This window comes from Melanerpes formicivorus, unplaced genomic scaffold, assembly GCF_026170545.1.
Source record: "Melanerpes formicivorus ecotype bairdi unplaced genomic scaffold, bMelFor1.0.p_v2 SCAF_290, whole genome shotgun sequence".
Classification (NCBI taxonomy): Eukaryota; Metazoa; Chordata; class Aves; order Piciformes; family Picidae; genus Melanerpes; species Melanerpes formicivorus.
The window spans coordinates 31,547-278,595 of record NW_027142642.1 but is presented as its reverse complement, the minus strand read 5'-3'; the positions used below and the strand labels follow the sequence as shown (position 1 = coordinate 278,595).

At 62.7% G+C, this 247,049-nt stretch overlaps 14 protein-coding genes across 18 annotated transcripts; 6 read left to right on the top strand and 8 right to left on the bottom strand.

The window, feature by feature from the left end:
* Positions 1-4,228: 4,228 nt before the first annotated feature.
* Positions 4,229-20,812, top strand: POLD3 (DNA polymerase delta 3, accessory subunit). Its single transcript, XM_068170162.1, is given in 13 exon segments — positions 4,229-4,400; positions 6,646-6,701; positions 7,802-7,904; positions 9,517-9,556; positions 10,609-10,741; positions 12,016-12,165; positions 12,167-12,245; positions 13,586-13,658; positions 14,832-14,973; positions 17,942-18,072; positions 18,285-18,382; positions 19,281-19,377; positions 20,164-20,812. Coding segments are annotated over 13 exon segments (1,380 nt in total). The 5' UTR covers positions 4,229-4,340; the 3' UTR covers positions 20,382-20,812.
* Positions 20,813-25,322: 4,510 nt separating this feature from the next.
* Positions 25,323-43,896, bottom strand: LOC137458874 (chordin-like protein 2). Its single transcript, XM_068170165.1, has 9 exons — positions 43,813-43,896; positions 40,737-41,223; positions 36,287-36,399; positions 35,613-35,706; positions 32,531-32,586; positions 30,238-30,406; positions 28,413-28,607; positions 26,392-26,568; positions 25,323-25,489 (listed from the first exon to the last, which is right to left on the bottom strand). The coding sequence occupies exons 1-9, from the start codon at positions 43,894-43,896 to the stop codon at positions 25,410-25,412; spliced, it is 1,455 nt and encodes a 484-aa protein (XP_068026266.1). The 3' UTR covers positions 25,323-25,409.
* Positions 43,884-52,282, top strand: SMPD1 (sphingomyelin phosphodiesterase 1). The gene is made up of 6 exons (XM_068170150.1): positions 43,884-44,137; positions 46,592-47,565; positions 47,908-48,079; positions 49,067-49,143; positions 49,454-49,599; positions 50,798-52,282. Exons 1-6 carry the CDS (start codon positions 43,895-43,897, stop codon positions 51,211-51,213), a joined length of 2,028 nt encoding a protein of 675 aa, XP_068026251.1. The 5' UTR covers positions 43,884-43,894; the 3' UTR covers positions 51,214-52,282.
* A 2-nt stretch (positions 52,283-52,284) lies between these two features.
* Positions 52,285-60,129, bottom strand: APBB1 (amyloid beta precursor protein binding family B member 1). Its single transcript, XM_068170152.1, is given in 10 exon segments — positions 52,285-53,223; positions 53,225-53,293; positions 53,948-54,124; positions 54,849-54,964; positions 56,075-56,158; positions 57,101-57,173; positions 57,314-57,347; positions 58,644-58,708; positions 58,805-58,849; positions 59,980-60,129. Coding segments are annotated over 10 exon segments (894 nt in total). The 5' UTR covers positions 60,109-60,129; the 3' UTR covers positions 52,285-53,121.
* On the bottom strand, positions 60,045-61,517 carry LOC137458864 (basic salivary proline-rich protein 1-like). The gene is made up of 3 exons (XM_068170151.1): positions 61,453-61,517; positions 60,466-60,938; positions 60,045-60,131 (listed from the first exon to the last, which is right to left on the bottom strand). Exon 2 carries the CDS (start codon positions 60,840-60,842, stop codon positions 60,480-60,482), a length of 363 nt encoding a protein of 120 aa, XP_068026252.1. The 5' UTR covers positions 60,843-60,938; positions 61,453-61,517; the 3' UTR covers positions 60,045-60,131; positions 60,466-60,479.
* A 5,645-nt stretch (positions 61,518-67,162) lies between these two features.
* Positions 67,163-82,656, top strand: TRIM3 (tripartite motif containing 3). Its single transcript, XM_068170149.1, is given in 14 exon segments — positions 67,163-67,566; positions 69,265-69,418; positions 70,885-71,110; positions 71,933-71,986; positions 71,988-72,085; positions 72,677-72,857; positions 73,182-73,580; positions 74,195-74,528; positions 75,145-75,248; positions 75,843-76,010; positions 77,050-77,218; positions 78,139-78,209; positions 78,732-78,872; positions 80,490-82,656. Coding segments are annotated over 14 exon segments (2,394 nt in total). The 5' UTR covers positions 67,163-67,424; the 3' UTR covers positions 80,643-82,656.
* Positions 82,657-83,830: 1,174 nt separating this feature from the next.
* On the bottom strand, positions 83,831-91,447 carry ARFIP2 (ADP ribosylation factor interacting protein 2). The gene is made up of 8 exons (XM_068170161.1): positions 91,342-91,447; positions 90,107-90,213; positions 89,602-89,710; positions 88,167-88,282; positions 87,861-88,082; positions 86,815-86,972; positions 86,187-86,361; positions 83,831-85,071 (listed from the first exon to the last, which is right to left on the bottom strand). Exons 2-8 carry the CDS (start codon positions 90,203-90,205, stop codon positions 84,916-84,918), a joined length of 1,035 nt encoding a protein of 344 aa, XP_068026262.1. The 5' UTR covers positions 90,206-90,213; positions 91,342-91,447; the 3' UTR covers positions 83,831-84,915.
* Positions 91,448-91,522: 75 nt separating this feature from the next.
* Positions 91,523-92,991, top strand: TIMM10B (translocase of inner mitochondrial membrane 10B). The gene is made up of 3 exons (XM_068170153.1): positions 91,523-91,636; positions 92,291-92,386; positions 92,466-92,991. Exons 1-3 carry the CDS (start codon positions 91,598-91,600, stop codon positions 92,664-92,666), a joined length of 336 nt encoding a protein of 111 aa, XP_068026254.1. The 5' UTR covers positions 91,523-91,597; the 3' UTR covers positions 92,667-92,991.
* A 770-nt stretch (positions 92,992-93,761) lies between these two features.
* RRP8 (ribosomal RNA processing 8) lies at positions 93,762-104,448 on the bottom strand. Of its 4 annotated transcripts, none has more exons than XM_068170166.1 (18): positions 104,296-104,448; positions 104,032-104,215; positions 103,559-103,943; positions 103,193-103,322; positions 102,891-102,997; positions 102,681-102,777; positions 100,345-100,518; positions 99,961-100,254; positions 99,468-99,547; positions 99,090-99,228; positions 98,606-98,740; positions 98,302-98,425; positions 98,087-98,223; positions 97,730-97,843; positions 96,703-96,884; positions 96,054-96,279; positions 94,924-95,134; positions 93,762-94,202 (listed from the first exon to the last, which is right to left on the bottom strand). In XM_068170166.1, the coding sequence occupies exons 1-18, from the start codon at positions 104,365-104,367 to the stop codon at positions 93,934-93,936; spliced, it is 3,060 nt and encodes a 1,019-aa protein (XP_068026267.1). In that variant the 5' UTR covers positions 104,368-104,448; the 3' UTR covers positions 93,762-93,933. The 4 variants fall into 4 exon arrangements, with proteins under 4 accessions (XP_068026267.1, XP_068026268.1, XP_068026269.1 ...); XM_068170167.1 differs by having other exon boundaries at positions 103,559-103,910; XM_068170168.1 differs by lacking the exons at positions 103,193-103,322; positions 104,032-104,215; positions 104,296-104,448 and having other exon boundaries at positions 103,559-103,639.
* Positions 104,449-104,786: 338 nt separating this feature from the next.
* Positions 104,787-112,527, top strand: ILK (integrin linked kinase). Its single transcript, XM_068170154.1, has 13 exons — positions 104,787-104,885; positions 106,065-106,163; positions 107,141-107,306; positions 107,563-107,658; positions 107,744-107,840; positions 108,479-108,562; positions 108,808-108,893; positions 109,143-109,252; positions 109,689-109,816; positions 110,377-110,498; positions 110,587-110,686; positions 110,777-110,907; positions 111,737-112,527. Exons 2-13 carry the CDS (start codon positions 106,075-106,077, stop codon positions 111,884-111,886), a joined length of 1,359 nt encoding a protein of 452 aa, XP_068026255.1. The 5' UTR covers positions 104,787-104,885; positions 106,065-106,074; the 3' UTR covers positions 111,887-112,527.
* A 211-nt stretch (positions 112,528-112,738) lies between these two features.
* Positions 112,739-115,345, bottom strand: TAF10 (TATA-box binding protein associated factor 10). Its single transcript, XM_068170157.1, has 5 exons — positions 115,120-115,345; positions 114,319-114,476; positions 113,987-114,051; positions 113,782-113,896; positions 112,739-112,873 (listed from the first exon to the last, which is right to left on the bottom strand). The coding sequence occupies exons 1-5, from the start codon at positions 115,313-115,315 to the stop codon at positions 112,784-112,786; spliced, it is 624 nt and encodes a 207-aa protein (XP_068026258.1). The 5' UTR covers positions 115,316-115,345; the 3' UTR covers positions 112,739-112,783.
* A 208-nt stretch (positions 115,346-115,553) lies between these two features.
* TPP1 (tripeptidyl peptidase 1) lies at positions 115,554-123,058 on the bottom strand. Its single transcript, XM_068170163.1, has 13 exons — positions 123,032-123,058; positions 122,605-122,900; positions 122,083-122,222; positions 121,823-121,973; positions 121,093-121,214; positions 120,242-120,429; positions 119,731-119,929; positions 117,857-118,045; positions 117,490-117,562; positions 117,127-117,247; positions 116,628-116,786; positions 116,413-116,550; positions 115,554-115,836 (listed from the first exon to the last, which is right to left on the bottom strand). Exons 1-13 carry the CDS (start codon positions 123,056-123,058, stop codon positions 115,696-115,698), a joined length of 1,944 nt encoding a protein of 647 aa, XP_068026264.1. The 3' UTR covers positions 115,554-115,695.
* A 4,990-nt stretch (positions 123,059-128,048) lies between these two features.
* On the bottom strand, positions 128,049-180,300 carry DCHS1 (dachsous cadherin-related 1). Its single transcript, XM_068170158.1, is given in 22 exon segments — positions 128,049-132,945; positions 133,162-133,300; positions 134,776-135,062; positions 135,477-135,607; positions 136,514-136,668; positions 136,764-136,975; positions 137,871-137,984; positions 138,578-139,441; positions 140,548-140,757; positions 141,355-141,480; positions 141,952-142,191; positions 142,457-143,291; positions 143,829-143,986; positions 144,231-144,327; positions 148,268-148,378; positions 148,380-148,453; positions 149,348-150,358; positions 151,511-151,747; positions 152,602-152,833; positions 152,921-153,109; positions 173,699-175,513; positions 179,985-180,300. Coding segments are annotated over 21 exon segments (9,828 nt in total). The 5' UTR covers positions 175,451-175,513; positions 179,985-180,300; the 3' UTR covers positions 128,049-130,291.
* A 12,841-nt stretch (positions 180,301-193,141) lies between these two features.
* Positions 193,142-209,430, top strand: LCMT2 (leucine carboxyl methyltransferase 2). 2 transcript variants are annotated; one of them, XM_068170160.1, is made up of 14 exons: positions 193,142-193,200; positions 193,427-193,551; positions 194,989-195,070; positions 195,394-195,571; positions 196,406-196,562; positions 197,161-197,350; positions 198,105-198,212; positions 201,914-202,004; positions 204,313-204,558; positions 205,438-205,668; positions 206,511-206,608; positions 207,341-207,528; positions 207,603-207,738; positions 208,887-209,430. In XM_068170160.1, the coding sequence occupies exons 1-14, from the start codon at positions 193,162-193,164 to the stop codon at positions 209,052-209,054; spliced, it is 2,037 nt and encodes a 678-aa protein (XP_068026261.1). In that variant the 5' UTR covers positions 193,142-193,161; the 3' UTR covers positions 209,055-209,430. The 2 variants fall into 2 exon arrangements, with proteins under 2 accessions (XP_068026261.1, XP_068026260.1); XM_068170159.1 differs by having other exon boundaries at positions 206,511-206,920.
* Positions 209,431-247,049: the final 37,619 nt, after the last annotated feature.

The window sequence follows — 247,049 nt, the reverse complement described above, 5'->3', positions numbered from 1 at the left end:
CTGCCCTGCCCCTGGGCACAGCCTCACTGCCCCCAGCTCCTGTGCCCTGCCCCTGGGCACAGCCTCACTGCCCCCAGCTCCTGCCCCCTGCCCCTGGGCACAGCCTCACTGCCCCCAGCTCCTGTGCCCCCTGCCCCTGGGCACAAGCCTCACTGCCCCCAGCTCCTGGCCTGCCCCTGGGCACAGCCTCACTGCCCCCAGCTCCTGCCCCTGGGCACAGCCTCACTGCCCCCCAGCTCCTGTGCCCCCTGCCCCTGGGCACAGCCTCACTGCCCCCAGCTCCTGTGCCCTGCCCCTGGGCACAGCCTCACTGCCCCCAGCTCCTGTGCCCTGCCCCTGGGCACAGCCTCACTGCCCCCAGCTCCTGCCCCCTGCCCCTGGGCACAGCCTCACTGCCCCCCAGCTCCTGTGCCCTGCCCCTGGGCACAGCCTCACTGCTCCCAGCTCCTGCCCCCTGCCCCTGGGCACAGCCTCACTGCCCCCAGCTCCTGCCCCCTGCCCCTGGGCACAGCCTCACTGCCCCCAGCTCCTGTGCCCTGCCCCTGGGCACAGCCTCACTGCCCCCAGCTCCTTGCCCCTGGGCACAGCCTCACTGCCCCCAGCTCCTGTGCCCTGCCCCTGGGCACAGCCTCACTGCCCCCCAGCTCCTGCCCCCTGCCCCTGGGCACAACCTCACTGCCCCCCAGCTCCTCTGCCCTGCCCCTGGGCACAGCCTCACTGCCCCCAGCTCCTGTGCCCTGCCCCTGGGCACAGCCTCACTGCCCCCAGCTCCTGCCCCCTGCCCCTGGGCACAGCCTCACTGCCCCCAGCTCCTGTGCCCCCTGCCCCTGGGCACAGCCTCACTGCCCCCAGCTCCTGTGCCCTGCCCCTGGGCACAGCCTCACTGCCCCCAGCTCCTGCCCCTGGGCACAGCCTCACTGCCCCCAGCTCCTGTGCCCTGCCCCTGGGCACAGCCTCACTGCCCCCAGCTCCTGCCCCCTGCCCCTGGGCACAGCCTCACTGCCCCCAGCTCCTGCCCCCTGCCCCTGGGCACAGCCTCACTGCCCCCAGCTCCTGTGCCCTGCCCCTGGGCACAGCCTCACTGCCCCCAGCTCCTGTGCCCTGCCCCTGGGCCCTGGTTACTGATGGCTCCTCTAAGCCCCTGGCTGCAGGGCTGGCACTGGCTGGCACTGGCTGCCCTTGGAAGGTCTCTTCCCTGCCACCTGCTGTGGTTGTTAACCTTTCCCAGGGCCCCTGCCCTGCAGCTGGCAGCAGTGCCCAGCTGGGCTGTGGCTGTGGCTGTGCCAGGGGCTGCCTGCTCTGTGCCCTCCAGCTTCCTCCTCGGCCTCTTTGAAGCCCTTCTGTTGGCACTCTGGTGCCAGGGCTGAGCCTGAGCCTGGCAGCTGGCAGGGCTCAGGGGTAGGAAGTTTGTCCTTGGAGCTGCTTGGCTTGGAAGGGACCTTGGAGGTCATCCAGTGCCAGCCCCAGCCTGGGCAGCAGGGACATCTCCACCAGCCCCAGGTGGAGCTCCTGGCCCTTGCTGCCCCCCTCCTGAGCTCCCCCTGGGCTCTGCTCTCCATCCTGGCACTGATGCCCCACCCCGGGCATGGATCCTTTGCCCCCCCTCTGCCTGTGCCAACCCCCAGCCCCAGAGGGGAGCTGAGCAATGCTCAGCAAGAGCTCAAGGAGCTGTGGGGGGCAAGGGCCTGGGGCTGGCATCTGCTGAGTGGTGCCCAGGGCTCAAGGGGCACCCAAGGGGCAGCCAGGAGGTGCCAGCAGGAGCAACTTGTTTGGGGTGAGGCAGGAGCTCTGCTCTCCATCCTGGCACTGATTCCCCCCCGCCCCGGGCATGGATCCTTTGCTCCCTCTGCCTGTGCCAACCCCAGCAGTGCCCCCAGGCAGCTCAGCACCACCAGGGGTTGGTATCCAACCCCTCAGCCTCACCCAGCCCTGCCCTGGCCCCCAGGCACCTCTCAAACCCCCAGGAGAGCCCTGAGGGTGCCAGGGCTCAGCCCACAGCTGCCAGCTGGGGCAGGCAGCCAGGAAGCTGCAGGGCAGCAGCAGGCAGAGAGCAAAGCTGAGAGGAGGAGGAGGAGGAGAAGGAGAAGGAGGAGGAGGCAGCAGTGAGGACCTGTGGAGACCTTCTCCCTGCTTCACCCCCCCGGGGAGGGCACCCCAGGAGCACACTGTGGAGGGAGGAGGAGGAGAGGACAGGAGGGGGGGAGGAAGAAGAGGAGAAGACAGGAGTGGGGGAGGAGGAGAAGAGGACAGGAGGGGGGTGAGGAGGAGGAGAGGACAGGAGTGGGGGAGGAGGAAGGAGAGGACAGGAGTGGGGGAGGAGGAAGGAGAGGACAGGAGTGGGGGAGGAGGAAGAGGAGAGGACAGGAGTGGGGGAGGAGGAAGGAGAGGACAGGAGTGGGGGAGGAGGAAGAGGAGAGGACAGGAGTGGGGGAGGAGGAAGAGGAGAGGACAGGAGTGGGGGGAGGAGGAAGGAGAGGACAGGAGTGGGGGAGGAGGAAGAGGAGAGGACAGGAGTGGGGGAGGAGGAAGAGGAGAGGACAGGAGTGGGGGAGGAGGAAGGAGAGGACAGGAGTGGGGGAGGAGGAAGAGGAGAGGACAGGAGTGGGGGAGGAGGAGGAGGAGAGGACAGGAGTGGGGGAGGAGGAAGGAGAGGACAGGAGTGGGGGAAGAGGAAGAGGAGGCTGCCAGCAGGGCACCAGAGGAGGCCCGGGGCTGCCTGCGTCACCTGAGGGCTTGGGGACAGCTCCTGGACTCTGCAGCTTCCTTCCTCAGGCTCTGCCAGGGCACAGAGGCTGCGCTCGGAGGGGGGTGGGGGTGGGGTGGGTGGGGGAGGCTCTCCTGGGCCTGGCTGGGTCCTGTCCTTGGGTCACAACAACCCCAGGAAGGCTGCAGGCTGCTCTCAGGGAGCTGCAGAGAGCCACAAGGTCTCCCCTCAGCCTCCTCTGCTGCAGCCTCAACCCCCCCAGGGCCCTCAGCTGCTCCTCACAACTTCTCCACAGCCTTCTCCTCCTTCCCCAGACCCCTCCCCAGCTTCCTTGCCCTGCTCTGGCCCTGCCCCAGCCCTCAAGCTCCTCCTGGCAGGGAGGGAGCTTGCCCCCAGGCTTGCAGCTGTGGGCTCCCCAGTGCCCAGCCCAGGGGCACAATCCCTGCCCTGCTCCTGCTGCCACCAGCCCCCAAAGGACCTTTCCCCACCAGGCACTTCCCAGCCCCTCTGCCCCCAAGCCTGGAACAAGGCAGGAGAGGAGCAGGAACAAGGCAGGAGAGGAGCAGGAACAAGGCAGGAGAGAGGCAGGAACAAGGCAGGGGAAGCCCTCGGGGGTCTGAGGTCCTCCACTTGACTCCCGGAGGCAGGAGGGGGTCGCGCAGAGCGGTGCCGTTACAATGGGCGGCCGGCAGGTGGCGACAAAGACCACAGCAGAATGCAGCCCATGCGCTCCTGACCCGGGAACGCTCTGGGTCGCGGGGAGCTGTGCGGAGGGGTCACGGAGAGCCGGGACCCGGGGGTCCGGGGCTGGGGGCTGTGAGGAGGGGTCACGGAGAGCCGGGACCCGGGGGTCCGGGGCTGGGGGCTGTGCGGAGGGGTCACGGAGAGCCAGGACCCGAGGGTCCGGGGCTGGGGGCTGTGCGGAGGGGTCACGGAGAGCCGGGACCAGAGGGTCCGGGGCTGTCCGGACGGCTCCGAGGGCTTGGAGCTGTGCAGCGCTGGGCCGGACCCCGCAGCGACCTCGAGCGGCAATAAAGAACTTTGGCTGGCCACGGTGCTTCGTGTCAGGGGACAGCGTGGGGACGCGGGGCTGCAAGGCGACAGAGGGGATGTGGGGCTGCGAGGGGACAGAGTGGGAACGAGGGGCTGCGAGGGGACAGAGTGGGAACGAGGGGCTGCGAGGGGACAGCGTGGGGCCATGGATGTGCAAGGGGACAGTGTGGGGACGTGGATCCGCGAAGGAGCAGCGTGGAGACGTGGATGTGCGAGGGGACAGCGTGGGGACGTGGATGTGCGAGGGGACAGCGTGGGGACGTGGATGTGCGAGGGGACAGCGTAGGGACGTGGATGTGCGAGGGGACAGCGTGGGGACATGGCGCTGCGAGGGGACAGCGTGGGGACGTGGATCTGCGAGGGGACAGCGCGGGGACGTGGGCGCGTCGGCAGCGCCGCATGGCTCAGCGGGAGCGGGGCCGGCCCGATGCCACCGCGGCCCGCGCGCAGCTTTTTGTCCCTCGGCGGGCGCCGTCCCCCGGTTGCCATGGCAGCGGCAGGCGGCCGCGGCCCGGCGCCGCGCGGGAAGCCGCCCGCCTGAGGCCTACCCCGGGCCCGGCGCCGCCGCCCGCCGCAGGCCGCCATGGAGGACGAGCTGTACCTCGAGAACATCGACGAGTTCGTCACCGACCAGAACCGCATCGTGAGTGCGGGCGGCGGGGGCCGGGGCCGGGGCTGCGTTTCGGGGACCGCCTGGGGCCGAGCCCCGCGGCTGGGGGTGCCAGGGCCCGGCCCTCTGTGGCACCTGGGGTGGCACCGCTGCGGCCCTCTGCCGGCATGGAGCTGCTGGGGGGGACGGGACACAGGGCTGGGGGGGGCTGGAAAAAAGGGTGGGGGGGGGCGGCAGCGGTGCCAGGTTTGGCAGCACATCAACACCTGAGATGACCCCGACCGCCCCCCAGCCCCTTCCTCCCTCCAATGCCCCCTCCCCATCCCTGCTCTTGCCCCCTCCCCATCCCCCCTTCTCTTACCCCCTCCCCATCCCCCCTTCTCTTACCCCCTCCCCCATACCCCCTCCTCTTGCCCCCTCCCCATCCCTTCCTCCTCTTGCCCCCTCCCCATCTCCTCTTCCTCTTGCCCCCTCCCCATCCCTCCTTCTCTTGCCCCCTCCCCATCCCCCCCTCCTCTTGCCCCCTCCCCATCCCCCCCTCCTCTTGCCCCCTCCCCATCCCCCCTCCTCTTGCCCCCTCCCCATCCCCTCCTCCTCTTGCCCCCCTCCCCATCCCGTCCTCCTTTGCTTCCCTTTCCTCTCTACAGTCTGGGGGTGCTGGGCACAGGATCTGGGGTGGGGGGCTGCAGTGCCAGGCCTGGCACCACAGCAGCCCCTGAGGTGGCACCAGGCAGCCCCCTGCCCCCCTGCCCCCCTTCCCCAGCTCCCAGCACGGCTGCTAACTGGGGGGGGGGAGGGGGGTTTGTCCCCCTGCATGCTTGGGCGGGGGGCTCAAGCTGAGCTCCAGGCCCTGCTCTGGGGGTGCTGGAAGTGGAGGAGCCCCCCAGGCTGTGGCCTCCCCCCCACTTTCCTCCCTTCAGACAGCCCAAAGCCCCCCAGCAGCTGCTTGCCCTCGGCAGGGGGAAAGCTGGGGCCAGGGCTGTGCCCCCCCCCAGCACTGCAGCCAGCTGCAGGCCATGGGTGGGTGCCCAGCCTGCCCTCAGCAGGATGAGGCCTCCCCCCAGCTTCCCCCGACAGTCAAATCTCTGTCTGCAGCCTGGGGGCAGGGCAGGAGCTGGGGCAGGTGGCTGCCAGGGCCTGCTGCTGAGCTTTGTGCCCCAGAAGGGGGAGTGGGCTTGGGGGAGCTGCTGAGGCACAGGGGCTGTGCCCCAGGGGCTGTCTGGGGGTGGCTAGAGGAGGAGAGCAAAGCCTGGGGGGGGTGGCAAGAGACCTTCCAAGGGCACCCAGTGCCAGCCCTGCAGCCAGGGGCTCAGGGGAGCCATCAGCAACCAGGTGAGGGAGAAGGCATCCCCTTGGCACCGATGCCCAGGGGCACGGGCGTGGTGCTGGGTGGGCAGCTGGCTGCCAAGGTCTGGGCTCAGCACCAAAGGGAGAGGTTGGAGAAGGAGCTGGGGGGTGCCAGGGGGCCAAGGAGGTGCCCAGCAGCCAGCAAGATGCCCTGGGGGAAATGCCAAAGGTGCCCTGGAGGGCAGGGAGCAGAGTGTGGGCAGCAGCAGGGGCAGGGAGGTTCTGCTGCCCCTCTGCTCTGCCCTGGGGAGGCCACAGCTGCAGGGCTGGGGGGCAAGAGCCTGGGGCTGGCATCTGCTGAGGGGTGCCCAGGGGCAGCAAGGGGCAGCCAGGAGGTGCCAGCAGGAGCAACTTGTTTGGGGTGAGGCTGCTGGAGAGGCCTGGAGCAGGCTGCCCAGAGAGGCTGTGGAGAGCTTCCAACCCCCCCTGGTGCCATGGTGCCCCTGGGCAAGCTGTTAGGGGTGCCCTGCTGGGGGGGCAGGGGGCATTGGGTGGGCTCCAGGGCTCCCTTCCCCTCCCAGGCTGAGCTCTGGCTTGGGAAGGATCAACCCCCAGCACCTCTCCTGCCCCTCCTGCAGGCTCCCTCCCTGGCTCCCATCCCTGCAGGCTTTCTCCCTGGCCTGGGTGGGCTCCAGGGCTCCCTTCCCACCCCCCCTTCCAGGCTGCACTTTGGGCTTCTCCTTCACCCCCTCACTCTTCTCTTTGTTCCCAGCTGCCTCTCCCCTGCAGCTCTCACCTCCCCCTCAGGCCCAGCTGCAGCCTCCTCTGCTGCCCCTCCTGGCATGCAGCTGGAGGTCTCCATGCCCAGGTGGCACAAGTGCAGGACAGTGCTGAGGAGCTGCCAGGGAGGGCACTGAGGGCTCCTTGGCTCCCCTGGGAGCTGCTGCAGGCTCTGGTGCCCCCCCCCTGAGGCTGTTCTGCTCCCCTGCAGGTGACCTACAAGTGGCTGAGCTACACCCTGGGGGTCCACGTGAACCAGGCCAAGCAGTAGGTATTGCCTGGGCAGCAGGGGCACAGCAGCCCCCTGGGCAGCAGGGGCACAGCACCCCCTGGGCAGCAGGGGCACAGCAGCCCCCTGGGCACCGGGGGCACACCACCCCCTGGGCAGCAGGGGCACACCACCCCCTGGGCACCGGGGGCACACCACCCCCTGGGCAGCAGGGGCACAGCAGCCCCCTGGGCAGCAGGGGCACACCACCCCCTGGGCAGCAGGGGCACAGCAGCCCCCTGGGCAGCAGGGGCACACCACCCCCTGGGCAGCAGGGGCACAGCAGCCCCCTGGGCAGCCTTGGCTGCTGCTGCCTGATAGGGGAGAACCAGCTGGGGAGTGGGGGACAGAGAGGGGGGTGGGCAGTGGGGGTGAGCCCCAACTGGTGCCCACTCCCCAGGGGTGTCCCCAGGGCTGCTCAATGCCAGCACTGAGCTGGGGGAGGGCTGGAGGCTGCCTGAGGCCTCTTGCAAATGGCACCAAGCTGGGTGGGAGCTGGAGGGGCAGGAGGGAGCTGCAGAGGGGCCTGGAGCCATGGGGGGAGGGCAATGGGATGAGGGCACCAAGGGCAAGGGCTGGCACTGCCCCTGGGGCACAGCCAGCACAGGAAGGCTCCAGGCTGGGGGCAGAGGGGCTGGGAAGTGCCTAGGGGGTTGTTGGCAGGGGCTGGAGAGGAGGCAGGGGGTGCCCAGGTGGGCAAGGAGGGCAGCAGCAGCCTGGTGTGGGCAGCAGGGGCAGGGCAGGGATTGTGCCCCTGGGCTGGGCACAGCTGCAAGCCTGGGGGCAGGGCTGGGCCCTTCCTTGCCAGAGGGCACTGAGAGGCTGCCCAGGGCTCCCTGGCACTGCCAGCACAGCCTGGGGGGGGTCAGCCCTGCTGCCTCTGAGCCTTCCTCCAGCTCAGTGCTGGAGGTGCTGCCTGAGACCAGCCCCAGCCCTGCCCCCTGGGGTAGCTCCACAGCTCCAGGCCTGCACTGGGGCTCAGTGCCAGCCACTGCCAGCTGCTCTGCCAGGCCTGCAGGACCCCTGGCACAGCCTCTCTGGAGGGAGGGGGAGTGGGGGGGGTGCCCTGCAGGGGGCTGAGCCCTGCCTGTGCCTGCAGGATGCTGTTTGACTACGTGGAGAGGAAGAGGAAGGAGAGCTCAGGAGCTCAGCTCCACGTCACCTACCTGGTGGCAGGAGACCTGCTGCAGAATGGACACCTGGTGAGGGGCTGGGGGGGCTGCTGGGGGGCTGCTGGGGGCCTGCTCACTGCTCCTCCTGGGCTCTGCTCTGCCAGGGCCAGGCCCAGCCTGCAGCTGTATCTGCAGCAATGGCCCAGCAGGGTGGGCAGGGGACGGCAGCTGCCCCTGGGGGGGGCCTTGGCAGCACTGGGGGGGGGTTCAGAGCAGGCTGAAGGGCAGAGCTCAGAGGGTTGGAATCAGATCAGAGGCCAGAGGCAGGCCTGGAGCCTGGGGGGGGGGCTCCTGGGGGCAGGCCTGGAGCCTGGGGGGAGGCCTGGAGCCTGGGGGGGGCTCCTGGGGGAGGCCTGGAGTCTGGGGGGGGGCTCCTGGGGGCAGGTCTGGAGCCTTTGGGGGGCTCCTGGGGGCAGGTCTGGAGTCTGGGGGGGGCTCCTGGGGGGAGGCCTGGAGTCTGTGGAGCTCCCCTGGGGGCAGGACTGGCTCCAGCCTGGGGCAGCATCTTCATCACAGAGCTGGAGGAAGGCTCAGAGGGCACCCTGAGCCAGTTTGCTGCTGGCACCCAGCTGGCAGCAGTGGGCACAGCCCTCAGGCTGTGCTGGCAGTGCCAGGGAGCTCTGGGCAGGAAGCTGCTGAAGGCCAAGCAGGGCAAGGGCAGGGTCCTGCCCCTGGGCAGGGACAACCTCCTGGGGCAGCACAGCCCAGGGGGGAGCCGCTGAGGAGCAGCTGCCAGGAGGAGGAGCTGGGGGTGGGCACAAGGAGGTGCCCAGCAGCCAGCAAGGTGCCCTGGGGGGAGGCCAAAGGTGCCCTGGGGGGCAGGGAGCAGAGCCCGGCTGAGCTGCCGGGCGCTGCGCTGCGCTCTGCGCTCACCAGGGGGCGCCAGGGCGCTGCTGGGAGCCGCCGGCTGGGGCTGAGCTTGGTCCTCTCGGGGTGCCCTGGGGCTGGGGTCCCGGTGGGTGGCAGCAGGGGAGGGCAGAGGCCCTTTGGAGAGCTGAGGAGCTCTGGGGAGCCACTGAGAGGGGAAGAGAACCTCCTGAGACCTTGGAGACCAAGCACAGCCCCAGCCCTGCCCCAGCACCACCCCCCCAGGGCCCTCAGCACCACAGTTCCCCAACCCCTCCAGCCATGGGCAGCCTGCCACAGGCCTGGGCACCCCTCGGGGGCACAAATTGCTCCTCAGGGCCAAGCTCAACCTCCCCTGCCACAGCCTGAGGCCATCTCCTCTTGGCCCAGCCCTCAGGAGCAGCCCTTGAGCCCCAGCTGGCTGCAAGCTGCTCTCAGGGAGCTGCAGAGAGCCACAAGCTCTCCCCTCAGCCTCCTCTGCTGCAGCCTCACCCCCCCCCAGGGCCCTCAGCTGCTCCTCACAACTTCTCCACAGCCTTCTCCTCCTTCCCCAGACCCCTCCCCAGCTTCCTTGCCCTGCTCTGGCCCTGCCCCAGCCCTCAAGCTCCTCCTGGCACTGAGGTGCCCAACCCTGCCCCCAGGCTTGCAGCTGTAGGCTCCCCTGGGTGCTGAGCCTGAGGGCAGGGGCAGAGTTCTTGGGACTCCTGCCTGGAGGCTTCCCCATGCCAGCTGTGGCTGGCAGCAGCAGCTGGGTGGTGCCCAGGGGCTGAGCTCTGCTTTTCTCTCTCCCTCACAGTGCCACAAGGTCGCAGTGGTGAGGGAGGACCAGCTGGAAGGTGAGAGCTGGGGGGCAGGGGGTGAGGAGAGCTCTGAGCATGTCCTCTTCTGGGTTCTCCTGTGCCAGCTGAGCCCTGCTGTGCCAGCTGCTTCCCAGGGTGGAGCCTCTTGGAGGTGCTCTGGGGTGGGCTTGGGCCTCAACTTGAGCTGCTTCTGGAGATTTACCTTTAGGTGAAGGTTGGCCTGAGGCAGCCTGGGAGAGCCTGGGGCCAGCCCCTGGCAGCCCAGAGCCCAGCCTAGGGGGGTGGGAAGGGACCCCTGGAGCCCACCCATGCCAACCCAACCCCCCCCGCCCACCCCCAAGCAGGGCACCCCCAGCAGCTTGCCCAGGGGTACCATGGCACCAGGGGGGGTTGGAAGCTCTCCACAGCCTCTCTGGGCAGCCTGCTCCAGGCCTCTCCAGCAGCCTCACCCCAAACAAGTTGCTCCTGCTGGCACCTCCTGGCTGCCCCTTGAGCCCTGGGCACCCCTCAGCAGGTGCCAGCCCCAGGCTCTTGCCCCCCACAGCTCCTTGAGCTCTTGCTGAGCATTGCTCAGCTCCCCTCTGGGGCTGCTCCTCTGCAGGCTCTCAGCCTCAGGGCTCTCAGCTGCTCCCCAGGAGCTGCTCCAGGCCCTCAGCCTCTCCCCAGCCTCCCCTGGTGCCCAGGAGCAAGCTGGGGCCAGGCTCTGGAGCAGGAGCTGTGGGGCCAGGCCCAGGGGGGATGGTTTGGAGCTCCAGGAGGAAGCCTCAGGGCAGAGGGCAGGGAGAAGGCTGAGGAGAGCCTGGCCTAGGGTGCCCAGGGCGGGGGGAGCTGCCCCCTGGCTGGCAGCAGTCCAGGGCAGGGTGTTTGGGGCTCTGAGCTCTGCCTGGGGCTGTCCCTGCTGGCTGCAGGGCTGGCACTGCCTGGCACTGCCTGGCACTGGGAGGTCTCATCCCACCCAAGCCCTCCTGTGCCTCCCTGGCAGGGGGCAGCAGTTTGGTGCCCAGGTCCTTGCTGCTGGGGTCCCCCCCCTTGCTGGGCAGGGCTGTGGGGGGCTCTGTCCTCAGGGCTCTCTTCTGCTTTGCTCTCAGGCCTGAAGTCCAAGCTGGCCTCCCTCTGCAGCCTCCATGTCTACAGCATCCAGAGAGCCCTGCTGAAGGACTCAGCCCCCCTCTACAACACTGACTACGACATCACCAAGGCCAACCTCAGCTGCTGCTCCAAGTGAGCCCTGCTGGGGGCCTGGCCTGGGGGCACACAAGGCCTGGGAGGGACCTTGGAGCCCAACCATGGCCCCAGCACCACCACCCCAGGGCCCTCAGCACCACAGCTCCAGGGCTTGCTGACTCCCCCACTGCCCTGGGCAGCCTGCCACAGGCCTGGGCACCCCTCAAGGGGCACCAATTGCTCCTCAGGGCCAAGCTCAACCTCCCCTGCCACAACCTGAGGCCATCTCCTCTTGGCCCAGCCCTCAGGAGCAGCCCTTGAGCCCCAGCTGGCTGCAAGCTGCTCTCAGGGAGCTGCAGAGAGCCACAAGCTCTCCCCTCAGCCTCCTCTGCTGCAGCCTCAACCCCCCCAGGGCCCTCAGCTGCTCCTCACAACTTCTCCACAGCCTTCTCCTCCTTCCCCAGACCCCTCCCCAGCTTCCTTGCCCTGCTCTGGCCCTGCTGCAGTCCCTCAGTGGCCTCCCAGGCCTGGCCCAGGCTGCCCTGGGGGGGGAGGTGGCTGAGTCCCCAGCCCTGGAGGTGCAGGAGCAGAGCTGTAGTGCTGGGGTCAGGGGTGGGCTCCAGAGGTCCCTTCCCACCCCCATGGGTGGTCCCCATGGCTCTGGGGGGGACGTGGTGCCCCTGGGGGTGGTGCCCATGGCTCTGGGGGGGAAGTGCTGCCCCTGGGGGTGGTGCCCATGGCTCTGGGGGGGAAGTGCTGCCCCTGGGGGTGGTGCCCATGGCTCTGGGGGGGAAGTGCTGCCCCTGGGGGTGGTGCCCATGGCTCTGGGGGGGAAGTGGTGCCCCTGGGGGTGGTGCCCACGGCTCTGGGGGTGGTGCCCATGGCTCTGGGGGGGAAGTGGTTCCCGTGGGGGTGGTCCCCACTCGGGGGTGATCCCTTTGCCCCTTCCCCCTCCCGGGCATCCCAGCAGCTCCTCTGTCCTTGGAAGGCTCTCTCTGACCTCTCCTGGGGAGGTCTCCTCCTGTGCCAAGCTCTGTGCCCTGCAGGGGGGCACTGGGAGCCGGGGTGGGGGGGGGAGGCTGGGACAGGGGGGGAGGCAAGCAGCAATGAGGAGGCTGCTAGTGAGGAGGCTGCTAATGAGGAGGCTGCTAATGAGCTGCTAATGAGTAGGCTAATGAGCTGCTAATGTGGAAGCTGCTAATGAGGAGGCTGCTAATGAGGAGGCTAATGAGCTGCTAATGAGGAGGCTGCTAATGAGCTGCTAATGAGGAGGCTGCTAATGAGGAGGCTGCAGGCAGCTGAGGGCAGTCTCCCTTCTCTCCCCCCCCCAGGTTCAGCGCCATCCACTGCGCCGCCGCCGTCCCCCGGCCGCCCCCCGCCGCCCCCCCCGGGCCCCCCCCCCGCCGCCGGCCGGCGCCCAGCCCCCCGCCCCCCCCCCCGGGCCGGCCCCAGGGCCCCGCGGCGGGCGGGCAGCAGCCCCGGGGCGGCGGGGGGGGCGGGAGCCAGGCCGGCCCCCAGGGGCCAGGACGGCGCCAAGGCGGAGGGCAAGGAAGCCTCGGCCGTGAGTGCCCGGGGAGGGGGCAGGGACCCGGCAGCCCTCGGGGGGGGGAGGGGGGCTTGGGTGGGCTGCCCCTGCCCTGTGTCCCCCCAGCGCTGTGCCCCCCCCCAGCCCCTGTGCTGTGCACCCCCTGTGCCCCCCCCCCAGCCCCTGCCCTGTGCCCCCCCAGCCCTTGTGCTGTGCCCCCCCAGCCCTTGTGCTGTGCCCCCCCAACCTCTGTGCCCCCCCAACCTCTGTGCCCCCCCAGCCCCAGTGCTGTGCCCCCCCCAGCCCTGTGCCCCCCTAGCCCCTGTGCTGTGCCCCCCCAGCCCCTGTGCCCATCCCAGCCCCTGTGCTGTGCCCCCCCAGCCCCTGTGCCCCCCCAGCCCTGTGCCCCCCCAGCCCCTGTGCTGTGTCCCCCCAGCCCCTGTGCCCCCCCAGCCCTGTGCCCCCCCAGCCCCTGTGCTGTGCCCCCCCAGCCCCTGTGCCCCCCCCAGCCCTGTGCCCCCCCAGCCCCTGTGCTGTGTCCCCCCCCAGCCCTGTGTCCCCCCCAGCCCTTGTGCTATGCCCCCTTAGCCCCTGTGCCCCCCCAGCCCCTCTGCCGTGCCCCCCCAGCCCCTCTGCCATGCCAGCCCCTGTGCTGTGCCCCCCCCAGCCCCTGTGCTGTGCCCCCCAGCCCCTGTGCCCATCCAGCCCTTGTGCTGTGTCCCCCCAGCCCTTGTGCTGTGCCCCCCCAGCCCCTGTGCTGTGCCCCCCCAGCCCCTGTGCTGTGCCCCCACAGCCCCTGTGCTGTGCCCCCACAGCCCTTGTGCTATGCCCCCCCAGCCCCTGTGCCCATCCAGCCCCTGTGCTGTGCACCCCCCCAACCCCTCTGCCCCCCCCCAGCCCTTTGCCCCCTTCCTCTATGCCTTCCCCCCCAGCCCCTGTGCCCTCCCCTGGCCCTCTGCCCCCCTCCCCAGCCCCTGTGCCACCCTTCTGTGCCCTCTTCCTCTGTGCCTTCTCCCCTGTGCTTCCCCCCCAGTCCTGCTCTCCCTTCACCTGGACACCACAGAGGGAGAGAAGCACAGAGGGGGCTGGCTTGGGAGAGACCCTGCAGCCTCCCCCCCTGCCCCCACACTCCCCCTGCCCTGTGCCCCCCCAGCCCATGGCCCTCAGCACCACGGCTGCAGGGTTGGGCACTGCTGGGGGCTGCCCCCAGCCCTCTCCCCCCTCAGCTCTGCAGCTGGGTAGGGTCCCCAGGGAGGCCAGCAGGGCTCTGAGGAGCTGCCCCTCGGCTGCCCTGTGGTGCCCTCAGGCCCTGCTGGGCTGCAGCCCTGCCTGGCACACAGCAGCCAGGGCAGGGGGTGTGCTCTGTTGTGTTGCAGGTGGCTGCAGCCAGCAGCAAAGCCCTGGGCAAGAGCAGCATCCTCAGCAACTTCTTTGGCAAAGCTGCACTCAGTGAGTGTGGGCAGGGGGCACTGGGACTGGCACAGCCCAGCCTGGGCAGGGGGCAGCCCCTGGGACCCCCAAGGAGCAGCTGGGGAGGGGGTTGGGCACCACCACGGGCACCAAACTGTGGCCCCTGCGACCCCTCCAGCCATGGGGACTCCACCACTGCCCTGGGCAGCCTGCCACAGGCCTGGGCACCCCTCAAGGGGCACCAATGGCTCCTCAGGGCCAAGCTCAACCTCCCCTGCCACAACCTGAGGCCATCTCCTCTTGGCCCAGCCCTCAGGAGCAGCCCTTGAGCCCCAGCTGGCTGCAAGCTGCTCTCAGGGAGCTGCAGAGAGCCACAAGGTCTCCCCTCAGCCTCCTCTGCTGCAGCCTCAACCCCCCCAGGGCCCTCAGCTGCTCCTCACAACTTCTCCACAGCCTTCTCCTCCTTCCCCAGACCCCTCCCCAGCTTCCTTGCCCTGCTCTGGCCCTGCCCCAGAGCCCTTAATGCCATCCTGGCAGGGAGGGCCCAACCCTGCCCCAGGATGTGAGCTGTGATGAGAGGATGCTGGAGGCCTGGAGCAGGCTCAGAGGGGTTCTGGAGTCTCCTCTGGAGAGCTTCCAACCCCCTCCCCCCCTCGGCATCCCTGGCCCCCAGGGCACCTTGCTGTCCCCCCAGCCCCCCCAGCTCCTTCTCCAGCTGCTCCCCAGCAGCTCTCCTCTCAGTCCAGCTCCCTGCTGGGGTCTCCCCCTCTTTGCTGGGGTCCCCAGGAGCCCTGAGGCCTTGCAGGCTGCTGCTGCCCCTGGAGGCTGCTCCTGGCTCTGCTCCCTGCAGGGCTTGGCTGCAGCTGCTGCCCCCCAGGCCTCTGCAGGTGGTGCTGTGCCCCAGGGGCTCTCTAGCAGAGGCTCTTCCAAGCCTCCTGCAGGGCTTTAGCTGCTGCTGAGCCCCCAGGGGTGCTCCTCAGGATGGGGGTGAGGCTGGCAGCCTGCCCAGCTGTGCCCTCAGCAGCAGATCCAAGCTGTGGTCCAGCCAGGGGCTGCCTCCTGGCCCTGCAGTCCTGCCTGGCACAGCTTGGCCCAGGCCAGCTCCCTGCACCCAGGACCCTCAGCTCTGGTGCCCTGGGGGCTCAGGGGTCGGCTGGCCAAGGCCTGGAGCTCTCAGCTGCCAACCTTGGTGCTTTGCTCTTCCCTTCCCAGACAAGCTGAAGAGCAGCCCGGTGCCCAAGGAGGAGAAAGAGGTGGCCAAGGCCTCAGCTCCTGCAGCAGAGCCAGGGCCAGGCTCCAGCAGTGCTGGGAGGAGAGCAGAGGCTGCTGGGAGCCAGCAGAAGGAGAGCAAGAGGTAAGGAGAGGCTCCCCCGGGGGTCCCTGTGGGCTCTGCACCCCCTTGGGGGCAACCTCCACGGGGCTGAGTGCCCAGAGCTGGGGCAGCTCCTGTGGGCAGCTCCCAGAGGGCATCAAGGCTGGAGAAATGCCAACCTGGGGGGGGAGAGTGGGAAGGGACCCCTGGTGCCCACCCATGCCAACCCAACCCCTCTCTGCCCCTTGCCCAGGGGCACCATGGCACCAGGGGGGGTTGGAAGCTCTCCACAGCCTCTCTGGGCAGCCTGCTCCAGGCCTCTCCAGCAGCCTCACCCCAAACAAGTTGCTCCTGCTGGCACCTACTGGATGCCCCTTAGGTGCCCCTTGAGCCCTGGGCAGCACTCAGCAGATGCCAGCCCCAGGCTCTTGCCCCCCAGCCCTGCAGCTGTGGCCCCCTCCTGGGGCAGAGCAGAGGGGCAGCAGAACCTCCCTGCCCCTGCTGCTGCCCACACTCTGCTCCCTGTCCCCCAGGACACCTTTGGCCTCCCCCCAGGGCACCTTGCTGGCTGCTGGGCACCTCCTTGTGCCCCCCCAGGTCACTTTGCTGGCTCCTCAGGGCTTTGCTTTCTCCCCCCCAGAAGCCTCCTGAGCTCTCCTCTCCCTTCCATGGCTCTGGGCACAGGGCAGGGGCCTGGCACAGGGACCCTCTGGGGGGGGGTGGTGGCTCTCCAGCACACAAAGTTGTGTTTGTTGGTGCCCTCAGCTGAGCTCCTGCCTCAGTGCCCCCTCCCCCTCCCTGGGCTGTGGCTCCAGCCCCAGCCCTTTGTGTCCCTTCCAAGCCAAACTGCCATCCCCCAGGGCCTCTGCAGGCTGCTGGGGGCTCTCTGGTGGCCTCTGGCAGGCTCTGGGGTGGTCCCAGCCCTCTGCTGCCAGCCCCCAGCACAGCCTCTCCTCAGCTGCTTGCCCTTGTTTGACAGCCCCAGCCTGGGAGCCAAGGGGCCTGGAGGTGCCACCTGGCAGCTGGGGTGGTGCTGGGGAGGCCCTGGGGGCAGCCTGGGGGCAGCCAGCAGCAGTAGAAAGCTTTCTTGTGAGCCCTGGACGTGGCTCCAGCTCCCAGACACTACCTCAGAGAGCTGAAAGCAGCCTCTCAGCCAGGCCTGCTGGGGACCACAGCACAAATCTCCTCTCTGCCAGGGGGCTGGGGCCAAGCTAGGTGAGGTCCTGGGCCCCAGGAGCTGCTGAGGGGCCAAGGAGATCCTCCTGGGCCCCAGGAGCTGCTGAGGAGCCAAAGAGATCCTCCAGATCCCCAGGAGCTGCTGAGGGGCCAAAGAGATCCTCCAGATCCCCAGGAGCTGCTGAGGGGCCAAAGAGATCCTCCTGAGCCCCTGGAGCTGCTGAGGGGCCAAAGAGATCCTCCTGGGCCCCAGGAGCTGCTGAGGAGCAGCAGAGATCCTCCTGGGCCCCAGGAGCTGCTGAGGAGCAGTAGAGGTCCTCCTGAGCCCCAGGAGCTGCTGAGGGGCCAAAGAGATCCTCCTGAGCCCCTGGAGCTGCTGAGGGGCCAAAGAGATGCTCCTGAGCCCCTGGAGCTGCTGAGGGGCCAAAGAGATGCTCCTGAGCCCCTGGAGCTGCTGAGGGGCCAAAGAGATCCTCCCTGAGCCCCTGGAGCTGCTGAGGGGCCAAAGAGATGCTCCTGAGCCCCTGGAGCTGCTGAGGGGCCAAAGAGATCCTCCTGAGCCCCTGGAGCTGCTGAGGGGCCAAAGAGATCCTCCTGAGCCCCTGGAGCTGCTGAGGGTCAGCAGAGATCCTCCTGAGCCCCTGGAGCTGCTGAGGGTCAGCAGAGATCCTCCTGAGCCCCAGGAGCTGCTGAGGGGCCAAAGAGATCCTCCTGAGCCCCAGGAGCTGCTGAGGGGCCAAAGAGATCCTCCTGAGCCTCAGGAGCTGCTGAGGGGCCAAAGAGATCCTCCTGAGCCCCAGGAGCTGCTGAGGGGCCAAAGAGATCCTCCTGAGCCCCAGGAGCTGCTGAGGGGCCAAAGAGATCCTCCTGAGCCTCAGGAGCTGCTGAGGGGCCAAAGAGATCCTCCTGAGCCCCAGGAGCTGCTGAGGGGCCAAAGAGATCCTCCTGAGCCCCAGGAGCTGCTGAGGGGCCAAAGAGATCCTCCTGAGCCCCAGGAGCTGCTGAGGGGCCAAAGAGATCCTCCTGAGCCCCAGGAGCTGCTGAGGGGCCAAAGAGATCCTCCTGAGCAGGACTGGCTCCAGCCTGGGGCAGCATCTTCATCACAGAGCTGGAGGAAGGCTCAGAGGGCACCCTGTGCCAGTTTGAAGCTGGCATCCAGCTGGCAGCAGTGGGCACAGCCCTGAGGCTGTGCTGGCAGTGCCAGGGAGCCCTGGGCAGGAAGCTGCTGAAGGCCAAGCAGGGCAAGGGCAGGGTCCTGCCCCTGGGCAGGGACAACCTCCTGCAGCAGCACAGCCCAGGGGGGAGCTGCTGGGGAGCAGCTGCCAGGAGAAGGAGCTGGGGTGGGCACAAGGAGGTGCCCAGCAGCCAGCAAGGTGCCCTGGGGGGACGCCAAAGGTGCCCTGGGGGGCATGGAGCAGAGTGTGGGCAGCAGCAGGGGCAGGGAGGTTCTGCTGCCCCTCTGCTCTGCCCTGGGGAGGCCACAGCTGCAGGGCTGGGGGGGTAAGAGCCTGGGGCTGGCATCTGCTGAGGGGTGCCCAGGGGCAAGGGGCACCCAAGGGGCAGGCAGGAGGTGCCAGCAGGAGCAACTTGTTTGGGGTGAGGCTGCTGGAGAGGCCTGGAGCAGGCTGCCCAGAGAGGCTGTGGAGAGCTTCCAACCCCCCCTGGTGCCATGGTGCCCCTGGGCAAGCTGCTGGAGGTGCCCTGCTTGGGGGTGGGCACCTGGGTTCCCTGCCCTCCTCTTCCAGGCTGGCATTTCTCCCTGATCTGAAGCTCTGTGCCCTCCCTGCCCAACACAGCTCCACTGCTTCCCTTTCCTTTCTCTGCTCCTTTTCAGTGGCAGCAAACTGAAGAAGGATCTGGAGAAGGAGAAGGAGAAAGAGGAGGAGGAAGAGGAAGTTCCTGAGCTGAGGAAGAGGAAGAGGAAAAGAATCCAACAGCCTCTCTCTGACAGCAGTGATGAGGAAGGTGAGGAGCAGGGATGAAGCTCAGGGCCCTGGAGGTAGAGGAGCCTGGGATGAAGGATGGTTGAAGATCCTCCTGTTCCACCCCTGGCCATGGTGCCCGTGGGCAAGCTGCTGGGGGTGGCCTGCTGGGGGGCAGGGTGGGGTTGGGTTGGCCTGGGTGGGCTCCAGAGGCACATCAGAGCTCTGCTCTCCAGATGCTCCTCTGCTTTGCAGATGTCCAACTGCCTCCCACAGCTGAGGAAGAGGAGGAGGCTTCATCCCCACCTCCTGCAGCTGCCCTGGAGGCTGAGCTGCAGCCTGCTGCCATGGAGGTGAGAGCTGAGGGTTGGGGCAGGGCCAGAGCAGGGCAAGGAAGCTGGGGAGGGGTCTGGGGAAGGAGGAGAAGGCTGTGGAGAAGTTGTGAGGAGCAGCTGAGGGCCCTGGGGGGGTTGAGGCTGCAGCAGAGGAGGCTGAGGGGAGACCTTGTGGCTCTCTGCAGCTCCCTGAGAGCAGCTTGCAGCCAGCTGGGGCTCAAGGGCTGCTCCTGAGGGCTGGGCCAAGAGGAGATGGCCTCAGGTTGTGGCAGGGGAGGTTGAGCTTGGCCCTGAGGAGCAATTGGTGCCCCTTGAGGGGTGCCCAGGCCTGTGGCAGGCTGCCCAGGGCAGTGGTGGAGTCCCCATGGCTGGAGGGGCTGGGGAGCTGTGGAGCTGTGGTGCTGAGGGCCATGGGGTGGTGGTGCTGGGGCAGAGCTGGGGCTGTGCTTGGCCTCCTCAGTCCCAGCCCTTCTCTGGAGCTCTCTTGGTGTCTTTCAGGGGAGGTCTGCCCAGCACTCTGCAGGGGCTCAGGGTCCATCTCACCCCCACCCCACCTGCCCCCAGGCTTGCAGCTGTGGGCTCCCCAGTGCCCAGCCCAGGGGCACAATCCCTGCCCTGCTCCTGCTGCCCACCCCATTGCTGCTCCAGCCCAGGCTGCTGCTGCCCTCCTTGCCCACCTGGGCACCCCCTGCCTCCTCTCCAGCCTCTGCCACCAACCCCCCCAGGGCCTTTCCCCCCTGCCCAGGCACTTCCCAGCCCCCAGCCTGGAGCCCTCCAGTGCTGGCAGTGCCCCAGGGGCAGGTGCCAGCCCTCAGTGCCCCTCACAGCCCTCCTGCCCAGCTCTCAGCTGGCACTGCTGGGCTCCTGCTGCCCTGCCCTGTGCCCAGGGCCTCAGCTGCTGCTTGCCCCTCTGCAGGGTGCTGCCCAGGCTCCAGCTGCAGGGAGGAGGAGGAGGAGGAGGCAGCGAGTGCTGAAGTCCAAGATGTTCATAGATGAGGAGGAAGGCTGCATGGGTGAGCAGTGCCAGGCTGGGCTGGCACAGGGGGCACCCACTGTCCTTCCTGCTGCCCCTCCAGCTCAGCCTGCCAGGCCTGGGGGGCTGCAGCTGGCAAGGGACCCCTGGAGCCCACCCAGGGCAGGGCCCACAGGGATGTGTCCGGGGGGGGGGTGGGGGGCAAGGGACTGGGGCTGGCATCTGCTGAGGGGTGCCAGGGGGGCAGCAAGTGGCAGCCAGGGGGTGCCAGTGGACCAGGGGGCAGCAAGTGGCAGCCACTGAGGACCAAGGGACCAGGGGGCAGCAAGTGGCAGCCAGGGGGTGGCAGGGGGCAGCAAGTGGCAGGCACTGAGTGCCAAGGGACCAGGGGGCAGCAAGTGGTGGCCAGGGGGTGGCAGGGGGCAGCCAGAGGGTGGCAGGGGGCAAGTGGGCAGCAAATGGCAGCCAGGGGGTGCCAAGGGACCAGGGGGCAGCAAGTGGCAGCCAATGAGTGCCAAGGGGCAAGGGGGCAGCAAGTGGCAGCCATGGGGTGCCAAGGGGCAAGGGGGGCAGCAAGTGGCAGCCAATGAGTGCCAAGGGGCAAGGGGGCAGCAAGTGGCAGCCAGGGGGTGCCAAGGGATCAGGGGGCAGCAAGTGGCAGCCAATGAGTGCCAAGGGGCAAGGGGGCAGCAAGTGGCAGCCAGGGGGTGCCAAGGGGGCAGCAAGGGGCAGCTGGGGAGGCCATGGGGGGTGGGCAGCTGTGTGGTGCAGCTGGCAGGGGCTGTGCCCTCACTGCCCCTGCCCTGTGCCCTCCCTTTGTGCCCAGTGACAGAGAAGGTCTACGAGAGCGAGTCCTGCAGTGCCAGCGAGGAGGAGGAGCAGCCCTGTGCCCCCCTGGCACCAGCTGTGCCCAGGGCCCCTGCCCTGCCCCCCAGGAGGGAGCCCAAGGAGGAGAGGAAGAGCCAGAAGAGAGCAGCAGCTGCCAGCAGTGCCAGCAGGGCCAGCAGGCAGCCCTCCATCATGGGCTTCCTGCACAGGAAGTGAGCTGGCACCCCCTCTGCCCGCCTGGGGCAGTGCCCAGCTGTGCCCTCTGACCCCCCCCGGGGTGTGCCCTGTGCTGGGGCAGTGCCCAGCTGTGCCCCCTGCCCTGCCCCAGGGGCTGCTGCTGGCTGTGTGAGGTGCCCCCTGGCACTGTCCTGGGCACCTCTGAGCAGCCTGGCACCCACCAGCTAGGAGCTATGCCCAGAGGAGCTCCTGGCAGCCCTCAAGACCTTCAGCTGGGACTCCTGGGGGGCTGCTGGGTGCCCACTGAGTGCCCACCGGAGCTGGGGCCCTCCTGGTGCCCCTCTGTCAGCCTCCAGGCAGAGCCTGGGGGCAGCTGCAGGGCACTCAGCAGGCAGAGCTGGGCAGCAGGGCCCAGGGCTGGCGCTGCCCCTAGGCACAGCAGCTCACAATAAACCTGCCAGGCCCTCCTCCTTCCTCCTCCTCTTCCTCTCTGGGGGGGCTCAGGGCACCTCTGGGGGGGCAGGACCCTATTGGATGGGCACAGGAAGGTGCCAGCCTCCCCTCAGCCTGCCCTGCAGTGGCACTGGCAGGGCAAGGCCCCAGGGGCTGCACAGCCAGGAAGGGGCAGCTCTGGGGGCACCCCTGGGTGCTGCTCTGAGGGCACCTCTGGGTCTCAGCTCTGAGGGCACCTCTGGGTGCTGCTCTGAGGGCACCTCTGGGTGCTGCTCTGAGGGCACCTCTGGGTCCCTGCTCTGAGGGCACCTCTGGGTCTCAGCTCTGAGGGCACCTCTGGGTGCTGCTCTGAGGGCACCTCTGGGTCCCTGCTCTGAGGGCACCTCTGGGTCTCAGCTCTGAGGGCACCTCTGGGTCCCAGCTCTGAGGGCACCTCTGGGTCCCTGCTCTGAGGGCACCTCTGGGTCTCAGCTCTGAGGGCACCTCTGGGTGCTGCTCTGAGGGCACCTCTGGGTCCCAGCTCTGAGGGCACCTCTGGGTGCTTCTCTGGGGGCACCTCTGGGTCCCAGCTCTGAGGGCACCTCTGGGTCCCAGCTCTGAGGGCACCTCTGGGTGCTTCTCTGGGGGCACCTCTGGGTGCTGCTCTGAGGCCACCTCTGGGTCCCTGCTCTGAGGACACCTCTGGGTGCTGCTCTGAGGCCACCTCTGGGTCCCTGCTCTGAGGGCACCTCTGGGTCCAGCTCTGAGGGCACCTCTGGGTGCTGCTGTGAGGGGCAGCCCTGGGGGCCCTGAGGTGGTCTCCAGCCTCCCCCTGGGTGCCTCAGGAAGCCTCTCCCTGGCTGCCAACCCTTTAGCAGCCCCGGAGGGGGCATCCAAGGAGCTGGAGGCCACCCCCTGGGGGCTGGCAGCTGCTGGAGGAGGAAGAGGAGGAGGAGGATGAGGTCATTGACTTGGGAAGGGCTGAGGAGCACCTCAGGTCCTGCAGACATGAGGTCACCTTCCTGAGGAAGAGGAGGGAGCGGGGGTGGAGGGGAGGCAGCAGCAGAGGACACTGAGGGCCCTGTCAGGAGCTGCCAGCAGGGCCTTGCTGCCCCCTGAGATGCCCTCAGCCAGCTGGCACAGGGTGCCCTGAAGTGCTCTGCCTGCAGCCACCCAGGGGAAGCTCTCAGCCACACTCTGGGGCAGGGAGAGGGCTTGGAGCCCATGGAGAGCAACCACGGCCCCCAGCACCACCCCCCATGGCCCTCAGCACCACAGCTCCAGGGCTTGCTGACTCCCCCACTGCCCTGGGCAGCCTGCCACAGGCCTGGGCACCCCTCAAGGAGCACAAATTGCTCCTCAGGGCCAAGCTCAACCTCCCCTGCCACAACCTGAGGGCTGGGCCAAGAGGAGATGGCCTCAGGAGCAGCCCTTGAGCCCCAGCTGGCTGCAAGCTGCTCTGAGGGAGCTGCAGAGAGCCACAAGGTCTCCCCTCAGCCTCCTCTGCTGCAGCCTCAACCCCCCCAGGGCCCTCAGCTGCTCCTCACAACTTCTCCACAGCCTTCTCCTCCTTCCCCAGACCCCTCCCCAGCTTCCTTGCCCTGCCCTCCATGACCTCCTGGCAGGAAGGAGGCCAACCCTGCCCCCAGGCTTGCAGCTGGCATCTGTCCAGGAGCACCAAGGGGCACCCAAGGGGCAGCCAGGAGGTGCCAGCAGGAGCAACTTGTTTGGGGTGAGGCTGCTGGAGAGGCCTGGAGCAGGCTGCCCAGAGAGGCTGTGGAGAGCTTCCAACCCCCCCTGGTGCCATGGTGCCCCTGGGCAAGCTGCTGGGGGTGCCCCTGGCCTGGGGGGCTCCAGGAGCTGCAGGGGCTTGGAGCAGCCTCCTCATGTCCCTATCAGCCCAGAGCCTGCCCAGGAGCTGCTGGGGCTTGGAGCAGCCTCCTCAGCTCCTTATCAGCCCAGAGCCTGCCCAGGAGCTGCTGGGGCTTGGAGCAGCCTCCTCAGCTCCTTATCAGCCCAGAGCCTGCCCAGGAGCTGCTGGGGCTTGGAGCTTCCATGAGCAGAGGTCACCTTGCCCAGGACCTCCTGCACCAGCCCAGGGCAGCTGGCACCAAGCAGACCCCAGCCAGGAGGGCAGGCAGGGAGCAGCTCACCCCAAGGGTCCTGAGCAGCACAGCCCCAGGGCTTGGAGGTCCCTCTGGCCCTGTGGACTCCACCCCTGCCCTGGGCAGGCTGTGCCAGGCCTGGGCATGGCAGCATGGATGGGCACAACTGGATGACCTTGGAGGGCTTGGAGTTGGATGAGCCTCAGCCTCCCCCCGGCCTTCAGCACCCCCAGGTGAAGCCCAGCCTGGCACTGGGGGGTGCCATGGGGGTGCCCCCAGGTGAAGCCCAGCAGGGCTTTGGGAGGTGTCATGGGGGTGCCCCCCAGCAGGGCTCTGGGAGGAGCAGCCCTGGGGGTCCCCAGCCTCAGACCTGCTCACAGTGAGCCCTTTGTAGCCCCCTGGCAGCCCCTCCTGCACCACTCAGCAGCTTGCTTGGGCACCCCCCCAGTACCCCAGGCCCTCCCCTCTGCCAGCCTGGCTCTGCCCCCAGCCTCTCCTGCCCTCCCTGTGCCCAGCCCAGGCCCTCCTCCAGCCCTCAGCAGGCTGTGGACCCCAGCCCGCTGGTGCAGGATGGGCCCCTGGTGCTGAGCACAGCACCCACGGGTGGGCTCTGCACCCCCCCAGGAGCCTCAGCCCAGCCCTGAGGACGCTGCCTGGGGGAGCCCAAGGGAGCAGGGGCCGGGGGGGGGGGAGGGGATCCTCCTCAGCAGGATGGGGATCCCCTCCCATGGGCTTGAGGCTCCTGCTCCACCGGGGTGGGGGCTCACACCCCCCCTGGGGGGAGGCTGCCACCCCGCCAGTATGAGGGTCCCAGCCCCCTGGGGTGAGGGTCTCACCTTACTGGCTGAGGGTCTTCCCTGCCCCCCAGCTTGAGGCTTCCACCCCCCCCGGGATCAGGGTCCCATCCCCCCCGGAGCCAGGGGCCCACCCTACGGGGGTGAGAGTCTCACCTCCCCATTCTGAGGGTCCCACCCCCCTGGGGGGAGGCTCTGCCCCCTCCCTCCCTACTCCCCGAGCACCGAACCCCCCCCCCCCAAGATGGGAGCCCCAAGCCCAGGCTGGGTCCCGGCGCCGCCCCCGAGGAGGAGGAGGCAGAAGAGGCTGAACCAAGAGAGCTTTAATCAGCTGCAGAGGCTCCGGGGGGGGCAGGGGAGAAGAAACCGAAAGGGAGGGAGAGGGGCGGGGGAGGGGCAGAGGGGGAGGGAGAGAGAGGGAGAGGGAGGCTGCTGTGGGGGGAGGGAGAGGGAGAAGGAGAGGGAGGCTACTGGAGGGAGAGGGGGACGAAGGGGGGAGGGGGAGAGGGAGGGAGAGGGAAACTGCTGTGGGGGAGGGGAGAGGGAGGCTGCTAGAGGGAGAGAGGCAGAGGGGGAGGGAGAGGGAGGCTGCTGCAGGGAGAAGGGAGAGGGAGGCTGCTGCAGGGAGAAGGGAGAGGGAGGCTGCTGCAGGGAGAAGGGAGAGGGAGGCTGCTGCAGGGAGAAGGGAGAGGGAGGCTGCTGCAGGGAGAAGGAAGAAGGAGACTGCTGGAGAGAGAAGGGAGAGGGAGGCTGCTGCAGGGAGAAGGGAGAGAGGCTGCTGCAGGGAGAAGGGAGAGGGAGGCTGCTGCAGGGAGAAGAGAGAGAGGCAGGGAGAAGGGAGAGAGGCTGCTGCAGGGAGAAGGAAGAAGGAGACTGCTGGAGAGAGAAGGGAGAGGGAGGCTGCTGCAGGGAGAAGGGAGAGAGGCTGCTGCAGGGAGAAGGGAGAGGGAGGCTGCTGCAGGGAGAAGGGAGAGGGAGGCTGCTGCAGTGGAGAAGGGAGAGGGAGGCTGCTGCAGGGAGAAGGGAGAGAGGCTGCTGCAGGGAGAAGGGAGAGGGAGGCTGCTGCAGGGAGAAGAGAGAGAGGCAGGGAGAAGGGAGAGAGGCTGCTGCAGGGAGAAGGAAGAAGGAGACTGCTGGAGAGAGAAGGGAGAGGGAGGCTGCTGCAGGGAGAAGGGAGAGAGGCTGCTGCAGGGAGAAGGGAGAGGGAGGCTGCTGCAGGGAGAAGGGAGAGAGGCTGCTGCAGGGAGAAGGGAGAGGGAGGCTGCTGCAGGGAGAAGAGAGAGAGGCAGGGAGAAGGGAGAGAGGCTGCTGGAGGGAGAAGGGAGAGGGAGGCTGCTGCTGGTGCTGGGGGCAGGGGCAGGCAGGATGGGGTCTGCCCTGGTGCTGGGGGCTGGTGCTGGGGGCAGGGGCAGGCAGGATGGGATCTGCTCTGGTGCTGGGGGCTGGTGCTGGGTCAGGAGCAGGGGCTGGGCCCCGCTCTGCTCCCAGCCGGCTCCTGAGGCGGCTGCAGGCTCCAGCTGGCACCGCCGGGGCTCCGGTGCCAACCACCTGCCCTGGCACCGGCTGCCCGGCAGCCTCCGGTGGGTTCTGCCCTGCCTGGGACTGGCTCTGGAGGCTCCCCCGCAGCCGTGCCAGGCTCCAAAGCAGCTGGGGAGGGGTCCTGGGGCGTCCTAGGGGGGCAGGTGGCTGCGTGTGGTGTGGCAGAGGTGCCAGGGCTGAGGGCAAGGCTCTGCTGGCTACAGGTCCTGGGAGTCCTCCTCGGGGCCCTGTGTGCCCCCCGGCTCCTGGCGCTGGGCTCTGAGCGACCCCCAGAGACCTGCAGGAGGAGAGAGACCTCTGAGAGCCCCCCCGGGAGCCCCCCACGGCCCACCTGGCAAAGCCCCAGCCCCCCCAGCAGGGCATCCCCAGCAGGGCACCCCCAGCAGGGCACCCCAGCAGCTTGCCCAGGGGCACCATGGCCACGGGGGTGGGAAGCTCTCCCCACAAGGAGACTCCACAGGGGTCCCCAGAAGAACAGGGGGTCCCCAGGAGCACTCAGCAGGGCAGGGGGTCCCCAGGAGGGGTCCCCAGGAGGGGTCCCCAGCAGGGCAAAGGATCTCCAGCAAGGCAGAGGGTCCCCAGGAGAGGTCCCCAGGAGTCCCCAGCAGGGCAGAGGGTCCCTAGCAGGGCAGAGAATCCCCAGGGGTCCCCAGGAGGGGTCCCCAGGAGGGGTCCCCAGCAGGGCAGGGGGTCCCCAGGGGTCCCCAGCAGGGCAGGGGTGCCCGGGCAGGGCAGGGGGTCCCCAGCAGGGCAGAGGGTCCCCAGGGGTCCCCAGCAGGGCAGGGGTGCCCGGGCAGGGCAGGGGGTCCCCAGGGGTCCCCAGGGACCTCCAAGGTCCCTTCCAAGGCCTCCTGGGGGTCTCCAGGAGCTGCTTGCGGGGGGGGAGGGCTGAGGCTCCCTGAGGCCAGAGGCTGCTGGGCACCAGCCTGAGGCCTGGCAGGGGCAGAGGATGGCAGCAGAGCAGGAGGGCATCGAGCAGCAGCTCAGGGAGCTCCTCAGCCAGGGCACCTCTGGCACAGCTGAGGGATAGAGCAGGTCGTGCCCCCCCCCCCAAGCAGGGCACCAGCCAGGGGCTGGCAGAGCCCCTGAGGAAGCCCCCAGGTGGCACAGAGGTGGGCAAGGCCCCAGCCTGGCACACACACCACCCCCCCCAAGGCTGGCTGTGGGCCTGGGGCTCACCTTTGGTCAGATGCCAGCTGTGGATCTCCACCTCCCCTGCAGGCTCCCTCTGCTCTGCCATGGTCCTGAGCACCGAGCTGGGGGGCTCCGAGCTGGGGGGCACCAGCAGGGCACGGCGGGGGGGGGAGCTGGCACAGCGGGGGGGGGCTGCCACCTCCAGGGGCTTGGCACTGGCTGCTGGGCACAAAGAACAGGACCAGGGGTGGGGGGTGGGGGCAGGGAGGGGCTCGGAGGAGCCATCAGCAACCAGGTGAGGGAGAGGGCATCCCCTTGGCACCGATGCCCAGGGGCACAGGCGGGGTGCTGGGTGGGCAGCTGGCTGCCAAGGTCTGGGCTCAGCACCAAAGGGAGAGGTTGGGAAAGGAGCTGGGGGGTGCCAGGGGGCCAAGGAGGTGCCCAGCAACCAGGAAAGTGCCCTGGGGGGAGGCCAAAGGTGCCCTGGGGGGCAGGGAGCAGAGTGTGGGCAGCAGCAGGGGCAGGGAGGTTCTGCTGCCCTTCAGCTCTAGCTGCAGGGCTGGGGGACAAGAGCCTGGGGGCTGGCATCTGCTGAGGGGTGCCCAGGGGCATCAAGGGGCACCTAGGTGGTGGAGTCCCCAGACCTGGAGGGGTCTCCAAGCCCTGGGCTGTGGTGCTGAGGCCATGGGGGTGGTGCTGGGGGGGGTGCTGGGGTGGTGCTGGGTCCATGATGGGGGGTGCTGGGGGGGCGCTGGGTCCATGGGGGGTGATGCTGGGGAGGTGCTGGGTCCATTAGGGGGGTGCTGGGTCCATTGGGGTGGTGCTTGGGGGGTGCTGGGTCCATGGGAGGGGGGTACTGGGGGGTGCTGGGGTGGTGCTGGGTCCATGGGGGGGGGGGTGCTGGGGGGGCGCTGGGTCCATGGGGGGTGATGCTGGGTCCATGGGGGGGTGCTGGGTCCATGGGGGATGGTGCTGGGTCCATTGGGGGGGTGCTGGGGGGTGCTGGGTCCATGGGGGCTGATGCTGGGGGGGTGCTGGGTGCATTAGGAGGGTGCTGGGTCCATTGGGGTGGTGCTGGGTCCATTGGGGGGGTGCTGGGTCCATGGGGGATGGTGCTGGGGTGGTGCTGGGTCCATGGGGGGGTGCTGGGTCCATTGGGGGGGTGCTGGGTCCATTGGGGGGGTGCTGGGTCCATGGGGGATGGTGCTGGGGTGGTGCTGGGTCCATGGGGGGTGCTGGGTCCATTGGGGGGGTGCTGGGTCCATTGGGGGGGTGCTGGGTCCATGGGGGATGGTGCTGGGGTGGTGCTGGGTCCATGGGGGGGTGCTGGGTCCATTGGGGGGGTGCTGGGTCCATGGGGGATGGTGCTGGGGTGGTGCTGGGTCCATGGGGGGGTGCTGGGTCCATTGGGGTGGTGCTGGGTCCATTGGGGATGGTGCTGGGTCCATGGGGGATGGTGCTGGGGTGGTGCTGGGTCCATGGGGGGGTGCTGGGTCCATGGGGGGGGTGCTGGGTCCATTGGGGGGGTGCTGGGTCCATGGGGGATGGTGCTGGGGTGGTGCTGGGTCCATGGGGGGGTGCTGGGTCCATTGGGGGGGTGCTGGGTCCATTGGGGGGGTGCTGGGGGGTGCTGGGTGCATTAGGAGGGTGCTGGGTCCATTGGGGGGGTGCTGGGTCCATTGGGATGGTGCTGGGTCCATTGGGGGGGTGCTGGGTCCATGGGGGATGGTGCTGGGGTGGTGCTGGGTCCATGGGGGGGTGCTGGGTCCATTGGGGGGGTGCTGGGTCCATGGGGGGGTGCTGGGTCCATGGGGGATGGTGCTGGGGGGGGTGCTGGGTCCATGGGGGGGTGCTGGGTCCATGGGGGATGGTGCTGGGGGGGTGCTGGGTCCATGGGGGGTGGTGCTGGGGGGTGCTGGGTCCATGGGGGGGTGCTGGGTCCATGGGGGGTGCTGCTGGGGGGGGTGCTGGGTCCATGGCTGGCTCCAGCCTCGGCATGGGCAGAGAGTGCTTGGCCTGGCTGGGCTTCGAGGTCTCCCCCCCGGCCGCTCCGCGGTGCCACCTACCTGGGCACACCTTGCAGCACTTGCCAGGCAGTGCCTGGGGGTGGGCACAGGGGTACGCCCCGGGGCAGGAGAGCCTCTGGCAGTGCTGGAGGCCATCCCTGCAGGTGCAGAGGACGCAGGGCAGGAGGCCGTGGGGGCGCAGGGCGGGATGCCACACGGCCCCGTGCGAGTAGCTCTGGCCCTGGTAGACACAAGCTGCGGGAGAAGGGCACGGGCTGGCACCTCCAGAGACCACCCCGGGGCCAGCCCCTGCCTAGGCACAGCCGCCCAGGGCAGGGCACACGGGAACACACCCGGGGGGGCTGTGCCAGAACCTCTCTGGGCAGCCCGCCCTGGGGCTCTGCCACCCTCCCCTCACAGCTCTTCCTCATGCCCAGCTGGCACTGCTCCTCCTCCTCTGTGCTCACCCAAGGCTTGGTGGCTCTCAGCATTCTGTGTAGGGGTGGCCCTGCTGTGCCCCTCCTGTGCCCCTGCCGTGCCTCTGCTGTCCTGGGGAGCATGGTCCAGCAGCAGGGGGCACAGGGACCTGCACCCATCCCACCCAGGAGGTGCCAAGGGCAGAGGAAGCAGCTCCGAGAGGTGGAGGCTGCCGGGGTGAGCGGTGCCCAGGAATGGAGCTGCCTCTGAGCCTCGGAAGCTCGGAGACATGCGGGTCTGTGCCAGGCGCGGCGCTGTGCCAGGCACCCGGGTTCCCCGCGGGGCTGTGCCAGGCACCCAGGGTCCCTGCGGGGCTGTGCCAGACTCCTGGGGTCCTTGCAGGGCTGTGCCAGGCGCTCGGGTTCACCGCGGGGCTGTGCCAAGAGCGGGGCTATGCCAGGCGCCCGGGATCCCTGCAGGGCTGTGCCAGGCGCTCAGGGGTCCCTGCGGGGTTGTGCCAGGCGCGGGGCTGTGCCAGGCACCCGGAGTCCCCACGGGGCTGTGCCAGGAGCGGGGCTGTGCCAGGCACCCGGGGTCCCCGCCGGATTCCCCGCGGGGCTGTGCCAGGCACCCGGAGTCCCCACGGGGCTGTGCCAGGCGCGGGGCTGTGCCAGGCACCCGGAGTCCCCACGGGGCTGTGCCAGGCGCGGGGCTGTGCCAGGCGCCCGGGTTCCCCGCGGGGCTGTGCCAGGCGCGGGGCTGTGCCAGGCACCCGGGGTCCCTGCGGGGCTGTGCCAAGCGCAGGGCTGTGCCAGGCGCCAGGGGTCCCCGCGGGGCTGTGCCAGGCGCGGGGCTGTGCCAGGCGCGGGGCTGTGCCAGGCGCCAGGGGTCCCCGCGGGGCTGTGCCAGGCGCGGGGCTGTGCCGAGGCTGCCCCCTGCCGGCTGCTCCGCGCACAGCCCCCAGCGGTGCCCCCAGCGCCGCAGCTCCGAGAGCCCTTCCCGGGGGCAGCTCCGGCAGAGCCCCGCGGCAGGAGCTGGGCCCTGGCCTCTCCTGCCTGGCTCCCGGCGCCGCCTCCTGCCCTCCCTGCCCTGCTCTGTGCCACAGGAGCAGAAGCGCAGCACTGGCACCGCCCAGGGCGCGGGGGCACCTCCCTGACCCTCCGCGGCGCCGCCCTGGCAGGAGCAGGTGGAGGCTCCCAGCCGGGCACCTCCCTCCCCGGGTCCCGGACCCCCAGCAGCCCCAGGACCCGCTACGGAGGGGCCGGACTGGTGCCAGCCGCAGGGCGGGGGGCAGCAGGGTTCGTGGGGGGCTGCGGGAGGTTGGTTGTGTGGGGAAGGTGGAAGGACTCCGTGGTGGGAACCTGGAAGCTGCTGCTGGAGAAGGTTCTCTGGAGATGGCAAAGTCACCCTGGGCACCACCCAGGTTGCTGGGCACCCCCTGGGCACCCCGGGCATAGCCGCCCCCTACCTTTCTCTTGCCTCTCCGTCAGGACGATCTGCACCGTGGTGCCTCCTCCGCCCTTGGCTCTGAAGTTCCTGGGAATGAGCTCCAGGGCGGAGGGGAGGACTGCAGAGGGGGAGGCTCCGGCTGGCTTCCTGCCCGGGGCTTCCCCCGAGCACTGCTCCTGGGAGCGCCTCTGTCGGAGGAGAGGGAGAGGAGGAGGAGGAGGAGGAGGAGGAGGAGGAGGAGGAGGAGGAGGAGGAGGAGAAGGAGGAGGAGGAGGAGGAGGAGGAGGAGGAGGAGGAGGAGGAGGAGAAGGAGAAGGAGAAGGAGAAGGAGAAGGAGAAGGAGAAGGAGAAGGAGAAGGAGAAGGAGAAGGAGAAGGAGAAGGAGAAGGAGAAGGAGAAGGAGAAGGAGAAGGAGAAGGAGAAGGAGAAGGAGAAGGAGAAGGAGAAGGAGAAGGAGAAGGAGAAGGAGAAGGAGAAGGAGAAGGAGAAGGAGGGGAGAGGACTGAGCAGCAGCAGCTGCGCTGCTCTCACCTCTGGGCAAAGCCTCCCAGAGCCCTCCCACAGCTGGCACCGGGAAGGGGCAGAGACCCCCAGAGGGCAGCAGAGACCCCAGAGCCCTCCTGCTGCCCGCAGCCAGCCCAGAGGCACTGAGCAGTTTGTGCCACTGCCCCACGCTGCTGCCCACACCCTCCCCTGCTGCCCACCGCCCCTGCTGCCCACCCTCCCCTGCTGCCCATCCTCCCCTGCTACCCACCGCCCTCTGCTGCCCACCCTCCCCTCCTGCCCACCCTCCCCTGCTGCCCACTGCCCTTGCTGCCCACCTCTCCCTGCTGCCCACCTCTCCCTGCTGCCCACCGCCCCTCCTGCCCACCCTCCCCTGCTGCCCACCCTCCCCTGTTGCCCACCGCCCCCTGCTGCCCACCGCCCCCTGCTGCCCACTTCTCCCTGCTGCCCACTGCCCCTGCTGCCCACCTCTCCCTGCTGCCCACCGCCCCTCCTGCCCACCCTCCCCTGTTGCCCACCGCCCCTCCTGCCCACCCTCCCCTGCTGCCCACCCTCCCCTGTTGCCCACCGCCCCTCCTGCCCACCCTCCCCTGTTGCCCACCGCCCCCTGCTGCCCACCGCCCCCTGCTGCCCACCGGCCCCTGCTGCCCACCCTCCCCTGCTGCCCACCTCTCCCTGCTGCCCACCCCTCCCGGCTGCCCACCCTCCCCTGTTGCCCACTGCCCCTGATGCCCATCCTCCCCTGCTGCCCACTGCCCCTGCTGCCCACCACTCCCTGCTGCCCACCCTCCCCAGGGCAGATCCCTCTCAGCTCCTGCTCATCCCCAGGCTCTCAGTGGAGCTCCTTTGGGTGCTGGGCTGAGCACCAACCCCCAGCAGCCCAGCCAGGGCCCGAGGGGCTGCATCCTGCCCCTTCCCCTGGCTGGCACCCAGAGGGTTGCTGTGGGGCCTGCACCAGCCCAACCCCTGGGGCAGGGCAGGGCACCAAGGGTCCTCTTGTGCCAGCTCTGGAGGCTCCGTGATGGGGGGAGGGCTGGCACCCAGCAGGATGGCAAAGGGCAGGAGCTGGAGGTGGCCTAATCTCAGAGACCTGGCTCAGGGCACCAGGCTCTGGAGTGTGCCAGGGGCAGCCTGGGCAGCCAGGGAGGCAACTTTGGCATTGCTGGGGCTACAGATACAAAAACGGCAGAGCAGGATGGTGCCCAGCTCCATCCCTGGTGCCCAACTGCAGCCCTGGTGCCCAGCTCCATCCCTGGTGCCCAGCTCCAGCTCTGGTGCCCAGCTCCGTCCCTGGTGCCCAACTGCAGCCCTGGTGCCCAGCTCCAGTACTGGTGCCTAAACCCATCCCTGGCACCCAGCTCCATCCCTGGTGCCCAGCTCCAGCCTTGGCAGCCCTCAGGAGTGCTGAGCAGGGCAGCAGAGTGGAGAGGAGGCTCCAGACCCTGAGGCAGGACCCAGAGCCAGGTTTGGGGCACCTGAGCCCATGGGCAGGGTACCCCCAGGCTGCTGGGCACCTCTGGGCTTCCTCTCTCTGTGGTGCCAGCAGAGAGAAGTAGCACCAGGGGGTGCCAGCTCCCACAGGGTCTTTGCCCTGGCAGGGGCACTTCAGAGGACCCTGAGGTCTGAGCAGACCTCCCCTCGAGTCAGCTTCAAACCCAACTCTGCCAGCCAGGTGCCAGCCAGGTGCCAGCCAGGTGCCCACGGCTCTGCCCCTGGCAGCTGCACCTCTGGGGGCAGGCAGAGGCCAAGGGCTCCGGGGGGCAGCGCTGGGGGCATCGCCGGGGGGGGAGGAGGCAAAGGTCACTTACAGCTCCCCTGGGCACCTGCAGCCAGTCCTCTGCGGGGGGCACCTCGGAGGGCACAGCTGCAAGGGAAGAGAACCCAGAGGGGGGCTGAGGAGCTGGGGGCAGCCCTGGCCTGGGCTGGCAGCAGAGCAGAGAAGAGATTTGGGCACCCAATGGCCAGAGCCCAGTCTGGGGGTGGGTAGGAAAGGACCCCTGGTGCCCACCCAGGCTGTGCCAGCAGGGCACCCCCAGCACCTTGCCCCAGGGGCACCATGGCACCAGGGGGGGGTTGGAAACTCTCCACAGCCTCTCTGGGCAGCCTGCTCCAGGCCTCTCCAGCAGCCTCACCCCAAACAAGTTGCTCCTGCTGGCACCTCCTGCCTGCCCCTTGGGTGCCCCTTGAGCCCTGGGCAGCACTCAGCAGATGCCAGCCCCAGGCTCTTGCCCCCCACAGCTCCTTGAGCTCTTGCTGAGCATTGCTCAGCTCCCCTCTGGGGCTGCTCTGCTCCAGCCTCAGCAGCCCCCAGGGCCCTCAGCTGCTCCTCACAACTTCTCCAGACCCTTCCCCTCCTTCCCCAGACCCTTCCCCACCTTTGTTGTCCTCCCCTGGCCCTCAGCCTCTCCCCAGCCTCCCCTGGAGCCTCCCCAGCAGCTCCCAGGCTCTGCCCTGGGCAGCCCAGCCCTGGCCCCAGCCCTGCAGCTGTGCCCCCCCCGGGGCAGGGCAGGTTCTCATCACCCAAAGCCCACAGGAGCTGCACCCCCAGCCCCATTTTGTGCCTCCCTCTACCAACAGCTCAGCTCCAAGCCTTGGCCCTGCAGCTCCTGCAGCTGGGGGCCAGAGCTGGGTGCTGGGGGGTGAGGGGCTGGGGCTGGCACCTGGAGGAGGGCTCCATGCCCAGGGCCGCCCCCCCGCCCCGAGGGCCTTCCAGCCCCAGGAAGGTTTCTGCCCTGCAGGACTCATCCTGCACTTTGCCCTCTGCCCCCCAGGGTGGGCACCTGGGCACGTGGGGCTGGGGCCCCTCCCCCCCCCTTCCCAGGCTGGGCCAGGGCACACCGGCAGCGCGCCCGAGAGGTGCCAGCCCAGCCCTGCTGCCCTGGGGTGCAGGAGGAGCATCCTCTGGATGTCCTGGCGCCTCCCCTGGCTGCCCTGGCACCTCCCCTGGCAGCCGTGGCACCTCCCCTGGCAGCCCTGGCACCTCCCCTGGCTGCCCTGGCACCTCCCCTGGGGCAGCAGCAGGCACCACCTTGAGGCAGTCCAGCCTGGCACCCCCCAGCCCTGCTGGGTGAGGGAGCTGAGGGCTGTGCCCTCCCCGCAGGGCACCTCCTGGGCGAGGCAGCAGTGCCAGGGCACAGAGTTCAGCCCTGCCAGGGGTGTGTGGGACAGCTCCAGAGGGCACCTGAGCCCTGGCACGGGCAAAGAAGGCTTCTCCTGCTCCTGGGCACCCCAGGGGCATGGTTGGCAGCTCAGGTGCTGCCGAGGGCACCTGGAAGCACTGCCAGCAGGTGCCAGCAGCCGGCTGGGCTGTGCCAGCTGGTGGGATGGTGCCAACCCTGGTTACCTGTGCAGGGCTGGCAGCAGGAGCCTGGCACGGGGCGGGCGAGGCACAGGGCAGCTGGGGGCAGGGCACCGACCCGCAGGAGAGTTGCCCTCCCTGGGGGGCAGTGGAGACAGGGGCAGCATGGCACAGGGGCAGGCAGCGCTGGGTGGGCACCGCCCGGGGCTGGCACCGCCCGGGGCTGGCACCGCCTGGGCAGCAGCTCAGGACTCCTCTCCACCCTGCCGAGAGCTGCAGCCCTGCCCCTGCCACCCTCCTCATCCGGTGCCCCCCTCCTCTGCCCTCCTCCTGTGCCGCTGTGCCCCCCTGGCACGGCTGCTGTGCCCCCCTGGCACGGCTGCTCTGCCCTCCTGGCACAGCCACTGTGCCCTGCTGGCATGGCCACTGTGCCCCCCTGGCACAGCTGCTCTGCCCCTCCACATGCCCACGGCTGGGGTGGTCTTGTCCCAGGGGCAGGAAGAGGCTCTGCCCTCACGCCAGGCGCCCTTGGTGCTACCAGCTGCGAGGTGCCCACCAGGCTCTGCCCAGCCCCCAGCCGGGACTGGTACAAGAGCCTCTCCTGTGCCATCTGCCAACAGGGGGCAGAGAGGCACAGGGGGCAGTGCCAGGGACTCACGGAGCAGCGGCACAGGGCACACTGGGTGGGCAGCCAGCCTGGCACCAGCTCCCCGCTGCCCAAGGTCCCTCCGGGCTCATAGCTGCTGCCCTGGCAGCTGCAGGTCCTGGTGCCAGCACCAAGGCCAGAGGGAGTCTGCAGCTCTGCCAGTGCGGAGGAGGCCCAGGGCGGGGTTGGCACCGGCGCTGCCCGGGCAGTGCCCACGGAGCAGGGGTGCACTGCAGGCCCCCCCCCCCCCGGCACTGCCCAGGAGGTCAAATGAGACCTCTAGAGCCCACAGCTGGCAGGAAGGGGCTGGGGGCACTGCATGGAACCACAGCACAGCCTGGGGGGGGTGGGAAGGGATCCCCGGTGCCCACCCAGGCTGTGCCAGCAGGGCACCCCCAGCAGCGTGCCCAGGGGCACCATGGCCAGGGGGGGTGGGAAGCTCTCCAGGAGCTCTCTGGGCAGCCTGCTCCAGGCCTCTCCAGTAGCCTGGCACCCCCTGGATGCCCCTTGGGTGCTCCTTAGTGCCCCTGGGCACCCCTCAGCAGATGCCAGCACCAGCCTCTTGCCCCCCCAGCTCTGCTGCTGTGCCCCCCCACAGGGCAGAGCAGAGGGGCAGCAGAACCTCCCTGCCCCTGCTGCTGCCCACACTCTGCTCCATGCCCCCCAGAGCACCTTGCTGGCTGCTGGGCACCTCCTTGGCCCCTGGCACCCCCCAGCTGCTTTCCCAACCTCTCTCTTTGGTGATGAGCCCAGACCTTGGCAGCCAGCTGCCCACCCAGCACCAGGGGGATGCCCTCTACCTCACCTTTGGCGTCCCCCCAGAACACCTTGCTGGCTGCTGGGCACTTCCTTGTGCCCCCCACGGGGCACCTCGCTGGTGCCCACAGCTGAGCTGTGCTCTGCAGCAGCCACCTTGCCACCCCCTCCCCGCCAGATGCCAACCTACCGAGGCAGCGTGGGCAGCACTGCTGGGGGTCTGTGACGGGGCGGGGGCAGGGCAGAGCTGGGCACTGGATTCGGTAGCAGCTGACGTGGGCATTCTGGAGGGCACAGCACTGGGTCAGGCCCCTGCAGTCGTCCTCCCCCGGGTCGGGGGGGCTCTGCTCCCCCCTGCAGGGGCAGCAGGGAGGGCGGTGGGCACCCCCCCCGGGGCACATCCTGCTGCCGGAGCTCCCCTAGCCCAGCAGATGCCCACCCCCAGCACGCCCCCAGCCCACCCTCAGCTCATCCCCAGCCCCCCCCCCAGCCTCCTCATGGTCCCCTCCCAACTTCCCGCGGTCCTGCAGCTGCCCTGAGCCAGGACACCCCCCGCAGCCCCCCGAGAGAAGCCCCCCAGCAGCCCCCGAGCAGCTCCCCACTAGGCCCCCTGCAGAGCAGCCCACCAGTAGCCCCCCAAAGGCTCCTCAGCAGGCAGCCCCCCAGCAGCCCCCCCTAGGGAGATCCCCTGCAGTGCAGCCCCCCAGCAGCCCCCCAACAGGACTCACAGCACCCCTTCAGCAGGACCCTCTGCAGAGCAGCTCCCAGCAGTCCCCCACCAGGACTCCCGGCAGGACCCCCGGCAGGACCCCCGGCACCCCTCCAGCAGCCCCCCGGCGCCCCCCGCCCCCGTCCCGGCCGTGCCTGTGCGCAGCGGCAGCGCACGCAGGGGTCGGTGCCCTGCGGCCGCAGGCTCGGATGCCAGCTGTGCCCGGGGCTGAAGCGGCGACCCTGGAACTGGCACAGCGCCCCCGGCCCTGCAAGGCAACCGGGACACACCGGGGACAGGACGACCATGGTCAGACCCGGGACAGGGCAACCAGGGTCAGACCCGGGACAGGGCAGCCAGGGTGAGACCCGAGACAGGGCAACCAGGACAGACCCGGGACAGGGCAGTCAGGACAGACCCGGGACAGGGCAGCCAGGGTGAGACCCGAGACAGGGCAACCAGGACAGACCCGGGACAGGGCAGTCAGGACAGACCCGGGACAGGGCAACCAGGGTGAGAGCCGGGACAGGGCAGCCAGGGTGAGAGCCGGGACAGGGCAACGAGGACAGACCCGGGACAGGGCAACCAGGACAGACCCGGGACAGCCAGGGTGAGAGCCGGGACAGGGCAGCCAGGGTCAGACCCAGGACAGCCAGGGTGAGACCCGGGAGAGGGCAACCAGGGTGAGACCCGGGAGAGGGCAACCAGGGGGAGACCCGGGAGAGGGCAGCCAGGGTCAGACCCGGGACAGGGCAGCCAGGGTGAGAGCCGGGACAGGGCAACGAGGACAGACCCGGGACAGGGCAACCAGGACAGACCCGGGACAGCCAGGGTGAGAGCCGGGACAGGGCAGCCAGGGTCAGACCCAGGACAGCCAGGGTGAGACCCGGGAGAGGGCAACCAGGGTGAGACCCGGGAGAGGGCAACCAGGGGGAGACCCGGGAGAGGGCAGCCAGGGTCAGACCCGGGACAGGGCAACCAGGACAGACCCGGGACAGGGCAGCCAGGGTGAGAGCCGGGACAGGGCAGCCAGGGTCAGACTCGGGACAGGGCAACCAGGGTGAGACCCGGGAGAGGGCAACCAGGGTGAGACCCGGGAGAGGGCAACCAGGGGGAGAGCCGGGACAGGGCAGCCAGGGCCAGACCCGGGACAGGGCAGCCAGGGTCAGACCCGGGACAGGGCAACCAGGACAGACCCGGGACAGGGCAGCCCGGGTGTGAGCCAGGACAGGGCAGCCAGGGTGAGAGCCGGGACAGGGCAGCCAGGAGAGGCTGGGTCAAACCCGGGCTGGCGCTGGGCACGTCTCTGTGCCCCCTTGGTGCCCGCAGCAGCAGCTGGTGGCCAAGTCCCAGCCAGCAGCCCCCCGAGGGACCCCTCAGAGTCTGGGGGCTGGAGGCTGGGACCCCCCTGAGCCAAAGAGCAGCTGCTGGACCTGGGCAGGCTGCAGCCGTGGGGGAAGGCAAGGGGCAGAAGGGCACCAGCCATGCCCACCGGCATCACCCAGGCAGCACAACCCAGGCCCCACCCCCCGAACCTGGCACCGAAGAACAGCTCCAGGTCCTGCAGGGCTCTAGCCCCTGGAGCCCTGAAGTGCCAGCGGTGCCACCGGCTGCTGCTGCTCCCCCGGGGGCTGTCCCCAAGCCCTGAGCAGCTGCAGGGACCCCCCCAGGGTGAAGCTCTGCCCTGCTACAGCTGCCCCCCGGGGCTGGCAGAGGCTTTCCACAGCCTCCCCCTGGAAGCTGGGGGTGATGCCAGGGGTGAGCTCACGGAGGGCACTCGAGGTGGCCTGGGTGGTGACGTTGGCAGGAGGACAGCAGAGACATTGAAGGGCCCTGAAGTGTTTGTGAGCTTCTTAGAACCTTGCAGCAGCCTGGGGAAGGGGTGAGGGGAGCCAGGGGGCTGCTTGCCAGGGCACAGTGCCCAGCTGCAGCCAGGGCGAGTTGGGCACCACAGGTGCTGAGCCCAGCGGGCTGGGGGTCCCCTGGGGAGGAGGAGAGGGACCTCAAAAGGAGCTTGGTGCTGGCACCTGCCCTGCTCTGCCACCTGGAGAGCCTGGGGGGGGGGCTGCCCACACCTGGCAGAGCTGAGGTTTGACCACCAGCGTGGGGAGAGCCTGGCACAGGGTGCCCAGGGAGAGGGGAGATGCCCCCCAGCTGGCAGCAGCCCAGGGCAGGTCGTTTGGGACTCTGAGCTCTGCTTGGGGCTGTCCCTGCTGGCTGTAGAGCTGCCACTGGGTGATCCCAAGAGAGACAAACTGGCACCTTCTGGCTGCCACTTGGTGACCCTTGACCCCTTGGTCTGGCCCTGGGCACCCCTCAGCAGATGCCAGCCCCAGGCTCTTCCCCCCCCAGCCCTGCAGCTGTGGCCTCCCCAGGGCAGAGCAGAGGGGCAGCAGAACCTCCCTGCCCCTGCTGCTGCCCACACTCTGCTCCATGCCCCCCAGGGCACCTTTGGCCTCCCCCCAGGGCACCTTGCTGGCTGCTGGGCACCTCCTTGTGCCCACCCAGCTCCTTCTCCTGGCAGCTGCTCCCCAGCAGCTCCCCCCTGGGCTGTGCTGCCCCAGGAGGTTGTCCCTGCCCAGGGGCAGGACCCTGCCCTTGCCCTGCTTGGCCTTCAGCTGCTTCCTGCCCAGGGCTCCCTGGCACTGCCAGCACAGCCTGAGGGCTGTGCCCACTGCTGCCAGCTGGGTGCCAGCAGCAAACCGGCTCAGGGTGTCCTCTGAGCCTTCCTCCAGCTCCATGATGAAGATATTGCCCCAGTCTGGAGCCAGATCTCTGGGGTGGGCCCCTCCAGCTCCAGGCCAGGTCTGGGTCAGGAGCTGATCCCCAGCCCCTCTCCAGCCCTTTGCCAAGCCCCAGACTGGGCTGCAGCCCCCAGGGCAGACCCCCAGTGGTAAGGGGCTGAGGGAGCTCCCAGAGCTGCCTGTTGCTGCCCCACACCTCCCAACCCTGGGCCAGCAGCAGCCCCGAGGATGGACCCCAGGGCAACCTCCACAGCCACGACCTCCACAGCCACGACCTCCACAGCCACAACTGCCTGCTGCTGTCCTGCCTGCTCTGGCAGGAGGTCCCTGTCTGGGTGTGCACACAGCACAGCCAGGGAGGTGCATAGGGGATGGAGATGGAGAAGGAGAGGGGGATGGAGATGGAAAGGGGGATGGAGATGGAGAAGGGGAAGGGATGGAGATGGAGAAGGGGAAGGGATGGAGATGGAGAAGGGGAAGGGATGGAGATGGAGAAGGGGAAGGGATGGAGATGGAGATGGAGAAGGGGATGGAGAAGGAGAAGGGGATGGAGAAGGAGGGGGGATGGAGAAGGAGAGGGGATGGAGAAGGAGGGGGGATGGAGAGGGGGGATGGAGATGGAGAAGGAGGGGGGATGGAGAGGGGGATGGAGATGGAGAAGGTGAAGGGGATGGAGAAGGAGAAGGGGATGGAGAAGGAGAGGGGATGGAGAAGGAGAGGGGATGGAGAAGGAGGGGGGATGGAGAGGGGGATGGAGATGGAGAAGGTGAAGGGGATGGAGAAGGAGAAGGGGATGGAGAAGGAGAAGGGGATGGAGAAGGAGAGGGGATGGAGAAGGAGGGGGGATGGAGAAGGAGGGGGGATGGAGAGGGGGATGGAGATGGAGAAGGTGAAGGGGATGGAGAAGGAGAAGGGGATGGAGAAGGAGAGGGGATGGAGAAGGAGAGGGGATGGAGAAGGAGGGGGGATGGAGAGGGGGATGGAGATGGAGAAGGTGAAGGGGATGGAGAAGGAGAAGGGGATGGAGAAGGAGAAGGGGATGGAGAAGGAGAGGGGATGGAGAAGGAGGGGGGATGGAGAAGGAGGGGGGATGGAGAGGGGGATGGAGATGGAGAAGGTGAAGGGGATGGAGAAGGAGAAGGGGATGGAGAAGGAGAGGGGATGGAGAAGGAGGGGGGATGGAGAAGGAGGGGGGATGGAGAAGGAGGGGGGATGGAGAAGGAGGGGAGATGGAGAAGGAGAGGGGATGGAGAAGGAGAGGGGATGGAGAAGGAGAAGGGGATGGAGATGGAGAAGGAGAAGGGGATGGAGATGGAGAAGGTGAAGGGGATGGAGATGGAGAAGGAGAAGGAGATGGAGAAGGAGAAGGGGATGGAGAAGGAGAGGGGATGGAGAAGGAGAAGGGGATGGAGAAGGAGAAGGGGATGGAGAAGGAGAGGGGATGGAGAAGGAGAGGGGATGGAGATGGAGAAGGAGAAGGGGATGGAGAAGGAGAGGGGATGGAGAAGGAGAAGGGGATGGAGATGGAGAAGGAGAAGGGGATGGAGAAGAGATAGAGATGGGGTGGACAAGGGATGGAGAAGAGATAGAGATGGGGTGGACAAGGGATGGAGATGGACAAGGAGAAGGGATGGAGATGGAGATAGAGATGAATAAAGGATGGAGATAGAGAAGGGATGGGTGTGGAGGTGGACAGGGATTGACATGGAGGTGGACATGGGATGGACATGGAGGTGGGCAAGGGATGGACGTGGAGGTGGCCATGCCCCAAAGCCCCCCCAGAGCCCCTGGGTTCCCCAGCGCTGGGGGCCTGGGGCAGGGTGGGAGGAGCGCGGCCGGGGAGGGTCCGGGAGGCACTTACGAGCCCGGGCTCGGCTCTCGGCGGCGAAGAGGAGCAGAAGGCACCGGAGGAGGAAGGTGACAGGACCCATCCCGGGGAGCATCGCAGCTCGGAGGCGCCGGTCCCGGTGCCCGCTGATGTCTCGGTCCCGCTGCTGGTGCCCGGCGGTGCCGCGGTCTTGGTCCCAGTGTCGGCTGAGCCGGAGCCGGTGCCCGGGGGTGCCGCGGGGCCGAGGCGATGCCCGGGGCCGAGGCGATGCCCGGGGCCGGGGCTGCCGGTGCCGAGGGTGCCCGGACGCCGGTTCTCGGAGGTGCCGATTCCCGGGGCTGCCTGTCCCGGGAGTGCTGCGATGCCGGCGCCCGGGAGTACCGGTGGCGGGGCTGTCGATGCCCGTAGCCGGGGATGCCGACGCCCACAGGTGCCGGTGCCTCGGTACGGCTCTGAGGCTCCTCGTCCGGCGGGGCCGGGAGTTTGTTGGTCGCCGTTGGGGGCGGGGGCGGGGCGGGGGCTGGTGCCGGGCAGGGGCTGGAGGGGCTCCAATTTTTCCCAATTTCTCACTTTTTTGGGGGGTGTTTTAGGAAAGTCTTCGGCGGCAGGAGGGAGGGCAGCGAAGGGAGGAGGGGTGCGGGAGCCGCAGGGTTAACCCCTGAAGCCCTGGATCACCATATCCCTGCATCACTCCATCCTTGGATCCCTCCATCCCTGCATCCTTCCATCCCCATATCCCTGCATCTCTCCCTCTCTCTATCCCTACATCCCTGTATCTCCATATGCCTGCACCCTTCCATCCTTGCATCCCTACTTCCTTGCACCCCTGTATCTCTTCATCCCTGTATTCCTCCAACCCTGTATCCCTGTGTCCCTGTACTACTCCATCCCTGTATGCCTGTATTCCTCCATCCTTCCTTCCCTGTGTCACTCAATGCCTGCATCCCTCCATCCCTGGATCCCTCCATCCCTCCTTCCCTGTGTCACTCAATGCCTGCATCCCTCCATCCTTGTACTCCTCCATCCCTCCCTCTCTCCTTCCCTGTGTCACTCAATGCCTGCACCCCTCCATCCCTGTACTCCTCCATCCCTCCCTCTCTCCTTCCCTGTGTCACTCAATGCCTGCATCCCTCCATCCCTGTACTCCTCCATCCCTCCCTCTCCCCTTCCCTGTGTCACTCAATGCCTGCATCCCTCCATTTCTGGACCCCTCCACCCCTGGACCCCTCCACCCCTGCATCCCTGACTGGGCTGGGAAGGTCCTGCCGGGCTGGTGGGGTACAGCAGCCCCCCCCTTCCCTGCCCTCTCCCCTTGCCCCTCCTGAGACCACAGAGACCTCCAGGCCGGGGACCACAAGGTGCAGCCCCTGACCCTGCCTTGCAGGGGCCACAGCCCTGGGGGCTTGTCCCTGCCCCTGTCTCCTGTCCCCATTACAGCACTTCCCCACCGGCTCCCCGTGGGAAGCCTCTGCCCGGGGCTGGCACCAGTGCCGGGGGGGGGGGGGGGGGGGCACAAAGGGCAGCGGTGGCAGCAGAACGCTGCCAGGCCCTCGGCAAAGAATCCTCCCCCGGCAGGCTGCAGCGAGTCCGGGACGCGGGGCCGGAGCCGTGCGCGGGCCGAGGGTACCCTCTGCAGGGCACTGAGCTCCATACCAGCCCCCGGAGCTCCTGCAGCCAGCAGGCACGGCCCCGACCACGACAGACCCCCACGGTGCCAGCCAGGGGGCATCGCCCAGTCGTCTGGGCACCCTGGGCCGGGTTCTGCCCAGCCTCCGTTCAGCATTTCCTCCTCTTGGCTCCTTGCAGGGCTGGGGGGGCGAGCAGTTGGGCACAGAGGTGCCAGGCTGTGTGCAGGAGGGGCTGGTAGGGGGTGGGGGAGGGAGGGCAGGAGACCCCTGGCAAGCCTCTGCAGCCAGCTGGAACCGCAGGGGGCTTCAGTGGGCAGCTGCTTACTGCTCCCATCCTCCCTGCTGCACCCCCAAGGGGTGCCCAGCTCAGGGACCAGGCTGATCCTGGGCACTTGTGGGGACAGCTTGTGCCAGCTCTGTACCCAGCAGCATCTGAAGCAGGCACCAGAGCTGCTGGGCTGTGCCCAGCCTCAGCAAGAAGCTGCTGCCCCCTTGATGGCATCCCAGAGCCCAGCCTGGAGGGGTGAGAAGGGACCTCTGTAGCCCACCCATGCCAACCCAACCCCCCCTGCCTCCCAGCAGGACACCCCCAGCAGCTTGCCCAGGGGTACCATGGCCGGGGGGGGTTGGAAGCTCTCCACAGCCTCTCTGGGCAACCTGCTCCAGGCCTCTCCAGCAGCCTCACCCCAAACAAGTTGCTCCTGCTGGCACCTCCTGCCTGCCCCTTGCTGCCCCTTGAGCCCTGGGCACCCCTTAGCAGATGCCAGCCCCAGGCTCTTGCCCCCCACAGCTCCTTGAGCTCTTGCTGAGCATTGCTCAGATACCCTCTGGGGCTGCTCTGCTCCAGGCTCTCAGCTGCTCCTCACTTTTCCAGACTCTTCCCCTCCTTCTCCAGACCCTTCCCCACGTCCTCCTCTGCCCCTCAGCCTCTCCCCAGCAGTTCCCAGTCTCTGAACTGGGCAGCCCAGGCCTGGCACCAGCCCTGCAGCTGTGCCCCCCACGAAGGGCAGGGCAGAGGAGCAGAGGCAGGGGCGGCGGCAGGGGCGGCAGCAGGGGAAGGGGACGGCAGCAGTGGAAGGGGAAGGGGCAGAGGAAGGGGAAGGGGGCAGTGGCAGGGGCAGGAGAAGGGGCAGGAGAAGGGGTGGGCAGGAGAAGGGGGGGGGCAGGAGAAGGGGGGGGGCAGGAGAAGGAGAGGGACAGCAGGGGGAGGGGGGCAGTAGGGGAGGGGGGAGCAGCGGGAGCAGCGGGAGCAGCGGGAGCGACCCAACCCCATCCCATCCCATCCCATCCCATCCCATCCCATCCCATCCCGCCCCATCCCGCACCCTCCCCGGCGCAGACCCCTCCTACTTCCCCCCTTCCCCCCGCCCATGGTTATGTACCTTCCGCCTAGACCCCGCCCCCTGTCCTCAGGCCCCGCCCCACGCACGTCTCTCAGGCCTCGCCTCTTGCTCTCAAGCCCCGCCCCGGTCCCTACGCACTTCGCGCAGGCCCCGCCCCCTGCCATTCAGGCCCCGCCCCGTTCTCACGCGCTCCGCGCAGGCCCCGCCCCCAGTGCCGGCCATGGCTTCGCGCGGCCGGGGCTCGGCGCTGTCGCCGCCGCTGTCGCCGCTCCTGGCGCTGTCACTGCTGCTGTCGCTGGCCCTGCCGCTGGCCCTAGCGCTGCCCCTGTCGCCGCCCCTGTCGCCCTCACCCCCTGCCGCGGCCCGGGAGCGGCTGCTGGAGGCGGCCGGGGGCTGGGGCTGGCGGAACCTGTCCTGTCCTGTCTGCAAGGTCCTGTTCGCTGCGCTGGATGTGGCGCTGCAGGTGGGACGCGGGGGGACGGGGGAGGACATGGGGAGGACATGGGGAGGGCGTGGGGGGGACGTGGAGGGGACATCCGGAGAGCGAAGAGCAGGGACAGGGAGGGGAAGTGGCACAGGAGTGGGGGAGGGAGGGGACAGCGCGTGGGAGAGGAGCAGCGTGGGGCAGAGAGGGGAGGTGGGACAGGGATGGGGGACAGGGGACAGAGGGGACAGAGCCGGGACGGGGCAGGGCCCAGGCTGAAGGCAGGAACTAGAGCAAGGCCCAGGTCCCGTGACGGGACAGGCCAGGGCTTGTGACAGGCACGGGAGGGGACCGGGACTGGGATCGGGACGGGGGCAGGAACCAGCTGCGACAGGGACTGGGATAGGATCGACGAGGATGGGGACAGGCTGGGACAGGGATAGGGACAAGCAGGAGATGGGACAGAGTTGGGACAGGGGCAGAGCAGGGTCAGGGACAGGCTGGGGACAGGGACAGGAATGGTGTCAGGTCGGTCACAGGACAGGGACACATGGGACAGGGACAGGCTGGGGACAGGGACAGGGATGGGGGCAGGTCGGTCACAGGACAGGGACACATGGGACAGGGACAGGCTGGGGACAGGGACAGGGATGGGGGCAGGTCGGTCACAGGACAGGGACACATGGGACAGGGTGGGGACAGGGACGGGGGCAGAGCAGGGACTGGGACAGGCTGAGGCAGGGCTGAGACTGGAAACAGGACCTGATCTGGGATCTTGTGACTGGGCCAGGCTGGAACTCGTCTGGCTTGGGACAGGGACTGGGATAGGCAGAGTGGGGCCAGCGGGGACAGGGAGAGGAGAGGGACAGGAGAGGGACAGGGACAGGCTGGGACAGGGACTGAGATGGGGACAGGGACAGGAGAGGGACAGGAGAGGGACAAGCTGGAGCTGAGGACAGGGCAGGGAGAGGGACCTTGTGGTGGGACAGGCTGGGAACAGGCCAGGAGCTGGGACAGGCTGAGACATGGCTAGGGATGAGGATAGAACTGGGACAGGGACAGGGCTGGGACAGACTGGGACAGATTAGGACTAGGACAGGGCTGAGAGAGGGACAGGGATAGAACTGGAACAGGGACAGGGCTGGGACAGACTAGGACAGGGCTGGGACAGGGACAGGGCTGGGACAGACTGGGACAGATTGGGACTACGACAGGCCTGAGAGAGAGACAGGGATAGAACTGGAACAGGGACAGGGCTGGGACAGGGACAGGGCTGGGACAGACTGGGACAGATTAGGACTAGGACAGGGCTGAGAGAGGGACAGGGATAGAACTGGAACAGGGACAGGGCTGGGACAGACTAGGACAGGGCTGGGACAGGGACAGGGCTGGGACAGACTGGGACAGATTGGGACTACGACAGGCCTGAGAGAGAGACAGGGATAGAACTGGAACAGGGACAGGGCTGGGACAGACTAGGACTAGGACAGGGCTGGGACAGGGACAGACTGGGACAGGCTGTGGCTTGGAACAGCATGGGAAGAGGGAGACTGGGATGGGTATGGGACAGTCCCCAGGGGTGATGGTGGGCACTGTTGGGATGGTGGCAGAAGGGTGTTGGATGATGTCGGGATGAGGTTGGATCAGGTTGGGATGAGGTTGGATGAGGTTGAGACAATATTGGCTGAGGTTGGGATGAGGTTGGATGAGGTTGGAATAAGGTTAGAATGAGGTTGGATGAGGTTGGAATGATATTGGATGAGGTTGGGATGAAGTTAGTTGATGTTGGGATGAGGTTGGACCAGGTTGGGATGTGGTAGGATCAGGTTGGATGAGGTTGGGATGGGGTTGGATCAGGTTGGATGAGGCTGGGATGAGGCTGGATTAGTTGGATGAGGTTGGGTTGAGGTTGGATCAGGATGGGATGAAGTTAGTTGATGTTGGGATGAGGTAGGATCAGGTTTGATGAGGTCGGGATGAGATTGAATGAGGTTGGGATGAGGTTGGATGGGGTTTGGATCAGGTTGGGATCAGGTTGGATGAGGCTGGGATGAGGTTGGTTGATGGGATGAGGTTGGATCAGGTCGGATCAGGTTGGGATCAGGTTGGATGAGGCTGGGATGAGGTTGGTTGATGGGATGAGGTTGGATCAGGTCGGATCAGGTTGGGATCAGGTTGGATGAGGCTGGGATGAGGTTGGTTGATGGGATGAGGTTGGATCAGGTCGGATCAGGTTGGATCAGGTCAGATCAGGTTGGGATGAGGTTGGATCAGTCTGGGATGGGGTTAGATGAGGCTGGGATGAGGTTGGGATGAGGTTGGATCAGGTTGGGATGAGGTTGGGTGAGGTTGGATCAGGTTGGATGAGGATGGATGAGGTTGGATCAGGCTGGGATGAGGTTGGATCAGGCTGGGATGAGGCGGAATCAGCTCGGCCGCCCTCGCCCTGCCCTGGCGGGCACCCCCAGCTCCCCTTCCCTCTGCCCCCCGCAGATGGAGCCCAACGTGGCACGGGTGGGGCACGTGGCCTCGCGGCTGTGCCAGGACCTGCGGCTGGCACGGCCCCCGGTGTGCCAGCAGGCGGTGGAGCTGTTCCAGCACGACATGGTGACGGCCTGGGCGCGCTCGGTGCTGCGGCCGGGCGAGGCCTGCGGGCTGCTGCTGGGGCAGCGCTGCGGGCACTGGGACATCCTGGCGGACTGGAACCTCACCATGCCCGACACCCCCAAGCCCCCCGTGAGACCCCCGGCGCCGCCCCCGCCCGGCGCCCCCGTGGACCACATCCTCTTCCTCACCGACCTGCACTGGGACCGCTGGTACCGGCCGGGCAGCGCCGTGGCCTGCCCGGATCCCCTGTGCTGCCGCGGGGCGCCGCTGGGCACCCCCGGTGGGGCTGGCTTCTGGGGGTCCTACGGCAAGTGCGACCTCCCCCTGCACACCATCGATGCCCTGCTGGAGCACGCCGTGGGCACCGTGGCCAACGGCAGCCTGGGCAGCCTCCAGCCCATCGTGGGCAGCTGGGACGGCACCCAGGGGGGTGCCGGGGTGATGGTGGAGGGCGCCGTGGGCAGCGTGGGGGCTGCCAACGCCAGCGGGGCCGGCGCCAAGCGCTCCGTGGGCAGCGGGAAGGGCAGTAAGGACTCCGCGGCCGAGGGGCAGGGTGCCGGCGGTGCCCGCGGGGCGGGGCGGTTCTCGGCCGTGTACTGGACCGGGGACATCCCTGCCCACGACGTGTGGCGCCAGAGCCGCTCCGACCAGCTGGGGGCGCTGCGGACGGTGACGCAGCTGCTGCGCAGGCACCTGGGCACCGTGCCGGTGTACCCGGCCGTGGGCAACCACGAAGCCACCCCCGTGAACGCCTTCCCCCCGCCCTCCGTCACCGGCAACCAATCTGCGCAGTGGCTCTACCAGGCCATGGCCGAGCAGTGGCAGCAGTGGCTGCCCCCCGACGCCCTCCGCACCCTGCGGTGGGCAGCCCGGGCACGGCGAGGAGGGGGAATGGGGGAGTGGGGGGCGCTGTGGGTACTGGGGGGAGTGAGGGCATTGGGGGCACTGGGGGGAGTGGGGGAATGGGGGCACTGAGGGACTGGGGGCCCTGGCGGGCACAGAGGGTACTGTGGCCACTGCAGGCACTGTGGGGAGTGGGGGCATTGGAGGCACTGGGGGGAATGGGGGTACAGGGGGCACTGCGGGCACTATGGGCAGTGTGGGCTCTGGGAGCACTGAAGGCACTACTGGGGGGTCCGGGGGCGGGCAGCAGTGGTGTTCAGGGGAGTTCCCCAGCACTGACCTCCCCCTGTGCCCCCCAGGACCGCCGGGTTCTACACGCTGCAGGTCAGCCCCGGGCTGCGGCTGGTCTCCCTCAATATGAACTACTGCTCCCAGGCCAACTTCTGGCTGCTGCTCAACGCCACCGACCCCGCGGGGCAGCTCCAGTGGCTGCTGGGGGTGCTGCAGGCGGCCGAGGACCAGGGAGAGAAGGTCCGGGGGGGAGGCAGGGCGCTGGGGGGCCGCTAGGGGGTGTCAGAGGGGCTCTAGGGAGCGTGGAGGGCCGCTAAGGGGAGCTGGTGGGGTGGTGAGGACCGCTAGAGGGCGCTAGAGGGGCTCAAGGGAATACTGGGGGCCGCTAAGGGGAGCTAGTGGGGTGCTGAGGGCCGCTAGAGGGCGCTAGACGAGCGCTGGGGAGCGGCTAGGGGAGCATTGGGAGCACTTTGGTCTGTGGGGGGTACTGAGGGCATTTGGGGGGGTCTGAGAGGTGCTAGGGGGCGCTAGAGGGGGTTTGGGGGACCGCTAGAGGGCGCTGAGGGGCACTAGAGGGGATCTGGGGGTACTGTGAGTGGTCTATGGGGGGTACTGAGGGGATTTGGGGAGGGTCTGAGGGCGCTAGGGGGGCGCTGGGAGCACTGTGAGTGGTCTCCGGGGGATACTCAGGGCATTTTGGGGGTCTGAGAGGGGCTAGGGGCTGCTAGAGGGGGTCTGGGGGCGCTGTGAGTGGTCTGGGGGGGACACTGGGGGGATTTGGGGAGGGAATGAGAGGGGCTGGGGGGCGCTGGAGGGGCGCTGGGGGAATGCTAGGGTGTGCTAGACGGGTGCTGGGGGGGTGGGGGGCCGCTAGGGGGCGCTGTGAGTGGTCTACGGAGGATACTGGGGGGATTTGGGGAGGGTCTGAGAGGTGCTGGGGGGTCTGGGGGCATTTGGGGGACATTGGGGTCTGGTGGCACTTGGGGGTCCAGGACATTAGGGGGGTCTGGGGGCACTGGGGGGTCTCAGGGCATTTGGGGGACACTTGGGGGTCTGGGGGCACCTGGGGGTCTAGAGGGCATTTGGGGGGTCTGGAGGCACTTGGGGGGGCTGAGGGGATGCAGGGAGGCTCTAAGGGGACTCTGTGGGGAGTGAGTCTCGGGGGGTCCCTGGGGGTCTTTGGGTGCCCCTGGGACCTTCCTCCCCCCAGATTTGTGCCCCCCCTAGGTGCACATCATTGGGCACATCCCCCCCGGGCACTGTCTGCGGGCATGGAGCTGGAACTACTACAGCATAGTGAACAGGTGGGCATGGGGCCAGGGGGTGCCAGGGGTGCCAGGGCATGGAGCTGGAACTGCTACAGCATAGTGAACAGGTGGGCATGGGGCCAGGGGGTGACAGTACAGTGCCAGGATGGTGTGCCAGCATGATGCCAGGAAGATGCTGTGGTGGTACCAGGACAGTGCCAGGTCAGTGCCAGGATGGTCTCAGGACAGTGCCAGGGCCATGTCAGGACAGTTACAGGATGGTGGCAGGGCAGTGCCTGGGCAGTGCCAGGGTGGTGGCAGGGCAGTACCTGGCAGGGGCTGCCTGGCTGAGCGGTGCCCATGGCAGGTATGAGGGCACCATCGCCGGGCAGTTCTTTGGGCACACTCACCTGGACGAGTTTGAGCTCTTCTACGACGAGGAGACCCTGAGTCGCCCTCTGGGGGTGGCATTCCTGGCACCCAGTGCCACCACCTACATCAGCCTCAACCCCGGTATGGCCCCTGCCAGCCTGCCCCAGTGCCAACCCTGACACCCTGCCCTCCCCCTGACCCTGCCAGCCTGCCCCAGTGCCAACCCTGACACCCTGCCCTCCCCTGACCCTGCCAGCCTGCCCCAGTGCCAGCCCTGACACCCTGCCCTCCCCCTGACCCTGCCAGCCTGCCCCAGTGCCAACCCTGACACCCTGCCCTCCCCCTGACCCTGCCAGCCTGCCCCAGTGCCAGCCCTGACACCCTGCCCTCCCCCTGACCCTGCCAGCCTGCCCCAGTGCCAACCCTGACACCCTGCCCTCCCCTGACCCTGCCAGCCTGCCCCAGTGCCAGCCCTGACACCCTGCCCTCCCCCTGACCCTGCCAGCCTGCCCCAGTGCCAACCCTGACACCCTGCCCTCCCCCTGACCCTGCCAGCCTGCCCCAGTGCCAGCCCTGACACCCTGCCCTCCCCCGACCCTGCCAGCCTGCCCCAGTGCCAACCCTGACACCCTGCCCTCCCCCTCACCCTGCCAGCCTGCCCCAGTGCCAGCCCTGACACCCTGCCCTCCCCCGACCCTGCCAGCCTGCCCCAGTGCCAACCCTGACACCCTGCCCTCCCCCTGACCCTGCCAGCCTGCCCTCACCCTGCCACCAGTCTGTCCTCTCCCTGACCCTGCTGCCAGCCTGCCCACAATGCCAGCCTTGCCACTCTGCCCTCCCCCTGACCCTGCCAGCCTGTCCCAGCGCCAGCCCTGCCACCGTGCCCTCACCCTGCCCCTGCTGCCAGCCTGAGCCCTCCACCACATGTTGCCCATGGCACAACCCTTCACGGTGCCACCCTTGACCACTGCCCACCAAAGCCTTTGCCCCTTCCCACGGTGCCCCTCTTGCCCTCATGCTGCCCATGGTGTACCCAGTGCCTGTGCCCCTCGCTTTCCAGAGCCGCTGCCCGGTGTCATTGCCCCCTGCTGTCCGGTGCCAGTCCCCCCGCCCTCGCCGCCCGGTGCCATTGTCCCCCTCTGCCCGGTGCCACTGCCCCACTACCGGGTGCCTGTCCCCCCCCCGCCGCCCGGTGGCAGTGCCCTCGCCACCCCCCCTTCCCGGTACCGCTGCTCCGCCCTCACCTCGCCGCCCGGTGCCGCTCCCCGGCGCTGCCCACCCCCTCCCCCCGGTTCCCGGTGCGCCTCCTGGCGGCTGAGAGAGTGCCCGGTGCCCGCAGGGTACCGAATCTACTCGGTGGCAGGGCAGTACCCGGACAGCTCCCGGGCGGTCCTGGACCACTTCACCTTCATCCTCAACCTGACCGAGAGCGGCGGCGGCGGCGGCGGCGGCAGCGGCGTCCCGGTCTCGCCCCCGCCCTGGCGGCTGCTGTACCGAGCCCGGGAGGCTCTGGGGCTGCCCGCGGCCGGTGCCGCCGACTGGGACCTGCTGCTGCGGCGGCTGCAGAGCGAGCGGCGACTCTTCGACCGCTTCTGGTTCCTGCGCCACAAGGGGCACCCCCCGCGGGCACCCTGCGGGGCGCCCTGCCAGGCTGCCACCCTCTGCGCCCTGCGCACCGCCCGCTCCGGCGACCCTCAGCTGTGCCAGCACCTGCCCGTGCCCCCGCGGGCCTGGCACGGCCAAAGCCTCTGCTGAGCCCGGCGGGGGCGGGGGGGGGCACGGGGAAGGGGACAGAGGGAGAGGGACAAAGAAGGGAGGAGGGAAAAGGGAGGAGGGCACCGCCGGGAGGAGGGCAAAAGGAGGAGGGCACCATTGGCAGAGGGGAAGGGGAGGGAGCAAAGAAGGGAGGGGGCAAGGGAGAGGAGGGCACCGCCGGGAGGGGCATAAGGAGGAGGGCAGAGGGAGGAGGGCACCGCCGGGAGCGGGGTGGCAGGAGTGGGGGCATCAGGAGTGGGCACACTTCGGGGGGCACAAAGGGAATGGGGGTGGCAGGAGTGGGGGTCCCAAGGGTGGTGGCACCAGCAGAGGGAAACCAGGGGTGGGGGCATCAGGAGTGGGGGCACCGGGGATGGCACACCAGGAAGAGGGGCGGCGGCAGGAGTGGGAGCACCGCGAGTGGGGGCACCAGGGGTGCGGGCACCATGGGTGGGGGCCAGCATCAGAGCAGGGCATCAGGATTGCAGAACATGGGGCACCAGGATGCCACCATGTCCAAGAGCAGGAGGGTGGCAGAGCATTGGGCACCAGGATGCCACCATACCAAGACTGCAGCACAGCAGAGCATTGTGGCACCGCCTGGCACAGCACGGCCCCAGCCAGACAGCAGGGCATGGGCACAGCAGGGCACCACGATGCCACCACACCAAGCCAGAGTCATGCCAGGCCACTAGGACACCACCACTGGGATACCACCACACCAGCCTGGCACACCAGGGCACAGGGATACTGGCACACCTACTGGGAGATGGGGCACCCTGGGAAATGGGCACATTGGCATGCTGGGGCACCAGGACGCTGGCACACCAGGATAGTGGGATGTCACTGGCGCGTTGGGGCATGGGGACACTGGGATGCCAGGGCACTGGCGCATTGGGGCATGGGGACGCTGGGATGCCAGGACACTGGCACATTTGGATATGGGGATGCTGGGATGCCAGGATGCTGGCAAGCTAGGGCAGCAGGACGCTGGCACACTGAGCCCCCCGTGCCCCCCTGCCCCCCCGTTCTGCCCCCTGGCTGGCATAATAAAGGCACTGGCACAGAGGCTGCTGCTGGGCACGGTGCCTTTATTCCCAGCTCCATGCCCAGTGCCCTCCTGGGGGGGCACAGGAAAGCTCCACATGCACTGGCACAGCCCCCCACCCCCCAGCCCCCCGGGGGGGCAGGACCCCCGCCTCGGACCTCCCCCAACATGGCACAGACGTGGAGGGGCACAGGGTGGGCACCCCTTTGATGCCCACCCTGTGCTGCCCCCCTCCAAATGGGACCCCCCTGGACAGGGTCCTTTGCCCCCCCTCCCCCCCGTGTGGTGCCAGTGACACCAGGAGGTGTTGGGGTGCCCAGGGAGGGTGCCCAGGGGTGGCTGGGGAGGGGCTTGGTGGTTGTGACTCCCCCCAAGGGGTCTGTACCCAGAGGGGTGCCCAAGCAGTACCCAGAGGTGGCTAGGGGAGGGGATGACTCTGTGCCCATGGGGGTACCCAGGGTGTGCCCAGGGGTGCCTGGAGGGAGGGTCTCTGTGCCCAGGGGGGTGCCCAGGAGAGGTCTCTCTGGGCTCTCCTTTCAGGGTCCCTGTGCCCAGGGGATGCCCAGGGGTGACTGGGGGGAGGGTCCCCGTGCCCGGGGTGGGGTGTCTCTGGTCTCTCCCCCCTCAGGGGCTCTGTGCCCAGGGGAGTACCCAGGGGATACCCAAGGTTGGCTGGGGGGGGGGCGTCTGTGCCCAGGGAGTACTCAGGGGGTGCCCGGGGGGAGTCTCTGTGCCCAGGGGGTGCCCAGGAGGGGGTCTCTGTGCCGAGGGGGGTACCCAGGGGATACCCAAGGTCAGCAGGGGGATGTCTCTGTGCCCGGAGGGGTGCCCGGGGGGGGGGGTCTCTGGTCTCTCCCCCCTCAGGGGCTGTGTGCCCCGGCGCGTTTGAGGGTGCCCAGCAGGGTCCTCACCCCCCTGCTCACCGAGGTGCCAACCCTGCGGGCGACGGAGGGCGCGGGGGGGGGCTGGCAGGCAGGAGCTGGAGCTGGGGCTGGGGGGGGGCCGAGCGTCCAGGCACTTCTGGTACCGCAGCTGGGGGGCACCGGGGCGGCCGTCAGGGGGAGGGCACCGGGGAGGGCACCGAGGGGGCGTGGGAGGGGGGCAGGGGGTGCTTGGGGGGCTGGGGGGGGTCCTGCTGGGGGAGCTCACTGGGCCGAGGGGATCTCAGCTCTGGGGGGGTTCCATAGGTCTAGGGGTGCCCAGGGGGTGCCCATGGGGGGGTCAGGGCATGGGGGGCTCATTGGGGCAGGAAGTGCCCAGGGAGTGCCCATGGGATGGCTGGGGGTCTGGAGGTGCCGGGGGCGGGGGGGTGTGATCAGTGAGTCTGGCAGTGCCCAGGGGGAGATCAGTGGGTCAGAGTGTGCCCAGGGAGTGCCCATGGGGTTGGTTATTGGGTCAGGGAGTGCCCAGGGGATGTCACTGGGTCTGGGGTGCCCAGGGTGTGCCCATAGGGTATCCGTGGATCAAGGGGTGCCCAGGGGCTGTCACCAGGTCTGGGGGTGCCCAGGGGATGCCCATGGGGGCTCAGTGGATCAAGGGGGTGCGCAGGGAGGGTCACAGGGCCCACAGGTGCCCGGGGGGGGGTGCCCCAGGGGTACCCATGGGGACTCAGTGGATCAAGGGGTGCTCATGGGGGATCAATAGATCAAGGGGCGCCCAGGGAGGGGCAGGGGGGTTGGCACTCACCGCGCACGCCCCCTGCAGGGCCTCGCTGAGGCGGGCAGCGTTGGGGTGGCACCAGAGCAGGTGGCAGCGGAAGGCTCGGGGGGCAGCGGCCACGATGAAGGCGAAGGAGCGAACGTCCCTGCCCACGCCCAGGAAGGAGAGGAACCGCACCCGGGCCTCGCCCAGCACCCACCCCGTCTGCGGGCACAGCGGGCACACAGCCTGCTACCCAGCCTGGCACCACTGGCACCCAGCCCTGCCCACGCCCAGGAAGGAGAGGAACCGCACCCGGGCCTCGCCCAGCACCCACCCCGTCTGCGGGCACAGCGGGCACTCAGCCTGCCACCCAGCCTGGCACCACTGGCACCCAGCCTGACACCACCAGAACCCAGCCCTGCCCACACCCAGGAAGGAGAGGAACTGCACCCGGGCCTCGCCCAGCACCCACCCCGTCTGCGGGCACAGCGGGCACACAGCCTGCCACCCAGCCTGGCACCACCGGCACCCAGCCCTGCCCATGGGCACCCAGCCCCAGGAAGGAGAGGAACCGCACCCGGGCCTCACCCAACACCCACCTTATCTGCAGGCACAGCGGGCACCATAGTTGATCCACGGTGCCAGCCTCACCCTAACTTCCCACACCATGGCGCCAACCTGCCCCTTAGCCTGAGCCTGGTGCCACTCTGACATTCTCACTGCATTACCACCCTCACCCTGATGCCTGCTTGCCACGGTGCCACCCTGACTTTGGTGCCACCCTCATCACATGGTGGCCATGGTGCTACCCTTGCCCATGACTCTTCACACTGCCCTGGTCCACCCCAGTGCCCTCCCAGTGCCCTGTAATGGCATCTTCAGCAATGCCCACAGTGCCTGCAGTGCCCTCCAGTGCCCTCTAGCGCCCCCCATGCCCGGTGCCCACCTGCTGGTGTGTGATGGTGACCGTGGCCGGGGCCACGCTGACCACCGCCGGGGTCCAGAGCTCAGGGGAGCCTGCGGCCAGCGCCAGCTCCAGCGCCGCGTTCAGCACCTCCATACCTGGACAGCGACGGACGGACAGGGACAGACCGACAGCGACAGACGGACAGGGACAGACCGACAGCGATAGACGGACACGGACAGACGGACAAGGATGGGGACAGCGACAGACGGACAACAACAGATCGACAGTGACAGACGGACAACGATGGAGACAGTGATAGACAGACAGGGACAGACCGACAGCGACAGACGGACAGGGGTGGGGACAGGGACAGACGGACAGGGACACACAGGGACAGACGGACAGGGACACACAGGGACAGACGGACAAGGATGGGGACAGCAACAGACGGACAGGAACAGACCGACAGCGACAGACGGAGAGGGATGGGGACAGCGACAGATGGACAGGAACAGAGGGGTCAGGGAAGGGGATGGGCACAGACGGACACACGGACACGGGGACAGAAGGACAAGGACAGAGAAACAGGGATGGGGACAGAAGGACAGGCAGACAGAGGGACAGGGACACAGGGACACAGGCACAGATGGACAAGGACAGAGATAGACAGGGATGGGGACAAAGAGACAGGGACAGACAGACAGGGATGGGGACAGAGGAACAGGGATGGGGATAGAGAGAGGGACACAGGGACAGAAGGTCAAGGACAAAGGAACAAGGTGAGGACAGGAAAGGCAGGGAGGGCACAGGGAGGGCACAAGAGGGCAGGAGTGGCACAGGAGGTGAGAAAGAGTTGAGAAGGGGCAAGCAGGGGGCAGGGAGCCCCCAGTGCTGCCCCCCCCCCAGCAGCAGCCCCCCAGGGTCACATCCTCAGTGCCCCTCCAGTTCCCCCCTAATACCCACCCACAGGCTTGCTGACTGGCACACAGCCACAGCAGTGCCCCCCAGTGCCCCCCAGTACCCACCCACAGGCTTGCTGACTGGCACACAGCCACAGCAGTGCCCCCCAGTGCCCACCCACAGGTTTGCTGACTGGCACACAGCCACAGCAGTGCCCCCCAGTGCCCCCCAGTACCCACCCACAGGTTTGCTGACTGGCACACAGCCACAGCAGTGCCCCCCAGTGCCCCCCAGTACCCACCCACAGGCTTGCTGACTGGCACACAGCCACAGCAGTGCCCTCCCAGTGCCCTCCCAGTACCCACCCACAGGCTTGCTGACTGGCACACAGCCATGGTACCGAGCAGGGAAGTGCTGCACAGGCTCAGCCTTGGGCACTGGGAACTCGGCTGGGGGGGGGGGCTGCAGTGAGACCCCCACCCCAGCACCCCCCATGGACCCCCCAAACCCCTCCCCGGACCCCCCCCGGCACCCCCCATGGACTCCCCAAATTCCCCCCCATGGACCCCCCAAACACCCCCCCCATCGACCCCCCCCTGGCACCCCCCATGGACCCCCCCCAGCACTCCCCCATCGACCCCCCAAACACCCCCCCCATGAACCCCCCCCGGCACTCCCCCATGGACCTCCCCAAATACCCCCCCATGGACTCCCCTGGCACCCCCCATCGACCCCCCCCAAACCCCCACCCCGGACCCCCCCCGTCACTCCCCCATGGACCCCCCCCAAACTCCCCCCCATGGACCCCCCCCGGCACTCCCCCATGGACCCCCCCAAACTCCCCCCCATGGACCCCCCTGGCACCTCCACATGGACCCCCCAAACTCCCCCCCATCGATCCCCCCCAGCACCTTCCATCGACCTTCCCTGGCACTCCCCCATCGACCCCCCCCCCAGCACCCTCCATCGACCCCCCAAACACCCCCCCCCCCATGGCCCCCCCCCCGGGCCCCCCCACTATGGACTTCCCCAAACACGCCCCCCATGGACCCCCCCCCCCCGCATCTCCCATGGACCCCTCCCAAACACCCCCCCCATGGACCCCCATGGCATCCCCCCATGGACCCCCCAAACACCCCCAGGGAATCCCCTGGCACTATTCCCCCCATGACCCCCCCCCTAATACCCCCACACTGACTCCCCTATGGCACACCCCCCCCCCAGGCACCCCCCCATGACCCTTTCCCTGGCACCCCCACACTGACCCCCCCCCAAACACCCCCCCCAAAACACCCCCTCCAGCACCTCCCTCATCCCCCCCCCCCCCGAACCCCCACACTAACCCCCCCCATGACCCCCCCCAGCCCCCCCAGCGCCCCCCAGTGCCGTACCATGGAAGGGGACCTCCACCATTGGGGGGGGGGCGCTGGGCCCCTGCTGCTCCTTCTGCGGCTCCAGCAGCAGCTGAGGGGAAGTGGAGAGCTGGGGGGGGGCAGGGTGGAGGAGGGGGTGGGGGGGGGGTGGTGATGGGGAGGGGAATTTGGTGGGGGGGGGCTGGGAATGGGGGAGCACAGTTGGGGGTCCCTGGGGGATCCTGACCCTACCTGGGAGCTGAGATCCTCCTCGGGGGGGGCCTCACTGCGGGGGAAGGGGTGGTCAGAGGCTGCTCCAGACACCCCCCCACAAAGACCCCCCCCAGAAATCCCTCCCTAGAGATTCCCCCCCCCCCAGAGACCCCCTTCCAAAACCCTCTCCCTAGAGATCCCCCCCACAGCCTCCAGAGACCCCCCCAAAAGAGACCTCCCCAAGACAACCCCCAGAGACACACCCCCCCAGAGACCCTTCCCCCTGAGATGCCCCCAGAGACCCCCCCACAGAGACCCATCCCAGAGACACCCCCTGAGACCCTCCCCCCCGAGACACCCCCAGAGACCTGCTCCAGAGACCCCCCCAGAGAGTCCCCTCCCAGAGACCCCCACAGAGACCCCCCCACAGAGACACCCCCACAGAGACCCTCCCCCTGAGACCCCCCCACAGAGTCCCCTCCCAGAGACCCCCACAGAGACCCCCCCACAGAGACCCCTCCCAGAGACACCCCCAGAGACCCTCCCCCTGAGACGCCCCCCAGAGTCCCCTCCCAGAGACCCCCACAGAGACCCCCCCACAGAGACCCCTCCCAGAGACACCCCCAGACCCTCCCCCTGAGACACCCCCAGAGACCTGCTCCAGAGACCCCTCACAGAGATTCCCCCCCACAGAGACCCCTCCCAGAGACACCCCCCAGACCCTCCCCCTGAGACACCCCCAGAGACCTGCTCCAGAGACCCCTCACAGAGATTCCCCCCCACAGAGACCCCTCCCAGAGACACCCCCAGAGACCCTCCCCCTGAGACCCCCCCCACAGAGACCCCTCCCAGAGACACCCCCAGAGACCCTCCCCCCCGAGACACCCCCAGAGACCTGCTCCAGAGACCCCTCCCAGAGACACCCCCCACAGAGACCCTCCCCCTGAGACCCCCCCCCAGAGACCCCTCCCAGAGACACCCCCCAGACCCTCCCCCCGAGACACCCCCAGAGACCTGCTCCAGAGACCCCTCCCACAGAGACCCCTCCCAGAGACACCCCCAGAGACCCTCCCCCGAGACCCCCCCCCAGAGTCCCCTCCCAGAGACACCCCCCAGACCCTCCCCCCGAGACACCCCCAGAGACCTGCTCCAGAGATCCCCCCACAGAGTCCCCTCCCAGAGACACCCCCAGACCCTCCCCTCGAGATCCCCCCAGAGACCTGCCTCAGAGACCCCCTACAGCCCCCCCCAGCCCTTCTTGAGACCCCCCCCAAAGTAAACCCCCAGAGACCCCCCAGAGACCCCCAGCCCCCCCCATGGACCCCAAGGCCCCCCCAAGATGCCAAACACCCCCCCAGCCCCCCCTCACCCCTGCGCCTGCAGCTCCTTCTCCTGCTCCTCTTCCTCCTCCTCTTCCTCCTCCTCAGGAGGGTCCTGGGTTGGGGAGGAGCAGTTGTGGGACCCCCAGCCCCAGCCCCCTGCCAGTCCCCCCCAGTCCCAATCCCTCCCCAGCCCCCAGCCCCTCCTCACCTGCCAGGGGCTGCCCTCAGCTGGGGGGAGCCTGGTCCAGGGCAGCTGCGGGAGAGGGAGGCCAGGGGGGGCTGAGCCACAGCTGGGGGCAGCTGGGGGGCAGCTATGGGGCAGCTATGGGGCAGCTATAGGGCCAGTGTGGGGCAGGTATGGGGCAGTTAGAGGGTGCAGCTATGGGGCAGGTGTGGGGCAGTTGTGGGGAAGGCATGGGGCAGGGATGGGGTAGCTATGGGGCAAGTGTGGGGCAGGTATGGTGCAAGAATGGGGCAGCTGCAGGGCAGCAGTGGGGCAGCTGGGGGCACGTGTGGGGCAGTTAGGGGGTAAGTATGGGGCACTTATGGGGCAGGTGTGGGGCAGGCCTGGGGCAGTTATGGGGCAGGTGTAGGGCAGCTGGAGGGTATCTGGGGGCAGGGGTGGGGCAGCAGCAGGGCAGCTGGGGGGCAGCTGGGGGGCACATGTGGGGCAGTTATGGGGTAGGTATGGGGCAGGTGTGGAGCAGCTGAGGGGCAGCTATGGGGCATGTGTGGGGCAGGTGTAGGCAGGTGTGGGGCAGCCATGGGCAGATGTAGGGCAGTTATTGGGCAGCTATGGGGCAGGTGTAGGGCAGGCGTGGGGCAGGTGTAGGGCAGGCGTAGGGCAGCAGTGGGCAGGTGTAGGGCAGTTATGGGGCAGCTATGGGGCAGGTGTGGGGCAGCAGTGGGGCAGCCATGGGCAGATGTAGGGCAGTTATTGGGCAGCTATGGGGCAGGTGTAGGGCAGGCATGGGGCAGGTGTGGGGCAGCAGTGGGGCAGCCATGGGCAAATGTAGGGCAGTTATTGGGCAGCTATGGGGCAGGTGTAGGGCAGGTGTGGGGCAGCCGTGGGCAGGTGTAGGGCAGACATGGGGCAGCAGTGGGCAGGTGTAGGGCAGTTATGGGGCACCGATGGGGCAGGTGTAGGGCAGGTGTAGGGCAGCTATGGGGCAGGTGTAGGGCAGGCGTGGGGCAGCTGTGGGCAGGTGTAGGGCAGTTATGGGGCAGGCGTAGGGCAGGCATGGGGCAGCTGTGGGCAGGTGTAGGGCAGTTATGGGGCAGGTGTGGGGCAGGTGTAGGGCAGGCGTGGGGCAGCTGTGGGCAGGTGTAGGGCAGTTATGGGGCAGGTGTGGGGCAGCAGTGGGGCAGCCGTGGGACACTCACCGTGGGGCCGGGGCCTGGCACCGGGGGTGGCTCCCACTGGGTGGTGCCCGTTGGGACGTGCCAGTAGTAGGGCCCCGGGGGGTCGCTCACCCGCAGCCAGCCAGGGGGCAGCGCCGAGTCCTGCCCCATGCCCACGCCTGCCCACGGTGCCACTGGGGGGCAGAGGGCACAGCAGTGGGGCAGAGGGCACAGCAGTGGGGCAGGAGTGGGGCAGATGTGGGGCTGGGTGGCACTGGGGTGACAACGGGGCAGCACAGAGATGACGCAGGGTGGCGCTAGGATAACATCGGGGGGCACCGGGGTGGCACTGGGATGCAGATGGGGTGACACTGGTGGCACTAGGATGACACAGGGTGGCACAGGGGTGGCACTAACGTGGCACTGGGATGGCACAGGGTGACACAGGCGTGACACGGATGAAAATGGGGGGGCACTGGGATGGCACAGGCTGGCACTGGGGTGGCACAGGGTGGCACAGGGGCCCACCTGCCTCCTCGGTGTCATCGCCGGGGGGGGGTCCCGGTGGTGTCGCTCCCAGGGGGGGTCCCGGTGTCACCCCCGGGGGGGGTCCCTGCGCTATCCCCAAGAGGGGTCTCAGGGTCCCCATCCCCGGGGGGGCTCCCGGTGTCCTCATCGCCGGGGGGGGTCCGGGTGTCGTCCCCCTCCCCGGGGGGGCTCTCGGTGCCCCCCAGTTCATTCCGGTTCTGGTCGCGGTTCCCCTGCAGCCATTTGGCGTTGGAGGGCACCGGGACCCCCGCCAGCCCCGGGCCGGTACCGGGGAGGCCTCCGGGGGGGTCCGCGTCGACCCCCCCCGGGCGGTTGTCGTTGACGAGGTCACTGCGGTGGTTCCGGGCCCGAGACATGGCCCCGGGGGGGGACACAGAGGCACCGGGACCCCCCCGGGACCCCACTGCCGCCGGTTCCTGCTACGGGCCCCGGGGCAGCGGCAGCGCCATCGGCTGGGGAGGGGCGGCCGTGAGAGGGGCGCCGGTAACCCCCCAGGCACCGACACCCCCCCAAACACCGAGCCCCCCCCCGGGACACCTCCCCCATAGCACCGGGGTGTCTCCCCCGGGTCTGCCCCCCCCCCCTCCCCGGGACGCTCCGGGAACCCCCAGTCCCGGTGCCCCCCCCTCCCCGGTGCCCCCCCGACAGCCCCCGGACACCGACCCGCTCCCCACCAAGGACCCCCCTTCATAATGTCCCCCCCCGCCGGGTCCTGTCGACCCCCCCCTCCCCGGGACCCCCGAGCTGCCCCAGCCCTGGGGCCCCCCCCCGCGCCCCGGGTCCCGGTGTCCTCCCCCGGTGCCACCCCCCGCAGTCCGTTCCCCAACCCCCCGCCACGGTCCCGGGACCCCCCCTGACCTCCCCCCCAGCTCTTGTGTCCCCCCCCACCATGGGACCCCTGGTCCTGTCACCTCCCCCCAGACCACCTCGGGACCCCCAGGCCCCGTTGCGGCCCGGCCCCGGTACCTGCGGCGGCGGCTCCGGTAACGGGGAGGGGGGGGGAGGGCAAGGGGGGAGGAAGGGGGGGAGGGGCTGCGGCGCCGCTTCCGCTTCCAGGGGCGGGGACAGAGCCCCCCCCACCAGGACCCCCCCTTCGGGAACCGGGGATAGGAAACGGGGATGGAACTGGCACCGGGAATGAGACCGGGAATGGAAACGGGAAATGGGACCGGGACCGGGAGTGGGGATGGGCAACGGAGCTGGCACCGGGACCGGCACCGAGAACAGGAACGGGAATGGGGCTGGCACCGGGACTGGGGGTGGGGATGAGCAATGGAGCTGGCACCGGGACCGGCACCGAGAACAGGAACGGGAACGGGGCTAGCACCGGGACCGGGGGTGGGGATGAGCAATAGAGCTGGCACAGGGACCGGCACCGAGAACAGGAACGGGAATGGGGCTGGCACCGGGACTGGGGGTGAGGATGAGCAATGGAGCTGGCACAGGGACCGGCACCGAGGACTCGAACCAGCATGGGGAACGGGGATGGGACCGAGATCGGCACCGGGAACGGGAATGGGAACGGCGTTGACCCCGGGAGAGGGGCCGGGAACGGGAGCAGGGCCGGGAACGGGAGTGAGACTGATACTGGCACCGGGACTGGCACCGGGATCAGGAACGCGGCCGGGAACGGCGCTGGCACGGCGCGAGGGGGGCGGCACAGGCTGGCATCGGGAGCGGCACTGGGAATGGCAGCGGGAGCAGGGCTGAGATCAGCACCGGGACTGGGGATGGGCACCGGAATGAGACTGGCACCAGCGCTGGCACTGAAGGATGCAGTGCGATGGGGCAGGACAGGGTGGCACCAGGAACGGGGCTGGGAAGGAGGGTGGCATCGCGAGTGGGGGTGAGACTGGCACCAGGAACACAACAGGAGCAGCACTGGGAATGGGGCTGGGACTGGCACCAGGACTGGCAGTGGGAATAGAGTTGGCACTGGGATTGATGCTAGCACCAGGAATGGGCCTAGCACAGCCTGGTACAGCCTGGACTGGGTTGAACTGGGCTGTGCCAGGCTGTACCGGGCTGTGCCAGGGTATCACAGCAGTACACTGGGGGCTGGAAGGGACCTCCAGGGCTCACCCAGCACAATTCTCTGCCAGGGCAGGGCATCCAGGGCAGGGGCACCCAGGGCATGCCACTCAGGAGCACATCCTGGGGAGGGGAAGATCTCCAGAGCACACTCTCAGCCCCTGGGCAGCTGTGCCAGGACTGTGCCAGCCTCACTGCAGAGCTGCAGCGTGTGCCCACTGCTCCTTGCCCTGTCCCTGGGCACTGCTGAGCAGAGCCTGGTCCCTGCTCCTCAGCCATTGATTGGCATTGAGCAGGTGCCCCTCAGCCTCTGCCCGCAGCAGAGCTGCTCCAGGCCCAGTGGCATCCTCCTGGCACTGCCCTGGGCTCTCCCCAGCAGATCTCTGCCCCTCCTGAGTTGGCAGCCTGGAGCTGGGCACAGCAGAGGGCATCAGAACCTCCTCAGCCCTGCTGGCCTTACCCTTCTTGATGCCCCCTGGGATGCCCTTGGCTCTCCCGGCCGCCAGGGCACTTTGCTGTGCCAGGGAGAACGTGATGCCCACCAGGGCCCCCCCCAACCTGCCCTCTGTGCACTCCCCCAGGTGGTTCTCATAAAGACACTGAACAGAAGTGTGCCAAGCGCTGTCCCCTGGGGCACAGCACTGGGCACAGGCCTCCAGCCTGGCTCTGTGCCACCCTCTGAGCTCTGCTGTGGAGCCAGAACTGAGCCCGGGAGCAACCACCTGTGCCAACCACAAGCTGCCCCACCAGGAGTCCAGGCAGGTGGCACCCACTGCTCTGCCACCCTCTACCCCACATCCCTGTGCCCATGTGCTGGTGCCATGGAGAGTCACACTGGTGCCATACTGGTGCCACCCGACACCACACCACTGCCAGACTGGTGTTTGTGGTGCCACACCAGTGCCATGCTGGTGCCAGGCAGGGTCACACTGGTGCCACCTGACACCACAGCAATGCCAGGCTGGTGCCATGATGCTCTATAAGGAGCTGTGCTGTGCCAGGTTGTGCCAGCCTCTCCTGGGTTATGCCAGGCTGTACAGGGCTGTGCTTTGCTGTGCTGGGCTCTGCCTGGCCATGCCAGGTGGTGCCAGGCTGTGCCAGGCTATTGACATCACATGAGCTGTCCCACGTCATCATCACAGGTTGGCATCACAGATGGGCACCACAGGTCTCTGCCACACACTGATGCCACGAGGTGGCAGCATGGCACTGCCACACACTGGGGTCACTGGCACCACCATGCCTTGGTGGCACTGATGGCACACACTGGCACCAGCATATCAGCAGCACACATGGGCACCACCTCACTGGCACACATATGGGCACCACCTCCCTGGCACACACATGGGCATGACATCACTGGCACACATGGGCACCACCTCACTGGCACACACATGGGCACCACACCACTGCCATACACATGGGCACATCACTGGCACACACATGGGCACCACACCCCTGGCACACACATGGGCACATCTCTGGCACACACCAATGCCACAAACTGGCACCAGTGGCTGGTACCAGCACAGGCTGCAGCCTCTGCCACCCTCCCTTGCTGCCATGCCAGTCCCTACCAGGTGCCACCTGCTGCCACTGTGCTTTGGCACCGTCACACCCAGCAGAGCCTGGCACCACGAGTGGCTGCCAGAGGCTGGCATCAGGGCACAGAGAGCTGACACACGGCGGTGGCACAGCAGAGATCACCTGACACTGGCACACACAGGTGGCACTGCCTGGGCACAGGACAAGGACAGGGGACACAGGACAGGGACAGAGGACAGGGCCCAGGGGCCAGCTGCCACCACCTTGTCCCCCGTGTCCCCAGGGCCTGGCCCCTGGCCATGTCCCCCACAGAGCCACCACCAGCTGTGCCCTCTGTCGGCTCCGTGCCTGGCAGCGGCTGGCACTGGGATGTGCCACCCACAGCTGTCACCCACAGACACCACCAGTGTCCCCAAGGTCCCCAGGACCCCCCCACACCCCCTTGGCCGCCACCAACCATGTCCCTAATGTCCCACAACCCCCAGTGATGCTCCCAAGACCACCACCACTGTCCCCAAGACCACCACCAATGTCCCCAAGGCCACCACCAGTGTCCCCATGGCCACCACTCACCCCCACGGCTATCACCAAGGTCCCTAAGGCCACCAATGATGTCCCCAAGGCCACCCCCACCCCTGTGACCCTCACCACCAATGCCCCCAAGGCCACCACCCACCCCTATGGCCAGTACCAAGGTCCCCAAGACCACCATCAGTGTTCCTAAGGCCATCCCAAATGTCCCCAAGACCACCACCAATGTCCCCAGGGCCACCATCAAGGTCCCCAAGCCACAACCAATGTCCCCAAGACAACCACCCACCCCTCTGACCCTCACCACCAATGCCCCCAAGGCCACCACTCACCCCCATGGCCACCACCAAGTTCCCAAAGCTATCACCAGGGTCCCCAAGACCACCACCAGTGTCCCTAAAGCCATCCCCAATGCCCCCAAAACCACCATCAAGGTCCACAAGGCCACCAAGGGTGTCCCTAAGACCACCACCAAGGTCCCCAGTGTCACCATCAATGACCCCAAGGCCACCACCAAGGTCCCAAAGCCACCAGTGATGTCCCAAAGACCACCACCAACGTCCTCAAGACCACCACCAAGGTCCCAAAGCCACCAGAGATATCCCCAAGGCCACCCCCAACCCCTGTGACCCTCACCACCAATGTCCCCAAAGCCACCACCAGTGTCCCCAAGACCACCACCAAGGTCCCAAAGGCACCAGTGATGTCCCCAAGGCCACCACCAATGTCCCCAAAGCCACCACCAGTGTCCCCAAAGCCACCACCAATGTCCCCAAGGCCACCACCAAGGTCCCAAAGCCACCAGAGATATCCCCAAGGCCACCCCCAACCCCTGTGACCCTCACCACCAATGTCCCCAAAGCCACCACCAGTGTCCCCAAGACCACCACCAAGGTCCCCAAGGCCACCACCAAGGTCCCAAAGCCACCAGTGATGTCCCCAAGGCCACCACCAATGTCCCCAAGGCCACCACCAAGGTCCCAAAGGCAGCAGTGATGTCCCCAAGGCCACCACCAATGTCCCCAAAGCCACCACCAGTGTCCCCAAAGCCACCACCAAGGTCCCAAAGGCACCAGTGATGTCCCCAAGGCCACCACCAATGTCCCCAAAGCCACCACCAGTGTCCCCAAAGCCACCACCAAGGTCCCAAAGGCACCAGTGATGTCCCCAAGGCCACCACCGATGTCCCCAAGACCACCACCAATGTCCCCAAAGCCACCACCAGTGTCCCCAAAGCCACCACCAAGGTCCCAAAGCCACCAGTGACGTCCTCAAGACCACCACGAATGTCCCCAAGACCACCCCCCACCCCTGTGACCCTCACCACCAATGTCCCCAAGGCCACCACCAGTGTCCCCAAGGCCACCACCCACCCCCAAGACCACCCCAAACGTCCCCAAGCTACCTCCCCTCTCAACCCTGCAATGTCCCCAAAGCCCCCAGCGATGTCCCCCAGGCCACCACGACGACTTTACTTTGGGGGGGGGGATGCCGTTGCCATGGCGACCAACAGGGTCCCCAAGTCTGGTGGCATTTGGGGGGGGGGGGGGGCGGGGGGCGCTTGGGAGCGCTCCCCCCACTGCAGAGACGCATTTTGGACGAGACCATTGCGGGGTAGGGGGGGGGAGAAGTGTGGTGTCCCCCACTCAATATCCCACGGGACCCCCCTCCCGGGGACCCCCCACTGGGGGGGGGGGGACGCGTCGCAAGCGACGCGTCCCCCATCCCCAGTGGAAGGTCCCCGGGAGGGGGATCCCGTGAATTTAAAGGGGGGGTTCCAAGTGTGGTGTCCCCCCCCACGATGGAATGGTTCAGTCCTGCCCATCCCTGGCGCAGTCCGAGCGAGGATGCGCGGCGTGGGGTGAAGAGAGGAGGGGGCTTCGAGGGGGGGGTGAGTGAATTTGGGGGGGGGGGGGGGGCGACGGTGATATGGGGGGGGGAGATGAGGAATGGGGGGAGAAGGAGATTTGGGGGGGTTGGGTAAGGAGGAAGGGGTTTTGGGGGGCGGGGAGGGAAAGGTGGGAGGGGGTCGTGGGGGGGCTGGGGAGGGAGGTTTGGGGGGGGAAGGGATGGGGGGGACAGGGACAAGGGGGAGGTGGGGACATGGGGGGTGCGGGGATGGGACTGTGGGGGGAACGAGTTGGGGGGGTGGGAGCAAGGAGTGGGGGGACAGGACGGGGGGACAGGGGCGGGGGGCTGTCTGGGGACAATGACGGGGGGGAGGGAGGGACAGGGACAAGGAGGGGAGAGGGGACAGGAGGAATTGTGGGGGGCAAGGTAGGGAGGGTCTGGGGACAAGGAATGGGGGGGCAGGGACGGGGGAAACAGGGACAGGACGGGGGGGCAGGGACGGGGGGGACAGGAGGATGTGGGGGACAGGGACGGGGGGCAGGGACAGAGTCAAGGGGGGGCAAATCTGGAGGGGTCTGCGGACAGGGAATGGGGGGGGACAGGGACAGGACGTGGGGGGTAGGACAAAGGGGGGGTCTGGGGACCACGACACGAGGCTTGGGGGCACAGAACAGGGGGGTGAGGGATGGGGGGGGCAGAGACAGGACAGGGACAGGGTGGGGGGCAATGGGCGGGGGCAGGGACGGCGTCGGGGGGAGACAGGGAGGGGACCCCCGCGGGGGTGCACCGGGCCGGGCGGGATCGGCAGCGACCCCCCCCGGTGCCGGTGTCCCCGCCGTGTCGCGGGGGTCCCCCTCCCGCGGGGTCCCCCCGGTGCCCCCCGTGCCGGTGCCCCCCCGACGTCCCCCCCGTGCCGGTGCCCCTCCGGTGCCGCTGCCCGGTGCCGCTGCCCGGTGCCCGGTCCCGGGGCGGGTCCCGCAATGGCGGCCGGGGCGGGGCCGGGCCTGGAGTCGCCGCAGCGCCGGCAGCGGGGCCGGGACGGGGCCGGTCGGTACCGGGGAGGGGATCGGTACCGGGGCCGGGAGCCGGTACCGGGAGGAACCGGAACGAGGCCAGGGGGAGGTGCAGCGAGAGCCGAGGGGCTGCGGCAGGGCAGGAACTGGAGGGGGGGGTGGGGCAGGCGGGGGAGGCTGGGGGGGCAGGGGGGTGTCATGGGGTTGGCAGGGGGGGCTGGGGGTGCCGTGGGGCTGGGGGTGTCATGGGGTTGGCAGGGGGGGCTGGGGGTGCCGTGGGGCTGGGGGTGTCATGGGATTGGCACGGGGGGCTGGGGGTGCCGTGGGGCTGGGGGTGCCGTGGGGTTGGCACGGGGGGCTGGGGGTGCCGTGGGGCTGGGGGTGTCATGGGGTTGGTAGGGGGGGCTGGGGGTGCCGTGGGGCTGGGGGTGTCGTGGGGTTGGCACGGGGGGCTGGGGGTGCTGTGGGGCTGGGGGTGCCGTGGGGTTGGCACGGGGGGCTGGGGGTGCTGTGGGGCTGGGGGTGTCGTGGGGTTGGCACGGGGGGCTGGGGTTGCCGTGGGGCTGGGGGTGCCGTGGGGTTGGCACGGGGGGCTGGGGGTGCCGTGGGGCTGGGGGGTGCCGTGGGGTTGGCACGGGGGGCTGGGGGTGCTGTGGGGCTGGGGGTGCCGTGGGACAGGAAAGGGGGGGCTGGGGGGTGCCATGGGGCGTGCTGGGGGTGCCGTGGGGCAAGCAGAGCAAGCTGGGGGTGTTGTGGGGCTGGGGGTGCCGTAGGACAGGCAGGAGGTTATGGGTCAGGAATTGGGGGGGGGGGTGAGGCAGGCAGGGGGGCCGGGAGACAGGAGTTGGGGTCTAGGAGGCTGTGGGTGGGTGCTATGGGGCAGGCAGAGAGGGCTGTGGGTGCTATGGGGTGTTGCAGTCATGGGGTGTATGGAGCTGGGGACCTGTGCTTCCATGGGGTGCTGGAGGCTGTGAGGGTGTGGGGTGCTGGGGGCTATGGGGTGCTGGGGGCTATGGAGTGACGTGGTGTGCCATGGGGTGCTGGGGGGCTCTGGGATGCTGGGGGGCTATGGGGTGTGGGGGTATGGAGGGCTGTGGTTGTGGGGGTGATGTTGGGGGGCTATGGGGTTCTGGGGTGCTGTGGGACCATGGGGTGCTGGGGGTGTGTGGGGCTGGGCTTAGGGGGCGCTATGGGGTGTGAGGTTGTGGGGTGCTGGGGTGAGGTTATGGAGCTGTGGGGTGCCATGTGGTTATGGGGTGCTGGGGGGCACTGTGGGGCTATGAGGTTAAGAAGTGCTGGAGGGTGTGGGGCTATGGGGTGCTGGGGGTTATGAACCACTGTGGGGCTGTGTGGTTTCCATGGGGCGCTGGGGGGCTATGGGGTGCTGGGGGGGTATGGAGTTATGGGGGGCTGGGGGGGGCTCTGTGGTTTCCGTGGGGCACTTGGGGGTCATTTGTGGGGCTGGGGGCAGCTGTGGAGGGCTGGGGGGCAGCCGTGGGTCGCTGTGGGGCTGGGGATCAGCCATGGTTCTGAGGGCAGCTGAGGGGGGTTGGGGGGCAGCCGTGGGGCTGGGGGCAGCCGAGGGGGGGTGGGGGGCAGCCATGGTCCTGGGGGCAGCCGAGGGGGGGTGGGGGGCAGCCGTGGGGCTGGGGGCAGCTGTGGAGGGCTGGGGGTCAGCCATGGTTCTGGGGGCAGCCGAAGGGGGGTGGGGGGCAGCCGTGGGGCTGGAGGCAGCTGTGGGGGGCTGAAGGTCAGCCGTGGGTCGCTGGGGGGTCCCTGAGCCGTGCCCCTGTGTGTCCCCCGGCAGCTGCGGGGCCCCCGCGGGGTCGGGGGGCGATGGCGGGGGAGGCTCCTCCGGGCGCGGCGCTGCCCCCGGAGCTGGAACCGCTGCGCTGCGGCATCTGCGGAGAGCACTTCCGCAGCCCCAAGGTCCTGCCCTGCCTGCACTCCTTCTGCCAGAGGTGAGGGCACTAGGTGGGCACTGGGGTGGGCACTGGGTGGGCAGAGCCAGAGCCCTGTGCCCCCTGCCCTACCTGCACTCCTTCTGCCAGAGGTGAGGCCACTAGGTGGGCACTGGGGTGGGCACTGGGTGGGCAGAGCCAGAGCCCTGTGCCCCCTGCCCTACCTGCACTCCTTCTGCCAGAGGTGAGGGCACTAGGTGGGCACCGGGGTGGGCACTGGGTGGGCAGAGCCAGAGCCCTGTGCCCCCTGCCCTACCTGCACTCCTTCTGCCAGAGGTGAGGGCACTAGGTGGGCACCGGGGTGGGCACTGGGTGGGCAGAGCCAGAGCCCTGTGCCCCCTGCCCTGCCTGCACTCCTTCTGCCAGAGGTGAGGGCACTAGGTGGGCACCGGGGTGGGCACTGGGTGGGCAGAGCCAGAGCCCTGTGCCCCCTGCCCTGCCTGCACTCCTTCTGCCAGAGGTGAGGGCACTGTAGGCACACTGGGGCCCACAGCCCTTTCCCAGCCCCCAGTCAGGTGGCACTGCCATACCTGGGGTGCCCCCAGTGCCATCTGCTCTCCCTGTGCCCTCCCTGTCCGTCTGTCCCTCGGATGTCCCTGTGGTTCTGCTGGCCCTGTGCCCTGCGGCCGTCTGGCCCTGTCCTGCCTGTGCCCCTGCTGCGTGCCAGCTGGCCTGGCACAGCCCCTACCTGTGCGCCCTCCCTGCGCCCCTCTGTCCCTGTGCCACTCTGTCCCTATGCCCCCAGTCCCCCAGCACTGCCCAGGCTGGCAGAGGGCACCTTGGGGACCATCAGGGCCAGGCTAGCACTGGCCTGCCCAGGCTGAGCCCTGTCCCCTGGTGCCCCCTAATGTCTCCTGGTGCCTCCTGATATCCCCTGGTGCCCCCTGACTCCCCCTGATCTCTGATGTCCACTGGTGCCCCCTGACCCCTAATGTCCCCTGCCGTGCCCATGCCCCCTGGCTGTGGCTGTGCCATGCCCCTGTGCCCACAGGTGCCTGCAGGGCTATGTGCCCTAGCTGTGCCATGCCTTCTGTGCCATGCCCCTGTGCCCACTGGTGCCTGCAGGGCTACATGCCCTGGCTGTGCCCATGCCCCCTGACTGTGCCTTGCCCCTGTGCCCTCAGGTGCCACCAGGGCTATGTGTCCTGATTGTGCTCATGTGCCCATCGTGCCCACAGGTGCTTGCAGGGCTACATGCCCTGGTTGTGCCCATGTGCCCTGACTGTGCCATGTGTCCTGACTGTCTGGTGTCCCCTGACTGTGCCATGCCCCTGTGCCCACAGGTGCCTGCAGAGCCATGTGCCCTGGCTGTGCCCATGCCCCCTGGCTGTGCCCATGCCCCCTGACTGTGCCATGCCCCCTGGATTTGCCATGTGCTTTGTGCCCCCTGTGCCTGTGGGGCTATGTGCCCTGGCTGTGCCATGCTCTCTGACTGTGCCATGCCTCTGTGCCCGCTGTGCCCGCAGGTGCCTGCAGGGCTACGTGCCCGCGCAGAGCCTGACGCTGTCGTGCCCGGTGTGCCGCCGCAGCTCCATCCTGCCCGAGGCCGGGGTCTCGGCGCTGCAGGACAATCGCTTCCTGACGCTGCTGATGGAGCAGCTGCAGCGCCCCCCGGCGGCGCCCCCCGGCACAGCGCCCCCCCCGCCGCCGCCCCCCGCGCAGCCGCTCTGCTGCCCCAACCACGACGGCAAGGTGGGCGCGGGGGGGGCGCACCCGGAGCTGGGGGAGGGCTCGGGGGGAGCTGCAGGAGATGGGGGGGGGTCTCTGGAGATCTGGGAGGGGGCTGCAGTGATTGAGGGGAGGGTGGGGGGGGTGTCTCTGGAGATCGGGAGTGGGGAGGGAGGAGGTGTGTGCAGTGATGCAGGGGGGGCTGGGGAGATCCGGGGGGGGCTGCAGTGATAGAGGGGGGGCCTGGGGAGATCTGGGTGGGCTGTAGGAGCTGGAGAGTGTCCAGGGGACTGGGGGGGGAGTGCGGATCTGGGTGGGGAGGGGGTTCTGGGAGCACTGGGAGGGTGCTGGAGGGGGTTCAGAGTGGGCTGCAGGAGCTGCGGGGTCTGGGGGCCTAGGGGATTGGGGGGCTGTAGACATATGGGGGGCTGGGGGAGGCCAGGAGGGTTGTAGGGGCTCAGGGGGATGGGAAGGGCCTGGGGAGGGTCCTAGGAGGTCGGGGGGAAGGGGGGTTGCCAGGGGCTGGGGGCTGCAGGGGGAGGGGAGGCTGAGGGCACTGGGGGGGCTCGGGGGGGCTGCAGGAGATGGCGGGGGGGAGGCAGGGGGCTGGGGGAGCCTATGGAGACGGGGGGGAGGCTGTAGGGGTCCCGGTGGGGGCTGCAGAGGCTGGGGAGGTTTTGGAGGTCTCTGGAGTGGTCTCTGAGGGGGTCCTTGGCGGGGTTCTGAGGGCGTCTCTGGGGGTGCCCGTAGCCCCTCACCTGCGGGGGGTCTTTGGAGGTTTCTGGGAGGGTCTCTGTGAGGGTGCCCATGGCACTGATGCCAGGGGGTGCCCCGGGGGGTGCCCAGGTGATGGAGTTCTACTGTGAGCCCTGCGAGACAGCCATGTGCCATGACTGCACCGGGGGGGGAGCACCGAGACCACCCCACGGTGCCCCTGCGAGAGGTCCTGCAGCAGCACAAAGCTGCCCTGCAGCTGCAGCTCGACGCCGTCCGCGCCAGGTACCTGTGCCAGCGGGCACTGCCAAGGGGCACTGCCGGCCAGCAGGCACTCCCAAGGGGGACTGTAAATGGGCACTGCCATGGGCATGGCCTGCCAATGGGCACTGCCTGCCACCGGGCACTGCCAGTGCTGCACCACGGCAGGACCCCTGCAGCACCACCTAGACAGAACTGGGCATGGGGATAGAAACCAGCGTGGGCAGAGGGGGAGGGGCACCAGCAGGGGCGATGGGGCACTGGCGGAGGTGAGGGGGCACTAGTAGAGGTGAAGGGGCACCAGCTGTGTGCCGAGGCTGGGGGTGCCAGGTCTGGGCGAGGGGCTGGGCCGGGGTGCCAGGGCTGCTCTGGGGGTGCCAGGGTTGGGTGGGAGGGCTAGGCCAGGGTGTCAGGGCTGTGCCAGAGCTTCCTCATGGTGACAGGGCTGTGCCCGCTGTGCTCAGGCTGCCCCGGGGCTGACAGGGCTGGGCTGGAGGCTGCCCCGGCGGTGCCAGGGCTGTGTCAGGGCTGCCTGGGTGACAGCACTGGGCCAGGGCTGTGCCAGGGCTGCCGTGGGGGTGCCAGGGCTGACAGGGCTGTGCCCGCGGTGCCCAGGCTGCCGCAGCTGTCAGCTGCCATCGGGTTGGTGTCAGAGATCAGCAGGCAGCTGGGTGAGCGCCGGGCAGAGGCTGCCGCCGAGATCGGTGCCACCTTCCGTGAGCTGGAGGAGGCTCTGTGCCAGCGCCGGGCAGAGCTCGAGAGGGACCTGGAGGCCACCTGCGCTGCCAAGCAGAAGGTGAGGCCTGGGGGCACCCCTGGCACACTGCATCCTACATCCTTCCATTGATGGTTCCCAGCCCATTGCTGTCCCACCCCTGATGGTGCCCATCCCCACCCCATGCCATACTGAGATGCCCTTCCCCATCTCCATGCCATCTGTGACAGTTTCCCTCCCCACACCGTGCCGTGCCCATGCCTGCAGGCGCTGCAGGCCCAGCCGGCAGCGCTGTGGCAGGGCCAGGCACAGCTGCCGGGCAGCCTGTGCCACACCGAGCTGCCCATGCCATCAGTGTCAGTTCCCACGGCCGTGCCACGCTGAGGTGCCCGTCGGTGCCCGCAGGTGCTGCAGGCGCAGCTGTCGGCGCTGCGGCAGGGCCATGCGCAGCTGCTGAGCAGCCTGCGGCTCACGGAGCGGGTGCTGGAGCGCGGCTCGGCGCCGGAGGTGCTGCTGGTGCGGAAGCCGCTGGGCGAGCGCCTGGCGGAGCTGGCGGCGCGGCGCATGCCCGAGCAGCCCCACGAGAACGCGCAGCTCGACCTCGCCGCCGACCCCGCGCCCCTGCGCCGCGGCATCCTGGCGCTGGGCTCTCTGGTGACCACCAGCGCCACTGCGCACCAGACGGTGGCCAGCGGCGAGGGCCTGCGGCAGGCCGTGGTGGGGCAGCCGGCGTCGCTCAGCGTCACCACCAAGGACAAGGACGGGCAGCTGGTGCGCTGCGGCAGTGCCAGGCTGCGCTTCCAGGTGGGCACCGCCGCGGGGAGGAGGGTGCTGGGCATGGGGAGGTCGCCTCGGTGGTGAAAATGGGAGGCTGGGGGGTCATCTTGGGGTGGAATGTGGGCATAAGGAGGTCACCACGGGGGGAGGGGGGGGGGGCGAGGGCATCCTGGGGTGGGCACCGGGAGGCCACCTTGGGATGCTGGGGTGGGCACCAGGAGGTTGTTGGAGGGGGGTGGGGGGGAAATGGGGGAGGGAGGGCATCCTGGGGTGGGCATGGGGAGGTCACCTCGGGGGTGGAAATGGGGGGGGGGGGGGGAGGGCATTCTGGGGTGAGGGGTGGAATTGGGGAGGTCAGATTGGGTGGAAATGGGGGGGAGGAGGTCGTCCTGGGGTGCTTGGGTAGGGTGTGGGCATGGGGAGGTTACCACGGGGGTGGGGGAGTAGTGGGGGAGGACATTCTGGGATGCAATAGGGGAGGTCACCTCGGGGGTGAAAAGAGGAGGAGAGGGCATTCTGGGGTGATGCAGTGGGCAGGGGGAGGTGGCCCTGGGGTGCTGAGGAGGGCTGTGGGCATGCGGAGGTGCCCCCGGGGCGCGGGGGGGTTCCGTCACCCCGGGGTCTGGCGGCGGCGCCCGCAGGTGACGGGCGCGGACGGGACGCCGGCGGAGGCGGAGGTGCTGGACAACCGGAACGGGACCTACGAGCTGCTGTACACGGCGCGGGGCGAGGGGGAGCTGCTGCTCTCCATCCTGCTCTACGGGCAGCCCATCCGCGGCAGCCCCTTCCGCGCCCGCGCCTTGCGGCCCTGCGACGTCCCAGCCGCCGCCGATGACGCCAAGCGCAGGGTCAAGTCCCCGGGCGGCGGCGGCGGCGGCCACGTGCGGCAGAAGGCGGTGCGGCGCCCGTCCAGCATGTACGGCAGCGGCAAGCGCAAGGACAACCCCATCGAGGACGAGCTCATCTTCCGCGTGGGTGAGGGGCACCGTCCCGGCACCCCCCGGGGGGACACGGAACGCCCTGAGCCCCATGGACCACCCTGAGACCCCCTGAGTGCCTTGAGCCCCATGGACCACCCCGAGACCCCCTGAGCGCCCCTGGCCCCATGGAACACCCTGAGCCTCACTGAGCCCCGTAGAGCACCCTGACCCACCCTGATCCCTATGGACCTAATGGAGACCCCCTGAACCCTATGGACCACCCTGAGACCCCCTGACCCCCACAGACCACCCTGATCACTATGGGCCCCTGAAGAGACCCCCAGGCACCCGCAGAACACCCCAAGATCCCTTGATCCCCATGGACTACCCTGAGACCCCTCATCCCTATCAACTGCCTGGAGCCCCCCCTGACCCCCATGGAACATCCTGATCCCTATGGATCCCCTGGAGACCCCCATGACCCCCATGGATCACCCTGAGCCCCCTTGGCCCCTTGGAACACCCTGATCCCTATGAACCTCTTGGAGACCCCGCCCCGGTACCTGCAGAACACCCTGAGACCCCCCTGAAACCCCAGGACTCTGCAGACAGACCCCTGAGGACCCCCCAGGTCCCCCTGGCCATGCCCTCTGAGGGTGGTGCCCCCCTAGGAAGCCGTGGCCGGGAGAAGGGAGAGTTCACCAACCTGCAGGGCATCTGCACCTCCAGCAGCGGCCGCATCGTGGTGGCTGACAGCAACAACCAGTGTGTGCAGGTGGGACGGCCTGGCACGGCCTGGCATGGCCCTGGTGCAGCCCTGGCACTGCCCTGGTACAGCCCTGATACAGCCCTGACATTGCCCTGACGACACTGCCCTGGCACAGCCTTGGCACAACCTCATCCCCATCCTTGTCCTGTCCCTGGCCCCATCCTTGCTCCATCCCTGCCCACATCTTCTCTTGGCCCCTGCCCCTATTCTTCCTCATCCTTGTCCTGTCCCTGGCCCCATCCTTGCCCCATCCCTGCCCACATCTTCTTCTGGCCCCTGTCCCTATTCTGTCCCCATCCTTGTCCCCATGTTTGTTCCATCTAATCCCCATCCTTGTCTCCATCTCACTCCCATCTCGTTCCCATGCCTGTGCCCACCCTCACCTCCTGGTATCCCCCACCCTGGACCCTGTCCACAGTGTTCCCCAGCCCTGTCCCCTTGGTATTCCCCAGCCCTCTGCCCTTGTCCTTGTCCCCTGGTGTCCCCCAGCCCTCTGCCCCTGTCCCTGTCCCCTGGTGTCCCCCAGCCCCGTGCCCCTGCCCCTGTCCCCTGGTCCCCCCACCCTGTCCCCGTGCCCGCTGTGACCCGTGGGTGCCGCAGGTGTTCTCCAGCGAGGGGCAGTTCCGGCTGCGGTTTGGGGTCCGCGGGCGCTCCCCGGGGCAGCTGCAGCGCCCCACGGGGGTCACTGTGGACACCAACGGCGACATCATCATCGCCGACTACGACAACCGCTGGGTCTCCGTCTTCTCGCCCGAGGGCAAGTTCAAGGTCAGGGGGCACAGGGGGCAGGCTGGCCCCTGGTGGGGTCTGCTGGGACATAGTGGGGCCTGGTGGGCCGTGGGTGGATGTGGTGGGAGCTGGTAGGGTCTGCTGGGTCATGGTTGGCTCTGGTGGGGTCTGCTGGGTCCTGGTTGGATCTTACTGGCCGTGGTGGGGTGCGGCGAGCCACGGTTGGATGTGGTGCGCTGTGGTTGGATGTCATTGGATGTGCTGGGCTGTGGTGGGGGGTCTGCTGGGTTATGGTTGGATGTGGCTGGGTTTGGTGGGTCATGGTTGGCCGTGGTGGGACATGATGGGATTTGGTGGGGTCTGCTGGGTTATGGTTGGATGTGGTTGGGTTTGGTGGGTCATGGTTGGCCGTGGTGGGACATGATGGGATTTGGTGGGGTCTGCTGGGTCATGGTTGGATGTGGTTGGGTTTGGTGGGTCATGGTTGGCCGTGGTGGGGCATGGTGGGGTCTGTTGGGTCATGGTTGGGTTTGGTGGGCCATGGTTGGATGCGGTGTGCTGTGGTTGGATGTCACTGGATGTGCTGGGCTGTGGTGCGGGTCTGGTGGGTCATGGCTGGATGTGGTGGGGGTCTGGTGGGTCCTGGTTGCGTGAGGTTGGCTGTGGTGTTACATAGTAGGACTGGGTTGGATGTGGTTGGAGGAGGTGGGTCCCGGCAGGCTGTGGGGGGTGTGAGCGGTGCCAGGGGTAGACTGTGTGGGGGGGTCTGGGTGGTGCCAGGGGCAGCCCCCGGCAGGCTGTGGAGGGTATGCACTGTGCCAGGGGTAGACTGTGGGGGGGTCTGGGTGGGGCCAGGGGCAGCCCTGGGCAGGCTGTGGGGGGTGCGGGTGGTGCCAGGGGTAGACTTTGGGGGGGTCTGGGCAGGGGCAGCCCCGGGCAGGCTGTGGGGGGTGCGGGTGGTGCCAGGGGTAGACTGTGGGGGGGGTCTGGGCGGGGCCAGGGGCAGCCCCCGGCAGGCTGCGGGGGGGTGCGGGGCAGCGCCGGAGCCGCCCTGACGCCTGCCCCCTGGTGGCGGCAGAGCAAGATCGGCGCCGGGCGGCTGCTGGGCCCCAAGGGCGTGGCCGTGGACCGCAACGGCCACATCGTGGTGGTAGACAACAAAGCCTGCAGCGTCCTCACCTTCCAGCCCAGCGGGAAGCTGCTCACCAAGTTCGGCTCCCGCGGCACGGCCGACAAGCAGTTCGCAGGTGCCCAGGGAGCCACCGCCGCGGGCAACACCCTGCCGCGGGCAACCCCCTGCCACGGGCACCCACCCACCCCAGCCACCCCTCCCAGCGGGCACATCCTTCCCCGCGGGCACCACCCCTGCTGCAGGCACCACCCCTGCTGCAGGCACCGCCCCAGCCGCAGGCACCTCCCCCAGTGGGCACATCACTCCCCGTGGGCACCACCCCTGCTGCGGGAACCTCTCCTGCTGCAGGCAGCCCCTTCACAGGCACCCCCACGGGCACCCACTCCCCCACGGGCACCCACTCCCCCATGGGCACGACCCCCACAGGCATGGGGATAGGGATGGGTTCTGGGCTGGCACTCCAGGCTCAGCTCTGGGTCTGGTTCTGGGATGGCACCGTGGGGACGTGGCATAACTCATGGCCTGGTGCTGTGGCACCTCCATGCCCAGGGCTGGGGCTGGCATTGAGTTTGGGGCTCTGGGTTCAGGGCTGGGGCTCAGGTCTGGGTTCTAGGTTACTGCTGGGCTCTGGGGTTGGGTTCTGGGTCAGGTTTTGGGCTCTGGGGTTGGGTTCTAGCTTTTGGGTGTTGGGCCTGGGCCTGGTTTTGGGCTCTGAGCTGGGGCCTGGTTGTGGCTTCAGCTTCTGGGCTCTGAGCTCTGGGTTCTAGGCTGGAACTGGTTCTGGGTTCTAGGCTGGCTCTGCTGTGTCCTGGTCCCAGTTCAGGTTCTGGGCTCCAGGTTCCAGATCCCAGATCCCAGATCCCAGTCCTGCTCTTGTCTCATGTTTGGGGCTCCAGCTTCTGGGTCCCACCATGGGCTGGGCACAGACCCCTTGTGCCACCTCCCTGATGGTGGCTGTGTGGCACTAACTGGGCACTAGCCGGGCATCAGCTGTGCCCAGGCCCTGCCCTGTGCCCTGACCCTGTGCCCCCCCAGGGCCTCACTTCGTGGCTGTCAACAACAAGAATGAGATTGTGGTCACCGACTTCCATAACCACTCTGTCAAGGTGGGCACCAGCCCTGCCCTGCTGCCACCCCACTGGTGTGCCCCTGCTGCCACCCCACAGTGCCATCCTCCAATGCCATCTCCCAGTGCCATGTCCCCACTGCCACTCCCCTGGTGCCACCCCCCTGTGCTGTCTCCCAGTGCTGTGCCCCTGGTACCATCCCCCCAGTGCCATCCCTATGGTGCCATTCCTCTGGTGCCATGCTCCAAGTGCCATCTCCATGGTGCCACTCCTCTGGAGCTGTCCTGGTGGTACCACTCCTTGGTGCCATCCCCCCGATATTGAGCCCCCCCTGGTGCTGCCCACATGGTGCCATTCCCCTGATACCATCCCCCCAGTGCCACTCCCTTGGTGCCATGTTCCTAGTGTCATCTGCATGGTGCCACCCCTATGGAGCCATCCTGCTGGTACCACCCCCTGGTGCCATCCCTCTGGTGCCATCCTCCCAGTGCCAATCCCCATGGTGCCACCCCCATGGTGCCACGGCCCCGGTGCCAAGCGCGGTGCCCGCGGTGCCCACAGGTGTACAGCGCGGACGGGGAGTTCCTGTTCAAGTTCGGGTCGCACGGGGAGGGCAACGGGCAGTTCAATGCCCCCACCGGGGTGGCAGTGGATGCCAACGGCAACATCATCGTGGCCGACTGGGGCAACAGCCGCATCCAGGTGCCAGGGCACAGGGGGGGCATGGGGATAGGGGTGGGCAACAGCTGCATCCAGGTGCCAGGGCACAGGGGGGCACGGGGGGGGCACGGGGATAGGGGTGGGCAACAGCTGCATCCAGGTGCCAGGGCACAGGGGGGCACAGGGGGGGCATGGGGATAGGGGGGGCAACAGCTGCATCCAGGTGCCAGGGCACAGGGGGGGCATGGGGATAGGGGTGGGCAACAGCCGCATCCAGGTGCCAGGGCACGGAGGGTGGAGGGACAAGGAGGGACACAGAGAAGGGGCACAGCAGGGAGCACACGGGGTGGGGGGACAGAGCAGGACACACTGAGACCCAACCTGGCACCAGCACCAGGGAGGTGCCACCAGCAGCCTGTTCTTGTCCCCATCCTGTCTCTGCCTTTGTAACATCCCTGTCCCTTTCCCCATCCTGTCTCTATCCCTGTCCCTGTTCCCATCCCTGTCCCTTTCCCCATCCCTTTCCCTGTCCTTTTCCCCATCCTGTCCCCCTCCCCATCCCTGTCCCTTTCCCCATCCTGTCTCTATCCCTGTCCCTGTTCCCATCCCTGTGCCTTTCCCCATCCCTTTCCCTGTCCCTTTCCCCATCCCCATCCCTTTCCCATCCCTGTCCCTTTCCCCATCCTTTTCCCCATCCTGTCCCCATCCCCATCCCTGTCCCTTTCCCCGTCCTGTTCCCATCCCTGTCCCTTTCCCCATCCCTGTCCCTTTCCCCATCCCTGTCCCTTTCTCCATCCTGTCCCTATCCCTGTCCCTTTCCCCGTCCTGTTCCCATCCCTGTCCCTGTCCCCATCCCCATCCTGTTCCCATCCCTGTCCCCATCCCTGTCCCTTTCTCCATTCTCTCCCTATCCTTGTCCCTGTCCCTATCCCCATCCTGTTCCCATCCCTGTCCCTGTCCCCATCCCTGTCCCTTTCTCCATCCTCTCCTTATCCCTGTCCCCATCCCCGTCGTGTCCCCATCACCGTCCCCGTCCTGTCCCCATCCCCATCCTGTCCCTATCCCTGTCCCTGTCCCCATCCCCATCCCTGTCCCCATCCCTGTCCCTTTCTTCATCCTCTCCCTATCCCTGTCCCCATCCCTGTCCTGTCCCTATCTCTGTCCCCATCCCTGTCCCTGTCCCCATCCCTGTCCTCACCATGCCCCGGGCTCATGCCCCACACTGGCGGGGTCTCAGCATGAGGGAGGCGAAATCCCTGCACTCCAGAGGGGCATCAGGGCACTGGGCCGTGTGAGGGCACACCAGGGGGCATCAGGGGCAGTGGCTCACTGGGGGTGTTGGGGACCCTGGGGATGCTGGTGCCATGGGTGGCACTGGGCACACTGGGGGTGACATGGGTGGCCCTGGGAGTGCCAGGCACCCTGGGGATGCTGGTGAGGTGGGTGGCACTGGGGGTGAGCTGGGTGGCACTGGGGGTGAGCTGGGTGGCCCTGGGGGTGCCAGGCAGCCTGGGGATGTTGGTGAGATGGGTGGCACTGGGGATGATGTGGGCGGCACTGGGGGTGAGCTGGGTGGCCCTGGGGGTGCCGGGCAGCCTGGGGATGCTGGTGAGCTGGGTGGCACTGGGGGTGATGTGGGTGGCACGGTGCCCCCCGCAGGTGTTCGACAGCTCTGGCTCCTTCCTGTCCTACATCAACACTGCTGCAGATCCTCTGTACGGCCCCCAGGGGCTGGCGCTGGCCCCCGACGGCCACGTCCTGGTGGCTGACTCCGGGAACCACTGCTTCAAGGCCTACCGATACCTGCAGTAGCCCTGGGGACGTGGGGACAGGCCTGGGGACGTGGGGACATCAACACAGTCTCTGCTTCAAGGCCTGCTGATACCTGCAGTAGCCATGGGGACAGGCCTGGGGACATGGGGACAGCCTTGGGGACGTGGGGACAGCCCTGGGGATACCGCTCCAGACACTGCTTCAAGATCTTCTGCTACCTGCAGTAGCCCTGGGGACAGCCCTGGGGACATGGGGACAGCCTTGGGAAGAGCGACCCAGGCTCTGCTTCAAGACCTTCAGCTCCCCACAGCAGCCAGCACCCTGGGGACAGCCCCAGGGACAGCAACCCAAGCACTGCTTCGAGACTTCGTGCTGCCTGCAATAGCCTTGGGGACAGCAACTCGGTCACCGCTTGGAGGCCTGCCACTGCCTGCAGTAGAGCTGGGGACAGCCACAGTGACCTGGGGACACCTGGCACAGCCTTGGGGACAAGAACCCAACCCCTGCTTCAGGAGCTGCCACCACCACGGGGACACTGGGGACAGCCATGGGGACAAGGTGGCAACCACAACTTCAGGAACTCCTACCCACAGCAGCCAGCACCATGGGGACAGCCCTGGGGACAGTGACCCAGCCACAGCTCCAGGACCTGCAGCTGCCAGCAGCTGTCACCACCATGGGGACACAAGGGGCAGGCTGGCAGACACAGAGGCCACCAGGCCCCCAGAAGGTGCCCCATGGCCCCCCTGCCCCATAGCTGCTGTTGCCCCCCAGGGTGCTGCCCCACAGCCAAAGCAGCCCCACAGCTGCCGTGGTCTTTGTCACCCCCCTGCTGTCACCACCCCCCAAGTGCTGCCCCATGGCCCCACAGCCAGTGCTGCCCCCCAGCTGCTGGTGCCCCATGGCCACCATTGCCCCCCAGGTGCTGCCCTGTGGCCATCGCTGCCCCCCAGGTGCCACCCCCCCAGGTGCCACCCCCCCAAGTGCCACCCCCCCAGCCTCTGCGTGCACTTTATCTGGGGGGGACAGGGATGGGTCTGGCCGTGGGGCAGCCATGGGGCTGTGCTCGTTCCCCTCCCCCCATCTCCTGCCCCAGCGCTGGGGGGCCCAAGCAGAATGTGTGGGGTGGGGGAGCCGGGGGGGGCAGCCAGGATGGGGAATGGATGCTCCCAGAGCCCCCTGCCCCATAGCAGGGTGGGGTGGGGCTGGTTGTGGGGCAGCCATGGGGGCGGCTGTGGGGCTGGCACACGCTGACCAACTCTGTACAAAATAAAGTCTGCTGGAGGTAGCTCTCTGCGGGGGTGCCCAGCTGGCTGCAGGGGTGCCCAGCTGGCTCCATTGCCCTGCCCCAGACTTCGCTGGGCAGGGCAAGTCCTGCTGTGCCCTGGCAGCCTGCAGCAGCGTGGGCAGGGGTGATGGCCTTCAGCAGCCCTGGGTGCCAGCTCTGAGTGCCAAGCCCCAGGGACATGCTTCTGGTTTGATGAGCAGGATGCCATGGGGACAGTGCCAAAGGTTTCACAGGTGCCCAGGGAGATGCCCTCAGGGGCTCCTCCCTTGTGCCCCGAGAGCAGCAGCAGGCTCTGCCCATGCCATGGTGGTTGCCACCTCGCTGTGTGCCACAGCCAGGCCTCCAGGAGGCTCTGCTCCGTGCCCATGCCAGGCAGGGATGTCCCCAGGCTGCCAGGGCCCTTCTGATGTGCTGGCAGTGCCAGAGCAGGGGGCAGGGCTGCAGGACCCCAGGGGTGGAGGCTGCAGCAGTGCCCTGGGCAGACCATGCCAAGGGCTGGGAACCCTTCCAGCGTAGAAACATTCCCTGGCACCCAGCCTGAGCCTGCCCCAGAGCAGTTTGCTCCCTGGCACCAAGGAGCAGAGGCTGCCCCCTCCTCTCTCCAACCTCCCTGCAGGAAGCTGCAGAGAGTGATGAAGGCTTCCCTCAGCCTCCTCCCCTCCAGCCTGGACACCCCCAGCTCCCTCAGCCGCAGAGAGTGATGAAGGCTTCCCTCAGCCTCCTCCCCTCCAGCCTGGACACCCCCAGCTCCCTCAGCTGCAGAGTGATGAAGGCTTCCCTCAGCCTCCTCTTGCTTCAGGCCCTTCTCAGCCTCCTTGCCCTGCCCTGGACACCTGCAGCTCCTCAAGGTCCTTCCTGCAGGGAGGTGCCCGGGGGTATGCCCAGGGGGTGTGCCCCTCCTGTCCCTACTGCCCATGAGGATGCCCTTGGCCTTCTTGGGCAGCTGGGCACTGCTGGCTCCTGGGCAGTGGCTGCCAACCAACACCCCCAGGGCCCTCTCCAGGCTGCAGCTTTCCAACCACACATCCCCAGCCCTGAGCTCACCACGGGGCTGCGGTGCCCCTGGCACTGGCACCCAGGGTTGTGCCCCAGGACCTGCCACTGGGGGTCACATCCCCAGCAGGTCACATCCCAGCCTGTCACAGCGCCCCCAGCCGGTCACAGTGCCCCAGCAGGTCACATCCCTGGCCCGGTGCCATCTGCAGGCTCCCTGAGGCTGCCTGGGTGCCCTCACCCAGGTCAGTGCTGGGCACACTCACGAGCCTCCAGTGCCAAGCGCTGGGCACACTGCTGGTGCCAGGCTCAGCTCCATTCCCAGCAGCCAGCTCCTTACCCAGCACAGAGGGCACTGCCAAGCCCTGTGCCAGGAGCTTCTGAAGGAGCTGTGGCAGTGCCAAAGGCTTGACCAAAGCCCAGGCAGGCACTGCCCACAGCCCTGCCCATACCACCAGGTGGGCAGCATGGTGCAGAGCAGGGCAGGGCAGGCAAGACCTGCCCCTGCCCAGCCCCTGTCACCTGGGGCCTGCTCCTTGGCACCCTGCTGTGTGCCACAGCACTGCCCTTGGGATGCCCCGCTCCATGGGCTGGCACCCAGCTCCACCTGGCAGGCCTGGAGCTCCCTGGACCAGCCTGGCCCTGCTTGTCAGGTGGCATCACCCTCAGCCTCCATGACCCCAGCAGCTCCAGACCCATGTGGACACTGTGCCCCTGGGCACCCTGCTCTGGGTGCCCCTTCTGGAGACGGGGTGGGGCTGGGTGGGCTCCAGAGGTGCCCCTAACCCCCCAGGGTGGGGCTGAGGCCTCCCAGGACCCCAGCCCAGGGCCAGAGGTGGCCAAGGCCAGGCTGTGCCAAGCCCCAGAAGCTGCCCTTGCCCAGGGTGGGGTCAGAGCCAGGTGCCCCCCAAGACGCCCCCTGCCCCCCAGCAGCAGCTCCAGGGGCTCCGATTGGTACCAGTTTTATTCTGGGGGAGGGGCTGGGGGGGGGGGGGTCACAGGATGGGGAAAATTCAACAAAACCCTGAGGTTTTGCCTCAAAAGTGCCCAAGTGCTGGGGGGGGTGGGGGGGCTGGGGCTGAGCCCCCCCCGGGTCACAGCGCCCCCCCATGACACAGCCACCAGTGTTTGGTCCCTGGTTGGAACCCCCTCCCCCCCACCCCCCCCAGCTTCCCCCGGGTCAGGGGAGGGGGCAGAGGGGCACAGAACCCCCCCCCCCCCCAGCCCCAAAACAGCCCTGGGGGGATGGGGACCCTGTGACCCCCTCAACAGAGCCATCCAGGTGTGGGGGGGAGTGTAGTGTAGGGGGCATAGAGTGCAAGAGCAGCTGCTGGGGGGCAGCTGGGAGGGGACCCTGCACTGGGGGGGGCTGGAGGGGCTGGGAACAGGCTGGGGACACAGAGACACCTCCCCAGGACATGTTGGAGACCCATGGACACCCCCCCCCCCCCCCCAGGACAAGGTGGGGACCCACAGCCCACTCCTGGGGACCCTGTGCCCCCCCAGGGTCAGTTTGGGTACCCAGAGCCCCCCCCAGGGCCACCCTCTGAGGGGGGGACAAGGCTGGAACTGGGGGGGGAGGGCAGGAGTCCTGGGGGGCAGGATCCCCACAGCAGCAGGGGGGCACTACCAGGAGGGTCCCAGGGGATCAGGCTCAGGACTCCCCCAACCCACAGCAGCAGGAGGAAGGGGAGGGGGAGGGGGGTCTCTGCTCCTCCAGCCAGGAGGGGGTCCCCAGGGGGGGTCCTGGGGGTGTCTCTGCTCCTCCAGCCAGGAGGGGGTCCCCAGGGGGGGTCCTGGGGGCATCTCTGCTCCTCCAGCCAGGAGGGGGTCCTCGGGGGGGTCACTGCTCCTCCAACCAGGAGGGGGTCCCCGGGGGGAGTGGTCCCAGAGGGGTCACTGCTCCTCCAGTCAGGAGGGAGTCCCCAGGAGGGGGGTCCCGGGGGGGGGGGTCACTGCTCTTCCAGCCAGGAGAGGGTCCCCAAGGGGGCTTACTGCTCCTCCAGTCAGGAGAGGGTCCCCGGGGGGGGGTCACTGCTCCTCGAGCCAGGAGGGCTTCTCGGCGCCCGGGGGCCGCAGCTTGATGTTGAACTGCTTGAGGCTCTGCTCCAGCTGCTGCTGGTTGCCAGCGAAGTAGGCAGAGATGGCGTTGTGGAAGAGCAGCAGCTGCTTGTGCATCACCTTCACCTGCGGGCACCAACGGGCACCGTGGCACCGCACACGGGCACCGACGGCCATCCTGGCACTGCTCACGGGCACCATGGCACCACACACAGGCACCAACACCATCCTGGCACTGCTCACGGGCACCATGGCACCGCACACAGGCACCGACACCATCCTGGCACCGCACACGGGCACCATGGCACCGCACACAGGCACCGATGCCATCCTGGCACCACACACAGGCACCATGGCACCACACACAGGCACCGACACCATTCTGGCACCACACACAGGCACCATGGCACCACACACAGGCACCGAGACCATCCTGGCACTGCTCACGGGCACCATGGCACCGCACACAGGCACTGACACCATCCTGGCACCGCACACGGGCACCATGGCACCGCACACAGGCACTGACACCATCCTGGCCCTGCACCCAGGCACCATAGCACTGCACACAGCCACTGACACCATCCTGGCACCACACGCGGGCACCGACGGGCATCGTGGCACCACCCGCGGGAACTGATGGGCATCATGGCACTGCCCTTGGGAACCGTTGGGCAGTGTGGCACCACCCGTGGGCACTGACAGGCATAGTGGCACTGCCCACGGGCACCAACAGGCATCGTGGCACTGCCCACAGACCCAACCCACAGACCCCAGCACAGCCTGGCACAGGGGCAGGGCAGAGGGTGAGGATGGGGAGGTGGAGGAAAGAGAAGTGGGAGAGGAGTAGGAGGAAAAGCTGAGCCAGAAGGGATGAAGAGAAGGTGAGAGGGAAGGAGGAGGAGGAGCAGAGCCAGGAGGAGCTGGAGAATGCCAGAAGCAGCCAACAGGCAGAGGGTGGCAGAGGGGGGCACTGGCAGAGGGGGGCACTGGCAACTGCTCCCCTGCCACTCCTTGGGGGTCTCTTGGATGCCACCCACCCATAGAGACCTCAGTGGCACAAGGAGCAGCTGGCAGAACCCACAGCTCCCTCCCAGCCCCACACTGTGCCCACCGCACAGTCCCAACCCAGCCCCATACCAAGCCTCCCTCTCCCATGCCCACGCCCCCAGCCCCGTGCCCAGGTGCCAGCTCCATGCCCACATGCTGGCCCCATGCCCAGGTGCCAGCGCTGTGCCCACCTTGTTCTCCTCCAGGAACTTGAGCTTGATGGCCACGTCCGCCCGCAGCCTCTCGTACTTCTCCTTGTGGCTCTGGAAGTGGCTCTGGGCACTGTCCAGCCGGCACAGGCTGCTGGCATCCCGCGGTGCCAGGCTCAGCTCCTCCAGGTCTGTGCGGTACGCGTCGTACTCCAGCCTGGCACCGCGGTGGGGGGGGAGGAAGAGATGAGGGAGAGGAGGAGACAGAGATGAAAGTTGGGAGAGCAGCACAGGCATGAGGGCACAGGCAGCAGAGCACCACAGCCACAAGGGTGCCAGAGGCATGAGGGCACAGGCAGGAGAGCACCACAGCCACAAGGCTGCCACAGGCATGAGGGCACAGGCAGCAGAGCACCACAGCCACAAGGGTGCCACAGCCATGAGGGCACAGGCAGGAGAGCACCACAGCCACAAGGCTGCCACAGGCATGAGTGCAGTACAGGCACAAGGGCACCACAGGCATGAGAGTGACTACAGCCAAGAGGACACAACTGTAAGGGTGCCACAGGCATGAGGGCACAACTCTAAGGGCAGCACAGCAGGAAGGAGCACAGCCACCAGCGGCCTGGGGGCACGCAGCCCTGCCCCCCGTGCCCGGTGCCCGCCGCACCTGGCAGTCTCGTACTGCTTGACAGTCATCAGGGTGTCCTCCATGGTCTTGTTGACCAAAGTGTTGATGCTGGAGACGAAGAAGTTGACAGCGCCCAGCAGGGTCTCTCCGTTCTTGCACAGCAGCTTCTGCGTCTCTGCGTTGTACCCAAACTCCTCCTGCGGGCACAGCGGGCACAGGGACAGGGCCACAGCTGGCGTGAAGAAAATCTGCCCCAGCATCACCACCCCATGGCCCTCAGCACCACAGCTCCAGGCCTTGGAGATCCCTCCAGCCATGGGAACTCCCCCGCTGCCCTGGGCAGCCTGCCACAGGCCTGGGCACCCCTCAAGGGGCACCAATTGCTCCTCAGGGCCAAGCTCAACCTCCCCTGACACAACCTGAGGCCATCTCCTCTTGGCCCAGCCCTCAGGAGCAGCCCTTGAGCCCCAGCTGGCTGCAAGCTGCTCTCAGGGAGCTGCAGAGAGCCACAAGGTCTCCCCTCAGCCTCCTCTGCTGCAGCCTCAACCCCCCCAGGGCCCTCAGCTGCTCCTCACAACTTCTCCACAGCCTTCTCCTCCTTCCCCAAACCCCTCCCCAGCTTCCTTGCCCTGCTCTGGTCCTGCTCCAGCCCTCAAGCTCCTTCTGGCAGGGAGTTGCCCAACCCTGCCCCCAGGCTTGCAGCTGTGGGCTCCCCAGTGCCCAGCCCAGGGGCACAATCCCTGCCCTGCTCCTGCTGCCCACACCATTGCTGCTCCAGCCCAGGCTGCTGCCACCCTTCTTGCCCACCTGGGGCTGACCCAAGCCCAAGAGGCTCAAAATCCTTCCCCCAGGGGACTCTGAATCAGTACCCAGGGTCGGGGCTGGTGCCTGGGTGGGGATGGGTACCAGGGCTGTGTTCTGATGCCAGCAAGAAGTTTAGGTACCCGGTGTAGGTCTATTGCTTAGGGTGGTGCCCAGGGCAGGGGCTGGTGTGGGGATGGGTTTTGGTAGCCAGGTTGAGCCGGGTGCCCACAAGGAGTCCCAGCACCCGGTACCCACCCCAGCACCCAGCAGGCGATGCCCACCTGCAGCTCAGGCGACTTCTGGCTGAGGTCGGCGAAGGCGTCGCCCAGGGCGTGCTGTGTCTGCACCAGGCTGTAGAGGTGGGCAGTGAGGCCCCGTGCCAGCTGCAGGATGCCCTCGTAGCGCCGCTTGGTCTCCCGCAGCAGCTCGATCTGAGCCTCCAGCTCCAGGTCCACTGTGCGCGAGCCTCGCCCGAAGCGCTCCGACAGCAGCTGCTTGGTGCACTGCGGGCACAGCGGGCATCAGCCGTGCGTGGGCACCACCGGGCATGGCAGAGGGCACGGGGGGAGGGGCAGGTGCCCGCTGACCTTGTAGGTGTTGATGCCCCACTTCTTGACGATGTCGAACTTCTCCACAGCGATGCCACGCACCAGCTCCTCCCCGCCAGGCGTGGCGCTGGCATGGGGCTGGTGCAGCGTAGAGCCTGCGGGTGGGGACGGGGTGGGCACAAGGCACTGCCAGGTGAGCCGCACGGCCATGCTGGGCACAGGGCAGGGGCACTGCCCGGCCCAGCACTGTGACAGTGCCAGGTTCGCATAGTGGCAGTATCGGGCACAGGCTGAGCTCAGTGGCACTGTCAGGCTCAACACAGTGGCACTGCCAGGTTTGCATGGTGGCACTGCCAGGCTCAGCACAGTGGCACTGCCAGGCTCAGCACGTTGCCACTGCCAAGCTGAGCTCAGCAGCAGTGGCAGGCTCCCCACACCTCCCTGCCCACCCCCGTGCCCGGGCAGCCCCAGGTGCCCCTGGCTGGGTGGTACCTGCTGGGGGGGGCCGCGCCATCCTGCCAGCTGCCGCTGCGCTGGGGGGCACAGCTGGTCCGCGGGGGGGGGCACGCAGGAGACCGCCTGCAAACCGGGCAGGGACGGGCACGGGGACAGGGATGGGCACGGGGATGGGCACATGCACAAGGACGGGCATGGGGACAGGGAGGGGGACAGGCACAAGGATGGGCACGGGGACAGGGATAGGCATGGGAATGGGCATAGGGACATGGGCAAGGGGTGGTGGCAGCAAGGACAGCAACAGAAGGAGATGAGTGACAGGGACAGATGTGAGATGGCTGCTGACAGACAGACACTCCCGGACCCTCCTGCAGCCCCCTGGGCACAGGGGGCCAGGGCCAGGGGCATGGGGACAGACCCACAGCAATGGGGACAGGGACACATCAGAGATGAGTGGGACAGGGGGACAGACCCAGAGGGACAAGGACGTGTGGACAGGGACACGGGGACAGGGACAGACCCAGTGTGATGGGGACAGGGGGATGAGGCCAGCCCCAGTGTGCCAGGGCCAAGGTGCCAGCCCCGGTGCAGGGCAGCATCATGGAGCCTCCACTCACTGCCAGGGAAGCAGCCAGGAGCCAGCACCTAGCAAAGGGCAGGGGCTGGCAGGGGCACCCAGCCCAGAAGAGGTTAGGGCAGGCCTGGAGAAGGCTGCAGGAGTTGAAGCTGGAGCCACCTTGCCCAGGCAGATGGCACAATGCTGGGCAGCAGCCCTTGCACAAAGGGCAGTGCCTGGGCAGACCCAGGTGCCACACCCACAGAGGGGACTCCACAGGCACCAGCCCAGCTCCAGCCCTGCCTCTGCCCAGGTGCCCACACAGGACATCCCCACCTGGCACTACCACAGGCCAGGACCTGGCTCTGCCCCCTCCAGCACCACCACCCTGCACCCCCCCAGCTCCACATCAACACAGCGCCACTCCCACTGATGCCAGCCCCAGTGCCAGGCTGTGCCCACCTTTGATAGCGCTGGTGGGGATGATGCCCTCAGCGGTGCCGCCGTAGCCGCCCGACACGATGCTGGTCTCGTTCAGGTTGGGCCCCGACACCATCACCTGCTGCAGGTCCTGCCAGGGAGCAGAGCGGGCACCTGAGCCTGGCACCACCTGGCAGCACAGCCTAGCACGGCCTGTTACAACCTGGCACAGCTTGGCATGGCCTGGAACAGCTAAATGCAGCCTAGCACAACCTAGCAGAAGTTGGCACAACTTGGTATGGACTGGCACAGCTTATCACAGCCCGACACGGCTTGGAAGGGCTAAACACAGTCTAGCATGACCTAGTACAAGCTGGCACAGCTTGGCATGACCAGACACAGACAAGTATAGCCTGGCACAGCTTGGCACAGCTTGGCACGGCCAGGTACAGCCTCATATAGCCTGGCACAGCTTGGCACGGCCAGGTACAGCCGGGTACAGCCCAGCACGGCCGGGGGCTCAGGGGGGTCCCTGCCGGGCACCCACCTGCTCCAAGCTGTCGTCCTCGGGCAGGCTGCCGGCGTCGCCGTTGCTGCTGATTGGGATCTCCATGGTGGCCGCTTTGCCCAGGAGCCCTTCCGACATCCTCGGGGCTGCGGGGCAGCGGCACACCGTCACCGGGACACCGGCACCCAGGCACTAGCACCCCGACACCGGTACCCGGGCAGCAGGGCACCAGCACACTGTCACCCGGGCACCGTCACCGGCACACCAGCACCGGGACCCCATCACCCGGGCCCCGGCACCCCGGCACCCGGGCCCCACCCCGTCCCGATGCAGGCAGTGGGGCCGGCCCTGGCCCGCAGCCCGCGGCCACGTCCGCAGCCGGGAGCTGCTGCGCCCAGACCTGTCCGGGCACATTCCAGCGCGGGCGGTGCCTGGCACCCGATCCGGGCCGCGGGCTCCGTTAACCGCCCGGCTAGGCAAGGTCACAGCCCCGGGGACCGGAGAGCAGCGGCCACCGGGAGAAGCGCAGCGAGAGCGGGGACGCAGCACCCAGCCCTAGCCGGCACCCTCCGGCGCCTGCCCGCAGCGGAGCCGCCCAGCCCGCGCCGTTCGTGGGGCTGATCCCACCGCTAGCCGGTGCCCAGCCCGGGGCAGCCCCATGGGGGCGACGAGCCCCTCCCGGTCCGACCGGGAGCCCCCAGCACACAGGGACCACGGGGGTCCGGCTCAACTTCTCCCGGGGAGGGCGCGCGGCGCCCGGCCCCGCCTCACAGGGGACCCCCAGGAGAGGGGAACTCGCCAGGCCCAGGGGAAAGCCGCAACAGTCGTCCGCGGCCCCGGCCCAGGGTCACCCCCCCGGCCCGCCCGCGGTCGCCCCGGGATCCGGCTGTGCCGGAGGGGCCCTGCCTGCAGCAGTCGGCACCGGCACGGCCCCAGGCGGCAGAACGGCCCCAGGCGGCAGAACGGCCCCAGGCGGCAGAACGGCCCCAGGCGGCAGAACGGCCCCAGGCGGCAGAACGGCCCCAGGCGGCAGAACGGCCCCAGGCGGCAGAACGGCCCCAGGCGGCAGAACGGCCCCAGGCGGCAGAACGGCCCCAGGCGGCAGAACGGCCCCAGGCGGCAGAACGGCCCCAGGCACCGGCACGGCCCAGGCCCCGCAGGCCGCGTATCACCGGCCCCTCTCCCCCCGGCTCCCTCCCGCCCCGGGCCCCAGGCAGCCCTCGGTTCCGGCCTTTCCCGCTCTCGCGGCGGCCCCGTGCCGCTCCCCCGCCCACCTGCGCCGCCCGGCCCCGGCCGGGCCCCGCCGCCCGCAGCTCGGGAGCCCCGGATCCGCCTCGGCCCGGGCCCCGCCGGAAGCCGCGTCACGGCGCGAGACGGGCCCGGAACTGTCGTCGCCAGAACGCGCCGGGGGGTGGGGGTGGGGGGGGGAGGGGGGGTGCGCCCCATGCGCCGGAAGTGACGTTAGCGTCGCCGTTAGCGCCGCCGTGCGGCCCCCGCGAGGGCGGCGTGACCGTGCCGGGGCACCGCGGGATGGACCCCGCGGCCGAGCACCAGCAGCAGCTGCGCAGTGTGAGTGCGGCCGGGCCGGGGTCTCCAGGCTGGGCTGGCAGGCCCGGGGGCCCAGGGCTGGCACGAGGGCCGGGGGGGTGTCTGGGATGCCGTAGGGTCCCGGTCCTCGAGAGCTTCAGGAGATCTTGGGTACGGGGAGGGTACCTGAGGTGCCGAGTCTCGGGATGTCCCGGGGGTCCTAAGTGGTCCCAGGAGGGGTTGAGGGGTAGTGGGAAGCCCTGGGTTGGGTGGATGTTGGCGTGGTTGGGGATGTCCAGAGGGGGTCCGAGGCTGGGGGCTCCGCAGATGCGGTCCTAGGGTTGGTACCGGCTGTCCGCGGGTCCTGAGGGGCCAAGGTCCCAGAGCTGCTGAGGGTTCTGGGGGCTGCCTGCATGGATGGCGGGGGGAGGGGAAGTGTCCCACATCCTGGTGGGGCCGGGGGTGTTGGGGTCTCCCGAGGGCCCCTGGCTGCTGGAGGGGGTCAGTAGATGCAGGGGGCGCTGGGGAACCAGAAGGTGTCAGGCCCAGGGTACGTTGAGGGCTGTGGGGGCCCCGGGTTGGCAGGAGACCTGGGTGGGCCTTGGGGGGTGCCAGGGATGTCCTGGGCTGGCAGGAGGTCCCTGGGGCATCCGAGGGGTGCCAGGGGTGCCTGGTACTGAGCAGCCCCTGCCGCAGCTGAGGGACTTCCTGCTGGTCTACAATCGGATGACTGAGCTCTGCTTCCGCCACTGCGTCTCCAACCTCAACTACCGGCTGCTCACGGGACAGGAGGTGAGGCCTAGCTCCACCCCAAGCCACCCTGTTTCCCCGCTGCGACCCCCGGTGCCCCCCTGACATGCTCTGCCCGCAGGAGCGGTGCCTGGACGGCTGTGCAGGGAAGTTGGTGCACGCCAACCACCGCCTGGTGCGAGCCTACGTGGCCACCATGCCGAGCATCCTGCAGCGCCGAGCACAGCAGCTCCAGGAGCCACCCCCCGGCGCCTCTCCTGACGCCCCAGCAGCACCGGGCCCTGGGGAGCCCTCGCAGGGGGGTGCCAGTGCTGGGACGTAGCCCTGGGTGCCCCCCGTGCCCACGCCGCCAGTGGGAGATGCCAGTACCCAGTGCCACGGTGCAGGCCTGGCACACGGTGTCTGTCCCAGTGTGGAGCTGGGGTCCTGCACCAAGACACAGCCAGAAGGATCCTGAGGGTCCGTGTCCGACGGTGGTGGCACCAGGAGCCCCCTGGCCATGGCTGTGCCAGGGTGGGGGGCACCAAGAATGGGCAGCAGCATCTCCACTGGCACTGGAGATGCCACCCAGGCTCTGCCCCAGCCCTTCCTGCTCCAGGCCTGGGCTGGAGACAACTTCTGGAGATAATAAAGGTCCTGGGGGTGACCTTCTGCTGTTGGGAGCCTGTGAGGAGTGGCTGAGGGAGCTCTGCGGGGTTGGGTTGGACTCCATCACCTCTGAGGCTTCTCCAACCTCCCCAGGGATCAAGGAATAACACTGCCAGGGCAGCGCTGGCCCAGGGTGTCCAGGGAGGTGGGAGATGCTCCATGGCTGGCACCATGCCAGGGCAGGTTGCTGCGGGCTCTGAGCTCCCTGCCCTGCTTGAGGATGTCCCTGCAGGGTTGGAGCAGATGACCTTGGGAGGTTTCTTCCCCCACAAACCCTTTCATGGCTGATGCCTGTGCCCAGGCTGAAGGTGCTGCAGCCTCCAGCTGATGACTCCAGGCTAAGGACCCTACCAGGGGTGCAGGACAGCAGCTAGGGTGAGGTTGGGCTTGGGGGAGGTCTCCCCCCTCCTGTTCCTGCCCAGCCAGCCCAGCACGGCCCAGTGCCAGGAAGGCCTTGGGGTAGGGCCAGGAGCCTCAGGAGGAGGAGAAGGAGAAGCAGAAGGAGAGGAAGAAGAGGAGGCCTTTAGCAACCTGCTCCAGTAGGAGGTGTGGGCAGGGGATTGGCAGTGGATGGTGTTTGAAGTCCCAAATGATTCCATGACATGGAGAAAGGAGAAGAAAGTGGAGATGGAGAGGGAAGATGGAAAAGACAGAGGAGAATCATAAAGTGGAGCAAGAGACCTCTCTACACCAATAGAGTCTATGATGAGGTATAAAAGGAGATGGGCAGGGAATGGAGCAGGAGGAACAGAAGATGGAGCAGGGGGTGGAGCAGCAGGAGACATCTCTACACAAATAGAGTCTATTGTGAGGTACAAAAGGCGCCGCTGCCCTGAGCTCTGCGCCATAAATAAGGCCCCGGGGGGGCCCCGCGGGGCCCGGCGCCGGGTCCAGCCCCACCGAGCCCCCTCCCCAGCCGCCCCCAGCCCGGCCCCGCCGGGTCACTTGAGGTCCACCTCGAAGTCCAGCACCAGCAGCTTGGTCTCCTCGGTGCCGTTGCGGCTGCCGACGGCACAGACCAGCTTGGTGTTGGAGGCGCGGATCCGCCAGACGACGCCGCCGCTGCCGCCGCTCTCCAGCGCCACCAGGTTGCGCAGGAACTCGCCGGTGCGCAGGTCCCACAGCTTCACGGTGCCGTCGTCCGAGGAGGTCACCACGAACTTGGAGCTGAACTGCAGGCAGGTCACGGCGCTCTGATGCTTGCTGGGCCCTGCGGGACCGAGCGGCTCAGCGCTGCCGCTGCCAGCCCCGGCTGGCCTCAGCGGTACCACCGCCGCCACCCACCGAGCCCGGTGCCAGCTGCCTGCGGGCAGGAGGTGCTGCACCAGGCAGAGGTGGGGCAGAAGGTGGTTAGAAAGGAGGAGAAGATGGAGGAAGGGAAGCAGATGGAGACAACAGGGGATGGAAGAGAGGAAGAAGGGGATGGAACTCCACCCCGGAGTCACCAGCACAGCTCAGCTGTAGACCTGCTGAAGCACCTCCAGAGGTGCCCCTGAGGACAAGCAAGAGAAGGAAGCTCTGCAGTGGGGAGAGGCTGGGTGGGGCTGTTCTGGGGAACCTGCTCCAGGGGCAGAGGTCTCAGCTTGTGGCAGGGCTGGCACTGGGTGGTCCTGGAAGGTCCTTCCTACCCAAAGCTGCTGTGCTTCCATGACTCCATCAGGGAGCACAGGGCCAGAGCCAGGCCCAAGGGGAATGGCTTGGAGCTCCAGGAGGGAGCCTCAGAGCAGAGAAGGGAGAAGGGAGAAGTTCTTCAGCTGAAGGCTGGGGAGAACCTGGCCCAGGGTGCCCATGGAGGTGGGAAATGCCCTCTGGCTGGCACCAGCCCAGGGCACACTGGTTGTGGTTCTCAGCTCTGATTGGTGCTGTCCCTGCTGGGGTTGTGCTGGATGAGCTCTGGGCTCCCTTCACCCCCCCGGTGCCCCCAGACTCACCCTGCAGGGTCTGCAGGCACTGCCCTGTTTTGATGTCCCAGATCTTGACGGTGGAGTCGGCGTTGCCAGACACCAGGATGTTGTCCCTCAGCTCCATGCCGCTGGTGAGGGACTGGTGTCCCATCAGGGTGTGCAGGCAGTTCCCACTCTCCACATCCCAGACGCGGATGGAGGTGTCCAGGGAGCCGCTGACGATGTGGATGCCATCGAACTGCCAGGACAGCAGGGGTCAGCCCTGCCAGGCCTCCAGGGCAGGGATGGTGCCCCTGGGCTGGGCACTGGGGAGCTCACAGCTGCAAGCCTGGGGGCAGGGTTGGGCAACTCCCTGCCAGGAGGAGCTTGAGGACTGGGGCAGGGCAAGGAAGCTGGGGAGGGTTCTAGAGAAGGAGCAGAAGGGTCTGGAGAAGTTGTGAGGAGCAGCTGAGGGCCCTGGGGGGGTTGAGGCTGCAGCAGAGGAGGCTGAGGGGAGACCTTGTGGCTCTCTGCAGCTCCCTGAGAGCAGCTTGCAGCCAGATGGGGCTCAAGGGCTGCTCCTGAGGCCATCTCCTCTTGCCCCAGCACTCAGGTTGTGCCAGAGAAGGTTGAGCTTGGCCTTGAGGAGCAATTTGTGCCCCTTGAGGCTTGCCCAGGCCTGTGCCAGGCTGTCCAGGGCAGTAGTGGAGTCCCTATGGCTGGAGAGATTGCCAAGGCCTGAAGCTGTGGTGCTGAGGGCCATGGGGTGGTGGTGCTGGGGCAGGGCTGGAGCTGTGCTTGGCCTGCATCACCTTAAAGGTCTTCCACAGCTCAACCTCTCCAAGCTCCCTCAGGTCCCCCTTGGACTCAGGGAGCAGAGATCTGGCTCTAGGACAGGCTGCCAGAGAGGCTGTGATGCCCAGGGGAGGCTGTGGCTGTCCCCTGCTGGAACTGCCTGGGCTGGGTGAGGTGGCATTGGAGATGGAGAAGGGAATGGAACTGGGTAACCTTTGGGTGCCAGCTATGGGCACAGGCTGTGTGCCAGGGTGGTAGCACAGGGGTTCCCCATGGTGGTGGGGCCAGAAGGGTGGTGCCCCTGCAGTGGGTGGGCCACAAGGGGAAGTGCCCCTGCGGTGGATGGGGGATGGGGGGTGGTGCCGCCCCCCGTGCCCACAGACCTGCAGCGAGTAGACTCTGTTGGTGTGCCCCTGCAGGGTGTGGGTGCAGCTCTCGGTGTCGGGGTCCCAGACCTTGACGGTGTAGTCGTAGGCGCCGCTGACCACCCGATGCCCGTCGTACTGCACGCAGCGCACGGCCGCCACGTGCCCCAGCAGCACGTGCAGGCACTGCCCGCTCTCGATGTCCCACAGCCGCAGCGTGGCATCCCGAGACCCGCTCACCACCCTGCGGGCACCGAGGCCACCGTCACCGCGGCCACCACGGGGCACTGCAGGCAGCGTTGCCCTATGCCTGGCACCATCGCCACAGGGCGCACTAGGCAGCATCACACAGTGGGCACCCTAGGCTACCTCAGCCTGCACCTGCTGGCCTGCCTGACCCCAGTCCTGTTCCCATGCCCATTCCTGTGCCCATTCCCATTCCCATTCCCATCCCCACACATTTTTTGTTCCCACTCCAGTTCCCATTCACTGCCCATGCCCATTCCTGTATCCACACCCCTGCCTATGCCCATTCCTATCCCTGTGCCCACCCCATATCCATTGCTGGGTACCTGCTGCCATGCAGATGCATGCAGCACATGGTGGTGACATGCCCATAGTGCCCCCAGTGCCCACACCCGGTCCATGCCCACCCCGCAGTGGGTACCTGGTGCCATGGAGGTGCATGCAGCGCACGGTGGAGGTGTGCCCGTACAGGGTGTGCAGGCAGCGGCCGCTGTCGGCGTCCCAGACCCGCAGGGTGCGGTCGGTGGAGCCGCTGATGACCGTGGAGCCGCGGAGCTGCGATGACCACACACCCCCGGTGTGCCCCACCAGCGTCTGGATGCACTGGGGATAGCACAGGCACACTGTGGGCACTGCTCACAGGCTGCCCCACACCCCCCCGGTGTGCCCCACCAGCGTCTGGATGCACTGGGGACAGGGCGGGCACACTGTGGGCGCCACCCACAGGCTGCCCCACACTCTACCCATGTGCCCCACCAGGGTCTGCCCACACTGGGGACACTGTGGGGTCACCACCCACAGGCTGCCCCTGCCCCACCTCCCGCTCTGTGCCAGTGCAGCTCAGGACCCCCCAAGCTCCCTGCCCACCCACAGGGACACCTCTGTGCCCATCCCTGGAGCTGCAAAGGCTTCTCCCCAGCCTGGCCACAGCCAGCAAGAGCCTACCCAGGAGGGACCTCCTGATGGTCTTTCTATGCTGGGAAGGGACACCCCCAGAGCCAGGCAGTGCCAAGAGGAGGGTTTGGCACTCAGAGGGTCAGCAACAGACCAGAGGAGGTTCCTCAGTAGGAGGCTGGGGAGAGCCTGGCTCAGGGTGCCCAAGAAGGTGGGAGATGCCCCTTGGTTGGCACCAACCCAGGGCAGGTTGTTTGGGACTCTAAGCTCTGCTTGGGGCTGTCCCTGCTGGCTGCAGGGCTGGCACCAGCTGACACTGGCAGGTGTTATGGCCTTTGAAGGTGCCCTCCCAAGGAGCAGCTCCGGGGCCTCTGGTGGGACAGGAGAGCAGCCACAGGGGGTGGCATGGGTGTGGGGTGGGAGTAGCATGGCAGTGGCTGTGCCTGTTGGGATGTCCTGGGGGTGTCCTTGTGGCTACCCTGGGGGTGCCGTGGGTGTGTCCTGGTGCTGTCCCGGGGCTGTGTGGGTGGCCCGGGGGCTGTCCCGGTGCTCACCTCGCCGGTGAGTGCCGACCAGACCTTGAGGGTGTTGTCGTCAGAGCCGCTGACGATTCGGTTGCCGCAGAACTGCAGGCAGGTGATCACGTGATCGTCGTGGCCCTTCAGCACCTGAGGACGGACAGACAGCAGCTGGGAACACCTCAGTTGAGGTTGGCCCTGAGGAACAATTTGTGCTCCTTGAGGGTTGTCCAGGCCTGGCCCAGACTGCTAAGGGCAGTAATGGAGTCCCCAGCCCTAGAGGGGTCTCCAAGCCCTGGAGCTGTGGTGCTGAGGACCATGCGTCAGAGGAGCTGGGACAGTGCTGGGGTGGTAGTTGTTTCCCTTGCCCTGCCAGCCCCAGCCGGTGCCCACCTTGGGGGGCCGCAGGTCGCCGCTGCGCCAGTTGGCGTCGATGCGGTGCTGCCGCAGGAATGCCAGCTTCCAGGGGCTGTGCATGAAGCCAGGGCTCAGCAGCCGGCGCCGCCGCGGGGCCAGGGGCTCCTCGATGCCTGCGAGGGCGACACTGGGCGCTGGCACCACGCTGGGGGCGCGGGGCAGCGCAGGGGGCACCGTCGGGGGGTCCTCACCCTCCTCGCGGCACTTCTCCCTCCAGAGCAGGTTGTCCTCGGCCAGCAGCCGCCAGTAGCGGCAGGTCTGGGCCGCACGCAGCAGGTCCCGGGGCTCCAGGAACGAGAGGACGTAGAGGGCAAGCTGCAGGGGGTACCGGGCACTGCCAGGGCTGCTGCCTGCTGCCCGGCCCCCCAGCATCCTGCCTTGCGGCATGGGAGCCACCAGCACCCAGGAGAGGTCCCCAGGAACCCCCAGCCCCCTAGAAAGAGAGATCCCAACAGCCCCCGCTGTGGGTGCGCCCTGTGCCCATGCCGTGCGCACCTCCTTGGGCAGCAGGGAGATGAAGTCCCTCTGGAACTGGGGCTCGATGACCTGCATCATGTGCCGGATCTGGGGGGGCTCGCAGCGGTCGATCAGCTCGTCCAGGGCCAGCAGCTTCTCCTGCCCACTCCAGCGCTGCGGGCACAGCGGGCACCGTGACAGCACCCCCCCAGCAGAGTGCCAGCACCCCCTGGGCACTGTGACAGCAGCCCCCCAGCAGAGTGCCAGCACCCCCCCGGGCACCACCACCCTCCAGCTGGAGCTGGCACTGGGATCGCGACAAGCCCTGTGAGGCGGAGCTGGGGTGGCAGTAGGCACAGCCCTGCAGGATGGGCACCAGGAGCCCTCCTGTGCCCCAAGGCACAAGGCCCTGGGGGGGGACTCAAACCCTCCCCCAGGAGGCTTCCTGGCGCTGGAGCCCCAAGGCTGGGCACCCCCAGCCCCAAGCCCCTCGGTCAGTCCCTGGCAGTGCCTCAGCAGCTACCTGGAAGGTCTGGAGCCAGTCCTGGAGCTCGGGTGGGGGCACCACGGAGGGCATGCGGCGGCGGCGGCCTGGAGCCCCCTGCGCATTCCTCAGGTCCCCAAAGGTGGTGGTGGGGCTGGGAGTGCAGGGACCCAGGGTCCTGGGGGCACCACGGCACAGTCAGGACCCCAGAAGTGTCCCCATGGACCACCAGCACCCAGGGAGGTCCCCACGGACCACCATCCACCAGGAGAAGTCCAGAGGTCTCCTGGTCCAACCCTGGTGGCTCTGGGCTGTCCCCAAGGATGGAGACCTCACCAGCCCCACCAAGAGACCACCAGAAGATCTCCAGGAGACCCTCAGGAGGTCGCCAGCTGACCCCTGGGGGTCTCTGCTCACCTGCTGAACTCCGAGCCCCTGCAGAGCTTCTTGCCTGGGGCCAGGGCTCCATCCCCACCTGGCTCTGACTTTCGCTTCCCCTGCAAGTGAGAACAACCAGGCTGGGGTAGGGCAGAGGGCACCAGAGGAAGGCCCAGGGCTCCAGGGACTCCTCAGGCCGCCAGTGTGCCAACCACAGTGCCAGGGACCCAGCCTGGGGCACCCCTGAGCACATGCTCACGCCGTGGTCTGCAGAGAAGCTGCTGGGTACTGGAACCATGGAGGGGTTGGGGTGGAAGGAACCTGGGAAGTGCTGGAGAGCTCTAGATCAGGGCTCTGAGCATCTGCCCCGGGGCTTGTCTGAGGCCTTAAGCTGCCTGCAGAGCCTCCTCCAACAGCCACCCTGGCAACAGGGGCGGCCCCACACCAGTCAAAGCTTCTCCCAGCCATGCTCAGAACCCCCTCAGATGCCCCCAGGTCCCTCAGAACCCCCCGAGGTGCCCCCAGCAGGTACCTGTGGGCGCAGGTGGCGCAGGAGGTGCCTCCCAGGCTGGCAGTGGAGCCAGCGCTGGCCCAAGCTATAGTAGAGGTAGAGATTGCCTTCATCATCCTCCTCTTCTTCTTCCTCGTCTTCCTCCTCCTCCTCTTCTTCATCTTCTTCCTGCTCCCCCCCAACCCTGGAAAGGTCCCTGGGGCCACCAGAACCACAGGAGCCAGTGGGCACGGGTGCCAGGGTCCCCTCCCTGCAGTGCCCAGGGTGCCAGGAGCCAGAATCTTCCTCACTCGCCTCATCGTCAGCATGGGGCACCTGTGGGGGACACTGGGAGCTGGAGGGGGGGCAGTGGGAGCACTAGTAGGGGGACACTAGGAGCACTGGCGGGGGGACACAGGAACTCACCTGTGCTGGGGGCTCTGAGCTGTCCCCAGCCTGAGCTGTGCTGTCCCCAGGGCCGTGCCTGTCAGTGCCCCCCCGGTGCCCACAGTGCAGCCGCTGCCAGTTGAGCTCCAGCACCCTCTGTGTGATGCCCTTCACCTGCAGCAGCTCCTCCAGGCAACTGAAGCCCCTCAGCTCCTGCGGGACACAGCAGTGCCCTTGGCGGCCTCAGGTGGCACCAGGGGAGCCATGGGGGGCAGTCGGGGCCCCTTCATGGATGCCCATGTCTGGCACAGGCTACCCGGGGTGTTGCTGAAGCCCCCAGCCCTGCAGAGATCTCCAAGGCCTGGAGTTGTATTGCTAAAGTTGGCATTTGGAAGCTGGGCCCTCCAAGGTCCTCCCCAGCCCAAGGGTCCAAGGCTCAGCACGGAGCTGCCAGCCCCGGGAGCAGCCCACGCAGGACATAGCCTCCGCCCCATGCCTGCTTCTGGGGCCGGCACCACCACCAGCTGCCTCCGGGGCAGGGACCTCGGGGTGTACCAGCCCGGTGGCACTTTCACACTGCTGCCACCGCAGAGAGCTTCCCCGACTCTGCTGAGCCCCGAGCGATGTTGGCACCGCCCGAGGCGCTCCGGAGTTGCCCAGAGGAGTTGCGCAGCCTCCTCCCACGGGGGGATTCCAGCCCCTCGGCACTGCGCTATGGGTGATCTCCAGAGATGCCTCTGACCTCACGGCGCTAGGACTGGGGGCTCCGGGGCTGGGCACCAGAACCCCCTGCAGAAACTGCCCCACATGCCCTCAACGCCCCCAGCAGGTACCCTAAGCTGGTCACCGCCACCCCTGCGACCATCGCGGCTCTTCCGCGGTTCTCCGGCCCCGGGCCCGGCCCCGCCGGCTCTCCCACTGATAGCAGTGGAGGTGACACGGCGCCAGCCCCCAGTCCCGCCCGTGTCATCCGGGGCCTGACAACCGCCCACACCAGACCCTATGCCGGGGCTCTGTCCACAGCCCTCAAGGATCGCGAACGCCGCACCGAGCGCAGCTGTGACAGGCAGCAGACGCTGCTCCTCCACCGGACAGAGCCCCACCAGCACCGGGGAACGGCAGCCAGGCTCCAGTATGACCCCAGCTGTGGGCTTCCGGCTCGGCTGCGGGGACCGGGAAGGCCAGTGGTGCCGGTCACACCCCTCCCGGTGCCCGTCACACCCTTCCCGGTGCTCGTCACGCTCTGTCCGGTGGCCGTCACGCCCTTCCCAACCGACCACCGCCCGGAGCTCCCGGTACCGGAGACGGTCGGTGCCTCTCGGCCGGGCTGCGCAGCTCCGTCCGTCCCCGGGCAGGGCGGCACCGCTTGCCGGCGGCAGAGTGCTCCCACGCCCGGGCCCGTTCCCCGCACCTCTCTCTTGCGGACGATGCCACGCGCTCGGCGGCGGCCGATGCCGCTGAGCGCTCCCTGCAGCTCGGCCACACCGGCACGGTTGATGTCCAGCGGCCCTGCGCCGGGGCCCGGCCCGCCCGGTGCCGCCATCCCGGCCCCGAGCCGCCGCGCAGGCCCCGCGCTCAGTGCGCAGACGTAGCCGCGCCCACCCAGGGTAACATCACCGACAACACGCTGCTTTATTGGCTACCGCGCCTGCGTAGGGCGGGGCCATCACGAGCAGCCCCACCTGCGACTCTGCCCCCGCAGGCTCATTGGTTTGACCGCAGCGGGGGTGGAACCATCCAACGCAGCCCCCGCCCCTATGTCCATTGGTGGGTCGTGGCGGGGGCAAGGCTGCCCCGTGTAGCCCCGCCTCCTCGGTACCCGTGGACCAATCGCAGGTGAGGATGGGGTCGAGGGTGGGATCATGCGGGCAGGCTCCGCCCCGCTCACCGCCGCTTGTAGAGACAGGGCAGCAGCTGCAGCCCGGGCACAGGGCGGCCGCGGGAGGCTCCGGTCTTGGTAAACTCCAGGAAGTAGAAAAAGCTGCTGGAGAGGTCCTGGGGACCCCACACCCCGTCACCACCTTCCCCTGGGCTCTGTGACCCCCGAACCACCCTCAGGACCCCAAGCTTCATCCCTGCACCCCCAGGACCCTAAACCCCATCCCCACTGCCCCAGGACCTCCAGGTGCTCCCTAGATTCCAAGCAGTGTTTCTGTGGGCCCCAGGACAGCACACTCCACACCCCTGCCATTTCCTCTTCCCCAGGACCACCACCTACCTACTAGGACCTCAATTCCCACCTCTACCTCACTACAGACTCCAGAACCCCATGCCTGTTCAGCTTCTTCTAACCCCCAGATCCCCATTGCAGATCCCCCACCCCTTTCCCCCAGTGGGCCACCCAGGTCCCCCAGCCCCCGTGCCCAAGGACCCACCTTGGAGACGCTCCTGAAGCCCAGCTGTGCCATGGCGCTCAGGAAGCTGCGGATGCTCTCGAAGCGGCTGGCAACCTCTGCCACCAGCAGCGTGCCCCTGTGCAACAGCCAGCCCTGCTGACACTCTGGGGGCATAGCCCGCTTCTCTGCTCCCCACTGCCCACCCTGCTGCCCTCCCAGCACCAGACTGGCACTGGCACCATTACCCACCCTGGCTTCAGCACACGGTTGGCCTCCTCCAGGATCTCCTGCAGATTGGTGCCCATCAGTGCCAGGCAGAACACACCAATGTCCACTGACTCAGCCTCCAAGGGCACCTGCGGAAACAGGGGGGTGAAGAGGGGACAGGAGCCCCTGGCCTTCAGTCCCTCCATAGGCTCTTGGATTCATCCTAGGGTCTTCTCTGGGAGCCCCTGCCTGGAGGGCCCCTAGTTTCTGTGCTGCCTTAGCAGGAGGGACCCTCAAGACACCTAATGACCCGTCTTAGGGTAGCTCCCCGGTGCCTGCCATACCTGGGCCATGTCGCAGACGGTGACTCGGGGGCACAGCGGCAGGAGATCAAAGCAATGGACCTTGTTGGGGACGCTCCTAGCGACCTTGCAGTCCCCGCACCCGAAATCGGCCACCACCAGCGAGGCCGGGCTGGGGGCACAGCGGTGCTCAGGACGCCCTTCTCCCGCACCTCGCCGGCTGCTGCTCCCCAGCCCTGCCTCCCACCACGGCCCCCGGTGCTCCCGGCTGCTTCCCAGTCCCGCTGCCCCCCGCTGCTCCTCGGCCCCACCGCCTCCCGCTCCCGGTGTCCCCCCGCTCCCGCTGCTCCCCGGCCCCACCGCCTCCCGCTCCCGGTGTCCCCCCGCTCCCGCTGCTCCCCCGCTCACCGTTTCCGCAGGTACCGGACGATACGGTCGGTGGGATTCTGCGGCCAGCGGGCGACCTGCCGGGCGAAGCCCTGGTGGTAAATCTCGAAGGCCTCGGGGTCGCTGCGGAAGAGCTGCGCTGCCTCCCGGCTGCTGCTGGTGTACAGCCGCTCGTTCAGGTACCGAAACCGGGCGCCCAGCAGCCGCTCTTCCATGCGCGCCCGCAGGGTCTCAGACCGATCCGCGGCACCCGCGTCCTTGCCAGCCAGTCCCGAGGTAACCGAGTCCAGCTCTGCCAAGGGCCCCGCCAGCGGCTCCTTCTTCGGGCCCCGCTTTTTCCTCCGCTGCTTCCGCGGCGGCTCCCCGGCGGCAGCTACGGGCAGCCCAGGCGGCTCAGCCGGCGCGTCTGAGGGGACCGAGCGGGGTCAGGGCGGCGGCGGGCGGCCCCGGGCCCCGCGCCCCGCTCCCCGCTCCCAGTTCCCTGCCAGCGGTACCTCCCTCGGGGCGCTGATGCTGTTCCCTGTCCTTCCGGGGCTCCCCGGCCGCAGCCCTGCGCTTCGCCGCTCGCCGCCTCTTCCCGGGGGCCTTCCGCGCCGGCTCCTCGTCCTGACCGGGCTCGGCCGCGCAGCACCCCGGGAGCCGCCGCCGCCGCCGCTTCTTCAACACCACCGCGGAGGCCTGGGGAGGGCGCGGGACCGGTCACGTCCGCCGTGCCCAGAAACCGGCCCGGCCCGCCGCGGCCCCTGCGCTCCCCTTACCGGCCGGCCCGGGGCCTGGGGGGCGCAGCGGGGCTCTGCCCCATCGCTCCACTCCACCTCCTCCTCGAACATGGCCGCGGGGCCCGCCTGGGCCGCCAACGGCAGCGGCAGCTCCGCCGAGCGCCCGCAGCCCCGCGCGGTACCGGAACCACGTGTGGGGAGCGGCAGGGATAGAGCGGCCCCGACCGCAGCCGAGACACCGCCGTCCCCTAGCGGACGGGGTGAGGAGCGATCTGGCTCCGCCCCCAGGCGCGCCCGGACTGTTTAGCCCCGCCCACTGCATGTCTAGCCCCACCCCCCGAGGGCTTAGCCCCGCCCCAGGTGGTGTCCCCCGCCCCAGGTGGTGTCCCCCATCCCCTGCCCGGTCTTGGCCGCTCTCAGTGTTCCCCGGTGCCGCTGCTCGGTGCCGTTGCTCGGTGCCGCCGCCCAGGCTGCTCGCGCCCGGAGTCCCACAAAACCCCCGGGGCCGTTGCCGGTGCAGTGTAGGAGCAGGCCGACAGGTGTCGCTGTGCGCGCCCGGTGCCCGGGGCGGAGCCCACGCGCCGTCCCGCGCCCGCCGCAGCCGCCGCCCTGCGCCCGCCACCGGAGCGGTGAGAGCCGCCGGCACCGGCACCGGCACCGGCATGGGGACGGGAGGGGACGGAGGGGGCAGCTCTTGCACGGCCGGGGCCGGGATAGGGACCAGGATCCGGTTCGGAGGGCTGGCGGCCGGGCCGGGCACCAGTGCAGCGGGGCTGGAGGCGGCCCGTTGGCTGAGAACAGAGGAACCGGACCCGGGGGGTGTGGGTAGGGGGCACCCACGGCTGGGGACAGAGTCAGCAGGCGGAGCGGGGCCCTCACGGCCACGTCCCGAGGACCGGGACGAGAGGGACCGACCTGGGGCTGCCCGAGGGGGGATCGGGTTGGGCATGGGGGCAAGCGGTGCCTCCGGAGGGGTACCCAGGCCGAGACCTGGCTGCCCGGGGCAGTGGAGGAGCTCCGGTCCCTGGGGGGAGTCTCCTAAGCCCTGGGGATGCGGTGCGGAGGGGCACGAGTTGGGAACAAGGGCTGGGGGCAGATGGTGGTGGTGACAGCGGTGGCACGGGGGTCCGGGGACACGGGAGTGCGGGGCGCTGGGTGCCCCTACCCTGGTCCTGCCCCGAGCGGCGGGGATGTGAACGAGCCCGGTCTGGGGGCAGTGCGGCCAGGGCCAACCTGCTTCCTGCAGCCGCCCAGCTGGGGGCATGGGAAGTGACAGAGTTTGGATAGCTTGGGGGTCTCAGCTTGTCAGAGAGGAGGAGCCTGGGGGGTGCCGGTGCTCAGAGGGGGGCGTCTGGGGACCTCGGGAGTCCTGGGTTCTCAGGGGGAGTTTGGTGACCTAGGGATGGGTCCCGGGTTTCAATGAGGGCGACTTTGGGCACCTGAGATCCCGGTTCGCGATCCTGCCACGGTGCCAAGCCCAGCCGGGGCCGGGCCGCAGCTGGTGGGATCCTGTCGGGAGGTGCTGCCCCCCCCCAGCCCCTGGAGCTGCGGCCGCGGGCTCCGGCTGGGCCCCCCGATAAGCTGGGGGTGCCGGAGCCGCTTCCTGCCGGCTCGGCCGCGAACTTCCCTTGCGGCTGCCAGCCCAGCGCCGTGCCCGGGCCGCGCCGTCCCCCGGGGCTGCCCGGGGGACCACCGAAGCTCCCGGCCCCGCACCCGCAGAGCAGAGCGGCCGCGGGGGGGTCCCGGGAAAGGGGGGACAGAGGCCCAGGGACACCCCCCCCCGCGTCCTCACTGCCCCCTCCCCGCAGCCCCTCCGCCATGGACGACATCTTCACGCAGTGCCGGGAGGGCAACGCCGTGGCCGTGCGGCTGTGGCTGGACAACACCGAGAACGACCTCAACCAGGGGTGAGCGGCGGCCAGGCGGGGGAGTGCGGGGCCGGGGGTGCTGGACGGGGCCCAGGGCGGCTTCCGCCGCGTCCGTACCCGGGCAGCGGCTGGGGCTCAGCTCCTCCCGGCCGGAGGAAGTTACGGCACCGCCCAGGCACGACGTGTCCGGCGGCCACCGCCTCGGCGGCGGCTCCGTGTGCCCCCACGGCTGAGAGTCCTTCCCAAGGCTCAGTGTCCCCTCCCTGGCTCAGTGCTCCCCACCCCGGCTCCCCGTGCCCCCCTCAACGGCTCAGTGTCGCCTCCTTGGCTCTGTCCCCGTGGCCACCACTGGCCACCCCCGTGCCCAAGAACCCCCTCAGGGCACAGCAGCGGTGCCCTGGGCATGAGACTGTGCCTTGGCTCTGGCTCTTGGGCCCTCCTGGGGGTCCCAGTCACCCCCAGCTGTCCCAGACCAAAGGGGTGCCAGGGGTCTGCAGTGCCGGGGGCAGTGTGGGGGAGTCTGTGGCACCAGGGATTGGCAGTGCCAGGGGTCTGTCATGCATGGAGCTGGAGGGGGGCAGGGACACGGTGCCCCCTGCCAGGCCCCAGGCTCCTTTTAAGGCCCCATCAGGCCCAGGCGTCCTCCTCCTCCTCCTCCTCCCCCGTACTTGGCCGGAGGCCGGGGGCCGGGGGCGGGACCTGGCTGCTGGTCGGGGCTGGGGAGGGAACAGGGATGAGGCCCCCCTGGGGGCAGGGACGTGGATGAGTGTCACGCCCCCCGGCTCAGTGTCCCCTCCCCGGCTCAGTACCCCCCATGGTTCACCATCTCCCTGCCCAGCTCTGGTGGGTGGCTGATGGCAGCCCCCGGGGGGTGTGATGCTGCCCATGGTGCCCCCGGGGGGTGTGACAGTGCCCATGGTGCACCCGGGGCTGTGTGACAGTGCTCCTGGTGCCCCTGGGATGCTATAGTGTCCCCTGGGGGGGGGGGTGTGACGGTGCCCACGGTGCCCCCGCAGGGATGACCACGGCTTCAGCCCCCTGCACTGGGCATGCCGGGAGGGCCGTGCCAGCGTGGTGGACATGCTGATCATGCGTGGTGCCCGCATCAACGTCATGAACCGCGGTGATGACACCCCCCTGCACCTGGCAGCCAGCCACGGGCACCGTGACATCGTGCAGAAGGTACCCAGCCCCTGCCCCGGGGCACGCCGGGCACAGCCCGGGTGCGGGTGGCAGGGCCCTGCCTGGGGTTGGTACCCCCGTGCCAGGCTGATGCCCCTATGCCTGGATGAGGTGTGGGCAGCAGGGCTATGCCAGGCTGATGCCCTTGTGCCTGGGTGAGGTGCGGGTGGCAGGGCTGTGCCAGCCTGATGCCCCTGTGCCTGGGTGAGGTGCGGGTGGCAGGGCTGTGCCAGGCTGATGCCCGTGGCCGTGCCAGCTGCTGCAGTTCAAGGCAGACATCAACGCGGTGAACGAGCACGGGAACGCTCCGCTGCACTATGCCTGCTTCTGGGGGCACCAGCAGGTGGCAGAGGTGAGCAGCAGCCCCGGGCACCGCGGGAAGGCACCGCCGGGCACCAGGAGGGCAACGCTCAGGGCCTGGCTCTCTGTGCCTGCAGGACCTGGTGGGCAGCGGTGCCCTGGTCAGCGTTGCCAACAAGTATGGAGAGACTGCGCTGGACAAGGCCAAGGCACCGCTGCGGGAGGCCCTGCGAGGTGAGTGGTGCCAGCTGCCCCTGCCCACCCTGTGCCCTGCTGTCATCCCTCTGCCCCACAGCCACCCTGTGGCCCCTGCCCACCCTGTGCCCTGCTGTCATCCCTCTGCCCCACAGCCACCCTGTGGCCCCTGCCCACCCTGTGCCCTGCTGTCATCCCTCTGCCCCACAGCCACCCTGTGGCCCCTGCCCACCTTGTGCCCTGCTGTCATCCCTCTGCCCCACAGCCACCCTGTGCCCTGCTGTCATCCCTCTGCCCCACAGCCACCCTGTGCTTCCTGCCCACCCTGTGCCCTGCTGTCATCCCTCTGCCCCACAGCCACCCTGTGCTTCCTGCCCACCCTGTGCCCTGCTGTCATCCCTCTGCCCCACAGCCACCCTGTGCTTCCTGCCCACCCTGTGCCCTGCTGTCATCCCTGTGCCCCCTAACCAGTCTGTGCCCCCTGCCCACCCTGTGCCCTGCTGTCATCCCTGTGCCCCCTAACCAGTCTGTGCCCCCTGCCCACCCTGTGCCCTGCTGTCATCCCTCTGCCACACAACCACCCTGTGGCCCCTGCCCACCCTGTGCCCTGCTGCCACCCCTGTCCTCTGCTGCCCACCCTGTGACCCACTGCCAGCCTGTGCCCTGTGCCCTTGCAGAGCGTGCCGAGAAGCTGGGGCAGAGCCTGACCAAGATCCCCTACAAGGACACCTTTTGGAAGGGCACCACCCGCACCCGGCCCAGTAAGGAACAGCTGGCACCAGGGGGGCATGGCAGGGGGCAACTCAGCTCCCCGGGGGGTCCTGGGCAGGGGGTGGCACTGCCAGTGGCTGTCTGGAGCTGGAAATGTCCTCAAAGAAGGTGGCACTTCAGGGGGCAGGTGTCCCATGGGCATTGTCCTCCCACGGAGGGCATAAGGGGGTTGGTCCAGTGGGCACCAGCTCCATGTCCAGAGGTTGGTCCCTGGCACAACTCCCTCTGCTGCCAGGGAATGGCACCCTCAACAAGCTGGCTGGCATCGACTTCAAGCAGCTGAGCCTCAGCCAGAAGCTCAACGAGAATCAGTCAGGAGAGGTAAGGTTGGGCTGGTGCCAGGAGCGCAGGGTGGCTGCACCCACACTGATGGGCACCCTGTGGTGGGCACCCTGTGGTGGGTCCCACATCCCTGTGTGGGTTCCCTGTGCCATGCAGAGCAGGGTGCTGGGTCCATGCCCACTCTCTGTCCTCACCACTCCACCTCCTGAGGCCCTGTTGGTGCCCTGGGTGCCCGTGGGGCACCCAGAAGGTGCCCTGGGGGTGCCCTGGTGACCTCCTGCCCCGCAGCTGTGGAAGGGGCGCTGGCAGGGCACCGACATCGTCATCAAGATGCTGAAGGTGCGGGACTGGACCACACGCAAGAGCAGAGACTTCAACGAGGAGTACCCCAAGCTGCGGTGAGAGCGCTGGGCACAGGGGGCACAGGGCCAGGGAGAGCCCTGAGCTGGGTCTGGAGGGGGTCAGGAGGTGCTGGGAGGATGGGGAGGAGGCCTGAGGGCAATGAGATTTGGGGAGCATGAGAAAGAGGCTCTGAGTGCATGGGAAGGGCACAGGACAAGGAGGAGGCTCTGAGAGGGTGAGGAGGAGGTCTCAGAATGAGACCCTGAGAAGATGCAGAGGCCCTGAGAGGATGAGGAGGAGGAGGAGAAGGAGGCCCTGGGAAGCTGCAGAGCAGCAGCGCTGAGGGCAGGGGTGAAGTGGGGCTGTGGGCACCCTCTGTGCTCAGGGCTGTGGGCACTAGCCTGTGCTCAGAGCCGTGGGCACCAGGGCCATGGGCACCCTCTCGTGCTCAGGGCTGTGGGCACTACCCCGTGCTGCCTCCTCCTCTGCCAGGATCTTCTCCCACCCCAATGTGCTGCCTGTGCTGGGGGCCTGCCAGGCGCCCCCTGCCCCCCACCCCATCGTGGTCAGCCACTGGATGCCCTTCGGCTCCCTCTACAACGTCCTGCATGAGGGCACCAGTGAGTCTGGGGGCACTGCTCTGGGGGGCACCACCCTGGGCAGCTGCTCCAGGGGCTGCTCAAAGCTCATCTGAAGAGAGAAGGGGGAACAAGAGCATGGGGCCTGACCCCCCTCAGTGGTGCCAAGGGGCACCAGGAGGTGCCAGCAGGAATAACTTGTTTGGGGTTGAGGCTGCTGGAGGCCTGGAGCAGGCTGCCCAGAGAGGCTGGGGAGAGCTTACAACCCCCCCGGGTATGGTGCCCTTGGCCACACTGCTGGGGGTGCCCTGCTGGGGCAGGGGGGTGTTGGGTTGGCCTGAGTGGGCCCCAGGGATCCCTTCCCAGGTGTTCCTAGGGTGGGCTGGGGCTGAGGAGGGGTCTCCAGGCACCACAGCTCCTGTGTCACTCCCCCGTGACCTCCTCCCCCTGTGTGCCATCCCCCTGTGCTCCCTACTCCTGCGTGCCACCCCCCGTGCCCCCTGCCCTTGTACGACACTCCCCTTCGCCCCCCTGCCCACGTGCCATGCCCTGTGCCCCCTGCTGCTGTGTGCCCCCTGCTCCTGTGTGCCCCCCGCCCGCAGACTTCGTGGTGGACCAGACGCAGGCGGTGAGGTTCGCGCTGGAGCTGGCTCGGGGCATGGCCTTCCTGCACACCCTGGAGCCGCTCATCCCGCGGCACCACCTCAACAGCCGCAGCGTCATGGTGGGCACCGCCGACCCCGCCCCTGACCCCGCCCCCGCCGCGGCCCCGCGGGGCTGGGGGCGCCCCTGACCGCCCCCAATGTGCGCAGATCGATGAGGACCTGACGGCGAGGATCAGCATGGCCGACGCCAAGTTCTCCTTCCAGTGCCCGGGCAGGATGTATGCCCCGGCCTGGGTGGCACCGGAGGGTGAGTAGTGCCCGCTGCCAGCCCCCACCCGCTGCCCCCCACACCCCCCCCCGCCGCCCCCAGCCCCCCCTGACGGCAGGGTCACCGCAGCCCTGCAGAAGAAGCCGGAGGAGATCAACCGTCGGTCGGCAGACATGTGGAGCTTCGCCGTGCTGCTGTGGGAGCTGGTGACCCGCGAGGTGCCCTTTGCCGACCTCTCCAACATGGAGATTGGCATGAAGGTGAGGCTGGGCACGGCCAGGGGCACGGGAGGGACCCCTGGGCTCATGGAGCTCAAGCACAGCCCCAGCACCACAGCCTCAGGGCTTGGAGAGCCCTCCAGGGCTGAAGACTCCACCACTGCCCTGGGAAGACTGGCACAGGCCTGGGCACCCTGCCACAGGCCTGGGCACCCCTCAGGGGGCACCAACTATTCCTCAGGGCCAAACTCAACCTCCCCTGCCACAACCTGAGGCCATCTCCTCTTGGCCCAGCCCTCAGGAGCAGCCCTTGAGCCCCAGCTGGCTGCAAGCTGCTCTCAGGGAGCTGCAGAGAGCCACAAGGTCTCCCCTCAGCCTCCTCTGCTGCAGCTTCAACCCCCCCAGGGCCCTCAGCTGCTCCTCACAACTTCTCCACAGCCTTCTCCTCCTTCCCCAGACCCCTCCCCAGCTTCCTTGCCCTGCTCTGGCCCTGCCCCAGCCCTCAAGGTCCTGCTGGCAGGGAGTTGCCCAACCCTGCCCCCAGGCTTGCAGCTGTGGGTGCCCCAGTGCCCAGCCCACGGGCACAATCCCTGCCCTGCTCCTGCTGCCCACACCATTGCTGCTCCAGGCCAGGCTGCTGCTGCCCTCCTTGCCCACCTGGGCACCCCCTGGCTCCTCTCCAGCTGCTGGCACCAACCCCCCAGGCTGGGCAGTTCCCAGCATGCAGGTCTCTGAGCTCTCAATGGTGGTGCCCCCAGGTCTGGGCCTGGCTCTCAGCCTGGCTGAGCTCTGGCCCAGAGCAGCAGGAGGGAGCACAGGCCCCAGGCAGCGCCAACTGCAGGTCCCCACTCATGCCCCATGCCCTCTGCAGGTGGCCCTGGAGGGGCTGCGCCCTACCATCCCCCCTGGCATCTCCCCACACATCTGCAAGCTGATGAAGATCTGCATGAACGAGGACCCTGCCAAGCGCCCCAAGTTCGACATGATTGTGCCCATCCTGGAGAAGATGCAGGACAAGTAGGGCACTGCCAGCCTGGCCCTGCTGTCCCCCACCCTGCCCCCCTCAAGTGCCTTCTCCCCGCTCCTGGGGCCAGAGCAGCAGCTGCTGCCCCTCGGCCCCGGGGCACACGGTACGGACACACCGCGGGCACGCTGCCACCACGGGCACCCTGCAGGACCATGGGCACACTGCCCCCAGGGCCACACTGTGGGACCATGGGCACACTGGCACACCGTGGGGACATGGTGGCACCATGGTCACCGTGGGACCACACACTTCCAGACCATGGGCATGCAGTAGTACCATGGGCAGGCTGCAGGACCACAGGTATGCTGGAGGAGCAGGGCTTGGGCAGCTCCTGTGCCCTCCTGGCAGCCATGGACAGAGGCCCATGGGACTGCGAGGCCATCCTGGCCCTCCTGCCACCCCATGCCCTGCTGCCACCACCTGGTCCTACCATGGCCAGTGCCCAGGGCCCCACTCCTGCAGTAGGCAGTGCCCAGGGTCCCAGCTCCACAGCTGGCAATGCCCAGGGCCCCACTCCTGCTGCAGGCAGTTCCCAGGGCCCTGGTGCCCTGGTGCCCTGTTGCCCAGCACTCCCCAGCTTCACGCTTCACTTGGCCCCCAGGGCCAGCACCAAAATAAACATTTCTGAACCCAAAGCTGCTGCTGAGATGGGGCAGGGGCAGCTTGGGGAGTGCCTGGCTGGGGGGCACCAAACCCCTCCAGGGCTGGGCAGCAAGACAGCAGGTGGGACATAGGCCACCCCCTCTCCCCCGAGGGCCTCCCGCTGGGGGAGGCCCAGCACACACCCCGGGGGGCAGCTCCTGGCGGTCTCGGCTGTGGGGCACAGGAAAGCAGTGACCACACCACTGCCCCCAGGTGTTTATTGGCACAGGACCCCCTGAAGCCCCCTCCTCAGGAGAAGTAGTGAGGTTTCTTCACATTGATGCCGTACTCGGCCAGCGCCGGCGTCAGGTCCTCCATGGTCAGGGTGTACTTCTTGTCCTGGGGACACAAGGAGTGGCATCAGCAGGGGCATCCTGAGCTGCTGCAGCCCCCCAGCACCTCCTGGGGTCAGAATGTGCCCCCTGAGTCCTGCCCAGCTCCCTGCAGCAGCACTTTGGGTCTCAGAAGCTCCCAGGTGCTGGGCCATAGGCAGGACTGGGCACCAGAGATGCCACCAGCCTCAGGCTCTGCTGCCAACTAGCAGGGCAAAGTACCCTCTGTGCCTGCTCCCCACTGAGGCTTCTGCCCAGGCACCAGCGTTGCTGTGCCCCCAGAAGGCACACAGGACCCAGTGGCCCTTGGGTGGTTCTCCAGCTCTGGAGATGCTGCAGATGCCACCTGGGCACGTTCCTGGGTGACCTCTGGTGACCCTGCCCAGAGAGGAGCAGCCCCAGAGGGCATCAGTGCCCAAAGAGCTCAAGGGGCTGTGGGGGCAAGGGGCTAAGGGGCTGGCATCTGCTGAGTGGTACCCAGGGCAGGGCCAGGCCAAGGGGCAGCAAGGGGCAGCAAGTGTCAGCCGGGAGCTACCAGCAGGAGCTGCCTAGAGAAGCTGTGGAGTTTCCTGGGGAGAGTTTTCAATGCCCTCTGGCCATGGTGCCCTTGGGCAAGCTGCTGGGGGTGCCCTGCTGGGGGAGGGGGGTTTAGGTTGGCCTGGGTGAGTTCCAGGGGTCCCTCCCCACCAGGCTCTGACAATTCCATGACAGCTTCAGCTGCTGAACCCTGCTCCCACCACCCACACCCTGCCTGGGCAGCCCCTGCCTACCAGCACCACCCAGCAAGTCCAGCACCCTCAGGGAGGACACTGAGCTGGACACAGCCCCAGGAGAGCACTGCCCAGCCCTGGGAACCCCAGGAGGGCACTGCCTGGCCCTGAGAGGGCACTGCCGGGCCCCTGGCACCCCCAGCACCTTGCTCTTGTTGCGGGAGCTGCCCGAGGCGGTGCCCTTCATCTTGCAGTGCTGCAGGGCATCGTTGGCGATGTCGGAGATGAACTTCTGTGCTGCCAGCGAGATCAGGCGGATGCTAGGGAGCAGAGGGCACTTGCTGGGCACAGCTCCCAGCGGCTGCTGCCCCCAGCCCTGCCCCCCACGGGGTGCCCACCCCCAGACTCACATTCGGGGGTCCGAGGCCTCAAAGCCTGCACGGTTCAGGTAGTATCCTGTGACAGCATCCGGGATCTGCAGGGACAGAGGCTGGCAATTGGCACAGGGGCACCCTACAGACCACCCAGCATGACCCCTGCCCTTACAGCAGGGCCACAGGCCAGCAAGAGTGGAGAAAGCAAAGATAGGGCCACCAGAGCGGGGGGACAGGGCCACCAGAGCGGGGGGACAGGGCCACCAGAGCGGGGGGACAGGGCCACCAGAGCGGGGGGACAGGGCCACCAGAGCGGGGGGACAGGGCCACCAGAGCGGGGGGACAGGGCAGGCTGCCGGTGCCGATACCGTGGGGGTGTAATCTTCCAGCTGCAGCAGGAAATCCACCAGCGGCGTGGAGGACACCACCGGCTTCACGTCGCCGTTGGCCGCGCTGGGCGGCACGTAGACGCCGTTGGACATCGATCCTTCGGTGGGAGCCGCCGCCACCGCCGCCGAGACCGGCACTGTGGGCACCGGGGCTCAGAGGGCGGCACAGCACCGGCCCGGGGCCCGCTCCGGGCTGGGCACCCCGACGGAGCCCTCGGGCACAGGGCTCAGCCTCCGAGCCCCACGGGCGCCGGTGTCGTCCTCCATCCCCCACCTACCACCGCTCTCCGCCTCCCGGGAGCAGGTCCCGTGCACCAGCCCCCCATCCCAGACCCCGGGAGCCGGTTCCGTCCTCCAGCCCCCCATCCCAGACACCGGGAGCCGGTCCCGTTCTCCAGCCCCCCATCCCAGACCCCGGGAGCCGGTCCCGTCCTCCAGCCCCCCATCCCAGACCCCGGGAGCCGGTCCCGTCCTCCAGCCCCCCATCCCAGACCCCGGGAGCCGGTCCCGTCCTCCAGCCCCCCATCCCAGACCCCGGGAGCCGGTCCCGTCCTCCAGCCCCCCATCCCAGACCCCGGGAGCCGGTCCCGTCCTCCAGCCCCCCATCCCGCACCCCGAGAGCCGGTCCCAGTCTCCGGTCCCCCCACCCCACAAGTCCGCCCCATTCTCCGGTACTCGCAACCCGCCCATCACAGACACCCCCATGCACGGTTCCCGTCCCGCCGGACTACCGCGGCTCTCTGCCGGTCCTCCCGCCCCGTCCCTTTCCCCGACGCTCACCGGGCCCCCTCCCGCCGGCCGCTCCACCCTCGGCTCCCCGCGCCACGGCGCCCACCGCGCCCGGGGCGGCCCCGGTACCGGCACTGCCGAGAGCGGCGGGGCTGGGCTTGCTGTCGGCGGCCGCGGCGGAGGCGGGCGGCGCGGGGGCGGCCGAAGAGGCCGCGGGAGCCGGATCGGCCTCGGCGCTGCCGCTCATGGCCAGCCGCCGCCTGCTCCGCGCCTGCGCACGGCGCGCCGCGCCATTAGCTGTGCCACCCCGCCCGCTTCACCCCATTGGCTGCGCTGCTCACCTCGCTCCGCCCTCTAGCCGTGCGGCGCCGTTGGCTCCACCACTCGGCCCGTTTCACCCCATTGGCTGCACTGCCCACCTCGCCCCGCCCTTCCCCCCGCGGCCCAGAGCGCCCGCTGGTGGCGCGAGTGATCCACAGGAGGAGTACCGGCGCCAGCGGTTTTATTGGCCCCGGAGCCCCGCGCCGCCCCGCCGACCCCACGTCCCCGTGTCTTCCTGTCTCGCGTTCCGGTATCTGTCCGGTATCCCCACATCCCGATGTCTGTCCCGTGTCCCGGTGTCCTGTGTCACGGCGGAAGCAGCGCCCGTAGCAGCTCGGGGAAGTTGGGGGTGCCCCAGCCGGTGACCGGGTCCCAGCCGGGGCTGGCGCAGAAGCCCTGGCCCTGCACGGCGCCGTCCAGGCAGGACAGGTGGCAGCCTTGCGTCACCTGCAAGAGCGGGCATCAGCGGGGGAACCGGGGGGATCCCCGCAACGGGACCCCCTCAACGGGGACCCCTGGCCGCACGTGCCCGGGGACACCCCCCCGGCCCAAAGCAGAACAGGGACCCCCGGAATTCCCCCTGGAACTCCCCGCAGTGGGACCCACCAAGAACACCCTCTAGGGCCACCCTCGAGAGCCGCAGCAGGACCGGGATCCCCGGGACCACCCCCATAACAGGCCAGGGATTCCGGGAACACCCTTTAAGACCCCCACGGGACATGGACTCCGGGAACGTCTCCTAGGAGATCCCACACACAGAACGGCCCCCAGAGGAAGCCCCGGGACACCACCACCGCCTATAGCGCAAGAGGGACCCCAGGGCAGCAGCGGTTCCACCTCAAGACCGCACCCCCAGCACAGTACCAGTGCCCCCAGATCCCCCCAGGAGTGCACGGGGAACCCTCCCCATGCATCACCACCTCCTCAAGGGCACCAGGTTCTCCCCGCTCCAACACCCACGGGTGCCAACCCGGGTGCCCCAGCTCCCCCCTCCCCGCTCCCGCAGCTCCCCATCCCGCTCACGTCGCGGAGGGCGGCGCCGTGGCCGCTCTCCTGCAGCCGGTAGAGCGCGGGGTTGAGGAAGCCCAGCGGGGGCAGCCCCCGCTGCAGCCGCCGGTCGTTGATCAGCGCCACCATGCCCCCCACCACCGGCGTGGACGCCTGCGGGCACAGAGGGCACTCAGCCAGGGCGCAGGTGGCCGTTTGGCCAGCGGAGGGTGCCCGCGTTGCCCACTCACCGAGGTGCCCGACACCCAGGGCAGGGGGATGCGATTGGTCACCACCCAGTAGTTGTCGGAGAGCGCTGCCAGGTCGGGGTAGGCTCTGCCGCTGCCGTTGAAGTAGGAGCTGGGAGGCAGCTTGGGCGCCTGGCGCAGGAACCGACCGACTGCCGCCGCCTGCGGGGGTTGGCATCAGCAGGGCACCTTGGCACCACAGTTCCTGTGCCCCTTGCGCCCACCAAGCTCAGGGTGAGCAGCAGCACCTTGGCACCATGCCCCCTGTGCCCACCAAGCTCAGGAAGAGCAGAACACTGGCATCTCACCTTACATGCCCTCTGCCCCAGGGCTGCCCATGCCACCCCCAGCCCCCAAGCCCTGGTTGCAGCCCCTCAGCCCCAGCTGGAGCTCAGCTCTGGCCAGACCCCAAACCCAGCTTCACCCCCCAGTCCCCCAAACTGCAGCCCTCAGCCCCATGCAGAGTGCCCTGGCCCCAGGCAGAGCCGCCCAGGGTGCCCACCTGGTAGCTGGGCATGGGGAAGACATTGCTGAAGCCCCCTCCGCTGATGTAGTCGCTCACCTCGGTGGTCACCAGGAAGGGGTTCTTGAAGGAGGTGCCCCCCACTGTGGTGACGTAGGGGCTGGGGGCACAGGGGGGCACACAATGGTGGGGGAGTCCTGGGCAGCAGCCCCCTCCCCAGCAGCTGCACAGTGCCCCCAGTGCCAGCGTCCCCATGCACTGGCAGGGGGCACTGATGGGCACCCAGAGGGGTTCAGAAGCAGCTGGAGGCAGCAGCCAGGCAAGGCCCAGGGGTCACAGTGCCCCCGGGAGCTGTGGTGCCCCTGAGCAGTGCCCTGTGCCCAGGGGTCACCCCCACCCTACCTGGAGGCTGGGAAGCTGGGCCGGAAAGTGTGGTTGCCACCAGAGACCCTCCTGCAGCCAGCGCCATCGTCACCTGTGCCAGGGCATGGGGTGGTTACCGTGCCCAGGCTGCCCTGTGCCCAGCTGCCACTCTGGCTGGTCCTGTCCCCAGCTGCCACCCTGACTGCCCCGTCCCAAGCTGCCACGCAACTGCCCAGTGCCCAGCTGCCACCCTGGCTGGTCCTGCCCCAGCTGCCACCCAACTGCCCAGTGCCCAGCTGCCACCCTGACTGCCCCGTCCTGAGCTGCCACCGGACTGCCCTGTCCCCAGCTGCCACCCAACTGCCCCGTGGCCAGCTGCCCCCTAGTGGCGGTGCCCGGTGCGCACCTGATGCGAAGAGCACGGAGAGGCCGCGGGCAGCTGCCTTCATCAGCTCTGCGTTGACCCTGCGCAGGTAGGGCAGGGAGAGGCTGTCCTCGTCGTCCCCATAGCTGACGGAGTGCACCCAGGGCACCCAGCTCATGTTGCTCAGCAGCACCAGCCAGGCCAGGAAGGGCTCCTGGCTCTCGTGCCTCCCTGCAGAGCACCAAGGGGCTAAGAGGCCTGGGGGCACTTCGACGGTGCGGGAGACCCCCCAGCCCCTGCCCACGGCAGAGCCCTGGCACGGCAGGTTGGCATCGTGGGACCTGCAGGGGCATCGACTCCAGCCCTCACCCCAGCACCACCATGGCACCAAACCAGGTCCCAGGGGCCATGCCTGCATGGTTCTGGAGCTCTTCAAGGGATGGGGACTCCACCACCAACCTGGGCAGCCTGTGCCAGGCCTGACCACTCTGGCAGGGAAGAAACTGCTCCTGTCCAACTCAAACCTGCCCTGGCACAATCTGAAGCCATCTCCTCCTGGCACAGCACTCAGGAGCAGCCCTTGAGCCCCAGCTGGCTGCAAGCTGCTCTCAGGGAGCTGCAGAGAGCCACAAGGTCTCCCCTCAGCCTCCTCTGCTGCAGCCTCAACCCCCCCAGCTTCCTCAGCTGCTCCTCACAACTTCTCCTTCCTTCTCCTTCTCCTCTCCATCTCTTCTCCTTCCTTCTCCTCTTCTCCTTCCCTTCTCCTTCCCTCTGCTGACCCAGCTCCTGCCCACAGCAGATCCCTGGCACACCTGGCTGGGGAGGGTCCCATAAGCTCTGCCCCAGGGAGGCCACAGCTGCAGTGCTGGTGCCAGGGCTGGGCTGCCCAGTTCAGAGACTGGGAGCTGCTGGGGAGAGCCCAGGGGAGGCTGGGGAGCAGATGAGGGGCCTGGAGCAGCTCTGTGAGGAGCAGCCCCAGAGGGGATCTGAGCAATGCTCAGCAAGAGCTCAAGGAGCTGCAGGGGGCAAGAGGCAGGGGCTGGCATCTGCTGAGGGGTGCCCAGGGCTAAGGGGCACCAAGGGGCACCAAGTGGCAGCCAGGAGGTGCCAGCAGGAGCAACTTGTTTGGTGTGAGGTTGCTGGAGGCCTGGAGCAGGCTGCCCAGAGAGGTTGTGGAGTCTCCCCTCCAGCCACAGTGGCCCTGGATGACTCAGCTGCCACACTACCCTCACCCAGCCCCACACCCTTGTGCCCAAGGACAGGAGGAGGTGGCAGCAGGGCAGGGCTGTCCCTGTTGGGCGTCATCTCCTGCTCAGCTGGTTCCCAATCTGGGGCAGGTGGCACTGGGTCTTGCAGCACCACCCCCATGCTGGGGCAGATGTTTGCATCCTGGGGTTCCAGAGGTGCCTCTCTCTGCTCCCTGCTGCTGCAGCTTGGAGCCAGAGGGAGCCTCAGTCCCAGAGCAGGAGAAACACCAAAGCAGCCTTGGGCTGGTGACAAGAGGAGATGGCCTCAGGTTGTGCCAGGAGAGGTTGAGCTTGGCCCTGAGGAACAATTTGTGCCCCCTGAGGTGTGCCCAGGCCTGTGGCAGGCTTCCCAGGGCAGTGGTGGAGTCCCCAGCCCTGGAGCAGTTCCCAAGTGCTGAAGCTGTGGTGCTGAGGGCCATGGGGTGGTGGTGCTGGGGGCAGGTCTGGGGCCATGCTTGGCCTCCATTGGACTTTCAAGGTCTCATCCAGGCCAAACAGCTTCTGGCCAGCTCTGCAGTGCCCATGTGAGGTGTGGCAGTGCCCACCACAGGGCACTCTGGGTGCTGGCAGCTCAGAGGCCCAAAGCAGGGGAGGGAGGCACGGGGCAGGGGAGGGGCACAGGAGAGGTGAGGGGGGCACAGGGGAGGTGAGGGGGGCACAGGGCCTTACCTGCATTGCTGAAGACCCAGGTGGAGATGTTGGCTCCTGTGCTCATGATGTACTCCACGTCCAGGCTGGCCTCCAGCCCGGCCTTGCCCCGGCCCTGGTGCCCGACCACACGGTCGACCTGCGTGCGGTGAGCGAAGCCGCGGCCGAAGAGCTGCATGAACTCTGCCAGGTCAGCCTGGTGGAAGTACTGCTCCAGGAACTGGGCATGGGGTGGCAGCAACAGAGGGGCACAGGGCACACAGGGGGGCACAGGAATAGAGAGAGACACATATTACTTGTTGGCTCCTGGAGAGCCATGGCCAGCTCTTGGCTAACCAAGGCCAGCTTGTGGCTAACCAATGCCAGCCCTTGGCTCCTGGCTAACCAGTGCCAGCTCTTGGCTCTTGACTAACTGATGCCAGCCCTCAATGCTGGCACACAAAGGTCCACTATGGGGCTGTGGCAGAGCCATCCTGCAGCCACTGCCAGCAGCCAGGGAGGAGCGCCCGGGGCAGGGCAGCATGGGCAGTACCTGGGCACAGGCCTGGCTGTTGTTGGGCAGCTGCCCCACGTCGGTGGCACTCAGGTTGTATCTCTGCCGCAGCACCGCTGGGGTCACGCCCAGGTGGAAGCTGCCCTGGCGCCGCTGCCCTGCGTCCTGCCCGGCCCAGGCTCGTGCCACCTCCTTCCGCTCCACCGGGAACCGGTGCAGGCCTCCCACTGCCGGGCACACAGCAGGGACATGGCACAGGTCGAGATCCAGAGCTCAGGGAGGAGGCATCGCTGCCCCCTGGACACTCCTTACCAGCTGCACCCAGGGCAGGACCAGGGGAGGGCCACAGCCGTGCTGGGAGGGCTGGAAGGGCTCTGCTGGGTCCCCAGGCTGGCAGAGCTAGGGGTGCCCAGGCTGGAGAAGGGCTCCAGGGACACCTCCTGGTGGCCTGGCAGGGCTGGAAGGGGCCCAGGAGCAAGCTGGAGCCAGGCTCTGGAGAAAGAGCTGTGGGGCCAGGCCAAGGGGGGATGGTTTGGAGCTCCAGGAGGAAGCCTCAGGGCAGAGGGATGGGAGAAGGCTGGGGAGAGCCTGGCCCAGGGTGCCCAGGGAGGTGGGAGATGCCCCCTGGCTGGCACCAACACAGAGCAGGTTGTTTGGGGCTCTGAGCTCTGCTTGGGGCTGTCCCTGCTGGCTGCAGGGCTGGAACTGGGCGTCCTTGGAAAGTCCTTTCCCACCCAAGCCATGCCAAAGCTGACCTGGGGCAGTGCCAGGGATGGGATACTGACACCACCTGCAGGAAGCTCCTCAGGGAGCTGAGGGGCAGCCAGGACCATGTCTGAAACCTCCCTCTGTCCCCTGGGGCCCAGCAGCCTGCCCCTGTGGGGCCATACCGAAGTCCAGGTGCGGTGCCAGCTCCTCAGGCACGGTGTAGGGGACTGGGGAGCGCACGGCACTGAGCTGCCCCTTCACATAGCGCTGGAAGCGGGCACCGGGCAGCAGCCGCTCAGCCGTGCTGCAGTGTGGGCACAGCCACCACGGGCAGGCATCAGAGCATGGCCCCTACCTGACACTGCCCCAACTCTGCCACTGTGCCCTGCCTGCCACCATCCCCTGCCTGCCACTGTCCCCAGCCCTGCCACTGTGCCCTGCCTGCTGCTGCCTTGTGTGCCACCATCCCCAACCCTGCCACCACCCTACGTGCTTCCAGGGCGGCTGGGGGTGATCTCGGCGTCCCCCCAGGCACAGAGACTCTCCCAGCCCAGCCTCCCCCAGTCCTCCCAGCCAGAGCCCTGGCACCACAGCCCCTCCAGCTCTGTGCCCAGTTCCCCATGGGGCCTCCCTGGCCCTGCAGAGAGACAGGGCAGGGGTAGGGCTGGCACAGGCTCCTCATGGGCTCCTGGCTCCCAGCACCCCGGGGCACTGGCTGGGACTCCCCCACAATGGGGATGGGCAAAGCAGCAGCCAGAAGACCACAGCCCTAGCAGAAACATGGCTCCCCTGGCACCTTGCCCCTCGTGCCCTCCCGCCCCTCAGCCTCAGGCTGTGCTGCAGCATCCCGGGGATGGGGAAGCTTCAGCAGCCAGGGTGGGCTCTGCCAGCCCAGCCGTGCCCAGGGCTCACCTGGCTGGCATGTGGCACTCCAGAAAGTCCAGGGTGGTGACACTGTGGCACTGCTCCACACCATGGCCCCGCAGCCACTTCAGCACCGTCAGCAGCGTGCCTGGGGAGGGCTGCACCAGGTCCCGCAGCTGCTCCAGCGTCAGGAACTTGCCTGCCAGGGCACCAGGCAAGGGGCACCAGGCTCAGGGCACTAGGCGAGGGGCAGCCTGGTGGTGCCACCCACCGGGGCAGAGGGGGCCGGGGGGGGGCAGGGCCATTACCATATTGCGGCGAGCGGGGGTCTGAGATGGCATCAACGAGCTGTGCCAGGCGCCCCAGGCCACGCTGGCGCAGGGCGAAGGTCAGCTGCAGGCTCTGCCCAGGGCTCACGGCACCCACATGGCTCCAGCCGGGGGGCACCCTGCAGGCAGCCTGTCAGTGGGGGCCAGTGCCACGTCCCACTGACCTCCATGGGTGCCAGGGCCCTGTCCCAACCCACTGACCTCAGCAGGTGCCATGCTTGTTACTGTCCCACTGACACCCATGGGTGCCAGTACCCAGTCCTGTCCTGCTGACTCTGGTGGGTGCCATGCCCTGTCCCATTCCACCAACTCCAGTGGGTGCCATGCCTGGTCCTATTCTGACAGCCCCAGCGGGTATCATGCCCACTCCTATCCCCCTGACCTCAGTGAGTGCCAGAGCCTCATCCCACCCCACCAGCCCCGGTGGGTGCCATGCCAGCTGGCATGCCCAGTCCCATCCCACCAACACCCGTGGGCGCCGTGCCCAGAGCCGGTACCCACCGGAAGGGTTGGTCCTCCTCCAGGCCCCTGGCACAGCTCCAGGCCACCGCACACAGCACCAGCAGGGCAGGGACCCCCCCGACACCTGAGGCGGGGGTCAGAGCACGGCGGGCACCGGCATGGCACCAGTGCCACGGTACCTGCCGAGCCCCATCGCCGGGGACCGGGTAGTGCCGCCCCAGCCCCCCTGCCCGCCGTGTGCCGCCCCGGTCCCCATCACCGCGGGCCAAGGAGCCCCTCCCGCTCCCTTCCTCCCGGTCCCCTCGGTACTCGCTCCCCGCGCTGCCGCCCGGTCCCTGTCACCCCGGATCTCCCCGGGCTCCCCTGTCACCCCCGGTCCCCGCTACGCCTGGCCATGGGAGTCCCGCCTGACCTCACCAGATCCCGCGGTTCCCCTGGCGCCCCCGGTTCCCGGTCCCCCCGTTACCCCTCGTACTCCCCCGCTGCCTCTCATCGCTGCCGGTCCCCCCGTTACCCGCAGGTGCCCCTCGGTACCGCCCGGTGCCCACCGACACCCCCGGTGCCTCCTCTACTCCCCGGCACCCCCACTGCCCCCCTGCCCCCCATTGCCCTCCGTTACCCCGGGTCCATGCCGCCGCCGCCTGCCGCCGCAGCGCCCCGGTCACGTGCTCGGGAGCACGAGCCCCAGTCACGTGAGGGGGGTGCGGTCACGTGACGGGCGGTGTCCCGGTCCTGCTAATCACCGGCGACCGCCGGGACCGGCAGCGCTCCGGGGGGCCAGAGCGTCCGGGCTGTGTCTGAGCGCGGGCGCTGTCCGCCACTCGCTCCCGGGGCCGCGCTGCCGCCGCATCTGGGCCAGGCTCCGGTCCCGGTCCCGGTCCCGGTCCCGGTCCCGGTCCCGGTCCAGGTCTCAGTGGCGCCGCTTGATGCAGGCCCGGGGAGGCTGTGCGCGGTCCCGATTCCGGTCCTGGTCCCTTCCTCCGGAGCGCTGAGCCCGGCCCGGCGTTGCAGCCGGTGCCGAGAGTCCGTGCGGGGACTGCGCCGGGACCGGCAGCGGATGGGGGTAGCTGTGGTGTAGGTTTGGCTTGGGAGAGATCCCAGGAGAGACCCTGGCAGTGCCTGGGCACCAACAACCCATGGTCTTCAGGGTCCCCTCCAGGGCTGGAGACTCCACCACTGCCCTGGGAAGCCTGGCACAGGCCTGGGCACCCCTCAAGGGGCACAAATCGTTCCTCAGGGCCAAGCTCAACCTCCCCTGGCACAACCTGAGGCCATCTCCTCCTGGCCCAGCACTCAGGAGCTGCCCTTGAGCCCCAGCTGGCTGCAAGCTGCTCTCAGGAAGCTGCAGAGAGCCACAAGGTCTCCCCTCAGCCTCCTCTGCTGCAGCCTCAACCCCCCCAGGGCCCTCAGCTGCTCCTCACAACTTCTCCAGACCCTCCTCACAGTACCTTAGAGGTTGGAAGGGACCTTCAGAGATCATCCTGTCCAACCCCCTGCCAGAGCAGCATCCCCAGGGTAGTCTGCACAGGATTGCATCCAGGTGGGAGTTGAAAGTCTCCAGGGAAGAAGACTCCACAACCTCTCTGGGCAGCCTGCTTTAGGGCTCTCTCACCCTCGCTGTAAGGAAGTTTCTCCTCATGTTGAGGTGAAACCTTCTCTGTTCCAGTTTGAACCTATTGTTCCTTGGTTTATAATTGTGCACCACCAAGAAGAGCTTGGCCCCCTCCCCTTGCCCCCACCTTTCAGATATTGGTAGGCATTGATCAGATCCCCTCTCAGGTCTCCTCTCCAGACTGAGCAGCCCCAGGGCTCTCAGTCTCTCTCCAAAGGGGAGTTGCTCAAGTCCCCAAATCATCCTCATGGCTCTCCCTTGGACTCTCTCCAGAAGGTCTCTGTCTCTTTTGGACTGAGGAGCACAGAACTGAACACAGTGTTGCTGATCCAGGCCAGGCTGCTGGTACCCTTCTTGCCCACCTGGGCACCCCCTGTCTCCTCTCCAGCCACTGGCTGCAGGTCCCCAGGTCCTTTCCCACCAGGCAGTTTCCAACTTTTCCCCAGCCTGGAGTCTCCAGGGGGCTGCTGGAGCCTGGCTCCAGGGGAAGCACCTGAAGGTCAGAGCCCCTGGTGGGGTCTGCTCCCCTGTGCCCACCCCAGGACTCAGGGCAAGGAGCTATAGGAGGGGCTGCAGCCAGGGGTGCCCAGGCTGTCCCCTCTGCAGAGGTTGGGCATCACCAGTTGTGGTGGGTTTAGGCTATGCCTTTAGAATTTAGCTGCAGATTTCAAACAGGAAAGTGGAAAACCAGAAATAAATCACTGCTGGGTGTAAAAAGGAAAGCAAAAGATTATTCTAAACAAATTCATTGGATGAATGTCTGGGATAAGAGGAGCTGTACCATAACAATTCTTTCCCACTGCCATTCCTTTCTCTCTTCCCTTCTGATCTGGGCTGTTCTGCTTTGCTTGGGAGAGATAACGTGCTTCTGGCTGGCCTTGGAGAAGTCTAACCCACTGCTTTTCTCTCTCTGCTCCTCTCTCTCTCTTGGGACAGGGGGGTTGAGGTTGGGGGGCAGTGGAACAGCTCTCCCTGGTCTTTTGTCTAGGGGGATTCATGTTGTTTGCTAGTTGTAAATCCCTGCACACCATTGTAAGTCCTGTAGATTCTGTACAGGTTGATTGCATTCCACTGCAGAGCGTTGTTTCTGCTTGTAAATACAGCTGCACCTGCTTCTAACTGAGTTAGTGTGGCTGAAGTTAAAGCTGGGGGGAAACTTCAACCCACCACACCAGTGGGTCCAGAAGAGCCAGGAGGTGTGGGGCTGGTGGCAGAGCAGAGGTGCACACCCAGGGTGTCCCAGGCCCTCCTGGGGAGGTCCCAGCAGCAGCTCAAGGCATCAACAAAGGTGTTGGGCATCAACAGAGGGGTGTTGAGACATCACCAAAGGTGTTGAGACGCCACCAAAGAGGTGTTGAGACACCACCAGAGGTATTGAGACACCACCAGAGGTGTTTGGCACCACCAAAGAGGTGTTTAGACACTGCCTCCAAGGGCTGATGCTCAGGTTGTGGCAGGGTGAAGGCGAAGGTGCAGGGCTGGGGCTGTGCCACTGTTCTCCCTCCTGCTCACAGGCAGTTCCAGCTGTGCTAGGGGCAGAGGTGCCCTGTGCTCAGGTGGGCAGTGACCACTGCAGACCCCTGGCCCTGCTCCCTTTGTGTGAAGAGAGGCAGCCATGAGACCTGGTGGGGCTGAGCCAGCATCTCCTGCTCACCAAACACCACCCAGCAGCTACAGGAGGCTGGACCTCACCTGTGCTCCTCAGGCTCAGCCAAGCACTGTTCTGGGCTCCAGTTGCTTCCCTGGGGCAAGTTCGTAGAGTCATGGAATGGTTGTGGTTGGAGGAGACCTTTAGGGCCATGGAATCCAAGCATGGCCCCAGCACTGCCCCAGCACCACCACCCCATGGCCCTCAGCACCACAGCTCCAGGGCTTGGAAACCCCTCCAGGGCTGGGGACTCCACCACTGCCCTGGGCAGCCTGGACCAGGCCTGGACAACCCTCAAGGGGCACAAATTCTTCCTCAGAGACAACTTCAGCCTGTCCTGGTACAACCTGAAGCCATCTCCTCTTGGCCCAGCACTCAGGAGCAGACCTTGACCCCTAGATGGCTCATAAGGGTTCAGAGCTCTGGAGCAGGCTGCCCAGAGAGGTTGTGGAGTCTCCTTCTGTGAAGAGCTTCCAACTTCCCCTGGCCATGGTGCCCCTGGGCAAGCTGCTGTGGGTACCCTGCTGGAGCAGAGGGGTTGGCCTGGGCGAGCTCTGGGGGTCCCTTCCAGCTCCTCCATGCTGGTGGAAAGAGTGGGGCAGCACAGGGGCACCTGTGGGGCCCTGCTGGCCTGAGGATGAGCAGAGCAGAGCAGTGCAAAGCATTGGGCCCTGCTCCCAGACCATGTCTGGCTGTTCTCACTCTGCTCCACCATGCTCCCAGCCCTTGCTGCTTCCCGTGTCCCACCCCTCAGCCTTGTCCCACCACGCGTGGATACCCCATCCCTGCTCCACCTCTTGATCCCAATACCACCTCTTGCTCCCAAACCCACCCCCTGCTCCTGCTCCCGATCCCACCCCTTGCTCCTGATCCCAATCTCACCGTCCTGCCCCTGCTCCAGTCCTCCCTCCAGCCTCCACAGCTCCAACTCAGCCCCTCCAGCTCCCTCCCGGAGGCCCCCGCCGTGGCCCGCGGGGCCGCCCCCATCCATCTGGCGCCGGGCTTTGGGCAGTGCCTGAGCCGGATGGGATCCGCAGGAGGCTTCCGACGGGCTCCGGCCGGCAGGGATTCGGCTGCCCTGATCCTGCCGCTCATCCTGGGCAGCTTCTGCTGCCCGCGGTGCCCCCAGGCTCTGAGTGCCCCGGGCATGGCACGGCCGCGCTGGCATAGCCTCTGCAAGGCTGCAGAGCCCCACGGCGGCCTTTGAGGGGTGGGCAGTGCACTGGAGGAGGATTTGTTTGGAGGATGGCATCCAAAGGGCAGTGGTCAGTGGCTCAATGTCCAGGTGGAGACGGGTGGCAAGGGTGTCCCCCAGGGGTCCGGACCAGAGCTGTTCTCCATCAGTGTCACAGGAGGCTGAGGCACCCTCAGCAGTCTGCAGATGAACAGAGAGGTTGATGAGATTGAAGGATGGGATGGAGCCACCAGAGGCACCTGGGCAGGCTTCAGAGGTGGCTGACAAGACCCTCAGGAGGTTCCACAAGAGAAAGGGCAAGATCCTGCTTGTGGATCACGGCAACCCTGGTGTCAGTCCAGGCTGGGGGTGATGAGACCCAGAGCAGCCCTGCAGAGAAAGACTTGGGGTGCTGGGGCATGAGCAGCTGGACAGGAGCCAGCAATGGGCACTGGCAGCCCAAAGGCCAAGGGCAGCCTGGGCTGCATCCAAAGCAGTGTGGCCAGAGATGGAGAAAGAGGATCCTGCCCCTCTGCTCTGCTCTGGGGAGACCTCACCTGCAGGGCTGTGGCCAGCTGTGGGGACACCAACACAGGAGTGACCTGGAGCTGATGGAGACGGCCCAGGGGAGGCCACAAAGATGCTCAGAGGCTGGAGCAGCTCTGCTGCGGGGACAGGCTGGGAGGCTTGGAGCTGATCAGCCTGGAGAAGACTCCAAGGAGACCTTAGAGCTGCATTTCAGTATCTGCAGGGGAAGGCTGGGGAGGGGCTGTGCAGAAGGGGCTGTGTGGATAGGACCAGTGGCAATGGTTGGCAACTGGAGCAGGACAGGGTTAGGTTGGACATCAGAAGTTCTGCACCGTGAGGGTGGTGAGACCCTGGCACAGGCTGCCCAGGGGGTGGAGGACCCCCCAGGGATCCCTTCCAACCTGATGCATTCTGTAACTCTGTGGTCCCAGCTTGCACGCCCCAGCAGCTGCCCAGGGCAGGGTGCAGGTCCTGCCTGCTGTAGCACAGTGCTGGTGGCCCCACTGTGCCCAGGGCTGTGCCTGCCCACCACTGCAGCATGAGCCTGGCACCGCAGTGGTGGCACAAGCCTGGCACAGCAGCCGTGGCACAATCTCCGTACAAAGTGTGGTTTATTAAGGCATTTTGGAGAGGTTGGCACTTGGGCACAGGCTGTGCTGGGCGCCCGTACATGCAGCTCCGATACAAAAGGTACAAATTGAGTAGAAATGGGGGGGAGGGGGCTGGGTACAAAGTCTACAATAAATAACTGGCGGCTCCCAGTGGTGGGGGGGGCGGCGCCCCGGGGGCTGCCCCTCCTGTGGCTACCGGGGGTGACCGCTCCGTGATCCCCTGTCCCAAACATGCAGCGGGGAGCGGCCCCCGCCCCGTGTAGGGCGTCCATAGCACCCTTGGCCTGCTCCCCGTGGTGCCCGTGAGCGGGACAGCCCTGCCGGGAGGAAGGGCCCAGAGAATGCCCTCCCCAGGAGCCCCCGCGGGCTGTCCCTGTGCTGAGTGCTGCCCTCCCTGCCCTCCCCACCCCTGTGGTCCCCATGCAGCCATGGCCCTGCGGCCCCTTGACGCCACCATCCCCGTCCTGTGTTGCTGCCCCGTGCTCAGAGCAGCCTCAGGGCTGCCCGCAGCAGGGATATGGGCACCGTGCCCGCTGTGGGGCCAACCATGCCCACTGTGGGACCAGCCATGGGGCAGCCCAGGCTGGAGGCTCAGGACTGGGACAGTGCCAGGCGGGGCAGAAGCTACTGATGGTGCCCAGTGGGAGATGTGGGTGGGCGGACGTGGGCGGTCTGGGTGCTGTGACCAGAGCCTGGGGCGAGGGGTGCAGTGTGGGGCTGTGAACATCCTGAGGGAGGAACTCCCCTGGGCCCCTCCTCGGGGGACCAGATTCCCCCTAACCCCCTAGCATGCCAGGGCCAGCTGCATCCACGGGGCTGCCCTACTGCCCCCCATGCCTGCTCCTGGTCCTCACTCTGTGCCCATAGCCATGTGTGGAGCACAGCACCTGGGGGCACCCTGGCCCATGGTGGCAGGACACGACTGTGCTTATGCCACCCTGAGCATCCACGGGGTGTCTGGGGTGAGGGCTGACCCCAGTGCTGGGGTGAGGATGGGGACCAGCCCCATGGCAGTGTAGCTCCATCCCATGCCCACGGCATGGCACAGAGCAGCTCCTGCTCAGAGCTGGGGGTGCTGGCACCCACCCACACTTTGGAGATGTCCCTGGGAAGCACCACAGGGCCCCAGCATCGAGGGCAGCTGCCTGATGCCCCATCACTGTGATACACTGACACCATGCCAGCTTTGGACTCTCGGGGTACCTCTCACACCTCCCCTGCCCACCAGACCCAGGGTAGAAGGAACAGGAGGAGGCCACTGGTCTCTCTCATTGAGTGGCCACAGTGAAGCCTCTCCCAGAGCCCTGGGGCCAGTGCTGCGGCAGCTCTTGCGCTGTGGCTCCTGCCAGCGGGTGCCTGGGCAGTGCCCATGTCCGGTGCCCGAGTCCGGTGCCCATGTCCAGTGACCATGTCTGGTGCCCGTGCACAGTGCCCATGTCCGATGGCCAGCGTGCAGCCCAGGGAGGCACCAGGTCCTGTGGGCATCTTCTCCAGGGTCAGAGCTGTCATGGTGAGCAGAGCACCTGCCTGCCAGCCTGGCTCAGAGAAGCAGCAGCTCAGGAGGGTGCCCTCAGAAGGGTAATGTGCAGTGGTGGGAGCTGGGAGGGGCTGTGAGACCCCAAAGGAGCCCCTGTGCCCCCCACCAGCCATGGGTGGTGAGTAGAGCATGGGCACTGCCTTCTCCTCCTCTCCAGCCTGGCCTGGCATGGGGCAGAGTGGCAGCTGCCATGGCTGTGTCCCTGCCCAAGGACTCACCCTCCCTCTGCTGCGATCCTTCCCAGCCCATGGAGCTCCTGCGGGGACGCTGGGCCAGCGGGCACGGCTCAGCCATGGGCTGCTGCACCTGCTGCTGGGCACCTGGCCGGGCACAGGCAGGGGCTGTGCCCCCCGAGCACAGGGTCCCGTTTGGCACCGTCGGATGCTATGAGCAGCACAAGGAGCCGTGGCCCCAGGGTGCCGGCCGCGGCAGCAGCGGTCCGTGGGACACCGAAGCCGGCACCGAATCTGCCAGACCGCAGGAGTGCCAGCGGCCCCAGAGGGCACAGAGACCCACACCGAGGCTGTGGGAGCGGGATCGGCCCCCGTGCCCAGCGGCCCCAGGCTCGGCCCCGCTCCCGGCGCCGCGGCGCGGGGCAGGAGTCCGCGGGCCCAGGCTAGATGCGGAGCTCGGCCTCCTCGGGCGGCTCCAGCGAGTGCTCGGCGCTGATGGCCGAGGCCGAGGGCCCCTGCGCGACGCCGAAGGGAGAGACCACCGGCGAACGGGCGGCCAGCGGCGACAGCGAGGGCGAGAAGCTGGGCGACATGGCACAGGAGGAGGAGATGGAGCCCTCGTGGCTGATGGGCGAGCGGCGCAGCGAGCCGGGCTGCGGGAAGGTCCTGCCCGGCGGCGGCTTGGGCGGCACGGACTTGGCACCCGGGTGGGCGACGGCGGTGATGAGGGGCGGGGGGTCGATGCGGGGCTTGGGCTCCGCCTTGGGCTTGGCAGGGAAGGGCTTGCGCAGGGAGCTCTCGTCCTTCAGCCGCGCGATCTCGGTGAAGACGCTGGCCAGGGGCTGGAACTGCGGGCACCAGTCGAGGAGGTAATCCCAGCTGTAGCTGCCGCGCAGCTCCTCGTCGCCGGCCACGATGGCGCTCAGCGAGCCCTCGGCCGCGGGCTTGCCGTCCTCGGGGAAGGCGTAGTCCTGGGGCGGCGAGGAGACGCCGAGCCCGCAGCGCACGCCCAGGAAGGCGCCGCCGCCGCCGCCGTCGTCGCGGTAGAGCTGCGGGGGCGGCCCCGGCAGCAGCAGCCCCGAACCCTTCTTGCTCTTGAACCACTGCGCGCCCTCCATGACCGTGGGCTCGCAGGAGACGTCGGAGAGCTGATCGGCGTCCTGCTGGATGCCCGAGTCGGGGCCCCGCGCCGCCAGGTGCTCCTGTATGGAGGCCGTGATGCTGGCCACGCGTGGGTACTCGTTGATCATCCGGATCTCGTCGTCCTCGGCCGCTTCGGCCGAGCCGCGCCCGCTGGAGTGCGAGGGATCCAGGGAGCCGCCGCGCGTGTAGGGCCCGGCCGGCTCCGCGCCGTACCCCGGCAGCGCCTGGTGGTAGATGTGCTCCGTGCTGGGCAGCGCCGGCTCGTCGCGGCCCAGCTTCTGCAGGGAGCCGCTCTGCCCACGGCCCAGCTTCTGCAGGGAGCCGCTCTGCCCGCGGCGCAGCGCACCTTCCCCGTCCGCCTTCTCGCCGCCGCGGCGCTGCCGGGAGCGCACCAGCGCCAGCACGATGGCCACGGCGGCCAGCACCACCACCACGCCCAGCGAGGCGGCCACGGCCACCAGCAGCAGGTTGAGGTCTGGGGCCAGACCGAAGGAGGTGTGGGTGACGTCGATGGTGACCTGCGCCGAGGCCGAGCGCGAGGCGGGCAGGGGGCTGCGCGCCTGCACCTCCAGGCTCATCTCGCGTGGCTCTCGCTTGGCCCGGCCAGTGCTGGCCTGGGGCTGGCTGTCCACACGCAGGTAGATGGTGCCCGTGGTCTGGTTGACGGCGAAGTAGGGTGAGGGCTTGGCCAGGGAGTACAGCACCACGCCGTCGGCCCCCTCGTCCTCGTCAGTTGCCAGCACCTGCCCGATGCTCTGCCCCTTGTGGGCGCCCTCGGGGACCTCGAAGCTGAAGGAGGGGCTGAGGAAGATGGGGTCGTACTCATCCTCTCCTGTCACCAACACCCGCACCGTCACCGTGGCTGAGGCATTGCCGGCATCAGTGGCGCTGACGAGGAGCTGGAAGGCCTTGGCCCGCTCATAGTCGAAGGCAAGACGCGAGCGCAGCTCCCCGGAGCTGCCATTGAGGGTGAAGGCCTCATGGCCCTCAGCCAGGCCAGGCTCCACTGCCGGCTGCTCCAGCAGCGTGTAGCGCAGCTCCCCGAAGACGCCGGCATCAGCGTCGGCTGCACGCAGCGTGGTGACCAGGGTGCCAGGGGGCAGGTTCTCACGCAGGCTGGCGCTCAGCACCTCCAGTGGGAAGTAAGGCTTGTGGTCGTTGACATCCTTCACCTCAACGGCCACGGGCACCAGGGCAAAGTGCCCGCCCGGCTCATCAGCTGCCTGCACCACCAGGGCGTGCAGCGCCTGCGCCTCGCGGTCCAGCGGCCGTGCCAGGCTGAGGGCGCCGCTGGCCTCGTGCAACCGGAATAGCCCCCGCGGGTCGCCCGAGGTGATGGCGTAGCGCAGGCGGCCGCGTGGCCCCGAGTCGGCATCGTGCGCCTGCAGGCGCAGCAGCTCAGTGCCCGGCGGCGCCGCCTCGCTGATGGCCGCGTGGTACCGGGCACGTGCGAACGCCGGCGCGTTGTCGTTGACGTCACGCACCGCGATCAGCACCGGCACCGTGGCGCTGCGCCGTGGCACACCCCGGTCCGAGGCCGCCACCGTCAGGTTGTAGAGCTGCACGGCCTCAAAGTCCAAGGGCTCCACAAGCACCAGGGCTCCCTGGGTGCGCAGCTGCCCCCCGGCCCAGCCCGCGTGGCTCTCCAGCTGGAAGGCGTTGCCGCTGTTGCCGCTGACGATGGTGAAGTCGAAGCCGGAGTTCTCCCGCGACGGGTCGGCGTCAGCTGCCTCCAGTGTCAGCACCGTGGTGCCCGGGGGCAGGTCCTCGGGCACGCTGGTGTTGTAGCGCGGCAGCTGGAACTGGGGGCTGTGGTCGTTCACGTCCAGTACCTGCAGCTGCACTGCGGCCCAGGATGAGAGGCTGGGTGAGCCCTGGTCGTATGCCTCAACCACCAGGTCCAACGTGGGCTGGCTAGCATCGAACTCCAGCTGCCGGATGGTGAAGAGGGTCCCTGCGAGGGCACAGAGCCAGGGTTAGTGTGGGGGGAGAAGTAGCAGCCGAGAGGGTTTGGGATCAGCCCAGGACACCTCCCTGGGTGTGCTCCATGGCCACCCCACCTTGCCCACCTCACTCGCCGCCCCAGATGGTGACCTAGGAGGGCTTGGGCTGTGCCAGCATGGGGGTCCCACCCTCAGCAGACCTCTGCTCCAGCCCCCACCCCACGCACCATTGCTGGGGTCGATGGCGACGTCGGGGCTGGGCACAGCCAGGCGGAAGGTGACGTCCCCGTTGCTGCCTGCATCCGGGTCAGTGGCACTGACGGTGAGGATGGCACTGCCTGCGGGTGTGTGTTCTGGCACCATCACCTGGCATGGGGGAAGCTCTGCTCAGCACCGTGGCCCTCATGCCAGGGCGGACATGTGGCTGAACAGAGCCAGGGCAGCCAAGGTGGCCCAGCCTGGTGCTGTACCAGGGCTGGTAGAGGAGCAGATCTGTCCCACTGACCTGTGCCCGCCCTCTTAGTGTGCCCTCTCCCTGGCAGTAGCCCCCCTGCCCTGCTGTCTCCTCCACCTTCTCTGCCCTGCTGAAGAACCTGACCAGAGAACCACAGCAGGATTTAGGCTGGCAGAGACCTTCAGATCTAGTCCAACCAGAACCAATTTGCCAAGGCTGCCACTAAAGCACCTCAGGAGCTGGCATCTCCTCCACAGCAGCATTTTCATCACCCAGGGGATTCCCTGCCCTGCTGCTGTGCCAGGCAACACCTGCGGGCTGAGGGGGCCCCCAGCCTGGCCCCTCACAACCCTGAAGCAGTTCTGTGCCCTCCCAGAACCTGGCAGAAGCCAGCAGCTGGAGGCTCCTCCAGCTCTGGTCAACAGTGCCCAGGCTCAGCTCCATGCTCCAGCCTGGATGCTGCTTGAGTCAGTGAGCAAGGATCCCCTGAGACCCCAACTCCACAGGGCTTCTCCGGCCCCCACTGACCCCCACTCGCTGCCCCAGCACCTCCCAGAGGGCTGCTCAGGTGCTTCTCAGGCCCTGCAGCCTCTGGCATGGTCACTTGTGCAGGCTGGGAGCCACCTCCTGCCACTTCTGTCCTTCCCACCTTCTCCAGTCTGCAGCTGTGACAGAGCTCTGCAGGGCTACAGCTGCTACCTGCCTGCTTCCAGTCTTCTGGCCAGGGCTCTCCTGGTGACATCACAGTGGGGTTCAGGATTCAGGACATGGATGGAGCCCAGAAGAGGGGCAGGAGGGGTATAGACACGTTCTTGGGGGGATCTCACTACAAGAAAGTCCCTCCCTGCCAGAAGGACATTGAGGGCTGGGGCAGGGCCAGAGCAGGGCAAGGAAGCTGGGGAGGGGTCTGGGGAAGGAGGCTGTGGAGAAGTTGTGAGGAGCAGCTGAGGGCCCTGGGGGGGTTGAGGCTGCAGCAGAGGAGGCTGAGGGGAGACCTTGTGGCTCTCTGCAGCTCCCTGAGAGCAGCTTGCAGCCAGCTGGGGCTCAAGGGCTGCTCCTGAGGGCTGGGCCAAGAGGAGGTGGCCTCAGGTTGTGGCAGGGGAGGTTGAGCTTGGCCCTGAGGAGCAATTTGTGCCCCTTGAGTGGTGCCCAGGCCTGTGCCAGTCTTCCCAGGGCAGTGGTGGAGTCTCCAGCCCTGGAGGGCTCTCCAAGCCCTGGACCTGTGGTGCTGAGGGCTGTAGGGTGGTGGTGCTGGGGCAGTGCTGAGGGCATGATTTGGCTCCAGGTCTTTCCCACCCAAAATAGTGCCATGGTTTCATGCCCCCTGCGGCTGTGTCGCAGGCAGCAGAGGGGCTGGCACAGGGCCGGGCACCTCTGTGCAGGGTACCTGGTAGCAGGGCTGGCTGAAGGCTGGGGCATTGTCGTTGACGTCCTCCACCAGCAGGGTGAGGTTGGCCTGGCCCCAGTGCTGCCCATCCCAGGCACTCAGGGTCAGGCTGTAGTGGCTCTGCCGCTCGCGGTCCAGCGGTGCTGTCAGTGCCAGGCCGCCGCTGTAGCGCAGCATGCTGAAGGTGCCCGTAGCCTCGCCTGGCACTGCCAGCGTGTAGGAGAGTGCCGGGCCCGAGTCCACGTCGTTGCCCGTCAGCTGGGCAATCTGGGTGCCCAACAGTGCATCTGCGGGGATGAGAGGCCCAGGGCTGGCACCGGCGCACGGGAGGAGACCCCAGAGCCGGGCACAGGAGCTGCTGGGGTGAAGGGCTTGGGAGCTGGGCAGGGCAGGTGATGGGTGGCACAGGGCAGGTGACATCTGGCACAGGACCGGTGATGGCTGGGGCAGGTGATAGCTAAGGCAGGACAGGTGACAGCTGGTACAGGAGAGCACAGCCATCACCCCACAGCACAGGCAGTGCCAGGGCATGCAGCTGGCATCTCAATGGGTTCACTCTAGACACAGCTCCAGCACAGGGAGCTCAAGCCAGGGTCAGCACACACCAGCCCCTGGCAGAGGGTGGGTGAAGCTCTCTGGGGCTCCTGCCCAGCCCGGGGTGCCCACCCTGCCCTGGTGCCCTCCCGCGGGGCAGCACTTACTCTCAGGCACCCGCACCTCGGCGGGCACCGGGATGGTAGGGCTGTTGTCGTTGATGTCCAGCACCACCACGGTCAGTGTGGCAGAGCCCACCAGGGGCGGCGTCCCCCTGTCCGTGGCTGTCACCACCAACCTGTGGGCAGGCACAAGGTCCTCAGGGACATGGCCACGTGGGTGAGGGAGCAGTGCAGGTCTGCCTGTGTGTCCCAGTGGGGCAGGGCACCAGATGGGCACAGACCTGAGGGTGTTTGGAGGGCAGTAGGATTGTGCTCAGCACCTGGAACATCCCAGTGGGCAGAGAATGTGGGCACAAGGGTCTGGAGCTGTGGTGGACAGCAGGGGTGTCTGTGGCCCTGGCAGGGGCACAGGGGACAGGAGACCCACATGTGGCTGGAGGCTGTGCCAGGGGAGCTGGTGGCACCCAGAGTGCATCCAGTCTGAGTCTGGACCATGGTGGGAGATGGCACAGGGTGGGTGCAGGGGACGTATTTGGCACAGAGCTGGGTGCTGGGCAACACCTGGAGCCTCTGCAGCTCCATGGGTGGCACGGGTGCCCAAGGCACAGGTGGCCATCAGAGCACAGGTACGGGGGCAGAGGACATGGCCAGGGTGGGGTGGCAGAGGCTCTCCCTTCCCTCTGAAGCACACAGATCTGAGGGCTTTGCCATCATCTCACAGGTGTGGCTGGGTGGTGGTGGTGCCCAGGGCACCTGGGCTGGGTGCAGGAGCTGCAGGAGGGCTCTGCAGAGCATGGTAGGGCAGCAGGCTGTGATCCTGGGGTGTGTGGCCTGGACTGGTCATGCAGGAACAGGGCAGGAGCTCACTACCCCCTCACCAACTCCTGAGGCCAGCTCATGGCCACTTGTGCCACCTTCAGTGCCATTTAGCTCCCCATGTCTCCACCACGCCTGAGGTCCTGCTGCTGGGCAGCAGCATTGCCTGGGCAGCGCTGGGACAGTACTGGGTGGCTGCAAGCAGCAGAGGACCCTCCACAGCCACGGCCAGGATACCTGGGGTCAGTGCCATCAGCCCCACTCACTGTGTCTGGGACCAGATCTCCCTGTCCAGGATGGCAGCCGTGGTGATGGTGCCAGTCTGGGGGTCGATGTGGAACAGGCCGGCGGTGGGCAGCGCGGGGTCCAGGCCGTAGGTCACCTGCCCGTTGGCTCCCTGGTCCGGGTCATCTGCCAGCACCTGCCGAGCCCAGGGGAGGTCCAGCAGGGCACTTGTGGGGCTCTGCAGACCCCACCAGGGCCAGCCCCAGGCCGGCAGAGGCCCCTGCTCCCTACCTGTATGAGGGGCGAGTGGTAGCTCTGGGACTCACGGACGAAGGTGACGTAGTGCCGCAGCTGGAAGCTGGGGGCATTGTCGTTGGCATCCTGCAGCAGCAGCGTCAGCGCCGTGAAGCTCAGTGACGCTGCGCTCTCCGCCTGCACCACCAGGCGCAGCCGCGGGCTGGACTCGAAGTCCAGGCTGCTGGGGTCCCGCACCGAGATGGCACCTGGAGGGGCACAGCAGGCAGGGCTCAGGGGCTGGCATGCACCGGGAGATGCCTCCCTCATCTTCTCTCTCCTCCAGCAGGGGGCACAGGCACTGTGCCAGCTTGGGGTCTGTCCCAGACCAACCAACCAGCCAGTGGGCACCAGAGGACAGGGTTGTGGTGGGAAGCTCTAGCCCCCTGTGTGGGCTGAGAGCAGCTTCCTCATGTCATAGGATCACAGAATGGTTTGGGGTGAAGGCACCTTCCAAGGTCACCTACTCCAACCCCCTGCAGCCAGCAGGGACAGCTCCAAGCAGAGCTTAGAGCCCCAAACAACCTGCCCTGGGATGATGCCAGCTAGGGGGCATCTCCCACCTCCCTGAACCAGGCTCTCCCCAGCCTCCTGCTGAAGAACTTCTCTCTTCCCTCTGCCCTGGGGCTCCCTCCTGGAGCTCCAAACCATCCCCCCTGGGCCTGGCCCCACAGCTCCTGCTCCAGAGCCTGGCCCCAGCTTGCTCCTGGGCCTCTTCCAGCCCTGCCAGGCCACCAGAAGGTGTCCCTGGAGCCTTCTCCAGGTTGGACACCCCCAGCTCTGCCAGCCTGGGGACCCAGCAGATTCCTTTCAGCCCTCCCAGCATGGCTGTGGACTCCTCTGGCCCTGTCCCAGCAGCTCCCTGACCGTGCTGAGCTTGTCCCAGGCTAAGTGATGGTCCTGGCCAAGTCCTGCGCAGGGGAAGCTGTGCTGGGAGTTGCGCTGCCAACACCAGGATGGTGGCAGGGCAATGCCCACTACCAGCTCTGGCACCATTTGCTCTGCTGGTGCAGGGTGTGGAGGGTGGCATGGTGCCCATGTGGCTGTGAGCCGTGGGGCTCTGAGGAGCAGCAGGGGTGGGTGCCAGGGGGACTGAGGCTGTACCCGAGCTGGGCTGGATGCCGAAGGCGCCGCGCTCGTTGCCGCTGACGATGCTGTAGCTGATGCGGCCGGAGGAGCCCCCGGTGTGCGCTGCCTGCACCCTGGCCACCACGGTGCCTGTGGAGAGATGCCAGGGCAGCGCCTGTGGCTGGGAGCGGGACTCCTGGGGCCTGTCCCTAGCCCCTTTGGTCTCACCGTGACCCCTGCAGGTCTTCCAGGAGCCCTAGAGCAACCTGAGCACCCTAAGACGAGCCCATGGGTGTCACCCTGAGTAGCCTGGGCACCACTTAGACCCTGCCATCCCCTGGGTCTACCCAGTGCCTGATGGGGCTTCCCAGGAGCCTCTTGGTCTGAGCTTAGAAACAGAGAATCATGGAATAATTTGGCTTGGAGACCTTTCAGATCATGGAGTCCAACCATTCTCTACCTCTGCCAAGGCTGATGCCAAACCACAACCCTCAGCACATCTCTGAAGCTTTGAAACCCCTCCAGGGATGGGGATTCCACCACCTCCCTGGGCAGCTTCTTCCAGTGAAGAAATTTCTTCTGATGTCCATCCCAAACCTCCCCTGTGGCAGCCTGAGGTCACTTCCCCCTGCCCTGCCCCTTGTTGCTGTGAGACCCCAACCCCACCTGGCTCCAGGCTTCTTCCAGGCAGCTCCTCCCACCACGGCCAACCCAGCACCCCCCGCCCGGTGGCCAGCAGGTACCTGGGGCAGGGTTCTCGGGCAGGGTCACCTCGCTGGCGGCACGGGCGAAGCGCAGCCCCCGCTGGGGCTCGTCCTGCAGCAGGATCTGCACCACGCCGGTGGAGGACAGCGCCGGCTGCCCCAGGTCGGCGGCCAGCACGAAGAGGGTGCGCTGGCGCGGGCCGAGCGCGGCCAGGGGCTGCAGCAGCTGGATCTCGCCCGTGTAGGAGTTGATGGTGAAGGCAGCATTGGGCACGGCCAGGCGGTACAACACTGAAGCGTTGGCGCCCGCGTCGCGGTCCTCTGCCCTCATCGTGGCCACGGTGTGCTTGGGCGCGGCGTGGCGCGGCAGGGCCAGGCTCAGGGGGCTCTGGGGGAAGGCCGGAGCGTGGTCGTTGACGTCGCGCACGGTGATGGTGACCAGCACGGTCGCGCTGCGCGGCTCCCGCGGCGCCCAGTCCACCGCCGTGGCCAGGAAGCTGTAGCTCGGCTGCCGCTCGCGGTCCAGCGCCAGGGCGCTGCGGACGTGGCCGCTCCGCGGCTCCACCTGGAAGGCGCCCAGGGACTCGTTGCCCAGGTAGTAGGAGATCTGCCCGTTGGTGCCCTCGTCGGGGTCCTCGGCCGCCAGCTGCAGCACCAGGGAGCCCGGGGGCAGGTCCTCCGGCACCTCCACGGCGTAGGCGGCGCGGGCGAAGCGCGGAGCGTTGTCGTTCAGGTCCAGCACCCGCACGGTCACCGCCATGCTGGCGCTGCGCGGGGGGCTGCCGTGGTCCTGCACCACCACTGTCAGCAGGTACGAGGCCACCCGCTCCCGGTCGAGGGCCCGCGCCGTAGAGAGGACACCGGAGACTGGGTCCAGGCTGAAGTCCTGCCCGGGGTCTCCATCTGGGAGAGAAGAGATGCCAAGGTTGAAAAAAACCACAGAACGGGTTGGGCTGGAAGGGACCTTCCAGATCGTCCAGTTCCAAACCCCTGCCGTGGGCAGGGACACCTCCACCAGCCCAGGTTGCTCAAGGCCTCATCCAGCCTGGCCCTGAGCACCTCCAGGGAGAGGGCAGCCACAGCCTTGCTGGGCAACCTGTGCCAGGGACTCAAGATGGGAGGTCTGGGGTGCCAAGACAACGTGATGACAGCTGGTACAAACAAGGACCTGCCCTGCACTGCCCAGATGTCATCATGGGGCCCACCCCAGCATGCCCTGGCAGGGAGGGCAGAGGCTGCTCTCTGCAAGGCCCCAGGACAGAATCTCCCTGGTCCAGCTCTGTAAGACCTGCCACAGGCAGTCGCAGACCACACATGGCATGGACAGCTGCACAGAGCCCACTTGGCAGCTCCTGAAGTCAACAGGTCAGAGTGGCCAAGGGTGGTATGGGACCAGCCCAGCCTGGGGAGACAGGCTAGAGCTTGGGGAATGACAGCAGCCTGCCCAGATCTGGGGGTGCTCCTTCCTGGGCACAGAGCAGCTCCCTGTGGTCAGGAGCAGCAGAGCACTGAGGTTGAAAGGCTGAGTCCTGGGGCTGAGAGTCTGGAGAGAAGCAGCCCCAGAAGGGATCTGAGCAATGCTCAGCAACAGCTGAAGGAGCTGTGGGGGGCAGGAGGCTGGGGCTGGCATCTGCTGAGTGGTGCCCAGGGCCAGGCCAAGGGGCAGCAAATGTCAGCCAGGAGGTGTCAGCAGGAGCAACTTGTTTGGGGTGAGGCTGCTGGAAGCCAGGAGCGGGCTGCCCAGAGAGGTTGTGGAATCTCCTTGTGTGGAGACCTTCCAACCCCCCCCAGCCATGGTGCCCCTGGGCAAGCTGCTGGGGGTGCCCTGCTGGAGCAGGGGGGTTGGCCTGGGTGTTCTCCAGGGGTCCCTTCCAGCTCCTCCGTGCTGGGATTGGCCATTTAGTGAACAGGAGCTGCCATGGGTGATGCTTCCCTTGGCTGCGGGCAGCCCAGGGTGAAGAGCCTTGGCCCTGTGCCAGGAGGGCCCTGGAGCTGGCCCTGGTGCCCACCTGCCAGGAGGTACTGCAGGCGGCTGTTGTCGCCGGCGTCGGGGTCGGTGGCCCTCAGCGTGTGCAGTGCCACACGGCTCTGGTTCTCGGGCACCTGCAGGGCACAGGCCTGGCTCTCCAGCTGCGGGCTGTGGTCGTTCTCATCGCCCACCCTCACCAGCACCGTGGCCGTGGCCAGCCTGGGTGGGAGGCCTCCGTCCCGGGCGTAGACTGCAGGGAAACAGCAAGACGCCACCTGCTGATGGCACCTGCCTGGCCTGCCTGGCCCATGCAGATGCCCAGAGGGTGCCAGGGGTGTTTATGTGGGATCGCTGGCACTCGTGGAATCAGAGTCCTTTGGGTTGGAAGAGACCTTTCAGATCATGGAGTTCAAGCCCTGCCAGCTCACCACCATCCCCTGTCCTCCAGCACCACATCTGCGCAGCTCTGAAGCACAGAACCACAGAACTGTTGGGCTTGGCAAAGCTCTCTGAAGTCACCGATTCCAACCACAGACCCAGCACCACCATGGGCATCAAACCTTGCCCCAGGTGCCATGGCCATAGATTTCTGGAACACCTCCAGGGACGGGGACCCCACCGCTGCTCATGCTTTGAGCCTTCCCTCACACCCAACCCCTCCCATGGCCCTAGTGCCCCTCACGCTCCATCCTGCTGCAGCACCTCTGCACCCCAGCAGTGGGAGTCCACATCTGCCCCATGACCACAGCACCCCTTGTCCCAGCACCCCTCACCCCAGCACCCCTTGCCCCAGCACCCTCTTGCCCCAATACCCCTTGCCCAGCACCCCTCACCCAGCACCCCTCACCCGTCAGCAGGTACTGCTCCTGCTCCTCGCGATCCAGGGTGCGTGTGGTGACAATCAGCCCTGTCTGGGGGTCGATGGAGAAGGGCCCCCCAGCCAGACCTCCATAGGACACCTGCCCATTGGCACCTGCAGGGAGCAGGGACATGGTCTGGGGGCACCCCAGCAGCCTCTCACTTGGCTGTACCTCCCAGGCCTCCCACCCAGGGGTCACACAGGGTCAGGAGGGGGTGAAAGCCAGGCAGAGATGTGGGCTGCAGGGAGATCCCAGCCTAGTGGAAGGGAAAAGGGCTGAGGAACCTCCAAGGAACAAAGGCAGTGGGGGGCAGAGGGAACCACAGCCCTCGTTCCCATCTCAGCTTCTCCCACCACTCATCTCCAGGTGATTATCCCCTTCCATGGCCAGCCAGGACATAGAGTAGGGGCAGGCACAGAGCACACACAGCCATGGATGCTGCACCCCCAGAGGGATCCCCAGTGTCCTGAGTGGCTGCCCCTGGACGGGTGCTTATCCGGGGGCAGAGTACATTCAGCTGCGGGCTCTGCACCCCCAGAGTGGTCCCCAGTGCCTGGGGCAGCTGCCCCTGGCCAGGTGCTCACCCAGGTCGCGGTCGCTGGCCAGCACCCGCAGCACGGTGCTGCCCGCGGGCAGGTTCTCCATCACCTGTGCCTCGTACTGCGGCCGCTCGAAGGCCGGCGCCTGGTCGTTGGCGTCCAGCACGAGCACCGACAGCAGCTGCGTGGCCGAGCGCCGCGGCACGCCGTGGTCCGTGGCCACCACCGTCAGGTTGTGCTGGGCCACCTCCTCCCGGTCCAGGGCACGCACGATGGAGAGCGCCCCTGCGGGACAGGCAGCGGTGGAGCTGGCACCGTGTGGCACCAGTGCCATGAGACAGCAGTGCCAAGGGACAGCAGTGCCAGGGCCAGCAGTACCAGGGGAGAGTGGTGCCATGCCAAGCAGGCGCTGCTCTCGGGGCTCTCCACAGTCCGCGTGTCCCTCCCGAGGCTCCTCCAGCCCAATTCTTCTCCCGTGCCCCAGACCGCCGCCCCCATGCCCCCACCCCGCCTCCGCCTTGAGGTCCCGCCGCCGCCGCCCGGCGCTCACCGGTGCTGGGGTTGAGGTGGAAGCTGCCGTCGCCGTTGCCGGCCCGCAGCGCGTAGCTGATGCGGCCGTTCTCGCCCAGGTCGCCGTCCCGGGCCACGACATGCAGTGCCACGAAGCCCGGGGGCTGGTCCTCCGGCACGGCGACGGCGGCGGGCGACAGGAAGGAGGGAGCGTGGTCGTTCTCGTCCGTCACGAACACACGTGCCGTGACGGCGGCCGAGCGCCGCTGGCTGATGTTGAGCGCCTGGTCCGTGGCCTCCACCACCAGCAGGAAGGAGGCGGCGGCCTCCCGGTCGAGGCCGCGGCGGAGGCTGAGCACTCCCGAGCGGGCGTCCAGCTGGAAGGGGGCTCCGGGCGGCTCCTGGCGCCTCAGGGAGTAGCGCACCTGGCTGTTGGGGCCGGCCCCGTCCCCGTCCAGCGCCTGGAAGGTGAAGATGGAGGCGCCGGGCCGGGCGCTCTCGGGCACCACGATGGTCACCGGGTCCTCGGGGAAGGCTGGCGCCTGGTCGTTGCGGTCCTGCACCTGGACCTGCACCAGTAGCAGGCGGCTGCGGGGGTAGCCCTGCCGCCGGTCCTCGGCGCTCACCGTCAGCAGGTGCCGCGGCGCCGCCTCATAGTCCAACTCCCGCGCCGCCAGCACCTCGCCGCTCTCGCTGTCCACCACGAAGCTGCCGTCCCCGCCGCCACCCACCAGGGTGTAGGTCACCTGGCCCCGAGCCGGGGCGTCCGGGAGGGCTACCGAGCCGATCACCGACCCCGGCCTCACCCCCTCGGTGGGGTGTAGGGTCAGCACCGTGGCGTCCGGCCGCGGCAGCACCCGGGACGACGGCAGGACCTGTGAGGAGAGGCTGCGGTGAGGGACGTGCCACGGGGACCACGGCGGACAAGGTCTCGGCTCTTGTGGCACTCGGGTGAAGAATGGCCTGGAGAAGGCTCTGAGAAGAGGCAGGGTGGGTGTGGGAGCCTGGGTGTGGGAGGCAGGCAGGGTGAGGACAGCAGAGCTGCTGACTGCCAGAGAAACCTCTGGAGCCGTCGATGCCTGCAGGGATGCCACAAAGACAGAGCCAGGCCCTTCCCAGTGCTGCCCAGTAGAGGCCATGGGCACAAACTGGAACACAGGGCACTCTCTGGATGTCACCAAACACTTTTCACTCCGAGAGTGACCAAGCCCTGGCCAAGGCTGAGTGGTGGAGGTGAGGCCCAGTGGAGTCCCCGTTCCTGGGGGGTTCCCAAGTCCTGGAACTGTGGTGCTGAGGGCCATGGGGTGGTGGTGCTGGGGCAGTGCTGGGGCCATGCTTGGACTCCACTGCACCTTCCAAGTCTCTCCCAGCCCAGGGGACCCCTCGGCTCCGCGACCCCCGGGCGCGGGTACCTGGATGCGGAGGCTGGCGGCCGTGCGGCGGGGCTGGGCGCCGCGGTCGCTGGCGGTGACGGTCAGGACGTACTCGGTGCGCTCGGAGCGGCGCAGCACGGCGGCGGTGCGCAGCTCCCCGCTGGCGGCGTGCAGCGAGAAGCGCTCGGACCAGGCGCCTGCGGGACACCGGGGGAGGGCGAGGGGCAGGGGGTGAGAGGGGGAGATGGTGTGGGGGGCAGGGGCGATGAGAGGGGGAGATGACGTAGGGGGCATGTGGGGGATGAGAGGGAGAGATGCCATAGGGGGCAGGAGGGGTGAGAGGGGGAGATGGTGGGGGGGCAGGGGGTGTGACAGGGGGAGATGCCGTGGCGGGGGAAGGGGAGGATGGGGCCGGCTGCGGGCAGTCAGGGCAGCCCCTACCTGCCAGCGAGTACACCACGGTGCCGTTCTCGCCTTCGTCGGGGTCCTTGGCCTGCAGCGAGGCCACCAGCAGCCCTGGTGGCTTCTCCTCCAGCACCTGCGGCACCGTCCGGGCAGCAGTGAGCGGCGCTGGGCACCTTTCAGCCGGCCCCACCACCCCCGGGCATGGCACAGTACCTGACTTCTGGCACCAGCCCTGCTCCTCGCCCCCAGCACAGACGTCAGGCGGTGCCCGGGGGCACAACATGAGAAGTCCACAGAGAGTTGGCAAAGGGGTTCCTGCCTCCCCTCCTCCCACACTGCCCCCTTGAGCCCAGCCTGGCAACGGTGAGCTGCAGGAGATGGGAGGGCACCACCTCACCCATGCCATGCTCAAAGCCTCTGAAGCTGGGACAGCCCCAGGCTCCACAATGCCCCCGGCTCTCTGCTCCCAGCAGAAGCCTTCAGCAGCAAACACAAAGATGTGGGCACCACCTGGCAGAGCAGGTCCTCACTTGGCACAGACTCTGAGGTCCCTTCCATACCAGGAGACAAAATTCACAGCCTGAAGTCACAGATCTGCAACTCAGGGCCTGTGGCCAGCAGGGGCAGGGAGGTTCTGCTGCCCCTCTGCCCTGTCCTGGTGGGGGTACAGCTGCAATGATGGTGCCAGGGCTGGGCTGCCCAGTTCAGAGACTGGGAGCTGCTGGGGAGGGCCCAGGGGAAGCTAGGGAGAGGCTGAGGGCCTAGAGCAGCTCTGTGAGGGGGAGCTGAGAGCCCTGGGGCTCAGAGTCGGGAGAGAAGCAGCCCCAGAGGGGATCTGAGCAATGCTCAGCAACAGCTGAAGGAGCTGTGGGGGGCAGGAGGCTGGGGCTGGCATCTGCTGAGTAGTACCCAGGGCCAGGCCAAGGGGCAGCAAATGTCAGCCAGGAGGTGTCAGCAGGAGCAACTTGTTTGGGGTGAGGCTGCTGGAAGCCAGGAGCCCAGAGAGGTTGTGGAATCTCCTTGTGTGGAGACCTTCCAACCCCCCCCAGCCATGGTGCCCCTGGGCAAGCTGCTGGGGGTGCCCTGCTGGAGCAGGGGGGTTGGCCTGGGTGTTCTCTAGGGGTCCCTTCCAGCTCCTCCATGCTGGGATTCTCCAGACCAGCTGTGGGAGATCTCTGTGACACCACTTCAATATATTTATGGAAAGGCCAAATGGGACCTGAGCCCAGACCCAAGGAGGGAGGCTACAGGCCCCTGCAATGAGGCCAGAGAGGAGAACGCTGCGCTGGGCACTGGTGAGGCCACAGCTGGAATCCTGGGATCAATTTTGGGCCCCTCACTCCTAGAAGGACACTGAGGGCTGGAGCAGGGTCAGAGAAGGGTAACACAGCTGGGTGAGAGTCTGGGGAAGAAGAAGGGTCTGGAGAAGTTATTGGGAGCAGCTGAGGGCCCTGGGGGGGGTTGAGGCTGCAGCAGAGGAGGCTGAGGGGAGACCTTGTGGCTCTCTGCAGCTCCCTGAGAACAGCTTGGAGCCAGCTGGGGGCTGATCTCTTCTTCCCAGTATCAAGTGAGAAAAGGAGAGGGAATAGCCTGAAATTGTGCCAGGGGAGGTTCAGGTTGCACATGAGGAACAATTTCTGTCCTGCAAGAGTGGCACAGACTGCCCAGGAGGACAGTGAGGAGGACAGCAAGGCCAGACAGGAGGCCAGGCAGGAGCCCAGCTGTGACACAGTTGCACAAGCTGCTGGCACCAGGCTGGTGGCTCGGGGAGGGTGGCCCAGAGGAGCTGGACTTGTTTGGCCAGGCCAGGCTGTGGTGGGACTGCGCTGGGTAAACACTGGGAGAGGGCAGGGACATTCCAGCGGGAGAGGAGAAGCTGCCTAAGCAGAAACACAACCTTGGCAGGAGAACAAATGAGGCCAGAGTGGTCAGAAATGAGCTGAGGCTGGAGATGAGCTGGTTCATAACCAGCAGACCAAGCAAGCTGCAGCAGAGACTTCTAAACATAGCTGAGCTGCGGTCACCTCCAGCACAGAGAGCTCAGGAGCTCCAACCCCCTGAACTGCCTGGGGCAAGGCCTGGCCCCCACCCTGTAACCAGCCAGGCTATGGGGGGCTCCTGTATGGTTCCACCCCTACTCACTGGGCAGCAGAGTCCTTCTGAGGAGAGCAGCAGCTGAGGAGGGGCTGAAGGAGCAGCAGCCGCAGGGCTCTATGCAGAAGGTCCCACAGGGACTCACTGCAGGTCCCAAAGAGAGAAGCAGGCAGCAGCAGAAGTGGCCTGGCCTCTGCAGGGACCTCAGCCCAGCCAGAATGCCCCAGGCTTGGCCAGACCTGGTGCCCACCCTCCCAGAAGCTTGTAGCAAGCACCAGCATGGCCCAGAGAGCAGAGAAGATCCACCTCCCCCCCTGGCATGGCTCTGAGTGTGGCTGGAGGCAGGGAGCAGATGGGGGACCTCAGGGACATGTGGAGCCATCCTCCTGTGGAACCTCCCCAGCCACCAGCAGCTGGTGGCCCAGTCACTTCCTGAGCCTCAGCTAGAGCCTTTCTGCAGAGCCCCTGGGAGGTTTTGTCTTTTCCATGAATCCATCCAGTTCTGAGCCAGTTCACACCCTGGTGAGCTCAGCGTGGAGCTTCCTGCCCTGGTGGACTCCAGACCTGCTGCTTGGCCAGGCTTGGGGCTGCCCATGTCCTGTGAGAAGCCAACTTCTCAGCTCTCCCTGTGCCACCCACCCCACACTCCTGCCACACGGCTGCCACCTCTCCCACCCCAAGGAACCCCAGGTGTCTTCTCTCTGTATGGGAGCCATCACCTCCTGCTAAGGTCCTTTCCCCGGAGCTCTCCAGCTCTGTTGCTGGCCTAGGGGCCAGGAACTGGGCAGGACTGGAGGTGCTGCTCCCTGCATTCCCTTCCATTCCCTGCTCCTCTGCTGGCAGAGACCAACACCTGATTTGCCTTGGGATGCTGGCTGAGCCCTGAGCTGACAGCTCCTCAAAGAACCCCTGGTGATGTCCCAGCCTTCTCTAACCCTGTGGCCAGGGTACTGCTCACCCCTGGAAGCCACATCCACATTGCTGCTGGCCACATCTGTCCTCTCCCAGTCAGTAACTGAGAATTTCATCTCCCACCTTCTTCCCAGCTGAACAGGGAAGCCAAGATCCTTCCACAGCTCCTCACACAGAGCCCTCACTCTCCTTGCTGTCAGCAGAGCCCCAGCATCAACAAAGCAGCTCCTCTGGAGGGCACCTGAAGGTGCCAAGCAGCAAGGCCACCAACACCTATCCTGGGAACTCACCAGTGACAGCCCCTCCATGAGGACAGCAGCTGTGCCCTCCCCTGTGCTCCCTGTCCCATGTGAACAACTCCTTGTGCTGCCAGAGTGTCCCCAACGTGCTGCAGAACCCTACACCTGCACTGGGAGACTGCACCTCTCTAGCTGGCTGCTGGCAAATGGGACCTGCTGGGTGTCCCTGTGTAGGAGTGGGGCCAGGCAGGAAGGCATCTGGACAAGGGACAGCTGTGAGCTGGATCAGGGAGGGCAGGAGGAGCAGCCAGGGAAGGTGTCCTGGAGCTGCAGCCGGTCCCCAGGACCTGGTGCTGCTGGAGGGGGCTGATCCTCACCCACCTCTGTGGGCAGCACAGACACACCTTCAGTGCCCAAGTGACCAGTGCCACCACCTGGTAGGAGGAGCTGGGCTGGGCCCACAGTGGGCTCCCAGCAGACACTCATGGAGCAGAGCCTGGCTGGACAGAGCCCTGCTGACCGCCCAGAGTGCTGCATGGCTACCACAAAGCTCCTGGGGCCTGGAAGTTATCAGACCCTTGTGCCCCTTGCCCACAGGTGGCTCTGCTGGGTCGGGTCTGGGATGTGAGCCCAGCTGTCCTGCTCATGAGCCAGACCCACCGTCGGCAGAGCCCTCTCTGCCCTATGCTCAGGGTCACTGCCAGAACTGTGCCTACCTCACCCAGAGTCACCAGACTGCCCTGGCTGCTGCTGGCTGCAGCTGGTGCCAGCTCACCCCCCAGCCCCTCCCAGGTGCCCCTGCCCACCCGAGCCCGGCAGGTGCCCTACCTGCAGGGGCAGCTCCTGGCTGGCGCCGTGCAGGAACGCAGGGGCATTGTCGTTCTGGTCCAGCACGGAGACGTAGACGGTGCCCGTGGCACTGCGCGGTGGTGCCCCCCCCGTCCGCCACCACCACCAGCAGCTGGTAGCTGGACTGCAGCTCCCGGTCCAGGCTGCGCTGGGTGCTCAGCTCCCCTGCAGCAGAGGAGGGAATGAGGCTCAGTGAGCAGAGGGGAACCTGCTGGTGTGCCACCGGTCTGGCCCCACTGCTGCTGCCCACCCCACAGAGGCACAGAGTCACAGATGGCTTCAGGTTGGAAGGGACCCTCCAAAGTCACCTTGTCCAACCCCCTGCAGTGAGCAGGGACACCTCTGACTAGAGCAGGCTGCCCAGGGCCCCATCAAGCATAGAATGGCTCAGGCTGGAAGGGACCTCAGAGCTCATCTCCTCCAACCTCCCCACCATGCCCAGGGACACCTCTCAGCTAGACTCAGGTGCTCAAGGCCTCACCCAGCCTGGCCTTGAACACCCCCAGGCAAGAGGCATCCACAGCCTCCCTGGGCAGTCTGTGCCAGAGTCTCACCACCCTTCTACTGAAGGAATTCTTCCTCAGCTCCAGTCTAACCCTGCTCTGCCTCAGCTTCAAACCATTCCCCCTTGTCCTGTCTCTAGACAGCCTCATGAAAAATCCCTCTGAAGCCTAAGGTCCCCTCAGAGTCTTCTCCAGGCTGCACACCCTCAGCTCCCTCAACCTGTCCTTGTAGCAGAGGTGCTCCTGCTCCTGGATCATCTTTGTTGGCCTCCTCTGGACTCACTCCAACAGTTCCACGTCCTTGTAGTGGGGGCACAGCAGGGCTGAACACAGTATTCAAGGTGGGGTCTCACATGAGCAAGTCTGACCTCGAATGTCCCCAGGGATGGGGCCTCAACCACCTCCCTGGGCAGCCTGTGCTAGGGTCTCGCCACCCTCACGGTGCAGAACTTCTCCTGATGTCCAACCTAACTCTGCCCTGCTGCAGTTCCAATCCACCACCCTGCTCCCGCCACCACAGGCCCCTCTCCGCAGCCCCAGCCAGGCAGCCCCTCACCGGTCTGGGGGTGGATGAGGAAGCCAGGGTCGGGGGGCAGCAGGCGGTAGGAGAGGCGACCGTTCTGCCCCGCGTCACGGTCGGTGGCCATCACCCGCCCCACGCTGCTGCCGGGGGCCTGGTTCTCGGGCACGGTGAAGAAGTATCGCTCCTGGCTCAGCCGGGGGCTGTTGTCGTTCTCGTCGGTGATGCTGACCCGCACGGTGCTGCTGCCCGTGCCGCGTGCCTCACCCGCGCCGCCCGCCGAGGCCAGCACCGTCAGCAGGTACAGCTCCCGCGCCTCGCGGTCCAGCGCGCTCCTGACGTACAGCCAGCCGCTGTCGGGCGCGATGCCGAAGCTGGCGGCGTCGCCGTCTGCGCGCAGGTGGTAGGCCAGGGCAGGGCCCTCGGCGCCGCGTGCCCGCGCCCGCACCTGCAGGAAGCGGGTGCCCACGGGCACGCCCTCGCGCAGCTCCACGCGGTAGGTGAGCGTGTCGAAGACGGGCGCGTGGTCGTGCTCGGCCTGCACGTGCACCAGCAGCGTGAAGGTGGCGCTCAGCTGGGGCGCGCCGCCGTCGCGCGCCACCACCAGCAGCTCGTAGCCTGCGCCGGCCTCGTACCGCAGGGCGCTGGCCAGCCGCACCGTGCCTGAGGAGGGCTCCACGACGAAGGCGCCGGCGCCGCCCGCCGCCAGCTCAAAGCTGACCTGGCTGTTGGCGCCGCCGTCGCGGTCCTCGGCCTGCAGCGTGTACACGGCGGTGCCGGGCGGCGTGGCCTCGGGCAGCAGGATGGAGTCAGAGGGTGCGGGGAACGCCGGCGCGTTGTCGTTGACATCTGACACTGCGATGCGGACCCGTGCCTGGCTGTAGGCGGGGGGGGAGCCGCTGCGCGCCTGCACGTCCAGCGTCAGCGCCGCCTGCGACTCGTGGTCCAGCACCAGGCTGGTGCGGAGCTGCCCTGAGGCTGAGTCGATGGAGAAGTAGCCATGAGGGTCCCCCGAGGAGATGGAGTAGAAGATGTCCTCAGCGTGCCCTGCACACGAGGGAACAAAGACACAGGATTGAGTCGCATCCCTGGGGCACCTCCTTGGCCCTACAGACAGCAGCTGGGCTGGGAGGGCTCTAGGTGGGAACTGCAGAGCAGCACCAGGTACATGTGCATGGATACAACTGTAGAACCAAGGAGTCATGGAATCATTGGAGCCATAGGGCCATGGAACCACTGAGTCATGGAACCATGGACTCATTGGAACCATGGAATCATTAAACTGTTGGAACCATGAGACATTAAGAAGAAGTTCTTTACTCTGAAGGTGGTGAGGCAATGGAAGACGTCACCCAGAGCAGCTGTGGATGCCTCATCTCTGGAAGACCAGGCTGGATGAGGCTTTGAGCAATGTGGTCTAGTAGGAGATGCCCCTGCCCAGGGCAGGTGGGGTGGATCTGGATCTTTAAGGTCCCTTCCAAGCCAAATCATTCTGGGATTCTCTGATTTTGGATGGAGAAGCCCTTTAAGCTCATCCAGCCCAACCATTCTCTGACCTTGCCCAGGCTGGGGCTAACCTATGGCCCTCAGCTCCACATCTCTGCCTCTTGGAAACCCCTCCAGGGATGGGGATTCCACCACTGACTTGGTCAGCTTGTGCCAAGCTTTGAGAACCCTTTGAGTAGAGAAGTTTCTTCTGATGTCCAACCTCAACCTCCCCTGGAGCACCATGAGGCCATTTCCTCTTGTCCTGTCCCTTGTTCCGTGGGAGAAGAGACCAAGCCCCAGCTGGCTCCCTGCTCCTCTTAGGGAGATGCAGAGAGACAGAAGGTCTCCCCTCAGCCTCCTCTGCTGCAGCCTCAACACCCCCAGGGCCCTCAGCCGCTCCTCACAACTTCTCCAGACTCTTCCCCTCCTTCTCCAGACCCCTCCCAATCTTCTTTGCCCTATTCTGGTCCTGCCCCAGCCCTCAATATCCTTCTGGCAGGGAGAGCCCAGCCCTACCCCCAGGACTGCAGCTGTAGCCCCTGGGTGCAATCCCTGCCCTGCTCCTGCTGCCCACACCATTGCTGCTCCAGGCCAGGCTGCTGGTGGCCTTCTTGGCCGCCTGGGCACCCCCTGGTTCCTCTCCAGACTCTGCCACCAACCCCCCCGGGTTGTTTCCCACAAGCAGCTTCAGATGAAAGGCCAAAGCCATACCTGGAGGGTTCTGTGCCTGCACAGTCCCCACGCTGGTACCCGGGGGCACATCCTCGGGCACAGTGAAGAAGTACTGGGCTTGCTCAAAGACAGGGGGTGAGACAGTGCCCTCCACGATGCTGATGTTGACCCTGGCACTGGGCTGGGCCTGCAGCCCCCCGCCGTCCTGTGCAGCGATCACCAGCTGCACCAGGGTGTTGGCTTTGCCACTCAAGGACCAGGAGAGAGAGATCACACCTAGGGAAGAAGGCAGATCAGAGGCCACTGTGCCTGCCTGGCACCTGGCACCAGGAGTAGGACAGCCCATGGGCTTGGGCTAGAAGACCTAAGTGGGTAGCAAAGCATGGTTCACAGCAGGGAACTCGCCATGGCTGCAGTGTGGGGCACGGGGCCAGGGTGGCACACCACCTTGGAGGCATCTGGGCTGAGGGGAGGCTGTTGGAGGAAATGGAGCACTGAAGGAACATCCTTGCCAGGCCCTACAAAGAACAGCTGCTTGACCTGGCTCATCCCAGTCACCTTCTAGGGGCTTGCGGACCAGGGTGGAGAGACTTCAGGAACCTTCTCACCCTATGCCACCACCTGCCCATGCCCTCACCGCCCCAGCAGGAGCTGCTCTGGCTCTGGTGGCCAAAGCAGGGCAGAACAGAGGTAGACTGCATGAGACTGGTGGCACTGAGTGTGACAGAGGGGCAAAGGTGGCACTGAGTGTGACAAAACTTTAGGGAAGTGGAAGCTGAGCAGGGAGAGGAGGGACTGGGCAGGGAGAACAGTGGAGGAGGACACAGCCCAATGGGCCACAGCAAGTGGCATGTGGGAGGAAAGGTGAGCCAGGGACAGGGATGAGGGACAGAGATGGGACAGATGGAAACAGAGCAGGGATCAGAAGCCAGAGCTCAGAGGCCGAGGCTGGATGCAGCTGGCAGCAGCTGGAGGAGCTGAGGCCGGGGAGATGCAGCAGGGAGAGGAGCAGCCAACTCTGGTGGCACGGCACCGCTGGGGGGGGCGAGCAGTGGCCCCAGGCCGGATCCTGCACCCACCCAGACCCTCTGCACCGCCCGCTGCTGACGGGCTGTGCCCGGGCCCCTCACCCGTGTCCTGATTGAGAGAAAAGAGCGGGGGCGAGTTGCCCCTCAGGATGCTGTAGGACACCTTCCCGTGCAGCCCCTCGTCCTTGTCGTGCGCGGCGACGCGCAGCACGGCCGTGCCGGGCATGCTCTGCGTGCTGATGCTGGCCGCGTACTCCAGCGGGTAGAACACCGGCCGGTTGTCGTTGATGTCCTCCAGGAAGACCTTCACGTATACCATGGAGTTCAGGCCGCCCTGCGAAGGGAACAGAGTGGGGCCGGTGTCCGGGGCAAGGACGGGATCCCCTGCCCGGGCGCGGCCCCGCGGCCACCGCAGCCTCACCCCATCCACCGCCGTGACCGTGAAGTCGAAGGCGGCGGTGCCCTCGTCGCGGTCCAGCGGCTGCGCGGTGCAGAGCTGCCCCGTGTCCTTGTCCACGCTGAACTGCGTGGGCACCACGCTGCCGATGCCGGAGCCGATGGAGTAGGAGAGGGACCCAAAGGCGCCGCTGTCTGCATCCGTGGCCGTCACCTGGTGGGGGGATGCACCACGTCAACCGGGCCGGCGACACAGACACCCCCGGCCAGCCCCAGCCCACCACCAGCTCCAGAACCCCGTGCTGGCCTCTGTTCCATGGCCCCACCACCGCCAGTCCTGCAGCCATAGACTGGCAGCTGCCGCTCCAGCCCCATCACCCCTGCCCCCGCCAAGCCTCAGACAAGCCCCCGCCTCCCTCTGCAGCCCCCCAGGGCCTCTGAGGGGCTGCCTGCAGTCCATGCCCTGGGCAGTGCCACAGGCAGCTGTGGGGCGTATCAGGACTGGCCTCTGCTAGCCTGGTCCCTGTGAGGGCACACGGAAGCAGGGGAAGCAGCGCGCTGCCCACCGCATAACTGCAGCACTCCTCTGTCTCCTGCAGCTGAGGGTCCCTGAACCACCAGAGGTGCCTTGCTCGGGTGACAGCTCCCCTCCTGCAGCCCAGGGCAACAACCGGTCAGAGACAGACGGAGAGGAGTGCGGGGTGGCCAAGCCTCACTCAGATGCCAGGGCAGAAGCCAAGAACCCCTGTGGCACCCGGCTTGGCCGCGCAGCTACGAGCGCGTCCCTATGCTGCTCCCAAGCCGGTGCCAGCACCCCGGGCTCAGGGAAGGATGCGTGAGGGTGGCACGGCCCCGTGGCATCGCCTAGCGGGCAGAGCGGAACGGGCAGGAGCCGGCTCCCGACCCCCGCGGCGCTGCCCGGGGCCGGTGCTGCGGACCCCGCGGAGAACAAAGCGCAGGCCGGAGCCAGCGGCAGCAGCTGCCCCGGCACGGGTGAAGCGGAGTTCAGCGCTCGGCAGCCACGGCCCCGCCCCGCAGCGCCTCTGGGGCCTCGGCTCGGTGAGCCCCGGGCCAGGAACGCGGCCCCCGCGCCAAGGAAGGGCCCGGCCGGGGGCTGCAGGGCGGCTTGGCTGCGGGCAGGACCCAACCAAGCCACGCAGCCCTGCACACAAACCCATAGCCACGCACCCGTGGCCATGCACCCTTGGCCACAAACCCATCTCCATGCACCCATTGCTAGGCACCCATCTTCACGCACCCCTGGCCACACACCCCTTCCCACTCTCCCATCCCATGCAGGTGAGTGCAGGGAGTGGTGGGGCCAAGGGAGAAGGATCCCAGCAGCTAGAGTGGGACATTGCCCCCAGGTCCTGTACTGCACTGCAGGAGGGGACAGAGCACCTGAGGGGGCCCTGAGCAGCTCTCTGCTCAAGGACTACATCTGCAGATGGAGGCAGCTCCTCCAGCACCCCTTGACCAGCTCTGCTGCTTGGATGGGAAGGGATGCCCAAGGGGAGCAGCTGAGCACCCCCACAATGAACATCCCCACGCTGAGCAGCCCCATGTTGAGCACCCCCCATGCTGATATCTCCATGCTGTGCACCCCATGCTGAGCATCCCAGGCTGAGCACTGTGCTCCCCATATGCAGCAGCTGCTCCTCAAGCCTGCAGCAGCTGCCAGGGGGACCTCAGACAGGTCCTCCTGACCTGCCCCAGCATGGAGCACCAGAGCTACGGTGGCACCTTGGCTCCTCTGCATCCCCCCAGCTCAATGCCCTTGTCCTGCCCACCCCAGCTGCCTCTGCTGTGGAGCTGCTCCTCAGAGTCTAAGCCTGACTTCAGTGACCCTGCTGAAGCCTCTGCTCGGGCTCCAGGACATGACAATGTCCAGGACAGTGCCAGCACAAGAGCCATGTGCCATGCTGGGCTCAGCTGGTGCTGTGCATCCTGCAGATGGAAGCACAGCTCAGGCTGACCACTGCAGGAGACTCTGTGACAAGCCCAGAACTCCTCCAGAAGGAGCTGCTTGTCCCTCTGGAAGCATCTCAGATCCCTCTGGAAGTGTGTCAGATACACCTCAGCACCACCAGGTGTAACAGGCTGCCCGGAGAGGTGGGAGATGCCCCCTGGCTGGCATCACCCCAGGGCAGGTTGGTTTGGGCTCTGAGCACCCTGCTCTGCTTGGGGATGTCCCTGCTGGCTGCAGGGCTGGCATTGGGTGACCCTGGAAGGTCTCCAGCCAAAGCCAGCCTGGGATTCTACCCCTGCAGCAGGGCAGGACATTGTCCTTAGGCACCCTGGGCTCTGATGCTTCTGCATCAGCCTCACTCCCCCACCGTAACCATCCTCTGACAGTCACCACCCTAAGACGGATGCCCTCAGGAGAAGCCACCTGGAAATCCAGATTTCAGGACCAGGGCAGGATCAGAGAAACTCTCCATGGAAGCACACCAGCTGCTCCCTGGCACCCAGAGTCACCTCCTGGTAAGACTCATGGAGTTTGGCATCCGTGCCAAACCTGCTGCAGAGCCAGGGCAAGGCATCATGGAATCGTTGAGTCATTTGGGCTGGAAGGATCTTGCAGATGATGGAGTTTAACCATGGACCCAGCACTGCCAGGGCACCACCAAACCATGGCCCTCAGCACCACACCTCCATGGCTTTGAAACCCTCCCACCACTGCCCTGGACAGCCTGGGCCAGGCCTGGGCACCCCTCAAAGAGAAGTTCCTTGTTCACCCTTCAGCTCCTCACCCAGCTGTGGGACTCTGGACCAGAGCTGCACCACAACCCTCTCTGGCTGGGTGGTGTCCTGGAGACTGCTGAGAGGCAGCACAAGGTCAGATGAAGCACCAGGAGCAGCAGACTGTGGGTCTGGCCGGGACGTGAGGCTGGGAGCCAGGGCATCAGAGCACGAACACAGCAGCTGGGGGGTGGTGCACTTTGTGTGGGACCAAGGAGAGCGCACTGGGCTGAGGTGTCTGTGGGCCAGCCCCGGAGGCACTGCTGGGGTCTGGCAAGGCCTCCAGCTCTGAGCCTGGAGCCCCCACAGCACCCTCACCTCTGCCTGAACGTCCCCCAGGGCCAGGGATGGCTGTTCCCAGGAGGAGCTACGTGAGGAGCAGGGAGGGGAGGAGGCTGCAGCTGGGAACAGGACACCTGCAGCAGCTGGCAGGGTCAGCAAGCAGAGGAGCTGTGGCCAGAGCTTCAGGGTCCTGCCGGCGCCGGACACCTGCAGCAGCTCCCAGAGTCCCCAGGACACCATGAGCAGAGCTGAGGAGCAGGGCGAGGGCCTGCAGCTGTGAGCCCATGAGCCAGGAGCAGAAGTGTGCAGGAGAGTCTCCAGATGCCACCAGACAGCAGAGACATCACTGCCCAGCACACCCTGCCCCTCGGCTGGGGCTGGGGAGGCCACAGCTGCAAGCCTGGGGCCAGTGTTTGGCCCTTCCTGCCAGCAGGACATTGAGGGCTGGGGCAGGGCCAGAGCAGGGCAAGGAAGCTGGGGAGGGGTCTGGAGAAGAAGTTGTGAGGAGCAGCTGAGGGAGCTGGGGGGTTGAGGCTGCAGCAGAGGAGGCTGAGCAGGGGGCTAGCACTGCTCAGCAGGACAGCTCTGGTGTCCCCTGCACTGCTAACCAGGACAGCTCTGGTGTCCCCAGCACTGCTCAGCAGGACAGCTCTGGTGTCCCCTGCACTGCTCAGCAGGACAGCTCTGGTGTCCCCAGCACTGCTCACAAGGACAGCTCTGGTGTCCCCTGCACTGCTCAGCAGGACAGCTCTGGTGTCCCCAGCACTGCTCAGCAGGACAGCTCTGGTGTCCCCTGCACTGCTCACCAGGACAGCTCTGGTGTCCCCAGCACTGCTCAGCAGGACAGCTCTGGTGTCCCCTGCACTACTCAGCAGGACAGCTCTGGTGTCCCCTGCACTGCTCACAAGGACAGCTCTGGTGTCCCCTGCACTGCTCACCAGGACAGCTCTGGTGTCCCCTGCACTGCTCACAAGGACAGCTCTGGTGTCCCCTGCACTGCTCAGCAGGACAGCTCTGGTGTCCCCTGCACTGCTCAGCAGGACAGCTCTGGTGTCCCCTGCACTGCTCACAAGGACAGCTCTGGTGTCCCCTGCACTGCTCACCAGGACAGCTCTGGTGTCCCCAGCACTGCTCAGCAGGACAGCTCTGGTGTCCCCTGCACTGCTCACCAGGACAGCTCTGGTGTCCCCAGCACTGCTCACCAGGACAGCTCTGGTGTCCCCTGCACTACTCAGCAGGACAGCTCTGGTGTCCCCTGCACTGCTCACAAGGACAGCTCTGGTGTCCCCTGCACTGCTCAGCAGGACAGCTCTGGTGTCCCCTGCACTGCTCACAAGGACAGCTCTGGTGTCCCCTGCACTGCTCAGCAAGACAGCTCTGGTGTCCCCTGCACTGCTCACAAGGACAGCTCTGGTGTCCCCTGCACTGCTCACAAGGACAGCTCTGGTGTCCCCTGCACTACTCAGCAGGACAGCTCTGGTGTCCCCAGCACTGCTCACCAGGACAGCTCTGGTGTCCCCTGCACTGCTCACCAGGACAGCTCTGGTGTCCCCTGCACTGCTCACCAGGACAGCTCTGGTGTCCCCAGCACTGCTCACCAGGACAGCTCTGGTGTCCCCAGCACTGCTCAGCAGGACAGCTCTGGTGTCCCCTGCACTGCTCAGCAGGACAGCTCTGGTGTCCCCTGCAATGCTAATCAGAACAGCTCTGGTGTCCCCTGCACTGCTCACCAGGACAGCTCTGGTGTCCCCTGCACTGCTCACAAGGACAGCTCTGGTGTCCCCTGCACTGCTCACCAGGACAGCTCTGGTGTCCCCAGCACTGCTCAGCAGGACAGCTCTGGTGTCCCCTGCACTGCTTACCAGGACAGCTCTGGTGTCCCCTGCACTGCTCAGCAGGACAGCTCTGGTGTCCCCTGCAATGCTAATCAGAACAGCTCTGGTGTCCCCTGCACTGCTCACCAGGACAGCTCTAGTGTCCCCTGCACTGCTCACCAGGACAGCTCTGGTGTCCCCTGCACTGCTCACAAGGACAGCTCTGGTGTCCCCTGCACTACTCAGCAGGACAGCTCTGGTGTCCCCAGCACTGCTCACAAGGACAGCTCTGGTGTCCCCTGCACTGCTAACCAGGACAGCTCTGGTGTCCCCTGAACTGCTGGCCATGACCAGACCTACCTTGCCACAGGGCACCACAGCTCTGCCAGGTTCCTCAGCACACCCCAGCCCTGCCTGCCTCTTGTGTCCTAACCTGGCCCAGCTCCATCATGTCTCAGGCCCACACTGATGTTCCCTTGGGCACTGGGACTGCCACTTTCTTCTTGTCGTGCCCAGTGACATTCCACAGAACCCCAGCATGATGGGGTGGGAAGGGACCTCTGGAGCCCATCCAGGCCAACCCCCCTGCTCCAGCAGGGCACCCCCAGCAGCTTGCCCAGGGGCACCATGGCCGGGGGGAGGGTTGGAAGCTCTCCACACAAGGAGACTCCACAACCTCTCTGGGCAGCCTGCTCCAGGCCTCCAGCAGCCTCACTCCAAACAAATTGCTCCTACTGGCACCTCCTGGCTGCCGCTTGGTGACCCTTGTACCTTGGCCTGGCCCTGGGCAGCACTCAGCAGATGCTAGCCCCAGCCTCTTGCCCTCTTTGAGCTGTTGCTGAGCATTGCTCAGTTCCCCTCTGGGGCTGCTCCTCTCCAGGCTCCCAGCCCCAGGGCTCTTGGCCTCTCCTCAGGAAATGCTCTGCCCACCTTCATTCCCTCTTTGCCTCCACTGCCCCATCCAGGACATCCCCTGGGCATGCAGTGGTGCCCCACAGCTCTGCTGTGGCTGTGCAGAGCTGGCACCTGTCCATGGGCTGGAGAGCATCAGCAGGGCTTGGGGCCCTCCATCTCTCCTCACATCTGCAGGGCAGCATGGCCTTGACCTGTGGTGCTGGGCTGGCCATGGGGTGCTGGCCATGGGGAGCTGGCCATGTCCCAACTCAGCTCCAGCTGGAGCTGGCTGCTCTCCAGCCACGCTGGGTTCAACCCAAGCTGAGGAGCTCCCCATGCCAGGACATGGTGACCCCAAGCTGTGCAGCCTTGGGCAGTAGCTGCCCAGTGATGGAGAAAGATCCACCTAAAGCTTCCAACACCAAGACATCAATGGGGAGCCAGGACAACACCTGCTGAGGCTGCCAAGGAGGCAACAGCACCTGAGGGAAGCCCCTGGGCCACAGGCCAGCCAGGGGTGACACAGGACTGGATCTGCTGTCCACCAGCAGGGGACAGCTGCCAATGAGTTGCCAGACTGCTGGCCAAGCCACTCTCCATTACTCCCCTGAAGTTCTGTCTACCTGGGGAGGTGCCAAGGGGCTGGAGGGTGGCAAATGTAACATCAACCTACAGGAAGGGAAGAAAGGAGGATCTAGGAGGAGCTGCCAGTGTGACCTTGGTGCCAGGGCGGGGCATGGAGCAGGGCTTCTCAAGAGCTGTTACACCCCACAGAGAGGACAGCCAAGGGATCAGGCCTAGTCACCATGGGTGCATGAAGGGCAGGTCCTGCGTGCCCAACCTGATCTGCCTCTGTGCCAAGATGACCAACTGCTGGATGAGGACCAGGCTGTGGACACTGCCCTCAGCCCAGCCCTAGTCCCAAAGCCTTTGGCACTGTTCCCCTCAGAATCCTTGTGGGCAAACTGGCAGCTGATGGCCTGGATGAGCAATGCTCTGCTGGGCACAGCCCTGCCTGGATGGGTACAGAAAGTGGTATTCAGTGGCAGCTGGGCACCAGTGGTGCTCCTCAGGGCTCAGTGCTGGCACAACTTCTATTGAAGATCTTTGTTGATGACCTTGATGAAGACACAGAGTTGTGGCAGCAGTAAGGTGGCACCAAGTTGGTGGCAGAGTTGATCTGCACCAGGGCAGGGAGGCTCTGAAGAGGGACTTGGATGGATTGGCTCCATGGATGAGCTCCAACAAGGCCAAGTGCCAGGCCCTGCCCTTGGGGCACAACAACCCCAGGCAAGACTCCAGGCTTGGGGCAGTGTGGCTGGAGAGCTGCTGGCAGAGAGGGACCTGGGGGTGCTAATGGATAAGCAGCTGGAGAGGAGCCAGCAGTGCTCAGGCAGCACAGAAAGCCACTGGCATCCTAGCTGGGATTGGCAATGCTCTGCCCATCAGGAGCAGGAAGGTTACTGTGCCCCTGTGCTCAGCTCTGGTGCTGGGTCCAGGTTTGGGCACCTCAGTTCCAGAGAGATGTGGAGGTGCTGAAGCCAGGGCAGAGAAGGGTAGGGAAGGGCCTGGAGAATGAATCTGATGAGGAGTGGCTGAAGGAGCTGGGGATGGTTGGGAGGAGGCTGAGCAAGACCTCATGGCCTCTGCAGCTCCTAAGAGGAGGTTGTGGAGAGGCTGTGGTGGCCTCTGCTCACAGGTCAGCAGGGACTGAACAAGAGGGAATAGCCTCAGGCTGCACCAGGGGAGGCTTAAGCTGGGCAGCAGGAGAGGCCAGGCACTGGCATGAGCTGGGCAGGGAGCTAGTGGAGTCACCAGTCCTGGAGATGTTCAGAGTTGGTTTGGATGTGGTGCTTGGGGCTGTGGTTTAGGGGTGACCCCTTCAGGATAGGGTCAATTGTTGTACCTGGTGGTCCCCAGGGTCTGTTCCAACCTGAATGTTGCTGTGAGATCATTGGTGGTGGCCTTGCCTGACATGACCATGAAGCAGCAGTGGTCAGGATTCCAAGAGAGTGAGCAAGGAGAGGACTCAGCATCCTCAAGGGATCTCCTGAGGAAGGAGAGCAGCAGAACATGGACCTGGGGCTCCAGGCAGGACTTAGCTCACATGGGGATAGGGGAGCTGGGAGGCAGCTCTGGAGGCCAAGGGAGCTCAGGCAGCTGGCAAGCCTGAGGCCAGTGTCCTGCAGGCAAGAGAACATCCCAGCTTCAGGACAAGGAGATGTCAGCAGATGGCCCTGGCTGAGCAGGGACCTCAGAACTAAGCTGCAGAGAGGCAGCAGATGGGAGGGGGCCGCAGCAGCTCCAGAGGAAGGATTCCAGACAGTGCCAGGCAGGGGAGGGCGTCAGGGCAGTCAATCTTCTGCTGGGACTGGGACCTGAGGGGAGAGCCGAGGGTGCCAGGAGGGGCCTCTATCACAGCTTGGGTGGCAGGAGGCTGGGAAAGGCCTTTCTGCACACAGGGGTGACATGGTGACACCAGAGATGAGCTCCACCTCCCCCTGCACCTCCCCCAGGTCTCCCTGGCTTCTGCAAGGGATCAGATTGATCCCAGGGAGGGATGAAGCAGAGTCCAGGCAGGGCTTCTCCAGTGCCCTCCACCCAGTGGATCATGGAGCCCAGCTGCAATGGCTGCTGACAGGAGCAGACTCGCAGCGCTGCCCTTCCAGATGTGGTGAAGGTCAGAGGAGATCCCTGGCGACCAGGGGGCAGCAAATGTTGCTCCCCACCTTCACACGAGGCCAGAAGGAAGATCTGAGGAGCCACGCTCGTGTCAGCCACACTGGTCCCTGGGAGCACCATGGAGCAAGCCCTCCTGGGGCATGTTTGTGGCCACATGGAGCCTGGGAAGGAAGAGCCAGCACAGGGTGACCCTCCTGTGCTTCCTGCACTGCAGTGAAGGCATGGCAGCTGTGGGGAGCAACTGCCTTGGCACTGAGGGATCTTGACACATTCTTTCACTGTTCTGATAGTGGGGATCCTGCCCCTCTGCTCTGGGGAGACCTCACCTGCAGGGCTGGGTCCAGCTGTGGGGACACCAACACAAGAGAGCCCTGGACTTGCATAGGCTGAGCGAGCTGGGGTTGTGCATCCTGGAGAAGACAAGGCTCCAGGGAGACCTCAGAGGGCTACAAGAAGGCTGCAGAGGGACTGTCCTCAAAGGCCTGCAGGGACAGGACCAGGGGCAATGGTTTGAAACAAGGGCAGAGCAGACTGAGATTGGATGTGAGGAACAAGTTCTGCACCAGGAGGCTGCTGGAACACTGCAACAGGTTGCCCAGGGAGGTGGTTGGGGCCCAGCCCTGGAGATACTCAAGGTGAGGCTGGACTGGGCTCTGGGCAACCTGATCCAGTGCAGGATGTCCCTGTGACTGCAGTGGGTGGCACTGGGTGACCTTTGGAGGTCCCTTCCAACCCAGACCGTTCCATGATTCTATGATTCTGTTATGGTTTGGAAGGTTGGACAACCAGATGGGTCAGGATCAGGTCGAGAGTTGGGCACAGAGGGTGTTGGGGCATGAGCTGTGCTCTGCCTGCAGGTAGGTGACAAGTGGAGCACCACACAGACCAGCTTGGGGCCCTCTGGAGCTGACCACCTTCAGCAGTGACCTAGCCTGGGTCTGGGTGAGCAGGAGCTGAGCCACAGGGCACAGTGGCAGCAAGAAAAAAAATAGCAGCACTTTGGCCTGGGTGGTCCAGGAGGTCCAGGGTCATCCTTGCCTCTACTCAGCCCATCCTGACCCCACATCCAGTTCTGGGGCCCCAGCACAGCAAAGACCTCACCAAAACTGTGGCAAGTTTGAGGGGCGACCAGCGAGCTGGTGAGGGGCTGGAGACCCTGCCCTGTGAGGGGCTGCTGAGGGACCAGGGCTTGCTCAGCCCTCAGAATGCTGCAGACCCAGCAGCAGCTGATGGGGAGCTGACCACAAAACGGAGCCTGGATCTGCAGGAGAGGGACCAGAGGCATCAGCTGGAAGGAATACTTCAGCTGGAGGCAGGGGAAAGGCTGTGAGGTCCCTGTGAGGACCATCCAGCACTGAAGCATGCTGCCAAGAGAGGCTGTGAGCAGCCTGGCCTGACCCCACCACTGCCCCACTCTGACCAGGGGTGGACAGAGACCTCCCAAGATGTCTCCACTCTGGAGCATGCTGTGACTCAGGCTCCAGCTGTTGCAGCCCTTCTCCAGCACAGGCTGATGGTCACCAGTGAAGGACACCATGAGGCCCCCACTCTGCTGTGGAAGACCCTCCTCTGCTGCTCCCCCTGCTCGGTGACCCTTGCCCTGCATGCTCCAGGGTCCTCCTCTTGTGTGCACAACATTGCACACCCAGCAGCAGTCCTGGATTGGCTCCAGCAGATCCCACAGTCCCAGCAGGGGGTGGGTTGGAATGGACCTCTGGAGACCACCCAGTCCAGCTCCCAGCTAGAGCAGGGTCGCCCAGAGCAGGCTGCGCTGGAGCCCAGCCAGTCCCAGCAGCAGATGCTCCCTGTCCTCTTCCCCCACCACACACAGACCAGGTCCCTCCTCTGGACCCTGGTGCTCCTCTGGACCCACGGCTGGGCAGGAAGACATCTGGGGCCTGCAGCTGCAGGGTCCTCACATCCCAGGGGCCCGGGGCTGCAGGACTCACTGTGTGCTCCTCGGGTACCTGTGCCCCCTGCAGACCCTCAGCCCCTCCTCGTGCTACCAGGAGGTTCTGCAGTGCCCTCCCCTCTGTCCACAGCCCACAGCAGGGTCCCAGTGTGCTGAGGTCCAGTGGAGCGCTACAGGGGCAGATTTCCAAGAGGTCCAACGAGCAGAACCTGCACCTCCCAGCCCCAGGAGCAGGCAGTGACCTGCAGCCAGCACTGACCCAGTAACCACATCCCCCCCAGCCCATGCACGCTGGTGCCATGCAGCAGGACCTGCACTTCCATGTGCTTGGTCTCCATTCCCTCAGCTTCCTGCAGCCCTGCCTTGGCTTCACTGAGCCCACACACCAAGCCTGGGCCTTCTGTAGCACCTCTTGAACCTCTGCCCTGGGCCCTTTCACAGCTCCAGCACCTCCAGGGTCCATCCTTCACAAATCCTTTTACACTCCTGGGTCCTAGCAAGGGCAAAGATTCCTCATGCTGGCACAGGTCAGCAGCTCCCAGGTGCTGCATAGCCAATGAGAGAACACATTCAGAGAGTCCCAGCATGGTGGGGTGGGGATCTGAAGCCCACCCAGGCCAATCCCCCTGCTCCAGCAGGGCCCCCACAGTAATTTGCCCAGGGGCACTGAGGAGGAGACTCCACAATCTCTCTGGGCAGCCTGCTCCAGCATCCCCAACCCCAGACAAATCACTCCTCCCTCCCTCACTGAGGAAGGGAGGAAGGACAAACGAAGCCCCTTCCCAAGGGCCAGGAGATAGCCATTGTGCCAGGAGATCCCCTCTGTGCCAGGCTTGGAAGGAGTTTGTGCAAAGGCAAAAGGGAGCAGCAGCCACCAGGACCCTGAGCCCTTTGCTAACCACAGTCATGGAAGGGATTGGGTTGAAAGGACTATCAGAGACCACTCAGTGCCAGCCCTGAAGCCAGCAGGGACATCCCCAAGCAGAGCAGGATGCTCAGAGCCCCAGCCAACTTGACCTGGGGTGGTGCCAACCATAGGGCATCTCCCATCTCTCTGGCACCTGTGCCTTTCGCTCCCAGTTCACAGCTGAGCCCCAGCAAGCCACGCTGGAAGTTTGGGGCTGTTTGGTTATTTTTGTGGTTTGCTTCTTACAGCAGACAAGAGAGGCAGAAGAGAATAGAGAGGAGAAGGGAGCCCCAGGAGAGAAGGAGTTGCCCTGCGTGCCAGCAGTAGCCAAGAGCTGCCAAGGGAGACCTGAGGGCAATGCAGTCCTTGGGGGCTAAAAGGTGAAGGGAGAGCCCAGCAGGATCAGCCACTGGTGCTGCTAGAGGAGGATCCAGACAGGCCCTGGGGCTGGACACTGGCTCCAGGGCTGGGCACTACCAGCACCCACAGGGCACAGAGCACAGGTGGTGGCTGGCAGCACTGTGGCTGTGTCCTGGCATGGGATGGGGAGGGACAAAGGCACCCAGCAGCCACAGCACGGGCAGTGTGCCCTGGTGCAGCTCCAGCAGGACCTGTGGCACCAGGCAGCCTCTCCATGTCCACTGCAGATGTTTGGTGCCACTGTGGAAAGCTGAGGATGCCCTCAGCCCAACCATGTGACAAACAAGGTCTGGGGATGGGACTGGCCAGGGCCTGCAAGCTCAGCTTGGCACAGTTCTGGCAGATGCCAGTGCTCAGTGCAAGGAGGCCTGGCAGTGGCAGGAGCTGACCCCAGAATGTCCACATGGGACAGCTCCAGCTGGGCACAGCCACCACAGGTATGCCAAGGAGGGCAGGGAGAGGCCTGGAGAGGGCAGGAGGGGACATGAAATGCAGAAGGAACTGCATGGGGCTGGGATCTGCTGGTGCATGGATGGGTGGGGAGGTGGATGGAGGGATGGATAGATGGATGGATAGGTGGATTGGTGGGTGAGTAGGTGGGTGGGTGGGTGGATGAATGGGTAGATGGATGGATGGATCATGGATGGATGGATTGATGGGTGGGTGGATGGGTGGATGGGTGGGTGAGTCGGTGGGTGGGTGGATGGATGGGTAGGTGGATGGATGGGTAGGTAGATGGGCGGGTGGGTAGGTGGGTGGGTGAGTCAGTGGGTGGGTGGGTGGATGGATGGATGGATGGGTAGGTAGGTGGATGGATGGATGGATGGGTAGGTGGGTGGGTGAGTTGGTGGGTGGATGGATGGATGGATGGATGGATGGGTAGGTGGGTGGGTGAGTCGGTGGGTGGGTGGATGGATGGGTGGCTGGGTGGGTGAGTGGATGGATGGATGGATGGATGGCTGGGTGGGTGTGTGGATGGATGGATGGGTAGGTGGGTGGGTGAGTCGGTGGGTGGATGGATGGATGGATGGGTGGGTGGGTGGATGGATGGGTGGGTGGATGGAGAAGCACAGCCCCATTCTTATCATAGAATCACAGAATCAACCAGGTTGGAAAAGATCTCAGAGATCATCAAGTCCAATCTATTACCTAATACCTAACACCTCCTGACAACTAAACCATGGCTCCAAGGGCCACATCCAATCCCCTCATCTACCACTAGTGACTGGCTGCCAGTTGGCAGTGGCACCATTCACCACCACTCTGGCCTTTGCCAGCCAGCTGGTTTCTCAGCTGCAGCCTCAGCCCCATACCGGGGTCCTCAACCCCATGATGAGTTCCTCAGCTGTAGGAGTCAAGGCTTCCTCTTCCCACAGACCCACCCAGAGGGTATCAAACACAAACCAGAGCCCCCCCAGCACAGCCACCCCCTGCCCTCCAGCCTTTCTGCTGCTCATGTGCCCCCCCAGCCCTCACAGTGCTGGGAAGGGCTGGAGCATATCCTGGCAGCTCAGGCACATTCCCTGTGCCCCTATCACCAGCAGCTGCAGGCAGCAGCAGCAGTGGGCAGCAGGAGCAGTGGGCAGCAGTGGACAGCAGGCAGCAGCAGCAGGCAGGGACTCCTCTGGAGCCCTGCCCTGGCTGGGGCTCTGCTGTGCAGATGTTGTGCTGTGGCTTTGGCAAACATCTGGCTCTGGGCTGCCGCCCCTGCGAGTGAGGGCTCCGGGTGGGAGCGGAGGGGAGGCTGGCGCCAGTGTGGTCACCGCTCCCACGCACAGCTCCTGCCGCCCAGCGCCGCCAGCCTCTGCCTGCCCAGCCTGGCACCGCTGCTGCCTGGCCCAGGGCAGGCGGGCAGTGGCCGCGGCTATTTCGGGAGCCGGCTCTGGCTCTGGGGCCGTGCCAGCCCCCAGTGTGCGCAGGCCCTGCAGGACACAGGGGAGCAGGGCTTGGCCCCGGCCAGCGCCTGACACATGTGGCCGAGGCGAGGGGCAGACCCTGAGCTCCCTGTGGGGAGCCTGGCCAGGGAGTCCTGGGCACAGCCACGGGCACTGTGGGCTACCCACAGCTGCAGGGCTCTGCCTGGCACAGCCACGGTCTTGGTGTGGATGGGCACACAGCTGGCACAACCACAGCCTTGGCATGGCCAGGTGTAGGGCTGCCACGGCCATGCCCAGCAAGGCATGGAGAAGGCAGCCTGCAGCCTCCAGGGGTGCTCCAGGACTGGGCATAGCCCTGTTTTTTTGATGGGTGGGGGGCAGTGGTTTGATCCCACACACTGGCAGGAGGTAGGACTGTGGTGGGTGAGGTTGAGTACAGGCTTAGGAGCTGGGGGGTGATCCCTGCCCATGTGGGGGTACCAGTGCCTCCGCGCACAGGGCAGAGCAAGGCATGGAAAGGCAAGGAGCAAGGCTCAAAGGTAGGCTCAGACAGCCCAGAGGGACACCAGTGAGTGAAATGGGTCTGCAGCATGGAGCTACTGGGCACTGGGAGCTACTGGGCACTGGGAGCTGTGGGGCACTGGAAGGCCCAGGGCACTGAGGGCCCCAGAGCACCACACAGGGCAGGGAGGCTGAGGCTCTGAGCAGCAGTGCTCAGGGTGAGAGCCTCAAGTGAGGCAGCAGCCATGCAGGAGGGCAGTGGCAGGGTCTGGCCTCCTGCAGGGCACTGGTGCCAAGAGGGGCTCCAAAGCAGGGTGCTGGGCCAGGTTTCAGCTGGGCACACAGCACGCACAGCTCCCAACTTGCTCCCAGAGCAGGTCTGCACCAGGAGGTGGCACATGGCAAGGTGAGAGCTGGGTGAGGCTGGGGCAGCAGGACAAGGAGAGGGCATTGGGGCAGGACAAGCCTGCAGTGTCCCAAGGGCCATGTAGGTGAGGGGCAGCAGGGCCAGAGAGCTGCCCTGAGAGGTGCCAGGAGACAACAGCTGGAAGCAGCCGAGGGTGTGGGAAGAACAGAGGGAGCAGAGCCTGCAGGATGGGGACCGGGGCCATGCTAAGGGGCTGCGGGGCCATGCTGGGGGCAATGCTGATGGTGTGGGGGCTTAGAACAGGAGGTGCAGGAACTGGCACCTTGGAACGGGTGCAGGTGTGGGGCTGTGGGTGGACACGGGGCAGGGAGGAAGAGGAGCTACGAGGGGCCCAGGGCTGAAGCAGGGGTGAGGGAAGAGGGGCAGCGGCGGGGGGCTGGGGAAGGCGTGGAGGGAGGAGGAGGCGTGCGAGGGGCTGGAGGAGGAGGAGCAGAGCACGGGGGGAGAGCAGCGAGAGGGGCCGGGGCCTCTCGGCTGCAGTGGAAAAGCTGCTGCAGCTCCAGGGGAAATGCTACTTGAATTAATCATGGCGCTGGCTGCTGTGCCAAGCCCAGGAGGAGGCTGCTGGCAGCGCCAGGAAATAACTTTCGCAGGAATTTGGAACCGGCGCAGCTCTTCTGGCGGCAGCGGCTGCGCTGCCTCCCCCTCCGCATCTCCCATGGCCCAGCACTGCCCGTGGCCCAGCGCTGCCCATGGCACCCAGCCCGCTGCCTGTGGCCCCCAGCCCGCTGCCTGCTGCTCACTGCCTGCACTCTGCCAGCTCAGGGCATCCCAGGCCTGGCAGCTTCCTTCCAGCAGGGGAGGCCTTGGCAGCATGCAAGGGTCTGGAAATCGGTGAACAGCAAGGTCCTGGTGCTGGGCACACAATGCCTGCAGCCACGACCTCGGGGCACACCAACACCATGGCCTCTGGGCACAGAGTATTTTTGTTTGGGAGAGGCCTCCAAGCTCATCCAGTCCAACCCTTGACCCAGCACTGCAGGGTCAACACCAAACCATGTCCCTAAGCATCAGGTCCACAGCTGCTTGAACACCCTCAGGGGTGGAGGCTGCAGCAGTGCCCTGGGCAGACCATGCCAAGGGCTGGGAACCCTTCCGGTGCAGGAACATTTCCTGACACCCAGCCTGAACCTGCCCCGGAGCAGCTTGGCACCACCTCCTGCTCCCATCCCTTGGGACCAAGGAGCAGAGGCTGCCCCCTCCTCTCTCCAACCTCCCTGCAGGAAGCTGCAGAGAGTGATGAAGGCTTCCCTCAGCCTCCTCCCCTCCAGCCTGGACACCCCCAGCTCCCTCAGCTGCTCCTCCTGCTCCAGGCCCTTCCCAGCCTCCCTGACATTCTCTGGACACCTCCGGCCCCTCAGTGTCATTCCTGGAGTGAGTGGCCCAGAACTGAATATACCTGGCACTGGTCCTCGCGCTGCTCTGGTCCCCAGTGTGTGCCCATCCCTGTGCCCCCTCACAGGTGCCCCCTCCATAGCGTAAATCCGTCGGGACTGTCCATCAGGGCTCTGTCAGTGGCACCATGCATGTGGCCTGCTGCAGCCTGCAGCATCTCCTGCAGCTTGTCCCACCCTGGGGGCTGTCCTGGTGCCATGGGTGCAGCACAGGAGCCCCTGGAACCACAGAGCAGTGCCCAGACCCCTCAGAACTGCACAGTAAGGCTGCCCATGAGGTGTGCCAGCCTGGGGGCTCTGATGTTCTCGTGCCCAGCAGCTGTGTGTGTGTGGACGCAAAGGCCATTTGCAAACCCTGGTTCAAAACCGCTCACCTTGGAGCTGTGCAAGAACCTGAGTTGCATCTTTTCACCTGGCTCACAGCCCTCTCAGACCAGCCTGAGCTCCTGACATGGCGCTCCCACAGATCTGCATCAGCTGCTGGGGCACAGACAGGACTGGGTATGGCATGGAGAGCCAGGAAGGCCCAGGAAGGTGCTACCTGAGCAGGCATGCAGTCAGGTGCAGAAAGCCAGGTTAAGGCAGCAGTGAATCTATAGCACAAAGGAGCCTCATACCATGAGACCACAGCATCTGAAGGCAGCCCCAGAGCCTGAAGCTCATCTAAAACCAACTCAGGCCACAGAGAGAAGAAAGGACACCCAGACAGGGACTGTTGTCCGCCTGTTCTCTGTTGGGGTGCTTGCTGAATCCCCAGGCTCCTGCTCCACTGCTGCTCCTCTCCTGTCTCAGACTTGGCCTTTGCTCAGTGCTGATGCCGCAGCCGCTGCTGTGGGACCTGGCCCTTGCCAAACACCAGCCATGAATGCAGGAGGTGTCACCAGATCCTCTTCCTTCCTCAGGAGCTCCAGCCAGCAGCCTGCTCTGCCCGTACAGCCAGCACCAAGACCCCCCCAAGGAGAGGGCACAGGGCACGCAAGGGAGCAGGAGACCTGCAGCTGCTCTTCAAGCCCCTTCTGGCCACCACCATGGACTCCACACCCACGGGAAGCAGAAGGCACCGACCAACCCCAGCCCTGGTCCCTCTAGGGTTTTTTGCTTAGAAACATAGTAGCTGAATGGAGAATCGGACCCTTTCAGTCCTGGGCTGGCCTTGGAGGATGTCCTCTGTCCTTCACACCTCACTGATGGGTGCCCATGGCCTAAGCTCTCACTGACCATCATGTGGGTCTGGACCAAACCCAGACCTTGGCAGAGACCCCCCAGCTGCCACCACAGGATGAGCCCTGATGCTTGGGAGCCTCAGACAGATGGAGCTAATCAGGGGCTATGGCACACATCTGCCACGGGTGACCCTGTGGGACGTGATGCTGGCCACCACGGGCACTGTCAGCCCTTCTGCAGCTCGGCAGCGTGGCACAGCAAGGGGTGGCCACGGCGGGCAGCCGAGCTCCGAGATGGGTGCTGCCCAGGGTGGCTCTGCCCGGTGAGGCTGTGCCCAGGGCAGCGCTGCCCAGTGAGGCTGTGCCCGGTGAGGCTGTGCCCGGGACGGCGCTGCCCGCTGAGGCTGTGCCCGGTGAGGCTGTGCCCAGGGTGGCGCTGTCCGGTGAGGCTGTGCCCAGGGTGGCGCTGTCCGGTGAGGCTGTGCGCGGTGAGGCTGTGCCCAGGGTGGCGCTGCCCGCTGAGGCTGTGCCCGGTGAGGCTGTGCCCAGGGTGGCGCTGCCCACTGAGGCTGCGCACGGTGAGGCTGTGCCCGGGACGGCGCTGCCCGCTGAGGCTGTGCCTGGTGAGGCTGTGCCCAGGGCGGCGCTGCCCGGTGAGGCTGTGCCCAGGGCGGTGCTGCCCGGTGAGGCTGTGCGCGGTGAGGCTGTGCACGGTGAGGCTGTGCCCAGGGTGGCGCTGCCCGCTGAGGCTGTGCGCGGTGAGGCTGTGCCCAGGGTGGCGCTGCCTGGTGAGGCTGTGCCCAGGGCGGTGCTGCCCGGTGAGGCTGTGCGCGGTGAGGCTGTGTGCGGTGAGGCTGTGCCCAGGGTGGCGCTGCCCGCTGAGGCTGCGCACGGTGAGGCTGTGCCCGGGACGGCGCTGCCCGCTGAGGCTGTGCCTGGTGAGGCTGTGCCCAGGGCGGTGCTGCCCGGTGAGGCTGTGCGCGGTGAGGCTGTGCCCAGGGTGGCGCTGCCCGCTGAGGCTGTGCGCGGTGAGGCTGTGCCCAGGGTGGCGCTGCCCGCTGAGGCTGTGCGCGGTGAGGCTGTGCCCAGGGTGGCGCTGCCCGCTGAGGCTGTGCCCGGCTGCCCTCGCTGGCGGCTCCGGCGGCGGCAGGGTGCGGAGCCGGCAGCGGTGCGGAGCCGGCAGCAGGGCAGGCTGGGTTCCCATCCTCTCTCGTTTCCCGGCGCAGAGGAAGCAGCAGCAGCTGCCTGAGCTGTTTGCTTTGTGCCGAGGCCACGCGGGAGTTACCTGCGCCCGGCCCAGGCGCGCCGCGGCCAAGCGAAACACGGGGCCGAGCCAAGGCCGACCCCGGCCAGGGCCTCCCCGGCCAGCGCCCTCCCCGCGCCGCGGAGCCCCCGCGCTGCGCCCGCCCCGCCGCGGGACCGGCTCCCGGTGCCGCCGCCACGGCCCCGCAGGCCCCGACCGGGCGCACAGCCGCAGCTCGGCCGCCGCTCGGCCGCCATCTCCGATTGCATTTCCAGAAGGCTCCGCGCACGGCGAGCGGCACCGCGCAGGAGGCAGGGAAGGGGCGCGGGGGAAGGGAAGGGGCGCGGGGGCCTTCCTGCGGGGGCTGCCGCAGCCCGGCCGCACGCCGGAGGCCTCCGTGTTCGCCCAGCCACATGCGGCAGCCCCGGGCCGTGCCCGGAACCCACCCGAGGCCCCTTCTCCATCTCTGTCCCCAGCCCGGGTCCTGCCCCTGTGCCTCTCTCCTCCCCCCGGGACAGTGGGGTTAGGGTTAGACCAAACCCAAATGTTCTCCGCCCAGACCTTCCTCCTCAGCTCCCAAACACTTCAGCCACCCAACCTTCCCCCATCCCTGTCCCACCCTGACCCATCCCCTGCCCACCCAGATCTGCCCCATCCCAGCCTTGCCCTGCCCCACGTCCCTTCTCCATGGTCTTTAGAGAGCCATGGAATGGTTTGGCTTGAAAGGGCCATCGAAGGTCACCCAGTCCAACCCCCGCACTCAGCAGGGACATTGCAACGGGAGCAGGTTGCTCAGAGCCCAGCCCACCCTGACCTGGAATGGTTCCAGGCATGGAGCCTTTCTCCCACCCAGTTCTTCCTCACCAGTGCTTCCATCCTGTCCCCTGTCCTCAGCCACGGCACAAGCCCCTCTCCAGCACTGCCATCCCATCCCCCCAGCCCCCCACAGCCACACACTGAACATGCCCCACCCTCACCCCCCATGGCCCAGCCCTGCACCCCCAGCCATGCCAGCGCCACTCCTCCAGGCCCACCTGGAGCCTTCCTCCCTGACCAGGTTGCAGGACCTCCTCCTGCCTTGTCTCATGGCCCCAGAACTGCCCCTTGCCTGCTCCTCCTGGCCCATGGTCACTGCTCCCTGCATGGCCCCAGAGCTCCTCACAGCCCCTAGAAACCCCAGTACCCCACAACCTCAGATGCCAACCTTCCAGTGCCCGTCTCAGTGGACAGCCTGGAGCTGCCCTGGCTGGCAGATCCCTGCTGCCCTCCACACCAGTTCCTCCCCATCATCCCCATGTCTCCCTGCCCTGATCTTTCCAGGGCTGGGCTGTGACTGGCACACAAAGACACCCAATACGAATGGCATCGCCGCTGGCACCTCCTGAGGTCTGCGGGGCCTGGCACAGGGGCAGGACCTCTCCAGCTGGCCCTATGACCTCTCCCTGCACCGAGGTGGACGCAGCACGTGCCTCAGCTCCAGTCCCACCAGGGCTGTTTCCAAGGGAATAGGCCTAAGCTAATTGGGCATAATTAATGCTGCTGTTCACAACCAGCCTGACGAGCGCCGAGGAGCTCAGGCTAATGACCTCACGGGGGGGAGAGGGGAGGCAGCAGCTTCCTGGAGGTCTCACCCAAGCACCACTTTGAGTGTCCTGCTGGCACATCAGCCCTGCACTGGCTTGAGCACGGCCTGGCACCCCAGGCCCCAATCTCAGCTGAGGCTAACACCATGCTGTGTAAAAAGGGCAACCTCAGAATGTGCCCATGGCATCATGGTGCCACCCAGCACTGGCATGCAGAGGGTATAGCAGTGTCCTGCCCCATCTCTGGCTCACCCAGAGCATGGGGATCTCTGCTCCAAGTGTTCCTGCTGCAGCCAATGTCCACTGTGCTATGACAGCTGCCCCATGGCCACTGTCCACTGCACCATGGCCACCGTCCACTGCACCATGGCCACCGTCCACTGCATCACAACAGCTGCCCCATGGCTGCCATCCACTGCACCATGGCCACTGCCCACTGCACCACAACAACTCCACCATGGCCACCGTCCACTGCACTATGACAGCTGCCCCATGGCCACTGTCCACTGTACCATGGCTGCTGCCCCATGGCCACTGCCCACTGCACCATGATAGGTGCACCATGGCCACTGTCCACTGCATCATGGCCACTGCCCATCTGCACCACAACAACTGCCCCATGGCCACTGTCCACTGTACCATGACAGCTGCCCCATGGCCACTGTCCACTGTACCATGGCTGCTGCCCCATGGCCACTGCCCACTGCACCATGATAGGTGCACCGTAGCCACTGTCCACTGCATTATGGCCACTGCCCATCTGCACCACAACAACTGCCCCATGGCCACTGTCCACTGTATCATAATAGGTGCACCATGGCAACTGCCCAGTGCACTATTACAACTGCATCACAGACACTGCCCATCTGCAGCATAACTGCACCACATCCTCCAGTGCAGGTCCCCCACCCCCAAGCTCTCCCAGCTCTGGCCATGTCCCCCTCCAGCTTAGCTGCACCTACCTGTAGGAAGCAGGTCCCAACCGGGGTGTTCTCCTTCAGGGACACGTTGTAGAAGTTGCTCCTGAAGACTGGCTCATTGTCGTTGACGTCCTGCAGCACCACGTGGACCACAGCTGAAGAGGAGAGGGCAGGGCTGCCCCGGTCTGTGGCCAGCACAGTCAGCTGGGGCTGAGGATCCTTCTCATAGTCCAGCGGGGCAGCGGTGGTGATGATGCCTGTGGCAGGGTCTATGGCAAACCAGCTGGAGTGGGCATCGCGGCCCTGCACGATGCTGTACCGCACCTCCCCGTTGGGGCCCTGGTCCTTGTCGCGAGCTGTCACCTGCAGCACGAAGCTGCCTGGGTACACAACCTCGGGGATGCTCTGCCTGTACTCCTGCTGGTCGAAGAGCGGGGGGTTGTCATTGACGTCCACCACCTGCAGCACAAAGGCCGACTCTGCGCGCAGCGGCGGCGTCCCCGAGTCGGTGGCTGTCACCCGCAGGTCATAGGAGTCTCGTTCCTCGCGATCCAGGAGCTGGTCCACGCAGATCAGATAGATGATGTTGTCCTTGGTGGTGAGGGCAAACTTGCCGTCGCCCCCCTCCAGCGTGACATTGACGTTGGAGTACTCGCCGTAGTCCGGGTCGGAGACGGAGATGCGTGCCACGTACTGGCCTGGCTGGGCGCCCTCGGAGATCTGCGGGGAGCCGTCCTCGCTCAGGAAGATGATGGTCATGGTAGGCTGGTTGTCGTTGTAGTCCCGCACGTGGATAGTAACAAAGGCCGTGGTGACCTCGGGATGGACAGCCTTGTCCCTCGCCTGCACCACCAGCTCGTGCACCTTCCTCACCTCATAGTCCAGACCCTTGTTAAGCTTGATGACTCCGGTCTGGGAATCGATGATGAAGTACTGGTCAGGGTCGCTCTGCCGACGGTTGATCTCATAAACCACGGCCCCGTTGTCCCCTTCGTCCGCATCGGAGGCAAAGACCTGCAGGATGCTGCTGCCTGGTTTCAGGTTCTCCGAGATGAGGGTGTGATAGCGGCTCTGGTTGAAGCTGGGAGCGTTGTCATTGATGTCCTGGATGGACACATCCAGCGTCATCTGGGTGCTGCGGGGCGGGGAGCCACCATCGTAGGCTTCCAGCAGCAGCGAGTAGGATGAGCGGTTCTCACGATCCAGGACGTTGCTGACCACCAGGTCCAGGAAGAGGACCCCATTGGGTCCCCGGCGCGTCTCCAGGCGGAAGGCCTGCCCCACATTGCCGCCCTTGATGACGTAGCCCTGCGTGTTGAGCAGGCCGCTGTCAGCGTCGAAGGCAGGGTCCAAGGGGAACCTGCTGCCAAGGGGGGTGTGCTCTGGGATCTGAAAGGTGCTGTGCCCCTTGGGGAAGGCTGGAGCGTGGTCATTGATGTCGTTCACTTGGATGTTCACCTCCACTGTGATGCCCTCCGGGGTGACTGCAATGAAGCTGTAGCGGTCCCGGGCCTCCCGGTCCAGCACACGGGCCGTAGTGATGATGCCGGTGTTCTCATCGATGCCCAGGTCGGTGCTGACCCCACTGCCCTCCTGTGCTGAGATGAAGTACATGTAGGCGCTGGTCCCAGGGGGCAGCCCAGCGCTGATATCCCCAATGATGGTGCCAGCTGGCTGCTCCTCATCTATTTGTAGATCCAGGGTGCCCAGGACGGCAGAGCCCTTCCCTGCTCTCAGGCCCCCGAGAATGAGCAGCTCCAGCAGCAGCATGGCTGAACCCCTCCACGGCTCCATGGCCACTGGCAGGCAGAGCAGGGGGTGGCTGGGGCCGGGGCTCCCTCGCAGAGAGCTCTAATCCTGCACGGAATGCAGACCAGGGGAGGCTGGTTAGGAGGGAGCAGTGAAGGGAGGACAGAAAGCAAACCCTGCAGAAGGAAGCTGACCATGGACCTGCTGCCCAACAGCTCTGAGCCACCTTCCCCACACAGGGAGTGACGGTGTCCATGTGCCAGGGCAGTGGGTGCCCAGCACAAAGGGCTGATGCAGCACCCGGAGTAAGCCAGGCAGGTGACACCAGCCATGTGCTGAAGCTGGCAGCGAGCACCCCATCACCAGGTAGTGTCCTACACGGCCCAGCCTTGTCCCCAGCCACTCACCCTCCTAGTGGCACCAGAGCCAGCTACCCACAGCAGCAGGTTCTGCCCTTGAGCAGCCCCCTGCTTCCCGAGGGCACAGAGGGCTTTAGACACAGCCCAGTCCAGCACCTCCTCACCTTGGAAGAGCTGCTCTCAGACTGGGGGGGGTGGGGGTGGGGGCTCAGAGGTGATCGTGCAGAGACCCTCAGCCCTGCCCAGCAGCCTTCCCTGGGGGACTACAAAGATGTGGGTGTTAAGCCCCCTGCAGTGCCAACCCATGAGGGGGCAGGGCTGGAGCGGGCTGGCATCCAGGGCACGATAAATCAGCGGGGAAGAGGCTGTCCCCAGCGCCGGGAAAGCCCCGGCCAGAACCCATTGTTGGCCCTGGCACAGAGGCCCGCGGGTGCCCGGTGCCATGGCGGGCGGAGCGGGGCGGTGGGAATGCGGCGGCTCCCTCGGCAGCGGCAGCTGCTGCTCGGCTCCTGCCGCTCCCACTCCCTCCTCTGCTCCTTTGTCTCCTCCGCTGCTCCTGGCTCCGGCTCCTTCACGCCATTTCCCCCTGCCGAGGCCGCATCTCACTGCAGCGGGGAGGGCCGGTTGGGGGAGCGGCTGGCTGCGACAGGGGCACACTGGACACGCTGGGCACTCCGGGTACACTCCCGATGCCTGCAGAGCTGCCCACCCTGCCCGGGGCTGCCCACCCTGCCTGCCCTGCCTGCGAACGCTGGAGCTCCGCTGGGCTCAGCGGTCTGAAGGGATGGCAGCTGCATGAGCTCACTCTTGGCCTCTCTTGAAAGCATTTGCTGAGGTCCCACAGCCACTCAGGAACTGCTGTGGCAGAGCAGGAGGGCAGAACCTCCCCGGCTTGGGGGCTGAAGGGTGTCAGCCCCCCACCACGGAACCCTACAGCGAGTCAGCCCTTCCAGGGGCCGCGAGGTGACTCCGGGGGCCAGATGCCTGGACTGCTCTTCCCTGTGGAAATCCTGCTCCAGCGACAGAAGGAGATTAAAGTTTTACATCTAAGGAGGTGTTTGTTTGCTCAGCAGGCACCTGGTGTCTGAGGTCCACAGCCAGCAAATCCTCACACCCTGCTTGCACCTAGCAAGTGTGGATGCTCACCACCCACCAGGAGCAGAAGCCAGAGAAGACACTTTCACCTGGGGGCTGCTGGCGCTAACCACTGACTGACCTACACCCACTGTGGGCCCAGCCAGGTCCCTCTCTGCTGGAGGCAGTGAAACCTCCAGCACAAGAGCCTCTCTTTTTACAAGGAGCCACATGGCAAAGACAAAGGGGGATGGGGACAAGTTACTGCTCGTGGGATTCCCATTGGACTCCAGAAGAAAATGTTTCCCCATGAGAACACTTGGACATTGGAATCATCTCCCAAGGGAAGCAGAGAATTCCTCTTTATGGGACAGTTCTAAGACTCATCTTGACAAGCTGCTGGGCCAGCTTATCTCATCTACACCATCCCCTACAAAGGTTGGACCAGGTGGTCCTTGGGGTCCCTTCTGTAAGTCTAGAAGCTCCCCACCTGGAGGGGCAGCCTCATGGATCCGGAACATGCAGTGCCAAGGAACAAGGCCCAGGTTCCCTCTGTGATGGAACTGCCCCATCCTAAATGTCACCAACTGCTCAGGTCATGGAGCCATGGGGCAGAGGGTCTGAAGCCTTGGCAGGGCTGACTAACACTGAGCAAAAAGGAGTAGAAAATCAGGGAGAGAGATGAGGCTCCCTGGCCAATCTCAGTGGCTGAGGACAGGATGAAGCTGGAAGGTCTTGTGTAGCACCTGGAACAGATCAGGGCACAGATATGGGGAAACCCCCCATCTTTCTGGGGACATCCCCCTGGTCTGATTTATGATGGGGCTCTTGGAAAGCAAAAGGGAGAGCAGAGAGGGCTCCATGGGCTGGAGGCAAGGAGGGGAGCATGAATCCAGGGAGCTTGAGGAGCAGCTCAGAGCTCCCAGAGAGCCAGAGACAGAAACTGGTGTCCTTGAGTGGGCAGCTGGTGTGGACAGGCTTTGTGAGCTTCTCCCTCCCTACTCTCACTGGGCACCCAGGGCAGTTCCAGAGCCTAGACACCTCCAGCAGGCCGTGGGGCTGCCATCAGGCACAGCCCGGGCCGGGCAGGGTGTCCGTGGCACGAGCCGCGCTCCGTGCCGGCGCGGGGGGCAGAGGCAGCAGCGGTGACCTCGGTGGATGTGGAGTCACCACATCTGAGCAGCTGCTTCCAATTAGCAGCTCCCAGCGCTCAGGGCTGGCCGGACTGGTCCGGGCTGGGCCCTGGAATGTGAGCCAGGCTCCCCTGCTCCCTCCCAGCCGCGGGCACAGCTCCCCGGTGGAACACGGCAGCCGGAGCCGAGGAGCTGCTGGCAGCAGAGTCTGTCCCGGGGGGCGCTGGGGCCAGGGCCAGCACCAGGAGGTGGCCCAGGAGGGCAGCTACAGTGGAGCCAGCCACACGCACAGCAGCATCTGCCAGCCCAGGGCTGCCTGCAGGGCAGCAGGAGAGCCCAGCCCACGCTCAGCAGATAAGAGATAGGGGCTGACAGACCCCCGCATTCCTCCCCTTGCTAGGGGCAGCATCAGGGAGGGGAAGCGGAGCCACAGCGGCCCCAGCAGCGAGGCTGGGAAGAGGCACCCCCTGTGCATGCCACAAACAGATGTGGGAGGCTCTCTGTGTGAGCTCCATCAAAGCTGCAGATGCTGCTGATGCCATCCCCAGCACTCACATGAGGCCCTGACTCACGGAATGGTGCTGCTGGGGCTCCGTCCAGATGAGGAGGGACCCAGACCCCTTCGATCTCTGCTGAGCACCAGGCACTGACCTGGGATGTGGTTTTCTTGTCTGCATCCAGAGATGTCCCCCCAGGAGCTTCAGAGGCTCTGCCCTCAGAGCAGACACAGCCCTGCCTGCAGGGCAGCCTCGGGATGACCAGGCACTGCTTGGTCTGCCGCCACATAAGGCCATTTCCAGGACTCCTGGGCTGCCTCTGACCTGGCTTTTCAGGACCAGCACCCTGTGGCTCGCTCTCACTCAGCTTCACATCCCCCTGATGCAGTGCCCAGCTCTGCATCCCAGTTCATCCCAGTACATCCCTGTGCTGTGCCACACCAGGACTCCCTGCAGGCCATCCTGACTGAACACTTCCCACAGAGGAAGCGCTCACCAAATTTCTTCAGGCATCTGCCAGCTCCCACAGACCTGGCCCACACCAAGGCCCCACCAGCCTGGCCCTGCTGTGTGCCTGGAGGTGCTGCCAGGCCAGGGCTGCTCCTGCCCACCGCTGCCAGAGCTCCCGGGCAGCCTGGACCCCCACCTCTGGGGGACCTCTGGCTCTGGGGGATCTCCACCCATGCTGGGACTCCCCTGCTCTGGGGTCTCCACTGCTTTGGGGGCTCCACTGCTTTGGGGGCTCCCTGGTTCTGGGGACTCTCCACCCATTCCAGGGCTCCCCAGCTCTGGGGACTCCCCTGCTATGGGGAACCCCTGGCTCTGGCGGCTCCATGGTTCTGGGGCACCCTTAGCTCTGGTGTCTCTCCACCCATCTTGGGGCTCTTCTGTTCTGGGGGACTCCTGGCTCTGCAGAATCTCTGGTTCTGGGGGTCTCTGGATCTTGGGGATCCCTGGTTCTGGGGGCTAGGGTTTAGGGCCCCATCCTGGGACTTGGTATCTCTGGGTGTTCCCTGGCTTTTGGGGCTTACTGGCTCTGGGGGTTCTCCACCCATCCTGGGACTCCCCTCCTCTGGGGCCCCTCGATTCTGTGGGACCCGCCGCTCTGGGGGTTCCCCACCCATCCCGGGACCCCCGGCTCGGGGGGCACCCCGCCCTGCCCGCACAGCGCCGTCCCGGGCGCTCCCGGCCGTCCCGCCCGGTGCAGCCGCGGCTCCCGAGCGTTGCCAGCTCCGGTTCCGCTCCGCTCGGACCGGCAGACCCCTCCCGGTGTCCCAGCAGCGGGTCCTGCTCCCGCCCCGTCCCGCCTGGCTGCCGCCAGCCCCGGTCCGGCCGCGGATCCCCGGTGCTGCGCCGCCGCCCGCCCCCTCCCCCCGGCCCCCCCCGGGCCATTGTCTGCGCAGCGGCGGCAGAACAAAGCGCCCGGTGCCGGTGCCGGTGGGCCCGCGGCGATGCCGCTCTGCGGAGCACGGGGCGCGGGCAGCCGGGACGGCTCTGTCCCGGTGCGGGCACTTACACCGCGCGTCCGCGCCGCCGCCGCTCACATCCCGCAGCGTCCGGCCCCGCCGAGACGTCCCGCAGCCGCTTCGGTGCCGCGGTGCTCCGGTGCCGCCAGCCGCCCCGGTACCACCGTGCTCCGGTATCCCCCGGTGCTCCGGTGTCGCTGGCCGCTCCCGTACCGCTGACCGCCCCGGCACCCCACGGCGCTCCGCTGCCCTCCTATGCCGCGGTCGCCCCGGTGCCTCGGTGCCGCCTCTCGGTGCCTCGGTGCCGCCCCCCGGTGCCGCGGCCGTCCCGGTCGCCCCGCGGAGCCCGGCGGCAGGCGGCGGCGGGTCGGCGCTGGCTCGGCGCGGAGGCTCCGGCTGAAACCCGACCCAGCGCCGCCTCCCGCAGCCCCCCGCTCCCCCCGCCGCCCCCATCCCCGCCCCGGCACCGGAGCGCGCCGGCCGAGCGCGGCCACGGGATGGGCTCCGGGGAGCCGGGGCGGCGGGAAGAAGGGACAGGGAGCGACGGGACAGCGGGCACGCAGGGGCACGGAGGGGCAGGAGCGGAGTGGGGAGCATCGGGGGAGCAAGGGCCGCGCGGGGGGAAGAAGATAGAACGGGCACCGGTGGCACCGGGAGCACCGGGAGACGGGAAGAGCCAGGAGGGCGCTGGGATTCGGCAAGGAGAGGGCAGAGTGGGGATGGAAGGGGCTGGGGGCGACACTGGGAACGTGGTGGGGGCACTGGGGACGTGTAAGTGACAGAGAGGCACAGCCCCCCCCGTGCTCTGGGCACAGTCCCTTCCCCAGCCCAAAGCCCCAGCAGGGGACCTGCCACCACCCTGACCCAGCAGGGCTCTGCCGCCCAGGCTGGAGGGAAGCTCGTCCATTGGGACAGGGGCCCCACCAGTCCATACTGGGACAAACCAGGCCTCTGGCCAGCAGCTGGCTGCTCTTCCCCACCAGCAGCTCCCTGGCCCAGCCTGGCCACGGATTGTCCTCTGCTTGACCAGGTCACAGCAGCACTGGTAGGGCTGGCTGGGGCCACCCAGCCTCCAGGCCAGTTATCACCACTGGGGCTTTCTTCTGCTCCTCAACAGAGAAACTGCTGCTGCCCACTGGCTCTGAGGGTCTGTGGCCAGGATCACATCCTACAAGGCCACAGCTCTGCTTCATCCAGGAGCATCTCAGCTCTTCCATCAGTGACAACCAACTCAAGTGGAAGACATGGATGACTAACTTCACAACGAAGAAACCCTTCAAGGTTTCCCGTCTCCATCCCTTCCTAAATGCCACAGGGCCTGATCTTCTCCTGATCTACCCTGCAGAACCCAGACCCTTCTGACCCTGGCAGCACATCACAGGCTGTCACAAATTCTGTCCATTTCCTCCTCCATCTGCCTGAAGAAGGTCACAGGAAGGCAGGGCAAAATTCTGAAGTGGGGAGCAAGGGTGTTAAAGGTCCAGATGACTTCAGGGGTGGACCTGTTTAGTCTCCCTCTCTGGAAAGGAGACAAATGAGGGAAATGGAAAGAGGACAATGACATCGTGAGGGCACATTACTGGCTCATGGCAACTTGTTGTACCCCAGCAGAGTTCCAGAGAAGGCTACTGACAGTAGGAGAGGCTGGGGCAGGACTGCAAGGCTGCCAGCTGTGCCATGCCTTATGACAGAACTATCAAAGATACAGAGACCAGAGCACGGAGAAGGGAATGAATTCAAAGGTGACCAGGTTCTGTGGAGTCATCAGTGCTGTCATCAGTGCTTTGGAGACCTTCAGAAGCTCCAGTGATGCAGGAGCAGGTAAAAGATGGCAAACGGGGCCAGCAGTGCCAGGGCTCAGCTGGGAGACAGCACAGGAAGCTCTCTGCAGTGCAGTGGAAGTCCTGCTCTGTCTCACCTTGCTCTTCTGCCACGACCCTGGCCCTGCAGCCATGCCACCCTCACCTGGAGTGGACTCTGCATGTCCCCACCCTGCCCTGCAGTAGGTGGGCTGTGGTTCAGCACCTTCCTGCTCGATGGCATCTTGCTCCTGAACCCCAGCAGCCTTGGCAGGCAGCCTGGCAGGACCGAGCTGCTTCCAGGCATCCACTGCTGGAACTGGAGCCGGGCTGCAGAGTCCCAAACAGGAAATCCTCTGAGGATGTTCTCCTGCTCCAACACCCGGATCTGCTCAGCAAGAGAGGGCTTCCTGCCTCGGAGCTGGGGTAAAAATAACTGAAGGCACCTGCTAGGAGCAGCCATGGCCAGGGAGGGAGGGGACAGCTCTCCTAGGACAGGAGCAAGCTTTTTGTGGGAAGGTCCCACGTGTCCCTCTGCCATTTGGAATGACCTTGAGATGCATGAAGCACAGAGGAGGAGCTGCCAGAGGATTGCACCTGGCAAACAGAGCCTTACAGCTCCCTGGACAGGAGGAGATAGTACCAGTGTTCAGCTGCTGTCTGGAACCTGACTAGATGGCTTTGAACCTGGCCCTGGAAGAGCTCTTCTGCATCTCTTTTGATGATGGCACTCAAAGAGTGATGGTCAGTGTCCCAGTGTCATCTTGGAGATGTGCACAGCGGGACAGAGGCACCCTCAACATGTTTGCCAGCGACACTGAACTGTGGTGAAGGGATCCATCCAGAGGGACCTGGCCAGGCTGGAGAGCTGGGCCCATGCTGACCTCATGAGGTTCAGCAAGGCCAAGGGCCAGGTCTTGCAGCTGGGTTGGGGCAATCGCAAGCACAAATCCAGGCTGGGTGGAGAATGAATGGAGAGCAGAGCTGACGAGGACTTGGGGCTGCTGAGTGAGGGGAAGCTCAGAACAAGCAGGCACTGAGCATTGCCAGCTCACAGCCATCCCTGCCCTGGGCTGGTCCCCAGAGGGTGTGCAGCAGCAGGGAGGGAATTTTGCCCCTCTGCTACATTCTGCTGAGACACCCCCCCCCTGCAGTGCTGGGGCAACTCTGAAGTCCTCAGCACAGACAGGGACCAGCTGAGGCAGGGCTGGGAGAGTTGGAGGTGTTCAGACTGGAGAAGGCTCCAGGGAGACCTTCATGTGGCCTTGCAAGACTGGAATTGGCCTCCTGGAGACCTGGAGAGGGACTTTATACAAAGACCTGGAGTGACAGGGTGAGGGGTGATGGCTTCAGACTGGACAAAGCTGGATTGAGGTGGACATGAGGAGGAAATTCCTGCCCATGAGGGTGGTGAGGCACTGGGACAGGTTACCCAAAGGAGCTGTGGAGGCTTCAAGCCTTGAAAGTGTACAAGGCTAGGCTGGATGAGGCCTGGAGCAACCTGGTCTGGTAGGAGATGCCTCTGTCCATGGCAGGGGGTTGGGACTGGATGATCTTTAAGATCTCTTCCAAGATAAACCAGTCTGGGGTTCCGTGATCTCCTGCTTGGCTGGAGTGACACAGCTCCTGTCACAGAGTCCGTGCTCAGGGGCATTTCTGTGCCACAGCTCCTGAGCAGCCTGGAGTGTGAGGTCCTCTTCCTGGGCTGCACTTGGTGGGAGGCTCTCAGATGGAGCAGCAGGGTTCAGGGCACCACCTCCCCTTGTTGCCCATCTTTCTCCTGGCAGCTCAGGAAGGACCCCATGGTCTCTTTTCCAGCTTTGACTTCTTCTGCAGAGAAATTTTCCAGCACAGCAAACCCTGTGAAGTTCCTGGCCTCGAGATGTAGTTCCCTCCTAACTCCTTGTCTCAAACTCCTCTTGCACCATGCACCCTGCAGGCTGAAGTCCTACTACCCATGGCCCCACTGGGGTCCCACTGTGCATTGTCCCCCCTGTCCCAGCCCTGCTCTGATTCATCCCATTGCCAGTTCTGTGCATTCCCAGCTCACAGCTCTCTTGCCACTCAGCCTGGGCCTTCTCAAGCAGCTCAAGTCACAGCAGCATCTAAATGTTCAGCCTTCAAGTGCAGCTGAAGACAATTCATGGCCAGAAGTGGGGACAAGGAGGTAGGTAGAGCCAGGAGCTTGGAAGGACAAAGCCACAAGTGAGCTGTGTGCTTTGCAGAGACTTCCCAACCAGCACAACACAGGCAGTAGGAGACCGCCCAGGGCTGCCTGCTGCTTCATCACCACACCTCAGAGAGGGTCCATCCAAGCCCAGAAGCTCCATCATGCCCAGCAGATGTCTGCCTTGTTCTTAAAGCCCTCCCAGATGGAGCCTTCAAGAACCTGCTGTTCGATCTGCTCAGGGCTAAAGCTGCTTTGTGCTGCTTGCAGCCAGTGCTGATCCTGATGCCTTGGTCCCGGAGATGTCCTCGTACAGCTGGCTACCACATCTTGTTCTTCTTTAGGCCACACTGCCCTAGGCCATTCCTTCTTTCCACACTTCTTATCCTCTCAGCACCTCCTCTGGACATTCTCAGGTTTGTAGACATCCTCTGAAGTCACCAAGACTGGACAGAGTGGCTTTGTCACAGCGAAGCAGAGCCAGCAGTGTTCCTTGGTGCATCCTGCAAATCACACTCCTGTCCCTACCACCCACGATGCCCATACCACCCACATGATATTCATACCATGCCATATGATGCCCATACCACCCCACAACGTCCTTACTCCCCTGAATGATGTTTACACCACCCCACACAATGTCCATACCACCCCACATGATGCCCATACCATGCCATATAATGTCCATACCACCCACATGATGCCCATACCATGCCACATGATGTCCGTACCACCCACATGCTGTTGGTTGGTTTTGAACAACCAGTGCATGCCCTCAGGCTGTTGTTCCTCCCTCTGTCTGCACAGCTCATTGTTCCCACCAAGCAGACCATCACCTACCAAGGAACCACCATGATGATTTCAACCTTTCTATCTAAGTCCCTTAGCACCTGGGCTGATGATCTGCAGGAGCAAGGGCCTGCCTGGAGCACACAGACATCTGCAGCTGCTCTCCTGCAGCTGTCCCAAAGGAAAATCAGTTCTCAGCACAGACTGCAAGGAGCTCAAAGTGTCCAGGGAAGAGTTGCAGCAATGAGTCAAGGCCCACAGAGTGAGTTTCCACTTGAAGGGCTTCAGAAAGAATCACAGAATCACAGAATGTTAGGGGCTGGAAGAGACCTCGAGAGATCACCCAGTCCCATCCCCCTGCCAGAGCAGAATCACCTAGACCAGCTCACACAGGAATTCACCCAGTCAGGTCTTGAACATCTCCAGAGAGGGAGACTCCACAACCCCCCTGGGCACCCTGCTCCAGTATTCTGTCACCCTCAGAGTGAAATAATTCTTCCTCCTGTTTCCATGGAACTTCGCCTGCCTCAACTTCCACCATTACCCATTGTGCTGTCATTGGGCACCACTGGGCAGAGCCTGGCTCCATCCTCTTGGCACTCACCCTTTACATACTTATAAACATGAATGAAGTAACCCTCAGGCTTCTCCTCTCCAAGCTGAAGAGCCCCAGCTCCCTCAGTCTCTCCTCATACGGAAGATGTTCCACTCCCTTAATCATTTTTGTGGCTCTGCGCTGGACTCTCTCAAGCAGTTCCCTGAGGTTCTTCTTGAACTGAGGGGCCCAGAACTGGATACAATATTCCAGATGTGGCCTCACCAGGGGAGAGTAGAGGAAGAGGAGAACCTCTCTGACCTACTGACCACAGCCCTTCTAATCCACCCCAGGATGGCCCTGGCCTTTTTGGCCACCAGAGCAACTTGCTGGCTCATGGTCAACCTTCCATCCACTAGGACCCCCAGGTCCTTTTCCCCCTCACTGCTCTCCAGCAGGTCAGTCCCCAACCTATACTGGTACATGGGGTTGTTCTTTCCCAGATGCAAAACTCTACACCTGCCATTGTTGAACTGCATTAAATTTCTCCCTGCTCAACTCTCCAGACTGTCCAAGTCCCACTGAATGGCAGCACAAACCTACAAAGCCTACAAAAAGGGCTGATTTCTAAGGGTCTGAAGGAAAGGAAACCCATAATTGTGTGTAACCCAGTCCAGCAGATGAAGAGAGGAGCCATGGGGTGGGACCACATGAGTACAAACTAGAAGAGCAGCAGCTCAATGGGAGGAGGAATCATCACCAGAGGAACTAAGGAAAAGGCCTAAGAGATTCCTGCCAGTCAAGGTTGTCCATCCTTGGCTGGGCCACCTTGTGTGGATCAGGCTTTTTGCCAGGAAAGGTTGGAGCATATGGAGGTCCCTGCCAGCCTGGTGTTCCATGACCATTCTCAGGAGATGTGCAAGCCCAGCCAGAGTTACAGGGTTGGAAAGCAGAGGCTTCAAAGCCATGGAGATATGGTGCAGAGGGACACGGTTTGGGGGTCACCTGGCAGTGCTAGGTTAATCTTGGACTCCATGATCTTAAAGGTCTCTTATAACGTAAACGATTCTATGGTTCTGCAAGACAGGAGCCTCCTCCTGAGGTTCGGTGTGATTGCAAAGGTCTCACAGTGTCACCCAGCCTGTGTCTGACCACCTCTGTCTGTGCGCTGCTGCCCTAGCAAACTGGTCCCAGAGGAGGCTGAGCTGGATCAGCCTGAGGGGTGGTTTTTATGGTGGGAAAAGGGGAAGGAGAGAGCGATGAGCAGGAAGCATCTCCTACACCTCACTGCCTGAGCCAAGAGAAAAGTGCAATCAGCATTTCCAGAGGGGAGCTGACTGCGCCGAGCCCTGCGCTGCCGACGGCTCCGCTTCCTGCCCTGGCTTCTTCCATCCTCCTCTGCTGGAATCTCTCCGTCCACGTCTCTGCAGAGGGTGACCTCACTTGGCAGCGGCACCGCGCGCTGACTCCAGCCCACCGCTCCTAGGTGCCTCTCCGAGAGCTCAGGCCTGGACTTCCTCCCTGGGAGCAAACAAGTCTCCTTCTGTTCCCCTGGAATCAGCTGGGAGGAAGCGATGGGGAGGTGGTTTCCGAACGCATGGATGGGGGCTGCAGACTGGGCTGGGGGTGGGGAGCAGGAGCTGCTGGGGAGCCCAGGTCACTCCCTGCGAGGTGGACAAGGGCCTCTGGCCAGCACGGTCACAGACAGACACCAGCTGACAGCCCAGGGCTGTGCGAGCAGAGCACTGTGAGCAGCTCCCGCCCAGAGAAGATGGCCGAGCTCTGGAGGAGATTTCTAAATATAGAGAGGGGACTATTTCAGAGTGGAAAATGCTTGTTCAGGAAGGAAAGGCTCTGAGATCAGCAGGCAAGGCTCACCCACACGCTTTGGACTCTTCTGCCCAGCAGCAGGGAACTGGGAGGCATTCGCAGGGCTGAGGTGACCGTCCAGGAATCGCCCACCTATGGCCGAGGTCTCCAGGAGCTGGGGTCCAGCTCTGCTCTGGAGGAAGGGTTGGTGGCTGCTCAGGAAGCAGGAGGTGCAGATAGCCTGACCTACTTGTTGCCTTCGACAGATGAGGCTCATCCCCCTCAGCCGATGCCCACCGGGACACAACGGGGCGCCCCACGCCCCACCTAGCTCCTGCTCAGGCCAGCAGCCAAACGGGCACGGTGTAGCCCTGGCCCAGGAGTGGCCCGGGGTGCTGCAGGCCTGGCTGATGTGGGCTGTGCTGAGCCTGGCAGGGGCACGGCAGCTGCAGCTCCCAGCCCGGAGGAGGTGACACCGACCCTACCCCTCCGCTGCCCCTCCGCTGCCCCTTCGCTGCCCCTCCGCTGCCCTCCCCAAGGGAGGCAGCGTGCTGTGTCTGACAGCTCCACCTAGCGGGGCTCTGGGAACTGCAGGGGGGCACCGCGCCGTGTCCGACAGCTCCACCCAGCGGGGCTCCGGGAACTGCAGGCTCTCACCCGCTGTGTGGTACCCCGGGCGCAGACCAGCCTGGGCCAAGCTGCCCCTGTTCAAAGCATCCCCAAACCACCAGCGACCTGCATTCGAAGCTGCCGTGACGCACACAACTTTGCAAGGTGCTACCATGAGGTGCCGTCAAACGCTCCAACCCAAGGCACAACCCCCAAACACCCTACAGGTTAAAAATGGACATTAAATAGACAGGCTGGGACTAACCCATAGATCTGCCTCCTGGGAATAGCTCCAGGGATGGGCATGCAATTACCTCCCTAGGCAGCCTGTTGCAGTTCGTGAGAACCCTTTCAGGGAAGATACTTCTTCTAAAGTTCAATCTAAACCTCCCCCGGAGCAACTTGAGGCCATATCCTCTTGTCCTGTCTCTTGTTCCTTGGGAGAAGAGACCAAGTCCCAGCTGGCTCCAAGCGCCTCTCAGGGAGCTGTAGAGAGCCAGGTCTCCCCTCAGCCTCCTTTGCTCCAGGTTCAACAATCCCAGGTCCCTCAGCTTCTCCTCACAAGTTCTCCAGACCTTCTTCTCCAGATCATCCATCAGCTTCTTTGTCCTTCTCCAGGTCTGTTCCAGCCCCTCAATGTCCTTCTTGGAGTGAGAAGCCCAAAACTGAACCTAGTACTCAAGGTGAGTGTCCAGTGCCCAGTCCAGGGGGACAATCCATGTACTGCTGGCCACACCATTGCTGATCCAGACCAGGATGCTGGTGGCCTTCTTGGCTACCTGGGCACACACTGTTTCCTGTTCAGACAGCTGTCAGCCAACACCTCCAGGTCTTTCTCTACTGGGCAGCTTTCCAGCCACTCTTTCCCAAGCCAGAACTGTTCTTTCTTCCCTGGACACTGTAAGATGTTTGAGACCAGCCTGAAGTCTCCAGCACTCTTCTAGCTGGGCATGACCACTGCTCCAGTTGATGCTGATAGAGGACTCACCAAATGCCTTCACTGGCTCTTTGCCTCAGTGTTTAGTGCTAATGCTTGGGCTCTCCTCTGAACTGGAGTACCACAGCTGTGGGAGCAACCACAACTGTGGTGGCAGCTTTTCCTCTGTGGACACTGAAATTCTCAGGGACCAGCAGGATCAGCTGAATGTTCACGAGGCCACGTGGGGCCTGGTGGTATTCAACCCAGAGGATGTTATGGCAGGACCCCTCTCAATCACCTCTCAGAGACCTGGAGAGCCTGGGGAGGTGCCTGCTGACTGGAAGCTGGCCAGCCTCATCCTGGTTTACAAGGGCTGGAGGGAGGACCCAGGAAATCACTGACTGGGGAGTTTGATCTCAGCACCATGGAGAAGATCTTGCTGGGTGCTCCTGAAAGGCATTTAAATGACAGCACAACCGGCAGGCACAGTCAGCACAGGCCTGCCAAGGGAAAGTCCTGCTGAGGTGCCCACATCTCCTTCTAGGACAGGGTCACCTGCCCTGTGGTTGAAGGGAGGGTGGGGGATGCTGTGTTTCTGGATGTTTCACAGCATCCCTCTGGACAAGCTGTCCAGCCATAGGCTGTGCAGGCTCTGTGGTTGTGAGGAAACAGCTGCACAGCAGAGCTGAAAGGGCTGTGGTGAATGAGGTTACCTCTGACTGTGCCTGGCTACCAGCAGTGCTCCTCAGGGCTCATGCTGGGGCCAGACTCTTTCCATGCTTTCAGCCAGGGGCTGGAGGCAGGATGTGAAAGCACCATGAGTGAGTCTGCTGATGACACCAAACTGGGAGGTGCTATTGACTCTCCTCAGGGTCAAGGGGCCTTGCAGAGGGATCTAGGTAGATCAGGACATTGGGCAATCACTCAGGGCATGGAATTTAACAAAAACAAAAGCTGGATTTGTTACAGAGGGCACTCCAGGAGCAGCAGCAGAAGGCAAGGTGGTGTTAGGTCACAAGGTGACCTGGTGAGCCAGCAGGAAGGGAACCACACTGCAGGAAGGGAAGAGGGAGGCAACTCCTGTAGCAAGGATGCAGGATTGTGGTTTAGACTTACACTGGGAAAGCAAAACCGAGGCAGGGAAAGGACTCAACAAAGGTAACAGGAAGCATATCAATATGTGCAGGGCAGTGTCAGAAGGATGGAGCTAGGCTCTGCTCAAGAACGTCCAAGGACAGGACACAGGGCACTGGATGCAAGCTGGAGCAGAGGAGGTTCCATGGGAACATCAGGAGAAACATTTTCACTGTGAGGGTGCTGGAGCCCTGAAGCAGGCTGCCCAGAGAGGTTGTGGAGTCTCCTTCTCTGACAGGGAGGTCTGAAGAGACCCCAGCATTAGGCAGAATGAAGCAGGGAGGCAAAGCTCCTAGGACACCAGCACACCTCTGGTGGCACCCAAGCAGTCAGACACACACACACCTGATGGAGCCACCACCCCCTCCCACAGCAGGCACTCAGCCCCTCCATGAGCTGGCTGAGGGCTGGAGCTGTTTGGTACCCAGTGGTTGAAGAGAAGGTGCCACAGGCAGCAGTGCCCTGGCAGCTCCCCAGGTCCTTTGTTCCAAGATCTCTGCAAAACAAGACCAGAAGCAACCTAAGCCCCACCTCAGCAGCCTTTGTCCTCCCATCTCCCCCCTGGTTCCTCTTGCCCTCCTTTGCTGACCTGCAAACCTCAGTCCATCGTAACGCGGTGCTGGTGTCACCCCTGGGCCACTGCTTCAGCCACAGCTGACCTCAGTTCCCCTTCCCTACAGGGGGTTCTACAAGGCCATAAACCCAACCACTGCTCTTATCTTCTAGAACTTCTCACAACTGCTTCCTGCACTTCCTCATTTTTGTGACCAGACACAGGGTCATTGTTTCTTCTCCCACTTCCAGCATCACTGCCATCAGTATCTGAGGATATCTCCTCAACTTCCTTTCCTCTTTTGAAGGTCACTCCAAACAATGAGACCATCAGTGTCTGCCTTGATGGTGACAGGTCACTTTTGTTGGAGATGTTTATGTTCTTAACAACCAGCAGGAAGCTGGTTCCTGTGAGTGTGTCCAGAATCAGGCTGGACAGGACTTTAAGGAACTTGACCTAGTGAAGCTGTCCCTGCACACCACATGGGGCTGGACTAGATAGCAGATCTCTAAAGGTCTCCTCCAACCCAAACCCTCCTGTGATTCTGTGGTTGGATCTCATTCTGGTCACCCCAGCCCCGTACTTTGTGAAGTATTCATGCTTTACACTCAGGAATTCCATGAACATCCAAGAGCCACAAGCTCTGCTGATTGTCTCTGGGGCCTCTCTGGGGTGTCCCATCCCTGTGAGATGGCCAGGATCTGAGACTTACTCCATACGTTCTCCTGGTCCATTTCTCACCATGTTGTCCCAGACTGGCAGGTGGCTCCAGCCCATCACTCCTGCAGTGACTGGGAGCAACAGGATAGTGCCACAAATGTAGGAACTGACTATTTTGGGCCCTAGAACCTTAGATCCATAACCTTCTGATCATCCCCAGAACTGTTCCTCAGGTGGGAACTGAGACAGAGCCCATGCTGCACCTGAGAGCCTCCAGCATCACCGAGGTGGTTAAGAGAGCAGAACAGGTAAAGGGAGAGAGGATCATGGAATGGTTTGGGTTGGAGAAAACTTCTGAGATCATGTCCAGGCATCCTCTAATTCTTCCAGGGCTGGTGCCAAACCATGTCCCTCAGCACCACATCCCTGCCTCTTTGAAACCCCTACAGCGATGGGGATTCAACCACCTCCCTGGGCAGCCTGTGCCAGTGGTTGAGAACCCTTGCAGTGAAGATGTTTCTTCTGATGTCCAACCCTGGTGCAACCTGAAGCCATTTCCTCTCATCCTATCCCTTGTCACCAGGGAGAAGAGGCTGTCCCCCCTTGCTCCAGCCTCCCTTCAGATGCAGTAGATCCTATTGAGGAGACTTGATAGGGTGCTTGGTTGCATAGTTTAGTTGATTAGGTGGTGCTGGATGATAGGTTGGACACAATGATCTTGAAGGTCTCTTCCAACCTGGTTTATTCTATTCTACCAAAAGCTCAGACTTTGTGCTGCAGTCACAGTATCACTAAGGTTGGAAGAGACCTCAAAGATCATTGAGTCCCCCAAATTTCTCCATTCCAACTTGCCATGGTGTGCTGGGGGCACCCTTCTGTGGAACAAGGTCCTGCTCTGCTCTCTTCTCTCCCTCATGGCGTGGGGGTCCCAGCGGCAGCCTGGCCATGCTTCCCCCTCTGCAGCCCTCCCTGCTGCTCCTCTGGGGGGCTCTGACACCAGCACTGAGGTGACTCAGGCAGGGCCATACCTGCCCTGCCTGCTGCCAGCACTTCGCCCTCTGCCAGCACCCCAGCTCCTGCAGCAGATGCTTCTCGTTAGTGCCCCCTCCCCGGCTGGATGGGGGCGGTGGGGCCCTGACGCCTGCGCTGGGTTTGGGCGAGAGGAGCCTTCCTTGTGAGCTCTGGATGCCAGCAGAGCACCGAGCAGAGACCAGGCAGGGGAAGGCTGCCCATGGCGGGAGGCATCTGCTCCCCTGTCAGGCTGGGAGGGTGTCCAAGGCAGAGAGAAGCACCAGCTCCATGATGTGATCAAACACCTTCTGTGTGCCACCAGCAGAAGGTGCTGAGCTTGCCCTGGACTGGCCAGCACAGGGCCAGAGGTGACATCTGTGTGCTTGTCCTCTGGGAGCCAGGCAGAGGAACAACCTTGGGCTGAGGCCCCCTGTGAGCCAAGAACAAATAGGAATGAAGGCCACTGATGTGGGCACCATGAAACCTGGGGAGGTGCTCCTGTCTACCACAGCAGCCAGGCTGCAAAATGTCTCCAGGCTGCAAAACGTCTCCAGGTTCTCAAACATTCTCCAGGCTCCCAAGTGTCCTCCAGGATGCAAAACGTCCTCCAGACCAAGGCCATGGACACCAAACCCGCTTGTGAAGCACCTGCTGCTAACCCAGAGCCTGAGAACGTGGCAGGTGACCACAGAATCTTCTACTTGTGCCGGCAGGGACTGGACAGCACCCCCCATAGGGTTCAGCACCCCTTGGAGGAGCCCAGCTTTCCCCACCGTGCTCAGTGCCCCACAGCCCTCTTTTTCCTCAGCACCCTGTGAAGAGCTCAGCACCCTCCACAGAGCTCCACACTCCGGCAGGGAGATGGGCACCGTGCCCGGGCACCTCGCTCCTGCCCCTGCTCCCTGCGCAGATGCTGCCCGTTGCCCTGGCGTTGCCCTGGGTACGGGACAGCGCTGGCGGGTCCGCCGGGCGCTGATGGGAGCGCGGCGGCCGTGCCGGAGTCCCCGGGACCAGTGCGCCAGGGACGGCCGGGCCGGGAGTCCGGGGCCGGGGTCCCCCGCGGGGGTAGGCAGGCCGGGGCAGCGGTCGGCGTCGGGACCGGGACGCGGAGACAGGTGGCGCCGGCCCGCCAGGGGGCGCTCTCCACAGGCAGCTCCACGCCGGGCGCCTCGCGGCACGTTACCGCGCGCTTCGCGTCACTGCCTGCGCCCCGCGCGCCGCTCACGCCGCCGCCGCCTCAGGATGGGTCGCGGCCGCCCCGGGGCCCCGCGCCCTGCCGCCGTGAGTGATCCCCGGTGCCGCCGTCCCTCCCCGCGGGGGGTCCGGTCCGGATGGCGGGGCCTGGCCCGGCTTCGGGGGGCTGGGACGGGATCGGGGCTGGGGCCGGGTGGCGCCGGCGGGAGCTGCCCTCCTCTCGGAGCCCTCTCGGCGCTGTCCGTCCCTGGGCACTCCTCGGCCCGCGGAGGGGGTCGGCCTCACCGCCGGCGTCACGGCCTTGTTCCGGCAGGTTCAGTGCACCGGCGGCAGCAGCGCCGTCAGCAAGTGCTCGGCGGCGGCGCGGGGCTACATCCAGGACCGGTTCCTGCCGTTCCTGGTAGGTCGACAGCGGCGGCGAGCCCCTCTAGTCCACCGGTGAGGAGCGAGCGGGGTCCTTCGGCTTCCCTGGCCGCCGAGCCCCGGCGGCTGTGCCGGCAGGGGGCGCCCGGGACGCGAGGCTCTCGCAGCCACCTCCCCTCCGTCTGCAGAGGCGTCCCGGTGGTTCCCCGGCCCCCTCCGCTTGTCGCGTTGAGGCACAGCCATAGGAAAGCACAGCGGGTGACTGAGTGGCAGCTGCAGGGCACAGCTTCGGGAACCTGACCCTTCCAGGCTGATTTCAGGGGATTTTAGGTTCAGGTGGAAAACTTTGGCCTGAGCGAAACGTCGCTGCCTCCCTCCCCCGGGCTGCTGAGAGCTGCTCTAGGTGAAACTGGAAACACAACAGCTGGCAGCGTCGGCACCCAGCAGCTTTCTGACCGACTGTCAGGACCATTATGCCTCCAGGAAGGTGTTTGGTGGCCCAGGGAAGCTGTTTTCTAACTCGGTGTCCCTGGAGCCTGGCAGACACGGGGGAATGTTGCAGCGTGCAGAGGGTTCAGTGGGGGGTCCCTGGCAGGTCAGCAGTGCAGGGCAGGGCAACTCGAACGGCCAGAGAGGTTTGTCAGGGGAAAGGGAATGTTCAGGCAGCAGCTCCCAGGTCAGGTGTTGTTCCTCTGGTCAGGAAGCTGAGCCTGCATGGACTTCCCCATGGCACTGGCACACCAAAGGAAAAGGAAATTCCTGGGGAGAGTGGTGCACTGCTGTGGTCAGCACTGTCACTGTGAGCTTGGGGACAGGCTGGAGCATCCAGGGAAGGCTTTGGTCCTGTGAGGCACAGGGCTGTTGTGTGCCACATGCTGCTAAGGGGGTGACGGGGACTGGTGAGTGCAATGGGAACACCAACTGAAAGAGAATGCCAAGGGAAAAGGGGCACCAGGCCTCTTGCTAGGAGTTAGACCTTGTTCCATTCATTCAAAGAGCAGAGAATGAAATTCCTCCCTTGGCTTTGCTCCTCTGCCCTTTCCTCTTCCCTGTACTCCCTACTGTTCTTTTCACAGGGTCACAGAATAAAAGCTGGGAAGGACCACAAGGGTCATCTGGTCCAACTGTTTTGTTATGCCCAGGGCCCCTTGGCAGGAAGGGAGCTGGTTCCATGTTGTGCAGCACCTGGTTTGGGGCAGGAACTCAATGCTGGCCATCCATGTTATGTCCCCTGCCTGGCCTGAGCTTCAGCCAATATCAGGGGGTATTTGTTGTGCAGAAGGGAGTGGGCCCAGCTGGGCTGCAACATGCCTGTGGTCAAGCCCCCTGCTGAGGGCAGGAGCTCTGCTTGCCAGCAAGCTCTAGGTGTGACTGAGCCAGCAGACAGCTCCCAGTGCAGGGCTGTCTGTGGGCTCACTGGGCAGGAGCTGGGAGCCAGCTTTCTGGGCTGGAGGATGCTGGAGCTGCAGAGGTGGGCTCCTGGAGGGGCTGACAGCTGGATTTTCCCCCCAGAGGTTATTACATCCGTGCCCGTGCTGTGGATCACTGCATCCAGGACTTCCTGCAGAGGACCCGTGGCCACCCGAGGACCCAGGTGTGTGTCTTTGGCTCTGCTGGCAGCTGCCACCCTGTGTCTGAGGTGTCTTGGGCACCTTGGCACTGCTGTGGTCTATTGGTGACCTGCTGTCACCCTTTGCCAGAAGGTCACAGAGGATCTGGCTGGTGCTGCTGTGACTCTCCCTGTGTCACTTGGACAGACATATCTGGAGGGGGCAACGTCCATGCAGATTTCCTGCTTTTTTGCAGGGTGTTGCCTGATTTTGTCACTGAAAATGCTATCATGGAGAGTTGTTCACCCCCAGATGCTCAGGGTGCTGCTGGAGCTGGGAGTGACTTTCTCTGATGCTTTCCCTGCAGATCCTGTCCCTCGGTGCTGGCTTTGACTCCCTGTACTTCCGTCTGAAGGACCTGGGCCTGCTGCCCCACACCGTGGTGTATGAGGTGGACTTCCCCAGCGTGGTGTCCCAAAAAGCTGCTCTGATCAGAGGAGTGCAGGAGCTGGTGGAGCTGGTGGGAGATGCTGGAGGAGAGCCAGGTATGGGGCTTGGGGAAGCCTCTGTAGACCCCAAATGTTCAGGAGCAGCAAGCAGCTCCAACCAGAGACAGCTGAGGTGTGGTGGAAAAGGAGCTGCGAAGTTGTGCAGTTTCTGAGGAACTCTTGAACAGATGAGAGATTGCTGAGCACTGTGAGACGTGAGAAAGCCTGGCTGCCAGTGGGGTGGGTCACACCAAGCTTAGGGCCTCTCTGGTACAGCTTTTGGTGGTGCCCAGTGCCAGGACAAGGAACAGCAGGCACAAGCTGCAACACAGGAGATTCCACCTCAACATGGGGAGACTTCCTTGGGGTGGGGGTGCTGGAGGCCTGGAGGCTGCCCAGAGAGGTTGTGGTGTCTGCTCTTGAGACTTTCAAAGCCCACCTGGATGTGTTGCTGTGTGACCTGCCGTGGCTGATCCTGCTCTGGCAGGGGAGCTGCATGCAGTGGTCTCCAGAGGTCCCTTCCAACCCCACCGTTCTGTGGTTCTCGTGTTTCTGGTGCACTGTGTCAGGAACTGCCAAGAACCCAGCACAGAACTGCAGCACACCTGGTGAGAGGTCATGGGGTGGCCTTCAACACTTCTGTGGACAGGGCAGCCAGAACCTCTCTGGACAACCTGTTCTCGTGTCTCCCCATCCTCATGGTGAAGAGCTTCTTCCTCTCACCGGATCAAGATCTCCCCTGTGGCAGTGGGAAGCCACTGCCCCTTGTCCTGGCCTTTGTCAGTGATGGAGGTGATGGGCGCAGCCTCTGGAGCTGGCAGTCGCGTGGGTACCTTTGGTTTCGCTGTCGCAGCAGCACTGTGGTGAGGTGGCACCATCTCTGTCTGCCAGGGGTCATGCCCTTCTCTGCAGGGGATTACAAACTGCTGGGAGCAGATCTGTCACAGCTGCCCGAACTGGAGAGAGCCCTGGAGCAAGCAGGGGTGGACAGGGAGGTCCCCACCCTCTTCATCGCAGAGGTGGTGCTCGCCTACATGGCGAGCAGCAGGTCAGTGGGGCTGTTCTGGGGGGGTGACTGCAGCCTTTGTGTGCCACCTGGGGCTGGCACAGCTGCTGTCTGATCACTGAAGCCTGAGGGTTTCTGTGCCAGGCCCAAACAGTTCCTTGCATGGTAATGGTGGTGGGTAAGTGGCCTTTAGGGACACCCTGCAAGGGAGGGGAAAGAGAAGACCTTCTGACAGGTGAAGCTGAGCCCTTTGAGCTGCTCAGCCCTCAGCTCTGCTTGGGTCAGGAGATCTTCCCCATCCCATCCCATCCCATCCCATCCCATCCCATCCCATCCCATCCCATCCCATCCCATCCCATCCCATCCCATCCCAGGCATTCCCTGTCCCAGGTGCTCCCCATCCCAGCACAGGAGTCTCCTCTGTCTGCTGCCTCTGTCAGGAGGCCCTCACAGTGTGCTGGGCATGCTGCAGGAGGATGGAGTCCACTTGCCCTGTGCCAGGAGCTCCCTCAGAGCTCCCTCCTGTCCCGGCACCCATAGCCCCCTGCTGGTGCCCACAGCCTCCTCCCGGTGCCCGCAGCCCCCTCCTGGTGCTCACAGCCCCCTGCTGGTGCCCACAGCCTCCTCCCGGTGCCCGCAGGTCGGACGCACTGCTGCGCTGGGCTGCTGAGCGCTTTCCCTGCGCCGGGTTCTTGCTGTACGAGCAGCTGGGCCCCCAGGACCCCTTTGGCCGCGTCATGCAGCAGCACTTTGCCCGCCGGGGCTCTGCCCTGCGCTCCCTGGCACAGTACCCGGACTGCGAGGCGCAGCGCAGCCGCTTCCTGGCACGGGTGGGTACCTGACCTCCTGGACACGTGGGGAGCCTGGGGGCTGGGGACATGGTGACTTGGGACAAGGTTGTGACAAGGGCTGGGATGAGGGGAGATGGCCTCAAGGTGTCTCAGGGAGGTTTGGGTTGGATGTCAGAAGCAACTTCTCTGCTGGAAGGGTTCTCGAAGCCTGAGCCAGGCTGCCTGGGGCAGTGCTGGAGTCCCCATCCCAGGAGGGGTTCTCAGGAGGCAGAGATGTGGAGCTGAGAGCCATGGGTTAGCCCCAGCCTTGGCAGGGTTTGAGAATGGTTGGACTGGAGGATCTTGGAGTCTTTTACAACCCAAACCATTCCATGAGGCTGTGACTGAAGTGTTCAGAGGTCACCAGCTGTGTAGATGAGCAGGCATTGGAAGGTCCTGCCAGCCAGCTTGCAGCCTGCCTGCTGGTGTGGGACTCAGGCAAGATGGGCTCCTCTGACAGGTTTGATGCCATAAATCAAGTTCTGAAGAGATCACCAACTGTGTAGATGAGCAGGTCCTGCCAGCCAACTTGCAGCCTACCTACTGCTGTGGGATTAGGGCAAGATGGGCTCCTCAGGGAGGTTTGATGCCATAAATCAAGTCAAATCAAGTCCTGAAGAGGTTTACAGGTGAAAGACCTGCCCTTCCCAGCTGGACAGTGTGAGAGGCTCCTGCAGTGTCTGAGTCAGGCTGTGTGCTGGTGGCACCAAGTCCTTGTCCTTCCAGAGGTGACTCTGAGGTCTTTGTGCTGCAGGGCTGGAGCGAGTGCAGTGCCATGGACATGAACCAGTTCTTCACCTGCTGCACCCCAGAGCACGAGCAGCAGAGGGTGCAGGCTCTGGAGCCCTTTGATGAGTATGAGGTAAGCCTTGGAGCACTGCTGGCCTGGCTGTGGTGGGACAATGAAAGTGGTGAAACCCTGGAATGGGTTGTCCAGGGAGGTGGTCGAGGCCCCGTCCCTGGAGGTGTTTAAGCCCAGGCTGGATGAGGCTCTGGCCAGCCTGATCTAGTGTGGGGTGTCCCTGCCCATGGCAGGGGGGTTGGAACTAGATGATCCTTGTGGTCCCTTCCAACCTTGAATGATACTGTGATACTATGATACTATGATACAAAGGGTCTGCAGTCTCCTGTGGCCACAGCTGTGTCCCAGAGCTGCTGAGCTGTGGGAGTTTGTGGAGGGATCTGAGTCTGAGTTAATGCAGAGCCCAGGGGAAGCTCCCTGTGGACCTGGGGCAAGCAGTGTTAGAAGACTTGGGTGTTGTAGAAGCTTCTTGTTCCTTCAGTGAAGTCTCAGGGAGGAAGCCTCAGCATCACAAACATGCTGGTGGCATCAGGGGTGTTGCACATCTCTGCTGGGTCTGCAGGGGCAGTTCCTTGAGTGGGACCCAGTGAGGATTGTTGGATGCCCTGGTGTGAGGCTCCTGGCTGCAGACAGTGGCAGCAGCCTGGGGGAAGCAGATGCAGGTGTCCTGCTCACTCAGTGTCCCTGGGCTGTGGCTGTTGGTTGGGGCAGGCTACCAGCTGCAAATGTCTTTTGGTCTGACTTTACTATATTCCTAAGTGGACAACTGGAATGTGGCTGTGGCTCTGCTCTTGGTTGTTGTTGTGTCAGCTGCTGGCACAGTTTGTGCCTAGCTGAAGTCTAGGAGAGAACTGAAAGATCCCAAGCAACTCGAGGCAGATGTCCTGTAGGACTCTTACTAGAAGCTTCCCTCTCAGTCCTGTGGCCTCTGTTGTTTGGCACTGGTGAGGCCATAGCTGGAATCCTGGGGTCAGGACTGAGCCCTCCTTGCCAGAAGGACATTGAGGGCTGGAGCAGGGCCAGAGAAAGGCAATGAAGCTGGGCAAGGGTCTGGGGAAGGAGGAGAAGGGTCTGGAGAAGCTGTGAGGAGCAGCTGAGGGAGCTGGGGGAGTTGGGGCTGCAGGAAAGGAGGCTGCGGGGAGACCTTGTGGCTCTCTGCAGCTCCCTAAGAGCAGCTCGGAGCCAGGTGGGGCTTGGTCTCTTCTCCCCAGTATCAGGAGAGAAGGCCTGGAATTGTGCTGGGCAGGCTTGGGGTGGACATGAGCAATTTCTGTCCTGCAAGAGTGGTCAGGGGTTGGAACAGGCTGCCTAGGGAGGTGGAGTCCTCATCCCTCGAGGTATTCAAGAAACCTGTGGCCATGGCACTTGGGGACATGGTTTGATGGCTATGGTGGTGTCAGGTTGAAGGTTGGAGTCGATGGTCTTGGTGGGCTCTGCCAACCCAAACACTTCTGTGACTCTCTAGAAATCACAGAAATGTTCAGGTTGGACAAGACCCTCAGGATCACCAAGTCCAACCCAGAACCCTACTCCACAAGGTTCACACCTAAACCATAGCCCCAAGCATCACATCTGAGCAGCATTTAATCACATCCAGGGTTGGTGACTCAACCACCTCCCTGGGCAGCACATTCCAATCCCTGACCACTCTTGCTGTCCAGTCTAAATCCACCCAGTCACAGCTTGAGGCCATTTCCTCTTATTCTATCACTAATGACCTGTGAAAAGAGACCAGCACCAACCTCTCTACAATGTCCTTTCAGGTAGCTGTAGATAGCAATGAGGTCTCCCTTCAGCCTCCTCTTTTCCAAACTAACCATTCCCAGCTCCTTTAGTCACTTTTCATGAGATTTATTCTCTAGCCTCTGGAGAGGCTTCCTTGCCCTCCACTGCTCTGGCTCCAGCACCTCCACATTTCTCCTGTATTGAGGTGCCCAAAACTGGACACAACACTCAAGGTGTGGCCTCACCAGAGCTGAGTACCAGGGGACAATTACCTCCCTACTCCTGGACACAGCATTTCTGATCCCAGCCAGGAGGCCATTTGCTTTCTTGGCCACCTGGGCACACTGCTCACTCATATTCAGCTGCTTGTCCATTAGCACCCCCAGGTCCCTTTCTGCCAGGCAGCTTTCCAGCCACACTGCCCCAAGCCTGGAGCCTTGCTTGGGGTTGTTGTGCCCCAAGGGCAGGACCTGGCACTTGGCCTCACTGAAGCTCATCCTGTTAATGTTGGCCAGGGACCCAACCTCTGCAGAGCCTCCCTACCCTCATGCAGATCAACTCTGCCACCTCACTTGGTGTCCTCTGCGAGCTTACTGGTGACACTCTCTGTGTCTTCATCAAGGCCATCAATAAAGATGTTAAGCAGAAGTGGTCCCAACGCTGAGCCCTGAGGAGCACCACTTGTGACTGGCCACCAGCTGGATTTAACCCCACTGACCCCATCACTCCTTGGGCCCTTTCACCCAGCCAGTGCTGTACCCAGCAGAGCACTGCTCAGCCAAGCCACGAGCACATTTTGTCCACAAGAATTCTGTGGGAAGGGGTGTCAAAGGCTTTTGGCAAAATCAGCCTGCAGCAGGAGCAGGTTGAGGTGCTGGTGTTGATCTTGCCAGTGTGCAAGAGCTGCTTTGCCTCCTGAAGGCAAAGACCCAGGCCCACTGGAGCACTTGTGGAGCACTTGATCCAGCTGGATAGGACATGGTGCTGAGGGTGGTGGATCTCTGAAAGGCTTTGCCTGACAGTAGCAGTGGATGCTGCCACTGCCAGTGTCTGTATTCCCTCTTGGATCTCACATTCCAAAAGGTGCTGGGTGATGGTGCTGATACTGTGGCTTCTTGTGACTTTGAGGCTCCTGTTGCTGCTGTGGAGCTGGCTGAACACCTCCCACCCTGCGGGGTGGATGTTCCAACCTCCCCAATGTCCATAAAGCCAGGGTGGGTCCTGGCCTCCTCTTGCTTCTGCTTCTGCCCAGAGTGATTCCCAGGCAAGACTGGAGAACGTATTGGTGGCTGTCAGCCCACAGCTGGGACAGGAGCACTCTGCACTGGGTTAGGAACTGGCTGGAGGGCTGGGCCCAGAGAGTGGTGGTGAATGGTGCCACTGCCAGCTGGCAGCCAGGCACTAGTGGTGTGCCCCAGGGATCAGTGCTGGGCCCCATCCTGTTCAATATCTTTATTGATGATCTGGATGAGGGGATTGAGTCCATCATCAGTAAGTTTGCAGATGACAGCAAGCTGGGGGCAGGAGTTGAGCTGTTAGAGGGTAGGAGAGCTCTGCAGAGGCATCTTGCCAGGCTGGGCAGATGGGCAGAGTCCAAGGGCATGAGACTGAACACATCCAAGTGCCAGGTGCTGCACATTGGCCACAACAACCCCAGGCAGTGCTACAGGCTGGGGTCAGAGTGGCTGAGAGCAGCCAGGCAGAGAGGGACCTGGGGGTACTGGTTGAGAGTAGGTTGAACATGAGCCAGCAGTGTGCCCAGGTGGCCAAGAAAGCCAATGGCATCCTGGCCTGGATCAGGAACAGTGTGGCCAGCAGGAGCAGGGAGGTCATCCTGCCCTGTACTCAGCACTGGTTAGGCCACACCTTGAGTCCTGTGTCCAGTTCTGGGCTCCTCAGTTCAGGAAAGATGTTGAGATGCTGGGAAGTGTCCAGAGAAGGTCTGCTGCATGGTTCTGTGGCTGCTTTGCTCACCCTGGATGCTCACTCTGACAGCTTGGGGCAGACTGTTTGGTTTTGTTCTTTCCTTGCTACAGGAGTGGCACTTGAAGTGTTCTCATTACTTTGTCCTGGCTGCTTCCAAGGGGATGGAACCTCCCTGGACCCCGTTGGTGCCCAGCAGGACAGGTACCTCATGCTCTTTTATCTCTGGCAGGCTTCTTTCACAGGCTCCAGGGGACAGCAGCACCCTGGAAGGAGCAGAGGGGATGCTGCCACCTGAGCAGTTTCTCCATTCTTCTCACCATGGTTCTGCTGCCTGTAGTGAGGTCAGGGCCAGCCACATCCTGAGCCACCTTCCAGTGATAGAACCTTCCAGTCTGAGCAGTTCTTCCTTTTCTTGGTACATGGGGCCCTTCCAGTGCATGGCTGCAGGGCCCCTCTGCCCTGCTCCCCCTGTTTTGGGGTCCTACAGCCTCTCCACTTCCTTCCAGACGTGGCTCCAGGGGGAGTCTGTCCTTCCAGTTCCCAGAGGTGTCTCTTTGTCCCTTGCTGCACCATCAGGTGCAGTCCAGTAGAGCTCTCTGCCACAAGATGTCCTCTGCTTTGCTCTCCCTGTGGGTGGAACTGCAGGTGCAGCATCTCTGAAGTGCTTTGACATCTCAGCTGCTCTGTTCAGAGGGGCAGGAGTGGTGCAGCTGGGGAACAGCCAGGACTGGGGTGGTGCTTCCATGATAAAGAGTTGGCAGCAGCTCAGACCATTCCTGCTTCTTGCTGCTCACTTCCCTTTGCAGGGTGGGAGGCAAAAGGTGGTTTCTAAACCATTTTCCACCACTGGTCCTGCTCACCAGTCAGCACCACAAGCTCTGTCTGCAGGTGGAGGTTGAGAGCTGTATTCCAGGGAGCAGGGGAGGCAGCTGGGCAGGGGTAAGGCAGGATGGCATTGCTGGCAGGGCCATGGAACCTGTTGTGGTGTGTCCCAAGCAGAACAGTGAAATGGAAGCCTAGAGAGTGTGTGGGGTTAAATCTGCCCTGTGGGTGTCCCTGGTCCTTAAAGTACAACCTCAAAGGCTCCTCAAGACATGAGGTCTGTCCTTCAGTTAAGGGCCAGCAAGTGGGGAAGCAGCTCAGACTGGGAGCCACCTGGCTTGAGAGCAGCACTGTGGAGAGGGATGTGGGGGTCTTGGTGGACAGAAGGCTCAGTATCAGTGAACAGTGAGCTGTGGTGGCAAAGAAAGCCACCAGGATGCTGAGTTGCATCAATCAGGCTGGCAGCAGCAAGGATAAAGATGTCATTGTCCCACTCTGCTGAGCACTGGGCAGGCTGCACCTTGAGCACTGTGCTCAGGTTGGGTCCTTGCTGTACAGGAGCGATGGGGACAGGCTGGAGAGGACCAAGAGAAGGGCCAGGAGAGTGATCAGAGGATTGGCAGAGCTGTCATATGGGGGAAGGCTGAGGGAGCTGGGTTTGTTCAGCCTGGAGAAGGCTCAGGGGAGGCCTCCTCACTGTGGCTCTCACAAGGGAGACTCCCTCTGTACAGAGTCCCAAGGGATACAGAGACAAGGGGCAGTGGGGACAAGTTGCTACTGGAGAGATTCTGATAGGATGCCAGAAAAAAAATCTTTCTGTTTAGAACCATCAGAGACTGGAATCAACTGTCCAGGGAGGTGGAAGGTTCCCCTACATTAGGCAGTGCCAAGGCCCAGCTGGGCAGGTACTGGGCCAGCTCATGTCAACTCTGTTCTTACCCTGAAAGCTTGGACTGGATGATCCTTGAGCTCCCTTCCAAGGTTTCCCCTCAGCCTCCTCTGCTGCAGCCTCAACCCCCCCAGGGCCCTCAGCTGCTCCTCACAACTTCTCCAGACCCTCCTTCACCTTCTCCAGACCCCTCCCCAGCTTCCTTGCCCTGCTCTGGCCCTGCCCCAGCCTTCAGTGCCCTCCTGGCACTGAGGTGCCAGTGCAGAGCAGCTGCAGTTCTGTGTCAGGAGCTGGCTCCATGTGAAGGGATGTGGTGTTTGGTGAGGTCACTAGGCAGCTGGAGATGCTTTCTCCCAGCAGGACCTTAGGAAGGGCCAGGGACCATCTCTCATGCTCAGAACTTCATCTCAGTGCTTTGCTGAAGGCAGCATCAAAGTGCAGCCAGGAGCCTTGCAGTGCAGCTCCCTGTGTGCCCCTTTCCTGCTGCACTTTGCTGTTCACACTGCCCAGGGCAGTGGCAGTGGTTGCTGTCCTGCTGCAGCAGGTCAGGATGCTGTCACCTCCTGGCCAGCTCTGCCTCCCCCCCCAGGAGAGCATCTGGGCTGTGTTGGGAGCCGAGGAGCAGTGGGGGGCAGCTGAAGCTGGCACAGAGACAGCCTGGTTCAGGAGCACTGTGGGCTCTCTCTGCTGCCAGCTGCCCCCAGGTTCTCAGCAGAAGCTGCTCAGCCCTGCTGGGTCTCGCTGGGGCTCAGCCTTGGTTCCTGCTTGCCCAGCTCTCAGCTGCTCCTTGCCTTGCAGCTCCTGGTGGCCGTGGTCCCGCCCTGGCTGGCAGCGTCCCTGCGGCCTGTGCCGCAAGCTGCCCCGTGCCCGGCCTGAGGCGCTTCGGGCACCGCTCTGTGCTGCTGCAGCCCGGCACGGTGCTGACCACGGGGGGCTTCGGGCAGGAGGAGGGGCAGCACCGCCGTGCCAGGAACTGCCAGCTGCTGCTGAGGCGTGCAGGGCGCTGGGCTGCGGGGAGCCTGAGGATGCAGAGCGGCAGATGGGGTGAGTCCTGCTGCTGGGCGGCTGTCAGCTGTGTCTGGGGAGAGCTGATGGCAGAGCAGCCAGAGAGCTGAAGGTCCTGAGAGCTGGGTCCTGCACTGGGGTCACAACAGCCCCATGGAGGCTGCAGGCTGGGCAATGGCTGCAAACGGCCCATTGGGAAAGGCCCTGGGGGGTTGGTGGCAGCAGCTGGAGAGGAGCCAGGGGGTGCCCAGGTGGGCAAGGAGGGCAGCAGCAGCCTGGGCTGGAGCAGCAATGGTGTGGGCAGCAGGAGCAGGGCAGGGATTGTGCCCCTGGGCTGGGCACTGGGGAGCCCACAGCTGCAAGCCTGGGGGCAGGGTTGGGCCCTCCCTGCCAGAAGGACCTTGAGGGCTGGGGCAGGGCCAGAGCAGGGCAAGGAAGCTGGGGAGGGGTCTGGAGAAGGAGGAGAAGGCTTTGGAGAAGTGAGGAGCAGCTGAGAGCCCTGGGGGGGTTGAGGCTGCAGCAGAGGAGGCTGAGTGGAGACCTTGTGGCTCTCTGCAGCTCCCTGAGAGCAGCTTGCAGCCAGCTGGGGCTCAAGGGCTGCTCCTGAGGGCTGGGCCAAGAGGAGATGGCCTCAGGTTGTGGCAGGGGAGGTTGAGCTTGGCCCTGAGGAGCAATTGGTGCCCCTTGAGGGTTGTCCAGGCCTGTGGCAGGCTGCTCAGGGCAGTGGTGGAGTCCCCAGTCCTGGAGGGGTTTTCCAGCCCGGGAGTTGTGGTGCTGAGGGCCATGGGGGGGTGGTGCTTGGGCAGTGCTAGGTTCATGGTTGGACTCCATGGTCTCAAGGGTCTCTCCCAACCCAAGCCATTCCCTGAGCTCCCATGGCAGGGAGGTGATGTGGGCTGTGGTGCTTGGTCTCTGCAGACGGGCGGCTGTACCACACCATCAGCTGTGTCTCCAAGGGTCTGGCCCTGGTGGTGGGAGGCCGAACGTCCCCATCCAGTGCCAGCCTGGGAATGCTGTGGCTGAAATTCCCTGAGAGCTGCAGTGCCTGGGACCCAGCTGACATCAGGGTGGAGCTGGTGAGCCCGAAGCCTGCTGTGGAGGCAGCTGCTCTGCGCTGGAGGCACAGCGCAACCCAAGTGACCTTCCAAGGTGAGAGGGCTGGAAGTGGGTATGGCAGCAGGAGTGGGGAGGTGTCCACACCCCAGAGCAGATGGCACAGCCCTGCCCAGGCAGTGGGGCCTGAGAGGCAAATGGTTGTGAGGAGCCTTGGTGCTCCTGCAGTGCAGGCCAGGTTCTTGGAGACAGGGGCACCCTCCTGCTGACAGGGCACAGTGAGGCCAGCACACGGCCCTGGCATCTCCCAGAGTACTTTGCACCTTTTGGGGGCTTTATGGGGCTTCTTCAGGTTAGCTCCTACACACCTAAATTGTCTTCATCTCCCTTTTGTGTGGCCAAATGCAGCTGCTCCTTGTCTGTTTCCTTGGGATACAAGGACGTGCTGCTGCCTGCTTGGGCTCCTGCAGTTCTGCTGACACTTGATCCTAACCAGCCTTGCTGGTCTAGTTCTCACTACTGGGAGAGGTTCAGCCTCTGCCCTGCCTAAATTCTCCTTCTTCAAGCCCACATCCTCTCCTTGGCTTTGGGGTTGGTGGTTGATCTCCTTTCAGACCTTAGATATTCAGAACCTACAGAATGTAGGTGGGTGGGTGATGGGGGTGTCCTGAATGGCCACAGGAGGGAAGGGCAGGGCAGCTCAGGGAAGACGTTTCATCTGCCATGTGCCTTGGCCTCCTGGCTGCAGGAGTCTGTGCTGTGGCTGAAACAGCTCCCTGCATGGACTGCTGGGGCCTCAAAGTGCTCCTCAGGCTGCAGGTGGCAAGCAGTGCATGGAACTTCTGTCTGGCTACCTTCATGTCTGTCCTGGCTCAGCTTCTGGGCAAACAGGACTTGTTCTTGTGACAGGCTGGACCCTGACGTCCCTGTCCCTGCAGGTCAGCAGTACCTGTTCCTGTTCGGTGGCCGCTCTGCCACACAGCCTGTGCTGGGGGACTGGCACTTCCTGCACACCCAGGAGCTGTCCTGCTCCATGGTAAGAGCTGCCCTGCATCTGTCCCTGTGTGTCACCCCGCTCTGTGTCACCCTATGGCACTTCCTGCACACCCAGGAGCTGTCCTGCTCCGTGGTAAGAGCTGCCCTGCATCTGTCCCTGCTCTGTGTCACCCCGCTCTGTGTCACCCTGTGGCGCTTCCTGCACACCCAGGAGCTGTCCTGCTCCGTGGTAAGAGCTGCCCTGCATCTGTCCCTGTGTGTCACCCCGCTCTTTGTCACCCTGCTCTGTGTCACCCTGCTCTGTGTCACCCTGTGGCGCTTCCTGCACACCCAGGAGCTGTCCTGCTCCATGGTAAGAGCTGCCCTGCATCTGTCCCTGTGTGTCACCCTGCTCTGTGTCACCCTGTGGCACTTCCTGCACACCCAGGAGCTGTCCTGCTCCGTGGTAAGAGCTGCCCTGCATCTGTCCCTGTGGCTCTCAGACTTGTGTCTTGAACAGGAGGCAGCCTACAAGGGAGCAGAGAAAGTTCCCTCTAGGAGCTGTCCAGACATGCCACCCTCTAGAGCCTGAGGGCCCAGCAAATGCTGGAGATGGTGGAAATGGAGACATTCCTACTTGGCCATCCCTAGAGGAACATGCGCAGGATGCTGTTCCCCTCCAGCAGCTGCTCCTGTGCTGTGGCAGGGAAGAGCAGCAGGAGGAGGTGGTTGGAGTCTGGAGATGAAGAGGGGCAGTGTGGTCAGCTCCAGCTGTTGCGTTGTGTCTCCCCAGATCCCCGTGGAGGGTCCAGCCCCGGAAGGTCGCCACTCCCACAGTGCCTGCAGCTGGAAGGGAGGGGTGCTGGTCGCAGGGGGCCTGGGGGCAGCCGAGCAGCCCCTGGGCTCCCTTTGCTTCCTGGAGCAGCTGGAAGGTGGCTTTGGGTGGCAGGTGCTGGAGACCAGGCCTCCTCTGGTGCCACGGTGAGCGGAGGGCGCCGGGCAGGGTGTGGGCTGCCCCTGCCTGGCGCTGATGGGGTCTTTCCTGGGGCTCCCAGGTACTCGCACACGGCCCACGTGCACCGGGGGCGGCTGCTGCTGGTGGGGGGGGTCTGGCTGTGCCCGTCCCCAGCGCCGGGCGTCACCGTCGTGGACTTGGCGACGGGGCTGAGCCTGGACTACGCCATTGGCACGGTGAGTGCGGGCACTGCCCCTCGGGGTGGGCAGCCGGCAGCGTGGCCACCTGGGGGCTGCTGCTGTAAAGGCTGTCAGAGAGGGGCTTCCCAGGCTGTCAGAGTCTTAGGATGGCTTTGAGTTGGGAGGCACCTTAAAGATATCCAGTTCAACCCCTGCCGTGAGCAGGGACACCTCCACTGGCCCAGGCTGCTCAAGGCCTCATCCAGCCTGGCCTTGAACAGCTCCAGGGATGAGCTGTCCACAGCTTCTTTGGGCAACCTGTTCCAGTGTCCCACCGCCTTCACAGCAAAGAATTTCTTCCTGGTGTCCTGCCTAAATCTCCCCTGCTTCAGTTTAAATCCATTGTCCCTTGTCCTCTCTCCATAGGCCCTTGTCAAACAGCCCTCCCCAGCTCTTCTGTAGCCCCCTTCAGGTACTGGAAGGCTGCTCTAAGGTCTCCCTGCAGCCTTCTCCAGGCTGAACACCACAACCCTCTCTGCCTGTCCCTGCAGGGGAGGTGCTTCAGCCTCTGAGCATCTTCTTGGCCACTAGACCCACTCCATGAGTTGCATGTCTTTGTGCTGGGGACACCAAAGCTCCAGGTGGGGTCTCAGCAGCAGAGTAGAGGGGGAGAATCCCCTCCCTTGACCTCCCAGATGTGTCTTGGACTGTATGAAGTCTGTGCTCCAGGCTGTCCCTTTGTGGTGGGGGCATGAGCATGCATTGCTGCTTCTGGAACAAGAACTAGGAGACATCAAAAGAAAGTGGCAGGCATCATGTTCTGAAGAGTGCTTCCTGTGGGAGCTCTGGAACTCCTTGCCAGGGACAGGAATGCCAGAGGTCAGCTTGGATTCAGACAGTGACTGGCTGTGTTCTGGAAGGAGAAACACCATGGCTGGGGAGTACAGAGACATTGTCCCCCATTAAAAGTGGCTGGGGTGCTGGGCAGGGGGGGTTGGAGCACACTGGAGGAGGAGATTGGTTGCTCATCCTGTGCTCCCTGCCTGGCTTTGCCCACATTTGGGGAGGTACAGTGGATGAAGTGGTCCTAGATGAGGCCCAGTGTGGCTGATCTGTGAGATGGAAGGCACCATGTGCCATGTGACTCCACAGCACTGGGGAGGAGCAGATGCTGCAGTCCTGTGTGTTGATCTCTCCCTTTCCAGGAGCACCTGGAGTGGCCACTGATGCTGCACAACCACAGCAGTGTCCTTCTGCCAGAAGAGGAGGAGCTGCTGCTCATTGGTGGCGGTGGGAACTGCTTCTCCTTCGGGACACACCTGAACGCAGAGCCTGTCTGCTTGAGCCTCAGGCACATCCTCCCCAGCCACTGACTGGGACCAGCTGGGGCTGAGCCAGGCTGCCACGCTGCAGTGGGACATCACTGCTGGTCCACACATGGTCAGATGTCTCCACCAAGGTTTTGTGTCCAGGACCAGGAGGGGCAGTTGGGACAATTTCCCCCCTCCTCTGCCTGGTTTTGTACTGCTCTTGGTGCTGCTGTCAGGAGTGTCCCAGCAGCAGCTCCCTGGTGGGGTCAATGGGCTGAAGAGGGAACAAGAGGAGCAGTGCTCCAGAATGACATGTGGCAGGTGCTGGCCTGGAGGTGCAGCCAGTGGAGCTGCTCAGCCAAGTGGCTGAGTGGAAGGAGGTGCCTCAGAGGTGCAGCACTGCTGTCCCCAGCAAGAGTTCTGCTCTGTGAAAAGCCAATCCACATGCAGTCCAGACTTGTCTGTCCCACACAAATGGGTGGTAGGTGTCTGCCACCACCAGCACACCCACCACAGCCAGGCCCGTGGTCAGTCACCATTCCCTGTCCATCCCAATAGGTCATGGAATCACAGAAGGGCTTGGCTTGGAAGTGACCCCAAAGCTCATCCAGTTCCAACCCCCTGCCATGGGTGGGGACACCTCCCACTAGCCTGTGTTGCTCCAAGCCTTATCCAGCCTGGTCTTGAACACTGCCAGGCTTGGAGCCTCCACTGGGCAACCTGTTCTGGTGTCTCACCACCCTCCCTCCAGCTTCTTCCAGTCTGAAGCCATCACCCCTGCTCCTGTCACTCCAGTCACAGGAACTTCCACCTCAACCTGAGGAGACTTCTTTGGTGTGAGGGTGCTGGAGCCCCAGACCAGGCTGCCCAGAGAGGTTGTGGAATCTTCTCCAGAGAGATTCCAAACCCACCTGGATGCGTTCCTGTGTGACCTGTGCATGGTGATCCTGTTTAGCAGGGGGCTGGACTCAATGTTCTCTGGAGGGCCCTTCCAACTCCACCATTCTGTGCTTCTATCTGCACACTGTCCAACACTGACAGCAGTTTGGGAGGCTCCCTCATTAGCTCCTTTTTCCCTTGGTGTTGTGTTGGCCTCATGGTTGCCCAGGGTCACTCTGGGGGGTGGTCCTCTTTGGGCCAGAAGCTGCATGGTCCACTATGTCCAAGTCATCAACAGCAGGAGGATCAACACCAGGCATTGCTTTTTGTCACAGCCTGCTCCAGGATGGGCATCTTCCATGCTGCCTCCAGCACATCCCAACCACACTCCTTGGTGAATTATAACTCTTCTGACATCAGCACCTGAACAAGGTTGTGCCCAGTCCAGATGTGAGGAGCTCACGCTCCTGTGGGCCTTGTTGCTCAGACCCTGCCAGCTCTCCCCTTCCTTGTCTCCTGGGAGGTCATTCCATGCCAGTGAGAGGGGAGCTGGGGACAGTATGTGAAGTCATGACTGGGCTTCATCACTTCCACTGGAGCTCAGGGAGGTCCCAGGGTGAGGAGACTCTGCTGGGATACAGCATTTGAACAGTGTTCAGCCTGGGATGGTGTTCTTGAGGGAAGAGACAGACTTCTGGCTGCATGGATTCTGTATGGGGCAACCAGCTCAGCTCAGGGAGGTTCTGTTTTGGTGAAGCCCTGAGGAGAATCATCAGAGACAGGCTCTGGGGAGTAAATTCCCTTTGACTTGGGGTAGCAGGAGGCAGCTTCATGAAGACAAAGCTCTGAAGCAGATTCATGGAACTCCTGACTGTAGAGGAGGAAGGCAAAGAGAAGGGTGAGAGAAGGGCTTTGTGGAACTAACAGTCCAAAAGCCTGCCAGTATTTCTAGTCAGCACTGAGCCATTTTGGAGACAAAACAGCCATGAGCTGGAGCCTTCTGTGGGTTTGCAGCATGTAGCAGTGGCACATCTCTAAAGTCATGGCCAGAACATGAGGTGTCTGAGCTGAGGGATCAATGCAAACACCGACTTTGTGTTGGCAATAATCAGTGTGAGAGCTGCGGGCTGGTGGGAGCCAAACGACACAAAACACTCTTGTCAAACACCACCTCGGGGGCAGAAGATGCTCAGTTTCACCCAGCGCTGGTGAGCAGAGACTGAAAGCCTGCTGAGATCCCTCTGGCTGGCTTTCAAAAGCACCTCTAGATACCAAAGGCAGGGAGCTCCATGAAGGACATCTTGAAGCATGAGTCTGATAACAGGAGCTCTGGTGCTGGGCTCTGAAGCTGCTCTCCAAGGATGGCTCAATGGAACCATGCCTGTCATGGCTCTGACCAGCAGCGTGTGCAGCTGGCATCAATGCCCTGTGTTCTTCCCCCTTTGCAAGGCCTGTTGGCACCAGTTTGTGCCAGGAACTGAGTGGGAGTGTGGCCTTGCTGCAGTTGTCTCTGCAGACCATGGGTTGAAGCTGTTAGAGGATTAAAATCTCATCCTTCTGAGCCAGGCACTGTTCCCTGGGCACTTCAGACGTGGGTCATAGTATCATTGTATCAGTCAGGGTTGGAAGGGACCACAAGGATCATCTAGTTCCAGCCCCCCTGCCATGGGCAGGGACACCCCACACTAGATCAGGCTGGACAGAGCCTCATCCAGCCTGGGCTTAAACACCTCCAGGGATGGGGCCTCAACCACCTCCCTGGACAACCCATTCCAGGGCTTCACCACTCTTATGGTGAAGAACTTCCTCCTCACCTCCAGCCTGAATCTCCCCACCTCCAGCTTCATTCCAGCAGGAACCTGCCTGCAATGTGTGATGGATGCCTCGGGGGGAGCATCACTGCTGAGGGGTCCAACCAAAACAGGGTGGGAGAGATGTAGTGCTGACCTCTGGCATGTTCTGCAATGTGGGGCAGCCACCAGCCCGTGGCAGCTCTTTGTGGGGTGTACTCTTCCTCCCCCCCCCCTTTATTTCTCCAGCAGAGCTCCCCTATTGGGGGAGGGGGGATGTCTAACTATGAAAGGAATGAGCTGCTGGCTGGGCAGTTTCCTTCATTTTCTGCCTCTTTTGGAGGTGAATCAAAAGGAGTGGGGGGATTCTGGGTGGGCTGTTTATGCCACATGGTGCAGGGGGATGATCCAGCAGAGGGAGCAGGTGAGGGAGGGACGGGGGTACCCCCCGAAAATGCTGAATGCTGTAAATTCTGGGAGGGGATCGCAAAACACTTCAAAATGTAAGTATTGGTGTGAGGTGATGCAGAGAAAACCCTCTCCTTTTCATCTAGGTAGTGAAGAATGTTACTAATTTATATGTAAAAAAGATTGTGAAATGAGCCACATAATCTCATATGGGCTTGAAGTACGAATACAGCCTGTGTCCATGCAAAGGACAAACGGTGGCGCCTGGGTGGTGATTTTAAATACAAACAATTCTCAACAGGACCAAGCTGAGCTGCTCCCCACGCCCAGGGAAGTGCTCAGTGCTGCCACCATGTGTGTCATGGTCGTCACTGCAGTTGTGCAGCGGTGTCTGCCGCCCTGTCGGTGCTCAGTGCTGCCACCGCCTGTCTAATGGTCGTCACTGCAGTTGTGCAGCGGCGTGTGCCGCCCTGTCAGCGCTCAGTGCAGCCACCGTGTGTGTAAAGGTCGGTACTGCAGCTGTGAAGCTTCGTGTGCCGCCCTGTCGGTGGTCAGTGCTGCCATTGTGTGTGTAAAGTTCGGTACTGCAGCTGTGACGTAGAGTGTGCCACCCTGTCAGCGCTCAGTGCTGCCACCGTGTGTGTAAAAGTCGGTACTGCAGCTGTGAAGCGGCGTTTGCCGCCCTGTCGGCGTTCAGTGCTGCCACCGTGTGTGTATAGGTCGGTACTGAATTTGTGCAGCTGCGTGTGCCATCCCGTCGGGGCTCAGTGACCTTGCCATCTACAACTACCTGAAGGAAAGTTGTAGCCCGACAGGGGTTGGTCTCTTCTCCCAGGCAATCTGTGACAGAACAAGAGGACACAGTCTCAAGCTGCGCTAGGGGAGGTTTAGACTGGATGCTAGGAAGAAATTCTTCACAGAGAGAGTGAGTGATTGCCCATTGGAATGGGCTGTCCGGGGAGGTGGTGGAGTCACCCTCACTGGAGGTGTTTAGAAGGAGACTTGATGAGGTGCTTGGTGCCATGGTTTAGTTGGTTAGATAGTGTTGGATGCTAGGTTGGACTTGATGATCTTGGAGGTCTCTTCCAACCTTGGTGATTCTGTGATTCTGTGAAATAGAATTAAGTGAAGGAACAACAGGCATGGCAAAGCCTGGGCACACTGAACACCCTGAAAACAAGTAAGTGTCCATACCAATGCAGAGAGGGGATGGATAGTTCCAGTGTTGAACTGTTCCTGGCATACATGAAATAAGAGAATGGGCAAAATATTAGATTGAAGATATGCATCATGGGACTTTCCAGAAAGGCAGAGCTACAGTGGGCCTCCTGGATCACCTTATCTATGTCTTTTCCTATATCAACAAACTGCATTAGCATTATTTTTAAGAATGATTTAAACTCAATTTTCAAATAACTTTCTATTCTTATTTTTCCACTGGATAAACGTCCTAAACCACTCTTCCTTTAATAACTTCTTCACATTTTTTAAGTAAATATAAGGCAGCACTTATATGGTCAAATTGGTTCAATCCCTATTTCACTGCCAGAGTTCTCATCCCCAGTGCAAGCACACTATTTAAGTTTCAGGCTGCAATCTGGACTGAATCAACCATTGTTCTGAGTGAACAGTACTGGCTGTGTGCTGTCTGGTAGTGAAAATTGACATGGTTCCTACCTGCAAGGCCACGTACTTCACTGTGGCTGCCCAGGACCAACTGTAAAATGCTCCCAGCTTTCACAGAATCATAGAATAGAATCATAGAATCAGTAAGGTTGGAAAAGACCTCAGAGATCATTGAGTCCAACCTGTTGCCCAACCTCTCATGACTACTAAGCCGTGGCTTCAAGTGCCACATCCAATCCCTTTTTGAACACCTCCAGTGACGGTGACTCCACCACCTCCCTGGGCAGCCCATTCCAATGGCAAATTACTCTTTCTGGGAAGAACTTTCTCCTCACCTCAAGCCTAAAGTTCCCCTGGTGCAGCCTGAGACTGTGTCCTCTTGTTCTGTCACAGATTGCCTGGGAGAAGAGACCAACTCCCTCCTGGCTACAACCACCCTTCAGGTAGTTGTAGAGAGCAATAAGGTCTCCCCTCAGCCTCCTCTTCTCCAGGCTAAACACCCCCTGCTCCCTTAGCCTCTCCTCATAGGGCTTTAACTTTGCTTCAACTGGTAACAGTTCAAGCTGAAAACGCCACAAAAAAGCAGAAAACTTTTTATGTCAGTTCTGCCCTCTGAGGAATGCAAATTACGCATTCTGCTGTAGGAATGTGAAAGCTGAATGAACGGACAGGCATGAATGAACCCTGGGATTGAGACTGAGACATGGGACTGAGAGCAGGATTCAGTATCTGTTCTAATCATTTGGATACACAAAATTGGGCAAGCCAAACAACATCTCTAGTTTGTTTATTAAGAGTCTACTATTTAGTAAGGTATTATCAACATAATATGGAGATTATCAATATAATATTATCAATACATTATCAATATATTATCAATATAATATGAAGATTTATTTTAATAATATTTTTCCATAAAATAGAAATAAGAAGAAAACAGAGTAGTTGGCCTGCAGTAATGAAAAATCCATTTGATTAAATTATTTCCTCAACACTTGGGATATTTGCAAGAATCAAGCAACACACACTACCTTGAATAAAGTTAATATAGAATTGTATGGAATAATACCACTTTAGAATAGAATGGAATGGAATGGAATAGAATAGAATAGAATAGAATAGAATAGAATAGAATGGAATAGAGTAGAATAGAATAGAGTAGAATAGAATAGAATAGAATAGAATAGAATAGAATAGAATAGAATAGAATAGAATAGAATAGAATAGAATGGAATAGAGTAGAATAGAATAGAATAGACCAGGTTGGAAGAGACCTTTGAGATCATTGAGTCCAACCTATCACCCAACACTATCTAATCAACTAAACCATGGCACCAAGCACCCCATCCAGTCTCTTCCTAAACACCTCCAGTGATGGTGACTCCACCACCTCCCCGGGCAGCCCATTCCAATGGGCAATCACTCTCTCTATGAAGAATAGTATCAGTCAGGGTTGGAAGGGACCACAAGGATCATCTAGTTCCAACTCCCCTGCCATGGGCAGGGACACCCACACTAGATCAGGCTGGCCAGAGCCTCATCCAGCCTGGTCTTAAACACCTCCAGGGATGGGGCCTCAACCACCTCCCTGGACAACCCATTCCAGTGCTTCACCACTCTCATGGTGAAGAACTTCCTCCTCACCTCCAGCCTGAATCTCTCCAGCTCCAGCTTCATTCCATTCCCCCTAGTCCTATCACTACCTGAGATCCTGAGAAGTCCCTCCCCAGCCTTCCTGTAGGCCCCCTTCAGATACCGGAAGGCCACAATTAGGTCACCTGGGAGCCTTCTCTTCTGCAGACTGAACAGCCCCAACTCCTTCAGTCTGTCCTCAGAGGAGAGGTGCTCCAGCCCTCTGATCATCCTCGTGGCCCTTCTCTGGACCCGTTCCAGCACATCCATATCCCTCTTGTAATAGGGGCTCCGAACTGGATGCAGTACTCCAGCTGGGGTCTCACCAGAGATGACCATCTTCTGAAAAATAAACTACCTGGGAAGGAAAAAGGAGTTACTCTTAATTAAAATTATGAAAAAAATTAATTAATCTTTTTCTTATAAAAATACTGCCAATTGATAATAAGTCAATGAAATGCTTCTATTTGAAAAGGAACCTTTTTGTTTTAAAGGAAAAACGTGCATGCACTTAGTGTGTCACCCTAGTTACCTGCAAAAGAGATGAGGTTTTGAATAACTTACTTAATGTAATAGTCCCTGGTTTATTTTATTCTTTCCTCCTAGTCTTCAGTGATGGCACATCTCTGACGTGAATCGTGGGGAAGGCATAATTTAACTACCACAGTCAGGAAAACAGTCAAATGGCCTGTTGTGGTGGGTTGAAGTTTCCCCTCCAACATTAACTTTGCCAGACCAACTCAGTTAGAAGCAAATGAAGCTGTATTTACAAGCAAAATCTACACTCTACAGTGGAATGCAATTAATATGTACAAAATACACAGGATTTACACTATTCACAGATATTGACAACTAATAAACAACACAAGGACCCCCCTGGCCAAGGACCAGGGGAAGCTACTAGCTTCTCCCATCCCTGCCTCCCTCTTACCCCCCTGTACAAAAGGGACAAGAGAAAGGAGGGGAGAAGTTACACTTAGCCAAGGCCAGCCAATAGCACCTTATCTCTTCCGAGCGAAGCAAAACCAGCCAAGATCAGAAGAGAAAAGGGAAGAATTGTTACGGTACAGCTCCTCTTATTCTAGATATTTATCCAATGAATTTGTTTAGAATAATCTTTTGTTTTCCTTTTTACCCCCAACAGTGATTTATTTATACTTCTCTACTTTTCTGCTCAGAATCTGTAACTAAATTTTAAAGGCATAGCCTGAAACCACCACAACCCCCCTGCCCTGGCCAGGGACACCTCACACTAGATCAGGTTGCTCAGAGCCACATCCAGCCTGGCCTTAAAAGCTCCAGGGATGGGGCTTCTACCACCTCCCTGGGCAACCTGTTCCAGGGTCTCACCACCCTCATGGTGAAGAACTTCTTCCTAACACCCAATCTGAATTTACCTATTCCTATTTTTTTTTCCATTCTCCCTAGTCTGTGCTTGGTGCCATGGTTTAGTTGTTTAAGTGGGTTGGATTGGTTGATGGGTTGGATGTGATGATCTTGAAGGTCTCTTCCAACCTGGTCTGGTCTGGTCTGGTCTGGTCTGGTCTATTCTATTCTATTCTATTCTATTCTATTCTATTCTATTCTATTCTATTCTATTCTATTCTATTCTATTCTATTCTATTCCCTGACATCCTAAAAAAGCCCCTCCCCAGCTTTCTTGTAGGCCCTCTTAAGATACTGGAAGGCCACAATTAGGTCTCCTCAGAGTCTTCTGTTCTCCAGACTGAATAGCCCCAGCTCTTTCAGTCTGTCTTCATAGGCTCCAGCCTTCTGATCATCCTCATGGATATATCACAGGATGTCAGGGGTTGGAAGGGACCTCCAGAGATCATCGAGTCCAACTCCCCTGCCACAGCAGGACCATAGAATCTAGTGCAGGTCACACAGGAATGAATAGAATAGAATAGAATAGAATAGAATAGAATAGAATAGAATAGAATAGAATAGAATAGACCAGGTTGGAAGAGACCTTCAAGATCAAGGGGGAATGTCAACAGCTTTGTTATAATCAATTATTTGCATTTCAGACCCTATCACATCCTTTCACCACTAGGAAGTGATGCTCTATGACCTTGTTTCAAGCTTTCTCCTTTGTGCATGAGCAAACCATCTAACAAAAGGTTCCTGCATTGTCTAAAATGGTTGCTTTAAACTATAATCACTGAAAACAAAAGGCAGGCCTGTTTCTGCATCTGATACAATGGTTTTTAATGTCATGTCCAGAAGGCAACAATAATTTCTTAGCTGTCTTCTGGGTTTTCTTGGTCTTCATGCTCTGATAATTCCTCCCCTCTCCCCTTATTTTTGTTTGCACGTGCTTGCAACTTCCCCTCCCTCCTCCTCATTACCTCACCCATTAGTCAAAACAGAGATAGCCCTGGCAAGGCCATGAGAAGAGAGAGAGGAAGTTGCAAGCAGAAGCAACAGAAGAAGAGAACAAGAACTGTTTATGCCTCTGCTCTGTATCCCGTTGTAATGGGTTGGGGCAAACCCCCTCCCCACCACAGGCAGAAACAACGACTCAGACAAAGGGATTGCAAAAGTGATGGAAAGTTTAAATAGAAAAACAATTTAAAAACAAACACCAATGAAAGCTTTACAGAGAACCACAAGCACTGTGACAAAGAGAGAGATCCCAGAACATACCCAAGAACATCCCATCCCCACCTGGGGGTACACCCAAACCCCCCCAGGGCTCTTTCCTTCCCCCCCAACCCAGCCTTGGGCCTGGGCAGGCCCAAGGGAGGCGGCTCACACCATTTTACCTAGGCTGCAGCTGGGGATGAAAGAGGAAGTGGAGAGCCTGCATGGGCATTTCATAGGCGAGCAGGGCATTATGGGAAATGGAATACCTGCCTGTGACCACCCCCTGGGCTGGGCTCACCCGTAGGGACCTCCCAGGTGTGTTCTGTGCAGTGGCATCCGGGCCAGCACCCAGCCTAAACCACCACAGCACTGATCTCAGATTTTCTTTTCATAGGTCCCCACAGTACACATTTGTAGTGCACATCTGGAGCTCCTACTTGTTTCAAGATTACTGATAAAGTCAACCTACTTTAATGGGTTAATCTACCTCAAATAAGGCAATTCCTACTTCTCTGAAGACTGGTGATGAGAGCATGTACTAGTATCATCAATTCAAGGACCTCCACCTTTGCTCTGTTTCTGTTCTTTATACTAGAAATACTTTCTCTACCTGTATTCTTTTAAAAATGAAAAGACTCAAATATTTACAGATGGTATTCCAATGAATTAGATGCATCTGCATAAAGGTCAAGTCCTTAGTCTAAACTAGTTGTCCAAAAATCAACAGAGAGATAAACCAGCTGCAAAGAGTTATACTACTAATCTTAGGTGTTTATGTTAAGGCAGGATAAATGATTCTGTAGAGAAATAAGTCTCTGTTAACTGCAAAGGCTAACTTACTAAGTAGCTTAGACTAGATGGCTACCTTCAGTTATTTCTTCACTTCAGAGAAATAACAGAATACCTCCATCTGTGTCTCCTTGCCTCCTGCTCCCCACACACTTAACTACATTATTAAAGTCCACTGTGGTATGGATAGAAACTGTATTGGGTTCACATGGCAAGGTTTTGGTGTTGGAGAGAGCCAGTCTTAACCAATTCCGAGACGGACCTGCTGATGGCCAAGGCCAAGCCAATCAACAATGGTGGTAGAGCCTCTGTGAAAGCATTCTTAAGAAGGGGAAAAACTGCTTAACAACTGCAACTGGGAGAAAAGAATGAGAAAATGAGAGAGAAATAACTCTGCAGGCACAAAGGACAGTGAAGAAGGAGGAGGTGCTCCAGGTGGTAAAGCAGAGATCCTCCTGCATCACGTGACAAAGACTATGGTAAGGCAGATTGTCTTCCTGAGTTATAGCCCATGGAGAGTCCATGCTGCCGCAGGATTTCTAACAGGACCTGTGACCCTATATGGAGGCTCCACACTGGGGCAGTTTGTGAAGTACTGCAGCCCATGGGAAGGACTCACACTGGTCAAGTTCATGAAGGACTGTCCAGTAAGCTCAGTGGGTTGCATTTTTGCTGATAAGTGGTTTCAGAAAACTACAATACAGTTGGAGAAAGCTGATAATCCAAAAGACTTGTTATAAAAGAGCTGAACCAAATGTTTCCCTTAGATTGTATCACCACACTCAGATTTTAATGCTAAACTTGACAATACCACTCCTTCAGGTTTTCTTGAAAGGCCCACAATCGTCATCACAGCTCACCTGGGGAGTCCAAAACTGGACACAGTATTCCAGGGTGGTCTCAGCAGGGCAGAGTAGAGGGGGAGGAGAACCTCCCTAGACCCACTGTACACACTCTTCTTAATGCACCCCAGGATGTCGTTGTCCCTCTTGTCCAGGTGGGCACATTGCTGTCCCATAGATAAATTACTGTCATTCTCCATGGAGCTGCTTACCAGCAGGACCAAGCCTAATCTGTGCTGGTGCCTGGTGTTATTCCTCCCCAGATGCAGGACTCTGCATTTGTCCTTACTGAGCAGTAAATCATTTGCTGAAAATGATTGCTTAAATTGTCCTACTCAGTTTTTGAGTCATGACCACCATGAAACGTGTACCCTTCTTTGATGAAATGGTCATAAAGGGCATATGATTGAATTACCTTATTGTCATAGAATCATAGAATCAATAAGGTTGGAAAAGATCTCAAAGATCATTGAGTCCAACCTGTCACCCAACACCTTATGACTACTAGACCATGGCACCAAGTGCCACGTCCAATCCCCTCTTCAACACCTCCAGGGGTGGTGATTCCACCACCTCCCTGGGCAGCCTGTTCCAGCGGCTAACAACTTTCTCTGTGAAAAACTTTCTCCGCACCTTGAGCCTAAACTTCCCCTGGCGCGGCTTGAGACTGTGTCCCCTTGTTCTGGTGCTGGGTGCCTGGGAGAAGAGACCAACGCCCTTCTGGCTACAACCTCCCTTTAGGGAGTTGTAGACAGCAATAAGATCTCCCCCAAGCCTCCTCTTCTCCAGGCTAAACAATCCCAGCTCCCTCAGCCCCTCCTCATAGGGCTTGTGCTCAAGGCCTCTCCCCAGCCTCGTAGCCCTTCTCTGGACACATTCAAGTGTCTCAAGGTCTTTCTTAAACTGAGGGGCCCAGAACTGGACACAGTACTCCAGGTGTGGCTGTCACGGTCCGGAGACACAGTTCTTTTAAATATTCCCGTGTTGTGAAATTAAAGGCACAAACGAGGCCAAAGTATCAACAGCTAGACTATTTATTACATAAATAAGAAAGGGAGAGGGAGAGAGAGAGAGAGGGACGAGAGATAGAAGAGGAAAGGAATTATATTACCACACCCCTCATCCCCCCCAAGATAAAGTCTGTGGAGGAAAGGTGCTGCAGGAGATGTTGGGTTTGTAGAGTAACCGTGGTGAGGCTTTTGCTGGAGAACAGCTGTGGTCCTCTGGGGAGATGTTGGGTTGATACAGGAACGGTGCTGAGGATTCTCTGGGCAGCCTGGGTCTGTAGAGGGCTGGAGCTGTGGTCCTCCGGGCAGCTTCTGTTCTCCGGAGCAGCATTGTCCCGGCTTCTCAGCGGCCTGGCCCGTCTCCTGTGTTTTTCTTCATCTCCATTTTTCTCCTCTGTTTCTCTCCTTTGTTTCTCTCTACAAACCAGTAGTTGCTCAAGTCTTTTATACAGTTTTTTAGTCCTTAGGTATGTAGTCAAATATTGTCCCTCAGGAATTCCAGTGGCAGGAAATCTGTGTGTTTGGGCAAGACCCTGGCTGGAGGAGGGGGGAATCTCAGTCTACCCTGTCTCCATCCAGACAAAGCTCAGGAAACAGGTGGTGATTATCTTGCCCTAAAGGTGTGATGGCTGGGTCCTTGGGTCCATTGTTGTAGTCCCGTGTTATCACGATGCAATCACAAGCTGATTTGCATCCAGGATTGGTGGACAGGATTCTTTCCACCTTCTTTCCAGTGGCTCTGCTATCACTTTTATCTTTGTTGACTCACATAGAGAGAGACAAACTTATTAGACTGTCACACCACCCCGTCAATCAAAGATAAAAGGAAGAAAGAAAGGAAAGAAAGGAAAGAAGTGGAAAAGGAAGGAAAGAAGTTTTAAACAATTTTTGCAATAGACATAAGTTTTGATTGGCTAACAGCACAAATCTGTTGTACACCATCATTAGACACAAACTGCATGTTGGACACTACATGTTGAATCACTGTATACAACAGGGATTTATACAAGATTGACAATGCTAACAAAATATAACAAAATTAAACCAGGTAATTACACAAGGTGAAAGCATCCTTGTTCCTCCTGGAAGCCAGGAGAACAAACAAACCCATACCCCCCCACCCCGTCAGTCCTTCAGTTTGGAATTGAAGTGAGAGCTTCAGTCCAGATCTGAATGTCTGCGGGGTTATGGAAAGTACAGTCCTTGAAGAGATGTCTTCTGTGATGCAAAACTTGAGAAGTCTTCCATATTGTAGCAAGACAAGTCCTTCTGACAATACATCAGGTAGTCTTCAGCATTAGAACTTAAATTTAGCATTAGAACTTAAATAAGAAACACAAATAAGAAACACAACCTTGAAACATACAAAACTGGTATTTCCAGGTTACCATTCAGAGCCACCCTCTCAGGTGATAATTACTTTGAATGGGCCTGTAAGTATCGTTGATTGTTTCAGGTTCTCTCAAAGCCAAGCTAAACACAAACAAAGGCCTTTTTCCAAACCAAGTACAATTTTTGGGTGATCTCCTGACTCATGCTTCACCCCCCAATTCACCGCTGGGAAGTGAAGCCCTTAGTTGCCCTGGGGGCCATATCCCTCCCCTCATCAAATGGTCCCACCAAGAGGGGAGCAGTGACCTCAGCCCTCTTTTTAGGCTCGGGCCAACATTGCACAATGATTCGTAATTGTCTCGTGGCTACCCCATCAACCACTTCTTTTGGAATACCTTTCTCCCGACCCACCCCCCACCAATATTGCCGGGTATTCAAGTGTTCCCTGCCCCCAGCCAGGTGCCTACTAGGAATACGGCGCATCTGGCCCTGGGGGCTTGGTGGGTGAGTCATTTTCACATGTCTCAAGCCTCTAGTTTGAGGTTTTTTCATTTCCTCAGGTACACTATACTGCCTAGCATAATCTAATAATTCCCTCCCCACATCTTGCCATGTCCTGGAAGAAAGTGGGGTATTAGCTATTTCTTTTTGAAGCTGGATACCTCTTATTTTAAGCAAGTCAGAGAGGCCCCTGATCAAAGGAGTCATTCTGTTTGCATCCACCAGGATAGAAAGAGGGGATTCAAAATGATGTTTTAGTTCCCTTTCATATATCATCTGCAGGCATGCAGCTTTTTGCACATTCTCCATTATCTGATTCATCCCTCCCCGCAGAATTAGGGGTTCACCCCTCTCCTTTGGATCAACCCCCCCTGCCCAATAGGCAGCTCTTTGCGTAAGACTCCAGGGTCCACTTCTGTTTTTTGTAGTTAGAAAAACATTATCACCCCAATAGCCCATGGCTTCAGCTTCTGTTAACAGAATCTGATCACCTCCAGTTTTTGAAACTCGCCAGACATATTCCACCTCAGATTCCCCAGCAGAGCGTGCAAATTCTTTACGAATTTTGGCCAATTCAGTGTAGGAGAAAGGCGTTTCTTTGGTTGTGATAGTGGGGGTAACCTCCCCATCCTCATATAAAACTTCAGTTTTAATGAGAGGTCTGATATGCGCAGCAGCTTCCTTAGCCGCTGTCAATTCTGCCTGAGGGCACATAGGGGCAGACTCCAAGTAATTCACACCCTCTTTTGAGTCCAAATACGAATTTTGCCTCCTCTCCTTTTCCAATTGAATTTTAAGATCTGCCACTACGTCTTTCAAAGTGGCAACATGGCTTTGTAGTGACGAAACTAAGTCCTGCAAAGAGGAAATAGTTATATTTTCCTGTTCATGCCATTCCTCTTTCTCCTTCACTGAGGCGGCTAAACAGGCACCTAAAACCGCACAAATAAAACCTTTGCCTTTCCCGGCTTTTGCTCGTGCATCTTTCTGCAGAGCCACAATTCTATCAGCCACACTCTGGAAATTATGCCAATTTTCACGGGCCCAGTCAAGTACCTGTACAGAGGGGCGGGCACCGTGAACTTCTAAAAGGTTGAAAAGCCTCTCACACCGGGCCATCTCTTTTGTTTAAAAGGCTTACTTCAAAATAATCTTCTCCAGGAAAAATGCAACAGATTTCTCAGGAGAGGTCACACACAAGAAAAAACAACAGCAACCCGGGCTTCTCAAGGAAGTCACACTATTTCCCCGAGAGAACCCACACTTGCAAAAGCTTCTCAGCTTTTGTACCTCAAATTTTTTTGTTACACTAGGACAGCAACCTTGTGATTCTTAGGGAAGAGTTACTCTGTTTCCCTGAGCGAACACACACCGGCAGAAGTTTCTCAACTTTTGCTTCAATACTGGGCTTCTCGGGAAAGCCACACTTTACAAATATCACCAACACTGGGTTTCCTAAAAGAGGGTACTGAGAATTCTCGGGGAGGTCACACTATAAAGTCAACAGTTGTACCCCAGATAATCTTCCCCGGGAAAGCACGCACATTTAAAGCAGGGTACAGAGGATTCTCGAGGAGGTCACACTATAAAACCAACAGTTGTACCCCAGATAATCTTCCCCGAGAAAGCACACACATTTAAAGCTTTTGAGAACTCCCACACAGTCTCTCTGAAAATTTCGCTTCGTCCTTCTCCGGCCACTTCCCTCACGGGCGAGTGGAAACGCGAATCTGGACTCCACTCTCGCTTCGTACTAAAAGTACGTCTCAGGCACACACACACATTTCGGGGTTCTCAGAAATGCAATAATTTTGCTGTGATACTTTTCACTGCACGGGAATCCTGCCGACTACGCCATTTAAATGTCACGGTCCGGAGACACAGTTCTTTTAAATATTCCCGTGTTGTGAAATTAAAGGCACAAACGAGGCCAAAGTATCAACAGCTAGACTATTTATTACATAAATAAGAAAGGGAGAGGGAGAGAGAGAGAGAGGGACGAGAGATAGAAGAGGAAAGGAATTATATTACCACACCCCTCATCCCCCCCAAGATAAAGTCTGTGGAGGAAAGGTGCTGCAGGAGATGTTGGGTTTGTAGAGTAACCGTGGTGAGGCTTTTGCTGGAGAACAGCTGTGGTCCTCTGGGGAGATGTTGGGTTGATACAGGAACGGTGCTGAGGATTCTCTGGGCAGCCTGGGTCTGTAGAGGGCTGGAGCTGTGGTCCTCCGGGCAGCTTCTGTTCTCCGGAGCAGCATTGTCCCGGCTTCTCAGCGGCCTGGCCCGTCTCCTGTGTTTTTCTTCATCTCCATTTTTCTCCTCTGTTTCTCTCCTTTGTTTCTCTCTACAAACCAGTAGTTGCTCAAGTCTTTTATACAGTTTTTTTAGTCCTTAGGTATGTAGTCAAATATTGTCCCTCAGGAATTCCAGTGGCAGGAAATCTGTGTGTTTGGGCAAGACCCTGGCTGGAGGAGGGGGGAATCTCAGTCTACCCTGTCTCCATCCAGACAAAGCTCAGGAAACAGGTGGTGATTATCTTGCCCTAAAGGTGTGATGGCTGGGTCCTTGGGTCCATTGTTGTAGTCCCGTGTTATCACGATGCAATCACAAGCTGATTTGCATCCAGGATTGGTGGACAGGATTCTTTCCACCTTCTTTCCAGTGGCTCTGCTATCACTTTTATCTTTGTTGACTCACATAGAGAGAGACAAACTTATTAGACTGTCACAGTGGCCTAACCAGTGCTGAGTACAGGGGCACAATGACTTCCCTGCTCCTGCTGGCCACACTATTTCTGATGCAGGCCAGGATGCCATTTGCCTTCTTGGCCACCTGGGCGCACTGATGGCTCATGTTCATCTGCTGACTACCAGTACCCCTGGGTCCCTCTCTGCCTGGCTGCTCTCCAGCCACTCTGACCCCAGCCTGCAGCGCTGCATGAGGTTGTTGTGGACAAAGTGTAGCACCTGGCACTTGGACTTGTTGAATGCCATCATGTTGGACTCTGCCCATCTGTCCAGACACACACACAATAGAGAAATTTTTATGTCCACCTTCTGAAAAGTCATACTGACATTTCAGCTTCAGGAACATTCTTTGGTTAGCAAAAGCAAAAAAGGTACCACAGAACAATCAATGTATTGTCCAAAACAAGTAAAGGTTGCACATGGCAAGAACAACTCTGGAAACTGAATTTGCAAATTAACTTGCACATAATATCACACTTCATTAAAGCATATTCAGACATCTCTGTGCCTTGTTTCTTTTTATATCTTGAGAAGAATATAGAAAGAAATCAGAGATCAGATTTAATTATCACTTTTTCATGTTGGAACTGATTAGCATTTGCACATGTCTGTCTTGTGAAAGAAACATTTGAGCTATGATAACATCATAGAGGTCAAAATAATTTTAAGCAAGTCTAAATGAAACAAAATTGCAATTGTCTTTCTTCTGGTTTAAGCTGTTGACAGCAATGGGCTTGGAAATGGGCATGGTATGTTTAAATCCTTAAAGCATATCTCTGTTTTTATTAATTCAGAACTCAATGCTTTAAAAACATTCCTGAGTAGTAACTGTGGGTGAATGCTGAGGGCTTTGAAAGAATTTTATTTCTCAGTAGTGAAGAAGTGGTCCTGAGTTTATCAGGAAGCTGCAACTGATGGGCTGCTCTCCAAGGGAACGTGATGCTGGAGCCAAGGGGCAATAAAATGGGCAGGAGAAGGGCTCTGTCCCATGATACTCAAGAAAGTGGAGCAGAGTAGGTTGGGGCATCGTGACGAGAAACAGTCAATGGACCTATGTGCCAGACAAGTCTTTGGTGATGACACAGGTCCAAAGCCATGACAGGAAGGCAAGTCAGTAGGTCAGAATGGCACAAGGGCAGGCACAGGCATCCCTACAGTGCAGCTCAGACAAGGACTATGGATCAGGAGTAAGTCCAAATGCAACTCCTGAGCCCAGGGGAGGGCCCAGTGAGCCTTCTCCCAGCTCTTTCTTGCATAGTTCTTTCCCAGAAGCCAGAGCTAAGATTACAGCCACACTGTGCCAGAGCTGGTCCTGTGCAGCCACAGCCAAAGCTGGGGGAAGGGAAAGGCTGCCAAATCTCCTGGTACACTGAGGGTCCTGACATAGCTCTCCTCAGCCCCACTAAGTGGCTTGGGTGCTTGTGTGAAAATTCTGATAATGTCTGTTAAAAGAAACAGATGCAATCTCCTGTATTACTTAATCCTACATCCAGGTATTGCAATTAGCTTTCAAATCTATTTATAAAAGAAATTCAATTCCCTTTCATATATCAAAATCAATCTTCATCTCAGTAGGACAACACTCCAATCCAATCCCTCAGCTGGCTCAGTTTTAATACAGCTTCCACAAAAGTGCTGCATTAACATTCTCAGCTGAAGACAGCTCTGTTCTTAGCATTTTCTCATGGTTCATTATACACATAAGCTCTTGTCACGAATCATGAGGTGATACTTGACACATTCCTCGTCCTGATTTTTTGGAAGAGACCAATCTGGTCACATAATCACATACCCATACAGCTGAGAGTTCAGTGCTAAGAGTGGATGAGAGTCTCAAGAGAAGCCAGTGCCTGCCTTTATCACAGTATCACAGCATCACCAAGGTTGGAAGAGAGCTCAAAGATCATTGAATCCAACCTGTCACCACAGACCTCATGCCACGTCTAATCCCCTCTTGAACACCTCCAGGGATGGTGACTCCACCACCTCCCTCTAAGGGTTAGGGGTCCCTTTCAGTGTTTCACAGTGGTCAGTTATGGAATCTCCCTGAACAAAAGTATTTTTGTGAATCCTGTTCTCAGCATTCCTAAGTAAATAGTGAAATATGATATAGAGGGGAAATATATTGGAACAGAGTGGCTGAATTTTCTATGATGGTATCAATAAGTGCAGAAGATTTTCAGCATCAAAGGCTAAGGGAGAAGTTTCTTCATTCTTCTGTTTCTACTATACCAGAAATAGATGTTGCAATGCTGAATCAAGGTCACCTTTGTGGACTTATCTTCCAGTTTATAATGTCATAGAAAAGTAATATTAGGTGGTTTTGAATGAATCTCTATCTTGCACTGATTTAACCCCTTCTGATTTCAGTAAATATCTTCATGTTGAGTATCAGCATAATTTTCAAACTTTAATAAAAACAAGTATGAACTCCTAACCCTGGAATACCTGTGTAGTAATAGCACAGAATCACATAATGTTAGGGTGTGGAAGGGATCTCGTAAGATCATTGAGTCCAATCTCCCTGCCACAGCAGGATCACCCAGAGTAGATCACACAGGAATGTGTCTAGGTGAGTTTTGAATGTCTCCAGAGAAGGAGACTTCCCGATCTCTCTGGACAGCCTCTTCCGGTGGTCTGTCAACCTTAAAGCAAAAAAGGTTTTCCTTATGTTGACACAGAACCTCATATGCTCCAGCTTGCACCCACTGCTCCTTTTCCTATCATTTGACATCAATGACGAGAAGAGAAGAGAAGAGAAGAGAAGAGAAGAGAAGAGAAGAGAAGAGAAGAGAAGAGAAGAGAAGAGAAGAGAAGAGAAGAGAAGAGAAGAGAAGAGAAGAGAAGAGAAGAGAAGAGAAGAGAAGAGAAGAGAAGAGAAGAGAAGAGAAGAGAAGAGAAGAGAAGAGAAGAGAAGAGAAGAGAAGAGGACGAGACGAGACCAGGTTGGAAGAGACCTTCGAGATCATTGTGTCCAACCAGTCATCCAACACCATCTAATCAACTAAACCATAGCACCAAGCACTCGATCCAGTCTCCTCCTAAACACCTCCACCATCTCCCCAGGCAACCCATTCCAATGGACAATCACTCTCTCTATGAAGACTTTCTTCCTAAAATCCAGTCTAAACCTCCCCTGGTGCAGCTTGAGACTGTGTCCTCTTGTTCTGATGCCGGTTGCCTGGGAGAAAAGACCAGCCTCCGCCTGTCTACAACCTCCCTTCAGGCAGTTGTAGAGAGCAATAAGGTCACCCCGAGCCTCCTTGTGAGAAACTAAAAGTTGGCTCTCCTGGTGTGACTCAACAAAGATAAAATCACTTGCTGCTTGCCCAGACAATAGCTGATATGTGTTGGGCAGAGCCACTGGAAGGAAGGTGCAATGTAGGAATCCTGTCTACCAATCCTGGATGCAAATCACCTTGTGATTGCATCGTGATAGCACTGGACTGCAGCTGGCCTACAACAATGACCCAGCCATCACGCCTTCAAGACAAGATACTCTCCACCAATCAAGCACCCTGGGAAGGGTGACACAATGGATTCACCACCTGTTTCCTGATGTGTAATGAGTGTGGGGGTTTGTCTGGAGGGAGATGGAGGAGGCGAAGGGCCCCCCTCCATCCCTCATCCAGATCTCTTGCCCAAACACACAGAAATACACAGAAAGATTTCCGGGGGAATGATACTTGGATATTTACCTAAGGATTATTTCCTGCCCCTGGAATTCCTGAGGGACAATACTTGGACACATACCTAAGGACTAAAAACTGTATAAAATACTGGAGCCACTACTGGCTATTTTGGAGAAAAATGTGGGAAGAAAAACACAAAAGGAAAATGTGGGGGACTGTGTCCCCCAGACTGGATGATTAAGAGAAGAAAAGTGCAGGAGATGAAGGAAAACACAAGAGACGGACCATGCCGCTGAGAAGGAGCCCGGGACAATGCTGCTTCAGCGAAAAGAAGCCTCAGCACCCTTTCTCTACCCAAGCTGCCCAGAGGACCACAGCTCTTCTCCAGCCAGAGCCTCAGCACCGTTCCTGTACATCTCCTGCAGCACCTTTCCTCCACAGACTCAAACTGTCTTGGGGGGGGTGAGGGGTGTGGTAATATAATTCCTTTCCTCTTCTCTCTCTCTTCTCTTTCTCCCTCTCTATTTTCTCCTTCTCCCCTTCTTATGTCCACTTTATTTATGTAATAAATAGTCTAGCTGTTGATATTTTGGCCTCGTTTGTGCCTCTAATTTCACAACACGGGAATATTCATAAGAACTGAGTCTCTTTCCCTCTCTGGACCGAGACACTCCTCCTCCAGGAGAACAGGAATTTCTGATCCCCTGAGGTTCCATTCTGCCTGCAAATACAAATCCTGTTAATTGTATCTGGGGATGCATGCTCCCCATGTAGTGACAATTTGACAGTGTGGTTAGTCTTGTCTTGGGATACAAGAGTGGACTAAGTCATCTTTGATGATATTCCTCCTGTCTTGATTTCTCTAAAATGTTATCAAGTTAGACATGATGTTTATAATGTTTTTACCATTACACCACAACATTCTGCTCCGTTGTACTTTGCATACTTTTCCTTTCAGCTTTACTCAGAAATTGTAAAAAAGATGTTTTGCTGACTGTGATGAAAAAGGTCTCTTTATTACTGCATTGTTGTATTAGGATTGCGTCTACACAAAATTATAATGTACACTCACCTGGCAGGAGTGTAACACGAGAGACGAACATGAAGGCTTGAAAGCAGAATTCCTTCCTGCAATGCTTAATTTCACTCACGGTTCACCCCAGAGTTAACATGCATAAAAGCACTTGCTGATCAAAATCTGGTACTGGGAAAGAATTTAGATAAGAAGATTAGCAAAACATCATCAAAGCTGTGCTGACATGGCTTTGTGTGGATAAATCTGAAAAGTCTAACTTGGCTGCTAAATCCATACAGCTGCCCAGTACTTCACGGCCCCTTGCTTTCTCTCGTTAAGTTACTTGAGTTATGAGATGGCTGCTTTCAAGTCATGCTCAAAACCAACACACATTCATGATGCTGAGCAGCTCAGCACCCATCCAGCACTATCATCCACAAGTAGTAGGATTCATCAGTTTAAATTCAGAGATGTTTCAAGCAGTTGTCTACAAATAAGCCATTCTTCTCATTGCTGGAGCACAAGTCATCTTATCCAAAATTAGGTTTGCAAAAGATGGCAAACATCCTAGAAATTTCCTGTTTTCTCCCCTTTTGTATATAAAAAGACTCAGCTGACCAGTTCAGATGTGAGAAGGCCACTCCAGCGTTACTCTTCACCTGTGGAGAACTTCAAACTGCTTGTATTTTACAGGCCGGACTCCATGGATAAAAGAGTGGCAATGCTGCTTCTGACACCCGCACTCCACTCCAGTGAATACATTCCTCTGTTTCATTCATTCATAATGTGGGAAACCAGATTCAGTGCTCTACACTATGCCTCTGTGCCTCTCCCCATTGAGTGACCATGGCTGTGGACAATGATGTGACATTGCTCGAAGGTTGTATGTCAGTGGAAATCACTAATGTAGATAGCTAAACTTCAGAATAGAATAGAATAGAATAGAATAGAATAGAATAGAATAGAATAGAATAGAATAGAATAGAACTAACCAGGTTGGAAAAGACCTTTGAGATCATTGAGTCCAACCTATCATCCAACGCTATCTAATCAACTAAATGATTGCACCAAGCGCCCCATCCAGTCTCTTCCTAAACACCTCCAGTGATGGTGACTCCACCACCAAGTCTGCTAAACTAACGGTAGATCCTTTCCTTGACTAATCAAGCATTTATAAAGCTGCAGATGCCTCCCTAGACAGGAACAAGGTAAAGCCACAGATGCTTCACTGGACTGGAACAAGGTAAGGGGAATTTTAACACATGAAACTTGTCAAGTGAAGGACAAAGAGAAGCAGCTGCTCCAGGACAGGAACAAATAAAATTAAGTTACTGAGTCATCAAGGATGAGGGTCTGCACACCAGAAGTTTAATCTGGAGGATGATTGAAGAAGACTGCAAAATAACAGTTGGAGGAAGCAGGAGACCCTCAGAGTGGCTACCAAGATGTGACTGTTTGAGGCTGTCCCCTTAAGAAAGGGAATATGGTGGTCAGAAGTTGGTAAACGAAAAAGACGGATCTAAAGTAATTTCATTGGTAGATTGGGAGGAAGCACCTTCTGAACTGGGAGTGCAGCAGGGTATCTTGGGCTTTCCTGCACTTTTCCAGTTTAGTTCTGTCTTCCCCTCCTTCAGCAGCAGCAGCTGTTTCTGGGCTTTCGGCCAAGGCTTGACCTTGAAAACTGATAAACTGCAAGGCCTGTATTAACTGCTTTCCAATTAACACATAACTGCTTCTAACTTTTTTCTCTTTCTCTCTCTTTCTAACCCGCTCTGGGGAAAGGGGGAGAGAGGGGGGAGTAGAGGTGGGGAACCCCCTCAGCAGAGGGGGGAACTCTCATTTCTGTGCTACTTTGTTTCCTTTCCCTTCAAATTTTCTTTCCCTTTACTTTACAGGGGGGAGGGAGGAGGCTTTTTGACCTTACCCTTCCAACCCTATGACACAAGAGTAAATGGAGGGGAGATTGTGCTAAAAGCTAGAAAAGCTATGGGTGTGGATTATGACAATTTCTTAGAACAAGAGGTATTATGTTAAGTAGTTCAGAGAAAAAAACAAAACACATGAGTGTGTAGGTTTGAATGCTATAAAATCCCACAAGTTCAGGCAGTGGGTGGTACACATCTTTGGGAGAGATCCCAGTGTACTCCTGCAATAAAAAATACCGAGTTGACAAGTCATATTGGCTGTTGAGGATCGATTTCTTCCTTTCACAATCTTTGTGATGGGAGGAGTGCATCTCTTTTAAAGGCAGCATGATATGTAAAAAAACAAACCATAAACCACCAACCAAAGCCAAACACACAAACAAAAAAATCTTTTTGAATCAAAAGATACAGAAGAAAAGATGTTTTGGGTCTTTGTTAGAAAAGAAGAAGCCTGAGCTCTCAATCCTCAAGGGGTTTTTATTATATGATATCTAAAAAGGCCTGAAAATATACTGAAAGTATTTATACTGAAAGTTTAAATCATCCTTTTCAATATAAATCACTCCCTTTTCCCTATCAAGTGCCTTAAGCATTAGGGGTCTTCTTTTCACCACTTACTTTTTTTCCTGAAATAGTGCCATAAAACTTGCATCAATAGAAGAACTCTGACCCTTTATTGCAGGCAGTCTGAGGCCACTGATGGTTTAAATTGTTCAACAAGACAAAAGAGGTGCATTTCAATAGTGTTCAGTGAAAGAATGTATTAAATTAAGGTCCTCTTTGAGTGGTGAGTGGTTGAAAGGAAGGCTGTGAGCTGCTCTGCTTGTGAGAGAAAATGAAAAGGCACCTTCACAATTTCTAAGTTCGATCTCAGAAAGGAGAAATTTCTTTAAACCACTGGGAAAAAAAAGCAGAGGTTTAAAAATATTTCCCATCATCAGTTCCCTGCTGGCTAGTTATAGGCAGCTGCCTATTCAGCATGATGATGTTTCTGATCTTACACATAAGGATTAGCCTCTCTCAGTACATTAAACTTATATCTAACACATGGCCTCCTTGATTCAAGGATCAAGAACACAATTCACTTACATGGCTTTGGACACTGACAGTGAAATGCACACTTCTTAACTAGGCATCTCAGAGTACCTTGTAGTCAAAGAATGACTACCAATTTAAGTAGAGGTGCTAGCCCAGATGCAGCTCAAATGAATTGAGCTCTGGAGATGCCTATGTCTCTCCACTCTCCATAAGGAGGGGTTAGATGACCTCCTCATATAGAGTGTGGACATCTGGTGTTACATAAATTGAGCAAATATATGCAACATATAAAAGTAAGCATGTGTGGCTAGATGAAAATAGACACCCCAAACAACATATTTCTGTGTTTTGTTGCTAGTCAAAGCTTGCTGGAGGTGAGGCAACTCTGGACTGGAAACCTTCTAGTTTACAGGTGTGATCCTGAGCTTGATTAACCTGCTATTGGAGTTTTTCCTCAAGTGGAAACGGCTTACAGATGATCAGTCTTCATGACAGCAAGAGGATTAAGGTCAAAGTGTCAAAGTGTCATAGTCAAAGTATCTGAATAGAATAGAATAGAATAGAATAGAATAGAATAGAATAGAATAGAATAGAATAGAATAGAATAGAATAGAATAGAATAGAATAGACCAGATTGGAAGAGACCTTCAAGATCATCACGTCCAACCCATCATCCAACACCATCTAATCAACTAAACCATGGCACCTATCAACCCATCAAGTCTCCTCCTAAACACCTCCAATGATGGTGACTCCACCACCTCCCCAGGCAGCACATTCCAATGGGCAATCACTCTCTCTATGAAGAATTTCTTCCTAACATGCAGTCTAAACCTCCCCTGACTCAGCTTGAGCCCGTGTCCTGATGTCAATTACATTAGCTGAGGAACAAAACTCAATCAGCAGGTTGTTAGGGGAATGTATTTTGGGGTGTTGTTGTTTTAGTTTGCTTTTTTCTTTACAGAATCTGAGCACTGAGTGTTTATATTCTAACAGATCATGATGCTTTTCTGACAATCCCATTCTATGAGTTGAAAAGTGACCATATATTAGAAATGTTCCCCTCTTGGCTTAAAAATATAGATATATGCTCCTTTGGTCTTTTGAAATCCTCTGATTCCTTCTGATAATTTATCAGCGTCAGGCATAGGCAAAGATCTTTTTCTAGTTTTACTGGGAAAGTAATACTTAATACTTTTTGTCCCTAAGAAAGAATTAATCATAGAATCATAGAATCAACAAGGTTGGAAAAGACCTCAAAGATCATCAAGTCCAACCTGTCACCCAACACCTCATGACTACTAGACCATGGCACCAAGTGCCATATCCAATCCCCTCTTGAACACCTCCAGGGACAGCGAATCTACCACCTCCCTGGGCAGCATATTCCAGAGGCTAACAACTCTCACTGTGAAGAACTTAAAGTTACTAATTCTGTCAGGTGAATATGCAAAATGTGTTGTTGGTAATAATAATAATAATAATAATAATAATAATAATAATAATAATAATAATAATAAAACCAGGTTGGAAGAGACCTTCAAGATCATTGCGTCCAACCCATCAACCAATCCAACCCACCTAAACAACTAAACCATGGTACCAAGCACCCCATCAAGTCTCCTCCTGAACACCTCCAATGATGATGACTCCACCACCTCCCTGGGCAGCCCATTCCATAGCGCAATCACTCTCTCTGTATAGAACTTCTTCCTAAAATCCAACCTAAACCTCCCGTGGTGCAGCCTGAGACTGTGTCCTCTTGTTCTGGTACTAGCTGCCTGGGAGAAGAAACCAACATCCGCCTGTCTACAACTTCCCTTCAGGTAGTTGTAGAGAGCAATAAGGTCACCCCTGAGTCGCCTCTTCTCCAGGCTAAGCAGCCCCAGCTCCCTCAGTCTCTCCTCATAAAAGTAAAAAAGTAAAAAAAATAAAGCATAATTTTAATTGCTTTATAATGATTAGCAAAAGAAAGTGCACTCATAAGGAAGTGCATATCATGGAAAGCGGACTGAATTTAATGAGAACTTCAATTTTGCTACTGTCAATCAAAGTGGAAATGACTGATGTCTGTCAGAACACATTCACCATCATTGCAGAAAGGAAGTTAACTGACACACTGCGAGCCTTTTGGAAACAGGTGCATCATTAGGGCATATGGATGCCTCAGACATTCTTCTTTATGTATCTGTATTTTATGAAGATCAGTATGTCATTGATTATTTTCTTTTTAAAGCTAAAACAAACACAAAATATCAGTTTGGGTTTCTGCATTGTCCACATAGTAGTGGGTTCGATTCCTATTGGAGGAAATGATGAAAACATTTACTGAGTGAACTGAAAGGAGGCTCAGGGGAGACCTTATTGCTCTCTACAACTACCTGAAGGGAGGTTGTAGACAGGCAGGGGGTGGTTTCTTCTTCCAGGCAACCAGCACCAGAACAAGAGGACCAAGTCTCAAGCTGCACCAGGGGAGGTTTAGACTGGATTCTAGGAACAAATTCTTCATAGAGAGAGTGATTGCCCATTGGAATGGACTGCCCAGGGAGGTGGTGGAGTCACCATCACTGGGGTTGTTTAGGAGGAGACTTGAAGGGGTGCTTGGTTGCATGGTTTAGTTGATTAGATGGTGTTGGGTGATGGGTTGGACATGTTCATCTTGAAGGTCTCTTCCAACCTGGTCTGTCCTATTCTATTCTATTCTATTCTATTCTATTCTATTCTATTCTATTAAAAAACATTGACAAGGGCCATATGTTTTACCTTTCAAAGGAAAAAACTTCATGATCATTACCTATTATAAAAGTTAAACCTGAGATTAAATACCAGTTGTAAATCAAAATCTTTATATTCTCCTATTTCCACAGAAATAATGGCAATAACTAAGTTTTTCTTTTCCTAGTTGCCATAATTATAACTTATGGCAACAATTTCCAGTGTGGATATTTGCTCTGGTAAGAGGGCATTTTATATTAGTGATCTAGTGTCAAGATGCTTTGCTCTTGATAGCGTCTCACTTGCATGTTTTCCCCAAGAGCTTACTTCAGTGTTTCAACAGTACTTTAACAGTCAGCCCTATGTTGGCCTGCTGCTCTGAGTTGGAGCTGGCCTTGGTGAATTCTTAATGCCATGTAGACTAGACTAGACTAGACTAGAATAGACTACAATAGACCAGGTTGGAAGAGACCTTCAAGATCATTGCATCCAATCCCTCAACCAATCCAACCCACCTAAACAACTAAACCATGGCACCAAGCACCCCATCAAGTCTCCTCCTGAACACCTCCAGTGATGGTGACTCCACCACCTCTATGGGCAGCCCATTCCAATGAGCAAATCACTCTCTCTGTATAGAACTTCTTCCTAACATCCAGCCTAAACCTCCCCTGCTGCAGCTTGAGACTGTGTCCTCTTGTTCTGGTACTGGCTGCCTGGGAGAAGAGACCAACATCCGCCTGTCTACAACCTCCCTTCAGGTAGTTGTACAGAGCAATAAGGTCACCCCTGAGCCTCCTCTTCTCCAGGCTAAACAATCCCAGCTCCCTCAGCCTCTCCTCATAGGGCTTGTGCTCAAGGCCTCTCACCAGCCTTGTAGACCTTCTCTGGACACATTCAGGTGTCTCAATGTCCTTCTTAAACTGAGGGGCCCAGAACTGGACATAGTACTCCAGGGGTGGTCTAACCAGTGCTGAGTACAGGGGCACAATGTCTTCCCTGCTCCTGCTGGCCACACTGTTCCTGATGCATGCTAGGATGTCATTGGCCTTCTTGGCCACCTGGGCACATAGCTGGCTCATGTTCAGCTGGCTGTCAGTCAGCACCCCTAGGTCTTTTTCTGTTTGGCAGCTCTCCAGCCACTCTGACCCCAGCCTTAACTTTTCTTGTGAACAGAGGCTTCACTTCTTTCAAACCATATCCTGTGCACAGTCATTATCAGAACAATCCAACAGAGTGTGCTCATGTACTGTGAGAGCTGGAGTTGTGTTATAGTCAAAAGCTTGTATTTGCTGTTGTTTTTATTCTTTAAAAATAATTATCTGTAAAAGCTCTATTCCCTGTCAGGTTTTACATACATGTGTAATAATGCATATGTAATTTTATGTGTATAAATATATGTATATATATATATAACATTTGACATAGAATGTCTCCAGGAGAAACAATAATCACATTATATAATTAATCAGAGGAAGAGGGAATTCTAAATGCAAACAGTGGGTGTAAAATGTTCATGAAAATGTCAGGATCTAACAGTGATAGCACAAGGATCCACTAAGCATTCTCTGTGGTAGTATTGAACCCTAGGACCATCTTGTGCTTGTATTTTTAAGGAAGTGAACCAATAAGAGGCTGAAGGAATTATAGGAGTCTTAGGGAATGACAGAGCTGAAAAGGATTCTTCTGCTGGTGGATGCTTGCAGAAAGTTCTGATGGATAAACATTGTGATGTCCAGATATGTGGAAGTTGTTTTTCTCTTTCTGTAAATGTGGGGTGGATCTCCAAAGACCAGAGCCCAATATTCAGCAATGGAGACAGCACAAGAATTGGGTGCAAATGCACAGCCTTCCTTGTAATGAATTTTCTCTTGACAAAGTTGGAGCAGAAAATCCCATTCTGCTTAAAGAAACACTTCAAAACTCTGGAATTGAAACCTGCTCTCTAAATAAATTAAAGATATAGGCTCAATATAGGCAAAAATATGGCAAGTTTTGGGGTGATGCATCTCACAAAGGTATTTCAAACCCAATATCACACCACAGGAAAGAAACACACTGTAATGCTCAGGTCACAGAATCTGGGCTTTCTTTGCTGTCTCCTTTGTCTGGTGTGAAATTTTAACTCATCCACAAAAAGGACACCGCTGGACAGCAAGTTAATTCACATTTTGAAAAGTTTGTTTCTTCAGCCCATAGCAAATGTAAGGGGTTTAGATGAATTTGAAGTGCATGAAACAGCTCAGAGAGATGATTCTGGGAAGAGATGCTGTACAGTTCCTCCCTCAGGGAAGTAATTTTCAGTGTGCCTCAAACCCCAGATTCTAAAATAAGAATATTACTGTTGCTGTGAAGGTTGTCAGAGGATAACATTCATTACTGATTAAAATTAGCAGTCATGTCATTACTACTGTCATTAACATTGCAATGATTTTGTGCACCAAACTCCTGCCAATATGCTCTTGTAATATAATTAGGCTGCACTACCTCCCTACAGGTGAAGCTTTTCCCTATGGCAAAATGCTTGCAGCACTTGAGACCTCTCTCTTGCACATAACATGTAAGGCTCAACCCTGAGGATTAGCCTGCTTTTCTTTTGTCTGCTTTTACACAGTCACAATCTCTCTGTTCTGCTCTAGGCTTTAGGCCCTTTTGTTACATTTATTTTGGTAAAACTGAGCAATTTATAACAACTGAAAATGATACTCAAGAGTTTACAATGTTTTCTGGTGCAAGATCTAGAAACCTTGCAAAATCCTCCTTCCTGATGTGGTTAATTTTGGAATCCATCAGCATTAAAACCAAATCCTGGCTATAAATATTGCCATTTTGACTCAGCTACAAGCAATTATCTTTAGGTATTTGTCTTGTTCCGGAGACACAGTTCTTTTAAATATTCCAGTGTTGTGAAATTGGAGGCACAAATGAGGCCAAAATATCAACAGCTAGACTATTTATTACATAAATTACATAAATAAAGTGGGCATAAGAAGGGGAGAGGGAGAAAATAGAGAGGGAGAGAGAGAAGAGAGAGAGAAGAGGAAAGGAATTATATTACCACGCCCCTCACACCCCCCAAGACAGTTTGAGTCTGTGGAAGAAAGGTGCTGCAGGGGATGTTGGGTTGGTATGGGAACGGTGCTGAGGCTTTGGCTGGAGAAGAGCCGTGGTCCTCTGGGCAGCCTGGGTCTGTAGAGGAGCATTGTCCCGGGCTTTCCCTTCTCAGCGGCATGGTCCGTCTCCTGTGTTTTCCTTCATCTCTGTTTTCCTTCTCCCAAGCCAGTAGTTGCTCCACTCTTTTATACAGTTTTTAGTCCCTAGGTATGTATCCAAGTATTGTCCCTCAAGAATTCCAGGGGCCAGGAAAACATCCTTAGGTAAATGTCCCGGTATTGTTCCCCCCCTTCCTGTGCATTTCTGTGTGTTTGGGCAAGAGATCTGGATGAGGGGTGGAGGGGGTCCTCCGCCTCCTCCATCTCCCTCCAGACAAACCCCCACACTCATTACACATCAGGAAACAGGTGGTGAATCCATTGTGTCACCCTTCCCAGGGTACTTGATGGGTGGAGATTATCTTGTACTGAAGGCGTGAATGGCTGGGTCGTTGTTGTAGGCCAGCTGTGGCCCAGTGAGCAATGTTATCTTTGCACCTTCCAAGAGTCCTTCTAGTGGCTCTGCCCAACACATATTGTCTGGGCAAACAGCAAGTGATTTTATCTTTGTTGAGTCACACCAAGAGAGACAAACTTTTAGTCTCTCACAGTATTGCTTGCTGTAAATCAAAGAAAATGTGTGGTGCTCTACTGGCATATTTGCAAACAAAAGTTTAAAGACTGTGAACGTTGAAAGATTTAATCAAACTTTGAGAATTCTCCCTCATTCTCATTTTACCATGATGCTAAGAATGCATCAGTTTGTGAACCTTTAGCTGACATATGAATGGTAATTTGATATATCTTGATGTTTGCCTAGTTTTAGAGATTTTTTTAAAAGAACAGACCACTTTGAAACTTTCTATTGCCACCCCTAGGGAAAAAAACAACGTTAAAGAACTGAAAAGACATTGTGAGGATGTAGCATTTCCACCATTACATTTTATTCAAGTCTCATTCTCCATGATATGGAAACCTTTTCATCTTTTTAAGTCAAGTCTGAAAATATAGGATCTGTGATGCTAAAATAATTAATGGTGTCTGTACCCTTGTACACATTTAGGGTTGAAATAAAAATAATGAGACCCCACGAAGCACAAATTCCTGGGATTTGCATATTTATGTTGCAACAAGGCTGGTGAGAGGCCTTGAGCACAGCCCTATGAGGAGAGGGTGAGGAAACTAGGGTTGCTTAGCCTGGAGAAGAGGAGGCTCAGGGGAGACCTTATTGCTGTCTACAACTACCTGAAGGGTGGTTGTAGCCAGGAGGGGGTTGGTCTCTTGTCCCAGGAAACTAGCACCAGAACAAGAGGACACAGTCTCAAGCTGCACCAGGGGAAGTTTAGGCTCGAGGTGAGGAGAAAGTTCTTCACTGAGAGAGTTGTTAGCCATTGGAACGTGCTGCCCATGGAGGTGGTGGAGTCCCTGTCCCTGGAGGTGTTCAAGAGGGGATCGGATGTGGCACTTGGTGCCATGGTTTAATCATGAGGTCTGTGGTGATGGATTGGACTTGATGATTTTTGAAGCCTCTTCCAGCCTTGGTGATTCTGTGATTCTGTGATAATTGTGTGGCTTCCCTAACAACAGGAGCTCAGCAAAGGCCACATTTATGCAGTCTGATGTTTAATTTCCCCTGTTATTCTATTCTTTAAGACTTCTATATTTAAGCTTGTATAGACTGAGTTAATAGGAAAAAAATATATAACAGTAATAATCATGGAATCATAGAATCAATAAGGTTGGAAAACACCTCAGAGATCATCAAGTCCAACCTGTCACCCAACACCTCATGACTAACTAAGCCATGGCTTCAAGTGTCACATACAATTCCCTTTTGAACACCTCCAGGGACTGTGACTCAACCACCTCCCTGGGCAGGACACTCCAATGGCCAACAATTCTTTCTGTGAAGAACTTTCTCCTCACCTCAAGCCTAAACTTATTAAATTAGTCCTAAGATTTTGGTACAAGGAAGCATCTTTAGGTCTATAACCAGACAGGAGCAAGTTGGCATGTTCAGCATTGTTGTCTCTGCTACCAGATAATAGCTGAAACATTTGCCAGTGCAACAGGTTATGTCTCAAGGATCGCTTTGTAATGTGGGATGCAAACCTGTCTGACTTATGAGGCAGCTACTATCTCCAGAAGCAGATCTCGTCAGACACATTCATCTGGCCACACTGTGAAGGGGGGGGAAAAAAAAACAACCAAACAGAAAATAAGACAAGCAGATGATGCCCTTTAGAGAAACAATCAAGTATTAAACTCTTCAGTTTCTCCCCAGAAATGACAATGATGTGAGGGATGGCAAAGCCATTTACTTTCATTGATCTCATAAATGAGAGCTCATATTTAGACATCTGGGACAATTGTTTCCAAAATTAAGACACCCAAAATAGCAGTTCTTTGTCTAAAATCAGTTCTTTATCCAATATTTCATTCAATACTGGCAGTATTTCTGATATTCTTAGTTTAAATGGTGTGAAAATCTGATTCTCACTAAAATGTTCTGAAGTTACTACTGCCAGAAAAAGTTTAGAATCGATTTTCAGGCAAATTTGAAGGCAAATGCAGCATGAAGCTATATTCAAAGGCATGAGATACACAAAAAATGCAAGAGTGACTTATTTTCCCATTAAAGATCAATTGAAATTGAACGGAATGAAGAGAAATGAGGTCTGCTGAGAGCTTGGCAAACATATATGAAGTGTCTTTGTTCCTGGAAGATCATGCAAAATACATCAAAGGGCAACAATTACTCCCTTAGAGAGATGGACAGTCTGAAATGGTAGCAATTACCAATTAAGAACTGCAATAGAATAAACCAGGTTGGAAGAGACATTCAAGATCATTGCGTCCAACCTATCATCCAACACCACCCAACCAACTAACCCATGGCACCAAGCACCCTGTCAAGTCTCCTCCTGAACACCTCCAGCGATGGCAACTCCACCACCTCCCCAGGCAGCCCATTCCAATGGGCAGTCACTCTCTCTGTATAGAACTTCCTCCTAACATCCAACCTGAACCTCCCCTGGCGCAGCCTGAGACTGTGTCCTCTTGTTCTGGTACTGGTTGCCTGGGAGAAAAGACCAACCTCTGCCTGTCTACAACCTCCCTTCAGGGAGTTGTAGAGAGCAATAAGGTCATCCCTGAGCCTCCTCTTCTCCAGGCTAAACAATCCCAGCTACCTCAGCCTCTCCTCATAGGGATTGTGTTCCAAGACCCTCATCAACTTTGTTGCCCTTCTCTGGACACTCTCCAGCAAGTCAACATCCTTCCTAAACTGAGGGGCCCAGAACTGGACACAGTACTCGAGGTGTGGCCTAACCAGTGCAGTGTACAGGGGCAGAATGACCTCCCTGCTCCTGCTGGCCACACTGTTCCTGATGCAGGCCAGGATGCCATTGGCCCTCTTGGCTGCCTGGGCACACTGCAGGCTCATGTTCAGCCTACCATCAACCAGCACCCCCAGGTCCCTCTCTGCCTGGCTGCTCTCCAGCCACTCTGACCCCAGCCTGTAGCACTGCATGGGGTTGTTGTGGCCAATGTGCAGAACCCAGCACTTGGACGTGTTAAATCTCATCTTACTAATCAGTCATTAGTAAAACTTTGGAAATCATGAAATGTATAGTACAATTAAAGATGCTAAAATTGATTAGATCGAATGCTCTAACTACTACAGGAGTTCTCATCTGCTTGAGTTTCACACATTAGTTCTACTTAGAAAGAAGAAACTCTTAAATTTAACTTTCCTTTATCAAGGGCTTGTTGCCAAAGAGCTCTGCTCACTATTGCTCAGTCATTTGTAGGAAATTTGATCCAGGCTCTTCCATCTTTGCCTCAATTTTTACTAGAAGGACAGAACGTCTTCCTGACAGCTGGCCTGCAGAGCTGGCAGAAGGAGCCAGGGAGCTGCACAGTTTCCCTATGTTCCATGAGGAGGTGGTTGGAACTCTCCTTAGCAGCTTGGATCCCCACAAGTCCATGGGACCAGATGGGATTCATCCTAGGGTGCTGAGAGAGCTGGCAGAGGAGCTGGCCAAGCCACTATCCATCATTTTCCAGCAGTCCTGGCTCACTGGAGAGGTCCCAGAGGACTGGAAGCTGGCCAACGTGGTGCCCATCCATAAGAAGGGCCGGTTGGATGAGCCAGGGAATTACAGGCCTGTCAGCCTGACCTGAGTGCCAGGCAAGATCATGGAACAGGTCATCCTGAGTGCAATAACACAGCACTTAGAGGATGGCCAAGGGATCAGGCCTAGCCAGCATGGATTTAGGAAGGGCAGGTCCTGCCTGACCAACCTGATCTCCTTCTACGAGCAGGTGACCCGCCTGGTGGATGTGGGGAGGCCTGTTGATGTAGTCTACCTGGACCTCAGCAAGGCCTTTGACACTGTCCCCCATAGCAAACTGCTGGCCAAGCTGTCAGCCCATGGCTTGGACAGGAGCACACTGCGATGGGTTAGGAACTGGCTGGATGGCTGAGCCCAGAGAGTGGTGGTGAATGGTGCCACATCCAGCTGGCAGCCAGGTACTAGTGGTGTGCCCCAAGGATCAGTGCTGGGCCCCATCCTCTTTAACATCTTTACTGATGATCTGGATGAGGGCATTGAGTCCATCATCAGTAAATTTGCTGACGACACCAAGCTGGGGGCAAGAGTTGATCTGCTGGAGGGTAGAGAGGCTCTGCAGAGGGACCTCGACAGGCTGGACAGATGGGCAGAATCCAACGGCATGAGATTTAACACATCCAAGTGCCGGGTTCTGCACATTGGCCACAACAACCCCATGCAGTGCTACAGGCTGGGGTCAGAGTGGCTGGAGAGCAGCCAGGCAGAGAGGGACCTGGGGGTGCTGGTTGATGGTAGGCTGAACATGAGCCTGCAGTGTGCCCAGGCAGCCAAGAGGGCCAATGGCATCCTGGCCTGCATCAGGAACAGTGTGGCCAGCAGGAGCAGGGAGGTCATTCTGCCCCTGTACACTGCACTGGTTAGGCCACACCCCGAGCCCTGTGTCCAGTTCTGGGCCCCTCAGTTTAGGAAGGATGTTGACTTGCTGGAACGAGTCCAGAGAAGAGCAACAAAGTTGGTGAGGGGTTTGGAACACAAGCCCTATGAGGAAAGACTGAGGGAGCTGGGGTTGCTTAGCCTGGAGAAGAGGAGATTCAGGGGTGACCTTATCACTCTCTACAACTACCTGAAGGGAGGTTGTAGACAGGCGGATGATGGTCTCTTCTCCCAGGCAGCCAGTACCAGAACAAGAGGACACAGTCTCAGGCAGCGCCAGGGGAGGTTCAGGTTGGATGTTAGGAAGAAGTTCTATACAGAAAGAGTGATTTGCCATTGGAATGGGCTGCCCGGGAAGGTGGTGGAGTCGCCGTCATTAGAGGTGTTCAGGAGACTTGATGGGGTGCTTGGTGCCATGGGTTAGCTGTTTGGGTGGGTTGGATTGGTTGATGGGTTGGACACGATGATCTTGAAGGTCTCTTCCAACCTGGTTTGGTTTATTCTATTCTGAAGGTTTATTCTATCTTCTCTGGAAGGAATCTTCCTGCCAGCTGTTTGCCTATACAGTTTTAAATCTTCCCTCTTTCTGTGGGGGTAATACAAAAAATGCTTCCTGCCAGTCCAAAGGCCCTCTCTTTGAGGCACAGAAGACCACACATGCTCAGGATAGACAAATACATTAGAAAAGGCAAATGCATGGCATTCTCTCCCAATGTAGTTGCTCATGTCATCCCCGAGACTTAACTGGGTATATGGGGGTCAATATAAATAAAAGAGAGACAGAGTGGTGAAATGACCTCTTATTTCACATATTTTCAATATCTAGGACTCAGAATGCATAAATACCATAAGCTACTGCTGGTCTCATCATTAGTATCTGTGCTTGCAAAACAGAATATTCAAGGTGACAGTAGCCAGTTTTGCCAGGACTCTGGACAAAACTTACAGTCCATGTTGGAGATCTATCAGGGTTACTGAGACATACCTTATTTATGGTGATGAATGCAGAAATGTACCTTATTGGTTTCATAGGATACTGAAAAATAGTTCAAATCAGATATGGACAGCAATGTGTCCATGTGGTATGCTGGGGTGCATTAGTAAAAGTGTGTCCAGAGGGTCCAGGCAGGTTCTCCTTCCCCTCTATTCTGCCCTGGTTGAGACCACACCTAGAATACTGTATCGAGTTTTGACTCCCCAGTTCAAGAAAGACAGGGATCCACTGGACAGAGTCCAATGAATTACTACAAGGATGAGTAAGGGACATGACCATTTCTCCTATGAAGAAAGACAGAGAGAACTGGGACTCTTTAACCTGGAGAAGAGAGGGCTGAGAGGTGATCTTAATGCCTATAAATCTCTGAGGGGTGGGTGTCAGGAGGAAGGAGACAGGCTCTTTTCAGTGGCAGCTGGTAATAGTAGTATCATAGTAGTATCATAGTATCAGTCAGGGTTGGAAGGGACCACAAGGATCATCTAGTTCCAACCCCCCTGCCACAGGCAGAGACACCCCACACTAGATCAGGCTGGCCAGAGCCAGAAGGAATAATGGATATAAGCTAGAATGCAGTATGTTCCACCTCAACATGATGAGAAAGTTCTTTACCGTGAGGGTGATGGAGCACTGGGACAGGCTGCCCAGAGAGATTGTGGAGTCTGCTTCTCTGGAGACTTTTAAAGCCAACCTGGACATACTCTGGTGTGGCCTGTCCTAGATGACCCTGCTTTGGCAGGGGGAGTTTGACCCAATGATCTCTGGAGGTCCCTTTCAACCCCCAACATTCTGTGATTCTATGATTCTGGGATTCTGTGATGGATCACTTCTTCAACATCAGACCTTGAAAAAAAAATATATTGGTTCTAGGATCTTTACTAAACCCCACCCTGTCCTCCCAGTCTCTGTTATATGGCACTGCGGTACCAGCCATTGGAGTAAATGTTGTTTCCCACACTTAACTGATAACTATCTTTGAATGCTCACAAAAGGTACACCACCACACCAAGACCTATGAGCCCAGCGCTGCGTCAGGACAGCCAGTAGGTCTTTCTGATGACAGTGAGCAAAAATGCTCTGGCCAACAGCACATTTTAACTGCATAAAAATTCATAAATGTTCATAAAAATTTATAGGATGCATCCCAGCTACACTCAGAAAATTGAACTAAAGCAGCAGAAAAATAAATACTCCCCTCCTGTGAGATAGCACAGCTTGCCACTCTCCTGGGTTCTGGTACTCCTGCCCCTGTTTGAGAAATGTTGCTTCATTCTGTGGCTCTGCTGGCCATGATAGCTGGTTTGGTCCAGAGTAAGGACCCACCGAGGCTCCCAGCATGGTTTAAATCACCTTCCCCCACACAGTGTGGGTAAGCCTGTGTCAGGGCCCTGAGAACATTGCCAACCCTGCCTGCCTGTGCCTCATCACCTGAAGATGCTGCCTACCCTGCTCGTGGCTGATGCCCAAGTCAGTCCCCTGGGGACCATTGTCCCCTGCCACAGAAACACCATACTAGGGCCAGCCTTCAGCTGCACACCTCCCTGCCCTGACCAATTACAGATCCCAGTGGGCCAAGCCCACCCACAGGCCCATGTCCCATCCTGGTCTCATCCCCAGGGAGATACTTGATGCCTGGGTTTGGTTCTTAATCCACCGAGCCTGGTTTGCTCCTGCGTGGTCAGTGGAACAAACCCAGGCCATGCTCTGCCTTACTCATGAGGGATCATCTGTGCTTTGTAACCAGCCTTGGCCTTCCTTGCCCAGCAGAATCTGCTGAGATCACCCTATGAGTCCTGGCCTCCCAAAACACCTGCATGCATTGGGATGGCATACACCAGGGCAGGCATCACAAACCCCACACTTCATGCTGTAAAAGTACCACTTTATTGAGCCTCAGCACACCTCTTGGATTGCGTGAGATATTCCAAACAAAAGCATATACAAATGCAGTCATAGCTTTGCGACACAGGAACACCAGCTAAGAGCCAAAGCCAAGCCTTTGTAGAGTGGTCATGGCCAGTCTACTCCATAATGGACAGAGCCATCCCCAGCCCTTATGCCCTGCAATCATTTATTAGAGCAGATTTAGAATCAGACACAGCCACAAAGCCTGGAATCCTACTGCTTTTTTTGGCTGTTGGAGGCATTCAGCAGGTGGACAGACAGTGGTACTGTTCTCCTTACACTTGCGTGAGCAGTCACCTAGGACATACTGAGATCCTTGCCTTTGTCCACCCTTTTAAGTGTTTGGCAGGAGGAGGTAAGATGCCAGCTGCTCCTCTTTGAGGCCTGCAGAAACCTTCCTCCCTGCAGCAAAAGAGGCAGAGTGAGAGGAGATACATGGTCCAAACTCCACTTCACCCAACAAGGACAAAAAGCACCATTCAGATTTAAATACTTAACAGCATTGGCCTACAATTAGTAGACAGGCACAAT

Coding starts and splice junctions, on each gene's coding strand:
- TAF10 (XM_068170157.1), bottom strand. CDS start 115,315: ATGAGCGGCAGCGCCGAGGCCGATCCGGCTCCCGCGGCCTCTTCGGCC. Junction 114,477..115,119: donor GGCCGGCGGGAGGGGGCCCG/GTGAGCGTCGGG, acceptor CGGTGCCCACAG/TGCCGGTCTCGGCGGCGGTG. Junction 113,897..113,986: donor GAGGCCTCGGACCCCCGAAT/GTGAGTCTGGGG, acceptor TCTGCTCCCTAG/CATCCGCCTGATCTCGCTGG.
- SMPD1 (XM_068170150.1), top strand. CDS start 43,895: ATGGCTTCGCGCGGCCGGGGCTCGGCGCTGTCGCCGCCGCTGTCGCCG. Junction 47,566..47,907: donor GACGCCCTCCGCACCCTGCG/GTGGGCAGCCCG, acceptor TGTGCCCCCCAG/GACCGCCGGGTTCTACACGC. Junction 48,080..49,066: donor CCGAGGACCAGGGAGAGAAG/GTCCGGGGGGGA, acceptor TGCCCCCCCTAG/GTGCACATCATTGGGCACAT.
- TPP1 (XM_068170163.1), bottom strand. CDS start 123,058: ATGAGAGGCAGCGGGGGAGTACGAGGG. Junction 122,223..122,604: donor GAGGAGGACCAACCCTTCCG/GTGGGTACCGGC, acceptor GGCTGCCTGCAG/GGTGCCCCCCGGCTGGAGCC. Junction 117,563..117,856: donor CTCCGTGCTCTTCGCATCAG/GTGCGCACCGGG, acceptor GCCCTGGCACAG/GTGACGATGGCGCTGGCTGC.
- LOC137458864 (XM_068170151.1), bottom strand. CDS start 60,842: ATGTCTCGGGCCCGGAACCACCGCAGTGACCTCGTCAACGACAACCGC.
- TIMM10B (XM_068170153.1), top strand. CDS start 91,598: ATGGACCCCGCGGCCGAGCACCAGCAGCAGCTGCGCAGT. Junction 91,637..92,290: donor ACCAGCAGCAGCTGCGCAGT/GTGAGTGCGGCC, acceptor CCCCTGCCGCAG/CTGAGGGACTTCCTGCTGGT. Junction 92,387..92,465: donor GGCTGCTCACGGGACAGGAG/GTGAGGCCTAGC, acceptor CTCTGCCCGCAG/GAGCGGTGCCTGGACGGCTG.
- RRP8 (XM_068170166.1), bottom strand. CDS start 104,367: ATGTTCGAGGAGGAGGTGGAGTGGAGCGATGGGGCAGAGCCCCGCTGC. Junction 103,944..104,031: donor GCATCAGCGCCCCGAGGGAG/GTACCGCTGGCA, acceptor CGGTCCCCTCAG/ACGCGCCGGCTGAGCCGCCT. Junction 97,844..98,086: donor GCGACCTGCGGCCCCCCAAG/GTGGGCACCGGC, acceptor GTCCGTCCTCAG/GTGCTGAAGGGCCACGACGA.
- LOC137458874 (XM_068170165.1), bottom strand. CDS start 43,896: ATGGCCGGCACTGGGGGCGGGGCCTGCGCGGAGCGCGTGAGAACGGGG. Junction 28,608..30,237: donor GACGGAGAGGCAAGAGAAAG/GTAGGGGGCGGC, acceptor CTTCTCCCGCAG/CTTGTGTCTACCAGGGCCAG. Junction 25,490..26,391: donor CAGCTGGCATCTGACCAAAG/GTGAGCCCCAGG, acceptor CTCCTCCTGCAG/GTCTCTGGGGGTCGCTCAGA.
- ILK (XM_068170154.1), top strand. CDS start 106,075: ATGGACGACATCTTCACGCAGTGCCGGGAGGGCAACGCCGTGGCCGTG. Junction 109,817..110,376: donor CGTCCTGCATGAGGGCACCA/GTGAGTCTGGGG, acceptor CCCCGCCCGCAG/ACTTCGTGGTGGACCAGACG. Junction 110,908..111,736: donor ACATGGAGATTGGCATGAAG/GTGAGGCTGGGC, acceptor TGCCCTCTGCAG/GTGGCCCTGGAGGGGCTGCG.
- ARFIP2 (XM_068170161.1), bottom strand. CDS start 90,205: ATGTCGGAAGGGCTCCTGGGCAAAGCGGCCACCATGGAGATCCCAATC. Junction 88,283..89,601: donor CCCCACCAGCGCTATCAAAG/GTGGGCACAGCC, acceptor CCCCACCCGCAG/GCTCTACGCTGCACCAGCCC. Junction 86,973..87,860: donor AGAAGTCGCCTGAGCTGCAG/GTGGGCATCGCC, acceptor CTGTGCCCGCAG/GAGGAGTTTGGGTACAACGC.
- LCMT2 (XM_068170159.1), top strand. CDS start 193,162: ATGGGTCGCGGCCGCCCCGGGGCCCCGCGCCCTGCCGCC. Junction 198,213..201,913: donor AGCCCTTTGATGAGTATGAG/GTAAGCCTTGGA, acceptor TCCTTGCTACAG/GAGTGGCACTTGAAGTGTTC. Junction 206,921..207,340: donor AGGAGCTGTCCTGCTCCATG/GTAAGAGCTGCC, acceptor GTGTCTCCCCAG/ATCCCCGTGGAGGGTCCAGC.